This window comes from Neoarius graeffei, chromosome 21, assembly GCF_027579695.1.
Source record: "Neoarius graeffei isolate fNeoGra1 chromosome 21, fNeoGra1.pri, whole genome shotgun sequence".
NCBI lineage: Eukaryota > Metazoa > Chordata > Actinopteri > Siluriformes > Ariidae > Neoarius > Neoarius graeffei.
The window spans coordinates 7,963,871-8,252,228 of record NC_083589.1 but is presented as its reverse complement, the minus strand read 5'-3'; the positions used below and the strand labels follow the sequence as shown (position 1 = coordinate 8,252,228).

Below are 288,358 nucleotides of genomic sequence, written 5' to 3'. Positions count from 1 at the left end.
CCGGGCTGCTCCAGTCACTGTGGGACTCCTCGACGATGCCCATTTCGAGCATGGCCTGAAGTTCTTCCCGAACCACCTTTTTTTTGTGTTCGGGTAATCTATAAGGACGGCTCCGCACTACCACCCCCGGGGGCGTCTCTATGTGGTGTTCTATGAGGTTAGTGCGACCGGGCAGGGGCGAGAACACATCCGAAAACTCGGCCTGCAACTGGGCGACCTCCGTGAGTTGGGTCGGGGAGAGGTGGTCTCCACAGGGGACCGGAGAGGTACGTGATGCCAATGCCCCTTTTTGGACCTCCGGCCCCAGCTCCGCCTTCTCCGGAACTACCGACACCAACGCCACGGGGACCTCCTCGTTCCAGAGTTTCAGCAGATTGAGGTGGTAGATCTGTAGCGCCCCCTCCCTGTCCGTTCGCCTAACCTCATAGTCGACGTCCCCGACTCGCCGTTTGACCTCAAAGGGTCCTTGCCACTTGGCGATTAATTTGGAGCTCGACGTGGGCAACAGGACGAGTACCTTATCTCCCGGAGTGAACTCTCTAAGGCGCGTGCCCTTGTTGTACAGGCGGGCTTGCCGTTCCTGGGCCTGCCGCAAATTCTCCTGAGTTAGGTGGGTGAGCGTGTGGAGTTTTGCACGCAGATCCATAACGTACTGAATTTCGTTTTTGCTCGGTGAAGGTCCCTCCTCCCAATTTTCCCGCAGTACATCTAAGATGCCACGCGGCTTACGCCCATATAATAATTCAAACAGGGAGAACCCCGTGGAGGCTTGGGGGACCTCTCGCACTGCAAACAACAAGGGTTCGAGCCACTTATCCCAGTTACGTGCGTCCTCACTTACGAATTTTTTGATAATATTCTTGAGGGTGCGGTTGAACCGTTCAACTAAACCGTCCGTCTGTGGGTGATAAACGCTGGTGCGGATCGGCTTAATACCCAGTAGCCCATACAGTTCGCTCAGTGTTCGTGACATAAACGAGGTGCCTTGGTCAGTCAGAATCTCTTTCGGGATTCCAACCCGGGAGATGACGTGGAAGAGGGCCTCCGCAATACTGCGTGCTGAGATATTGCGAAGAGGCACCGCTTCCGGGTATCGTGTTGCATAGTCCACCAGAACCAATATACAGCGGTACCCTCGTGTTGACCGATCTAATGGCCCGACGAGATCCATCCCAATTCTTTCGAACGGGGTCTCGATTAATGGTAGGGGGCGCAAGGGCGCTTTTGGAATGGCCGCTGGATTTACTAACTGGCATTCGCGGCACGCCGTACACCACTTACGGACGTCGCCGCGAATCCCCAGCCAATAGAATCGGGCCATTATCCGGGCAAGTGTCTTATCCTGCCCGAGGTGTCCAGCCATGGGATTAAAGTGAGCCGCCTGAAATACCAATTCCCGGCGGCTCTTTGGAATTAGCAATTGGGTGACTCGCTCTTTCGTCTGAGTGTCCTGCGTCACTCGGTATAACCTATCCTTCAAAATGGAAAAATAGGGGAAGGACGGGGTGGCGCATGTCGCAGAGTCTCGTCTCGCGATTGTTCCAGTGGGAAATCCGCGAGGGATTCCCCAATAGAAAGAGGAGGGGCCGGTGGCACCTCACTCTGTCGCGGAGATGACGTAGACGGCTCTGCGACCGCAGCTCCAGCCAAAGCGACACCGGGACCCTCCCCTGTTAACCGGCAGGACCCACTCTTTATTAGGCATGCCATTAAACCCCGAAATCCCGGCCAATCAGTCCCCAAGATCAAAGAGTGGGTAAGGCAAGGATTAACCGCCGCCTTCACTATCGATTTCTCCCCTCTGAAATGTATGTGGACCGACACCAACGGGTAGCTGTGAATATCCCCGTGCACACACAACACCTTCACCCCTTGTGCTCCCCCCAATGCCTCGTCTTGCACCAGGCTTTGGCGGATCGAGGTCTGATTGCAACCTGAATCCACCAATGCCTGATATGTAGCCCCTTGTACACTTACCGGTATGCGATACGCTCCGGCCCGATCGAGGGCAGCCTCTGGCGCGTCGGTGATCCGCACCACCACCCCCACTTCCATCGCTGCACACTGTTGCTGCAGGTGGCCCGGTTCTCCGCAGCGCCAGCAAACCGGCCCGGGCCTTCCCTCTGCAGCTGTGTTCTGGGGCTCACTCACCTGAGGGGGGGGAGAGACAGACACAGAAGGGAGAAACGGGAGGGCACCACGGGTGCGGCGGGCCGGCTGGGGTGGAGCCGGCCCCCGCCTCCGCGGTGGGGGAATGGGGCGAGGACGGGACACGGGGGGGGGGGGAAGAGAGAGAGGAGAGGAGAAAGAAGATGCTGTCGTCCACTGTCCTGCTGCCGGAACAGCCGCCAGATGATCCTCCGCCAGTCCCACGGCCTGATCCAGCGACGCCGGGCGGTGGCACTGGACCCACTCCGCGGTTCCAGCTGGTAAGCGGGCGATGAACTGTTCCAGCGCCACCTGGTCGATGATTCCCTCGGCGTCGCGATCTTCGGCCCTCAGCCACCGCCAGCAGGCGTCCCGGAGCTGCTGGCCGAACGCGAACGGGCTGCCGACTTCCTCCATCCGCAGCGCGTGGAAGCGCTGGCGCTGCTGCTCCGGCGTGCGCCCCACGCACTGGAGGACAGCCCGGCGAAGGTCGGCGTAGGCCAGCCTGCAGTCGGCGGGGAGCTGTAGTGCGGCCAGCTGCTCCTCTCCCATCAGGAGGGGGAGGAGGCGCACCGCGCGCTGCTCCATCGGCCACCCCGAGGCTTCGGCGACCTGCTCGAACAATGTGATGAAAGCCTCGGGGTCGTCCTGCGGGCCCATCTTGGTCACGGTGAGGGGAGACGGGCCCGCGGCCGGGGCGCTGGTGGACCCTGCCGACGCGAGGAGACGCCGGAACGCCTCTCGATCTTCCTGCTGGGCCAGCACCAGGGCTTCAAAGCGGCGCTCCTGCTCCTTTCGGAGCGTGACGAGTGCCTGGTGCTGGCTCTGCTGAGCCGTGGCGAGGGCATGGACCAAGTCCGCGAACGGGGAGGATTCCATGGGGCTGCTGTGTTGGTGCTCCACCTTTTCCCGGGTTTCGGCACCACTGTAGCGCGTATCGAGTGTGGGTGGAGCACAGAGGACGGCAGGACAACGTTTGGAGGCAGACAAGGCGATTTATTTTTATAACTTTTCAGTAATCTCATTCATTCATTCATTCATTCACACGCACACACTTGTCTGGTCCCGGGTTGCGCTCCCTCTCCTCTCTCTCTGCCTCCTTAAATAGGGAGCGGTTACTGGGAAAACACACACACAAACACAGGTTAATTATCCTCAGGTGTCGCGATTCTGCCACTCACCTTCCCCGGCTCCACCCTCCTGTCACAGACCGGCGCTTGACCACGCCCCCGCTGCCACACCAACGTTAGCAATCCCAGCTGCTACGCCAACCAGCTGTGGCTGGCAGTATATCCCAGGGAGGTGACTGCCTGGCTTAGCTCTAGCTGCGGCGGTTCAGTGGGAACCAGGGCTGGTCTGTAGCAGCCCGGGCAGGTGAGTGGAGTTGCCGGAATGAATGAATGAATGAATTAATTAATTAATTCCATAACCCAAGCATAGAGCCTTCACACCAGCTCACATGACAGGTCGTGGCAGCTTCCCCAAACAGCAGTAGCTTTGCTGATGGAGGTGAGTGTCAGACCGACCCCGGTTACCACCGAGCTGCTGCGGTCAGGCACTCACCTCCCGCAGACATACTGCCAGCCGCAGCAGGTTGGTGTCACGGTCGGGAAAGGTCAGTGGAAGCCGCCCTGAACCGAATTGTTGGTTGGCGGGGTCTAAGCCCACGGGGGCGGGGTGCAGAGCAGCGCTGAGTCCCGGCCCACTCAGAGGCGAATTGCTCATGAGCTACTGGCACATAGTAGTAGGAAGGTCAACAGAAATAGCATAGGTTTTGTTATTTAGGCAAAAAACTTTATAACCTCATTTTAAAGACCACCAAGACATATTTTAAATAGCTGAAAAACGCAAAAGGGAACTTTAAGCTAGATCACACAGGTCTATTTAGTATACAAAGCCAAGACAGTACACTTATGATATGTGCATTTCAGTTTTACCTCATGTTTGGAAAAGAGAGCCGGTCATCTGCTTTTGAATTCTGCGATGAAGAGCCTGTCTTGAAGCACTTCATACCGCTGATGAGAAAATGTTTTCTCCATCTTCTGTCTTATCACCTGATCGTTGTGCCTTTTCTTGACCTCGGACAGCAGTTCTTACTGCCCTCGTTCATGTTTTTCCTGAGCGTTATACATCGCCCAGGATGCGTTCTTTAAAAGTCACCGCGAGCACCAAAGCAGTTGTAGCCGACTGTAACAGCCCCAACCGCTCAGTAACTCGACTAACGTTACAAGCATGGAACGCTCGCTCGAATGTTAAACAGTTTTCTCATCTTAGTGTCTTATAAGTGTCCGGGTGGCTTTATTATTGCATCCGTATTTGCCTGGTTAATCGAGTGAGCCTTCAAATCGCTAAGTTACGGAAACACAAACTATGGATCGTCAAGGAGTTAACTGTAACGTTACCGGTTAAAATGCTTATAAAATCAAATACCTGGGTAAAGACACCAGAAAGCTAATGTTAATGTGACATAAATAAATAAAAATAAGTAGTTACATTTGTGGTTATCGGGGCATGGCACTGGTTGTCACACCACGTTTCTCCATGCAATGGGATTACACTGTTGAAAACAAAGATAGAATCTCAACTACAACAAAATACTGTATTTCTTAACGAAATTATAACAGTTAAAAGGCATTTTCTTACCATTGTGTCAAGGATGGCCATGGATGGCTGTCCAAGCAGCATCGTGAGGGAAGGTAAAATGGCGGAGTTCAAGTTGTAATGGACGCACGGGGTCTCCTAAGGGACTCCAAAGGGACAAACGAAACTTAAAATCCCCATGTACACCTGACATTGCTGGTTTTTACTTTCAAACAGTGCGAGAGACTTCATTTGATGGAAAAAAAACCCTGACTTTTTCAGTAATTTAAATGTAATACGACGCATTATAGTCAACAACAGTGACATTTCATTTTTTTGAGTCTCTTGAATAATTTCCGAGTCTGTGTCTTGTCTTCTTCTAAAAGGAAAATGCTGGATTGTTTCAACTATTTTGAAGATATTCTAACTATGGCTGAAACGTTTCCTCGAGTAACTCGAATAATTCGATAACTAAAAATGTTTGATGAACATTTTTGCATCGACGCTTTGTTTATTTCCTATCAGCTCACTGTGTTTTGCACGGATGATTATTACTGTGGCACAACGAGCTGCTGTGGATATGTCATGTGAAGGAGACGTCGGACATGATTTGATGGCACGGTTTGCAAAGAGCAGGAAGAGGGAGAAAACAGCAAGGGGTGAGGAGAAGAGTATGGGCAGAGAAAACAACGGAAAATGTCAAAAGTTTGGAATCATTTCAAGATAAAACAGAGCAACAAGTGTGTGGAATGTATCTATTGCAAAGCCAAACTAGCCAACCCAAGCAGCACATCGTCAATGCTACTGCACCTCCACACAAAGCATTCAGTCTGTGCATCCAGTCCACAGAGCAGATCCAAGACAAGCTAACGCAAATCATTATGATGTTCAGTAATTATGGATATGTGCAATGGCTAGTTAATCAATATAGTGGCTTGTTGTTGCATTCAGAAAGTGTTTATTGATGTGGAAAAGTGTTTTGTGAGGAGAAGTTAAAAATCAGATCATGATGACGTGACATTAGCTTAGCGGGTGCTCGCTGAGTAACGAGCTGATTTGCGCTTCTCGGAGACAAAACAGTGTCGTGCAACAAGCAAAGGCTCAGCAGATACCCAATACATGTCTGGTATAATCCATACTGCTGTTATGTTCGCTGTTTCTCCAACAGCACTTACACTGATTCTATATTTGTTGTTTCACCCTCTCTCTCTCTCTCTCTCTCTCTCTCTCAAACACACACACACACACACACACACACACACACACACACACACACACACACACCTCAGGGTGATGGATGAAATACCCAAGAGAGCAGAATATCAGGTGGAAGAGGCAACTGGAGCCTAAAATGTACCAATTCAATCTGATTATAGTGATCAGAGTCTGCAGGTGTAGGGTGTAGACTCTATCTTACAGTTTGATATTTAAGCCGAGTAAGAGATATCAATAATAATTAAGGAGCTGAACAACATTGGAGACTTAAGGAGACTGACAACATCGCAATCACAACTGACATTTGCACAAGCATTGCTACAGAGGCATCTCTGGGGGTGACGTGTCACTTTCTCGGGCGGGATTGGGAAATGGAGTCCTACAGCCTGACAACACTGACCCTTGAAGAGAAACACACAATTTAAAATATTGCACAGTGGATTGAGGACTGTATCGCCAAATCTGACATTTCACCAGAGAAAATCAAAGCTGTTGTTCACAACAATGGAACTAATGTTGTAGTAGCAGTGAAAATTTTGGCACAAAAGCACGGATCGGCATCAGTTCGATGTGCAGGTCACACCTTAAATGTGGTGCTGCAAAATGCTCTGAAGAGCAACCAAGCTATCTCCAAGTGTGTGACTGCTGCAAGATGGCTGGTCGAACATTTTAACAAGAGCGAACTAGCATGCACCAAGGTAAAAAAAAAAAATTGTGTTCGGGACAAACGACACATAGGTCTAGTCAATCTCGGACTTTAGAAAATATAACGTTTGTGTGTTGATGCAGTTGCATGAGAAAAGAACCTGAATGCAAAACCAAAGACACTCGTGTAGAATGTAGATCATGATCACCGAAAACTTCTGTGAGACTGAGCGAATATAAAGGACAATGTGTTGGTAAAACAGGACTTAACAGTTGGTGTGAGGTTCAAGATATGGTTCATGAAAAAGTCATTTGATGAGAGAGAGAGAGAGAGAGAGAGAGAGAGAGAGAGAGCAGTGAGGTGTCAGTGAGATTTGCATGAACAGGACGGAATCGTTTCATTTCTCCCAGAATAGAGCAGAAACTTCACCAGATGTTCAACTTCCTTCAGTCAAACTCACTGAAGCACAAAACACAGCACTGAATCTACAGCTAATCACACTCTCTCATCACACTGATCATCACTATTAACTCCAATAAAAGAACAGACAACGTCCAAAATTCAGCTTTATTTCAGCACAAACTACAGGAAGAGCAACAGGACAGTGAAGAGAGGAAAGACAGAAATGTCAGCATTGTGTAGAATTGAAACTCTATTGTACGTAGATGGATCATAAGCAGCTCCATGTTAAACTCTATCTTGGATCCACTAGCCTTCACACTGACTCTTTCTGAACGTGACTGGATGATTGACGTTGTTATGGGAGACCGTGCAGCTGAACTCCTCCCCCTTTTCCCAGAGGTCTTTGCTGAGGGTCAGGGTGCTGCTGCGGCTGTAACGGCCGTTCTTCTCTACTTCTGCGCTGCTCAGAACCCCGTTCTTCACCTCTGAGCCGTCCACTGTCCAGCTCACCAGCGCCCCCTGTGGAGAGTAGCCAGACAGCAGGCAGAGCAGCGAGGCCGATCCCTCAGACAGCTGCAGAGGGGACGGAGGGAGCAGAGACACGGAGGGAGCTGTGGAACCCGCTGGAGAGGAGAAACACACAAACACATCATAGACACCTCATTCACACACAATTAGAAATGAGGATGAAATATTTCTGCAACTTTGTGGAACTGACTGATCTTACAGAGGAATTAAGTCGAATAAAGTCTGACTTCATGACTGAGTTTCATTCACTACTTTATTATGTGACATCAGTTTCAGTGCAGCAACAAAACAAACATGTTCCACTCTGTAATTTATCTGGGAAAATAATTTTAGAACAAGTTTTATTACTTTATAGTTCAAACCTTCAGCACATTTAACTGCAGCAAATACAAATGTAGCTGATGACAGAAATATTCATCGTTTAACACAAACACACACAGCAGCTTTCATCTGGATTTTACATCAGCACACACTCACTATATTTATTAAATGTTTATTATAGAGTAACTGCAGAGTTATTGCATGTTGAATTTATAGCAAGTGTGTAATTATTACATATTTAACATCAATAATTGTGTATTTATTGAATGTTTAAGAACATTGATATGGGATCTGTTCTGATACTGAAATGTATTCCTCATCAGAGCATAATAACACACAATAAAATCGATTACACAATTATAAACATAAATAATTTCTTCAGTTTAAGTTTATGTATTACTGTAATTAGTAATGAAGAAAATTAATTTTGCATTAAAAGAAGAAAACACACTTACTGTTCACGATGAGTTTGGAGCCTCCACCAAAAGTGTACCACAGTGATACATTCTAATGAAACCGTCGTACAAAAACCTCCATCACACTGCAGTACACACACACACACACACACACACACACACACACACACACACACACACACACACACACACACACACTTTGCATTATCAGTCCATGCTTCAGTGCTCTGCGAGTGTTTATAGCCCTGTGACTTTAACACTTCATGACTGAGAGCTGCTGCTCAGCAACTTCACCCACAGCAACCATGACTTTGATCAGCGTCTTCATCTGCACACTGGCCCTCTGGACTCAAGGTGAGAGTTTAACATCAACTCACAGCCTCACACACTTCATTTCATACGAATTCTACACCACTTTAGAGCTTACAAACACAATCTATGTTTCTCTTCAGGATCCAGAGGTCAGGTGACTGTGACTCAGACTCCTTCAGTGCAAACTGTTGCTCCAGGAAACACAGTCACCATCAACTGTAGAACCAGTAGCAGTGTGGAATATGGTTACTATCTCGCCTGGTACCTGCAGAAACCTGGAGAAGCTCCTAAACTCCTGATCTACGATGCTACTACCTTACAGTCAGGGACTCCAGCTCGTTTCAGCGGCAGTGGATCGAATACTGACTTCACTCTGACCATCAGTGGAGTCCAGACTGAAGATGCAGGAGATTACTACTGTCAGAGTAGACATTATATCAGTAGTAGCTATGTGTTCACACAGTGTTAGAGAGTCGTACAAAAACCTGGGTCAGTGAGAGTGCACAGAGAAGCACTGCTGCAGCTGGGAGCGACTGCAGGTGCTGAGGGGGAGGATGTGATACAGCACAATGACACACACTGTGGACGAGAGAAAACACACCACACTAACTCACTAATACACACACATCTGTGAGAGGAGTCCACCTTTCTCAGCTGTGGACAGACAAACAAAGTCCTGATCATTCTGATTCACTGCTTACTAATTATCTTTATCCCATTTTACACACTTAAGTATTTATTATAGTTATAATTGGTTGCAGATATGATTTCCTATTAAACAATATTATAGAGTTAATATTTTATTATAATAACTTTATCCATCCATCTACAGTGGTGCTTGAAAGTTTGTGAACCCTATAGAATTTTCTATATTTCTGCATAAATATGACCTAAAACCTCATCAGATTTTCCCACAAGTCCTAAAAGTAGATAAAGAGAACCCAGTTAAACAAATGAGACAAAAATATTATACTTGGACATTTATTTATTGAGGAAAATGATCCAATATTACATATCTGTGAATGACAAAAGTATGTGAACCTCTAGGACTAGCAGTTAATTTGAAGGTGAAATTTGAGTCAGTTGTTTTCAATCAATGGGATGAAAATCAGGTGTGAGTGGGCACCCTGTTTTATTTAAAGAACAGGGATCTATCAAAGTCTGATCTTCACAACACATGTTTGTGGAAGTGTATCATGGCATGAACAAAGGAGATTCCTGAGGACCTCAGAAAAAGCGTTGTTGATGCTCATCAGGCTGGAAAAGGTTACAAAACCATCTCTAAAGAGTTTGGACTCCACCAATCCACAGTCAGACAGATTTTGTACAAATGAAGGAAATTCAAGACCATTGTTACCCTCCCCAGGAGTGGTCGACCAACAAAGATCACTCCAAGAGCAAGGCGTGTAACAGTCAGCAAGGTCACAAAGGACCCCAGGGTAACTTCTAAGCAACTGAAGGCCTCTCTCACATTGGCTAATGTTAATGTTCATGAGTCCATCATCAGGAGAACACTGAACAACAATGGTGTGCGTGGCAGGGTTGCAAGGAGAAAGCCACTGCTCTCCAAAAAGAACATTGCTGCTCGTCTGCAGTTTGCTAAAGATCACGTGGACAAACCAGAAAGCTATTGGAAAAATGTTTTGTGGCTGGATGAGACCAAAATAGAACTTTTTGGTTTAAATGAGAAGCGTTATGTTTGGAGAAAGGAAAACACTGCATTCGAGCATAAGAACCTTATCCCATCTGTGAAACATGGTGGTGGTAGTATCATGGTTTGGGCCTGTTTTGCTGCATCTGGGCCAGGACGGCTTGCCATCATTGATAGAACAATGAATTCTGAATTATACCAGCGAATTCTAAAGGAAAATGTCAGGACATCTGTCCATGAACTGAATCTCAAGAGAAGGTGGGTCATGCAGCAAGACAATGACCCTAAGCACACAAGTCGTTCTACCAAAGAATGGTTAAAGAAGAATAAAGTTAATGTTTTGGAATGGCCAAGTCAAAGTCCTGACCTTAATCCAATCAAAATGTTATGGAAGGACCTGAAGCGAGCAGTTCATGTGAGGAAACCCATCAACATCCCAGAGTTGAAGCTGTTTTGTACGGAGGAATGGGCTAAAATTCCTCCAAACCGGTGTGCAGGACTGATCAACAGTTACCGGAAACATTTAGCTGCAGTTATTGCTGCACAAGGGGGTCACACCAGATACTGAAAGCAAAGGTTCACATACTTTTGCCATTCACAGATATGTAATATTGGATCATTTTCCTCAATAAATAAATGACCAAGTATAATATGTTTGTCTCATTTGTTTAACTGGGTTCTCTTTATCTACTTTTAGGACTTGTGTGAAAATCTGATGATGTTTTAGATCATTTTTATGCAGAAATATAGAAAATTCGAAAGGGTTCACAAACTTTCAAGCACCACTGTATATGGAAATATTTTTTTTAAGTAAATAGTTAAAATTACCTGTTGCATTTTGCTTATTTCTTAGGGTTTTGCTCAGACTGGTAATATTAATAGTGTTTATTTCCTTGTGTACTGGAACACACTCAGATAACATAATTTATTTGATGAGTGACAGGGCCTTGAGTTACAGCTTAAGTGAATGGTTTATTTATTTTGAATAGTTCTAGCTGATTAAATAGGCTTACTGATGATAATTAGTTATTTATTATAAAACATTAATTTACCATAAAGAACGGGATTTCTTGCCACTGAAAAGAACTCGTCGAATGCACCCATATAGCCAGGGGAGCTAGGGGGCGCTACATATAGTTGATGTTTCAGCATTAAATCTGTATGCAATGTCCTGAATTGGGGAATTCAACCTCAACCTCATCAGCACATGAATACATTTCTAGAATTTGCTGAGTTCACGTAGTTTGTGCTGTGATCAGGTTCATGATCTGTCAAATTCTTTGCCATTCATGGTTTTTCCTGTGTGTGTTTAATCTTACACAGATTTTTTTTTTTTAGATTTAATGCATTCAAATTTTGCCTGCTTGCTGTCCATTTTGGCATCTCTTTCAGGAGAAAGAAATTGATTACAGCATTCATTCTGAACATATCAGGATTTATTTATAATTTTTTTCTCAAATTAATTCGACGTTTATTTATAGAGCACATTTAAAACAACAGACACTGAGCAAAAATGCAATAAAAAGTAAAATGAACACAATACAAACACCAAGACAAAAGTAAATGATTAAAAAAATACAGCATCTAAGTACCACCACATCTCACACAATTACACACCATAAAAAAACAGAGGAGAAGAAATTGGTCTTAAGATGCAGTTTCAAAAATGTCACCAGAATTTGAGCAACCTAATATGAAGCGGAAGGTCATTTCAAAGCCGAGGGGCAACTGTTGAGCAAGCCCTGACTGCCCTCGCCTTCAGCGGCGATCATGACCCAAGTGCTGTTGGTGCTGAGTAGGGTTGAAGGTGGTCACAAATATATTTTGGAGTCACACCATGTAAGGCTTTAAAAACAAACAGCAGTAGAGGGAGAAGGGCTGAAGATAATGAACTGTGTTTTATTTTCATTTATTTGAAGGAAACATGCAGCGATCCAGCATTTTTATCCAGGTATTCACCAACTTTCCGATTGAGGAGGTAATGTCAGTTCTCACCAGGAGATGCAGCTGAGTATCGGCAGCATAATAATGATAAGCAACACCATGTTTTTGATAAATGAGCCACAGAGAAAGAAGGTATAGAGTGAATAAAAAATGAGCCAAAATAGAACCTTGTGGAATGCCTTGTGTGAGAGGAACTCCTCCTCCTCCTAAACCTCATGCCAGCATGGCATTGAGCCCACCAGTGCCACCAAACCCTGCTATTTCTATGGTCTTGGATGAGTGCTGGGACATCCTCCAGTCTCAAATTAGTCTGCTGGAGGTCTTGACAAATGGCATCATTCAAATGGGTGCATGGTCAGCTGTGAGGGCATCTCCAGCCCACTGTTGGAGAATCAAAATTGTAAATGGCTCTCATGGGGAACCAGTCAGAATCCTTTCTGCTGATCCAAACACAGCTCTCAGCACCATCGTAGAGCATCATGAAGAGTGTGACTGGTGTGAGAGGAACTGGCTGAGAGAATTCCAGTCTCAAATTAGTCTGCTGGAGGTCTTGACAAATGACATCATTCCAACGGGTGCATGTTTGGCCGTGAGTGCATCTCCATCCCACTGCTGGTGGATCAAACTTGTAAATGGCTCTTGTGGGGTGGTCGACTGTGCAGCACAGGACCAGGCGCGGTTTTAAGGGGTGGTAAAAGGTGGCAGTTGCCACTGTAAAAATATATCTTGCCACCACAGTTGCCCCCCGATTTTAAAAAGAATTATTTATTAAAACGCCTTTTTGAAATTCAATTATCTATCTACAGAGATACTAAGCCCTCATCTCATCTCTAACTACCATTATTGATGTTATTTCACACCCCACCCCACCCCCGGAATTTTGAAATGGTTTCACCCAGAGAGAGACGTTCTTCTGTTATGATTCTTCTGAATGCTCGACTTCTGATGAGGCAACGTGCTGGAGCAAAGAGGTTGGTCAAATTGTTTTCACCTGATAGAACACAGTCTTGTCCTTTCTATGTTAAATGCATTTTGGTACTCAATTATTCTTTTAGCCCAGCTATCTTTATTATCAATATTTTTATTACAATCAGACATGTTAGTTTTTCTAAAACATTAGTTTTTTTGTTGGATGCAGTAGGCTATACAGTCATTGGTTGGATGTATGGAGTGCTGTCTCGCTAGGTTCCGGTAGCAGCTATACCTGTAAGTTATGTTTTACTTTCTGTGTATGCTAGGCAACGAAATGAAAGCTAATAGTTTTGTAAAGTGATAGGCTTTAGAAAGTAAACAATTTGTGTGTTGTGTGTTCGCATTACTAGCAGGTCAGCCTAGCTCACATTTTCGCCTGTGTGCTATTCAGTTTAGTGATATACTTAATTTGTTTCTTTTAGTTTTACAGAAATCGAGGATGAACACATCTGTAGAAGTTTGAAGTATTCAGTAAAGATCCACAATCTAAACCGTTTGCTATCTGTCTATTTTTTGATACATCGCTAGGGCAGAATAGTTCCATTCATTGCTTGGGAATATACTTTCAGAAAAGATGGTTTAGATGGTTGAATCCGTTTTCCTTGATGGTACAATAGCTCAATACATATTTGACAAGATGACTTGATTGTGAGTCTTTCTTGAGCGTAAGTAAAAATGATTTCTACGATTTGCATAAACTGCTGCATCGACAACCTATGCCCCCCTCCTGGAACCTATGACCCTCCTTTGCCACCCTAAGGAAAAATTTCTGGAGCCGCCACTGCATAGGACATGTTTGAACCAACAAACACAGTGCTGTGCGAGGGTGCAGAGGACATTTGGTTGGTTAGTTCTCTGGCGGAGCTCCTCATTGGAACAAATGATGTGATGAACTCAACCTTATTGGTGCCAATGATGATGGTTGGTGGGTCAGGACCATCACATATATGCATCAGCTTGGTCTTGGACCAGTTGACATGTAGCTCAACCCTGGATGCATCCTCATTGAAAGCATGAAGTGCTCCATTCAAATCTGCCAATGAGCAGCAGAACAACATCATGTCATCGGCATAATCCAATTCCGTCAGGCAGAAGACTCCAAGCTGGACACCTGGGATGTGGTCGCAGACTGCAGTTATCAGGTGGGCTGTCATGCAGTTGAACAGGTCAGGGGCAGCTACACAGCCCTCACTGTAAAAAATGATTTGTTGTTGTAACTTAAAAAAGTTAGTACCTGGGCTGCCTTAAAATTTTGAGTTCATTGAAATTCATATTGTAAGTTAAATTGTTCACCTCGTTGTGGTAACTTACTATATTAATTTCAATGAACTCAAAATTTTAAAGTGCACATCTTGGGTATATTTAGGAGCAAGATCAATGTAATTCTCTTATTTTATATTAAACTTTGGGCAAATATCTGTCACATTTTGCATTTTGTGCAATTTTTTTACCTTGCACAATACCAGAAAAATTCAGTTGAAATCAAGCCATGTGAAGCGAATTCGTCTGCCTCTGAAAAAACTTGGCATTTGGATTTCCCGGCAAACATTGATTTTCGTGACGTCAGGCGCGGGACGCCTCCTTCTGAATCCCATGTCAGCGTTGGTTTGTTTATGAGAATATGAACTGGTGGTTTTCTGCAAATTTCTTCAACATTATCACATAATTATTAAAATAGTTAACAGATGTATCGTAGGAGGGTGTAGCAACACCAATCTTGATGAGATTAGTACTCATCGTTTTCTAAAAGACCGGGCAATGAGAGAGAAATGGGAGCACTTCATGCGAGGCACCCGGAAAAAGCCATGGACCAAGCAGAGCCGAGAAAAAGACCAAGAAAATCGGCAATTCACAAGTTGACTGTTGCCAGGGTAAGAAATAAGAGAGACTATACTCTAAATTAGGTGTTCCTGTGTTTGTGTGGTACACGGATAATATTATTTATTGACACACACAAAAGTAAACAACACGAAAGCGCTGGGTGATAATACACTTACTTCACATGTATTGGATTAAATAAGATTAGATTAGATTCACTTTATTCATCCCACATCGTCACGTGTTACAGTCGCAAGAAAATGTCAAACAGATAACAAATAAAACTGAAATAAAAAATTAGACAAATGAAGGATTAAATACAGAGAAATATAATTAACTTTGAAATTATAATGAGACACTCCAATGCCCCCCCCAAAAAGAAAAAAAAATCGGCCGTGAAAAAGGCGGCATCCGCCAAAAGGCGCGCTGTTTGCATCCCTGCATAGAACGCAAAGATATTGTTATTATCTACAATGTATCTATTTGCTGGGGACGTTCGTGAACATCAAAGCTGCCACTTCGGGTCATTTTGAAAGTGAGTGCAATGTAGACCATAGAAAACTGTCACAACATGCCTGTCATGTCAACTTTTTTTTTTGGTTTGTTTGTTTTATTGACGGGGTTGTCCCCGAGGATTTTTTTTCAGCAGAGATAAAAACCAGAGGGGGGGGATGATCCCCACCATCCCCCCCCCCAGCAAATTGCACCCAGTATATATATATATATATATATATATATATATATAAAAGTATGCATAAAAATAGTTTAGGGCCTATATTAATTGCACATAATAATTGCATCGATGAGAGATGGCAGAGGTAGTCATGGTAAAGTAGTGCAAATATAATGACAAACAGGTTATTGATGCTACGTTACAAGCAAAGGCGGAGCGGGGGGGGGGGGGGGGGGGGCTTTGGGGGCTTAAGCCCCGAATGTTTCTTCCAAAGCCCCGGATCCTTTAAGTTGTTAAAAAATATGACAACCCTGACGTCACACTCACTCTAAATTACATTACAACTCATTAATGGGCAAATAGCCTACAACAAATTCCACATTTCCCTAATTTTCAAAATGTTGCTATCTTAACGCGCCGCAACAAGAAATTTCATCAACAGATACAGTGTAGGCTACTTCACTGATCAGAATCTCCAGCGTTTCAGCCTTGAAGTTCGACCAATCAGAATCAGAGTTCGGCGATCTGTGGCGTCGCCATAGTTTCGTAAATAAACTAACAAAAAGAAGAGCGACTCACCATGGCAAGCAAAAAGCAGTCGACACTTTTGGGTTTTTTAAAAAGAAAACCAAAAGGTAAGAATAGTTTTACTACTTGTGCTTGCAAACTGAAATAATAGGCTAGTTCTGTTATACTGCACAGAAAGTCCGACGCCACAGTTTGCTGAACTGACTTTGGTCTGACTGTCATTCATAACTTCAAAGTGAATGGGACGTTCGTCAGCATTGTAAAGAGCTGTGTTGTGTTTAACTCAGATATTATTTTGGCTCAGGCCATTTATGGACGTCAAGTGTTCTGCCAACCTAAATTAGGCTATAACTAACGCTGGGCTTCATGCTAGTGATGGAGATTCATATTCGTCTCTGATACATTGCTGATGGAGTTCACGACATAAAAGATTATATGAGGTGAACACACACAATCTGAGGTTTCCAATTTGCTGTAGACCCTCCAACTCCTGGTAATTATGAATGACACTTCATGGAGTAACAGGATGTGAAGGCTACATTGAAGGGTGAAAAACACTATAGTTACAAATCACCAACAACTTCTTTTCACATTCTGATTTCTATTCATATTCAGTGACAAAACATATGTTAACTAGGCTATAGTAATTTCAGCTGAAAAGTAAAGCAATCTGAAAAGTTTAGGGAAGGCCCAATGAGTACTGTAATAATGTCTAAAGCCTGCATTGATCTCAGTCTGACATTGCATGATTATGCATTATTTGTTTTTTTGGTGTCCTACTCACTGATGTGATTTTATGATTTTGTAGAGGGTAGCAGTAGTGATCAGCTACAGACAGAGGAGCAGCCAGAAGCAAATGTGTCAGGATCAGGCATGGACATCGGTAATCCTTATTTTGTACAACGAGTCACTGTAACACGTGCATCAGGGGTATTTTGTTACACAGATGAGTCAGGAGCAATCAGGGAAGAGGCAGGAAAGATGTCAAAGCATGGACAGCAAGTGGAATTTCTAGTTGTCTGTTTCAGGACGGTGACCAAAATAGGGAAATGGAAGAACATAAAGAGGAAGGGACAGCAGGTGGAATGGTAGAGTGTGACCTAGGATCTCCAGAAAGTGGTCCAAAGCAGATACATCTTTCACAATATCCCTTCAGCCAGTTTGGGTCTCAGAATAGGGCTTTCAACAAAAATTGGTTTGAGCAATTCAAATGGCTTGAGTATTCTGTGGAGGGCAATTCTGCATTCTGCTTTTCTTGCCGTGTATTCGGAAAGCAGACTACGCGCATAAAGATGCACTCAGTGGTTCTGGATTTTCCAACTGGAAGAGGGCTCTAGATACATTCCGGGAGCATGAGAAGAGTGCCTTACATGTCTCAAGCATGTCCTGCTGGCATAGCTTCAAAACCACAAAAATACGAGGAGATGTTATTACTCAGCTTCATGCAGCAAATGCAGCTGAAATTTTAGAAAGGCGTGAATACCTTCGGCGAATTGCAGCCATAATCACCTTCCTTGGTACACAAGGAATTCCTCTCAGAGGCCATGATGAGCAAGAATCAAGTCAGAATCAAGGCAACTTCTTGGAATGCTTCAAGCTCCTCAAAGAATTTGATCCTTTCTTGCAAAATTACACCCCTAGTTCAACGACCACCTATCTCTCCAATTTTTCCCAAAATGAGATTATAACAAGTGTGTCACAAGAAGTCACAGAGCACATAGTCAAGCAGATTAAGGCAGCCAACATGTACTCTGTAATGGCAGATGAGGCCAGAGATGGCCACACAGAGCAGCTTGCAGTGTGTGTGCGTTTTGTGAATGCAGAGGGCAAAGTCACAGAAAGTTTTCTTGGGCTATGGAAACTGAAGGGTTTTGATGCCAAATCCATTACAGATGCCATTGAGGAACTCTTGCACTCACACCAATTGGGAGGTCTGCTGTGTGTTACCCAAGCATATGTGACCGCTCACCGAATCCAGGGACGCATGTCGGCCAAGACGAATCTGAGATAATCGCAAAAGAAGCATTTTTTTTTCGAAATTTGTGATTTTTGTTTTTTTCCATCATGTGCAAGTTGAGATCTTGAAGAATGCAATCAGTATTTCAGATAATAGATTGTTTTGTTGGAAAAGCATACATTTTTTGTTGCAAATTGTCTCGTTTTTGTCAGGACTGTAGCCTGCTGGGGGGTGTGAGTAAATTACCATATGGGCCATTCACATGATGATTTAAGTCATTTGTTTTTTTTTTCCGCGAATCAGCTGTATGATCCGAGTTGAGCGCATGGCTACTTAACTGCATACAGGCATGTGATTTCACTATGGAATGAGTTACTAAACAGAGCACAGAGGAGCAAACACCGCGAAGCAAACAGACATACGGAGATCACCATTTCTAGCAAAAAAAAACCGCAACCTCGTTTTCCAGATTGAATGGAATACTTGAATGATTGGATGATACACAGACATTCTATTGGATACACGGACATTCCATCGGAGGCATTGATGTGTGCAAGGCGCCGTTTCTCTTTCTGATGGGGTAAGTTTATTAATCTAAGGCTGTGTGGTTATTTTTGCATGTAACGGAGAGTGTTGTGGTTTGGTTAAGCCTAGATCACAACCGGACGTACGATTTTTTGGCCGTGTGATTTTTGGCGTTTCCCAAATCGCTGCGTTTTTTTTTTTTGTTGTTCACGGAGCAAGACGTGCGTTGGCCGTAAGTTTGTCTTGCAACCTGAAAAAAACGTAAGCGCCCGTAGAGTTTGTTTGACATGACAAAGAACCTCTGCGGCCGGTCTGCGGCTCGAAAATCAGCACATCACACACACGCTCTCGTGCTTTTCACACGCGCGCTCTCGTGTGTTTCATGCGCACTCTCCGTGTGTTTCTTGCATTTTTTGCGTGTAGACCGGCCGTAGGAGCGCGTACTGTATGGCCGGTTGTGACTGAGGCTTTACATGAAACTAGTGTTGTGTTAGTTGTGTCATCATCGTGCTATCTTTCTTTCTTACAGTGTGAGTAATTTTTCAACCACAAAACGTTAAAGTATACTTTAGGACTTATTTTTGTACTTCATAATTGTTTTGGGCATACTTTGCATGGAAGGAAAATTGACGTGGTGATCTTTGTTTACATGAAAGTAGTATCGTGCTAGCTCGTAGGGGGTAGGGCTTTCCTTAATGTCATGCAAATGAGCACCATTATGTGCCCGCCCTGCACCCAGAGTAGCTGAGATGGAAAACTCTGAGGGCGATTTTCTCCCTTTTCTGTTTTAAGAAGTATACACTTTCAAAAGGCCACACATTCTTCAAATATTGTCAGATCTCCACATGGAAGGCATCATTGGAAAGCTTAGAAACTGTACTTTCTGAATCTGTCAATAACTTAAAATGCCCCCGGGCCGACATGTGTCCCTGGATTCTGTGATCTGCCACATATGATGGCGCATCTGTCATGAGCGGAGAAGTGGGGGGTGTGCAGGCCCGCTTCAGGGAGCTACACCCTGAAGCAATATATGTGCACTGCTATGCACATGAACTAAACCTTGTTTTGTGCTATACATGCAAAGCAGTTCCAGCTGCTTCCGAGTTCTTTGAGCTGTTGGAAAATGTTTACACCACATTCAGTACTTCCCTAGTAAACTACAACAAGTTCCTAGAAGTACAGAAGGAACTTGGCTTAACACCATCTGAACTGGTGCAGCTCTCCACTACACGATGGGCTTGCAAGCTGAGTTCTATAAAAGCTGTGCTGAAAAACTTTCCTGCCATCATGTCCTGCCTCAGCACAATGAAGAAATCTATGAACAAGGGCGTCCTATGCAACCTCCGCAGACCTAAGACCATGTACATGCTGCTCATGTTTTCCAAACTACTTGGAATAACTGAAGGACTACATAGATATCTACAGGGGGAAAGTGTGGACTTGGGCAAAGCTGCCCATTACAAAACGGCAGTCCATCAGACGTTGAAGGACCTCCGGACAGATGAGAGTGCTGAGGAGATATTTACAAGGACCATGGCCTTGTGTGAGGAACATAATATTGAGCCTCCAGTTGTTCCCAGACAAAAGCAAAAGCGCTTTGATGATTTTGTGGTGGAGTCAGCCTGTGGAACAACCTCAAGCATGAGCAGCTCAAATGATTTCAAGCACCACCTTTTCTATCCATGCTTGGACAGGATGCTGGAGGAGCTCACCTGCCGTTTTTCAAGTGTGGGAGAGAAGATTATGTCAGGCATTCAAGCCTGCAACCCTGCATCTGAGAGCTTTCTCTCCGAAGACTCACTGAAAAACCTTGCCCAACATTATAGGATTGAGCTGAAGTCAGAGGAAGTTCTGGTGGCTTCGACGTTCCTGAAAAGAAAGAGGGAAACCCAGACAATCACGGACACTGCCACTGTCTTCAACATGCTAGATCCAGACATGTTTCCTTCTCTCAGAGCTCTGTTTCAAGTTGCTTTGACTATTCCAGTCAGCAGCTGCTCATGTGAGCGCTCTTTCAGTGCCTTGCGCCGGCTCCACACATGGCTTAGGACAGGGGTGGGCAATTATTTTTTCCATAGGGCCACATGAGAAACAGAAAATTTTGTGGAGGGCTGGACCATAAGGCTGAACTAAATTCTGCATAATATTAATTGTATTTCTTTATATAAAGCAATAAATATAATTGTTTTTACAAGCTGCTAAGACTGGTAAGAGTATGGAAAAAACGAGGTTGCCTTACAAAAAATGTCATTTATTCAATCAAATTTCCCAAAACAATGGTTAATAAAATGTGAACGTTTGTACTATTTTTTTCAGTCACATTCACCCCAAAACACAATAAAAACATCAAAATATTGTCTTTCTACTCCAAATATCAAACAAGATACATCATATTATAATAATGATGCCCACATTTGTAGTCTAATCACCTCATTTGGTGTTTTTTATTTGTTCAGTGAGAGAAATCTAGTCTCTGTTGGTCTTTAACGAGTGCATCAAAGTCAGGTTGAATGTCTGAGGTGGAGATGCGAAGCACAGCTGACAGATGATCATCAGTCGATTTGGTGTAGGTATCAGATCTACAGATCGGCTCGGGCTCCGGCGCCTGCTGGTGACATCACACTGTGTGATTGGCTGGACCGTTTGAAGGATGACGTACAAGTTTGTGGTTGGTGTGGACAAATTACAGAAGTAGTTATCGCGGGATTAGGTTTTGTGGGATTTCATGTCATGTTCATGTTGCGCGCATTGCGTTTTTGTTGAACACAACTTCAAAATAAAAGCAATGCACATTCAGTCCATGCATGAGGTAAAATTAGAAAATACGTTTATTTTGTAATTTCTAATTAACCTTACGCGGGCCGGTCAGAATGAACCAAAGGGCTGGATGCGGCCCACGGGCCGGAAAATGCCCAGGTCTGGCTTAGGAGAACCATGGGTCAAGATAGGCTCAACGACCTGGCCATTATGATGATCGAGAAAGAAAATGTGGCTGCCATTAGCAGGGATAGCATAATTGAAAGATTTGCTAAACTAAAACCACGCAGGTACAGCCTGATGTTGCCACCATAAAAGTAGAATACACAGATTCATTACTATACACCCTAGACTTGGCAAAGATGCTATTTTGTTTTCATTTTCACAAACACAGTCTTCAGTACTATTGTAGTCAGTTGCACACTTGAAAAAAAGCCTTATTTTACTGAAGGAAATGGCATGTACTGGACTTTTTTGTTCGACATTTTTACATTACACAAAGGATGAGAAAATATACCAACATGCTGCAACAGAAGACCCAATTTTGATACTTTTTTCATATTTTTTTGTTCTCACTTAAAATACATTGGTATTATTTTTCCCATTAAATAGAGTTCTGTGGGAAGAAAACCTCTCAGTCTCTTCCTTTAAAAAAATAATGAAAAACGTAATTTTACTTTTCATCAGGCAAGAAGAGATCGGTTGATGGATCAAGGTGTGTCTATGAAGCTGGGAGGGTGAAGGATAAGGTTTGAATGTGTGGTACATTAGCTAACAATGGTCTCCATTCTTGAGCTTTCATTGTCATCTAGTGGAAAGGACATGCAACAGTATACTTAGCTACAATATTATGGGCCTTTTGTCAGTGAGTAAAGAAGTTTTACTGTCACATGTGTAGATCTAATTATGTGTAAAAATGCAGTGAATTTGGGTCTGTCAGTCCATTTGTGCATTGAGGGTAAAATAGGGCAGTGGTGCTGTATGAAGGGAGGGCTCACAGTGAGCCTATCACTTTTAACATACAAAAAAGCCAACAAACAAAAAAGCAAACGAACACTTTGCAATCCTAATTTGAATCTACTTAAAGTTAGTAAAACATTTAAAAGTCTCAATTTTGCCATTGATGTTTACAGAAGTCAGTAGTTAAGTGATTATTATTTCTTTCCATTAAATCGTATTGTCTTGTTCAGAATGTGCAGCTGAGAATGGAGTGCATGAATCAGAAGGGATTTACGATTTGCCATGTCTAGCAGGTCACCCCAAAATGCACTAGAATGTAGGAAACGGCATCTAAAAAATCCAAAATTTTCTGGGGGAGGCCCCCCAGACCCCCCGCTGGGCTAAGCCCCGGATGTTCATGTGGTTTGGCTCTGCCTCTGGTTACAAGTTGTGGGTGTTATACAGTCTGACAGCAGTAGGTATGAATGACCTGCGGTATCTCTCCTTCTTACACCGTGGGTGTAGCAGTCTACTATTTAAAGAGCTGCTTAAAGCCCCCACAGCCTCATGTAGGGGGTGAGAGGGGTTATCCATGATTGAGGTCAGCTTGGCTAACATCCTCCTCTCACCCACCACCTCAGTGGAGTCCAGAGGACAGTCCAAGACTGAGCCAGCCCTTCTGACCAGTTTATTAAGTTTCTTCCTGTCCCTCTCTGAACTTCCACAGCCCCAGCAGACCACAGCGTAGAAAATCGCTGATGCTACCACACAATCAAAAAAATAAAACATTGGATTTACTTAACCGAGTTATGGCAACCAGTCCCACGGAACTGTGTTAATTTAGATGTATTGAATACAGTTATGTTGAGTTATTCAAAACATAACTGTATTCAATACATCTAAATTAACACACTTTCGTGGGACCGGTTGCCATAACTCGGTTAAGTAAATCCAATGTTTTATTTTTTGAGTGCAGAGTAATAAAAAGTCCTAAGCAGTGTCCTGCACACACCAAAAGACCTCAGTCTTCTCAAGAGGTGGAGACGACTTTGGGCCTTCTTGTACAGGACATCTGTGTTGTTAGTCCAGTCCAGTTTGTTGTTGAGGTGAACACCCAGGTATTTGTACTCCTCCATATCAAGGGATATGCGTGTCAGAGCTTGAGATCTTGGGACCTGTCAAACACATTAAATGGATATACAACCCTGCTTAGCCGATTCCATGTGTGTAGCTTAAATCTTTCTCCAACAGTAGCCAGTACTCTTCTAAATGAAGAAATATATAAATACATCATAGTAATTCAAAAAAAATATGATTTATGTAACAATAGATAGATGAGCATTGATACATGAATCCATGGGTTTAGAAGCTCAGGCGACAATTCCATATTCCAATGCAAAATCGCTAGCTGCTAAACTTGGTCTACACAGACTGTACACTGAATCCATGCAAGCTCTGTCAGCCTGCTGGCAGATCCACACGTGATGTCATGAATCTGGCTCCAGACTCCCTTGGGATTTTTCCAGACGCGTTTTGTTATTTTAGTTTTTTCTGCTGTAGACAGATGGCCTTGTGCAAAATTACCCTTCTGGATGAGTGTGTAAAGGGACATACTTTCATCTAAAAAACCATGAAATTGCTCCAGGATATGCCCTTTAAGGCAGCCTGGGTACTAACTTTTTTAAGTTAAAACAACAAATCATTTTTTACAGTGTGGTGAACTCCGGCAGCAATTGGGAACCAGCCAGAATCCTTACTGCTGATCCAAACAGCTCTCAGCACTATCGTAGAGCATTATGAAGAGTGTGACTGGCGTGAGAGGAACTGGCAGAGAGAAAAGATCATCTATGTAAACAGACAGAGTTCGACCCTTAAGGTAGGACTCCAACCACTTCAGCACAAGGCCCTGAATGCCAACCTCACCATCGAGCCATTTCAACAAAACACTGTGGTCAACTGTGTCCAATGTTGTCTCGATGTGTTAGCCCTGTGATGACCTCGAAATTTGTCAAGGGTGTACCCTGCCTCTCGCCCATAGTCAGTTGGGAGAGGCTCCAGCTTGCCTGTGACCCTGCACAGGATAAGCGGTTATGGATAATGGATGGGTGGATGGATGCGATGATGCTAGAATCTAGGCAGTTTTTAATAATAGCAGGAACAATTGGGTTAATGAACCTGAAAGTGCATTTAAACGAGCCTGAAAGTAGAATGTCCAAATGAAAGTTGGATGGCTTCCTGTGCAGAAATATATCAGCTAGCTGAGAAGAGGAAATTAGTAGGAACAGACTGTAACAGATGTACACAATGGGAGCTGGTATTGACACAGAGAAATCAGCTCTTAGTTGAATAATGCTAGATCGAATGTCTTGATTATTCCTGGTAAAATAATTAAGAAAGAGCTCACATGTTTCAGGCATACTCTCAGATAAAAATTGACAATTGGTTTCAGAAGGTGTCAATAGTGTTTCAGAGCACTCTCGATCTCGGGGCAGCAGTAGCAATTAAAACAGATATATCGTCAGATTTTATAGTTCTCATCCATTTGGTAGTGCTTCAAGTGAGTTCTGAGAATTTCATAAGAAATATGGAGTTTCTCCCTTTGCCCCCTACACTTTGCCTGCTTGCATTCTTCTTTGAGAGTCTACAAGACTTAGGAAGTCTTTAACCAGAGGTTTTGATGGACAGCAGACATGACTGTTCATATCTCCTCAGGTCAGCAGTCTATCAGATCATGGTACCGTGAAGGATAAAAGTTTTGAGAACTTAACGAAATCCTTGTTACATCTCAGAGGTCAGCCCTGTGATGACCTGGCGACTTGTCCAGGGTGTACCCCGCCTTTCGCCCGTAGTCAGCTGGGATAGGCTCCAGCTTGCCTGCGACCCTGTAGAAGGATAAAGCGGCTAGAGATAATGAGATGAGATGAGATGAGATCTCAGAGGTCGATAGACCAGGAGACACAACACACCGTTGGTGAGCTCAGATTTAAAAAGCCACACCTCAAAGCTGGAGAAATTATCTAGAGGCATGAGTCTTCATTTAAACTAATTCTGAAAAAAAAAAAAACAACGACAAAAAAAAAACAGTGGATAATGACCACCATGACTAGTGGTTCTTGGTAAATTAAATAATAATAATAATAATTTTATATATCTCATCTCATCTCATTATCTGTAGCCGCTTTATCCTGTTCTACAGGGTCGCAGGCAAGCTGGAGCCTATCCCAGCTGACTACGGGCGAAAGGCGGGGTACACCCTGGACAAGTCGCCAGGTCATCACAGAGCTGGCACATAGACACAGACAACCATTCACACTCACATTCACACCTACGGTCAATTTAGAGTCACCAGTTAACCTAACCTGCATGCTTCCTCTTCCTTTGGCAGGAAAATTCAGAAAGGCAGTGAGGTGAACAGCTGGCTGTGCTAACAGCCGACAGCAAAAGCTGGTTGTCCCAGCAACTTGGTACTGGGCTATATGGGCATAGACACAGACAACCATTCACACCTACGGTCAATTTAGAGTCGCCAGTTAACCTAACCTGCATGTCTTTGGACTGTGGTGAAACCGGAGCACCCGGAGGAAACCCATGCGGACATGGGGAGAACATGCAAACTCCGCACAGAAAGGCCGTCGCCAGCCACAGGGCTCAAACCCGGACCTTCTTGCTGTGAGGCGACAGCGCTAACCACAACACCACCGTGCGGCCTATATATATATATATATATATATATATATGTGTGTGTGTGTGTGTGTGTGTGTGTGTGTGTGTGTAGTCCGACAGACAGAGTTTACTGACAGAGGGCATGTCTTTGACATGCATAAAAAGTCCAAATTCTGAGATGCAAAAATATAATTTAAGATGAACAATTTATTAGCCAAGGACTGAACACTCATTAAGTCTTCATGGAACCTTGTGTTTGGTATATCATCGTTTGTTAGCATAGACTCATTCATCAATGAGTAATCCAATAAACAAAGGTTGTCAATGTTCACTCCACCACCCCTCACACTTTGTCTAGCAGGAATGCAGTCAGGAGCAGAGCAAATGTTTGGAACAGTAGCTGTCAGTCAGGGCAGCAGATGATGTACTCGAATACAGCCTCTGATGTGATCAATGGTTGATTTAATTGGAGCATCTTACAATTCCCAGAGCAACACAAGGATTATATACTACAGTAGATAGGCAAGGTATTGAGTTCCAACTCAACAGCTCAGCATGTGTAATGTACAGGACGGGGCGACCCTCCCCCTCCACCTGCTGGGACAAAACGGCCCCCAGCCCTCTGTCCGACGCATCCGTCTGCAACATAAAAGGGAGAGAGAAGTCAGGGGAGTGTAAAAGTGGCCCCCCACACAGTGCAGCCTTTACCTCAGAGAAAGCCCACTGGCACTGCTCCGTCCACTGGACCGGATCTGGCGCCCCCTTCTTAGTGAGGTCAGTCAGCGGGCTGGTGACGTCCGAATAATTAGGTATAAACCTACGATAGTAGCCAGCCAGCCCCAGGAACTGTCTCACCCCCTTTTTGGTCTTGGGCCTCGGGCAGGCCGCAATCGCTGCTGTCTTATTAATTTGGGGACGCACCTGCCCATTGCCCAAGTGGAAGCCCAGATACCGTACTTCCACCCGCCCAATCGCACACTTCTTCGGGTTGGCAGTGAGACCCGCCCACCTCAGCGACCTAAGGATGACCCTCAGGTGTTGCAGGTGCCGCTGCCAGTCATTACTATCAATGATAATATCATCCAGATAGGCGGCCGCATAGGTGGCGTGGGGCCGGAGGACCCTGTCCATCAGCCGCTGAAACGTAGCGGGCGCCCCAAACAGCCCAAACGGAAGTGTGACGAATTGGTGTAAGCCGAACGGTGTGGAAAAGGCCGTTTTCTCCCGGGATAATGGAGTCAAGGGGATCTGCCAATATCCCTTCGTCAAATCCAGTGTCGAGTAAAAGCGAGCCGTGCCTAGTCGATCGAGCAGCTCATCAATAAGAGGCATTGGGTACACGTCGAATTTAGACACCGCGTTGACTTTTCTATAGTCAACACAGAACCAGACCGACCCGTTGGCCTTGGGTACCAAGACCAACGGGCTGCTCCAGTCACTGTGGGACTCCTCGACGATGCCCATTTCGAGCATGGCCTGAAGTTCTTCCCGAACCACCTTTTTTTGTGTTCGGGTAGCCTATAAGGGCGGCTACACACTACCACCCCCGGGGGAGTCTCTATATGGTGTTCTATGAGGTTAGTGCGACCGGGCAGGGGCGAGAACACATCCGAAAATTCGGCCTGCAACTGGGCGACCTCCGTGAGTTGGGTCGGGGAGAGGTGGTCTCCACAGGGGACCGGAGAGGTACGTGATGCCAATGTCCATTTTTGAACCTCCGGCCCCAGCTCCGCCTTCTCCGGAACTACCGACACCAACGCCACAGGGACCTCCTCGTTCCAGAGTTTGAGCAGATTGAGGTGGTAGATCTGTAGTGCCCCCTCCCTGTCCATTCGCCTTACCTCATAGTCGACATCCCCGACTCGCCGTGTGACCTCAAAGGGTCCTTGCCACTTGGCGATTAATTTGGAGCTCGACGTGGGCAACAGGACGAGTACCTTATCTCCCGGAGTGAACTCTCTAAGGCGCATGCCCTTGTTGTACAGGCGGGCTTGCCGTTCCTGGGCCTGCCACAAATTCTCCTGAGTTAGGTGGGTGAGCGTGTGGAGTTTTGCACGCAGGTCCATAACGTACTGAATTTCATTTTTACTCTGTGAAGGTCCCTCCTCCCAATTTTCCCGCAGCACATCTAAGATGCCGCGCGGCTTACGCCCATATAATAATTCAAACGGGGAGAACCCCGTGGAGGCTTGGGGGACCTCTCGCACTGCAAATAACAAGGGTTCGAGCCATTTATCCCAGTTACGTGCGTCCTCACTTACGAATTTTTTAATTATATTCTTGAGGGTGCGATTGAACCGTTCAACTAAACCGTCCGTTTGTGGGTGATAAATGCTGGTGCGGATCGGCTTAATACCCAGTAGCCCATACAGTTCGCTCAGTGTTCGTGACATAAACGAGGTGCCTTGGTCAGTCAGAATCTCTTTCGGGATTCCAACCCGGGAGATGACGTGGAAGAGGGCCTCTGCAATACTGCGTGCTGAGATATTGCGAAGAGGCACCGCTTCTGGGTATCGCGTTGCATAGTCCACCAGAACCAATATAAAGCGGTACCCTCGTGTTGATCGATCTAATGGCCCGACGAGATCCATCCCAATTCTTTCGAACGGGGTCTCGATTAATGGTAGGGGGCGCAAGGGTGCTTTTGGAATGTCCGCTGGATTTACTAACTGGCATTCGCGGCACGCCGTACACCACTTACGGACGTCGCCGCGAATCCCCGGCCAATAGAATTGGGCCATTATCCGGGCTAGTGTCTTATCCTGCCCTAGGTGTCCAGCCATAGGATTAAAGTGAGCCGCCTGAAATACCAATTCCCGGCGGCTCTTTGGAATTAACAACTGTGTGACTCGCTCTTTCGTCTTAGTGTCCTGCGTCACTCGGTATAACCTATCCTTCATAATGGAAAAATAGGGGAAGGACGGGGTGGCGTTCGGCTGGAGCGTTTGACCATCGATTACTCTCACTTGGTCAAACGCATGTCGCAGAGTCTCGTCTCATGATTGTTCTAATGGGAAATCCGCGAGGGATTCCCCAACAGAAAGAGGAGGAGCCGGCGGCTCCTCACTCTGTCGTGGACATGACGTAGATGGCTCTGCGACCGCAGCTCCAGCCAAAGCGACACCGGGACCTCCCCCTGTCAAATGGCAGGACCCACTCTTTACTAGGCGCGTCATTAAACCCTGAAATCCCGGCCAATCAGTCCCCAAAATTAAAGAGTGGGTAAGGCGAGGATTAACCGCCGCCATCACTATAGATTTTTCCCCTCTGAAATATATGTGGACCGACACCAAAGGGTAGCTGTGAACATCCCCGTGTACACACAACACCTTCACCCCCTGTGCTCCCCCCAATGCCTCGTCTTGCACCAGGCTTTGGTGGATCGAGGTCTGATTGCAACCAGAATCCACCAACGCCTGATATGTAGCCCCTTGTACACTCACCGGTATGCGATACGCTCCGGCCCGATCGAGAGCAGCTTCTGGCGCGTCGGGGATCTGCACCACCGCGCCCACCTCCATTGCTGCGCACTGTGGTTGCAGGTGGCCCGGTTCCCTGCAGCGCCAGCAAACCGGCCCGGGCCTTCCCTCTACAGCTGTGCTCTGGGGCTCACTCACCTGAGGGGGGGGGGAGAGACAGACACAGAAGGGAGAAACGGTAGGGCACCACGGGTGCGGCGGGCCGGCTGGGGTGGAGCCAGCCCCCGCCTCCGTGGTGGGGGAATGGGGCGAGGATGGGACACAGAAGAGGGGGGAGAAAGAGAGAGAGAAGAGGAGAGAAGAGAAGACATCGTCGGCCGTCCTGCCGCCGGAACAGCCGCCAAATGATCCTCCGCCAGTCCTACGGCCTGATCCAGCGACGCCGGGCGGTGGCACTGGACCCACTCCGCGGTTCCGGCTGGTAAGCGGGCGATGAACTGCTCCAGCACCACCTGATCGATGATTCCCTTGGCGTCACGATCGTCGGCCCTCAGCCACCGCCAGCAGGCGTCCCGGAGCTGCTGGCCGAACGCGAACGGCTGGCCGACTTCCTCCAACCACAGCATGCGGAAGCGCTGGCACTGTTGTTCGAGCGTGCGCCCCACGCGCTGGAGGACGGCCCGGCGAAGGTCCGCGTAGGCCAGCCGGCAGTCGGCGGGGAGCTGTAGTGCGGCCAGCTGCGCCTCTCCCGTCAGGAGGGGGAGGAGGCACACTGCGCGCTGCTCCATCGGCCACCCCGAGGCTTCAGTGACCTGCTCGAACAAGGTGAGAAATGCCTCAGGGTTGTCCTGCGGGCCCATCTTGGATATGGTGAGGGGAGACGGGCCCGCAGCCGGGGCGCTGGTGGACCCCGCCGACGCGAGGAGATGCCGGAACACCTCGCGATCTTCCTGCTGGGCCAGCACCAGGGCTTCGAAGTGCCGCTCCTGCTCCTTTCAGAGCGTGACGAGTGCCTGGTGCTGGCTTTGCTGAGCCGTGGCGAGGGCGTGGACCAAGTCCGCGAACGGGGAGGATTCCATGGGGCTGCAAGGTTGGTGCTCCACCTTTGTCCCGGGTTTCAGCACCACTGTAGCGCTTTCGAAGTGTGGGTGGAGCACAGAGGATGGCAGGACAACGCTTTGGATGGAAGGCTTTTTATTTCTAAACTTTTCAGTCTAATCGCCAATTCTTAACGTGCAGCGTAACACACATACACACACACACACACACACACACACACACACACACACACACACACACACACTCTGTGTTCTTGTCCCGGGATGCGCTCTCCTCTGCTCTCCCTCTGCCTCCTTAAATAGGGAGCGACTACTGGGAAAACACACAAAACACAGGTTAATTACCGTCAGGTATTGCGATTCTGCCACTCACCTTCCCTGGCTCCGCCCTCCTGTCACAGACCTGCGCTTGACCATGCCCCCGCTGCCACAGTGTCATTCTTCCACTGGCTAGGGTTGGACATATACCTACACCCTACAACAGAGTGGAGTATCTTCCAAACGGATTTCTTCTGCATCTCCACATCCCTGCCAATGTCAGAGTCTAAGCCAGAGTACAAGCCCATGTCTAGACCTGAATCCATGTCTACGCCCATGCTTAAGCCTATGTCTATGCCTGAGACCATGCCAATGTCTGAATCTATGCTGGAGCCCATGCTTCAGCCCATGTCCATGCCTGAGCCCACACCCATGTCTAAGTCTTGAGCCAAGTTCTATGTCAGAGTCCATAACCACCCTCATGTCCATGTCTGAGTCCAAGCCAGAACCTAATCCCCTACCTGTGTCCACATTCCGTTTCAAGCCTCAACTGGGACCCAAACCTCCACTTAAGCCCATGTTCTAGTGCTACGTCTTTCCCAAGCAAGAGTGATCCTCTGAGGGGAATTCATCCAGAGCCAGATCCCTATCCCTGGGACTGACTGAGGAAGTTTATTAGCTCCCAAAGGGAGCTTTGTGGGGGCTTTAATGCGTGCATGCATTCAGGCTTGGTGCACCTCAAATGTTCACTAATGTCCACTTGCATTTGTGCTCTGGGAAAGCAATGTGCACCAGAAGGACTAATCATGATGCACCTGTTCTGGATTAAAGAACAATCATGGCGGGTGCATATAAGGACTCCACAAACTCAAAGACTGGGTGAAATATCCTGATGTTTCTGAACCTTGAATGTCTGTGTTAACTCTCTGGCTTGAATTTGTTCTGTTTATTTGGACTCTGCCTTACACTATACTTCTGATACTCTGTTTGCACCTCGTATGACCCCGGCCTGGATAACAACTCTGCTTTTGCCTGATGCTATTGTGTTGTTTGGCTGCCTGAAAATAATATCCTGCATTTACATCTGTCTTCCAGCATCATCACTGACAGTGATTTGATTAAAAAGACGATAAAACAACATCACTTGGATCTTGAAAAGCAGAGGTCTCCAAGAGAAAGTTGTCGACATCCATGGGGGGGATAAAAATTCCAAAGAGCAGTGTCAGGCAAACATACCAGCATTCACTCACCCGGAACCTGAAATCACATTTAATGCATATTTATGGACTTTACTCTTTGTTCCAAATGACTAATATAAGGGATCAGTAAGAAGCCTTCACTTAGCCTCTTTCATGCTTTCACTCCTTCACTAGTGCAGAATGATACCGACCAATAAACCGCCAGAACAGAATCATTTCAATTCCAAAGAAACAGTGGTCATAAAAATGAACCGTGTGAAAGCCATGTTTGTTACCTGTAATCCAGCTGGACCCGAAAGGAAAATTGGGTTCAGACAGATATAATTTAACCCTTTGATGCAAAACATGTGTCAAAAGTGACCCGTCTGAGTTTTTATCTTCTATATCTTTGCAGTAAATTAATTCCATCATTCAGTATTCAAGGTATTCCTCAATTAACTTGTTTTTGATCATCATACGCCCTTATTTTATTTTTTCCTTTCTTATTTTTTGAATAAAACCCCTTTTTGTATCACTACCCTTCTAATGCACAACATGGGTCAAAAACGACCTGCATTCATTTTCCAGGTTATTTCATGTATGGCTGAGTGTTTCTATGATATACTTTTGAAATAAATTCATTTTGTCATTTACTTTTCCAAATATGCAGTAAATATCTTGTTTTTGTTTAGCACAATTCATCATTTTTATTTTTCCTTTCTTAAGTTATGAACAAGCACAGCTTTTGTAATTCTACATCAAGTTTACACACATGGGTCAGAACCGACCTGCATGCATTTACTCCAGCGTTTGGTGGGAACTGTGAATTGTGCTTGTGTCAGACATTTCACAGCTCAGCACAGCGCCCTTTGCCCATCTCATACATGCAAGTAATGTTTTTCAATTGTTCTAACATTACCTTAGAAAAAAAATTGATTATATTTAGGTTACCTTGAGAGTGAGTAGATTACTTGTTAGAAAGTTACAAGTAATTACTATTAGCTACCGAGCTGTTGACATATTCTACTTTAGTTGGCTAATTTTATTGTAGTTGGCTTAGCTAACTACATAATTAATAAATAACTGGCCCCATTCACTGCGAAATTAATGACTTGAAACAAATTATTATTATAGTATTAAGACATTTAATTTTAAATCACACTTGGATGACCCATGTGTAGTAATATAAAAAGCATTTTTGTTCATAAAGTAGGAAATAAAAAAATAAATTAATGATTTGTGGTAATTAAAAACAAGATATTTAAAGAATACTTGGAATATTCAATCATAAAATAAATTGATTTCAAAAGATAGAGCAAAGAAAAACTCAGTCAGGATGAAATAACCTGGAAAATGAATGCAGGTCATTTTTGACCCATGTTGTGCATTAGAAGGGGTGTGCATATGTTTTGCATCAAAGGGTTAAAGTAAATCATAAATGTGATTCTAGAAGAGTTGTGACAGAAAATCAGATACAATTTCAGAATTGTTTGTGTCAGTGTTAATATGAATTCAAAATTAGGTACATGATATGGTTTATGAAAATTAGGTTTATGAAAAGGTGATTTCATGTAAAACACAGAGAGAGAGAGAGAGAGAGAGAGAGAGAGAGAGAGCAGTGAGGTGTCAGTGATATTTGCATGAACAGGACGGAATCGTTTCATTTCTCCCAGAATAGAGCAGAAACTTCACCAGATGTTCAACTTCCTTCAGTCAAACTCACTGAAGCACAAAACACAGCACTGAATCTACAGCTAATCACACTCTCTCATCACACTGATCATCACTATTAACTCCAATAAAAGAACAGACAACGTCCAAAATTCAGCTTTATTTCAGCACAAACTACAGGAAGAGCAACAGGACAGTGAAGAGAGGAAAGACAGAAATGTCAGCATTGTGTAGAATTGAAACTCTATTGTAGATGGATCATAAGCAGCTCCATGTTAAACTCTATCTTGGATCCACTAGCCTTCACACTGACTCTTTCTGAACGTGACTGGATGATTGACGTTGTTATGGGAGACCGTGCAGCGGAACTCCTCCCCCTTTTCCCAGAGATCTTTGCTGAGGGTCAGGGTGCTGCTGCGGCTGTAACGGCCGTTCTTCTCTACTTCTGCGCTGCTCAGAACCCCGTTCTTCACCTCTGAGCCGTCCACTGTCCAGCTCACCAGCGCCCCCTGTGGAGAGTAGCCAGACAGCAGGCAGAGCAGCGAGGCCGATCCCTCAGACAGCTGCAGAGGGGACGGAGGGAGCAGAGACACGGAGGGAGCTGTGGAACCCGCTGGAGAGGAGAAACACACAAACACATCATAGACACCTCATTCACACACAATTAGAAATGAGGATGAAATATTTCTGCAACTTTGTGGAACTGACTGATCTTACAGAGGAATTAAGTCGAATAAAGTCTGACTTCATGACTGAGTTTCATTCACTACTTTATTATGTGACATCAGTTTCAGTGCAGCAACAAAACAAACATGTTCCACTCTGTAATTTATCTGGGAAAATAATTTTAGAACAAGTTTTATTACTTTATAGTTCAAACCTTCAGCACATTTAACTGCAGCAAATACAAATGTAGCTGATGACAGAAATATTCATCGTTTAACACAAACACACACAGCAGCTTTCATCTGGATTTTACATCAGCACACAGTCACTATATTTATTAAATGTTTATTATAGAGTAACTGCAGAGTTATTGCATGTTGAATTTATAGCAAGAGTGTAATTATTACATATTTAACATCAATAATTGTGCATTTATTGAATGTTAAAAACATTGATATGGGGTCTGTTCTGATACTGAAATGTATTCCTCATCAGAGCATAATAACACACAATAAAATCAATTACACAATTATAAACATCAACAATCTGTTCAGGTTAAGTTTATTACTGTAATTAGTAATGAACTAAATTAATTTTGCATTAAAAGAAGAAAACACACTTACTGTTGACGATGAGTTTGGAGCCTCCACCAAAAGTGTACCACAGTGATACATTCTAATGAAACCGTCGTACAAAAACCTCCATCACACTGCAGTACACACACACACACACACACACACACACACACACACACACACACACACACACACACACACACACACACTTTGCATTATCAGTCCATGCTTCAGTGCTCTGCGAGTGTTTATAGCCCTGTGACTTTAACACTTCATGACTGAGAGCTGCTGCTCAGCAACTTCACCCACAGCAACCATGACTTTGATCAGCGTCTTCATCTGCACACTGGCCCTCTGGACTCAAGGTGAGAGTTTAACATCAACTCACAGCCTCACACACTTCATTTCATACGAATTCTACACCACTTTAGAGCTTACAAACACAATCTATGTTTCTCTTCAGGATCCAGAGGTCAGGTGACTGTGACTCAGACTCCTTCAGTGCAAACTGTTGCTCCAGGAAACACAGTCACCATCAACTGTAGAACCAGTAGCAGTGTGCTTCTTGGTATCAGTCTCGCCTGGTACCTGCAGAAACCTGGAGAAGCTCCTAAACGCCTGATCTACTTGGCTACTACCTTACAGTCAGGGACTCCAGCTCGTTTCAGCGGCAGTGGATCGAATACTGACTTCGCTCTGACCATCAGTGGAGTCCAGACTGAAGATGCAGGAGATTACTACTGTCAGAGTTATCATTATATCAGTAGTAGCAGGGTGTTCACACAGTGTTAGAGCATCGTACAAAAACCTGGGTCAGTGAGAGTGCACAGAGAAGCACTGCTGCAGCTGGGAGCGACTGCAGGTGCTGAGGGGGAGGATGTGATACAGCACAATGACACACACTGTGGACGAGAGAAAACACACCACACTAACTCACTAATACACACACATCTGTGAGAGGAGTCCACCTTTCTCAGCTGTGGACAGACAAACAAAGTCCTGATCATTCTGATTCAATGCTTACTAATTATCTTTATCCCATTTTACACAGTTAAGTATTTATTATAGTTATAATTTGTTGCATATATGATTTACTGACTTACACTATTATAGAGTCAATATTTTATTATAATTACTTTATCCATCCATCCATTGTCTGTAGCCGCTTAAGCCTCACTCACAACCCGTCCTACGTGCTGCTATGGGCGGTCAACGATAAAAAATGTGCAAAACCGTGTTTGAGACTTGCGCGACACTTGTGTGTGTTCAGCTCAGTAGAAGGTTGCAGACTGCCCGTGGAGACTTTTGGTTCTGCACATGCAAGTTCTACAGGTCTTGCGACTAATCAAGAACGCATACACTACGTATGGGACCCGTATTCCTTTTGTACACCTGAACCAAGTCAGCAGCGCGGCTAGTAGGGGCTTTTTGTGATGACAGTAAGACGCATGATTGAGGCACGGTCATTGTATGAGTGACGCGCCTCAGAAGTACTTCACAAGTATTCCACACTTACTATTTGTGCTCTGCACAACACAGAAGTTCATCTCACTTTCTACCCCTATGTGTGGTGTGCACGCAGCGCATGTGACCTGCACACGACACGAGGGGCAAGACTCTGGGTATATATATTGGGGAGGGACCAAGGATTCAATCATGTAGTGTGTAGCATTGTAGAAGGGAAGAAGACCACCTCATTTGCCATTTTTATTTGAGTATATGTTAATTTACCATGCAAACGTCAAATAATAAAACATGAGTATAAGGGAATAACGCATTTTATTACACTGTAAAAAATCCCAACTAAATAGCCCAACAGTTTGAGCACTGGAACACACTTTGACTCCGAGCTGCTGTCCTGCTCCGACTCCTGCTGAGTGGTGGGACGGGGTGTCGGGATGTCCTTGTCCTCATCACTGAGCATGGCACAATGGCCTGACAGCGATGATGGGATTGCAATGTCCTCACTTCTGGGCATCGTTAGCTGAAACATACATGAAACTCAGCATATATAATATTAATTACATAAGCATATAGATACTGAATGAATGTTTAAAACGTGTGTATTTACCTGTGAAAATCCCTCTGGCGGGCTGCTGTGCCTTCTGCCGGCTTGAAGGCAAACTTCTCCCTGTCTGTGCAGGGCTCGCCGGTGCTGCTACCATCATCATCACATTCTTCCTCCTCCTCCCCCTCTGCTGTTTCAGGCTGGGTTACTTCACTTTTGCTCGCTTCTTCTTGGGTCCTATTTTCTAAACTTTAAACTGAAAATTTTTACATTTTTCCCACAAAATATCCAATGTTCTTCAGCCGAAAGACAGATGCAGAATGCTGCAGACACGCTGGTTTTATACCCACTCCTGACTTGCTCATAACACTCATAACACAAGTTATGAGTGATTGTAACGTACTAATCGCACGTGTCACACATGCTTCACATGTGCGGCTCTAACTCTTAGCGCAGGAAACTGGTAAAATGGAAGTCACACGCACTCCACACGCTCTGAACACACACTGATCACGTGCATCAGACATACGCTTTCCATGGGCTAACGGCGCAAGTTTTCCCACACCTTGAGGAAGTCCGGCGTGCAACCTGTACTTGACAAGTACTTTGCGTGACTCCAACAACAACAGTGACGGAGCACGCATCCATGAGGGGGACGAAAAAAGTGAAAGCGACGACTCTGACTAGTTCTTTTCTTGCATAAATTTATATTGGTAAATTATATAGGTTTGTATATATTGTATTATTGAATCATGCAAAATTATACTGATATTATATCCCTTTTGAAGACAGCAACAGTATTTTACCTTTATTCATTGATACTTTTGAATATTTTGTTTTCTCATACCAAGCTACACTAATACATGTTTTGTGTCCATGTTCTATTTTTTTTTACTCATGCTGTCTTGCCTGTGGTGCCGACTAGCACAAAGTAAAACAGTTGCCCTGTAAGACAAAGCTCATCGGTTCAGTTCTGTAGCTCTCAGTAGTTCTGTAGCTCTCAGTTCTGCCATGATTAGTTTGTACCCAGTTCTCTGTTGATAGTTTAGAGCAGTGAAGCCCCTGCAGTCGTTCTCAGTTCAGTTCATGACCTTGCACTTTAGAAGCCAGGCAAACACAATGAACCCAAACGTCTTTCCATTTGCCAGTTGGGTTTTATTCCTTAATGGCATCAATTCTTTGCATCATCGTAAGATGTAACAGAGTGAAGAATTGAAACCTTGCTTTCAATTTAAAACTACAGGTTGCAGATGCAAACACTCAGTACGTTTACATGCACGTCCAAATCGAGCTGCTGTCGGTAATCGAGCAAAGGGTCCCAGCAGGGGTGCCAGAGAAATCCAATCCTACATGCACAAGTGAAATCGGGCTATTGTGCAAGGTGCATTGTGCACCCAAGCCACACGTGGCGCTACACGCCCCATCGTGATGGTACACTTCCGGTTGTCATCATGAAGAAGAGCTATAGTGTTGCCAGATACTGCTGACGTATTCCAGCCCAAAACATGTTCAAATCCGCTAAAATGCACTTAAAACCCCCAATCTGGCAACACTGGCAGTTCCGTGTTCAAGCTGTTAGGCTTGCTCTAACAGACTGTATGGCTACAAACTGTCCGGTGCAGACCACTGTTTTGTAAGACAACTTATTTTGCACAATAATATTTTTCTAAAGTCCATTTTTTGCTTACAAAAAATATATTTTTTTGCTTACAATTTAACTTATGTCTTAATAAACACACAAAAAGTTCAATTGTTTTGTTTTTATTGACATTCTTCAGATGTTGGACACATATATATATATATATATATATATATATATATATATATATATATATATATGTATATATATATATATATATATATATACACACACACACAAATACAATGACTTGTTTATGTACACAATTCACAGCTATGCAACAGCTGTACAGATGTATTTGGTGATACCGTAAGTGAGCTAAATTTTAACAGTGCAAACAATGCCACAAAAAGAAAAGATTCATGCCGTTGTCATGATTCGTTGTCATGCCGACCGAGGCTGTTGTGTTTCCCTTGTGGTCTCGTCACTCGTCACTTCCGGAAGGGGCAGTGCTGAAGTAAGTAGCTCGACAGCTAGCTCAATAGGATATACATGCACTAAGTAGCTCGGCAGAAATCGCATAATCTAGGTCGTGTAGCTCGATTCCGAGAAATCAAGTTCGGATTTTGATCCGAGCTCAGTAAACTAGTAAATCCAGTAAAGGAAAAACTTGAGACTGAAAGGTTTTAACAGTCATCCAAATGACTGAACGTATACATTGCTACAGTAACATACCAGCTACTGTTGTTGACATTAGCTAGCTTGACGTTCAAAATGGCAGACACCGGGGCGCCACGTAACCCTGTGACGTCAGGTGAAATACCTCAATAGCCACATTAACCGCTGTGGGATATGGTCCTGAGTTGGTAGAACTGTCAGTCACTTCCAGGATCCCCATTTTCATGGCCTTTGTGTGTGGCCCCAGTGCCTCAGTCTCCTGTGAAACACAATAAATGACACTTGGTGTCAGACTGAAAGCATAATGTCTTATGCAATCATTACTGCATCTGAAGCAGTAACATCATAAAGTTATTAAAATTAATTACCTTAATAGTCTTTAAAATCGAAGCTGGCTCTCTCAAGTACAGAGGAAGACCAACCATGAAGAACAGCAGACCTTCTATGAGCAGTTAGATCTGTGGTCTGTCAAAAAGACAGGTCATCAATAAGACATTCTTAAGTCACCTAATTCACAAAGAGGTTATGCACATCTACTCTACCATGCAACAGTTTAGGATCACCTACTCCTTTCACCATTGGCCTTCATTACAACCAACTTCATGAAATAGTTACCTGAAATGCATTAAGATTACAATCTGCGAGGGATAATCAGCTAACAAGTGCTGTAAGTATGCAGTAAGTATGCAGATCCCTTAAGACTGTTGGAATAACATTCCCAGAGTCTACTTAAGTTAGATACTGAGAGTGGTTTTCTAACAGTCCTAAAAGAGATCTCAAACATGCTGTGCACTTTTTGGCTGTTTTTTGTTCAGTCATATTGACCAAAAGCATGTCAGGTGACTTTCATGAGGCTGGTCAAGATGAACCAATGTTGAAATTAGTCAATTTAGCACAGTAGCAGTGTTTCCCATACATAGACGAAAGTATGGCGCCCTGCCATAGTTTAATTTCTTCCACCATAGTTTCACAATTGATCAAGGATAAAATTATTTTCGCAAATGAACCTTACTCGGTATTAAATGCACTGGAACGCTTAGTAAGAATCTTCCCAACTGATTCTTGAGCTGATTTGACTCTTCACCCTTCTGTTATATCCGGGTTGCCATGGCAAAGCGACCCCTCACCCCAGCCCACCCCCACTCTCCCATCGTGAGCTTGACAGTGAGTGCTCGACTGCGCGTATATTATTTATTCTGAGGAAAACTGACAGCCACCAAATGAAGCCACGATCGCCCATTTCTTCGAGACATCTGGAAATACCGGTACTAATCAGTTTGTCAAGTGATGTAGTACAGTAAACTGAAATGTTTGTCTTTGTATTTTATAGTTAGTTAGTTAGTTAGTTAGTTAGTTAGTTAGTTAGTTAGTTAGTTAGTTAGTTAGTGAGGTAGCTGTTTATTTCATGACGGTGTTTTTGTCTGAATCTGCCCCTGATTCAGTCATAGCATCAGGGATGTTCATTATGATAAACTATTTATTTTAACATTGTGACTACAACATGTTGAGGCGATGTTAATGTTAGTAACCTATCTAAAATGTTGTTTGTGTGCGTGAAATCGCTACTTCAGCTAGCAAGGTAGCTAGCCTCTTCATTTTCTTGACAGACCCGACTCCTCTTTTGACGTCTGAGACATTAGCACAGAAATGTCATAAATTCGACAGTGGCATGGATAGCCTACCTTGCCCGGCTATATACCATAACAACACCTGACGTAGCCTACAGCTATAGCTTTAAATAGCTAGCCTAGCTAGAAGATGCAATCAGCTGTGTTACTTACGCTCGTTTTTGGAAATAGTCCTTGGCTAGCGCTACTTACGCAATATTGTTTAAATGTTGTTCTCATAAAAAATCTAATGCTTTAACACAAATACACCCAATGCATGGGTATGCATCCCTATCTCATAGTGTGTGTGTGTGTGTGTGTGTGTGTGTGTGTGTGTGTGTGTGTGTGTGTGTGTGTGTGAGAGAGATTTTTTTGTCTGTTTAGAAATGTAATATAATAAACTAATTATACAGAGGCAGATCAGTGTTAGTCATTTTTTTGCTATCTATTTTTGAAAATGTTTAACCACAAATCTTAGCCATATTTTAAGAGGTAACCTTCTTCACCATGCCTTCACCATGCCTTTACTGAATGACCACAACATTCTCCAGAAAAAGCAAAATCTAAGCATATTATGTCTCATAATTTAGACCTCAAAATTCACCAGATTGATGCATTTAAATAAAATATATACAAAATTTTCTCCTGGTGGAGCATGCCGCCGGACCCCCCTACAGGGTTCAGGTCACTCACCCCCCATAGTTTCCTAAATTCCTGTGGGAAACACTGCAGTAGTGTACGGTATGTAGGTGCTGGTCAAACGGAGCTATATGATAGGAGAAAATCTATGCACAACAGCTACACCAAAATCTTTCTGTGTAATGCACACATGTTGATCACAAGGTCTTAATCAGGGAAGTTGAGTGCTTTGACCTGTTTTGTTATCTATACCATCTCATTCAAACAATAAAATGGCACCATAATCAAAGTCTCACAGAGGTTCCATGTACACCCCATGTAAATAAGATAACGTAAACAGTAAGTGTGACATCCCACAAACAAACAATAAGCCATCATCTCTAAACACCATTTATGGCATCCTTATATTTGTGATATTCTTGTACACCATTTCCCCCTCACATTTCTACAACCTATAAGTATTTGTGGGATTTGTACATGTATTGTAGATCATCAACATCAGGTATACATGGAGCCTTTTTTGACACATTCTGATCATACAGTGTAATTCTACTGCTCACATAATGAGCAACGCTTAATGTCACAAGACAGAGACCTTGAAATTAAAATGCTGAGTTTTGCAGTTAAAAGTTTTTGTGGAGCTGTTGGCAGTTTAAACAGGTATCAGTAAATGATATGTTACACTGTTTAACACTGTTATATTATATACAAAGAAATGATTACCATACCTGGGCATCCAGTTTCTCCAGAAGTTCATCCAAGTTGTTCCACCTTCCCTGTCTTGCTTTGGCTCTGTACATCTTCAGCAACCCCTGGGTGTGATTGTCTAGCGATGTCAGGAATGTTGACTTCAGGTCAATACGGTTGATGCGGAAGAATTCAGCACAAACCTGTGGGTAATGAGAGATTCAGAATAAGCAAACAAGTAATAGCAAAGCAAATGATTTCAAGACATTCAATTCCAATGGTGACAGAGGAAAAAATTACTTACCTCCTCCTCAAAAAACAGTCCTGGCCATCTTTACTTGATTGTTGACACCAGCGGCTGATCCTGCACAATTTCCTTTCTCCTCAAGGAAAATGTCGTCTCCATCTTTGCATTCAAAACAGTCAAGCTCAAATTTATCTTTTTCACTTCTTCCTCCATCGATGACCTCTCCTTCTCCAATTCTTCTTCATCCAAACCAACAGGATGGTCAGGAAGAAAGTTGAGTTCAGCTCTTCTGGGTCTCCTGAGAGATCCTCGAGATGAACCTTGTCTTGAGTGGGTATTCACAACCATTTCACTGCATCCTGCATTGCAGAGTTTCTGATGATAATTAGCCATTTTAAACTTCAGGCTAATTTTCCATGCTTCATATCCCGTCGTGTCAGATCCTGGGTCTTTGAGACATGGGTGTTTTTCTACCAAAGCAGATGCAACCTTCTCAATTTCAGAGTCCTTTGGGTAGGCTTTGTAAGAGTACACAGTTTCAGCCAATTTGTCCAAGATATTAATTTTTATGTGTCTTGGAACAATCAGGGCTGTTCCATTTACTTGAAGATCCTCATTAGCTTTTTTCAGCCTCAAGTCCACATCATAGGAAAATGAAGGCACTGGAAACGTGTTTGGCCACTGCTGTAATCTAGATGGAAAAAGAGGAGAAACTGAATGGGGTGATGAAGCTGATGACTGAGTGGATGTCATGCTTGCTGTATCCACAGTGAAATCTGAAAGGTGAGTATCATCCACCACTGGGCTTAAAGCTACTTCCCAGTGGATCCTCAAAGTAGCCTTGTCTTTTGGAAGCTCTGTGATGTCATGTAAAGTACAAAGTTCGTTGTTGAAGTCAGGATCTTCATACTGGATAACAAAACTTCCCATTATCTGCAGTTTTTCACAGAGAACTGCAGAGAGTTCCTCAACTGACGATGGTGTGGGTATTGATAGCTTCCTGATATTGTTAGGTGAGAGAATGACTCGAAGTAACATTGTTTCCTGGGAAAGAAAATTGTGAAGAAATTCAATTTTAGCAAAGTAAAAATCTCTTAGCAGACACCATAATCTTTCCACCTACATTGTATGATGCCAGAGGGTAGAAATCAATGAGATCTTGTGGGTTGACAATGGCTACATTGCAGTAAGTACTTTCAACATTTTCATATGCTCTAAAATGTTCAAAGTACCATGAAGACAGCTGTTCCACTATGAATGAGACCTCTGTACCAACAACCAGAATACTGTGAATTTGACCAAACTCTGGAAAGCCATCATTAAGTCCAACTGGTAGAATCATTCCTTTACTGTACAAAGTCCCACGCAATGTTGCACTTGATGCCAGGGACAAGGAACTCAAATTTGAATATTTGTTCTCAAGAGCTGTCCGCAGCCGTGGATCAACAGCCGACATTTTGACCACTTTCAATTTTTCAACATGCAATGGTGCTTTGAAGAAATTTTGAGAGTCCAAAGCAAAAGCAATCATTGATTGATGCCTACTTGCCAACATTTTGAGGGGATTTTTGAAATTGCGGGTGTCGTGCACCACCCTCTTGAAGAAGCTACAGTGGTGCTTGAAAGTTTGTGAACCCTTTAGAATTTTCTATATTTCTGCATAAATATGACCTAAAACATCATCGGATTTTCACACAAGTCCTAAAAGTAGAGAAAGAGACCCAGTTAAACAAATGAGACAGAAATATTATACTTGCTCATTTATTATTGAAGAAAATGATCTAATATTACATATCTGTGAGTGGCAAAAGTATGTGAACCTTTGCTTTCAGTATCTGGTGTGACCCCCTTGTGCATCGATAACTGCAACTAAATGTTTGCGGTAACTGTTGATCAGTCCTGCATACCAGCTTGGAGGAATTTTAGCCCACTCCTCCATACAGAACAGCTTCAACTCTGGGATGTTGGTGGGTTTGCTCACATGAACTACTCACTTCAGGTCCTTCCACAACATTTTGATTGGATTAAAGTCAGGACTTTGACTTGGCCATTCCAAAACATTAACTTTATTCTTCTTTAACCATTCTTTGGTAGAACGACTTGTGTGCTTAGGGCCGTTGTCTTGCTGCATGGCCCACCTTCTCTTGAGATTCAGTTCATGGACAGATGTCCTGACATTTTCCTTTAGAATTCGCTGCTATAATTCAGAATTCATTGTTCCATCAATGATGGCAAGCCATCCTGGCCCAGATGCAGCAAAACAGGCCCAAACCATGATACTACCACCACCATGTTTCACAGATGGGATAAGGTTCTTATGCTGGAATGCAGTGTTTTCCTTTCTCCAAACATAAAGCTTCTCATTTAAACCAAAAAGTTCTATTTTGGTCTCATCCGTCCACAAAACATTTGTCCAATAGCCTTCTGGCTTGTCCACATGATCTTTAGCAGACTGTAGACAAGCAGCAATGTTCTTTTTGGAGAGCAGTGGCTTTCTCCTTGCAGCCCTGCCATGCACACCATTGTTGTTCAGTGTTTTCCTGATGGTGGACTCATGAACATTAACATTAGCCAATGTGAGAGAGGCCTTCAGTTGCTTAGAAGTTACCCTGGGGTCCTTTGTGACCTTGCCAACTATTACACGCCTTGCTCTTGGAGTGATCTTTGTTGGTCGCCCACTCCTGGGGAGGGTAACAATGGTCTTGAGTTTCCTCCATGTGTACACAGTCTGTCTGTCTGTGGATTGGTGGAGTCCAAACTCTTTAGAGATGGTTTTGTAATGTTTTCCAGCCTGATGAGCATCAGCAACACTTTTTCTGAGCTCCTCAGAAATCTCCTTTGTTCGTACCATGATACACTTCCACAAACATGTGTTGTGAAGATCAGACTTTGATAGATCCTTGTTCTTTAAATAAAACAGGGTGCCCACTCACACCTGATTGTCATTCCATTGATTGAGAACACCTGACTCTAATTTCACCTTCAAATTAACTGCTAATCCTAGAGGTTCACATACTTTTGCCACTCACAGATATGTAATATTGGATCATTTTCCTCAATGAATAAATGACCAAGTATAATATTTTTGTCTCATTTGTTTAACTGGGTTCTCTTTATCTACTTTTAGGACTTGTGTGAAAATCCGATGATGTTTTAGGTCATATTTATGCAGAAATATAGAAAATTCTAAAGGGTTCACAAACTTTCAAGCACCACTGTATGCTTCGCCTCATACCGCATTGTCCACAGATCAGCCAAAGGCCCAAAACAGCAGATCAAGTTTGGATAATGCTCAAGGTAATGATGTTTAGGTAGAAACCTCTCATTGGGAAAAACATCAGTGAACAACTGGCGATGATCAGAAATTTTACTCTCTAGGTAACAGAGAGATCCTTCTGATAGCTTTGAACTAACCACTAATTCCACAATGTCTTTTAAGTCCATTAAAAGTTGCCATGCTTTTTCATCCTCAGGCACCATACCACCTACCATGAGAGGGAGCAGTCTAATTAAGGCCCAATTTTCATGTGCATTTCCTCCAAATGTTTTTTTCAAGTGAAAGTTCTTTGGAATTCTTTGAGGGCGATTCACTTTATCTGAATATGAGTACTGAAATGATTGGATAATGTTATTCAGCTGCTCAAAGATAAAATACTTGGCACCAATCAATTTCTGCAGACACAGGGCCAATTCCCTAGGTATTACCCCTTCAAACCGATCGTGTAAAACATCTGGAGGAAAACCAGTAATGACATAAAAGAAGGATAGGTGTTTCTGAAGAACACATTCAGCTTTCACACCATGCACATCTGTTACAAACTCATTGCTCTTGAACTCAGCAATAGACCCTTTTCAGTCACGTGACCTTCGTAAATGCGACCACCATTTTGGACATGTAGCGGACTTCGGCTCGAATTGGTTTGAATGCAAGGAAGGCGACAAACGGAGAACATACAAGAAAAAAGAGCGAGATGCAGAAAATACCTTCGCTATCCAGTGACGTAGGGCATTTACAGGGCGAGCAGAGGGAGAAATAACAACAGTAACGACACATTAGCAACGCCGTACAGAAATAACGGTTTATGGCACAGACCCTTATGGTTCTCGCTCATCTAGCTGCTACAATGACTGCTTAGACTGCAACAATAATACCTAACACACATTTAAGTATCCGTCGTAAAGACGTGGAACTCATCGAGTGACGAGTGTGTTCATTGATAAGCTAACACAATCTAAAAGTAGACATACCATCACACTGCCCTGGCGCTGTGTACAGTTTACCTTCTATGGTTTGTGCACTCACTATTTGCCATTACTTTCTCCAACCGTTGTTACAGATTACAGGGAACGGCCTGGATTTAAGAGACAAATACATGCTCCTATTGTTTTGAACACTTATTTGTAGGCAGTGCTTAATTTGTAAAGTGGGAGGTCCCGGAGCGCAGAGGATGAGTGGCTCCGGTGCGGAAAAAAAGAGGGGGGGAGGGGGGCGCGGCGCTGCGCTTCTGGGCATGTTTTGTAATAACACTGCAAATTAAGTTCATCTGCAGATATTTTGTGGATGTCGTTTCATGAGAGAAATCACCAACAAGACAGATATCAAAATCAGACATTAACACTAAATAAACTTGCATTTTTTATTTAATTATTTGTTGTTTTTTTTTTTTTTGTTACATAGTCAAAAGAGGTGTCGGATCACCGGATCCAGTGTAAATAGCTGCCGGAGCCAACGCCCGAGGTTCCGGAGCGCGCTCCGGCTTGCTCCTCCTCAAATTAAGCGCTGTTTGTAGGACACTGCCTCTGATCTGTCCTACAGTCTACCAACAGCAAAGGAACACAACGCTAGCTAATGTAGTTAGCGAATAGCTACTACAGAAGAACAAAGCGGTTACAATGGGTTATTTTAGCCTATTTGGTTACACACTCGCCCCCACAGAATGTTAACAGCAATGTAATGCCTTTTCTGGCTAATTTTATTCGTCTTACCTCCAACAAAGTGGTCACTACACAAGCGCTGGTATGCCGAGGGCTGCCAATCTTTCCTGTTTATGTCCGCTATCCATCTACCGGGATCCGATAAAATGATAAACCTTGCCTTGTTTGTTGATGGTTACTACATCCAGGTGCACAACAATATAGTGGCATGATGGAAGTCTTGCTGAAAATAAACACTTTCTTTGCTGCCGTTCCTCAATGTTGGCTGTGGTAAACTACTGGTAGTACACGTCCAAAATGGCGGCCGCGTTTGTCGTGACATCACGTGAAAAGGGTCCATACATTGATCATGTTGCTCAGGACTTCTGAGTGGAAAGAGTCCCTGCCTAACTTCTGTGGTCTGAATGTCTTTCAAAGATGCTAAACAAAATCTGCAGAATTTTTCAACACGAAAACTTTCTTGAAAACTTCCATGTCCATGCGCGCTAAGATTGTCTGCAGACACATTAAGCACCGTTCCCCTGACATTCTCACCTATCTGTTCAACATACAAGCCTTCATTCTCTAGGCTCCTCAAGTCACGTAAAAGTGGTTCAAAAAATGATTCATAACCATACACTCTCACTTCAGAACTTTTCCCAAGCAGCGCCAATTGGATAGAGTGGACACTCGATCTGTACTGTGATTCCCAATTCAAAATGACCCAATAGACTGCTGTAATTTTATGCTTCTTTTTAGAAGTTCCCAATGGATTGGCAATTTCAAAATCATCAATATAAAACCCAAGTGAAAGTCTGAAATCTTGACCATTAATAAGCTTGTTAACTTTGAAATACTGACCATCAAAAGGTGAGGTGTAGAATCCTGGTGTACCCTCCTTTATGGGAAACGTTTTCTCAAGAATATCAGGTCGCTCCAACAAAGACTTCAAAATCTTCAAAAGAGGAACATAAACAAATGTGTGATTTTGTACCCTATTGAACACATATTCAACAGGTTCAATTATACCAAAATTGTTTTTAAAGTAGATGTTTCGCTTATGATTAGTTGAAAGGGGACCTTTGTCAGTGGTGGCACTCAGAAACAGGTTTGTTTTTTGTAATGCGTCAGTAATGTCAGCAACAATAGACTCATTGACATTGCAGTTGTGTTTAAGCAGAATATTCTTAATTGCACGCAGTGTATTTGAGTTAGCAATTGACATAATGTCATTTACATTATCAATAATCTGCTGACAGGCACTTTGGGACACATGCAACTGTGACTGCATACACAAGAATAAGGCAGCAAGTTTGTGTTCAAGTACTGGCTCGCATTCCTCAAGGTCCGAATCTGAAATATGAGAATCTGCCTGAATGTCATCAGCTTGACTTGATAGACTTTGTGAAACTGAGACTGCATCAAACTCATTGTCTGTACTGCCTACTGTACAAACAGATGTGCAGAGGTCATTCAAAGTTTGTTTTCTGTGTTTCTTGGACTTGCGAGCTCTGAAAGTTGTGCTGTTGTTGCTGCTAAAATCACAGTTGGAGAATGGACTATGAACTCGCTCATGGTTTTGCAAATGTCTTCCTAAATCTTTCAGAAATTGATTAAGTGAGCTGAGAATTCACATAATTCACACCGAAAACTGGCATGGTCAGTGCATGCAGAGCTAGGCCTATCTATTTTAGGATGTACTCTCCATAAATGGGTTTTTAAGGCCCCTGTTGTTGTAAAAACACAAACACAGTCTGGATGAATGCAGGGAAAAGAACCTTTACCTGCTTGCCAGTGATGAAGCCTGTAGTGCTTAAGCAGGATGTCTTGCTGCAGATGTGAAAATTTACAATAGTGGCACTGCATTTAGTTTTAAGCCTGAAAAAAAAAATACCTGAAATACAAACAAAGACAAATGTATCAATAACTCATAATTCTATAAACAGAACAATGATACTAAACGATGCTTAAGTATTTTTAGGGCATTCTTAAACCTAACAATGGTGCATTCGCCATCATGCCTCTTCTAGGCTAAGTATAGCTGAGTACCAGGCTAACAGGGGGTTTGTTGAGGCAAATTGATTATGTACAAATATGTTAAACAGCTTACAACTCCAGTAGCAGCTATTAGTTTTCGTGTTAGCACAACTGGTTATTTTTTAATCGGACTGACATGTTATTGCACTCTTGCAAAAGCAGACTTTCTGTAGAGTACTAGCTGTTAACACAAAGGCACACGTGCTTTGAATGCCAGCTAGAACTAGCCTATCTGATCAGTCACTCTGTGATAGCAAAGCGCTAACGTTAGTTGCCAAGACTAGCTGGCTGTAGCAGAGCGAATTATCACACACATCATGAACCAGAATGCATATGGAATTTGAAAATATTGACCATTAAAAATACTAAATGGGAACATGCCATGCATTGTAGCGATACGTAACCATTAGGGTCAACATTAACCACATGCCAGTTGGAAAGGAATGCTAACCTTTATGAGTTAAAAATGTGATTTGCCAGCACTGCTAATCGCTGCAGGTACTGACAATATAACTATTTCAAACTTTGTTGATAGACAATAGATATATTCTTAATGTAAATTTGCTGATTACCTCGCAGCACAAAGACAGGGAGCTAACTTTGAGGCACTCACCACTTCAAACAGCGTCGTGACTCATGAGGGAAATTCCAGAAGCCTTGTAGAACTCCTTTGCGCATGCTCGGATGATTGTCACTGGTCCCCCTTACTCGGCCAACATAATATTTTTAATGCGACATTAAAAGTTCCGTGAACACAATTTTACATTTTCTCTTGATGAACATTTTGCAGTACAGGAATGAAAATCATGCAATCATTGACCAAACATATTTTTCTTTTATGACACAATGATTATGTTGAGCCAACATATATTTTCTCATTTGTACAACTTTTTGCATCAATCATTTTTTACAGTGCATGTCAGAAATGCTGTCCCTGATCCTGACATATTGTGGTCTCCTGGTGAGGTAATCTGTGATCCAGGAGACCAGATGTGTGTCCACCTCCATCTCCTGCAGCTTATCTCTCAGTAGAAGGGGCTGGATGGTGTTAAAGGTGCTGGAGAAGTCCAAAAACATGATCCTCACTGAGCTGCTCCCCTTGTCCAGATGAGAATGAATCCTGTGCAGAAGATAGAGTATGGCATCATCCACTCCCACCTTCTCCTGGTACGCGAACTGCAGTGGCTCCTCAGCATGGTGGACCTGGGGTCTGAGCAAGTTCAGCAGCAGTCACTCCATGGTATTCATCACGTGTGATGTCAAGGCATCCGGCCTGTAGTCATTCAGTTCCTTTGGATGTGTGTTTTTAGGAACTGGAATGAGGCACGACGTCTTCCACATGACAGGAACCCTCCCGAGGTGAAGGCTCAGGTTAAAGACGTGTTGTTCCCCCAGTTGGGCAGCGCAGGCCCTCAGCATCCTGGGACACACCTTCTGGGCCTGCTGCTTTCCTGGGGTGGAGTTTCCTCAGCTCTCTCCTGACTTGGTCTGTGGTGAAGATGGGGGAATTGGGGGAGTGGATGTGTATTCCGTCTGCAGGAGGTGTTGATGGCTCTAATGCTGATGATGTTGGTGATGGGGGTGAGGGCTGATCTGCCGATGATGGTGACAGTGATGAGGTGACAACTGCTGCAGGAGGAGAGGGCAGCAGGAGCAGGACAATCAAACCTGTTGACGAAGTGGGTAAACCGGTTTGCCCTGTCCATGCCCCCATCTGCTGAGCTGCCGATGTTCTTCTTGTAGCCTGTGATGGTTTTCATCCCATTCCAAACCTCCTTCATGTTGTTTTCTTGCAGCTTCTCTTCCACTTTTTTTCCCTGTATGACTCCTTGGCCTCTTTTAGCTGGATTTTGATTTCCCCCTGTACATGCTTCAGCTCTGACCTGTCTCTGTCTTTGAATGCCCTCTTCTTTTGGATGAGGAGGCCCTTAACTTCACTGGTAATCCAGGGCTTGTTGTTTGGAAAGCAGCGTACAGTTTTTGTGGGAACAACAACATCCCTGCAAAAGTTCAAGTGGTCTGTTATGCAATGTGTCACCTTCTCAATGTCCTCCCCATGTGGGTCTAACAATGCATTCCAGTCGGTCATCTCGAAGCAGTCCTAAAGAGTTTCCTCTGCCTCGGTAGACCAGGCCCTGAATGAACGCATGGTGGTGGGTTGCCTCAGAACCATTGGTTTGTACTGAGGCTGTAGGAGAACCAGATTATGGTCAGATCTCCCCAGCGGTGGTAATGGGATTGCCCTGTATGCATCCCTTACATTGGCATACAATAGGTCTATGGTCCTGTTTTTCTTAGTGGGACAGTCCACAAACTGATGAAAGGCAGAGAGAGTGGAGTCCAGAGTGACATGGTTAAAATCCCCAGAGACCACAAAGAAAGCCTTGGGGTGTTGTGTCTGCAGCGCTGCTATGGTGGAATGAATGATGTCACACGCTACCTGCGCATCCGCACACGGAGGAATGTAAACTCAGGTCAAAGTGGCGTGTCTAAACTCCCGAGGCATGTAATATGGTTGGAGACTCACAGCTAACAGTTCAATGTCCTGGCAGCACATGATTACCTTAATGTTTACGTGTCCCAGGTTGCACCATCTGGTGTAAATAAACAGTGCGAGTCCCCACTTTTGCGTGTGCTGCTCAGCTTCACGACACTGTCCGCTCTCACTGTAGTGAACCAGGAAGCTCCACACTAAAGTCCGGTGTGTCGCTGTTAAGCCATGTCTCTGTGAAACACAACAAACTACACTCCCTGTAGAGCCTCTGGGTTTTCAACAGTCCTACCAGCTCATCAGTTTTGTTGGTTAGCAAGTTCACATTCCCCATAAGCACCAACGGAACCGAGGGTTTGTACCTCCACCGCCCCTCCATCTTCTTAGCCTGGCGCTTGGCCCAGGCTCTGCAGCCCTGGTATCTCCTCCTCAGGTCCGCAGGTATAGAATGGACAATGCCGTCATGTCCCCTCGGTCATAGGGTGAGCAGTTTTTCCTGAGTATAACCACAAAAATCTCTGCTGCACCACATGTTGACACCAGAAATATCCATAGAATATACAGCAGTGTTTGAAATTTGTGAACCCTTTAGAATTTTCTATATTTCTGCATAAATATGACCTAAAAGATCATCAGATTTAAGTCCTAAGAGTAGATAAAGAGAACCCAGTTAAACAAATGAGACAAAAATATTATACTTGGTCATATATTTATTGAGGAAAATGATCCAATATTACATATCTGTGAGTGGCAAAAGTATGTGAACCTTTGCTTTCAGTATCTGGTGTGACCCCCTTGTGCAGCAATAACTGCAACAAAAGGTTTCCGGTAACTGTTGGCCAGTCCTGTACACTGGCTTGGGGGAATTTTAGCTCATTCCCCTGTACAGAACAGCTTCAACTCTGGGATGTTGGTGGGTTTCCTCACATGAATTGCTCACTTCAGGTCCTTCCACAACATTTCAATTGGATTAAGTTCAGGACTTTGACTTGGCCATTCCAAAACATTAACTTTATTCTTCTTTGACCATTCTTTGGTAGAACAACTTGTGTGCTTAGGGTCATTGTCTTGCTGCATGACCCACCTTCTCTTGAGATTCAGTTCATGGACAGATGTCCTGACATTTTCCTTTAGAATTAGCTGGTATAGTTCTGAATTCATTGTTCCATCAATTATGGCAAGCCGTCCTGGCCCAGATGCAGCAAAACAGGCCCAAACCATGATACTACCACCACCATGTTTCACAGATGGGATAAGGTTCTTATGCTGGAATGCAGTGTTTTTCTTTCTCCAAAAATAAAGCTTCTCATTTAAACCATAAAGTTCTATTTTGGTCTCATCAAACCACAAAACATTTTTCCAATAGCCATCTGGCTTATCCACCTGATCTTTAGCAAACTGCAGACGAGCAGCAATGTTCTTTTTGGAGAGCAGTGGCTTTCTCCTTGCAACCCTGCCATGTACACCATTGTTGTTCAGTGTTCTCCTGATGGTGGACTCATGAACATTAACATTAGCCAATGTGAGAGAGGCCTTCAGTTGCTTAGAAGTTACCCTGGGGTCCTTTGTGACCTTGCCGACTATTACTCACCTTGCTCTTGGAGTGATCTTTGTTGGTCAACCACTCCTGGGGAGGGTAACAATGGTCTTGAATTTCCTCCATTTGTGCACCGTCTGTCTGATTGAGGATTGGTGGAGTCCAAACTCTTTAGAGATGGTTTTGTAACCTTTTCCAGACTGATGAGCATCAACAACACTTTTTCTGAGGTCCTCAGAAATCTCCTTTGTTCATGCCATGATCCACTTCCACAAACATGTGTTGTGAAGGTCAGACTTTGATAGATCCCTATTCTTTAAATAAAACAGGGTGCCCACTCACACCTGATTGTCATCCCATTGATTGAAAACACCTGACTCTAATTTCACCATCAAATTAACTGCTAATCCTAGAGGTTCACATACTTTTGCCACTAACAGATATGTAATATTGGATCATTTTCCTCAATAAATAAATGACAAAGTATAATATTTTGTCTAATTTATTTAACTGGGTTCTCTTTATCTACTTTTAGGCCTTGTGTGAAAATCTGATGATGTGTTAGGTCATATTTACACAGAAATATAGAAAATTCTAAAAGGTTCACAAACTTTCAAGCACCACTGTAAATACACACCAGAAATACAAAAAGGAAAATGCTAAAAAAAAAGCACTAAAGTCAAAGAAAGAATATAAATACAGACCAGAAAAAGTAAAAGACTAAAAAAAAAACAGAAAAAAACAACAAAAAAAACCCCGCTGAAGTCAAAGAAAGGCGATACGGACGGAGCTACTGGTAAAGCCGCCGCTCTGCGTCAGCGCTTTTGTTTATGACTTTTTCATCATTGTATAGAAATTGATAAAATTGGATGATTGTCTGTTATATTTTATTGTTTCCTGCTGTCATCAAGAGGAGCACATTGGAAATAAGTGTATTTAATACTTTGTGTTTTCCTCACTGCTGTTTAAACTGTATATTTACATGTGTTAATTTTATCAAATAAATCCAGACCATACCAGCAGCTCGGGTGTTTCTGGGAATATTTCCACCTTTTTCCGTACAAGTGATCCTCCTGTAATGTTCACATGAATCCTGTATAGTAAAGCAGTGTTTGTTTATCCTCTTTCTGCATTACCACGCGGGTTGGACTGTCTACCACGGTAATTACAGTAGGCTAGCCTGGGGACGTCTTTAAGAGGAAGTTTTTCATGAATGAGTCGAGAGCATGCTAAGCATGCTAACGAGAAGTATAATGCATAGTTTCAGCCTCATTTTACAGGTAAAGAGTTCAGGTTTGTCCATAAATCAGGGTTGCAGCTCATTAATACACAATTTCAGATGTTTAGTGAAAGAACTGACATTGTCACCTGAGTAGACCTTTTGCTTTGCCCCTTCAGTACTGAAGAGCGACACTCAGCCTTGCACCCAAATGACGTCACGCATCGCCCTTCCAACAGGCAACATGGCAGCCTACTGGTGGCATTAGAGCAGCGATACAAAAACGCTCACAACTTTCTCATAAATGGTCAAATATGCCTGAAACATTTCTTACAGGCTCTCAATGTTACACGCAACCAAAACATGCATGTATTTAGTTTACATTTTCTCTTCCTTTAAATATACAGAGCCTCATTTTAATGAAGTTTCAGTTTAATCAGAGCCAGGCATCAGTGGTGTTCAGCCTTCAGCTGTTAGGACTAGGACTGTTTTGGCCTCTAGAGGCCGCTGTTATTTCCTTTTCATGTCGTGTTTATTTTGGCCTCTAGAGGCTGCCACTGTTCCTGTGTTTTGTGTTTGTGTTAATTGCCTAATTATCTTCACCTGTGTCCTTAATTAGTTTGTCTATTTATACCCCTGAGTTCAGTCCTCTTGTCACGGAGTCTTTGTGCTGTTATGTTTATCTCCAGTTTCCTTTGTACTGTGTTTTTTGATCTTCTTAGCTTTTGAATTTTTGCACTTTGCTTTTCTTTTGGATTATACTCTTTGGTTTTTTTTTGTCTTTTGTTTTGCCCTGTATATAGTGTATATAGTTTAAATAAACCTTTTGATTCTTTTTCTACTTCCGCCTCACGCCTCTGCATTTGAGTCATCCCCCTGGTGGCCTAGTGGGGGTTTGCTGGATTATCACACCAACGAACCAGGTTCGAATCCCAGCAAAACCCTAACAGAAAGACTCCGTCATGACCGACTCAGCAGAGGCTGCTTCAACTGTCTACCCGGCCAACCTTCAGGGAATTATGGCAGCTTTGACATGCTTCGGAGCGACCATGGACGCTCATGGACGTACGCTCACCAGCCAACGTGAGGCCCTCGCTCGCCACGAGGAACTGCTTCAGCAAATTGGGAAAACCCTGGCACAGCTGACATCTCTGCCTGCATCTCCTGCTCCTGATCCAGCTCCCACTCCTGCTCCAGTGCCTCCTGCAATGCTGCCTTCTTCACCTCGCGAACCCAGCCTTCCTGCACCACAGAGGTATGACGGCAAGCACAGTGAGTGCCGAGAGTTCCTTACCCAGTGTCAACTCACCTTTGAGCTTCAGCCTACCACCTACACTACGGATCGCCGCAAGATTGCCTTTGTGATCACCTTATTAGCTGGTAAGGCGCGAGCCTGGGCTACTGCTATCTGGCAAAGACAGGGACCTGAGTGCTTTGATTTCCAGCTGTTTTCTGAAGAGATGCTTCGGGTCTTCGATCAGGCAGACATCAGTACCGACGCAGCCCGAAAGCTCATGTCCATCCGGCAAGGAGGAAGCGTCGCAGATTACGCCATCTCGTTCCGAACACTCGCAGCAGTAAGTGGATGGAACGAGACTGCCCTGGTGTCAGCCTTCCACCATGGTCTGTCTGACCCCATCAAGGACGGTCTGGCCTCTATTGGATGCCCAAGTGACCTCGAAACCCTCATCTCACATGCTATTCGTCTGGACAACAGGATGAGAGAACGCCACCAAGCCTTGAGCCCCCCCAGCCTCCCTACCTCTACCTGGAGACCGTCTACCTCCTTCAGTGACTGTCCAGAACCCATGCAAGTGGGTCGTACTCGCCTCTCCGCATCTGAGAGGGAGCGCAGAAGGAGGGACAAGTGCTGCATCTACTGTGGCAAGCCTGGTCACTTCCGAGCATCATGTCCCGAACTCTTGGGAAAAGGACCGCCCCGTCCAGCCGAGGGAGGGTTGTGACGGGGCCTACCCTCTCTCCCGGACTCCCTGGCCAAGGAATCTACATCCCGGTCTCCATCTCCTGGGGTGAGTCTGTCCACTCTTGTCAAGCTTTGATAGACTCAGGGGCGGCTGGGAACTTTATGGATATTCACTTCGCCCAAAGCATCAATATTCCGACTGCACCTCTTGAAGTCCCACTGTCTGTGTCTGCCCTCGATGGCCAAGCGTTAGGTGATGGAAGAGTCACCCAAGTTACTTCTCCAGTTTTCCTCCAGTCTCAAGGTCACAAGGAAGAAATATCCCTGCACCTGATTCCTTCACCTGAGTTCCCAGTTATTCTAGGCCTTCCTTGGCTTACTCGCCACAACCCTCGCATAGACTGGGTAACAAGCCAGGTTGTGGAATGGGGCCCTGCATGCCATGCCTCTTGTCTGCTCTCTAGCTCTCCTGTGTCTCCTGCCGAGCCCCCTGATCTCACCGAGTTATCTCAAGTTCCCACAGAGTACTGGGATCTCAAGGAGGTGTTCAGCAAGAGCAGGGCCGCCGTTCTTCCTCCGCACCGGGCCTACGACTGTGCCATCGACTTGCTCCCTGGGACTACCCCTCCTCGTGGCAGACTGTTTTCACTCTCTCAGCCAGAACGCAAGGCCATGGAGGAATACCTCAAAGATGCCCTGGTCTCTGGGTTTATTCGACCCTCCACTTCACCTGCTGGAGCCGGCTTCTTCTTTGTCGGCAAGAAGGATGGGGGGCTCCGACCATGTATTGATTACAGGGGCCTGAATAAGATCACTGTGCGCAACCGATATCCCCTTCCGCTGATGTCCACAGCTTTCGACCTGCTCCAAGGCGCCACCGTCTTCACCAAGTTGGACCTACGGAACGCATACCACCTCATCCGTATCCGACAGGGAGACGAGTGGAAGACTGCCTTTAACACCCCGTCTGGGCACTACGAATACCAGGTGATGCCCTTCGGACTCACCAACGCACCAGCTGTTTTTCAGGCCCTAATCAACGACGTCTTAAGGGACATGATTAACCTATACGTTTTTGTCTACCTCGACGACATCCTTATCTTTTCCAAGACCGTGCAGGAGCACCGCCACCATGTCCGCCAGGTTCTCCAGAGGCTGCTACAGAACAATCTGTTCGCCAAGGCCCAGAAATGCGAATTTCATGTTCCCGAGGTCTCCTTTCTGGGATTTATTGTACGGACAGGCCAACTCCAAATGGACCCTGCCAAGACCCTGGCCGTCCGGGACTGGCCTACTCCCAAGTCCGTTAAGGAGGTTCAGCGGTTCTTAGGATTCGCTAACTTCTACCGCAAGTTCATCAGGAACTTCAGTTCTGTGGCAGCACCCATGTCAGACCTCACCAAAGGGACAGGTGGATCTTATGGCTGGTCTCCTCAGGCAGAAAAGGCGTTCAAAGACCTCAAGGACCGCTTCTGCACGGCACCCATTCTGGTTCTCCCGGACACCTCCCAACCATTCATCGTGGAGGTGGACGCCTTGGACAGTGGTGTCGGCGCGGTGCTCTCTCAACGTTCGGAAGGAAAGCTGCACCCCTGCGCTTACTTCTCCCACCGCCTGAGTCCTGCTGAGTCCCGGTACGATGTGGGGGATCGAGAACTGCTAGCGGTCAAACTGGCCCTTGAGGAGTGGAGGCACTGGCTGGAGGGAGCACAACATCCATTCCTGGTTTGGACTGACCACAAGAACCTGGAGTACCTCCAGCAAGCCAAGAGACTGAACCCTCGACAGGCTAGGTGGGCCCTGTTTTTCAGTCGGTTTGACTTCACCCTCTCATACCGCCCCGGCTCCAAGAACACCAAACCTGACGCACTGTCCAGACTGTTCTCTGCCACTAACAGGGAGAATGAAGTCGGGCCGATTATCCCTGTGTCCCGGATTGTGGCCCCTGTCCGCTGGGGTATTGAGGAGGCTGTCCGACGAGCCCAACGCCAGGACCCCGGTCCTGGGACGGGGCCACCAGGCCTCTTGTACGTCCCACATCAAGCCCGGGCCAAGGTTCTCCAGTGGGGTCACTCTTCCCCTCTCACCGCCCACCCGGGAGCTCGGAGGACCCTGGACTTCCTGAAAAGACGCTTCTGGTGGCCTAACATGGAGAAGGAAGTAAGGTCATTTGTCCTGTCCTGTGAGGTTTGCACCAGAACCAAGAACCCACGACAGCGTCCCCAGGGTCTCCTGCATCCTCTGACCATTCCCCGGCGTCCCTGGTCCCACGTGGCAGTCGACTTTATCACGGGTCTCCCTGAGTCACAAGGTAACACGGTCATTTTGGTCTTAGTTGACAGATTCTCCAAGGCCTGCCGCTTCATACCACTGTGCAAACTCCCCTCTGCTCTTGAAACTGCGAAACTTTTGTTTAATCATGTCTTCCGAGTCTTTGGTCTTCCACAGGACATCGTCTCAGACCGAGGGCCCCAGTTCTCCTCCCGAGTGTGGCACGGGTTCTGCAAGGTCATCGGAGCCACTGCCAGCCTCTCCTCTGGGTTTCACCCACAGTCCAATGGTCAGACGGAGAGGCTCAACCAGGACCTGGAAACCACCCTGCGAGGCCTGGCTATGGATAACCCGACATCGTGGAGCACCTGGCTGCCATGGGCGGAGTACGCCCACAACACCCTGCAGTCATCGGCCACCAAGCTGTCGCCATTCCAGTGCCAATTCGGGTTCCAGCCACCTCTGTTCCCGGACCAGGAGGAGGACGCGGGGGTGCCCTCGGTCAACCAATATGTGAGACGGTGTCGCAAGACCTGGAGCAAGGTCAGGAAGACCCTCATACAGACCTCCAGAACCAACCAGACTCAGGCCAACCGCCATAGAAGACCTGCACACGCTTTCCGCCCTGGGCAGCGTGTTTGGCTGTCCACTAAGGACCTTCCACTGCGGGTGGAGAACCGCAAGCTTGCTCCTCGCTACATTGGCCCCTTCAAGGTGGTGCACAGGGTGAACCCTGTCTCCTACCGGCTCCAGTTGCCCCAGACTCTGAGGATCAACCCCACTTTCCATGTTTCCCTGTTACGGCCCGTACTGACGTCTACGTATGCCCCTGCCCCTAGGAACCCCCCACCCCCCCGCATCTTCCAGGGGCAGACTGTGTTCACTGTGAATCGCCTGCTTGACTCCCGCCGGGTCCGCGGCGGGTTGCAATATCTGGTGGACTGGGAGGGCTATGGTCCTGAGGAGCGCTGCTGGGTTCCTGCTCGGGATGTCCTTGATAAAGAACTATGTCGGGACTTCCATTCGGGCCATCCGGATCGCCCTGGGAACGTCAGGAGACGCTCCTAGAGGGGGGGGTCCTGTTAGGACTAGGACTGTTTTGGCCTCTAGAGGCCGCTGTTATTTCCTTTTCATGTCGTGTTTATTTTGGCCTCTAGAGGCCGCCACTGTTCCTGTGTTTTGTGTTTGTGTTAATTGCCTAATTATCTTCACCTGTGTCCTTAATTAGTTTGTCTGTTTATACCCCTGAGTTCAGTCCTCTTGTCACGGAGTCTTTGTGCTGTTATGTTTATCTCCAGTTTCCTTTGTACTGTGTTTTTTGATCTTCTTAGCTTTTGAATTTTTGCACTTTGCTTTTCTTTTGGATTATACTCTTTGGTTTTTTTTTGTCTTTTGTTTTGCCCTGTATATAGTGTATATAGTTTAAATAAACCTTTTGATTCTTTTTCTACTTCCGCCTCACGCCTCTGCATTTGAGTCATCCCCCTGGTGGCCTAGTGGGGGTTTGCTGGATTATCACACCAACGAACCAGGTTCGAATCCCAGCAAAACCCTAACATCAGCTCGACAAACTGGCGTGGAGGCCCAGAGAGCCAGGAAACCCTGAGCTGAGAGACAGACAGAGAGAGAGAAAAAGTAAGTGTCCTCCGCTCCCTGTGCTGCCACACCATCAACCTGGATGCTTTGGGAGACAAAAGCAACTCAATAACCACTTGTCCCTCTCCATAAAAAAATCCCTGCACTCCTCACAACCCCTCTCACAACTTACAGATGTGTGGAGGTCTTCTAACAGAGCCAGATGTGCTATTATTGAGATTTAATGACTGCCAAAGCTTTTGTTTAAATAGGTGACTCAATAATCCTGTAAACCGTCAAACAGCAAATTGGTGAACCGAACCATTGCTTTTAATTATGGCACCAATAGCAAGTAGGCTATCTCAGAATGAAAGAGAAAATAATCTGATGCCAAAACAACTGTTCATCCTGTTCACTGCAAAAAAATTGTGTTCGGGACATACGACACATAGGTCTAGTCAATCTCGGACTTTAGAAAATATAGCATTTGTGTGTTGATGCAGTTGCACGAGAAAAGAACCTGAATGCAAAAGCAAAGACACTCGTGTAGAATGTAGATCATGATCAGCGAAAACTTCTGTGAGACTGAGCGAATATAAAGGACAATGTGTTGGTAAAACAGGACTTAACAGTTGGTGTGAGGTTCAAGATATGGTTCATGAAAAAGTCATTTGATGAGAGAGAGAGAGAGAGAGAGAGAGAGCAGTGAGGTGTCAGTGAGATTTGCATGAACAGGACGGAATCGTTTCATTTCTCCCAGAATAGAGCAGAAACTTCACCAGATGTTCAACTTCCTTCAGTCAAACTCACTGAAGCACAAAACACAGCACTGAATCTACAGCTAATCACACTCTCTCATCACACTGATCATCACTATTAACTCCAATAAAAGAACAGACAACGTCCAAAATTCAGCTTTATTTCAGCACAAACTACAGGAAGAGCAACAGGACAGTGAAGAGAGGAAAGACAGAAATGTCAGCATTGTGTAGAATTGAAACTCTATTGTAGATGGATCATAAGCAGCTCCATGTTAAACTCTATCTTGGATCCACTAGCCTTCACACTGACTCTTTCTGAACGTGACTGGATGATTGACGTTGTTATGGGAGACCGTGCAGCGGAACTCCTCCCCCTTTTCCCAGAGGTCTTTGCTGAGGGTCAGGGTGCTGCTGCGGCTGTAACGGCCGTTCTTCTCTACTTCTGCGCTGCTCAGAACCCCGTTCTTCACCTCTGAGCTGTCCACTGTCCAGCTCACCAGCGCCCCCTGTGGAGAGTAGCCAGACAGCAGGCAGAGCAGCGAGGCCGATCCCTCAGACAGCTGCAGAGGGGACGGAGGGAGCAGAGACACGGAGGGAGCTGTGGAACCCGCTGGAGAGGAGAAACACACAAACACATCATAGACACCTCATTCACACACAATTAGAAATGAGGATGAAATATTTCTGCAACTTTGTGGAACTGACTGATCTTACAGAGGAATTAAGTCGAATAAAGTCTGACTTCATGACTGAGTTTCATTCATTACTTTATTATGTGACATCAGTTTCAGTGCAGCAACAAAACAAACATGTTCCACTCTGTAATTTATCTGGGAAAATAATTTTAGAACAAGTTTTATTACTTTATAGTTCAAACCTTCAGCACATTTATCTGCAGCAAATACAAATGTAGCTGATGACAGAAATATTCATCGTTTAACACAAACACACACAGCAGCTTTCATCTGGATTTTACATCAGCACACAGTCACTATATTTATTAAATGTTTATTATAGAGTAACTGCAGAGTTATTGCATGTTGAATTTATAGCAAGTGTGTAATTATTACATATTTAACATCAATAATTGTGTTTTTGTTGAATGTTTAAGAACATTGATATGGGATCTGTTCTGATACTGAAATGTATTCCTCATCAGAGCATAATAACACACAATAAAATCTATCACACAATTAAAAACATGAATAATCTTTTCAATTTAAGTTCACTTCAACTGTAATTCGTAAAGTCTGAAATTAATTTCCTGTTAAAAGAAGAAAACACACTTACTGTTCACGATGAGTTTGGAGCCTCCACCAAAAGTGCACCACAGTGATACATTCTAATGAAACCGTCGTACAAAAACCTCCATCACACTGCAGTACACACACACACACACACACACACACACACACACACACACACACACACACTTTGCATTATCAGTCCATGCTTCAGTGCTCTGCGAGTGTTTATAGCCCTGTGACTTTAACACTTCATGACTGAGAGCTGCTGCTCAGCAACTTCACCCACAGCAACCATGACTTTGATCAGCGTCTTCATCTGCACACTGGCCCTCTGGACTCAAGGTGAGAGTTTAACATCAACTCACAGCCTCACACACTTCATTTCATACGAATTCTACACCACTTTAGAGCTTACAAACACAATCTATGTTTCTCTTCAGGATCCAGAGGTCAGGTGACTGTGACTCAGACTCCTTCAGTGCAAACTGTTGCTCCAGGAAACACAGTCACCATCAACTGTAGAACCAGTAGCAGAGTGTATAATGGTGATCATCTTGCCTGGTACCTGCAGAAACCTGGAGAAGCTCCTAAACTCCTGATCTATGGTGCTACTAGATTACAGTCAGGGACTCCAGCTCGTTTCAGCGGCAGTGGATCGAATACTGACTTCACTCTGACCATCAGTGGAGTCCAGACTGAAGATGCAGGAGATTACTACTGTCAGAGTGAACATAGTGGTGGAGTGTTCACACAGTGTTAGAGCGTCGTACAAAAACCTGGGTCAGTGAGAGTGCACAGAGAAGCACTGCTGCAGCTGGGAGCGACTGCAGGTGCTGAGGGGGAGGATGTGATACAGCACAATGACACACACTGTGGACGAGAGAAAACACACCACACTAACTCACTAATACACACACATCTGTGAGAGGAGTCCACCTTTCTCAGCTGTGGACAGACAAACAAAGTCCTGATCATTCTGATTCACTGATTACTAATTATCTTTATCCCATTTTACACACTTAAGTATTTATTATAGTTATAATTTGTTGAAAACATGATGTACTATTAAACACGATTATACTTAATACAACCCCGATTCCAAAAAAGTTGGGACAAAGTACAAATTGTAAATAAAAATGGAATGCAATGATGTGGAAGTTTCAAAATTCCATATTTTATTCAGAATAGATGACATATCAAATGTTTAAACTGAGAAAATGTATCATTTAAAGAGAAAAATTTGGTGATTTTAAATTTCATGACAACAACACATCTCAAAAAAGTTGGGACAAGGCCATGTTTCCCACTGTGAGACATCCCCTTTTCTCTTTACAACAGTCTGTAAACGTCTGGGGACTGAGGAGACAAGTTGCTCAAGTTTAGGGATAGGAATGTTAACCCATTCTTGTCTAATGTAGGATTCTAGTTGCTCAACTGTCTTAGGTCTTTTTTGTCGTATCTTCCGTTTTGTGATGCGCCAAATGTTTTCTATGGGTGAAAGATCTGGACTGCAGGCTGGCCAGTTCAGTACCCGGACCCTTCTTCTACGCAGCCATGATGCTGTAATTGATGCAGTATGTGGTTTGGCATTGTCATGTTGGAAAATGCAAGGTCTTCCCTGAAAGAGACGTCGTCTGGATGGGAGCATATGTTGCTCTAGAACCTGGATATACCTTTCAGCATTGATGGCGTCTTTCCAGATGTGTAAGCTGCCCATGCCACATGCACCAATGCGACCCCATACCATCAGAGATGCAGGCTTCTGAACTGAGCGCCGATAACAACTTGGGTCATCCTTCACCTCTTTAGTCCGAATGACACGGTGTCCCTGATTTCCATAAAGAACTTCAAATTTTGATTCGTTTGACCACAGAACAGTTTTCCACTTTGCCACAGTCCATTTTAAATGAGCCTTGGCCCAGAGAAGACGTCTGCGCTTCTGGATCATGTTTAGATACGGCTTCTTCTTTGAACTATAGAGTTTTAGCTGGCAACGGCGGATGGCATGGTGAATTGTGTTCACAGATAATGTTCTCTGTAAATATTCCTGAACATACAGAAGCATGCCTGTATGTGATGCAGTGCCGTCTAAGGGCCCGAAGATCACAGGCACCCAGTATGGTTTTCCGGCCTTGACCCTTACGCACAGAGATTCTTCCAGAGTCTCTGAATCTTTTGATGATATTATGCACTGTAGATGATGATGTGTTCAAACTCTTTGCAATTTTACACGGTCGAACTCGTTTCTGATATTGCTCCACTATTTGTCGGCGCAGAATTAGGGGGATTGGTGATCCTCTTCCCATCTTTACTTCTGAGAGCTGCTGCCACTCCAAGATGCTCTTTTTATACCCAGTCATGTTAATGACCTATTGCCAATTGACCTAATGAGTTGCAATTTGGTCCTCCAGCTGTTCCTTTTTTGTACCTTTAACTTTTCCAGCCTCTTATTGCCCCTGTCCCAACTTTTTTGAGATGTGTTGCTGTAATGAAATTTCAAATGAGCCAATATTTGGCATGACTTTTCAAAATGTCTCACTTTCGACATTTGATTTGTTGTCTATGTTTGATTTTGAAGACAATATCAGTTTTTGAGATTTGTAAATTATTGCATTCCATTTTTATTTACAGTTTGTACTTTGTCCCAACTTTTAAAAGTCTCTCAGTCTCAATTGCGATGATTGCCAGGGATGAAAGACGTCCTTGGCCGGTGCGATTACGACTGTACGTTTTGAGTCTTTTCAGAGGAGAGAATGACCTGTACACAGACACTGTTGTAGCCGGTATAATGAGGGCCAGTTGAAATAACTTGGACTGGCTGTGAGAATGTCAGGATTCAAACTCAGCCATCCATTCTTTATCCAGGGCTCGAAATTAACTTTTTTTCTTTGTGTCCCCCAGTGGTCCCGAATTCTGTGTTGTATTGTCCCGAATGGAAGCAATAGTGTCCCCATTTTTTCCTCTCTGAAATAACCAGTGGTTAATATTATCATATGAAGTTACTATTATATTTGTAACTATGCGATTTTGAACCCTTTATATCATTTTTACAATAAGTCACAAGACACAAGCGACACATGTCCTATACATCATCTACTTCAAAATTACAGTTATTGCATTTTCAGTTTATTAAACTTTGGCGATCTCGCTGTATGAATAGATACCCGTTTATTTAAAGGGGCCAACTAGCTCATTCAGAAAATGTTTCAACTCCCTACATCTGCAGTACACTTTAGTTGAAAATAAGACCCCTTTTATGTTCATTTCATCTACTTATACCTTGAATATCTGTTGGCACTTATAAGGCCAACTTATAATTTTCACCATTACCGTTATCCATTTTTATGAACTTTCCGTTATCCATTTCTATGAACTTTCCGTTATCCATTTTATGAACTTTCGCTGCCGAAACGTGGGTGGAACATCAGCATAGTGGCAGGTCCGAGCCTAGCTGTGCTGCTGACTGACTAAACTTTCTGAACTAGAAAGACACCAAGAAAACTCACTTATTCTGTTGAACGGTATCTTCCGTCAATATCATCCACATCATTCCTGTTGTATTTTATAACGTGTCTAACAGTGTTGATTAAGTTCATTCAGTTGCTAGCGTTGCCTGCAGACCAGGCGATGACACTTTGGATCCTGAAGGTCCCGGAGACGTTATGTCTGGGCTTTCAGTTTCTTCCCCGCGGTCGGTCCGCTTCAACCACTTCAGCATTTTTGTTCTGGCAAGAGTCGGCGCAGCGTGTGCGGTAGCAATTCCATTCCAAGTCCATATAATGCGGACTCCGGCCGAAGATTCTAGAACAGATTGCGCTGCTCTGTAGCCTACGGATGCAGGTGCATCGAAAGTGTAGCTACTATATATTTTTCGCTGTTAACGTTTTAAAATTAAAATTGACAAATTAGGTGAATGTCTACGTATGTGTTACGGCTTTGTAAATAATATTAATTTGAACTTTTTTTCTAGATCTATTTTTTTCCATTGTCCCGGGATTGTCCCAGATATGATAATTTTGTGTCCCGATGACATTTTTTATGGTCCCCGGGACATCGGGACACCGTTAGTTTCGAGCGCTGTCTTTATCACGTCCCGTTTTCCTTGAAAGTCCAACTTTGAGAAACCTTTCAGTTGAGCTATTACATCCTACATTGTTGCAGTCAATCGAAACAAGCCAACAACAGTCCAAATTAAACTTTACGTGACCACCAAACAAGAATAACTGAGCTCACGTACGCCCTCTGTGCTGCGGCAGAGCTACTGCCTGCCTCGCCTCATGTCTTTTCAGTGCGGCTTTATGTCAAATTGTTAACACTAAATAAGTGATACACATACGTAGAAAACATTACATATTATAAGGAAAGTGAGGACATCTTATACACATGTCTAGAATGTATAAAAAACATTTTAATACAGCATTACGTTGGTAGCATACACAGAGTAAGCAAAAGGCACGCGCTCAACCCAGTTAACAAGGGATTGCGCAATCTGATGTGAGGCACGGCTTGGTTCCCCCTCACGTCGCTGCATATTCGCTGCAATTGAATAGGAAATAGGCAAATACGGTGATTTTGATCGCAAAAATGATTGAAATTATTTGAATCATACAGAAATGGCATATATAGCACAGATGATTGGACAAATCTTTATTGTTATCATTATTTACATTCATTACATCTCATGATGGCTGGATGATGACCGGTGAGGCCCTGCCGCACCTGCCGCCTCTGACCGCACATCAGTGGTTTATACTAATCTCATCATGCCGTGTGTGTGTGTGTGTGTGTGTGTGTGTGTGTGTGTGTGTGTGTGTGTGTGTGAGTTCCATATGGAACTCTCTGTTTTTGATGATGGAGAGGTTCTGTGAGCAATTTTCTGCCATCCAAGCTGCAGCTATAGACGCAAGGCTAAGAAAGCCCATGGAGAAGGAGAAATGTGTCAGATAACGGAATCCAGGGACACATGTAGGCCCGGGGGCATTTTGAGTTATTGACAGATTCAGAAAGTACAGTTTCTAAGCTTTCCAATGATGCCTTCCATGTGGAGATCTGACAATATTTGAAGAATGTGTGGCCTTTTGAAAGTGTATACTTCTTAAAACAGAAAAGGGAGGAAATCGCCCTCAAAGTTTTCCATCTCAGCTACTCTGGGTGCAGGGCGGGCACATAATGGTGCTCATTTGCATGACATTAAGGAAAGCCCTACCCCCTACTAGCTAGCACGATACTACTTTCATGTAAACAAAGATCACCACGTCAATTTTCCTTCCATGCAAAGTATGCCCAAAACAATTATGAAGTACAAAAAAAAGTCCTAAAGTATACTTTAACGTTTTGTGGTTGAAAAATTACTCGCACCGTAAGAAAGAAAGATAGCACAATGATGACACAACTAACACAATGATATTTCATGTAAAGCCTCGGTCACAACCGGCCGTACGTGCTCCTACGGCCGGTCTACATGCAAAAAACGCAAGAAACGTACGGAGGGTGCGCATGAAACGCACGAGAGCGCGCGTGTGACGTGCTGATTTTCGAGCCGCAGACCGGCCGCAGAGGTTCGTTGTCATGTCAAACAAACTCTACGGGTGCTTACGTTTTTTTCAGGTTGCAAGACAAACTTACGGCCAACGTGCGTCTTTCTCTGTGAACAAAAAAAACCCGCAGCGATTTGGGAAACGCCAAAAATCGCATGGCCAAAAAATCGTACGTCCGGTTGTGACCTAGGCTTAACCAAACCACAACACTCTCCGTTACATGCAAAAATAACCACACAGCCTTAGATTAATAAACTTACCCCATCAGAAAGAGAAACGTCGCCTTGCACACATCAATGCCTCCGATGGAATAATGTAGTCCTAGAACGGTCCGTGTATCATCCGATCATTCAAGTATTTCATTCAATCTGGAAAACGAGGTTGCGGGGTTTTTTTGCTAGAAATGGTTATCTCCGATGTAAATACCGTGTGTCTGTTTGCTTTGCAGTGTTTCAGCTCCTCTGTGCTCTGTTTAGCTCCCTCATTCCATAGTGAAATTACATGCCTGTATGCAGCTTAAGTAGCCATGAGCTCAGCTCGTATCATACAGCTGATTCGCAAAAAAAAAAAAAAAAGACTTGAATCATCATGTGAATGGCCCATATGGTAATTTACCCACACCCCCCAGCAGGCTACAGTCCTGACAAAAACGAGACAATTTGCAACAAAAAATGTATGCTTTTCCAACAAAACAATCTATTATCTGAAATACTGATTGCATTCTTCAAGATCTCAACTTGCACATGATGGAAAAAAACAAAAATCTCAAATTTCAGAAAAAAAATGCTTCTTTTGTGGTTATCTCGGATTCGTTTCAGCCGACACGTGTCCCTGGATTCGGTGAAGGGTCACAAATTGGCCAGAATTGGCAATGAGGATCTGAGGAAAGCAGAGGAGTTTGTGCTGCTGATGCGGAAGCATTACACATCTACACTTGCAGTCTGTCGCGAAAAAAGTCCGGCCTGTGGCCAGATACTGCCCATCATTCAGAAGCTGCACAAACATTACACAGTGCAGGCAGATGACTCTGCATTCACCAGGGGCATCGAGGAAACATTTGGAATGATCTTCCTAAACGTTACAAGAATGACGACATCCAAGCATTCCTGGAGGAAGCAACTGTATTAGACCCCAGATTTAAATCCAGAATGGATGGGGATGAAATCTGGGACAGGATCAGGGCGGCAGCAATGGCAGCAAACACACAAGCATCAGCATCAGAAGAGCTGTCAGAGCTGGGAGAGACAGAGGCAGGCAGAAGAAGATGAAAAAAGAATATGTCTATACGCCCCCCATAAAGCAGCAAAAAAGACAGCCCTAGAATAACTTTTTGCAGAAGAGGACAACGAGCTTCTGTCCTTGCAGCAGCAGCCCCCTGTCTCCCTGCCCAGAGAGTAGATCAAGAAGTTCAACTATAGACCCTTTTCACGTGACGTCATGACAAACGCGGCCGCCATTTTGGACATGTACTACCAGTAGTCTACCACAGCCAACATTGAGGAACGGCAGCAAAGAAAGTTTTTACTTTCAGCAAGACTGCCATCATGCCACTATATTGTTGTGCATCTGGATGTAGTAACCATCAACAAACAAGGCAAGGGTTATCATTTTATCGGATCCCGGTAGATGCTGACCGACGGAGAAGATGGATAGCGGCATACCAACGCTTGTGTAGTGACCACTTTGTTGGAGGTAAGACGAATAAAATTAGCCAGAAAAGGCATTACATTGGTGTTAACATTCTGTGGCGGCGAGTGTGTAACCAAATAGGTTAAAATAACCCATTGTAACCTCTTTGTTCTTCTGTAGTAGCTATTGTTGACTAGCTAATGTCAACAACATAGTAGCTAGTATGTTACTGTAGCAATGTTTACGTTCAGTCATTTGGATGACTGTTAAAACCTTTCAGTCTCAAGTTTTTCCTTTACTGTATTTACTAGTTTACTGTAATTATGATCCGGCAGCTATTTACACCGGATCCAGTATAAATAGCTGCCGGAGACAACGTCCGAGGTTCCGGAGCGCGCTCCGGCTTGCTCCTGGAGTGCTCCGGCTGAGGTTCCCCTCAAATTAAGCAGCGCGCGCCGGCTTGCTCCCGGAGTGCTCCGGCCGAGGTTCCGGAGCACACTCCAGCCGAGGTTCCCCTCAAATTAAGCAGCGCGCTCCGTAACCTCGGCCGGAGCACTCCTGGAGCAAGCCGGCACGCGCTGCTTAATTTGAGGGGAACCTCGGCCGGAGCACTCCGGGAGCAAGCCGGCGCGTGCTGCTTAATTTGAGGGGAACCTCGGCCGGAGCACTCCGGGAGCAAGCCGGAGCGCGCTCCGGAACCTCGGACGTTGGCGTGTATGTGTATGGCGATGGGTTTTTAACGACATAGGTATACAGATCATGTGGGCTGAAGTCAGGTAAAGACGAGGGCTTCGTGTACTTCCATACATCAGTGAACAATCCTGGTGGAAGCAGGTAAATGTCGTTCTCTAAGCCTGCTAACCTCAATTTTTGCAAATACCTCTCCCTCTGCTCGCCCTGTAAATGCCCTACGTCGCTGGATAGTGAAGGTATTTTCTGCATCTCGCTCTTTTTTCTTGTATGTTCTCTGTTTGTCACCTTCCTCGCATTCAAACCGATTCGAGCCGAAGTCCGCTACATGTCCAAAATGGTGGTCGCGTTTACGAAGGTCACGTGACTGAAAAGGGTCTATAGAGAAGTCTCCCTCCCATTCCAACCAAGGACAGCCCCACTCTCTGGTGGTGGATGAAGAGGGACACATTGCCAATGTTATCAGCTTTAGCTGAGAAGTATCTCTGTGTCCAAGCATCCTCTACCCCATCTAAGAGGGTGTTCTCCACAGCTGGAGATACCTTCAGTCCAGAAAGATCTCGTATCCTTCCTGAGAAGGCAAGCATGCAAATTTTTCTGCACAAAAAATTGTTCATTTGCCACTCAGGGCCAAATGGAACCAGCAGAGACGATGCTGAAGTCATGTTAATAATGACCCCAGACACACACACACACACACACACACTCTGTCATGCTAATTTTTCTGCACAAAAATTGTTATTGTAAATTCTTATTTTTTCATGCCAGTTTTAATTTTATTCTAATTTTGATATACTTTACATTAAAGACTGAAAATAAACAAACCTGTTTCTACTATATTTTATTTCCTAACCCAATGAGAATTGATAAGAAAATCGATAAGGAATCGAATCGATAAGTGATATCGATAATGGAATCAGAATTGCTAAATTCTTATCAATTTCCATCCCTACCTGCTCTTGTCCTTGATTTGTGCCTAAGCTTGGAGTAATGAAGGCAATGAAGTGTCTTGAGCACCTTTATAAGAAAGCTGGCTTTACTGTCCACTTACTACTCTACACTGAACATTTCCACAAGTATCGGGATGCCCTAAATCCTGCTCACTCCAACGACTACTCCTCCATCCTAAATGGTACCAAGTCAAGGCCAAGGACACTCTTCAAACCTGTTCACAACTCCTCCACTCTCCTGTATGAGGATGATCTAATACAGCTAAGCAATGTTCGGCATCTTTACATTATTTTGATACTAAAATTGACCAAATCTATCTCTGTTTTCCTTCTACATCCCATTCATTCTCACCCACTGATGTTCCTTCTCTGCCTACAAAAGTCACTGACTTCACACCTGTTGACTCTCTTTCTGTCACTGAACTCATCAATCAGTCTAATCCATCCTCCTGTCTGCTTGACCCCAGCCCAACCTTGCAACTTAAGACATGTTCATCAAGATGTAATACTCCTCTTGCCGTAGTGATAAATACATGTCTCTCTTCTGGCTCTGCCGCTCCTGCCCTCAAAACTGCTGCAATAACCCCTGTCCTTAAGACCCTGAGCTGGAGCCAACATTTCTTTACAGTTATAGGCCCATCTCAAATCTTCCCTGTCTCATAAAAGTCATGGAAGGAGTGGTAGATATGCACTCCATCCATTTCTTTATTAAAAGGCACTCTATTATCCCTTTCAGTCTGGTTTCTGTAGACATCAGAGCTCTGAGACAGCTCTTCTCCACGTTGTTAATTAACACCACTGGTCTCCTGATAGTGATTCTCTCAAAAGTTTCCTCCTCCTTGACTTAAGGGCTGCTTTTGACACTATTAACAATGATGTACTCATTTCCTCATAGCCCTTCAGTGGTTCATGTCATATCTAACAAACAGACAACAGTTTATCAGACTCGATTCAAACAAGTCCACCACATCTTCTGTTCAGTTTGGGGTCCCTCAAGGATCAGTCCTTGGACCCTTTCTCTTTGAAATTTACATCCTACACCTTGGTCATATTATTGGTAGCCATGACTAAATTTCACTGCTATGCAGATGATATTCATCTCTATCTCAGTACAGACTCACTCACAGACTCTGCTCCCAGTACACTAACTGACTGTATCTCAGATTTAAAGCTTTTGTTACAGGAAAACTTTCTCAAGTTAAACATTGAGAAATCTGAAGTTCTGCTGGATGGCCCCAAATCCCTACTCTCTGAATCATCCAACTTTTCTCTTAAGATAGTAATGTGCGTTTTAAGCCAGCTCAAGTTTGTCAGAAGTACTACTGGAGTAGTATTTGATCCATCACTCACTTTTGATCTTCATTTTAAGTCACTCACCAAACTTGCATTCTTTCTCCTTCATAACATTGCTCATCTTTGTCCCCTTCTGACAAATAACAATACAAAACTCTGGTTCATATTTTGATTATGTCTTGTTTAGATTACTGTAATTCCCACTTCAAATGCCTTCATGGAAAATCTTTACAAAAGCTTCACTATATTCAGAACTCTGCAGCTACATTTCTAACTCATACTAAACGCTCCGCTCACATCACCCCATTCTCTCTCAGCTACACTGGCTACCGGTTCTGTCCCATATCAAATTTAAAATCTTGCTAATCTCTTTCAAAGCCCTGGATAATCTTGCTCCTATATACCTTAGGGAACTACTGACCCCCTACACTCCCTCTCGCTCACTAAGGTCTTCTAGCAACAACCTACTTTCTGTCCCACACACCAGACTTTCCACCATGGGGGGCAGGTCCTTCAGTGCCACGACCCCCAAACTCTGGAACGCTCTTCCTCTATCTCTCCATGATTGCTCTTCTTTCTCTACTTTCGAATCTCAGCTGAAGACTTGTCTCTTCCATGAACAGTTCTCTTCATCTCTTACAGCTTTTTTTTCTTGTCTGTAAAGCAATCTTGGGATAGTGAAAGGTATTAACAATTATTATTATTATTATTATTATTATTATTATTATTTTTAGTTGGTTGGTTCGAAATGTTCAACACACTGTACTGAACAACTGACATCTCTTCGTCTCCTTCCTGCTGAGGGTTTTATTTATTTCTCTTATAAAAATGTATCTTTGCAGCTGAAATGTTGAATGTTCTGTATATTAGATGAAGAAAAGCTGCATTTTAGTGTCTGAACATTCTTGTTGGAAGCTTCTGGAAAAACTGTTTTAAACTCCTCAGGTTGGGAAAAATCATAAAGTGTCCATGTAGAAGGTGAATTACGTTTGCTTTGTACGTTTAAGTCGTTATATCGAGCTCCAAGTGGACCAGCCCTGTTTGACTCTGCAAATATGATATTTGATGAATTTGCACAAGTTTTCAGGATGAAATGAAGTTAATTAATATGTAGTTTAAGTAATTAAAACTGGTGACCATGAACACTGTGTAAAAACATTTAAATGAGCAAGATATACATTTTCCAACTGAACAAATTATTTATATTTTGCAGCCTGAAAAGTAGCATCATAGGAAGTCAGAAAAATGCAGTATGGAACGAAATCAAGTCAAGTCAAGTCAAGTTTATTTGTATAGCGCTTTTAACAATAAACATTGTCGCAAAGCAGCTTTACACAATTTGAACAACTTAAAACATGAGATAATTTTATCCCTAATCTATCCCCAATGAGCAAGCCTGTGGCGACGGTGGCAAGGAAAAACTCCCTCAGACGACATGAGGAAGAAACCTCGAGAGGAACCAGACTCAAAAGGGAACCCATCCTCATTTGGGCAACAACAGACAGCATGACTATAACATTAACAGTTTTAACAAGAAGTCAGTTTTGTTGATGTTATAAACTCTTCATTGATGGGAACTTGAGTGCAAAACTGTTCATGATAACTGCAGTCCTAAAGTTATCAAGTCAACTGTAGTCCTCAGCCATAAAAGCATTACTGTAATGCCGCTTTTCCACTACAAACGCGGCTGAGCCGTGCCGTGCTGAGTTGGGCTGAGTCGAGCTGAGTCGAGCTGAGCGGGGCTGTTGGAGTTGCATTTTGACTACAACTGCGCTGAACCGTGCTGGCTGGAAGTGGGTGGACACATTGGGTAGAGTTAGTGAAAGTGGGTGGATGTCAGGTGATGTCGTTAAGCAGCGCAAACAGTGACATCAGTGAGCTTTTAAGCGGTAGTCTCACAACCCGGATAGTAAACAATAAACATGGAGGACATGGAGTCGTTAGTGTTGCTGGTCTTGGTGCTGTGGCTTGTTGTCACCGACAACGCCAACAGGTACTGGCAAGAGCGTATAGATGAGGCGAGGCGCATAAGGCTTCAGAAATTCTCATAATTCGTAATTCTTCTTCTTCCGGGTTTGCGGTGTTTACAGATCCCAGCGTGCTTGCGGGGCGTGTGTGGGCGTGTGAGGACACTCCTCCTCACCAATCAGTGCACAGGGGAGTGTCTGCTCACGCCCCCAGCCTCACTCGGCTCGGTTTGGCTCGCTTCAGCCCCACTCCAAAACGGTGCGAGTTTTAGGGGCTAAGCAGGGCTGAAGCGAGCTGAGTCGTGCTGTTTTTTGGTAGTCGAAACGCGAGCCGTGTCGGGCTGAAGTGAGCTGAAGCAAGCTGAAGTGAGCTGAAAAAGGGTAGTGGAAAAGGGCCATAAGAGTCCAGAGTGTCCTCCAAGTGTGACTTTCAACTGTCCTCATGGGGCCGTCCTCCACAGGAGTGATGCGATGAGGCGTCAGCCAGACACAGGGCACCAGAATGGATCAGGCAGGTCTAAGGAGCAGATGAGGTCAGCATATCGATCCCAGGACCAACATGTAACTCAGAGGGACAGATTTGGGGGGAGGGGGAGAGAGAGGGGGAGAGAAAACACAGGTTGTTAGGTATGCCCAATGTCACCTGAATAAGTAGGAACAGTATACATATTGCACTGAGTACAAGCAGGGACTCCGGCAACTAACTATGACAGCATAACTAAAAGGAGAGAGCCAGAAGGTAACACAGGCATGAGGGAGTCCCGGGACATAAAGCAGCAGCCACTACACCATCAACAAACTCGAGTGAGCAAGCGAGTGGGGACTGACAGCATCCATACATCCCAGTTTACCAAAACACTCTATGTCTGAGGACCCTCCAGATCTACACCTTTACCTCATAAACACCATTAACACAAGGCTTGACTAAACAGATATGTTTTCAGCCTAGACTTAAACACTGAGACTGTGTCTGATTCCCGAACACTACTTGGAAGGCTCTTTCGATTACGTTCATTATGTCTTATATTGAATATTGTTAGTTTTTTTTTCTTTTTTATCAGACATCTAATTTTTTAGGTTAGTTTACCTGACATGTTTCGACGTACGACTGTCGTCTTCCTCAATTATGCAATAAAACTTACATCGGGGAGACAGGAAGGAGTTTCAACACAAGAAAAAATGAACATAAGAAAGAGTGCGAAAAGGAGACAGCTACAAGACAAACCCGAACAATAAAAGAAAAGGCACAACAGGAAAATTATAAGTCAGCCATAACAGATCATTGCAAAAGGGAAAATCATGTTATGGACTGGGGGAATGCCAGAGTCATCCGCACAGAAGATAATAAACATCAGCGCTGGATCAGGGAGGCCATAGAGATCCGTAAGCGAAGCCCGAGGACCATCAACCGGGATGAGGGAGCATACATGCTCTCCCATACCTGGAGTGCCATCTTGCAGGGGACGAACTGACAGTAGAAGGCGTGACCGACCTGTCAATCCAGACAGGAAGGCCACGCCTTCGGAAACATCAGCTGATATAAGATGCGTCACCAATAACATCCGGTGACACTCTGAGGAAGACGACAGTCGTACGTCAAAACATGTCAGGTAAACAAACCTAAAAAATTAGATGTCTGATAAAAAAAGAAAAAAAAAAAACTAACAATACTTGGAAGGCTGTTCCATAAATGTGGGGCTTTGTAAGAAAAGGCTCTGCCTCCTTCACTATATGAGGTACCAGCAGATAGCCTGCACCTTTTGATCTAAGTAGGCGTGGCGGGTCATAGAGGAGCAGAAGTTCACTCAGGTACTGTGGTGAGAGACCATTTAGTGCTTTAAAGGTCAATAGTAATATTTTATAAACAATACGAAATTTGATTGGGAGCCAATGCAGTGTGGATAAGACAGGCGTGATGTGGTCATATTTTCTAGTTCTAGTAAGGACTCTTGCTGCTGCATTTTGAACTAACTGGAGCTTGTTTATGCACTTATTGGAACATCCAGACAGTAAGGCATTACAATAATCCAACCTGGAGGTAACGAAAGCATGAACTAGTTTTTCCGCATCACGTAGTGACATTAAATTTCTTATCTTAGCAATATTTCTGAGATGAAAGAAAGCTATCCGGGTAATTTTATCAATGTGAGTTTCGAATGAAAGACTGGGGTCAATAATCACACCGAGGTCTTTTACTGCTACAGTAAATCAGTGCTACATTCAACGGCATTTTGTATTTTTTGTCAACAGTCGAACTCCAGCTGATGTTTCCATATTTAACTAATACAGCTGCGATATGTATAGCCTGTATATTGTCATGTAGCCTAAGATAATAGCATATATCATAAATCTTTAGGTGATGAAAAAAGGGTCAGATCTCAAACTCGCCACCAAAAATTACATGGTTGTGTTATTTATTTATTTATGTATTTATTTCCTCATTTACCAATGTTTCAGATTAATCAGAGACAGGCACCAGTGGTATTCAGCATTGAGCTAGACAAACTGGCCTGGAGCCCATGGTCGTCGTTAGGTCCATTTTAGGGGCGTCGCCACCATTGAATGTGAAGGGGACGTGTCCCTTTCACATTTCATAATTCTTCATTTGGACCCGCCCACATTTAACATAAAATATTAGTTCACCCAGCGCCGTTTCTGTTGCTTTGTGAAAGAATCCATTCCACTTGATTGATAAGAGAAAACACAGACCACTGAAAATCCACTCCGGGTTTTCCGGGCGCTCCCTACAACAACTCACCGCGCGCGAGTGAATCTCAGCACGAGCAGAGACATGTTGGTGCAGCTGCTGGAAAGTGGAGGAGGTGACGTCAGCCCCATTGCCACCTCACAATGTCTAGCTTTTGCTAAAACCTTATTCTTTTGTTATCTGCCCTCAAAATTAACCCTAGGACACGTTAAATTCATGTTCAACTAAACAATGAAATAAGCTTCGCCTAATGGGGTATTCTTGGTTGATGATGAATTGTTTGCAGTATTTGCTCCTCCCCAGACACAATGGACATGAGGACATTCTTTACAAAGAAGCGGAAAGTCAGTCAAAATTTCCCCACAGGACAGGGTTTTTTGTCCCAATGGAAATGTTAGTGCAGTTAGCTGGCTAGTCAATGTTAGGAGATGTATCAGCTAGCTTAACATTAGCTATCATTTCATTCAAACCCAGTAGGCCTGCCTTACTGTAATGCCAAGAATGAGGTCAAGTCTGCTCTGATGATATTTATTGATTCCTTGTTTTGTCTGGTCTTTGGCAGTTTTCTGGAAAGTAAGATGGGAAATCAGTGTCTGGGGAAGGAATAGTAGAAAGGAAAGCAATGGAGAGAGATGGATGTTATTCCAGGTGGATTGTGAAGGAAAGGGGGATAAAAGTTATGAAATGGTAGAAATTGTGGTGGCACCAATGTAAGAAGGAGTTCTATCTATAAATCTATTTGTTATACTGATCTGTAAATGTTACTGTACCACCATTGCACGTAGGTTGACAAAACTGCACTTGTTCATTGTGTGAAGTTCTCTTTTATGTGTCATTGCTTGACACAGTGTGATTTTGTGTTATGAATACTGCATGATGCCATGCCATTTTTGTTATGAGTATCACTAAATCAGAAAAAAGTAAAATGCACCCACTGAAGTCACTGCTGGTGGTGAACAAAATGGCACCTGTTCATTGTGTGAAGTTATTTTTTATGTGTCACCGTTGCTTGACACAGTGTGATTTTGTGTTATGAAGTTTGCATGATGCCATGTCATGCCTGTTCATTGTGTGAAATTATGAATATTCTTATTTTTAAACAGACAGTTGAGTGTCACTATTGCTTGGCACAGTGGCATGTTGTGTTACATCTAAAACTAAATAAAAAAGGAAACACAAAATAAAAAGTAAAATGCACCCATAAAGTCATTGTTGGTGATAAACTGTGTCACATTCATCTCATTATTTTAGGCGTAGCAGTGGGTTTAAAAACAGGCTGATGAATATATGGACTAGTTGAATGAGGACTTATTGTTGAGTCTCTAAAATAGTCATTGAATTAAGTGACTTAGGTGTTTAACAACCTGTTAAAAATACACCAAAATGCAGGAAATGGCATCTAATTAATAAAAAATTTTCTGGGGGAGGACCCCCAGCCCCCCACCAATGCGTCCCCCCCACATTAAACATGCTTCTGACACCCCTGGTCAGAAGTCACCATATCAGCACTGATGTGCAGGCTATCAAAAAAAACACAGAATTAAAAAGAAAAAAGACAACATGCACAGTAGGCTATCCACCTCCAGTTGAATGATATAAGAGTGAAAATAAAGTAATCCCCATATTTATATGCCTTAATCAAGCTTGGATAAAAGCAAATGGCAAGCGATGGCCCACTCAGCTGCTCCCAGGGACGGACTGGGACCAAAAAACGGCCCTGGACTTTCCCCCAAAATAGGCCCACTATACTATAGTATACTATACTAGAGTGCTATAGTAAAGTGCTTTCGTGATATATTGTCTGTCATAACAAAACCCACACAGATGAACTATTTTAATAACCTTTTTTTGGTCCTAACAAAACCCATTTACAGATGAACAGGTTTTTGGGCTTTTGCTGGGGTTGGTAACTGAAAAACTGCTCCAGGCTGTAACTGTCTGAACTGGGGCGGCTGAAATATTGGGGCACTGATCCCTCATTCTGGCACTTTCCTCGACTCTCCCTGCCATCTTTTGAGCTGCCACTATCTTCAACCAGAATAAACAAACAATTGAAAAGATGAAGTTGGATGCTAATGCTATTGTTGATTAAATCTAAACTATGCAATGGCATCTAGGAAAACCCTTCACACTGTGCACTGACATATTCTTGATTAACATTTGTTTAATAGTATTATTTGGAATGACAGCCTTTAAACCTGTACTTATACCTCAAAATTCTATTTTTAAAAACCAGCCAAAACTTTGGATAAACATAGCATTTGATACCGAGGCTACAGACAAGAAGAATAAAACAGATTTGGAGGTTTTTCCTAAATCCCAATTACATTTTTAGCCTTTTAGGTCTATTCTGTGTAAGAATTCGCCTGCTTGACACATTTTCTAGTTTTAATATTATGCTGATTTTTTGGGAGGTAAGCCTGACAAACAGATCTAAAATTAGGCTATTAACAAATTGCACAATGCAATGCTGCTGTGATTAGTTATGATACCATTCAACCAATCATCCTTCAAACAACATTTGTAGCCTATTCCACAGACATTCCACCACGCACCACGAAAGAGAAGTCAAAGATAAATAGTGCCAAAATGGAAAACACTTCTCCCCCTCAAACTTTTGGTTAATGATAGGCTAGAGCTTTGGTTCTCTTGAACGTAAAGAGCCTAATCTGCATGAATTATGCAGAGGTGAACATATGAAATCACAGCCATTTGTGCTTGCCTATCTATTTATAATTGGCTTGCTTGGTAGTTATGTGTTTGTTTTGACAGCAATAAACCACATATTTCTCATCATCACACCGCAAATCCAGTCAATAGGAGATTGGCCGACGATGAGAGGGGTCTATGAGTGGCCTTTACGTAACCTGTTTTATGCTATGGTTTTATGTCGTTGTCACTTACCGGTACCTCCTCCTCCGGTGAAATTCCCTCAGCTGCCTGCCCCTCATCATGACTATCATCATCAGCATGTGGTTGGTCAGGTTGGATGTCCACCTGGTTCTCAGTCTCGCTCGGTGATAACGTGACATGAACGTTACTGCTGCTGCTTGCAGTTGCACTGCTGCCAAAAAGTTCTGTGGGCTTTCTACATTTTGAAGCATCTTCTTCAAGTGACTTCACTTTCTTTTGTTTTAACTTTTCCCATCCACCTTTCTCCTTACATTTTCTGCTTTCCATCTTTCTGTTGACAGACACTAACATTACTCTTTGTTGGCTTTTAGGCCTATGGAATAATGATTCACAGATAAATTATCGTCTTAGTGCCACCTGTTGTTAGTTGATTGACTGAAAATTTTGGTTATTGAACAGGGCCGACGGCCATAGACCGGACAGCCATTCTGGACTTTTCCAGAATGCACAGATTGCCAGTCCACCCCTGTCTGCTCCTGTCTGATCAACGCCTTTAGTGCACCTCTGTTTCTGTTGAATTAACCGTCTTGCATGGCATAAACTAGCCCCTTATTTCATATTCAGTTCTGGCCAACTTGACTTGTATTCCCTGTCTAGGCTTAGCCTATAGTCTAAACTAGTCTCATTGGATGTTAAAGATAGGCCAGCTTACATACAGTAGGCCTACACAACAAAATATTTCATGAATTAATGATTATTTTATAATAATTTAATTTAATGAGAACAGTCATAGGCTACTGTAGGCCTCCTGTACATTGCCATGTCAGATAATCGGCCAGTGCATTTATTTTGGTGGTAGGCTAACCCCATTCCCAACGTCATCTAGCAATCTTGGAAGATATGATATTAATTTAACTTCAGGGTTTCATGATGTTAATTTTGTTTTTGAACTCCTTGAAGGGTGAGGCAGGAGAGGCTGAGGAGGAAAATGAGCATCAGGCAAGTTCAAGTCAGAGAGAGGAAGTGAATCCAGATCCAGAGGAGGTCGAGCAAATAGATCTAGAGAGAGAAGAAACTGAAACAGAGACAGAAGGTGAGCAAGGAGGCCAAGAGGAAGAAAAGGATCAAGAAGCTGCAGCATCTTCTCTTAGTGATTTAGGTGATAAAGACACAGGGCCCAGACAGGTAAAGCTGAATAGCTATCCACAAGACATCTTTGGTACACAGAAGAGGGCATTTCACCACAGCTGGTTTGCGAAGTACACATGGTTAGAGTATTCAGTCAACCTGAATGCTGCTTTCTGCTTCCCATGCAGAGTGTTTGGCAAAAACATCAAGCATGATGCTTTGGTCAGTTGTGGTTGCAGAAATTGGAAAAAAGCTTTGTCTGTCTTTAATAAGCATGACGTGACACAGTCCCATAAGGACAGTGTTGTTGCATGGAAAGGATATCAGGCAACTAGCCAACAGGGAGATGTTGTACAGATGATGGTGTCTGCAAATGCACATGAGATAGCAGAGAGAAGGGACGATCTGAAGCGCATTCTTGCAGTTACCTCAGTGTTAGGGGCTCAGGGACTACCCGTCCAAGTAAGACCTTAGGTTTTTCTTTGTGTTTTAGCCCATCTCGTAAAGTAGCTCTAGCTAGCACTTAAATAATGAAAGCTATTTTTGAAATAGGACAGAAATGGTGAGTAAATTTTCTTTCTAAACTTCACTATCAGTTTAACCTTATTTATTTGTTTGATATCTGCTCTGAAAACTAAGTGTCCCCCAAAGGGTTAAGGTATACTGTATTCTCATTTGGCAGAATAAATGTTTGAAAAACATTCATATTTGTCTGTATTGTCAGATTTCACTCGGATTTTGAACTAAGCTAGTTGTAACTAAACTAATTAAATAAAGCACCAGACCATGATGTTGTCTCCTGTTCAGTGCATCAGACTGAAATAAATAGCTTTATTTGGAATATAACCTAATTAATTTTTAACAAATGCACTGATGGAGATATTTGCAAACATCTTTCTTCATAAACATAGCCCCAGCCTCTAATGAACTGATTTAGACTTATTTTGTTAATATAAAGAAGATATCCTGAAGACTTAGGAGAGAAATAGCAGGGTAGAAAAAGAAAGTGATCCAGATAACAGATTCTGATAAATGTTCTTCAAATAATGAATAACTGATGAAGCCTATGTAGGAGCAATAAAAAAAATTTCAGCGCGCACGCGCATTTCTGAACACACTCCTGGGGCTAAGCCCCGCCCATCTCTCAATCCTAGTGACGTCCATGCTGGAGTCCCAGAGAGCCAGGAAACCATGAGCTGAGAGAGAGAGAGAGAGAGAGAGAGAGAGAGAGTGTGTGAACGTGTCCTCCACTCCCTGTGCTGCCACACCATCACCCTGAATGCTTTGGAAGACAAAAGCAAATTAAAAGCCACTTGTAACTCTCTATAAAAAAGAAAAATCTCTGCACTCCTGAAAAACCCTCTCACAACTTACAGATGTGTAGAGGCCTTCTAACAGAGCCAGATGTGCCATTGTCGAGATTTAATGACAAACAAAGCTCTTGTTTAAATATCTGAATAAGAATCAGATATTAGCACAGCCATTACTGTAACGCGGCTGTGACAAACCAGTCACTCGCGCATTAAAAATAAACTCAAGGCTTTAATGAACACAGTGAGAGAAGACAATGTACAAAAGCCAGGCCAGGTCAATAATCACAAATCTAACACAGTAACGAGGGCGAGACAAATCATGGTCAGGAAACGGGCAATAGTCCAAGAACCGGGAATCAGAAAAACACAGGCAAGATAAACACAAGGCCTCGGCAAATCGGAGTCGAAAACAGGCGAGGATCGAGAAACCGGGAAGCGAGAGAGACGAGCAAACAAACACAAGGGCTCGGCGAAATGGGAAGAAACCAGAAGGCAAAAAGGGTCATAAACAGGAATGCAATCAGAAATAGAGCCGCTCAGAAGGCTCACGAAAATGTGGAGGCAATACTGTGCAAAGAGTAAAACAAACAGAGGGGTATAAATACAGATATAGACAAAGAGGTGCAGGTGATGATAATTAGAACTCGGGGGAGCCACTCCTAGGAAGTGGCTCCGGGTTGGCTGATGGAGTGCACGCGGGAGTGACAGGTGTGTCAGGGGGATTGTGGGAAGTGGAGTCCTGAGTGTTAGGTGAGCCCGGGAGCGTGACAATTACACTGTAAATCAGTGAGCATTACCATTACTTTTAATCGCTTAATTTTAATTGCATCTAATTGTCTCACCAGTAGCAGGCTGCTAATATCAGAATGAAAGAGAAATTAATCTCATGCCAAAATACTGTTAATCATACTAACTGCAAATTTGAAAATTTATATTTGGGACATATGACACATCGGCCTCGTCAATGTAGGCCTTTACAAAATATAACATTTGTGTGTTGATGCAGTTGCATTAGAATAGAACCTGAATGCATAAGCAAAGCCACGCGTGTAAACTGTAGATCATGATGAATCTGTACATGAATCTGTATTCGGGCAGTGGGCATGTGCCTTCCTAAACCACCATGCAATGGAGTAGTAAGGCATCTCCTTCCCTCTACTAGCCCAGGGTGGTGCCTTGAGCAAGCACTAGCAACCCCTCGCTCCCCCTGGTCAGGGTTACACCCCAAGACTGGACTCGGCAGACTGTGTGGAGGAGACCACCTGATGGTTTAATGGGGAGAAAGGCGGACCCAGCAAAGCTTTTTATTTTTTAGCACAATCAGGGCACAGTGCAACACATAGATCACTGTTGGCCATCCACTGCATACTGACCTAGCTCCAAACCTTTTGATTCTGTCTTGCCCTCGAACCCAGTTAAGTTGGGAAGAGAGATTGATATTGATGGCTGTGCAACTCCCCTTCACTCTAATCCAAGTCACACACACAGAAGTCATTACTTCAAATTCAAATTAAAGTCCTGTGGTGATAGGCAAGTGGTGAAGCAGCAGGTGTGGAAACACTGGAAGCTGTGGAAACACTGGGAGCTGTAGTCATGAACCTGCACACAGGCGGCCGAGGGCAAAGGGTCTCTCTCTGCTGGAACAAAGCAGCAGTGGAGTTCGGCAGCCCCCTGGGTGTCTGAATAGCCACGTTTAGGATTCGATCTGCTCACCTCCATGGATGAAAGGAATAGAAACGATGCCCCAAACATAGACTGCTTCACCTCATCCTGGCCAACACAGCACAGCTGCCGGGGATCCCACCCAGCAGTCAAAAAGCAACAAATAAGAAAATAAATAAGATAATTACTGATATATCTGATGAATTTGCACAAGTTTTTTCATGATGAAATTAAGTTTATTCATCTGTAGTCAAACTAATTAAAACTGCTGACCATGAACACTGTGTAAAAACATTTAAATGAGGAAGATATGCATTTTCCAATTGAACAAATTATTTATATTTGGCAGACTGAAAAGTAGCATCATAGGAAGTCAGAAAAATGCAGTGTGGAAAGAAATCACTGCTGGGGTCAAGAGCATTTCCATCAACAATCAAAGTACAGCTGATGGTTCAATATTTAACTTCTACATCCATGATATATAGAGCCGACATTTTATCCTCTATAAAAGTAGTCGAATATAATCGCTTATATCAGAAATCTTTACATCTCAGTGAAGAAAAAAGGGTCAGATCTCAAACTGGCCACCAAAAATTAAATAGTTGTGGAGATTTTTGTTGTTGTTGTTGTTGTTGAAATATATATACACATTTTAATGAAATTTCAGTTTAATCAGAGCCAGGCATCAGTGATTTTCAGTCTTCAGCTAGACAAACCGGCCTGGAGGCCCAGAGAGCCAGGAAACCCTGAGCTGAGAGACAGACAGAGAGAGAGAAAAAGTAAGTGTCCTCCGCTCCCTGTGCTGCCACACCATCAACCTGGACGCTTTGGGAGACAAAAGCAAATTAATAACCACTTGTCCCTCTCCATAAAAAAATCCCTGCACTCCTCACAACCCCTCTCACAACTTACAGATGTGTCGAGGTCTTCTAAAAGAACCAGATGTGCTCTTGCCGAGATTTAATTACTGGCAAAGCTCTTGTTTAAATAGGTGACTCAATAATCCTGTAACCCGTCAAACATCAAATTGGTGAACCGAACCATTGCTTTTAATTATGGCACCAATAGCAAGTAGGCTATCTCAGAATGAAAGAGAAAATAATCTGATGCCAAAACAACTGTTCATCCTGTTCACTGCAAAAAAATTGTGTTTGGGATATACGACACATAGGTCTAGTCAATCTCGGACTTTAGAAAATATGAAATTTGTGTGTTGATGCAGTTGCATGAGAAAAGAACCTGAATGCAAAACCAAAGACACTCGTGTAGAATGTAGATCATGATCACCGAAAACTTCTGTGAGACTGAGCGAATATAAAGGACAATGTGTTGGTAAAACAGGACTTAACAGTTGGTGTGAGGTTCAAGATATGGTTCATGAAAAAGTCATTTGATGAGAGAGAGAGAGAGAGAGAGAGAGAGAGAGAGCAGTGAGGTGTCAGTGAGATTTGCATGAACAGGACGGAATCGTTTCATTTCTCCCAGAATAGAGCAGAAACTTCACCAGATGTTCAACTTCCTTCAGTCAAACTCACTGAAGCACAAAACACAGCACTGAATCTACAGCTAATCACACTCTCTCATCACACTGATCATCACTATTAACTCCAATAAAAGAACAGACAACGTCCAAAATTCAGCTTTATTTCAGCACAAACTACAGGAAGAGCAACAGGACAGTGAAGAGAGGAAAGACAGAAATGTCAGCATTGTGTAGAATTGAAACTCTATTGTAGATGGATCATAAGCAGCTCCATGTTAAACTCTATCTTGGATCCACTAGCCTTCACACTGACTCTTTCTGAACGTGACTGGATGATTGACGTTGTTATGGGAGACCGTGCAGCTGAACTCCTCCCCCTTTTCCCAGAGGTCTTTGCTGAGGGTCAGGGTGCTGCTGCGGCTGTAACGGCCGTTCTTCTCTACTTCTGCGCTGCTCAGAACCCCGTTCTTCACCTCTGAGCCGTCCACTGTCCAGCTCACCAGCGCCCCCTGTGGAGAGTAGCCAGACAGCAGGCAGAGCAGCGAGGCCGATCCCTCAGACAGCTGCAGAGGGGACGGAGGGAGCAGAGACACGGAGGGAGACACTGTGGAACCCGCTGGAGAGGAGAAACACACAAACACATCATACACACCTCATTCACACACAATTAGAAATGAGGATGAAATATTTCTGCAACTTTGTGGAACTGACTGATCTTACAGAGGAATTAAGTCGAATAAAGTCTGACTTCATGACTGAGTTTCATTCACTACTTTATTATGTGACATCAGTTTCAGTGCAGCAACAAAACAAACATGTTCCACTCTGTAATTTATCTGGGAAAATAATTTTAGAACAAGTTTTATTACTTTATAGTTCAAACCTTCAGCACATTTAACTGCAGCAAATACAAATGTAGCTGATGACAGAAATATTCATCGTTTAACACAAACACACACAGCAGCTTTCATCTGGATTTTACATCAGCACACAGTCACTATATTTATTAAATGTTTATTATAGAGTAACTGCAGAGTTATTGCATGTTGAATTTATCGCAAGTGTGTAATTATTACATATTTAACATCAATAATTGTGTATTTGTTGAATGTTTACGAACATTGATATGGGATCTGTTCTGATACTGAAATGTATTCCTCATAAGAGGATAATAACACACAATAAAATCAATTACACAATTATAAACATAAATAATCTGTTCACTTTAAGTTGATTTATACTTTACTTTGTGAAGCCTGAAATTAATTTCTTGGTAAAAGAAGAAAACACACTTACTGTTCACGATGAGTTTGGAGCCTCCACCAAAAGTCCTCCACAGTGATACATTCTAATGAAACCGTCGTACAAAAACCTCCATCACACTGCAGTACACACACACACACACACACACACACACACACACACACACACACACTTTGCATTATCAGTCCATGCTTCAGTGCTCTGCGAGTGTTTATAGCCCTGTGACTTTAACACTTCATGACTGAGAGCTGCTGCTCAGCAACTTCACCCACAGCAACCATGACTTTGATCAGCGTCTTCATCTGCACACTGGCCCTCTGGACTCAAGGTGAGAGTTTAACATCAACTCACAACCTCACACACTTCATTTCATACGAATTCTACACCACTTTAGAGCTTACAAACACAATCTATGTTTCTCTTCAGGATCCAGAGGTCAGGTGACTGTGACTCAGACTCCTTCAGTGCAAACTGTTGCTCCAGGAAACACAGTCACCATCAACTGTAGAACCAGTAGCAGAGTGTATAGTGGTATCGGTCTCGCCTGGTACCTGCAGAAACCTGGAGAAGCTCCTAAACTCCTGATCTACTATATTACTACCTTACAGTCAGGGATTCCAGCTCGTTTCAGCGGCAGTGGATCGAATACTGACTTCACTCTGACCATCAGTGGAGTCCAGACTGAAGATGCAGGAGATTACTACTGTCAGAGTTTCCATTATATCAGTGGTATCGATGTGTTCACACAGTGTTAGAGCGTCGTACAAAAACCTGGGTCAGTGAGAGTGCACAGAGAAGCACTGCTGCAGCTGGGAGCGACTGCAGGTGCTGAGGGGGAGGATGTGATACAGCACAATGACACACACTGTGGACGAGAGAAAACACACCACACTAACTCACTAATACACACACATCTGTGAGAGGAGTCCACCTTTCTCAGCTGTGGACAGACAAACAAAGTCCTGATCATTCTGATTCACTGCTTACTAATTATCTTTATCCCATTTTACACAGTTAAGTATTTATTACAGTTATAATTTGTTGCATATATGATTTACTGTCTTACAGTATTATCAAGTTCATATTTTATTATAATAACTTTATCCATCCATTGTCTGTAGCTGCTTAAGCCTCACTCACAACCCGCCGTACGAGCTGCTACGGGCGGTCTACTGTAAAAAATCTGGCAAAATTATGCTTGAGACTTGCGCGACACTTGCATGTGTTCAGCTCAGTAGAAGGTTGCAGACTGCCCGTGGAGACTTTTGGTTCTGCACATGCAAGTTCTACAGGTCCTGCGACAAATCAAGAACACATACACTACGTACGAAGAAGACCACCTGTTTTTTGCTGTTGCTGTTTTTATTTGAGTATATGTTAATTTACCATGCAAACGTCAAATAATAAAACATGAGTATAAGGGAATAACGCATTTTATTACACTGTAAAAAATCCCAACTAAATAGCCCAACAGTTTGAGCACTGAAACACACTTTGACTCCGAGCTGCTGTCCTGCTCCGACTCCTGCTGAGTGGTGGGACGGGGTGTCGGGATGTCGTTGTCCTCATCACTGAGCATGGCACAATGGCCTGACAGCGATGATGGGATTGCAATGTCCTCACTTCTGGGCATCGTTACCTGAAACGTACATGAAACTCAGCATATATAATATTAATTCCATAAGCATATAGATACTGAATGAATGTTTAAAGCGTGTGTATTTACCTGTGAAAATCCCTCTGGCGGGCTGCTGTGCCTTCTGCCGGCTTGAAGGCAAACTTCTCCCTGTCCGTGCAGGGCTCGCCGGTGCTGCTACCATCATCATCACATTCTTCCTCCTCCTCCCCCTCTGCTGTTTCAGGCTGGGTTACTTCACTTTTGCTCGCTTCTTCTTGGGTCCCATTTTCTAAACTTTAAACTGAATTTTTTAAAAATTTTCCCACAAAATATCCAATGTTCTTCAGCCGAAAGACAGATGCAGAATGCTGCAGACATGCTGGTTTTATACCCACTCCTGGCTTGCATCACACGCAAGTTATGAGTGATTGTAACGTGTTAATCACACGTGTCACACACGCTTCACAAGTGCGGCCCGAACTCATAGTGCAGGAAACTGCTAAAATGGAAGTCACACGCTCTGAACAGACACTGATCACGTGCATCAGACATACGCTTTCCACGGCCTAATGGTGCAAGTTTTCCCACACCTCGGGGAAGTCAGGTGTGCAACCTGTACTTGACAAGTGCTTTGCCCGTACTCCACCCCCAAACTTTACCCCGGACTCACCACGACCCTGCGGCACAGCTTCAAGCTACCAAACCCTGCAACCCGTGCGTGTCCAAAACACTTATGGTGGGTTGTGAGTGAGGCTTTATCCTGTACAGGGTCGCAGGCAAGCTGGAGCCTATCCCAGCTGACTATGGGTGAGAGGCGGGGTACACCCTGGACAAGTCGCCAGGCCATCGCAGGGCTAAGCTGCACTATTAATTATTAAAACGCATTAATAGTCTTGTAGAGTGCTCGCGGACCACTCGTGACTTTCCTGATAACCTTCCAGTTACAAGTTTCGGACAATCAACACACAAGGAATACAAAATAAAATGCAGATGATCTACTCACCAAACGCTGAAACTAATTGATTAAGAAGCAGATTTTTCCTCTGATGATGTTAAGGGAAGAGGATCTCTTCTCTTGGATTTCTAACAGTGATGAGATTCACAAACGATTCGGATCTTCTTCGGGACGAAACATAAATGACTCGATCGAGCGAATCGATACAGACGCTGCATTTGTTGAGTTCATGCACACGTAATGGTTTGAGGAAAGTTCATACTTTAATTTCATGCAGCATGAAAGTGTGATTATTGTTTACAATTTGAAAACAGGAATACAGATAAGGTTTCCGTAGTTTCTGAAGAATCAAGAGTGAATCAAGTAAATTGATTCACACGCATACGAGTTTGTTCTAAAGAATCGATTCAGTGAAGTTTTCGTTGAGATTAAAATGCACAATATACAGAATGTCCGTATTTTATACGGATTTGATTCAATAAACATAGTATACGGGCGTACAAATAAAGTTATACGGATTCTTTTTAACAAAAAAAACTTCAATGTTTATTTAGAGCTATAATCAATTCCCACGATGATAAAAGAGCACATAACATTCACACTTTGTGGGTTTTTTTTGTCAAACATTGAAGCTTTGTATTCATTCTTAAAGTTTATTATTATTAATATTGCATAAAAAGTAACTGGGATATATCATTGTTAAATATCATTCAAATTTTAGGTAAATCATTTTAATTTGCATCTTATAAGGATTTTATAAGGGAAATAAGGATTTTGGAAGTTGGTTATACAGGTTTGACTGACCAAAGGTTTGACATTTATGCCCACCAGGAACACAGTTCTGACTGTTCATGTCCAGAGTACTGATTTGTTGTTTCATTATTTTGTGCATATCCAGTAATGCCTTATATAAATGCTAAAACAATTAAAGATACATTACACAGCTCCCAGAGATTGCTGGATGAGGATAAATCAAAACTGAGCCGGCCAAATTGTCTAGAATTTGTGTAGAATGCTAAACCACATCCAATCCCGTGGGTTTTTTTTCTCGGGCTCCGGGTACCTTAATACAATAATACAATTAATATAATACAATTAATATAATACAATTAATATAATACAATTTTCCCCCCATGGTGGCTGCACGAAGGAATCAAAGATTAAAAGCGCGCTCTTCCCGTGACAGCTCTTTCACTTCACGAGGATCGCCGTCCTGTAAACAAATTACGAGGTTTACCAGTCTTCCCGTGGCTCTACCAGCCCCGTCACGTCCCGTAAACAAGAGTCTAAAAAGTCTACGAGGTTCCCCAAAATGTCCCGTGCCTCTACACGAGGTTTACCAACCTGAATTGGGTCTCTTTTCTTTTTTGAAATTACTACCAACCAGGCGGAAGTCTAACCAATCAAATTATACATTAAAATTAAAATAATTTACTCACCTGGTTGGCAGTATCCCACTTCTGACACCAAATTGTTGGGTTTCACCCAGAAAGAGACCCCGATTCCTTCATGAGCCCCCTCGGATCCGGGATGAATGATCAGGTCGAGAGAAACAGACAAGGGAACACCAGAGAGTTCACATGCCAGTTTATTCACACAGTCACTTCGTCAGAGATGAAAGATTACAAACACCTTTTATAACAAATCATAATCTCTCCAAACGGCTATTGTGTCTGTCAAATGTGTGTGTTTGTATGTGACCTCAGAGAGGGGTGTGTGTGTGTGTGTGTGTGTGTGTGTGTCTATGGGAGGGTGTGAGTGAGTGACATCATATTGATATCTGTGTCTATGTGCTAGGTCAGCAAATCACATCTTAATTCCATATGTATGTGTGTGTGAATGAAACCTTCAATCATAAGCAAAATAATATTTCAGCAATTCAGCAATTTCATTTACGCACGTCAAAGCGCGTGAGATGTTTTTACAACAATGTTTTAAACAAAGACTATGTTTGGTCTAACAAAGAAGTGTTCTTCTCCACTGGACGAAGGTCAGGCTACACAGGAACAGTTTAAAATCACTGCCATAGTATATGCAATAGTCCAAAATAATAAAGGATCTTAAAAAGCTCTAAAATATACTATAAGTAATATATACTATAATATATACTATAATAATATATACTATAACTGTACTATAAAAATATAATATAAGAGTCTTAACTCTTTGTTCAGCAATAAGGCTACCATTACATCCAACATTAAAGTGTGTGTGGGTCGATCTGACATCAAAACAGGCGTCATTCAGACACATCTCTGATCAAAAATACACATTTCATAAACAAAATGTTCCCAAACAATGTTCAGCCGAGACAGAAGGTCATTTTTAACTGAACCTTAAGTTAATCCTTAATTTTCTCACCATTTTAATAATAATACTTATAAGAATAATACTTATATAAACCTAACATGCTACGCTATATTATGCTATGCTATGTTATGTTGTTATGTGGGGCGGCACGGTGGTGTAGTGGTTAGCGCTGTTGCCTCACAGCAAGAAAGTCCGGGTTCGAGCCCCGGGGCCGGCGAGGGCCTTTCTGTGTGGAGTTTGCATGTTCTCCCCGTGTCCGCATGGGTTTCCTCCGGGTGCTCCGGTTTCCCCCACAGTCCAAAGACATGCAGGTTAGGTTAACTGGTGACTCTAAATTGAGCGTAGGTGTGAATGTGAGTGTGAATGGTTGTCTGTGTCTATGTGTCAGCCCTGTGATGACCTGGCGACTTGTCCAGGGTGTACCCCGCCTTTCACCCATAGTCAGCTGGGATAGGCTCCAGCTTGCCTGCGACCCTGTAGAACAGGATAAAGCTGCTAGAGATAATGAGATGAGATGTTATGTTATGCTATGTTGTGTGACGCTGTTATGCTATGCCATGCTGTAATGTTATGCTATGTTATGCCATTGTGTTATGCTATGTTATGCCATGCTATGCTATGCCATGCTATGCTGTTATGCTATGCTATGTTATGCCATACTATGCTGTTATGCTATGCTATGTTATGCCATGCTATGCTGCTGTTTTATGCTATAACATGCTATACTGTTATGTTATGCTATGCCATGCTATGTTGTTGTGTTATGCTATAACATGCTATGCTATGTTGTGTTATGCTATATGTTATGCTATGTTATGTTATGCTATGTAATGTTATGCTATAACATGCTATGCTGTTGTGCTATGCCACGCTATGTTGTGTTATGCTATAACATGCTATGCTATGTTCTGCTATGCTGTGTTATGCTATGTTATGTTATGCTATGCCGTGTTATGCCATGCTATGTTGTTGTGTTATGCTATGCTATGCTATGCTATGCCATGCTATGTTGTTATGCTATGCTATGTTGTTATGCTATGCTATGTTGTTATGCTATGCCATGCTATGTTATGTTATGCTATGCCATGCCATGCTATGCTATGTTGTGTAAGGTTATAAAATAAAGTTAGAAAACAAATTATGATTTCTCTCATGTTTTGACTGTGATATAAAACTGAACCAGACGTTTAAAACGGTGCTGTTTAGGGCACTAACCGCTGTCAGGAGCGCTGTTCCTCAGAGCATTCAAAGCCTCTCGGGTTCTGTTTCTTCTTCCGTCCAGGTCTACAGTCTACAAAACGCTCAGTAAATAAAAACCAGTTTAGACTCAAAATCATAATTAACATCCACACTATGGCTCTTACCTGCTGTTTATCAGCGAGAACATCTTCAGCAGCGACTTCTACATCAATCACAGAGCCGGCCCGTGGCATAGGCAATGTAGGCAAATGCTAAGGGCGCTGCGTCCATCCATGGGCGCAGAAACGGGGGGAGAAAAATTATGACTTCCACTATTCTGAAAACGAGTCAGCATTATAATGTCTTAGCCTAATTTAATTGTACAGCAAAGCATGTAGTCAGGGTGCGATTTGTCAAAAAAAGCGGGGTGTGGTGGTGGTTGTTAATCATGAAACAATAAGCGCTCAACAGTGGTTCGCCCTGTCTATAGTGTGTCTTCGGGCGCGCAAGTCTCTGTTTTGGCCATGTAATAGCCTAAGTGTTGTTGGCTAAAGAGTGTTTTTGCATAACGTAGATAACTGACATAGATCTGTTGCTTGTTTTGAATATGGCTGCACTTGGAGCAGTCTGTCGGTGTCGTTGAACAGTCCGGGCTGAAGTAAAGGTCTTTTATACACCGAACACGTTTCGCAGCGAGATATTCCAATGGTGCCTGGCACTTTTTTTTTTTTAATAAAACAAAGTTGCTTTGTTGATCTGTGTTCTCATTAAAATGACAGTTTAGCAGCTCATTCAAGCAACCATGTTGCGAAGAGCTTCCTGGAGGAAAATATAATAAACGCTCAAATCAGTTATCATATGATGATGTTGTAGATGACTTTGCTGCAAGAAAGACTAGGAGGGTAAAGCTGTAGCAGGTTATGTGAGATTGAGGACGCGCTGGTGTTGTTCAAGTTCAACTTTTATTGTCGGTTTCCTCACATGCACCAGTCATACAAAGGAGCTGAAATTACGTTTTTCACTCTCCCATACGGGGACAGAGACAGGACAGACATCAAAGTGCTGAGAAAAAAAAATAGGAAAGCAGCACAACATATCAACATATAGTAAACTAGTATTTCCTTTGTACTATATTCAATATCAACATATACACATATAGTTACATATCAGCAGTTTTTCCCCTGTTCTCCATTTAGTTTAAGAGTTGAAGTTGAAGGCAGTACCAAAAAACACCACTAGAGGTCTTTTTAATATCACAATTTTATATATTTTTTATTTTTATTTAAATCCTTGTATTTTTCATGCACACTGGTTTCTTTAATATCTTATTTTGTGCAATGCCTTATTTATATTGCATTTACGAATTACAACACTTGTTTACATTTTTTATTTTAGGAGTACTGTAAATGTAATACTTAATGTAAGCCATTTATATATTCAGTTCATATTTCGTATTTGTTTCTTTAATTCAGTATTAAATATTTTGAATGTGCAATTTCTTTATTTAATGCCTTTAATTAAGTATTTTGAACGTGCAATTTTTTTGTTTAAATAAAAGAATGTTTTAAGACACAGGGAGAACATGCAAACTCCGCACAGAAAGGCCCTCGCCGGCCCCGGGGCTCGAACCCAGACCTTCTTGCTGTGAGGCGACAGCACTAACCACTACACCACCGTGCCGCCCTTGACGTGTCATTCTTTAATAAATAAAAAACATGTAACCATTGGCAGATTGCTGTGGTATGAGAGGAATAAAACATTTTGGAACACGCTGTTACAGGAAAATAATCAATTTCAGGGTAGTAACAGTAACTCTTCTTCATGATCAGTGATTATTTTCTAATAACGTCACAATGTGGATTGTTTTATTAATTAAGTACAAACAGGATAGCTTACCTTTGAGGAAAGCAATGGCAATGAAAGAAATGAGTTTACATTTGTTCATGAACTGAGGCATTTATTAAGTTTAGAGTTTTCATGATAAATATCACATACAGTGCTTGGTGTGTTTTTTTTCGTAAAATACTTCCAACAGAGACAAACATGAAATATTAAGTATTTATACAGTACTGTCCAAAAGTCTTCAGTACATGTAAAGAAATGCTGTCGACCAAAAATGGCTTTAAAATAATGAAATGAAATTAATTGTTTCAACATTTTAAAAAATACTATAAACAGTAATCAGTAAGTCATAATAAATGAAACAAAGTCAATATTTGGTGTGAGACGCTTTAAAAAATAGTAATCTCAGGTCCAGTTTTATGCAGAAATGAGCTGTGGGTTTTACTGAGCATCTTCCAGAACCAGCCACAGTTCTTCTGGACACTTTGAGTGTCACACTCGCGTCTTCATTTTGCAACAAAACCCAGTAGCCTTCATTATGTTTTCTTTTTTCATCTGAAAAGTGCTCTCTTATGGAATATGCTGCTCAGCAGACTTGTAGTACTTGAGTCTGACTCGTGCCCTAATTTTAAGGACTCGTGACATGACTTGGACTCGAGCACTGATGACTCGGCTGATCAGTCGGCTGGTGGGTTTTCAAAAATAATAAATACATCTCATACTGAGCACATTTCCCACATTAATAAATACAAAGTACTTTGTGTCTGCTGCCTCTTTCAGTTCTTTGAAATCACTTTGATTTTTACTTTCTTCTTTCTGAAGACTTTTCTTTCTTTGCCTTTAACTCGTCCTGGAAAGTGAAACATGTTCAGCGTAAGAGAGTAATTGTCTAAATCACGATCGTTAGCATGCTAACTGTTAACAACACTCTCAAACACAAGTGTTGGTGCACTAACTATTAACAAAACCTTTTAAACACGAGCGTTAGCATGCTAACAGTTACTTCCAAACACTAGCATTAGTGTGCTGACATTTAACAAACAACTTTCAAACACTAGTGTTAGGCGCTAACGGTTAACAAAAATCTTCCAAACACCACTGAGCTCTATATAAGATCTGGAGAGCTCAGAGCCTATTCCCTGCTGTAGAGACGAGTGAAGCCATCTGGCCGCCATCTTACCACACACATCGCGTGTCTTTGGCTTATGTGTTAAACCATCGTATCCGATCAAATTTGCCCCCCAAGAAAAGTATTTCCTGACTTTTTTTCCCCTTTCATTACCTCCTCTTGTTTTCTCAACTTCACCCACATTCCTTATCATTAAAACAGCACTGAATCTCTCCTGTGACATGTTATAAGGTTGGAGATACAGAGCAGGGCATCTGAGACCATTCCTCTTTCCACAATCTCTCCAGATCATCCAGGGTTCTCGGCCCTCTCTTGTGCTCTCTCCTCTTCAGCTCAGCCCACAGGTTCAGGTCAGGGGACTGAGATGGCAGGGCAAAAGCATGATTCTGTGCTCACAGAACCATTTTCGTGTTGATATGGATATCGGATTATTGTCCTGCTGGAAGATCTAATGATAACTTGGTTTAGTTTCCTGGCAGAAGCAGCCAGATTCTGATTTAAAATATCCCGGTATTTCATGGAGTCCATGATGCCATGGATGCTAACAAAGTTCCAGGGCCTTTGGAGGAAAAACAGCCCCAAATCATCACAGAACCTCCACCATATTTTACAGTTGGGATCGGGTTCTTTTCATTATAGCCATCCCGCTTTTTACACCAAACCCACTTTGAGTGTTTATTGGCAAGAAAAAAAAAAAAAAACTCCAGTGGGTGCTTAGTATTATGGACATTTATAGATAAATTATGGATCATTTTAGTATTTATAGATAAATAAACTGTATCAAGTAAACAGAAGGAAAGTCACATAAACTTAATGCTTCAGCCTCAATATGACACTAATGTTCCTTTTGGCCATTTCAGCCATTTTTGTGTCTTTACTTTGTCTCTGTAATACTGTTTTATGTATTTTCTATTTTTGAATTTGTAGTTATTGTAAATTGTGAAAACAAACAGGTTTTGCACACAGTTAAATTGGTGTTTGATCAATGTCCTGATGTCCCAATAACAAAAATTTAATTTAAATGTGCATAAATTTCATTGGTGTTTTGATGCCCTGATAAGAAAATGAAATGGAGAAAAGTAAAAGTACGTGTTGTAAATACCCAAAGAAAATAAATACGACCTGTAAAGGAAATATGATTGAATTGCACTTTGTCAGAAAAACATTAGGAATTTATTTTTAATAACTTTTGAACTTTTTCTGATTTGGTGTTGTATCTCCACCCTAAAGATGCACTTAGAAACCGTGAAGATGGCTTTGGACTGCAAATGATACGACCAGTTTTGTTACAAAGGCGTCGGCCTACAACTGCTCTGATAACTTTAGGACTGCAATTACCATGAACAGTCTTACATTCAAGTCTCCATCAGTGAACAGTTGATGACTTCAACAAACAGACTTTATGTTAAAAGGTATAATGAACTTCCTGGTTGCACAATTCCACTTTGACCATATAGCGCACCATTAGAGAAGCAAGTTATTTCTAATTGCACGATCCAAGGTTCCCTTTTGAGTCTGGTTCCCTCCTCATGTCACCTCAGGGTGTTTTTTCTTGCCAACATCACCTCTGGTTTGCTCATTCAAGAAACGTTTATAAATTCATAGATGTAAAATGGATACCTGGAATTTATATATTTCTGTACAGCTGCTTTGTGAAAATGTTCATTGTTAAAAGTGCTAAAGAAATAAAACTGAACTGAAATGAGAGTCAGTAATGCAGGACTTTAGAGACCAAATGCATGGATTTTCTTTCTTCCTTTTAATTATACTGTCATAATCACCAAATCTCTCACAAAAAAAAAATTCACAGGATGAGAAATGAAAGTCTATACACAATTACAGTGTAACAGATTTATTATGAGATAATAATAATAATAATAATAATAATAATAATAATAATAATAATAATAATAAGTGTACCAGAGATTTATTACCAGATTAGAGATTAAATATACTAATGATAATAATAAAAATAGTAATAATGAGAGGAAGAAATTAACAGTAACAGACACATTACGAGATTATAAATTATATATTATATATACACTACTCCTCCTCCTACTACTACTACTAAAAAAAACTCATAATAAAAATAATAAATTAAGTGTAAGAGAGATATTACTGGATTATACATGAAATATACTACTACTAAATTAATAATAACAATAATAAATTAAGTCTAAGAGAAAAATTACTGGAATATAGATTAAATATACTACTAATACTACTACTAAAATAACAATTAAAATAATTAATAAACAGTGTAAAAGATATTTCACTGGATTGTACATTAAATATACTAATAAGAAAAAGAAGAGAAATTGAACTTATATTGCATCTTTTTCAGACCCAAGGTCACTTTACAATTACAATAAAATAAAATAAAATCTCGACATGAGTGCCTGAGAGGGACTTCATCACCCGTACAGTCTTCTGCAGTCTTGCAGGAAAACCAGGCGATGTCGGCGATCTGGGGTGAAACGTGGTGAACCTAGAAGGAAAGAGAAAAAAAATTCAGCTTCACTTTTCAACCACCACAGAAGCATAGCAGGTAACTGGTTCCTCCACAAACATATACTGTAGTTTCGTAATGTTTCACAGTGATTCAGATTAACATCAGTTTCATGAATATGACACCTGACCTGTGATTATGAAGGAGCACATGGACAATATTTAACTGGATGCTTGTTAGCAGTGAATTTCACTGATAGAAATCCACGTGTCTTGTGTAGTAGAGCCCGATGCCTCACCTTAGCACGCTTGCACGGGGGTTCACTATGTGAGCAGGGGCTCTGAGCAGCTTTTCTTTTCCTCCCCCAGCTCAGGTCAGGAGGTGTCTGCATTTCTGGAGGACTGAGGTCCACAAAAGCAGGAGACCCTGTAAAGGAGGCACAAACGCAATCCAAAATCGATCAAATATGGAGAACGGATTGGAGAGAACTAAGAGCGTTTTCACACTTGGGCCAAAAACTTGACCCTGCACCCAGGACCCCATTCTAGACTTCTTGTCTGGGTGAAAGATTTGTTTCGATATAGAAGAAATTCTGTTTTAAATGTGGATCAGCTTTGTGAAATATCAAACAGCTGCCACACACAATGACAAACATGTCAGGGTTTGGATGAAGTGAGTCCCAGACCACCATTTTCAAAAGGACAAGGGATCGGTTCTCTGAAAACAGCTCTCACACTCCACCAAATACACCGAACTCTCAGAGCAAACACTCACATACAGGATCAGTCAAAAGTTTGGACAGTAACGAGTACTGTTAGTGCGTCCAAACTTTTTCACTGGTCCTGTATTTCATGGTGGATCACACTGAGAAGTGTTATCTGCTGGCGTTGTGGATGAAGGTTTAAATGATTTCCTTCCTCGGGCCAATTTCACTGCTAATCTCACACATGGACATGAAGATCCGACAGGACATTTAGGACACTGAGAAACTTCTCTCGTCAAATTTTCACATTAATTTTTACCTTTGGCCGGGAGAACGGCGCACTCTGGCTCCTCGGGCGAAAAGTCGGAATCTTTCTGTAAATAAAGATTAGATATCTCAGTTTATCCCACACTTTATTTATTCATCTTTAATTGTTTTCATTCATATGCATTCTTCAGGTAAATATAACAGGAATCAGGGGGAAAAAAACAGGGGCGTTTTCTCAAAAGGATTAAAGATGTAGATGAAATCAATGCTTCACCTTAAATCGTTTGCAGGGAGGCTGCTCAGCGTCAGCCAAACAGACACTCCCTGGGTGTTTCCTCTTCTGCTGAGGCTTCACACCATCAGGTGATGGATTTTTATTTGTCGCCTCAGCAGCAGGAGACTCTGCAAAGCAGGACACAAACGCAGGAGTGAGAATGCAGTGCAGATAAATTGCAGATGGAATTCTTCTACTTGCTTTTCCTTACATTCATACTCATTCTACTACTGATAGACCTCCTGCAATTTTTATTAATCAAATAATTCATTTTTACTATGAGATGCAAGAATCATTACTTGTCTTGGTGCTCTGTCGTTTCCCCAGCGAGGCCTCTGATTTCTCCTCTTGCCCAGGAACAGGTGATGACTGACCTACAAAAAAAAAAAAAGTGCATGAAGATCATACTGGGCATTAAAACACTGACAATTAGTGAATCTTCACTTGTTTTTTTTTACTTTTAGCCTGAAGACCCAAATGCCATCTGATGATTCTTGGCTTCTTCGGCTTCAAGTCAGGATCCTGGTTTGAGGAAGGGCCTCGCAGGTTCTCCTGTGTGACACAATAAAGAGTGTTAATGACCTTAAACATGGCGGCCGAAAGGGTTGCCATGGGATATGTGACGTCAGTGAAGAACTTCTATACAGATGTTTCCATATTTTAAAGGAAATATATGCATTCAGGTAAAGGACAGAGCAATGAATTATAATTATGAGCATCGTTATATCCTGCTTACCTTGCAGTCCGTGAGCCGAACTCGGCGTCGCCTGTTTGGGCAGCGGTTCTCCATGTAGAATTCACACACAGTCAGGATCCCCTTAGCGGCTCTGCGATGACTGAATGGGCAGCGAAACAAGAACATGTTAAAAACAATTTCCATCATCTTCACAGGGCAGAATCACTGCAGCAGAGCAAACATTCAACATTCACTTGAGAGGTTCTTGACATTTTGTGTATTAAAAAAAGAAAGCTAAACTACTCCGGTGTATGTGGCGTTGTAGAAGAAGTAGCAGTCTTCTTTCAACTCGCTGTGACACACGGCTGTCTCTCTCTGTTCTTCTACAGGATCATTTGACGAATCCGACAGGAACAAGACTCAACTACTCAGGTTTCTAATAATTCTTCTAATTACACTAGATACAAAGCGGAAATGAAAAGATTGGGCTTTAAGGACAAAACATCCCACACAGATCTTCCAGCTGCTGTTTGTGTGACTGAACTAGACTTTAAATATCTGTACCACAGGTTCCTCAGACATCCTCTAACTGTGCCGTCATAAATCTCCAGAAACAACAAGGCAACAAACCATTCAACTCATAAACACTGTCATCGTGCGCTCTAACATGAGTGAAAATGCTCAAAAAATGTTTTCAGAGCAACAACAACAACAAAAAAGCAAGGTCTGATTGTAAAAGCACAACGATCTGATCAGACGGCTCTTTGATCACGACTATACATCACGTTCAATCATTTCTGCACATCATTTTCAAACACATCCAGAGAACAGGAGGATGATTTCCTCAGCCAAGATAGTGATGGATTAATTTTGTTCATTAAAACCAAGCGTTGCCCAAAAGTTTTACTAGCAACATTTCCCTGGACTGGAAATTAATTAAGATGTCTGAGGGAAGCCGTGGCCTGATGGTTGCTGATTTGATTCCCTGGACCAGCAGAAATGGCTAAAGTACCCCTGGGCATGGCACCTAACCCCTAACTGCTCCCCTATCTGCTCCGGGTATGTTCTATATCTGCTAAATCCCTGTAATGTGAGGTTAATTATTATTAACTCAGTGGATTTAGTGCTGTTTGAGACTGATTTACCTTTGCAGGTGAGTAGAAGTGGGTTTTGAGCAGATGTGCAGCGGTGATCAGCAGGTTGTGTTTCTCTGTAGAGCAGAAGGACATGCAGTGTGTGTGCTCTCTGCCTCAGTGTGTGTGCTCTGACACCAAATTAGGCATTAGAATGTTGCTATAGTTACCGAAATTTCAAATCATAACTCACAGTTAAATCATAACATAGTCGCGCTGTGTCCGAACTAACTCTCATTCACTACATGCTAATGCTAACTGTTTGAAAGTTTTTTTGTTAACAGTTACCGCTCTAACACTAGTGTTTGAAAGTTATAACAGTTAGCATTAGCATGTAGTGAATGAGAGTTAATTCGGACACAGCGCGACTATGTTATGATTTAACTGTGAGTTATGATTTGAAATTTCGGTAACTATAGCAACATTCTAATGCCTAATTTGGTGTCAGAGCACACACACTGAGGCAGAGAGCACACACACTGCATGTCCTTCTGCTCTACAGAGAAACACAACCTGCTGATCACCGCTGCACATCTGCTCAAAACCCACTTCTACTCACCTGCAAAGGTAAATCAGTCTCAAACAGCACTAAATCCACTGAGTGATTATTAATTAACCTCACATTACAGGGATTTAGCAGATATAGAACATACCCAGAGCAGATAGGGGAGCAGTTAGGGGTTAGGTGCCATGCCCAGGGGTACTTTAGCCATTTCTGCTGGTCCAGGGAATCAAATCAGCAACCATCAGGCCACGGCTTCCCTCAGACATCTTAATTAATTTCCAGTCCAGGGAAATGTTGCTAGTAAAACTTTTGGGCAACGCTTGGTTTTAATGAACAAAATTAATCCATCACTATCTTGGCTGAGGAAATCATCCTCCTGTTCTCTGGATGTGTTTGAAAATGATGTGCAGAAATGATTGAACGTGATGTATAGTCGTGATCAAAGAGCCGTCTGATCAGATCGTTGTGCTTTTACAATCAGACCTTGCTTTTTTGTTGTTGTTGTTGCTCTGAAAACATTTTTTGAGCATTTTCACTCATGTTAGAGCGCACGATGACAGTGTTTATGAGTTGAATGGTTTGTTGCCTTGTTGTTTCTGGAGATTTATGACGGCACAGTTAGAGGATGTCTGAGGAACCTGTGGTACAGATATTTAAAGTCTAGTTCAGTCACACAAACAGCAGCTGGAAGATCTGTGTGGGATGTTTTGTCCTTAAAGCCCAATCTTTTCATTTCCGCTTTGTATCTAGTGTAATTAGAAGAATTATTAGAAACCTGAGTAGTTGAGTCTTGTTCCTGTCGGATTCGTCAAATGATCCTGTAGAAGAACAGAGAGAGACAGCCGTGTGTCACAGCGAGTTGAAAGAAGACTGCTACTTCTTCTACAACGCCACATACACCGGAGTAGTTTAGCTTTCTTTTTTTTAATACACAAAATGTCAAGAACCTCTCAAGTGAATGTTGAATGTTTGCCCTGCTGCAGTGATTCTGCCCTGTGAAGATGATGGAAATTGTTTTTAACATGTTCTTGTTTCGCTGCCCATTCAGTCATCGCAGAGCCGCTAAGAGGATCCTGTCCTGACTTCTACATGGAGAACCGCTGCCCAAACAGGCGACGCCGAGTTCGGCTCACGGACTGCAAGGTAAGCAGGATATAACGATGCTCATAATTATAATTCATTGCTCTGTCCTTTACCTGAATGCATATTTTTCCTTTAAAATGATGATACTTTGTACTATATACATGTAAACGTCTGTATAGAAGTTTTTCATTGACATCACATATCTCATGGCCACCCTTTCAGCCGCCATGTTTAAGGTCAGTTCTGACAGCTGTATGAAGGAGTTTAACACTCTGAGGTCCTGGGCCTGTCAGACACTCTGTGGCAGTCTGATAAACCTTGACGTTTTTAAGTATTTCATCGAACTATAAACATCCATGCAAAAGTGACACACATGGTTGTATTCTGGACACCCTCAGCAATAATAATATGAGAGTAAAGTGAATGTAATGAAATTTGTTTTTATTTAAATTAAATGCAAACACAATCTTACAAAAAACTATTTTCAGAGTCTTCAGACCTTGTAAAAAAACACACTATAAATATATCTGCACAAGAGTTTTGAAATCTGAACCTTGTAAACATAGGTGTTGGCTACATAAAAGTAAGAACAGCATTCAGAAATGTTCTGTAGTTTCAATACTAATTGTAGAAACTTCAGACTACCTTTGTTTTCTTTTGAAAGTCAGTCGCCCTTTCAAATGAATATTGATGAGGTAGGTGTAACTCACCTGTATTCCCCCCGTCACTGTCCATTTGTCAAAGACCCTGGCCCTGGCCCCTGTACCTCCCTGCCCCCCCGCACACACACACACACACACACACACCTCTGCTTGGAAAGTTACTGCAAAGAAAAGAAACCCTAAAAGCTAAAGCTACATTTCCTAATCTTATGCATAGACTTATGCACAGACTATAATAAATCTAAAGTTAGCAATGAAGATAAATTATGACTATGCAGGGCATGTTGACTTAGGTAACTAATTACTGTAAATCAGTCATCAGTAAATCAGTGAAACATAGTTTGGCAACAGAAAAATGTTTTCAAAACTTGACGAAAATAACACAGCACATTTCGATCAACTAGTTATTTCTCTTCAAAGAGCACCTCCTATCCTAACAACCCACTAACCATCTAACATGCACTCTCTTCTTCTTACTCTGATTTCCTATGTTTTACTGTAGCTTGATTGTTTTTCTCAATTGTAAATCGCTTTGGATAAAAGCGTCTGCTAAATGTAATGTAATGTAGTTCTCCCTATACACTAAGTGAAAAAGCATGACAACAACTGCTAGTGAGACATCTTCCTTGCATTGGCCATTCCTCAAAGTTTCTCAGTTGGTATGGAAACAAGTGAACATGTGCACTTGTTTATACCGGTGAAATGGGGCGTGTTCTCACCCAGGGGCGCCGCCAGAAATTTTGGGCCCCATGAAAGATTAGAATTTTGGGCCCCCCAACTTTGCCCACCCTCGTCACAATTGCACTATTGTCATTATTTGACTTTTGATAGCCCATGGACCTTGAGTTGGTGACTTTGTTATTACATTTTATGTATTAACCTACCAGGGACTAGATGAAAACTGGTCAGTGACTAATTCTGGTGCATTTACAATCACAAATGAAAATTCAAGATTTTGCCACATGCCTTCTTGTGCTAGGACAATTGGTAGTGAAATGTGTGATGTGACTGCTAATACATCATTTATGGGTTGTATTGCTGCTTACCTCCTTCTCCAAAGGGGGGTTCAGTGGTTTGGTAGGGCGGAGGTCCCCCTGAGGCTGATCTGTGCATATTTAGGGCACCCCATTAGTTATGAAACTAGTTATTAGCACCAGCATAACGTAATATTTCATCTTGTTTATCACACAAGTCAGTTCAGTTATTAAAATGGAAAAAAATGTCACTGTACAGGGTGGCACGGTGGTGTAGTGGTTAGCGCTGTCGCCTCACAGAAAGAAGGTCCGGGTTCGAGCCCCGTGGCCGGCGAGGGCCTTTCTGTGCAGAGTTTGCATGTTCTCCCCGTGTCCGCGTGGGTTTCCTCCAGGTGCTCCGGTTTCCCCCACAGTCCAAAGACATGCAGGTTAGGTTAACTGGTGACTCTAAATTGACCGTAGGCGTGAATGTGAGTGTGAATGGTTGTCTGTGTCTATGTGTCAGCCCTGTGATGACCTGGCGACTTGTCCAGGGTGTACCCAGCCTTTCGCCCGTAGTCAGCTGGGATAGGCTCCAGCTCGCCTGTGACCCTGTAGAACAGGATAAAGCGGCTAGAGATAATGAGATGAGATGAGATGTCACTGTACAAACTGTAAAAGTGTTCTCTTGATAGGCTAATCCAACCACGTTCACACTGTTCATTTACCATTCGCTAATATTTTGAACACACATGTGAGCAATAGCTACCTTTCTTTGGGAAAAACTGAGTGACCAGTTGCCTGCCTCTCCGGTCCCTCTCAGCTTTCAGCTGCCTTTCTTTACGTTTTTGACAGCCACTCTTCATATTTAGCGATCATAGACTGTACGCACTCCACTGCTGGCTGGCTGGCTGCTGCACCGCGACACAGCAGCAAGTAGCGTTGCACTGATCAGCACACAGATTTAACGCATCACGCTTCTACCAGAACTGGACCGTACCATTTTGCAAAAGGGGGAGGGTTAAATGACAATATGTTGAAGAACTCAAGAAATAGACAACCTTGTTCAATTAGCTCATTTTACCAGATGGAATATTGCATTGTTGTTATTTCAAAAGTCTTATTAAAATCATTAAAAACATATTATCAGCCCCTTAAAGGGCCCCATGGCAGTGCTGGGCCCCTAGAATTGTTCTAACCTTTCCCCCCCGGCGGCGCCCATGTTCTCACCTCCCCTTGCTACACAATGAGCGAATTATGACACTGATGTTCCATGCGCTTAACATGTGAATAGCTGACGGGTGTGTCGTTAAGAGGCTGCTGCTGGCTGAAGTACTGAAATTCATAAGATTTGTTTTTATTCTCTTTACAAAGTGCGAAAGATAAAGTTTGTTTTAAAGATATATATATATATATATATATATATATATATATATATATTTGAAAACTAGAAGATTCAAGGTTTCTAGTGGTGTTACTCGAATGTTTCTAGCACAAAAACTCACGGAGCTTTAGGTGTGTGTTTACTAACAGTCCTAAAAGTGACCTGAGAGTGTTAAGTCATGTCATGGAAGAAATCATCATTTTTAGCTCCTTTGACCATAAGGCCGATGAGCTGTTAACATGGCGTGACGTCTGTCGTCCACAGTTCAGTTAAATCGTATCTCCTTCGTCAGTTCTCCACGGATTTCCGTTCCCATTGTTTTGTTTGAAAGAACTCATCACTCTGCACAAAACTGGTTCGTTGTATTGTCAGTTTTTTGCTACCGAGTTAGTAATTATACCAAATGAGCAAAATTTTCCAGGCCAACAAATTTTCTTTCTCAGAATCTGAAGGAGTTTGCTCGATGTTTACGGGGCTGGACTTTGGCTTTTTGGGTCTGCTGCACGTTGAGCAATTTTTTTCTCTTTGCATCCAGCCATTTCTTTGCCCTTTTGTAGCAGTCAACCGATGTTCTAGATTTTTTTTGCAGCTTGACGTGACCAAGATTGAGTGTCGGAGCCCAGTCTGGATTCTCTGTATCATACAAGTCAGCTGGTTGTCCATAAAGTGACATAAAGGTGGTAAATTATGATCGCTTTAGAAATGATGAACCTTACTGACTTGAATAACGAGCATCATTAGGCTGTGAATATTTAGCTCATATTACTAAACTTTCACAAAATAAACTTGAGCAAAATAAGCTTATTTTGACTCTTATACCATATTATACTTATAAAATTATAAACATCGGTCAAACCTGAGTGAAAATGATGAGCGCAGACTCGGCTGTACTTTGATGGCGTCCGTTCCTTATGATTTAGAATCAGCAGCCACTGATGTCTTCTTTTTGTAGAAATTTCTGTAGTTTTCTCTTCCTGATGCAATACTACACTAGGAATGTACAAATACGCCTTTTTATCATGGGTTGAGAGGTTTGAACAACCAAAAACTGAACAAAAATTGACCATGTTTACATCCTTTCCTCACTACTTCATTGTATTCGAATCAAAGGTTGACCTTAAACATGGCTTTGCCATTGGAAACGTGATGTCACATGAAAAACCTCTATATGTCCTGTTAAAGTAACTAAAGAGACGTAATCGGAGCCTAATCATAGATTAAAGCATTAAAGATAATCTTCATGCACCTTTCAAGGTCAAAGATGCACACTAAAGGTCCAAAAGGTGTTTCCTTTTCCATTACTTATCCAGAGACATGGAATGGACAATATTAGCATAACATTTTCCAAGAAAGGACTTCATTCATCCTTTACTCTTTCAAGCAATCATGTATTATCTCACCCAGAACACACTTTTCTGTCACACAGACAAATTCTGTAGAAACCCCATGCCACTGGGAAAAACAGCCAGCTGGGTGCCGTAAACAGGACTGTGGCTTGAAGCAGCAGAAGCCACGAGCCATCAGACGGCATACGGTCTGTTTACGGATGAAAACTAGTAAACTTGAATAGATCTTAGGCTTTGCCTCAAAAGTCTAATAATTAATTTGCAGAAAGAACATGAGATCATTCTGTTCCTGCGTACACAAAGGGCTTTAAGTGTAAGGTTTTACAAGTGTCTGTTTCGATTAGCTACAGTATTTTAGAACAGCGTTCTATCCAAATACATTTTCTCAAAGCCACTATCCTGGGCATCAGACGAGCGCTGGAGTCAAAACTGCCAACAGACATTGCACAAATCAGCTTTACAGAAATCCAGATGTAGATTTAGATTCTTGTTGCGTAAGGAGGTCGGAGTAGCAAATAAAAACTCCCTGAGACATCACTGAGAGGAATCGGAGTCAAAAAGGGAACCCATCCTTTTCAGGGTCACACCAGATCGTGGCATTATAAATTATTACTCTGTCATTCACATGGAAATGGAGACTCTGTATGCACTTTTCAAGGTACAAGAGCCATACAAAAGGTACAAACTGTGTATTCCTGAAGATACCACCTCAGCAACACGGACTGTTCAGTATATTAACTGAACATTTTCCTAAAACGATGCCAATATTTAAAATGGTCATGTTTTCTCATTAACACTCTTTATTGTGTCACACAGGAGAACCAGCGAGGCCCTTCCTCGAAACAGGATCCTGACCTGAAGCTAAAGAGACCAAGAATCATCAGATGGCATTTGGGTCTTCAGACAAAAAGTAAAAAAAACAAGTTATAATTCACTAATTGTCAATGTTTTTAATTCCCTAAATGCCCAGTATGATCTTCATGCTTTTTTTTTTTTTTTTTGTAGGTCAGCCGTCAGCTGTTCCTGTACCAGAGGAAACATCAGGGGCCTTGCTGAAGAAAGTAGAGAGCACCAAGACAAGTAATGATTCTTGCATCTCATAATAAATATTAATTCATAAAAATTGCAGGAGGTCTATCAGTAGTAGAATGAGTATGAATGTAAGGAAAAGCAAGTAGAAGAATTCCATCTGCAATTTATCTGCACTGCATTCTCACTCCTGCGTTTGTGTCCTGCTTTGCAGAGTCTCCTGCTGCTGAGGCGACAAATAAAAATCCATCACCTGATGGTGTGAAGCCTCAGCAGAAGAGGAAACACCCAGGGAGTGTCTGTTTGGCTGACGCTGAGCAGCCTCCCTGCAAACGATTTAAGGTGAAGCATTGATTTCATCTACATCTTTAATCCTTTTGAGAAAATGCCCCTGTTTTTTTCTTTTTCCTGATTCCTGTTATATTTACCTGAAGAATGCATATGAATGAAAACAGTAAAAGATGAATAAATAAAGTGTGGGATAAACTGAGATATCTAATCTTTATTTACAGAAAGATTCCGACTTTTCGCCCGAGGAGCCAGAGTGCGCCGTTCTCACAGCCAAAGGTAAAAATTAATGTGAAAATTTGACGAGAGAAGTTTCTCAGTGTCCTAAACGTCCTGTCGGATCTTCATGTCCATGTGTGAGATTAGCAGTGAAATTGGCCCGAGGAAGGAAATCATTTAAACCTTCATCCACAACGCCAGCAGATAACACTTCTCAGTGTGATCCACCATGAAATACAGGACCAGTGAAAAAGTTTGGACGCACTAACAGTACTCGTTACTGTCCAAACTTTTGACTGATCCTGTATGTGAGTGTTTGCTCTGAGAGTTCGGTGTATTTGGTGGAGTGTGAGAGCTGTTTTCAGAGAACCGATCCCTTGTCCTTTTGAAAATGGTGGTCTGGGACTCACTTCATCCAAACCCTGACATGTTTGTCATTGTGTGTGGCAGCTGTTTGATATTTCACAAAGCTGATCCACATTTAAAACAGAATTTCTTCTATATCGAAACAAATCTTTCACCCAGACAAGAAGTCTAGAATGGGGTCCTGGGTGCAGGGTCAAGTTTTTGGCCCAAGTGTGGAAACGCTCTTAGTTCTCTCCAATCCATTCTCCATATTTGATCGATTTTGGATTGCGTTTGTGCCTCCTTTACAGGGTCTCCTGCTTTTGTGGACCTCAGTCCTCCAGAAATGCAGACACCTCCTGACCTGAGCTGGGGGAGGAAAAGAAAAGCTGCTCAAAGCCCCTGCTCACATAGTGAACCCCCGTGCAAGCGTGCTAAGGTGAGGCATCGGGCTCTACTACACAAGACACGTGGATTTCTATCAGTGAAATTCAACAGTATATGTTTGTGGAGGAACCAGTTACCTGCTATGCTTATGTGGTGGTTGAAAAGTGAAGCTGAATTTTTTTCTCTTCGCTTCTAGGTTCACCACGTTTCACCCCAGAGGCGACATCACCTGATTTTCTGGAGTCCATCATTGGTGTATGTCTGTTAAAGGTATGGTACGATACAGTGGCAAGAAATGGTAAGTCAACCCTTTGGAACGACCTGCATTTATGGATAAATTTATCTTCAATTATAGTCTGATCTTCATCTCAGTTACAATAATGAACACAGACAAGCTGTTTTAATTAGAAACACACATCTTGTGTATAGAATACATCATTCAAGCATGCATAGTGTATGTTGGAAAAAGTTTGTGCACCCCGAGGCTAATGACTTCAGTGAAATCTACAACCCCGATTCCAAAAAAGTTGGGACAAAGTACAAATTGTAAATAAAAACGGAATGCAATGAGGTGGAAGTTTCAAAATTCCATATTTTATTCAGAATAGAACATAGATGACATATCAAATGTTTAAACTGAGAAAATGTATCATTTAAGGAGAAAAAATAGGTGATTTTAAATTTCATGACAACAACACATCTCAAAAAAGTTGGGACAAGGCCATGTTTCCCACTGTGAGACATCCCCTTTTCTCTTTACAACAGTCTGTAAACGTCTGGGGACTGAGGAGACAAGTTGCTCAAGTTTAGGGATAGGAATGTTAACCCATTCTTGTCTAATGTAGGATTCTAGTTGCTCAACTGTCTTAGGTCTTTTTTGTCGTATCTTCCATTTTATGATGCGCCAAATGTTTTCTATGGGTGAAAGATCTGGACTGCAGGCTGGCCAGTTCAGTACCCGGACCCTTCTTCTACACAGCCATGATGCTGTAATTGATGCAGTATGTGGTTTGGCATTGTCATGTTGGAAAATGCAAGGTCTTCCTTGAAAGAGACGTCATCTGGATGGGAGCATATGTTGCTCTAGAACCTGGATATACCTTTCAGCATTGATGGTGTCTTTCCAGATGTGTAAGCTGCCCATGCCACACGCACTAATGCAACCCCATACCATCAGAGATGCAGGCTTCTGAACTGAGCGCTGATAACAACTTGGGTCATCCTTCTCCTCTTTAGTCCGAATGACACGGCGTCCCTGATTTCCATAAAGAACTTCAAATTTTGATTCATCTGAACACAGAACAGTTTTCCACTTTGCCACAGTCCATTTTAAATGAGCCTTGGCCCAGAGAAGACGTCTGCGCTTCTGGATCATGTTTAGATACGGCTTCTTCTTTGAACTATAGAGTTTTAGCTGGCAACGGCGGATGGCACGGTGAATTGTGTTCACATATAATGTTCTCTGGAAATATTTCTGAGCCCATTTTGTGATTTCCAATACAGAAGCATGCCTGTATGTGATGCAGTGCCGTCTAAGGGCCCGAAGATCACGGGCACCCAGTATGGTTTTCCGGCCTTGATCCTTACGCACAGAGATTCTTCCAGATTCTCTGAATCTTTTGATGATATTATGCACTGTAGATGATGATATGTTCAAACTCTTTGCAATTTTACACTGTCGAACTCCTTTCTGATATTGCTCCACTATTTGTCGGCGCAGAATTAGGGGGATTGGTGATCCTCTTCCCATCTTTACTTCTGAGAGCTGCTGCCACTCCAAGATGCTCTTTTTATACCCAGTCATGTTAATGACCTATTGCCAATTGACCTAATGAGTTGCAATTTGGTCCTCCAGCTGTTCCTTTTTTGTACCTTTAACTTTTCCAGCCTCTTATTGCCCCTGTCCCAACTTTTTTGAGATGTGTTGCTGTCATTAAATTTCAAATGAGCCAATATTTGGCATGACATTTCAAAATGTCTCACTTTCGACATTTGATATGTTGTCTATGTCCTATTGTGAATACAATATCAGTTTTTGAGATTTGTAAAGTATTGCATTCAGTTTTTATTTACAATTTGTACTTTGTCCCAACTTTTTTGGAATCGGGGTTGTAATTGGATTCAGGAATTAACGAACCTGGAGTCCAATCACTGAAACGAGTCTGGTGATATGGTTTCTAGATTGAGTTTCCGGTTTTCCGTTTCCGGTTGAGAGTACGTCGTGCGCATTCTGGCTGCCGCTTCTCACCGGAGCTTTTTTATTTTATTTTATTTCTTTTTCTATTTTAATTTTATTTTTATTTATTTTTGTGTGTGTTTGTGTAGTTTGATGTTTGTTTGAGTGTTTTGTCCGCCGGTTGTGGTGTAGCTCCGGACCCAGTTTTGGGTGTTGGTTTCCCTCCAGGCCTTGGTTCGCCGCGGGTGATGCCTGGGCTCCCGGCTGTGGACTGCAGTGAGCTCGTTGCTCATTTGGCATCGTGGTTGTCCAGCGCTCTGCGCTTTGACGCTTGGCGTGATGTTCCGGGCGGTGTTGCTCGGTGGCGTCGCGGCGGCTGTGCGGGCAGTTTGGGACACACCAGCGCTCTGCGTGGCGGAGCTTCTCTGCTCGCTTTGTGGATCCACGGCGTAGTGTTCGAGCGATGTGGCTGACGGCGTCATGGCGGCGGTGCTGGAGATGTGGGACTTGTTTTCATGCGCCTTTTGGTGGGACTATGGCTGCTACACCACGGGAATTACATCCTGACCCCTACTTGGTGGACTTTTTTTAAATTTTATTTAATTATTATTATTTTTATTTTCTTTATTTTTTTTCTTTGTCTATAATTGTAAAGCGTCCTTGGGTGTTTTGAAAGGTGCTATATAAATCTAATTTATTATTATTATTATTATTATTATTATTATTATTATTATTATTATTGTTATTAGATACTTAGAGATACAAACATTTTGAGTTTACTCTTCACAAGACGCGTCTGCTGATGTGAAACATGCCTCACAAAAAAAAAAAAAAAGCAAGAGCTCAGAAGACCTAAGATCAAGAATTGTTGATTTGTATAAAGCTGGAAAGGGTTACAAAGCAATCCTAAAGAATTTAGACATTCATCAGTTGACAGTTAGACAAATGAGATGATTTCATATTGTGGCTCGTCTCTCTACAAGTGTACACGCAGCCAAGGTTGCTTCAAAGGTTGAATGCAGAATCCTCAATGTGGTAAAGAAGAACCTTTGAGTAATCGCTAAAGGCTTGAAGGAATCATAGGAACTGGCTAATATCTCTGTTCATGACTCAACCATACCATCCACCAGCTGAAGCTCAGTAGAAGTTGGGTGATGCAGCACGGTCAGGAGCCTAAATAGAGACGTAAATCTACAACAGAATGGCTTAAGAAAGAAAATCTGTCTTTTGGACTGGCCCAATCAGACCCCAGACCTTAAACCCAATCCACCAGACATCCTCAGAGTGTAGCTGAGCTGAAGCAGGTCTGTACAGAAGAATGGTCCAAAACTCCTCCTGAACGCTGTGCTGTTCTGATCCCCAGCTACTGAAGCACTTGTATGAGGTTACTGCTGCCAAAGGAGGTGGAACACTTTGTAAATCCAAGGATTCACTTACTTTCTCCACAAGCGCTCTTAGTGTTTAACGCTCAGTGTTTTTCTTTTTTTTTCCATTATTGCAACTTAGATGAAGATCAGACCATATTTTAAGATAAATTTATACATTAATGCAGGGAATTATAAAGGGTTCACTTACTTTTCAGCACTGCACTGTGTTTTTTTTGGCATTGAGAGACTGCTTTTTTGCATGTAGAGTGGAAATGTTTTGCATCTTGCACTTCATGTAGTAATAAGTAACTGGCATGAAAATAGCGTAATTGTTGTTCGTACTGTATATGCAAGTATAAAATGGAACCGAGCTCTTTGATAGCTAAATATAAATATTATCTAATCATGATACTGCGTAGCTTTTTTTTTCACAATCACTTATTATTACAGGGATGAAGAAAATGCCCTTGATCCTGATCTAAGACTGCAGAAGACTACGGGTGGATGCAGTCCTTCTTACGCACTCCTTTGGAGATTTTATTTTATTTTTTTATTTTTTGTAATTGTCAAGTGACCTTGAGTCTGAGAAAGGCGCTATATGTTAAATTTCTTCTTCTTCCTCTTATTATTATTATTATTATTATTATTATTATTATTATTATTATTATTATTATTATATTTAATGGATAATCTAGTAATATATCTCTGTTCCACTGTTAATTTCTTCTTCTTCCTCCTCTTTATTATTATTATTATTATTATTATTATTATTATTATTATATAATCTCATAATAAATCTCTAACACTGGATTTGTTCATACTTTCATTTCTCATCTTTTGATTTTTTTTTTTTGTGAAAGATTTTGTGACCATGACAGTATAATTAACATGAAGAAAGAAAATCAGTGTATTTGGTCTCTAATGTCCTGTATTACTGACTCTCATTTCAGTTCAATTCAATTTTTATTTGTATAACACTTTTAACAATGAACATTTTCACAAAGCAGTTCTGTGACAGTTTGTGTACAGGTTTGTGTACATTTTTTGATCGATCGCAACAAATTACAGTGACATACTGTATAGTTTTACTTGCTAATGAAAAATTCATTATAAATACATAAATTTCAATTATACATATGCAAAATATAAATTTGTGCAATTTCAGTAGCTGAGTTTATGAGTTATGACCCTGAGTTTGTTTGTTTTTTCTCCCTCGTGAAATAACTAGCTATTTTTAAAGAAGTTTTCAATTCAATTATGGTCCACAAGAATATTTTCACTTCAAGACAATTTATACAGGAAATTCATTGACTGGGCCAGATTAGAGCGTTGATCAAGCCTTAATACTTGAGGGAAAATGAGGTGATGGGGAAAAAATACACTGTTCATGCATCAGGTATGCAATTGCGGTGTCCTAGAATTCTCTGTAGACATGTTTCTGTAATTACAGGGTGATCCATTCATCCATCATCTTATCCATCAGGGTGCCCTGGGGAAGCTGGAGTCAATCCCAGATAACTTTGGGTGAGAGGCGGGGTTTACACTAACACAGAAACAAACAACCATTCACACTCACATTCACACGTATTGTTGTGAGGTGACAGTAGTAGCCACTGTACCACCGTGCCGCCCCAGCGGGTGATCGGAAATTATATATTACAACCAACGTGGTGAATAGTTCAAATCCATTACCTGTGATTCATATGTGTGCTTCTGGAAAAAACCTAGTTTAGCTGTTGTATAACCATCAAAGAGTCTGTTATTTACATTTCTGACAGGAACCCACTGGCTATAGAGGTCTTGCAGTCACGTGACCGGAAAGTACACAGACGCCATCTTGTCGGGCAACAACACAGCTGAATACTGCTGCACTCGTGTACAGAATGGATCAATTTCAACCGACGGACTACACGGCTCATTTTTCTAATGCACAGATAATTACATATATTTCTAAAATAAACGGTCTACAGATTTGTGACCCTTATGGCTTTCTGGACGGAGTTTTCACGACCATGTCAGTGGATCTTGAACTGCCGGAGGTGGAATACCCAGACGTGCATAATTACCTAATCAACTTTCCTTCGCTGTTCAGTGGTGAAGCACTGCGTGCTTATAAATCTCTGGAGAGTTATCTTTACAGAAATTCAGGATTTGTCAGCCCCCCTAAGATGTGGCATCTTGTAAAGAAGAAAAAAACTATCGTCATTGGCCGGGTAAGTCGCTTAACTGATACTAGATATATCAGTAGTATCTAGCATAGCACTGACCAGCCGATTATGGTTGAATATTTTATATTATCAGTTAGATCAAGTATCAGTAGTCTATCACTATTATTATATATTACTGTATAAAAAGTGCCACTTTCAGGAGTAAATCATACATGGCATATATATTTATTTAGAAGTCCTTATAAGGATTGATCCTTATATTTATAAGGATTTACTACTAAGACAGTGGTAAATTCTTATAAGTTCTTTACTGTTTTTTTTTTCGTACCACACCGCTAAAGACCCAATCCACCCCCCCGCCCCAACCCTCTTTTCTCAGGCTCCCACTTCCCGGAATTTTTTTATTAGAGCAAGTCATAAACTTATGCTGCAAATAACCACATGGATATACTGAAATAAATACATGACGAACCTGAGATGAAATGGTCACTGCACAGGCGCCAGTGATCGTACCTTCCAGTCGGTACCCATGCCTTGTTCTTGTTGTTTGGATCAGCCTGGCCGATAGCAGCAATCCATTTTGCGCGCCTGTCAGGGTCCCGTGGCAGCCTATGAAACTTTCTTCCTGTTTTCTGACCTCTCCTGTTGTGGCATTTATATGCCATGCAAGTATCCGGCATTGTGGCACGGAAATTTTTGAATATTTCAGCAAAAAAAAAAGAAAGTCAGCGTCGGAAAGGCGGCGGAAATATGGCGCTTGACCGACAAGATGGCGTTTGTCTACAATCTGGAGCGGATGTGACGTCACATGCAAGTGCTCCATACCATGATTTATGCCTCAATACACTACAGACACCATGATACACTCAGACTTTATTACATTCACTCCCAACTTTACATAAATTGTGTCCTCCCACACCATGTGACTGCATACAAACATTCAGGTTTATGTTGCTCAGTAAAAGTTCATTGGATCCATTAAATGCAAAATGATTGGCGATATAATATCGAATATAGGAGAAAATGAAAAATGCATTGAGTATGTGACCTTTGGGGACCTGTATACTTTTATTTTAATGTTCTTCCAGACACACAAGGTTTCTTAAGTTCTTAAGCAATTTTTCTGCACAGCAGTGGTTTCGAAATTACAGTATCAGTACCCCACTCATTCTGTCACAGTCTGTGGTTGTTTTTGGGAAGTGTATAAATTAAACCGTCAGTGGCTCATATTTTATTGCAAATACACTTACACAGCACAACCACAAGACGTGCAGTATAACAGTATGTATGCATGTTTCGCATTCCTTGCAGTTTATTAAATGTTATGCAACCAGGCACTGGTGGATCTGCAGTGAGGGAGGAATGCCCATATTCAGACAAAAACAGAAAACATTGTCAATAAAAGTTCAGAAAAATGTCCTCTAGGGTGCAATTACAGTGGAGGAAAGTGATGAATGGACAAATTTGCAGCAATTTCTGCATCTGGCAGCGGTTTGTTCAGAATTGTGTGTCGTCCTACAGTCCAGGGCAACATGTTACCGTGGATGAGCAGTTATTTCCTTCAAAGGTTCGTTATCCCTTTCTGCAGTACATTGCATCCAAGCCTGACAAGTATGGAATCAAGTTTTGGATTGCAGCAGATCTGGACACAAAATACATGTGTAATGCCATCCCTTACTTGGGAAAAGATACCACTCATCCAACGGGAGAGAGGCTGTCAGAGAATTTGTTTTGAAATTGATGGAACCATTTATGGACCAGGGAAGGACTGTAACTATGGACAATTTCTTCACCTCTCTGTCTTTGGCTAACAGGCTTCTTCAACGAAAAACAACTCTGCTTGGCACCATCAACAAAAATCATTGGGAGCTACCAGCAACTGCAAAGGAAACCTCGGGGCGCCAGTTGTACTCCACACAGGTGTTCACATCTGGAAGTGCCTTGTTGACAGTGTTTGCAACAAAAAAAAAAGAAATCTGTTTGTCTTCTGAGCACCATGCATCAGAAAGTGGAAATTGTGGACACCCAAAAACAAAAACCAAACACTGTTGTTGATTACAACCATTTCAAATGCGGCACTGATATCATGGACCAGAAATTACGCAACTACTCATTGCGTGCAGGAACACGGAGATGGCCCATGGCTGTGTTTTACAACCTGCTTGACATGGCTGTCACAAATGCACGTCTTGTACACAGCATGTACAGGATCCAAAAAAAGTTGCCAATTGTTCATGCTGGAGCTTGCAGAGGAACTTCAAAACAGGCTTTTGCAGGAAAAGGCACAAGGGGAAGAACACAAACAGCAACGTCGTGAGATGAGAGTTTCTCAGAAGAAAAAGACACAGTGCCAGGTGCGCATACTCTGCAATAATAACAGACGCACCGAACTTTGTGTACGCTGCCGCAAATACACCTGTGGCAAATGTAGGAAAGACTCACCATGGGAATGTGGAAACTGCTAGATGGGACAACTGTATGCTACATTTCTGTGCTTTGTATAGCCTCCATATGTAGTGAGCCTGCTTTTCTTAGTGTGAAATAAACATTTATTTTCTTCCTGAAGTTATATCGTCTGTTTGTAGTTTTTCCAAGCTGAAATTGTGTTTTTTGGGGCACTAATTCCAGTCCTCTGTCCTCTGACATTGTGAGCTTGGCAGAGTAAATTGGCATTGAAATTGGGGTGTAACCTACAACCAAATTACCATTCATGAATGATTTAGTATGTCCCTTCCTAAAATGACAGGCCATTATTAAAATAAGTGTTTTTATGAAAAATAGAAAGCGTTTCTCGGATCAACTGACAAAACAAGGTGAATGTGTACATCTGTTTGTTGGCTAAATAAAATATAAAATGAAAAATGGTTACTCTTAGTACAACACACACAACTCAACACACAGGACGTTGGGCTGATCAGAGTTCATTCAAACAGCAGTTTGGCCTTTGAGAGGCAGCAACCTCAGTGGGGGGTGGAGTGGCTGTTCACAATACAATGGAGACAGTTAGCACCTTGAGAGGAATACACGATTTTTGCAGAGGGGAAGGGGCATGCAGCAGAAGTGAAAATCAGTCACTACGTTTACATGCACATAGAGAGAATCGAATTTCTGCCGTTACTCGACTGAAATCGAAGTTCAAAATGCCATACGGTATATACACCTTAATTCGGCTGAAATTGAACCGAACTTGATTTCTCGGAATCGAGCTACACGACCTAGTTTATGCGATTTCTGCCGAGCTACTTTGTGCATGTATACCCTATCGAGCTAGCTGTCGAGCTACTTCTGGAAGTGACGAGTGACAAGACCACAAGCGGGAAACACAACAGCCTCGGTCGGCATGACAACGAATCATGACAACGGCATGAATCTTTTCTTTTTGTGGCATTGTTTGCACTGTTAAAATTTAGCTCACTTACTGTATCACCAAATACATCTGTACAGCTGTTGCATAGCTGTGAATTGTGTACATAAACAAGTCATTGTATTTGTGTGTGTGTGTGTATGTGTGTATATATATATATATATATATATATATATATATATATATATATATATGTCCAACATCTGAAGAATGTCAATAAAAACAAAACAATTGAACTTTTTGTGTGTTTATTAAGACATAAGTTAAATTGTAAGCAAAAAAAAAATATTTTTTTGTAAGCAAAAAATGGACTTTAGAAAAATATTATTGTGCAAAATAAGTTGTCTTACAAAACAGTGGTCTGCGCCGGACAGTTTGTAGCCATAGTCTGTTAGAGCAAGCCTAACAGCTTGAACACGGAACTCTAATGTTGCCAGATTGGGGGTTTTAAGTGCATTTTAGCGGATTTGAACATGTTTTGGGCTGGAAAACGTCAGCAGTATCTGGCAACACTTTAGCTCTTCTTCATGATGACAACCGGAAGTGTACCAACACGATGGGGCATGTAGCGCCACGTGTGGCTCGGGTGCACAATGCACCTTGCACAATAGCCCGATTTCACTTGTGCATGTAGGATTGGATTTCTCTGGCACCCCTGCTGGGACCCTTTGCTCAATTACCAACAGCAGCTCGATTTGGACGTGCATGTAAACGTAGTCACTGGGTCTGCTAGTGTTAAAAGCAAGCGCTGTTAGAGATGTTGCTTGATGGCTCACTTAGCAGAAAAGCACTTCAGGGTACCCTTCGATAGCTCTGTTGGAAGCGCGGAAGACTGTAGTTGCTTACGATGGCCATCCTTAGGTCCTGGTAAGAATCCGGCTCGAAGGAAGCATTTGTTCCGACAGAGCGTCTGATGTTATTTTAGGCCAAGTTTACATTAGACCGTATCTGTCTCGTTTTCTTCGCGGATGCACTGTCCGTTTACATTAAAACGCCTGGAAACGCCGGGAAACGGGAATCCGCCAGGGTTCACGTATTCAATCCAGATCGTGTCTGGTCCGGTGCTGTGTAAACATTGAGAATATGCGGATACGCTGTGCTGAGCTCTAGCTGGCGTCATCATTGGACAACATCACTGTGACATCCACCTTCCTGATTCGCTGGCGTTGGTCATGTGACGCGACTGCTGAAAAACGGCGTGGACTTCTGCCTTGTATCACCTTTCATTAAAGAGTATAAAAGTATGAAAATACTGCAAATACTGATGCAAATACTGCCCATTGTGTAGTTATAATTGTCTTTAGGCTTGCCATCCTTCCACTTGCAAGTGGTAAGTGACGCGCATGCCCGACATGCACTGAGATCACACACACAGCGGCTCAGTCCCAAATCACTGCTCATGCGCTCCACTCGCGCGCTCTGTGAGCTGCGCAGGGCCGGAGTGCGCACCCTCCAGAGGGCACTCGCTGTTCACGGCGGAGTGATTTGGAGCGCAGGATGCCTGCGGAGCCAAGCGTATCCGTGTATTGGCATTGCTGTGTGCATGCGAATCGTGTATTGGCATTGCTGTGTGCACACTAATCGTTTTAAAAACGTTAATCTGATGATACGGTCTAATGTAAACCCCACCTTAGTAATACTGTCGGGGGGGGAAGAAAACACCCCCGAGCCAAGACTTTTACCTGACCGGGAATCGAGCCCAGGCTGCGGCAGTGAGAGCACTGAATCCTAGCCACTAGACAACCAGGGAGTGCCCAGTGACCAATGGGAATGGCCACAGGATCTCTGAGGACCACCCATGGCTGGGTGTAATACCTTTGAGGCTCTATGTACGGTCTGGGCGAAGTACCTCTGCGGTCCTCGAGTGGCTTGGGGCGGTACCTTTGTGAACCTGTCGTCACGTCTGTGTCCGGTACCTTACAAGCTTCTCGTGGCTGGGCGCAGTTCCTCTGAGGCCCTCCGGTGGATGTCCCTCTGGTCAGAGTTTCCCACAGGAATTTTGGAGACTATGGGGGCAGCCCATGGGGGCAGCCCATGGGGGGGGGGGGGCGTGGCGGGGGGGGGGGCGTGGTGTGCGGGGGGGGGGGCTGCATGTCCAGTTGAATTGCAGGGGTGCACGGGGGGTTGTTTAGCGGGTGGCGCACGTGTCCGGTTGAATTGCAGGGGTACGCGGGGGTTGTTTAGCCTACTACTAAACTAAGACTAACAAAGAACAAATTTGTTGGTATTGGTTATGCACCTTGTATTTTATTTTAGTATGTTGCTACAGAGCCCTATTTACAAAGACCATACCCTGCACTTGTGCATTTGATTTTTCTTGGCTTTGAGAAAGAGTTCAAGTGCCCTTTCATAATTTATATCTACTGGTTGTGGCCCGTTAATGGAAATCCTCAAGCAGGCGGCCAGGTGCTCTCCTTGCAGTCTGTTCCAAAGGTCTGTTTTGACCTAAAATGGTAAACAACTTGTTACTACAATGAGTCATGTGATTGTAGAGCTCACTCTGAAATATTTAATTAAGTGAAAGTGAGGCCTATTCTGAATTTCTATGCAATCAAAGCTGATTAGCCTGAATATCTTAATGAGATGGGGTCAATTCCTAAAACAGGTTAATATGGCTTGTTGTATTCTCTTGAAACAAGTAAAAATGTACTTATAGTCTAAACGTTAAAACAACTCCGTCACCAATGTGGCCAATTTTAAGAAAAAAGCTGCTCAGAATTAGTTGTATTATCTAGGTAGGATGCTACAAGATGAATTTTCTTGAAACAAGTCAAATAATCTTTACAATATTCAGTCTTACTAAGAAAATACATTCAAAAACAGGTTTAATGAGATTAAAATGCTGAATTCAAGTAAATTAGACTTGTACAGATTTTCATTTTTTGCAGTGCACCCTGGCTCTGAGTTCTTTGACTTGCTGCCCTCAGGCAGGCGTTACAGGTGCATCAAAGCAAGGACCAACAGACTCAAAAACAGTTTGTTTTTCCCACAGGCCATAACCACCTTGAACAATTAGCCTTTTTCACATTACGTCACTTGCAGGGCAACTCATATCTGTTTTCAGCCTTTTGAATGGAAGAAGAAGTATACGGCGGCAACATATGTTAACAAAACTGTGTCATTCACAGAGAAGATTGATAATAATATTGCGCATTGTTGTTTATCATTACGTATTGTTAGCGACCATTCCAGTCACCTATCTGCCTTGTTTTGGAAAGGAAGTTTACTGACTTTCTATGGTTGCATACCATGGTATATCATCGTTTGTTAGCGCAGGCTCATTCATCAGTGAGTAATCCAATAAACAAAGGTTGTCAAGGTTCACTCCACCACCCCTCACACTTTGTCTAGCAGGAATGCAGTCAGGAGCAGAGCAAATGTTTGGAACAGTAGCTGTCAGTCAGGGCAGCAGATGGTGTACTCGAATACAGCCTCTGATGTGATCCATGGTGGATTTAATTGGAGCATCTTACAATTCCCAGAGCAACACAAGGATTATATACTCCAGTAGATAGGCAAGGTATTGAGTTCCAACTCAACAGCTCAGCATGTGAGTACACACGAGACATAATAGCCAGGAGCTTAGTCCAGCTGATGAACAGAGTGTCATAGCCAGTCAAGGTTAAAAAAAAAAGTTATTTGAAAAAAAGCCATGTAAAGTTTAAACACATTAGCCAGCAAGACACAAAACAAAATGGAAAAGCAGACCAAACAGACCAAAAGAAATTGGAAACTTACTCGTGGGATGCCGGGTTAATTTGAGGTGTCAGGTGTAAGCTAGGGCTTGTGTAAAAGTTGTGACAGGTAGTGATATTGACTTGCCCACACATTTGTCCTTGGTTCGCCTCAAAATATCACTCAGGTCCCTGTGCATTCACACTCTGACCAAGCAGTGTGCACCACAGGGACAAGTACAAGGACTGTGCATCTGTATTAGAGGGCAATCACAGCATGCACATATAAGAACTCCACAAACTCAAACACTGGGTGAAGTTTCTGCACAGTACCTAGTGTCTGCCATTTCTGAGCCTTGAATTTCTGTGTTAACGCTCTGGTTTGACTTTGTTCTGTTTATTTGGACTCTGCCTTTTGCTAGACCTCTGACACTCTGTTTGTCCCTTGTATGGCCCTTGCCTGTAAAATTATTCTGCTTTTACCTGATGCTATTGTGCTGTTTGTCTGCCTGTAAATAAACCTTTCCTATATTTCCATCTGTCTACTCCCATCATGACTGACAGAATACTTCACCAATTAATTTGATTAACGGAAAGGAGCAGGCAAGCTGAACAATGCTGCACCAGTGTCACAGTGCCGAAATCAGAATTGGTGTCATTCTTCCACTGGCTAGGGTTGGGCATATACCTAGACCCTACAACAGAGTGGAGTATCTTCCAAACAGATTTATTTTGCATCTCCACATCCCTGCCAATGTCAGAGTCTAAGCCAGAGTACAAGCCCATGTCTGAACTGAATCCATGTCTACGCCCATGCTTAAGCCTATGTCTATGCCTGAGACCATGCCAATGTCTGAATCTATGCTGGAGCCCATGCTTCAGCCCATGTCCATGCCTGAGCCCACACCCATGTCTAAGTCTTGAGCCAAGTTCTATGTCAGAGTCCATAACCACCCTCATGTCCATGTCTGAGTCCAAGCCAGAACCTAATCCCCTACCTGTGTCCACATTCCGTTTCAAGCCTCGACTGGGACCCAAACCTCCACTTAAGCCCATGTTCTGGTGCTACGTCTTTCCCAAGCAAGAGTGATCCTCTGAGGGGAATTCATCCAGAGCCAGATCCCTATCCCTGGGACTGGCTGAGGAAGTTTATTAGCTCCCAAAGGGAGCTTTGTGGGGGCTTTAATGCGTGCATGCATTCAGGCTTGGTGCACCTCAAATGTTCACTCACGTCCACTTGCATTTGTGCTCTGGGAAAGCAATGTGCACCAGAAGGACTAATCATGATGCACCTGTTCTGGATTAGAGAACAATCATGGCGGGTGCATATAAGGACTCCACAAACTCAAAGACTGGGTGAAATATCCTGATGTTTCTGAACCTTGAATGTCTGTGTTAACTCTCTGGCTTGAATTTGTTCTGTTTATTTGGACTCTGCCTTACACTATACTTCTGATACTCTGTTTGCACCTCGTATGACCCCAGCCTGGATAACAACTCTGCTTTTGCCTGATGCTATTGTGTTGTTTGGCTGCCTGAAAATAATATCCTGCATTTACATCTGTCTTCCAGCATCATCACTGACAGTGATTTGATTAAAAAGATGATAAAAAAAACATCACTTAGAACTTGAAAAGCAGAGGTCTCCAAGAGAAAGGGGTCGACATCCATGGGGGTGAAAAAATAAAAATTCCAAAGAGCAGTGTCAGGCAAACATACCAGCATTCACTCACCCGGAACCTGAAATCACATTTAATGGATATTTATGGACTTTACTCTTTGTTCCAAATGACTAATATAAGGGATCAGTAAGAAGCCTTCACTTAGCCTCTTTCATGCTTTCACTCCTTCACTGGTGCAGAATGATACCGACTAATAAACCGCCAGAACAGAATCATTTCAATTCCAAAAAAACAGTGGTCATAAAAATGAACCGTGTGAAAGCCATGTTTGTAACCTGTAATGCAGCTGGACCCGAAAGGAAAATTTGGTAAAGACAGATATAATTTAAAGTAAATCATAAATGTGATTCTAGAAGAGTTGTGACAGAAAATCAGATACAATTTCAGGATTGTTTGTGTCAGTGTTCATATGAATTCTAAATTAGGTACATGATATGGTTTATGAAAAGGTGATTTCATGTAAAACACAGAGAGAGAGAGAGAGAGAGAGAGAGAGAGCAGTGAGGTGTCAGTGAGATTTGCATGAACAGGACGGAATCGTTTCATTTCTCCCAGAATAGAGCAGAAACTTCACCAGATGTTCAACTTCCTTCAGTCAAACTCACTGAAGCACAAAACACAGCACTGAATCTACAGCTAATCACACTCTCTCATCACACTGATCATCACTATTAACTCCAATAAAAGAACAGACAACGTCCAAAATTCAGCTTTATTTCAGCACAAACTACAGGAAGAGCAACAGGACAGTGAAGAGAGGAAAGACAGAAATGTCAGCATTGTGTAGAATTGAAACTCTATTGTAGACGGATCATAAGCAGCTCCATGTTAAACTCTATGTTGGATCCACTAGCCTTCACACTGACTCTTTCTGAACGTGACTGGATGATTGACGTTGTTATGGGAGACCGTGCAGCTGAACTCCTCCCCCTTTTCCCAGAGGTCTTTGCTGAGGGTCAGGGTGCTGCTGCGGCTGTAACGGCCGTTCTTCTCTACTTCTGCGCTGCTCAGAACCCCGTTCTTCACCTCTGAGCCGTCCACTGTCCAGCTCACCAGCGCCCCCTGTGGAGAGTAGCCAGACAGCAGGCAGAGCAGCGAGGCCGATCCCTCAGACAGCTGCAGAGGGGACGGAGGGAGCAGAGACACGGAGGGAGCTGTGGAACCCGCTGGAGAGGAGAAACACACAAACACATCATAGACACCTCATTCACACACAATTAGAAATGAGGATGAAATATTTCTGCAACTTTGTGGAACTGACTGATCTTACAGAGGAATTAAGTCGAATAAAGTCTGACTTCATGACTGAGTTTCATTCACTACTTTATTATGTGACATCAGTTTCAGTGCAGCAACAAAACAAACATGTTCCACTCTGTAATTTATCTGGGAAAATAATTTTAGAACAAGTTTTATTACTTTATAGTTCAAACCTTCAGCACATTTAACTGCAGCAAATACAAATGTAGCTGATGACAGAAATATTCATCGTTTAACACAAACACACACAGCAGCTTTCATCTGGATTTTACATCAGCACACAGTCACTATATTTATTAAATGTTTATTATAGAGTAACTGCAGAGTTATTGCATGTTGAATTTATAGCAAGAGTGTAATTATTACATATTTAACATCAATAATTGTGTATTTATTGAATGTTTAAGAACATTGATATGGGATCTGTTCTGATACTGAAATGTATTCCTCATCAGAGCAAAATAACACACAATAAAATCAATTACACAATTATGAACATAAATAATTTTGTCAGTTTAAGTTTATTTATTATTGTAAGAAGTAATGAACTAAATTAATTTTGCATTAAAAGAAGAAAACACACTTACTGCTCACGATGAGTTTGGAGCCTCCACCAAAAGTCCACCACAGTGATACATTCTAATGAAACCGTCGTACAAAAACCTCCATCACACTGCAGTACACACACACACACACACACACACACACACACACACACACACACACACACACACACACACACTTTGCATTATCAGTCCATGCTTCAGTGCTCTGCGAGTGTTTATAGCCCTGTGACTTTAACACTTCATGACTGAGAGCTGCTGCTCAGCAACTTCACCCACAGCAACCATGACTTTGATCAGCGTCTTCATCTGCACACTGGCCCTCTGGACTCAAGGTGAGAGTTTAACATCAACTCACAGCCTCACACACTTCATTTCATACGAATTCTACACCACTTTAGAGCTTACAAACACAATCTATGTTTCTCTTCAGGATCCAGAGGTCAGGTGACTGTGACTCAGACTCCTTCAGTGCAAACTGTTGCTCCAGGAAACACAGTCACCATCAACTGTAGAACCAGTAGCAGAGTGAATAGTGGTAACGATCTCGCCTGGTTCCTGCAGAAACCTGGAGAAGCTCCTAAACTCCTGATCTACTGGGCTACTAGATTACAGTCAGGGACTCCAGCTCGTTTCAGCGGCAGTGGATCGAATACTGACTTCACTCTGACCATCAGTGGAGTCCAGACTGAAGATGCAGGAGATTACTACTGTCAGAGTGTACATGAGATCAGTAGTAGCTGGGTGTTCACACAGTGTTAGAGCGTCGTACAAAAACCTGGGTCAGTGAGAGTGCACAGAGAAGCACTGCTGCAGCTGGGAGCGACTGCAGGTGCTGAGGGGGAGGATGTGATACAGCACAATGACACACACTGTGGACGAGAGAAAACACACCACACTAACTCACTAATACACACACATCTGTGAGAGGAGTCCACCTTTCTCAGCTGTGGACAGACAAACAAAGTCCTGATCATTCTGATTCACTGCTTACTAATTATCTTTATCCCATTTTACACACTTAAGTATTTATTATAGTTATAATTTGTTGCATATATGATTTACTGTCTTACAGTATTATCAAGTTCATATTTTATTATAATAACTTTATCCATCCATCCATTTTCTGTAGCCGCTTAAACCTCACTCACAACCCGCCGTACGTGCTGCTACGGGCCGTCTATGGTAAAAAATTTGGCAAAATTATGCTTGAGACTTGCGCGACACTTGCGTGTGTTCAGCTCAGTAGAAGGTTGCAGACTGCCCGTGGAGACTTTTGGTCCTGCACATGCAAGTTCTACAGGTCTTGCGACAAATCAAGAACGCATACACTACGTATGGGACCCGTATTCCTTTTGTACACCTGAACCAAGTCAGCAGCGCGGCTAGTAGGGGCTTTTTGTGACGACAGCAAGTCGCATGATTGAGGCACGGTCACTGTATGAGTGACGCGCCTCAGAAGTACTTCACAAGTATTACACACTTGCTATTTGTGCGGCGCGCAAGACAGAAGTTCATCTCACTTTCTACCCCTATGTGTGGTGTGCATGCAGCGCACGTGACCTGCACACGACACGAGGGGCAAGACTCTGGGTATATATATTGGGGAGGAACCAAGGATTCAATCATGTAGTGTGTAGCATTGTAGAAGGGAAGAAGACCACCTCATTTGCTGTTTTTATTTGAGTGTATGTTAATTTTCCATGCAAACGTCAAATAATAAAACATGAGTATAAGGGAATAACGCATTTTATTACACTGTAAAAAAATCCCAACTAAATAGCCCAACAGTTTGAGCACTGAAACACACTTTGACTCCGAGCTGCTGTCCTGCTCCGACTCCTGCTGAGTGGTGGGACGGGGTGTCGGGATGTCCTTGTCCTCATCACTGAGCATGGCACAATGGCCTGACAGCGATGATGGGATTGCAATGTCCTCACTTCTGGGCATCGTTAGCTGAAACAAACATGAAACTCAGCATATATAATATTAATTACATAAGCATATAGATACTGAATGAATGTTTAAAGCGTGTGTATTTACCTGTGAAAATCCCTCTGGCGGGCTGCTGTGCCTTCTGCCGGCTTGAAGGCAAACTTCTCCCTGTCCGTGCAGGGCTCGCCGGTGCTGCTACCATCATCATCACATTCTTCCTCCTCCTCCCCCTCTGCTGTTTCAGGCTGGGTTACTTCACTTTTGCTCGCTTCTCCTTGGGTCCCATTTTCTAAACTTTAAACTGAAAATTTTTATGTTTTTCCCACAAAATATCCAATGTTCTTCAGCCGAAAGACAGATGCAGAATGCTGCAGACATGCTGGTTTTATACCCACTCCTGGCTTGCATCACACGCAAGTTATGAGTGATTGTAACGTGCTAATCACACGTGTGACACACGCTTCACAAGTGCGGCCCAAACTCATAGTGCAGGAAACTGCTAAAATGCAAGTCACACGCTCTGAACACACACTGATCACGTGCATCAGACATACGCTTTCCACGGGCTAATGGTGCAAGTTTTCCCACGCCTCGGGGAAGTCAGGTGTGCAACCTGTACTTGACAAGTACTTTGCCCGTACTCCACCCCCAAACTTTCCCCCGGGCTCACCGCGACCCTGCGGCACAGCTTCAAGCTACCAAACCATGCGACCCGTGCGTGTCCAAAACACTTATGGCGGGTTGTGAGTGAGGCTTTATCCTGTACAGGGTCACAGGCAAGCTGGAGCCTATCCCAGCTGACTATGGGTTAGAGGCGGGGTACACCCTGGACAAGTCACCAGGCCATCGCAGGGCTAACACATAGACACACAAACAACCATTCACACTCACGGTCAATTTAGAGCCACCAATTAGCCTAACCTGCATGTCTTTGAGCTGTGGGGGAAACCGGAGCACCCGGAGGAAACCCACACAGACACGGGGAGAACAGGAAAACTCCACACAGAAAGGCCCCCCTCGGCCGCTGGGCTCGAACCCAGGACCATCTTGCTGTGAGGCGACAGTGCTAACCACTACACCACCGTGGCGCCTTATAATAGCTTTACTATTCATGAAATAGAACCATATTATCAAGCTGAGTCTGAAATTTAAAATATCAATGCCATTTCTATTTTTCTTCTCATCATCACGCATCACAGTTGAAGTTAATTTCAGAATCAAGTCATAAAACACAAAGAAAGACAGGGAGGGACCTGAGAAAACAGACAGAGAAGAAAAGTGCAGTGAGCAGAATAATGCTAAAACAGATGTCCATGAAATTCCAAGCATCTCTCCTGGTTTTTAGAGGAAAGAAATGAAGTGTCTCCCTTTGACAGTGTCACATGAAAAAGCAGAGCGTCCAATAAGCAGAGATTCTCAGAAGTACCATTCGACCTGTGTTTGGGATTTCTACTATTTGGTTTTTGAATAGTGTCAGGGAGAGTTTCAGCTTTTTATGAAGTTATCATGTTAAATTATACAACCCCGATTCCAAAAAAGTTGGGACAGAGTACAAATCGTAAATAAAAACAGGATGCAATGATGTGGAAGTTTCAAAATTCCATATTTTATTCAGAATAGAACATAGATGACATATCAAATGTTTAAACTGAGAAAATGTATAATTTAAAGAGAAAAATAAGGTGATTTTAAATTTCATGACAACAACACATCTCAAAAAAAGTTGGGACAAGGCCATGTTTCCCACTGTGAGACATCCCCTTTTCTCTTTACAACAGTCTGTAAACGTCTGGGGACTGAGGAGACAAGTTGCTCAAGTATAGGGATAGGAATGTTAACCCATTCTTGTCTAATGTAGGATTCTAGTTGCTCAACTGTCTTAGGTCTTTTTTGTCGTATCTTCCGTTTTATGATGCGCCAAATGTTTTCTATGGGTGAAAGATCTGGACTGCAGGCTGGCCAGTTCAGTACCTGGACCCTTCTTCTACGCAGCCATGATGCTGTAATTGATGCAGTATGTGGTTTGGCATTGTCATGCTGGAAAATGCAAGGTCTTCCCTGAAAGAGACGTCGTCTGGATGGGAGCATATGTTGCTCTAGAACCTGGATATACCTTTCAGCATTGATGGTGTCTTTCCAGATGTGTAAGCTGCCCGTGCCACACGCACTAATGCAACCCCATACCATCAGAGATGCAGGCTTCTGAACTGAGCGCTGATAACAACTTGGGTCATCCTTCTCCTCTTTAGTCCGAATGACACGGCGTCCCTGATTTCCATAAAGAACTTCAATAAAATAAAATAAATATGTAAATAAATAAATAAATTTCACTTACAGATAGGCCTACAAACAGCTGACAAATGTTGCAATTGCACTTTAACAGACATGTAGGCCTATAACAGGTCGGGTGCATAGGCCCTAAGTGAAACTGCAATTAGGCCTAGGCGTATAGTATAGAATTTACATGTTGACAATCATATCATACGTTCAATACCCCATAAAAGTGTCCGGATGGTACCCGGACGGTTCCAGATGATACCCGGGCGGTTCCGGGCTGCCCCGGATGGTATGCTCCTGCACACAGCCTTGTAGTTGACTTCCAATTGCTATTTTGTTGATCGAGACCGACTTGAAATTGAGCCAATTTGTGGATTAAAATCTAGTACCATCAGCTAAGAAATATCTATTACTACACTTTAAAACACACTAGAAACATTATCTGCACGTCGTGGTTTTACGTAGGTCTACATATAACTATTGTCTTTGTTATTACGTTATTATGGAAGCGTATTGCTGCCACACTCAAAAAAATTGGCTTAGTATCAAGTAATTCTGTGAAAACTTTATTGTTATAACAATATCTTATCACGTTTTTACAATATATTTATCATGTAATAACATTATATTATCACATTATTTCATGATATTTATCATGTAATAACATGAAAACACCTTACCAGGAAATAACGTGAAAGTATGGTTTAACATCATAGGCTAGGCTACTTCCATTAAAAGCAGACATCCTAGCCTCGCCTACTGTATAACTTTGGTCGAGCAAAAACACCGAGCAAAAACATGGCTGAATCCTGAATGACTCAGTTTTGTATCAGTAGGGGACTACCAGTGGCAGCTGGTAGTCTTTCAAACAGGGGAGGCTGGTCGGTTACAATATTTCCAGATTTAAAAAGAAAAAAACACATCAATTTTGCCCATACTCTTGCCTCTGATCTGGCTGATTGTTGGCAGCGTCACAAACTGTGAAAGAACAGGTTCTTTTGGCCCATTTGCCTACTGTCAACATGATTGTGGTGTTGGGGGGGTATATTTTAACATTTTATATTTTAAAATTGTGGCATGTTGTTTAAAAATTGATCATTATTGAAAGCAGCTCTTTGTCAGGAACCTCAGCAGTAGAGCTGGGTGCCACACATTTCATTCAATGACACTTTCCCTATATTTTACTTATTTTGACTGAGAAATGTTTTATTGACAATTTTGATAACCCTTCACTTTTAATCCAGGTCTATAGTGTGAAATGTTCTCGGCTGTGTTTTTGTTTAAAAATGTTAATGAAGCACCCGGAGGAAACTAAAATTGATGATTATATCTCTATAAATCAGAATGATATGGAACCTGTTTCTTGTTCACTGCTGTGGGAATCATTAAAAGCATACTTGCGGGGACAAATTATTTCCTACTCTGCCCACTTGAATAAGTCCCGTAAAACCAAATTGCAAGAACTCTCTATTAATATCACCAAACTGGACCAACAACTCGCTACTTGCCCCTCTCCCAGTTTACTTAAACAACGTGTTGATTTACAGACTGAATTTGATCTCATCACCACTAGTGATGCAGAGCGACTTCTCTTACGATCACGCTCCACATATTATGAACATGGCGACAAGGCAAGTCGGCTCCTGGCTCATCAACTACGTCGCCAGGCAGCCTCACGTATGATCCTTCAGATAAAAGATTCATCTGGCTCATTGCATAAGGATCCCATTACCATTAATTCTGTTTTTCACTCATTTTACTCCTCTTTATATACGTCTGAATCTCCACCTGACACCACTGAAGTGAATTCATTCCTAGATAGCCTCAATTTTCCTGTGTTAAGCTTAGATGCTGCTAAAAAACTAGACTCCCCATTAACAGTAGAAGAAATCACTCTCGCTGTGAGTAGCATGCAAAATAACAAAGCTCCTGGCCCTGATGGATTCCCAGTGGAATTTTTTAAGAGATTTCAGGAAAAACTGCTCCCTTAACTGGATGCTGTTTATAAAAAATCACTGGAACATGGCACTCTCCCTCCCACTTTAAGGCAAGCCTCCATAAGTCTCCTCTTAAACAAAGATAAGGATCCAAATCTCTGCAGCTCATACAGACCTCTCTCATTAATAAATGTAGATGCTAAGATCCTTGCTAAAGCTTTGGCCTGTCGCCTGGAAAACATTGTACCAACTATTGTCTCACATGAGCAAACTGGATTTGTTAAGGGGCGGCAGTTATTTTTTAATGTCCGCACACTCCTAAATATTATTTATTCTAAAACTACCACAACAACACCCGAAGTAGTAATCTCGGTTGATGCAGAAAAAGCTTTCGACAGGGTTGAATGGGACTATTTATTTACTGTACTAAAGAAATTTGGACTGGGAAATGGCTTCATTTCATGGATACGTCTCCTTTATACATCTCCACAAGCAAGCATCTCCACTAATGGCATCCAATCCAGTTTTTTTACTCTAACCCGTGGTACCAGACAGGGGTGTCCCCTATCTCCTCTATTGTTCGCACTAGCTATAGAGCTCTTGTCAATCTTTCTGAGGTCCTCCTCAACTTTTAGAGGGATCTCACGATTGGGCACAGAATTTAAGTTGTCACTTTATGCTGATGATTTATTGTTATATGTCTCAGATCCTGTCCTTTCCATTCCCACAATTTTAGCTGCTTTCCAGAGATTTGGATCATTCTCAGGCTATAAAGTGAATATCTCTAAAAGCGAATGCTATCCTATTAATGCTTCAGCATCACAGCTTACACAGTCAGACGTCCCTTTTAAGATGAATCTGTCTGGCTTTAGGTATCTTGGGATCAGCGTTACCAGAACGTTAAAGTCACTTTTTTCTGCTAATTTTTTACCTTTAATGTCTAAAATTAAATCTGACTTCCAAAGATGGAGAAGCTTGCCTCTCTCGTTAATTGGAAGAATTCACACAGTTAAAATGAACATCTTGCCCAAATTTCTATTTTTGTTCCATTGTCTCCCACTTTTCCTGCCAAAGCAGTTTTTTAAAACAATTGATCAAACTATTTCTGATTTTTTTATGGTGTGGAAAGGCTCCCAGGATCCGTAAATCCATACTTCAGAGATGTAAATTCAATGGTGGATTGACACTTCCGAATTTCCAACTGTATTATTGGGTGGCACATATTCATAAAATTTCATTTTGGTTCAAATCTACCAATCTGCCATGGTGCAACTTGGAGGCACAGTCATGTGTTTCATCCTCCTTACCTGCTTTACTTACCTCTTCTATTCCATCTAACCCCTCTGGCTTTACAAATAATCAAGTGGTTCTCTCCACACTTAAAATTTGGTATCAGTTTAGGAAGCACTTCAAATTTAAGTCAGCATCTACATTAGCTCCTTTACTGAAGAATCATTTATTTCAACCTCCGTTTACAGATTCAACCTTTCTCGCATGGCATAATAAAGGCCTGAAATGTTTTAAAGACCTTTACAAGGATGGTATTTTTCGCAGCTTTATAGATCTCTCAAGAGAATTTCATCTCCCACCTTCTCATCTCTTTCGATACTTTCAAATTAGGCACTGCGCTAAAGCTTTGTTTCCAGTTTTTCCTTCCTTACCGCCTACTCTACACTGGGAGGTGTTTTTAAACCGCGATCCACTTCAAAAATCATTTATTTCTAAAGTTTATAACGAACTTCTTTCTTTTGATTGCTCACCAGTTACTAAAGTTAAGGCTGCCTGGGAAGATGAACTGGATCTAAACTTGGAGGATGACTGGTGGGACACTGCTCTTAAGAAAATTCACACAAGCTCATCCTGTGCTCGTCTCACACTTATACAGTTTAAAGTACTGTTTAGAGTCCATTTTTCCAAAGCTCGATTGTCTCAAATCTATCCCAGTATTGCTGACAAATGCGACAAATGTCATGCCTCATCCTGCAATTTAACCCATATGTTCTACTCTTGTCCGCTACTCTCTTTGTTCTGGTTGAATTATTTTGATACCATGTCTAAAATACTATCAGTGACCATAAAAGTCTCCCCCCATGTTGCCATATTCAGGCTCCCAGAGGACCATAACCGGTTTACCTCTCATCAATTGGATATTTTAGCTTTTACTTCCTTACTGGCAAGACGCCACCTTCTACTCCACTGGAAGTCGACTAAAGCTCCCTCGAGTCGTCAGTGGCTCACTGACGTCATGTCTTTTCTAAAGTTGGAAAAGATCAGATATTCAGTGAACGGTAACTCTGCTAAATTTTATAACAAGTGGCTTCCCTTTCTTACATTCTTCCACTCTCTCCAGTCTCTGCCCCCTAACTGACGGACCCTCTCACTCCCTTTTTTTATTTATTTTAGGTTTTTTTTTTCCTTTTGGTTTAATTTGTACTGTGCAGTTTTAATATTTAATTATTACATAATAGAATTTCATTATCAATTATTTTTATTTTTATTTTTATTTTTTGTATTGTGTAATGTTCTTGTTTGTATGAAAAAAAAAATCCTAATAAAAATATTTAAAACAAAGAGAATGCACAATCCAGAAAATGCGATATCTTCTGTTCTAGAATCGTCAAGAGTCGCGCAAATAGATTACAACCGCAAGGTTCTGAGGAGCATTATATCCTGTTTAATATTTTGTGGGAAGCAAAATATTGCTCTTTGTGGGCATAACGAGTCTAAAATTATAGGGAGCAACATCTCATCTCATCTCATTATCTCTAGCCGCTTTATCCTGTTCTACAGGGTCACAGGCAAGCTGGAGCCTATCCCAGCTGACTATGGGCGAAAGGCGGGGTACACCCTGGACAAGTCGCCAGGTCATCACAGGGCTGACACATAGACACAGACAACCATTCACACTCACATTCACACCTACGCTCAATTTAGAGTCACCAGTTAACCTAACCTGCATGTCTTTGGACTGTGGGGGAAACCGGAGCACCCGGAGGAAACCCACGCGGACATGGGGAGAACATGCAAACTCCACACAGAAAGGCCCTCGCCGGCCCCGGGGCTCGAACCCAGGACCTTCTTGCTGTGAGGCGACAGCGCTAACCACTACACCACCGTGCCGCCCTAGGGAGCAACAATCAAGGAAATTTCCTTGCACTTCTAAACTTCCGTGCAGAAGCTGGGGATGAAGTTATTGCGAAGCACTTAAGCAGCTGCACACGCAACGCCACCTATACATCGTCAACTATTCAGAATGATTTAATTAATATAATAATGGAGTACTTGAGAAACCAGATAACTAGCGAAATTCCCGAGAATGCACCTTTTTTCGCGATCCTTGCCGATGAAGTTACTGACGTTTCGAATACTGTGCAACTTTGTATATCTATTAATTTCATAGATGAAACTTGTAAGATACATGAAGAGTTTCTCGGATATATATCATTAGAAAGAACCACTGGAAAAGCTGTAGCAACTTCAATCCTTGAGGCATTGCAGAACGGGTCATTAGACGTAACCAACTGCAGAGGTCAGGGTTATGATGGATCATCCAGCATGTCTTCAGCTGTAAGGGGTACTCAAGCATTCATCAAGGGAAAGTGTCCCAAAGCAATCTATATGCACTGTAATGCACATTGCTTAAATCTTGCACTTGTTCACTCTTGCGACATCCCTATGATTAAGAACATGATGGGAACTCTAAATGAAATCTGGTGTTTTTTCAAGTTTTCTCCCAAATGAAACGAGTTGTTGGAGGCAGTGATCAACAACATATGCCCTGACTCGCGAAGAACCATGTTAATTAGTCTCTGCTGGACTCGTTGGGTTGAAAGGCATGAGGCGTTTGAGGTATTCTACAGCCTCTTTAAGGCAATTGTGAAGACAACAGAGGTTATGACCAATGAGCAGCTCTACCTCGAGGAGTAAGGATCCTGGAAATGGGACCAGGAAACACGCACGAAGGCTACCGGCTTTCTGACAGCCATCACAAACTTTCAGTTCATAGTTACCCTGATAACAGTAATGAAGTATTTGTCCGTGCTTAAACCACTCAGCGTGCAACTGCAGAAAAGAGACAGTGACATTTACAAGGCCTACACACAAGTCGGTGCCGTTAAATCAGATCTGAGAGCTATCAGAGATCGGACTGAGGCCAGCTTCAGAAGGTGGTAGGAGACAAGCATTGAACTGGCGAAAGATGTGGATGTTGTGCCAACAATGCCAAGAATCGCCAACATACAGCGTCATCGTGATAACGGCCCTGCCACAACACCTTTTCAGTACTTTCAGTGTTCACTGTGCATACCTCTTATGGATCACCTGATAACCCAGAAGGACAACTGCTTCAGTGAAGACCAGATGAATGTCTCCAAACCGATGTGTTTGATACCTCAAGTACTAATGAACTCACCTGACACCGCGGTCGACGCGGCAGACAAGTTCTATCAAGATGATCTAGTTTCGCCAAATGTGGTTGATGTGGAGCTTCTTTGTTGGCGTAATAAATGGTCACAAGTTGACAAATCAGCCCTTCCAACCAGCGCCTCAACCACTCTTAGAGACTGTGATCCAGTTTTCTACCCCAACACAAACATTCTCCTCCGCATCCTTTGTACTCTTCCGGTTACTTCGGCGGAGTGTGAAAGGTCCTTCAGTACATTAAAACGCCTGAAGACGTACCTGCGAAGCACCGTGACCACAGAGCGGCAGTTGGGACTGGCGATGATGAACATACACTATGGCAGAGCGATCGACATTGACAAGATCATTGACATCTTTGCTATTTGTCATCCACAATGCCTTTTACTTAGAAACATTTTGGCCGATGAGTAGTAAGACAATAAGAATAGAGAGATCTGCATCGGTTGACGAGGGTAAGATCAGTGTTCTCCATGGGCGCTTTTAAAGTGGTGCACTGCCATGTTATAATCCTGGCCCGCCACCCTTCCCGTGGCCAAAATAATAATAATAATAATCTCATCTCATTATCTCTAGCCGCTTTATCCTTCTACAGGGTCACAGGCAAGCTGGAGCCTATCCCAGCTGACTACGGGCGAAAGGCGGGGTACACCCTGGACAAGTCGCCAGGTCATCACAGGGCTGACACATAGACACAGACAACCATTCACACTCACATTCACACCTACGGTCAATTTAGAGTCACCAGTTAACCTAACCTGCATGTCTTTGGACTGTGGGGGAAACCGGAGCACCCGGAGGAAACCCACGCGGACACGGGGAGAACATGCAAACTCCGCACAGAAAGGCCCTCGCCGGCCCCGGGGCTCGAACCCAGGACCTTCTTGCTGTGAGGCGACAGTGCTAACCACTACACCACCGTGCCGCCCAATAATAATAATAAAAAAATAAAAATAAAAATAAAAAAAACTTTACTTCATCAGTATACACCAAATAAATCGTAAAGTATTCGCTTTATTATAAGTTTGTAACTAGTTAACATGCAGAAGACCATTAAACGAGTGCATACGGGGGTACATGAAGTGGCCACACGTTTGCAAGAGAAAAACATCCAGCTGGCTGCATACAGATTGTGACACAGAGCTCTGCAGATTGAGGTCTATCCCTGCGTTACACTACACCGCACCACATTATACTGTACTGACACATAGTAATGTTGGAAGCTACAAGCTGCAGCTAAATAACTTTGCGGGTGTTTGTAGCGTTATTGTGCAACGGTTACGCTTATCTATCGTCTTTTCTGACCATACACAGTTACAGTAATCATATAACAGCTTGCACACACACACACACACACACACACATTAGTTAGGTTCAGGTCTTTTATTTTACGTATCTGTGATTGTGTAGGCGAGAGCTGCATTTTGTGTGTTACAAAAAAAAAGTATGCATTTATTGTAATTGGGTATTTTGTTTATGAATTATAGAGATTATTGGCCTGCACTTAGACCTGACATTGTTCTGTAAATGTATGGTTTATGTGATGTTGGTAATATACAGTAAAGTAATTGGTATCTTCCAGTGGGTGGGGACAGGCCACTATATCCAGCCCTCTGAAGGGAGGTGGATTAGTGGGTCATGGGCTCTGTCTGTTATGTAATAGTCCTGTAATGTGCATCTAATCAGGCAGTGCAAAGATAGTGCAATACAGTATTCCGTTTTGTAGACAAAGTATTTTTGTTGCAATAATTACTTGAACTTTTATTTTATTATTATAATTTATTTTGTGTTAAAATTCTGCTGCTACTTTGGGAAACCGGACCCAATAAAACATCTTGTATTAAAAGTTCTATGTTTGGCTGTTGTCCATCAGATGATATGTGCAGTAAGAATGTGTTAATTTTTTGTAAAATGATTTTAATAATGATTTCACATTTCCTATACATTTATTGACAAGTTTCACATTCAAAAAAGCCCACAGTCTGTCAGCTTGGTAAGATGTCGAGCTGCTATCCACACTGCCAGATAAAGCTGATTTGGCCTAATCATTATCCGACATCTCAACAGCTTGCAACATGAGATGAAAGAATGATGCAAAGACTGCGTTATTTTCTCAAATGTATTCAATGTATCTTTTTCTCATTTACAAACCTGCGAGTTTGCCAGTCATTGTGTGACACACACACACACACACACACACACACACATTGAAAAATCCTTGCTACACCCCTGTTCAGTCACTCACTAATTTTTTTTTCACCATCGTAGCGTTGCTCATTTTCATCTGCTTCTGACAAGTAATGAAGCACAAACTCTGGCTCATGGTTTCATTATATCTCATTTACAACCCCGATTCCAAAAACGTTGGGACAAAGTACAAATTGTAAATAAAAACGGAATGCAATAATTTACAAATCTCAAAAACTGATATTGTATTCACAGTAGAACATAGACAACATATCAAATGTCAAAAGTGAGACATTTTGAAATTTCATGCCAAATATTGGCTCATTTGAAATTTCATGACAGCAACACATCTCAAAAAAGTTGGGACAGGGGCAATAAGAGGCTGGAAAAGTTAAAGGTACAAAAAAGGAACAGCTGGAGGACCAAATTGCAACTCATTAGGTTAATTGGCAATAGGTCATTAACATGACTGGGCATAAAAAGAGCATCTTGGAGTGGCAGCGGCTCTCAGAAGTAAAGATGGGAAGAGGATCACCAATCCCCCTAATTCTGCACTGACAAATAGTGGAGCAATATCAGAAAGGAGTTTGACAGTGTAAAATTGCAAAGAGTTTGAACATATCATCATCTACAGTGCATAATATCATCAAAAGATTCAGAGAATCTGGAAGAATCTCTGTGCGTAAGGGTCAAGGCCGGAAAACCATACTGGGTGGGGTGCCCGTGATCTTCGGGCCCTTAGATGGCACTGCATCACATACAAGCATGCTTCTTTATTGGAAATCACAAAATGGGCTCAGGAATATTTCCAGAGAACATTATCTGTGAACACAATTCACCGTGCCATCCGCCGTTGCCAGCTAAAACTCTATAGTTCAAAGAAGAAGCCGTATCTAAACACGATCCAGAAGCGCAGACGTCTTCTCTGGGCCAAGGCTCATTTAAAATGGACTGTGGCAAAGTGGAAAACTGTTCTGTGGTCAGACGAATCAAAATTTGAAGTTCTTTATGGAAATCAGGGACGCCGTGTCATTCGGACTAAAGAGGAGAAGGACAACCCAAGTTGTTATCAGCGCTCAGTTCAGAAGCCTGCATCTCTGATGGTATGGGGTTGCATTAGTGCGTGTGGTATGGGCAGCTTAGACATCTGGAAAGACACCATCAGTGCTGAAAGGTACCGTGTTTACCATCTTCATTGAACCTCTAGCTGCTGCCATCCTTCAGAACCCCCACATTAAGGGAGTTCAGACTCTAAATATGCATCATAAAATCAGCCTCTATGCCGACGACATCCTACTTTTTCTTCAAGACCCCACAGTATCAGTAAAAGAAACCATTAAACTTATTGACACATTCTCGAATATTTCTGAATACTCAATCAATTGGAATAAGTCTGCAATTCTTCCATTACACTCCAACAGCTGGGATGTGACAGCCCATTCATCACCTATCCCACTATGTACTAATTATATCACATATTTAGGGATAAAGGTTTCCCCCAGGCTGTCAGACTTATTGAGTCTAAATTTTACCCCCCTGCTCAATTCAATAGATGATGATCTCCAGCAATGGATGAACCTTCCACTATCCATCATGGGCAGGATATCAGTCGTCAAAATGTCAATACTACCCAAAATAAATTATTTATTCTCATTGATTCCGACACAGCCCCCCGGTTTAAATCACTAGACTCAACAATTATTAAATTCTACTGGAAAAAAAAGACACCAAGAGTCAAACTGACCACTCTACAAAAACCTAAAATACTCAGAGGACTAGAGGCTCCACACTTCCAACATTATGCCCTGGCCAACCAGCTTCATTACATATACAAATGGTTACATCCCACTCCCTCAGACAACACCTGGTTAGACATAGAACAAACCATTTGCAAGGATATTCAGATCTCAGACCTTCCTTTCTGTAGTCAGTCAGTTAAAAACCATCCATCCTTCAAAGCGCTAACAATATCATCTAGTCTGACAGCTTGGTGGAAATTCTATCACATCACTGATTCACCTGTAGCACCGTCAAATTGCACCCCGATTTGGAATAACCCCGATTTCAATGTCAAAAAAAAAAACACTCAATTTTCTCACATGGATAGGCAAGGGCATCGCTCAACTTCATCACAACATTCAAGACAAAAATCTGGCTTCATTCCCTTTTTTGGTCCAGAAGCACGGCATTGAGAGTAAACACTTTTTAGAATACGAACAAATTAAATCATCTATCCAAGCGAAAATTAATATCCAGACAGCGAACCTAGACATCCCCTCAGCAATCATGGAGTTGATCAACATTCCCTCCCCCCAAAAAATTCTTTCCAAAATATACAAAATTATATCTCGGTTAGAAAAAAAAACTTTAAGCCTACCATATCACAAATGGGAATCAGATTTGTCCTTTACTCCCGGTGCCGACTTCTGGACCCAAATCTGTAAAAACATCTACCTCATGACAAAAAATAGCAATCTACAATTCATACAATACAAGGTACTTCACAGATTTCACTTCACTGCACAGAAACTATATAAAATGGGCTTTGACTCTGACCTGTGTTCTCACTGCATGCAAAATAACCCAGACACATACATTCATGCTGTCTGGCATTGCACGCCAATCAACAGGTTTTGGTTAAGTGTCACAGAATCACTCTCTACCATTCTTGGCTGTCACATCCCAGCAACCCTATGTATACTTGGTGATACAACAGCTATCAATATAAGCACCTCATGCAATAAAATACTGCTAGTAGCGCTGACTATCGCCAAGAAAACAATCCTCATGAACTGGAAATCAAGGAATACTGTACACATCACTCATTGGAAAAATTTGTAAACGGATTATATATAATTGGACAATATATCCACTCCAAACTTAAACAACACTCAGGATACACCCTCCCCTTGGACACCCTTCATCACCTTCTTACAGTTATGACCTGACCCTCTGCGCCTGAGATCCAACTCACAACTTCACATCCACATGTAAATAGCTATATATAATAGGGCGGCGGATGGTAGCTGGAACAATTATTTTTACTATTATTATTATTTCTCTTATATATTTGCAATTACTCTTTAATAAATCAAAATTATTTCTTATCCAATTACCCGATGGGCTAATTAAGAGAATACTCAATTACAAGAATAATAAATAGATGCAGCTCTACTTTTAACTTGCTCAGATGTCGGCACCCCATATAAAATCCATGTTGACGCGAACTGCTCCGACACATCTGAGTTCATCTCAGTATTACAGTGTTTTAACGTGATACAGCATGTTGGCTTTCCAGTTCACGTTTATGCTCATATTCTTGATTTGATCTGTTCTCCTGCTTTGAGTAGTACATCTCTGTCTAGTAGTAGATCTCTGTGTCTGGTTCAGTTTCTGGTATCTCTGATCATAAACTTATCGAATGCAGCTTTCACTTTACCTCTCCTCCTCCTTTGGATAAAATCTCTGTCACCTTTTCTAATCTTAGTTCTGTCAATTTCAATCTGTTTGCTGCTTCTCTTCAGTCCTCATCCCTATCTGATTTATATAAACTCTCCTCCGCTGATGGAATGGTTTCCCTTTATAAAGACACGATCTCTGTATTGCTCAGTGATTTAGCCACGTTAAGGAAATGGCATGTTCCAGCCAGACACAATTGTTCTTGGTTTACTCACGAGCTGAGAGTAATGAAGGCCACGAGCCAGTGTCTTGAGTGGCTTTATAAGAAATGTGCCCTTACTGTGCATTTACTACTCTACACTGAACATATCCACCAGTATAGGGATGCCCTAAATGGTTCTCACTCCAACTACTACTCCTGCAGCCTAAATGGTGCCAAGTCTCGGCCAAGAACACTCTTCAAAACTGTTAAACTCCTCCACTCTCCTGTACTAGGATGCTCTAATACAGCTAAGCAATGTTCGCTATTTTTACATTATTTTAATCACAAAATTGGCCAAATCCATCTCTGTTTTCCTTCTACTTCCCATATATTCTCACCCATTGATGTTCCTACTCTGCCTACAAAACTCACTTGCTTCACATCTGTTGACTCTCTTTCTGTCACTGAACTCATCAATAAGTCTCATCCTTCTTCCTGTCTGTTAGACCCCACCCCCACCCCACTATTCAGACATGTTCATCATGATTTAATACTCCTCTTGACTTACTAATAAATACATGTCTCTCTTCTGGCTCTGTCCCTACTACCATCAAAACTGCTGTGGTGACCCCTGTCCTGAAGAAACCCAATTTGTAGCCAACATCTCTTTCCAGTTATAAACCCATCTCAACTCTTCCCTTTCTAGGCAAAGTGATGGAAGCAGTGGTAGCTATAAAACTCCACACCTTTCTTAATGAAAACACACTCCATGAGCCCTTTCAACCTGGTTTCCTTCAAAATGACTGGCCTGAGACAGCTCTTCTCCACGGTGTTAATGATCACCGCAGGTCTCCTGACAGTGGTTCTCTCAAAATTCTCCTCCTCCTTGACTTAAGTGCTGCTTTTGACACTGTTAACAATAATGCACTCATTTCCTGTCTCTCCTCTCTTGGTATGGCTGACATAACCCTTCAGTGGTTTAGGTCATATCTTCCAAACAGACAACAGTTTATCAGACTCGGTTCACACAAGTCCACCACCTCTTCTGTTCAGTTTGGGGTCCCTCAGGTATTAGTTTTTGGACCCCTTCTCTTTTTAATTTACATCCTACCCCTTGGTCATATGAGTCATCACCATGCCCTTAAATTTCCCTGGTATGCAGAAGATATTGAGCTCTGTCTCAGTACAGACTCACTCACAGACTCCGCTCCCAGTACACTGACTGACTGTATCTCAGATTTTAAGCTTTTGTTGCAGGAAAACTTTCTCAATTTAAACACTGAGAAAACTTAAGTTCTACTTGTTGGCCCCAAATCCCTACTATCTGACTCATCCAACTTTTCTCTTAATTTTGATGGTGTGCTTTTTAAGCCTCCTCAAGTTGTCAGAAATCTTGGAGTCGTATTTGATCCATCACTCACTTTTGATATTCATATAAAGTCTCTCACCAAAGTTGCATTCTTTTACCTGCTGAACATTGCTCATCTTTGTCCCCTTCTGACAAATAACAATACAAAACTCTGGTTCATAGTTTTATGATGGAAAATCTTTACAAAAGCTTCACTATATTCAGAACTCTGCAGCTACATTTCTAACTCATACTAAACGCTCCGCTCACATCACCCCATTCTCTCTCAGCTACACTGGCTACCGGTTCTGTCCCATATCAAATTTAAAATCTTGCTTATCTCTTTCAAAGCCCCACATAATCTTGCTCCTATATAGCTTAGGGAACTACTGACCCCCTACACTCCCTCTCGCTCACTAAGGTGTAAGTACAACACCACAGTCCCTTTAAGAAACTACAGATCCCACCAACCAACTTCCACGTTGACCTACGTCACGCCGGGGCGGGATCACCTACGTCACTTCCTCCATGAGCCTATAAGTGACGCAACCACAGTCCGCCTAAGAACTACAAATCCCATCAACCCACTTCCGCGATGGCCTATGTCACGCTGGGGCGGGATCACCTATGTCACATCCTCCATGAAGGCATAAGTAACGGAGCAACACTTCCGTCTTTCTCTTTGGCTTCTGTACCCCCGCTGGAACAGACATAAAGAGGTTCTCTCTTGTCTTGGATGTCAAGCCATCTGGACATAAAGAGATACCCCGCACCAGAAAACCCAAGAAAAGATGTCTTTCTCCCGAGAAAACGATTCAACATGTTTTTTGTTTACCCTTGGCCACGGTAGAACCACTTAAATCATGCTATCTCTCTCTCGGTTGAGCTACAGCCGGTTTGTTTGTCTATTATCAGTAACATTACAAAACTGCTGCCCAAGCAGTTAATTTAAGGTTAGAAGCGACCAGATCCTTCTAATTAAAAAGCGCTGTGCACATTATCTGATCAGACATTTTCTTTTCATCACGAACGACCACGCGTCAGACCAAGAAATTCTCTGTGCTTCATGGAGGTCTCCACAATGGTGAAACTCCAAAAGTCTCGGAACACATTCTCATAATCTCGCGTAGAGGTGAGATACTGAAGTAAGAGACAGGCATTTTTTGGGCAGAAAAACTAGTCTTAGGAATTAGCTTTATGAAGAAGTGTGAATTTAAACTCAGGAATGGTTTAAATGTGTACACTGTAGACCCTCAGGGTATTGAATTAATTATTGTTCTATTTTGTTTTGATCTCTCAATTGCTTAACAGATAGGCTCTGCATGCTTCTCTCTATCCCTGTCTAACACTTTAATTTCATTATTACACATATTTTGACCTCATCAAGGTTTCAGTGGATTTAGTAAGGTTATGAGCTAGTGGGTTAGCTATCAGCTAATTCTTTGTTCTACCTAGGAACACGTGGTCACACTCACCTAGAGTAATTCTTTTTGTTTAGGCCACAGGCCTCACAACACACCTTAGCTAGCAAACCAGAGCTAACTCGTTTGTTCCCACCACGTGGTCACACTCATCAAGAGTTAATTCTTTTGTTTAGGCCACAGGCCTCACAACACACCTTAGCTAGCAAACCAGATTTCTTTTGTTCCCACCATGTGGTCACACTCATCCAGGGTTAATTCTTTTGTTTAGGCCACAGGCCTCACAACACATCTCAGTTAGCAACCAAAGCTAACTCTCTTGTTTTACTACACCACGTGGCCACAAGGCCTCACACCCACAAACACACCTTAGTTAGCAACAGAGCTAATCCTTTGTTCTACTTAGATAACATTCCTTTGTCTTAGCTAGCAACCAAGCTAGGCCTCCACCACGTGGACACATACACACAAACACATCTTAGCTAGCAACTAAAGCTAACTCTTTTGTTCTACTTAGAAACGTGTGGTCACCCCCCCACACTCTCACACGCACACGCTCATCAAGTATATATCATATTTGTATATATTTCAACTGCCATTATTCATTTTTATCTTTATTATAATAAATTCAATTATTATTGAAACTGTGTGTTTATTTGTTGTGCCTAATATTTTTGAAGTAGCCCAATCTCAAAAGAATTCCAAGGTGCATATGAGCTATGTAATATGGTAAGTGATCATAATAATTTGGAATATACCATAATTTGACTGTTTGGTAATTTATTATTAAGCACCAAAATTAATGGTATTGATTAATGAGACTGATTCAATGAGACTGATTTAATGAGATTATCAATGAGACTGATTTAAGTAGATTGATCACTTAAAACTGATTGCACCTACAAAGGTCTTCCAGCAACAACCTACTTTCTGTCCCACACACCAGACTTTCCACCATGGGGGGCAGGTCCTTCAGTGCCACGACCCCCAAACTCTGGAACGCTCTTCCTCTATCTCTCCATGATTGCTCTTCTTTCTCTACTTTCAAATCTCAGCTGAAGACTTGTCTCTTCCATCAACAGTTCTCTTCATCTCTTACAGCTTAGTCTTTTTTTTTCTTCTGTACAGCAAACATGGGATAGTGAAAGGCATTAAAAATTATTATTATTATTATTATTATTATTATTATTATTATTATTATTATTTGATTGGTTATAAATGTTCAACACACTCTTTTTAACAACTGACATCGCTTCATCTCCTTACTGCTGAGGGTTTTATTTATTTCTCTTATAAAAATGTATCTTTGCAGCTGAAATGTTGAATGTTCTGTATATTAGATGAAGAAAAGCTACATTTTAGTGTCTGAACATTCTTGTTGTAAGCTTCTGGAAAAACTGTTTTAAACTCCTCAGGTTGGGAAAAATCATAAAGTGTCCATGTAGAAGGTGAATTACGTTTGCTTTGTACGTTTAAGTCGTTATATCGAGGTCCAAGTGGACCAGCCCTGTTTGACTCTGCAAATATGATATCTGATGAATTTGCACAAGTTTTTCATGATGAAATGAAATTAATTAATTTGCTATCAAACGAATTCAAACTGGTGACCATGAACACTGTGTAAAAATATTTAAATGAGCAAGACATACATTTTCCAATTGAACAAATTTTTTATATTTTGCAGCCTGAAAAGTAGCATCATAGGAAGTCAGAAAAATGCAGCGTGGAAAGAAATCAGTGCTACATTCAACGGCATTATGTACTTTTTTTTCAACAGTCAAACTCCAGCTGATGTTTCCATATTTCCTGAAATTAATATATCTGTGATATGTATAGCCAGGCAGCATGGTGGTGCAGTGGTTAGTGCTGTCGCCTCACACCAAGAAGGTCCGGGTTCGAGCCCTGTGGCCGGCGAGGGCTTTTCTGTGCGGAGTTTGCATGTTCTCCCCGTGTCCGCGTGGGTTTCCTCCGGGTGCTCCGGTTTCCCCCACAGTCCAAAGACATGCAGGTTAGGTTAACTGGTGACTCTAAATTGACCGTAGGTGTGAATGTGAGTGTGAATGGTTGTCTGTGTCTATTGGCCCTTTTCCACTACCCTTTTTCAGCTCGCTTCAGCTCACTTCAGCCCGACACGGCTCGCGTTTCGACTATCTCAGAGCAGCATGACTCAGCTCGTTTCAGCCCTGCTTAGCACCCAAAACTCGCACCGTTTTGGAGTGGGGCTGAAGCGAGCCAAACCCGAGCCGAGTGGGGCTAGGGGCATGAGAAGACACTCCCCTGTGCACTGATTGGTGAGGAGGAGTGTCCTCACACGCCCACACACGCCCCGTGAGCACGCTGGGATCTGTAAACACCGTAAACCCGGAAGAAGAAAAATTACGAATTACAAGAATTTCTGAAGCCTTATGTGCCTCGCCTCATCTATACACTCTTGCTAGTATCTGTTGGTATTGTCGGTGACAACAAACCACAGCACCAAGACCAGCAACACTAACGACTCCATGTTTATTGTTTACTATCCGGGTCGTGAGACTACCGCTTAAAAGATCACTGATGTCACTGTTTGTGCTGCCTAACAACATCACGTGACATCCACCCACTTTCGCTAACTCCACCCAATGTGTCCACCCACTTCCAGCCAGCACGGTTCAGCATGGTTGTAGTCAAAATGCAACTCAAACAGCCCCATTCAGCTTGACTCAGCCCAACTCAGCACGGCACGGCTCAGCCCAACTCAGCCGCGTTGGTAGTGGAAAAGCAGCAAAAGTGTCAGCCCTGTGATGACCTGGCGACTTGTCCAGGGTGTACCCCGCCTTTCGCCCGTAGTCAGCTGGGATAGGCTCCAGCTTGCCTGCGACCCTGTAGAGCAGGATAAAATGACTAGAGATAATGAGATGAGATGATATATGTATAGCCTATATATTGTCCTGTAGCCTAAGACAATAATGTCTATCATAAAACTATAGGCGATGAAAAAAGGGTCAGATCTCAAACTCGCCAACAAAAACGACTTTTTTTTAATTTCTGCATTTAATGATGTTTCAGATTAATCAGAGACAGGCACCAGTGGTATTCAGCATTCAGCTAGACAAACTGGCCTGGAGCCACAGAGAGCCAGGAAACCATGAGCTGAGAGAGAGAGAGAGAGAGAGAGTATAAGTGTCCTCCCTCCCTTTGCTGCCACACCACCACCCTGGACACTTTGGAAGACAAAAGCAACTTAATAGCCGCTTGTAATGCTCCATAGAAAAATCTCTGCACTCCCTAAAGACCCTCTCACAACTTACAGATGTGTAGAAGTCTTCTAACAGAGCCAGATGTGCCATTGTCGATATTTATTGACAAACAAAGCTCTTGTTTAAATATCTGAATAAGCATCTAACCCATTACACTGTAAATCAGTGAACAGTGTTCAAAATACCCGTCTGCAGTCTGCATTTTGCAGAATGATTTTCAAGATTGCAGAAGAAAAATTAAATAACCTGCAATTTTGCAGAATGAAAAAAATCAAGCTCGGGATACAATGGTTCTCAATTTAGCAAACTAGCGGCGCTGTAAATAAACTGAAACCTGTGCCGCGCGAACCTGATGGCGTTTTCCAGGTCAAAGTTGAGCAATATTTACGTAATACCGACGAAAGGCGACGACAACCAAATAAGGGCAGTTGCTATTTTCCGATGTAAGATTTCATCACTTTTAATACCCGCCGGGAGGACCCGACAACTACCTCGGCAGTGTTCGGTAGTTTCCGCCATGCATCTCCCAGAATTCAATGCGGCACAACAAACATGCCTCCCAAGAAGAGGATTGTTTCTTTGGGACAAGATTTCGACAAAAACGTCAAGAAAACAAGTACGATTTTGTCGTATCTCGGCAAAACCGGCAGCCAGCGTGACTCCAACAACAACAGCGACAGATCGTGCATCCGCGAGGGGGTAAAAAAAAAGCGAAAGCAAAGACTCTGACTAGTTCTTATCTTGCATACATATATATTGGTAAATTGTATAGGTTTGTATATACTGTATTGTTGAATCATGTCAAATTATACTGATATTATATCCCTTTTGAAGACAGCAACAGTATTTTACCTTTATTCATAGATACATTTGAATATTTTGTTTTCTCATACCAAGCTACACTATCATTTAAACATTTAAAAACATTTAAATGAGCAAGATATACATTTTCCAATTGAACAAATGATTTATTTTTTGCAGCCTGAAAAGTAGCATCATAGGAAGTGAGAAAAATGCAGTGTGGAAAGAAATCACTGCTGGGGTCAAGAGCATTTCCATCAACAATCAAAGTACAGCTGATGGTTCAATATTTAACTTCTACATCCATGAAATATAGAGCCGACATTTTATCCTCTATAAAAGTAGTCTAATATAATCGCTTATATCAGAAATCTTTACATCGAGGTGATGAAAAAATGGCCAGATCTCAAACTCGCCACCAAAAATTATATGGTTCTGCAGTCGTCTTTTAAAGAAAAGAAAACCCATTTTTAAAATAGAGTTATGAAGATAGATTATGATGTAAACTACAGATTCACGAGCTGATCTAGTTGCACTCTGTGATAATTACACTTAGTGTATATTTTTTGTTTATGACTTTTTCATTGTTGTATATAAATTGACAAAATTGTATTATTGTCTCCTTTATTTTATTGTTTCCTGCTGTCATCAAGAAGACCACAGTGGAAATAAGTGTATTTAAATCTTTGTGTTTTCCTCAGTGCTGTTTATACTGTACCTTTTACATGTGTGAATTTTACCAAATAAATCCATACCATACCTGCAGCTCGGGTGTTTCTGGCAATATTTCCACCTTTTTCCGTACAAGTGCATCCTCCTGTAATGTTCACATGAATCCTGTATAGTAAAGCAGTGTTTGTTTAACCTCTTTCTGCATTACCGCGTGGGTTGGACTGTCTACCACGGTAATTACAGTAGGCTAGCCTGGGGACGTCTTTAAGAGGAAGTTTTTCATGAATGAGTCGACAGCATGCTAAGCATGCTAACGAGTAGTATAATGCATAGTTTCAGCCTCATTTTACAGGTAAAGAGTTCAGGTTTGTCAATAAATCAGGGTTGGAGCTCATTAATACACGATTTCAGATGTTTAGTGAAAAAACTGACATTGTCACCTTCGTAGACCTTTTGCTTTGCCCCTTCAGTACTGAAGAGCGACACTCAGCCTTGCACCCAAATGACGTCATGCATCGCCCTTCCAACAGGCAACATGGCAGCCTACTGGTGGCATTAGAGCAGCGATACAAAAACGCTCACAACTTTCTCATAAATGGTCAAATATGCCTGAAACATTTCTTACAGGCTCTCAATGTTACACGCAACCAAAACATGCATGTATTTAGTTGACATTTTCTCTTCCTTTAAATATACAGAGCCTCATTTTAATGAAGTTTCAGTTTAATCAGAGCCAGGCATCAGTGGTGTTCAGCCTTCAGCTAGACAAACCAGCCTGGAGGCCCAGAGAGCCAGGAAACCCTGAGCTGAGAGACAGACAGAGAAAGAGAAAAAGTAAGTGTCCTCCGCTCCCTGTGCTGCCACACCATCAACCTGGATGCTTTGGGAGACAAAAGCAACTCAATAACCACTTGTCCCTCTCCATAAAAAAATCCCTGTACTCCTCACAACCCCTCTCACAACTTACAGATGTGTGGAGGTCTCTGAAAAGAGTCAGATGTGCTTTGTCAAGATTTAGTGACTGGCAAAGCTCTTGTTTAAATAAGTGACTCAATAATCCTGTAACCCGTCAAACAGCAAATTGGTGAACCGAACCATTGCTTTTAATTATGGCACCAATAGCAAGTAGGCTATCTCAGAATGAAAGAGAAAATAATCTGATGACAAAACAACTGTTCATCCTGTTCACTGCAAAAAATTTGTGTTCGGGACATACGACACATAGGTCTAGTCAATCTCGGACTTTAGAAAATATAGCATTTGTGTGTTGATGCAGTTTTATGATAAAAGAACCTGAATGCAAAACCAAAGACACTCGTGTAGAATGTAGATCATGATCACCGAAAACTTCTGTGAGACTGAGCGAATATAAAGGACAATGTGTTGGTAAAACAGGACTTAACAGTTGGTGTGAGGTTCAAGATATGGTTCATGAAAAAGTAATTTGATGAGAGAGAGAGAGAGAGAGAGAGAGAGAGAGAGAGAGAGCAGTGAGGTGTCAGTGAGATTTGCATGAACAGGACGGAATCGTTTCATTTCTCCCAGAATAGAGCAGAAACTTCACCAGATGTTCAACTTCCTTCAGTCAAACTCACTGAAGCACAAAACACAGCACTGAATCTACAGCTAATCACACTCTCTCATCACACTGATCATCACTATTAACTCCAATAAAAGAACAGACAACGTTCAAAATTCAGCTTTATTTCAGCACAAACTACAGGAAGAGCAACAGGACAGTGAAGAGAGGAAAGACAGAAATGTCAGCATTGTGTAGAATTGAAACTCTATTGTAGATGGATCATAAGCAGCTCCATGTTAAACTCTATGTTGGATCCACTAGCCTTCACACTGACTCTTTCTGAACGTGACTGGATGATTGGCGTTGTTATGGGAGACCGTGCAGCTGAACTCCTCCCCCTTTTCCCAGAGGTCTTTGCTGAGGGTCAGGGTGCTGCTGCGGCTGTAACGGCCGTTCTTCTCTACTTCTGCGCTGCTCAGAACCCCGTTCTTCACCTCTGAGCCGTCCACTGTCCAGCTCACCAGCGCCCCCTGTGGAGAGTAGCCAGACAGCAGGCAGAGCAGCGAGGCCGATCCCTCAGACAGCTGCAGAGGGGACGGAGGGAGCAGAGACACGGAGGGAGCTGTGGAACCCGCTGGAGAGGAGAAACACACAAACACATCATAGACACCTCATTCACACACAATTAGGAATGAGGATGAAATATTTCTGCAACTTTGTGGAACTGACTGATCTTACAGAGGAATTAAGTCGAATAAAGTCTGACTTCATGACTGAGTTTCATTCACTACTTTATTATGTGACATCAGTTTCAGTGCAGCAACAAAACAAACATGTTCCACTCTGTAATTTATCTGGGAAAATAATTTTAGAACAAGTTTTATTACTTTATAGTTCAAACCTTCAGCACATTTAACTGCAGCAAATACAAATGTAGCTGATGACAGAAATATTCATCGTTTAACACAAACACACACAGCAGCTTTCATCTGGATTTTACATCAGCACACACTCACTATATTTATTAAATGTTTATTATAGAGTAACTGCAGAGTTATTGCATGTTGAATTTATCGCAAGAGTGTAATTATTACATATTTAACATAAATAATTGTGCATTTGTTGAATGTTTAAGAACATTGATATGGGATCTGTTCTGATACTGAAATGTATTCCTCATCAGAGCAAAATAACACACAATAAAATCAATTACACAATTATAAACATAAATAACCTGTTCACTTTAAGTTTATTTATCCTTTACTTTGTAAAACCTGAAATGAATTTTTTGCTTAAAGAAGAAAACACACTTACTGTTCACGATGAGTTTGGAGCCTCCGCCAAAAGTGTCCCACAGTGATACATTCTAATGAAACCGTCGGACAAAAACCTCCATCACACTGCAGTACACACACACACACACACACTTTGCATTATCAGTCCATGCTTCAGTGCTCTGCGAGTGTTTATAGCCCTGTGACTTTAACACTTCATGACTGAGAGCTGCTGCTCAGCAACTTCACCCACAGCAACCATGACTTTGATCAGCGTCTTCATCTGCACACTGGCCCTCTGGACTCAAGGTGAGAGTTTAACATCAACTCACAGCCTCACACACTTCATTTCATACGAATTCTACACCACTTTAGAGCTTACAAACACAATCTATGTTTCTCTTCAGGATCCAGAGGTCAGGTGACTGTGACTCAGACTCCTTCAGTGCAAACTGTTGCTCCAGGAAACACAGTCACCATCAACTGTAGAACCAGTAGCAGAGTGGATAGTGGTAACTATCTCGCCTGGTACCTGCAGAAACCTGGAGAAGCTCCTAAACCCCTGATCTACTGGGCTACTGAATTAGAGTCAGGGACTCCAGCTCGTTTCAGCGGCAGTGGATCGAATACTGACTTCACTCTGACCATCAGTGGAGTCCAGACTGAAGATGCAGGAGATTACTACTGTCAGAGTAGACATTATATCAGTAGTAGCTATGTGTTCACACAGTGTTAGAGCGTCGTACAAAAACCTGGGTCAGTGAGAGTGCACAGAGAAGCACTGCTGCAGCTGGGAGCGACTGCAGGTGCTGAGGGGGAGGATGTGATACAGCACAATGACACACACTGTGGACGAGAGAAAACACACCACACTAACTCACTAATACACACACATCTGTGAGAGGAGTCCACCTTTCTCAGCTGTGGACAGACAAACAAAGTCCTGATCATTCTGATTCACTGCTTACTAATTATCTTTATCCCATTTTACACAGTTAAGTATTTATTATAGTTATAATTTGTTGCGTATATGATTTACTGTCTTACAGTATTATCAAGTTCATATTTTATTATAATAACTTTATCCATCCATTGTCTGTAGCTGCTTAAGCCTCACTCACAACCCGCCGTACGTGCTGCTACGGGCCGTCTACCATAAAAAAATTTGGCAAAATTATGCTTGAGACTTGCGCGACACTTGTGTGTGTTCAGCTCAGTAGAAGGTTGCAGACTGCCCGTGGAGACTTTTGGTTCTGCACATGCAAGTTCTACAGGTCTTGCGACTAATCAAGAACGCATACACTACGTATGAGACCCGTATTCCTTTTGTACACCCGAACCAAGTCAGCAGCGCGGCTAGTAGGGGCTTTTTGCGATGACAGTAAGACGCATGATTGAGGCACGGTCATTGTATGAGTGACGCGCCTCAGAAGGATTTCACAAGTATTCCACACTTGCTATTTGTGCAGCGTGCAAGACAGAAATTCATCTCACTTTCTACCCCATGTGTGGCGTGCAAGCAGCGTATGCGACCTGCACGTGACATGAGGGGCAAAACTCTGGGTATATATATTGAGGAGGAACCAAGGAACCGATCGTGTAGTGTGTAGCATTGTAGAAGGGAAGAAGACCACCTCATTTGCTGTTTTTATTTGAGTGTATGTTAATTTACCATGCAAATGTCAAATAATAAAACATGAGTATAAGGGAATAATGCATTTTATTACATTGTAAAAAATCCCAACTTAATAGCCCAACAGTTTGAGCACTGAAACACACTTTGACTCCGAGCTGCTGTCCTGCTCCGACTCCTGCTGAGTGGTGGGACGGGGTGTCGGGATGTCCTTGTCCTCACCACTGAGCATGGCACAATGGCCTGACAGCGATGATGGGATTGCAATGTCCTCACTTCTGGGCGTCGTTAGCTGAAACATACATGAAACTCAGCATATATAATATTAATTACATAAGCATATAGATACTGAATGAATGTTTAAAGCGTGTGTATTTACCTGTGAAAATCCCTCTGGCGGGCTGCTGTGCCTTCTGCCGGCTTGAAGGCAAACTTCTCCCTGTCCGTGCAGGGCTCGCCGGTGCTGCTACCATCATCATCACATTCTTCCTCCTCCTCCCCCTCTGCTGTTTCACGCTGGGTTACTTCACTTTTGCTCGCTTCTTCTTGGGTCCCATTTCCTAAACATTAAACTGAATTTTTTTTTAATTTTCCCACAAAATATCCAATGTTCTTCAGCCAAAAGACAGATGCAGAATGCTGCAGACATGCTGGTTTTATACCCACTCCTGGCTTGCATCACACGCAAGTTATGAGTGATTGTAACGTGCTAATCACACGTGTCACACACGCTTCACAAGTGCGGCCCGAACTCGTAGTGCACACTGTAAAACATGTCCGTAGAATTAACAGTGAATTTATGTAAAATCATGACATAAAAAAACTGTAAATACAAAAACAATGAAGCAGTGTGTAATTTACATCAATATACTGTAAAACTCCTCACCAAATACCACTGTTAATTTAACAGTAAGAATATGTTGAATTGATCATATTTTTTTGTAGAATTTACAAATTGTTGTAGTTTAAACACAGACAAACTGTAATACTAAAACAGAATGTGATAGTTAAAATTACATAATTGCCCTGTTAAAAAAATAAAAACATGCCCACTGTCGTGGCTCAGTTAACTAAGGCGTCATACCATGAATCCGGGGACCCGGGTTCGATTCTGACCTGAGGTCATTTTCAGATCTCTCCCTGTCTTTCTCTCCAGCTCATTTCCTGTCTCTGCACTGTCCTATCTAGTAAAGGTAAAACAATTCTCAAAAAAAAATATATCTGTCTAGTAGATCATTGTTTGTAACCATCATTTTGAATCATTGTTTATTGTACAATGAATATCCGTAAAATTAACAGTTATGTATTGATTATTGTACATTGAATACCTGTAAAATTGAACATTTTCAAACTGTTGTTTTTACAAGTGTTGATATACCTTACCGTAAAGCCATATACACTGTCACTGTATTTTTCACGGTGAAAAAATGGCAACCACAGCTGCCAGTTTTTCACTGTAAATTTGACAAGATTTTTTTTTACAGTGCAGGAAACTGCTAAAATGTAAGTCACACGCTCTGAACACACACTGATCACGTGCATCAGACATACGCTTTCCACGGGCTAATGGTGCAAGTTTTCTCACACCTCGGGGAAGTCAGGTGTGCAACCTGTACTTGACAAGTACTTTGCCCGTACTCCACCCCCAAACTTTCCCCCGGGCTCACCGCGACCCTGCGGCACAGCTGTGAGCTACCAAACCATGCAACCCGTGTGTGTCCAAAACACTTATGGCGGGTTGTGAGTGAGGCTTTATCCTGTACAGGGTCGCAGGCAAGCTGGAGCCTATCCCAGCTGACTATGGGTGAGAGGTGGGGTACACCCCGGACAAGTCGCCAGGCCATCGCAGGGCAAAAACTTCGACACACAAACAACCATTCACACTCACGGTCAATTTAGAGACACCAATTAGCCTAACCTGCATGTCTTTGAGCTGTGAGGGAAACCGGAGCACCCAGAGGAAACCCATGCAGACACGGGAAGAACAGGAAAACTCCACACTGAAAGGCCCCCATCAGCCACTGGGCTCGAACCCAGGACCGTCTTGCTGTGAGGCGACAGTGCTAACCACTACACCACTGTCCCACCTTATAATAGCTTTAATATTCATGAAATAGAACCATATTATCAAGCTGAGTCTGACATTTAAAATATCAATGCCATTTCTATTTTTCTTCTCATCATCACGCGTCACAGTTGAAGTTCATTTCAGAATCAAGTCATAAAACACAAAGAAAGACAGGGAGGGACCTGAGAAAACAGACAGAGAAGAAATGTGCAGTGAGCAGAATAATGCTAAAACATATGTCCATGAAATTCCAAGCATCTCTCCTGGTTTTTAGAGGAAAGAAATGAAGTGTCTCCCTTTGACAGTGTCACATGAAAAAGCAGAGCGTCCAATAAGCAGAGATTTGTTAGGACTAGGACTGTTTTGGCCTCTAGAGGCCGCTGTTATTTCCTTTTCATGTCATGTTTATTTTGGCCTCTAGAGGCCGCCACTGTTCCTGTGTTTTGTGTTTTTGTTAATTGCCTGTTTGTCCTGATTATCTTCACCTGTGTCCTTAATTAGTTTGTGTATTTATACCCCTGAGTTCAGTCCTCTTGTCACGGAGTCTTTGTGCTGTTATGTTTATCTCCAGTTTCCTCTATACCGTGTTCTTTGTTTTGCACTTTGCTTTTCTGGTTTTTTGGCTTTTGTTTTGTACCTTCGGATATTTTTATTTTTGTTATCTTCTGAGCTTTTGGATTTTCTTTTTTTTTGTTTTTTCATCGGATTGTAAATATTGTACATAGTGTTAATAAACTGTTGTTTGATACTTTTTCTACTTCCGCCTCACACCTCTGCATTTGAGTCATCCCCCTGGTGGCCTAGTGGGGGTTTGCTAGATTATCACACCAACTAACCAGGTTCGAATCCCAGCAAATCCCTAACAGAAAGACTCCGTCATGACCGACTCAGCAGAGGCTGCTTCAACTGTCTACCCGGCCAACCTTCAGGGAATTATGGCAGCTTTGACACGCTTCGGAGCGACCATGGACGCTCATGGACGTACACTCACCAGCCAACGTGAGGCCCTTGCTTGCCACGAGGAACTGCTTCAGCAAATTGGGAAAACCCCGGCACAGATGACATCTCTGCCTGCATCTCCTCATCCTGATCCAGCTCCTGCTCCAGTGCCTCCTGCCATGCTGCCTTCTTCACCTCGCGAACCCAGCCTTCCTGCACCACAGAGGTATGACGGCAAGCACAGTGAGTGCCGAGAGTTCCTTACCCAGTGTCAACTCACCTTTGAGCTTCAGCCTACCACCTACACTACGGATCGCCGCAAGATTGCCTTTGTGATAACCTTATTAGCTGGTAAGGCGCGAGCCTGGGCTACTGCTATCTGGCAGAGACAGGGACCTGAGTGCTTTGACTTCCAGCTGTTTTCTGAAGAGATGCTTCGGGTCTTCGATCAGACAGACATCAGTACCGACGCAGCCCGAAAGCTCATGTCCATCCGGCAAGGAGGAAGCGTCGCAGATTACGCCATCTCGTTCCAAACGCTCGCAGCAGTAAGTGGATGGAACGAGACTGCCCTGGTGTCAGCCTTCCACCATGGTCTGTCTGACCCCATCAAGGACGGTCTGGCCTCTATTGGATGCCCAAGTGACCTCGAAATCCTCATCTCACATGCTATTCGTCTGGACAACAGGATGAGAGAACGCCACCAAGCCTTGAGCCCCCCCAGCCTCCCTACCTCTACCTGGAAACCATCTACCTCCTTCAGTGACTGTCCAGAACCCATGCAAGTGGGTCGTACTCGCCTCTCCGCATCTGAGAGGGAGCGCAGAAGGAGGGATAAGTGCTGCATCTACTGTGGCAAGCCTGGTCACTTCCGAGCATCATGTCCCGAACTCTTGGGAAAAGGACCGCCCCGTCCAGCCGAGGGAGGGTTGTGACGGGGCCTACCCTCTCTCCCAGACTCCCTGGCCAAGGAATCTACATCCCGGTCTCCATCTCCTGGGGTGAGTCTGTCCACTCTTGTCAAGCTTTGATAGACTCAGGGGCGGCTGGGAACTTTATGGATATTCACTTCGCCCAAAGCATCAATATTCCGACTGCACCTCTTGAAGTCCCACTGTCTGTGTCTGCCCTCGATGGCCAAGCGTTAGGTGATGGAAGAGTCACCCAAGTTACTTCTCCAGTCTTCCTCCAGTCTCAAGGTCACAAGGAAGAAATATCCCTGCACCTGATTCCTTCACCTGAGTTCCCAGTTATTCTAGGCCTTCCTTGGCTTACTCGCCACAACCCTCGCATAGACTGGGTAACCAGCCAGGTTGTGGAATGGGGCCCTGCATGCCATGCCTCTTGTCTGCTCTCTAGCTCTCCTGTGTCTCCTGCCGAGCCCCCTGATCTCACCGAGTTATCTCAAGTTCCCACAGAGTACTGGGATCTCAAGGAGGTATTCAGCAAGAGCAGGGCCGCCGTTCTTCCTCCGCACCGGGCCTACGACTGTGCCATCGACTTGCTCCCTGGGACTACCCCTCCTCGTGGCAGACTGTTTTCCCTCTCTCAGCCAGAACGCAAGGCCATTGAGGAATACCTCAAAGACGCCCTGGTCTCTGGGTTCATTCGACCCTCCACCTCACCTGCTGGTGCCGGCTTCTTCTTTGTCGGCAAGAAGGATGGGGGGCTCCGACCATGTATTGACTACAGGGGCCTGAACAAGATCACTGTGCGCAACCGATATCCCCTTCCGCTGATGTCCACAGCTTTCGACCTGCTCCAAGGCGCCACCGTCTTCACCAAGTTGGACCTACGGAACGCATACCACCTCATCCGTATCCGACAGGGAGACGAGTGGAAGACTGCCTTTAACACCCCGTCTGGGCACTACGAATACCAGGTGATGCCCTTCGGACTCACCAATGCACCAGCTGTTTTTCAGGCCCTAATCAACGACGTCTTAAGGGACATGATTAACCTGTACGTTTTTGTCTACCTCGACGACATCCTTATCTTTTCCAAGACCGTGCAGGAGCACCGCCACCATGTCCGCCAGGTTCTCCAGAGGCTGCTACAGAACAATCTGTTCGCCAAGGCCCAGAAATGCGAATTTCATGTTCCCGAGGTCTCCTTTCTGGGATTTATTGTACGGACAGGCCAACTCCAAATGGACCCTGCCAAGACCCTGGCCGTCCGGGATTGGCCTACTCCCAAGTCCGTTAAGGAGGTTCAGCGGTTCTTAGGATTCGCTAACTTCTACCGCAAGTTCATCAGGAACTTCAGTTCTGTGGCAGCACCCATGTCAGACCTCACCAAAAGGACAGGTGGATCTTATGTCTGGTCTCCTCAGGCAGAAAAGGCGTTCAAAGACCTCAAGGACCGCTTCTGCACGGCACCCATTCTGGTCCTCCCGGACACCTCCCAACCATTCATCGTGGAGGTGGACGCCTCGGACAGTGGTGTCGGCGTGGTGCTCTCTCAACGTTCAGAAGGAAAGCTGCACCCCTGCGCTTACTTCTCCCACCGCCTGAGTCCTGCGGAGTCCCGGTACGATGTGGGGGATCGAGAACTGCTAGCGGTCAAACTGGCCCTTGAGGAGTGGAGGCACTGGCTGGAGGGAGCGCAACATCCATTCCTGGTTTGGACTGACCACAAGAACCTGGAGTACCTCCAGCAAGCCAAGAGACTGAACCCTCGACAGGCTAGGTGGGCCCTGTTTTTCAGTCGGTTTGACTTCACCCTCTCGTACCGCCCCGGCTCCAAGAACACCAAACCTGATGCACTGTCCAGGCTGTTCTCTGCCACTAACAGGGAGAATGAAGTTGGGCTTATTATTCCGGTGTCCCGGATTGTGGCCCCTGTCCGCTGGGGTATTGAGGAGGCTGTTCGACGAGCCCAACGCCAGGACCCCGGTCCTGGGACAGGGCCACCGGGCCTCTTGTATGTCCCACATCAAGCCCGGGCCAAGGTTCTCCAGTGGGGTCACTCTTCCCCTCTCACCGCCCACCCGGGAGCTCGGAGGACCCTGGACTTCCTGAAAAGACGCTTCTGGTGGCCTAACATGGAGAAGGAAGTAAGGTCATTTGTCCTGTCCTGTGAGGTTTGCACCAGAACCAAGAACCCACGACAACGTCCCCAGGGTCTCCTGCATCCTCTGACCATTCCCTGGCGTCCCTGGTCCCACGTGGCAGTCGACTTCATCACGGGTCTCCCTGAGTCACAAGGTAACACGGTCATTTTGGTCATAGTTGACAGATTCTCCAAGGCCTGCCGCTTCATACCACTGTGCAAACTCCCCTCTGCTCTTGAAACAGCTAAACTTATGTTCAATCATGTCTACCGAGTCTTTGGTCTTCCACAGGACATCGTCTCAGACCAAGGGCCCCAGTTCTCCTCCCGAGTGTGGCACGGGTTCTGCAAGGTCATCGGAGCCACTGCCAGCCTCTCCTCTGGGTTTCACCCACAGTCCAATGGTCAGACGGAGAGGCTCAACCAGGACCTGGAAACCACCCTGCGAGGCCTGGCTATGGATAACCCGACATCGTGGAGCACCTGGCTGCCATGGGCAGAGTACGCCCACAACACCCTGCAGTCATCGGCCACCAAGCTGTCGCCATTCCAGTGCCAATTCGGGTTCCAGCCACCTCTGTTTCTGGACCAGGAGGAGGACGCGGGGGTGCCCTCGGTCAACCAATATGTGAGACGGTGTCGCAAGACCTGGAGCAAGGTCAGGAAGACCCTCATACAGACCTCCAGAACCAACCAGACTCAGGCCAACCGCCATAGAAGACCTGCACACGCTTTCCGCCCTGGGCAGCGGGTTTGGCTGTCCACTAAGGACCTTCCGCTGTGGGTGGAGAACCGCAAGCTTGCTCCTCGCTACATTGGCCCCTTCAAGGTGGTGCGCAGGGTGAACCCTGTCTCCTATCGGCTCCAGTTGCCCCGGACTCTGAGGATCAACCCCACTTTCCATGTTTCCCTGTTGCGGCCCGTACTGACGTCTACGTATGCCCCTGCCCCAAGGAACCCCCCACCCCCCCGCATCTTCCAGGGGCAGACTGTGTTCACTGTGCATCGCCTGCTTGACTCCCGCCGGGTCCGCGGCGGGTTGCAATACCTGGTGGACTGGGAGGGCTATGGTCCTGAGGAGCGCTGCTGGGTTCCTGCTCGGGATGTCCTTGATAAAGAACTATGTCGGGACTTCCATTCGGCCCATCCGGATCGCCCTGGGAACGTCAGGAGACGCTCCTAGAGGGGGGGGTCCTGTTAGGACTAGGACTGTTTTGGCCTCTAGAGGCCGCTGTTATTTCCTTTTCATGTCATGTTTATTTTGGCCTCTAGAGGCCGCCACTGTTCCTGTGTTTTGTGTTTTTGTTAATTGCCTGTTTGTCCTGATTATCTTCACCTGTGTCCTTAATTAGTTTGTGTATTTATACCCCTGAGTTCAGTCCTCTTGTCACGGAGTCTTTGTGCTGTTATGTTTATCTCCAGTTTCCTCTATACCGTGTTCTTTGTTTTGCACTTTGCTTTTCTGGTTTTTTGGCTTTTGTTTTGTACCTTCGGATATTTTTATTTTTGTTATCTTCTGAGCTTTTGGATTTTCTTTTTTTTTGTTTTTTCATCGGATTGTAAATATTGTACATAGTGTTAATAAACTGTTGTTTGATACTTTTTCTACTTCTGCCTCACGCCTCTGCATTTGAGTCATCCCCCTGGTGGCCTAGTGGGGGTTTGCTGGATTATCACACCAACTAACCAGGTTCGAATCCCAGCAAATCCCTAACAAGATTCTCAGAAGTACCATTCAACCTGTGTTTGGGATTTCTACTTTTTGGTTTTTGAATAGTGTCAGGGAGAGTTTAAGCTTTTTATGAAGTTATCATGTTAAATTATACAACCCCGATTCCAAAAAAGTTGGGACAGAGTACAAATCGTAAATAAAAACAGAATGCAATGATATGGAAGTTTCAAAATTCCATATTTTATTCAGAATAGAACATAGATGACATATCAAATGTTTAAACTGAGAAAATGTATCATTTAAAGAGAAAAATTAGGTGATTTTAAATTTCATGACAACACCACATCTCAAAAACGTTGGGACAAGGCCATGTTTCCCACTGTGAGACATCCCCTTTTCTCTTTACAACAGTCTGTAAACGTCTGGGGACTGAGGAGATAAGTTGCTCAAGTTTAGGGATAGGAATGTTAACCCATTCTTGTCTAATGTAGGATTCTAGTTGCTCAACTGTCTTAGGTCTTTTTTGTCGTATCTTCCATTTTATGATGTGCCAAATGTTTTCTATGGGTGAAAGATCTGGACTGCAGGCTGGCCAGTTCAGTACCCGGACCCTTCTTCTACGCAGCCATGATGCTGTAATTGATGCAGTATGTGGTTTGGCATTGTCATGTTGGAAAATGCAAGGTCTTCCCTGAAAGAGACGTCGTCTGGATGGGAGCATATGTTGCTCTAGAACCTGGATATACCTTTCAGCATTGATGGTGTCTTTCCAGATGTGTAAGCTACCCATGCCACACGCACTAATGCAACCCCATACCATCAGAGATGCAGGCTTCTGAACTGAGCACTGATAACAACTTGGGTCGTCCTTCTCCTCTTTAGTCCGAATGACACGGCGTCCCTGATTTCCATAAAGAACTTCAATAAAATAAAAATAAATATGTAAATAAATAAATTTCGCTTACAGATAGGCCTACAAACAGCTGACAAATGTTGCAATTGCACTTTAACAGACATGTAGGCCTATAACAGGTCGGGTGCATAGGCCCTAAGTGAAACTGCAATTAGGCCTTGGCGTATAGTATAGAATTTACATGTTGACAATCACATCATACGTTCAATACCCCATAAAAGTGTCCGGATGGTACCCGGACGTTTCCAGACGATACCCGGGCGGTTCCGGACTGCCCCGGATGGTATGCACCTGCGCACAGCCTTGTAGTTGACTTCCCATTGCTATTTTGTTGATCGAGACCGACCTGAAATTGAGCCAATTTGTGGATTAAAATCTAGTACCATCAGGTAAGAAATATCTATTACTACACTTTAAAACACACTAGAAACATTATCTGCACGTCATGGTTTTACGTAGGTCTACATATAATTATTGTCTTTGTTATTGCGTTATTATGGAAGCATATTGCTGCCACACTCAAAAAAATTGGCTTAGTATCAAGTAATTACGTGAAAACTTTATTGTTATAACAATATCTTATCACGTTTTTACAATATATTTATCATGTAATAACATTATATTATCACATTATTTCATGATATTTATCATGTAATAACATGAAAACACCTTACCAGGAAATAACATGAAAGTATGGTTTAACATCATAGGCTAGGCTACTTCCACTAAAAGCAGACATCCTAGCCGAGCCTACTGTATAACTTTGGTCGAGCAAAAACACCGAGCAAAAACATGGCTAAATCCTGAATGACTCAGTTTTGTATCAATAGGGGACTACCAGTGGCGGCTGGTAGTCTTTCAAACAGGGGAGGCTGGTCGGTTACGATATTTCCAGATTTTAAAAGAAAAAAACATCAATTTTGCCCATACTCTTGCCTCTGATCTGGCTGATTGTTGCCAGGGTCACAAAATATGAAATAGCAGGTTCTTTTGGCCCATTAGCCTACTGTCCAATATACATGATGGTGGTGTTGGGGGGGGGAGGGGTATATTTTAACATTTTATATTTTAAAATTGTGGCATGTTGTTTAAAAATTGATCATTATTGAAAGCAGCTCTTTGTCAGGAACCTCAGCAGTAGAGCTGGGTGCCACACATTTCATTCAATGACACTTTCCCTATATTTTACTTATTTTGACTGAGAAATGTTTTATTGACAATTTTGATAACCCTTCACTTTTAATCCAGGTCTGTAGTGTGAAATGTTCTCGGCTGTGTTTTTGTTTAAAAATGTTTTCCAAATTGTAGCTGTGTTTAATTCATATCCAGAAAAATATATATTCCAATATAATATACTCAGCATAAACATTTTAAATAGATTCTATATTTTTGGTCCATCCATGACATATTACTAAAGTAGCCTATTTACTGTTGTTGATGTGGGTCACTTGCTGTTAGCCAATTCACTTTCTCGTACCAGGAGAGCTGAAAGGAACGAGTATTATTCCCTACCTTTTTCACCAAGTCAGTTTGAGGCGTTGGTCTCCCCTGCTCTTTAATTTTAATTTTTTCCTCGAAAGGAAGACTGGCAAATGGCTTCGCCAAAATTAAATCAGCAATGCTTGGCATCCGTGCGCAGCTTTCTTGCTAGCTGACTAGCCCCCTCAAGTTCAAGTTCAGTCACTCAAATAAACGAAATTTCTGGAACTAAGATAGCAAACTTGACAACACTATATTTACACTTTATTTACAGTGAAAATATATACAAACTAAAAAAGCTGGTAGAAACCGTATGTAATGAATGTAATCGAAATGTAAGCTGATCTCTTACAATACACCACAGCACTTGCGAATCCGCATGGGACTGAACTGAAATTCACTGCTGCCTGTCTATATTTGAAACGAGCTGTCAATCAAAGAAAATATCCGGCTGCTTTCACCAATCACCACTGACATGCCATGTCCCTCCCACTGTGAGGCTCGGAGTCCATGGGCGGGCATTTTCGCAGTATTTGTCCAATAATCGTCTTGCATTTTGATATTGAAAAGCACATAGCTCCCAAATGCCATTGAAGTGCACTGAGGCTGGGCTGCATCGCGCTGTCACGAGGGGGAAAAACTCACGCACACATTAGGCGAACTGGGGAAAGTTATAACGGAATGATTTCGCACTGTAGTGGGTTGAGCACATATATTTCTATGATTCTGGATCTGAAATAGCAATGTTATAAGGTTGGCTATAACATAAGCCTAGCGCAATTCATCCTACACGATGTTCGTCATTTTTAGAGGAGGCTGAGCCTCCCTCGTTGTCTTAGAGCAATCGCCTGTGGGGACTACATAGGCGGCAAAATGTAGTTTTTTCCTGCCTTGGAAGTGCACTTGTATACTGAGGAGGAAGCAATTTGCATTACAGCCGTGAATGAGGATTCAAAATGGTGCCTCGGCTCAGTTTTCCCTTCCTCCCCAACTTTACACCACTGCTGGGCCATGCAATTTGTAATGGTTTTTTCCGTAAAGGATGGGAGTCTAAATGGGATCAGGCGAAAACTTCCCCTGTCCGAAACCTCCCATCGGAAACCTCACAGGGAGGTTTTCTACTCACTTTATGGGGTTTTCACCTGACACGAGGGGGTTTTCAACTGATTAATCTCAGGCGTTAATTGAGTAAATCAGTTGAAATCCTCCCACATCAGTCGAACCCACTCCCCCCCCCCCCCCCCCCCCCCCCCAATCTGAGCAGATCTCTAAATCCTTGATCAATTAAGGGACTAATAGTTTGTGGAATAATTTTGTTGCATCTTTATGTTAAAAATCCCAGTGGTCACCAATATACCAAAAAACATACTTATTTGGTCCTTTTTACAAAATCTATAAAAATAATTGTTTTATTATACTGACTGGCATATTCTAATAATTATTATTTTAAAATAGGCCAATATTTTAAAGAGACAAAATATTCCCTGTAAATTTATTATTTTGGCCAAATTATTTTGGCAAACTATTTAAACTGTGACTGTCAAAATTTAATAATGAAAGCAATAGCATTAGAGATCATTCTTTTAACATACGCCAATATTTCTAAAATGTACGTGTTCCTTGTAAATTTATTTAGGCCAAATTATTTTAGCAAACTATGTAAATTGTGACTCAAAATTTCATGATGAATGCAAAAGCATTATAGAAGGTTTATTTCACTAAAGTTTAATCAAATGAAAATAAATGAATTAACTTGACATGATTCCCTTCGACTCCCAAACCCTAACTGGCCAACAGGAATTGACTTGTACAACTCATTCTTCTGTGGTGAAAGAATTTCATTGGTCCAGTTTGTTATCCAGTGGCTATACAGTCTGTGAGCAATTGTAATTAAGTTGGATTTATTTGTCAAGCATCCACTGATTAACAGCTTGTACAAACAAGAATTAGGAGATGGTTTAATCAAGGCCAAGCTTAATAAGGGTAATTAACAGTGTGAGCACCTTTTATATAAACAACAGCAGAACTTTCTTTTGTAACAGGGCGATGAACATCTCATCTCATCTCATTATCTCTAGCCGCTTTATCCTTCTACGGGGTCGCAGACAAGCTGGAGCCTATCCCAGCTGACTACGGGCGAAAGGCGGGGTACACCCTGGACAAGTCGCCAGGTCATCACAGGGCTGACACATAGACACAGACAACCATTCACACTCACATTCACACCTACGCTCAATTTAGAGTCACCAGTTAACCTAACCTGCATGTCTTTGGACTGTGGGGGAAACCGGAGCACCCGGAGGAAACCCACGCGGACACGGGGAGAACAGGCAAACTCCACACAGAAAGGCCCTCGCAGGCCATGGGGCTCGAACCCGAACCTTCTTGCTGTGAGGCGACAGCGTGAACTACTACACCACCGTGCCGCCGGCGATGAACATACTATAATTATTTCTTTTTTTTTATTCCGTCATTAAACTATTGTTTGAATAATTTTAATTATTTTCAGAACATTAAATATGTACTGTAGGGGGACAAGATTGAGTATGTGCTGGAAAACTGCATGAGCCACTTCACCATTTATTAATTCATATAATAATATTTTAAATGTATAATAAAAATTTAAATGTATATTTTTGCATCTTTGTTATAATGTTAAGGTAAGTATTTGTCCTAATCAGTCGTTATTTGGACGATCATAATATTTCCAGTTTCATAAGTGAGCATTTTGTCCTACACTCGTCACTTGTGTCTTTTAGGCCGACTAAAAAGCTGCAACTGGGCGGGTGTATATTATTTAGGAGTTTTTTGATACTAGCCTATGTTTTATACTATAGTTTATATTTTAACACATAAATCATACATATTTTGACTTAACTAACTTACTGTCACCATAAATAACTAAAAATGTGAAAATAATAACCTACTTACCTACCCTGGCCTCTGGCAATTATATAAAAAATAAGATTAAATTTAAGACTTGCATTTTTAAAGACCTTTTCACAACCCAGAGATATTAAGCAGATAGATCGGCCTAAGTGCTTTGAGTTATGAGTGTAAAGATATCTTATATTCCTTATATTTTAAGTGTAAATACAGTAAGCAGCTTACGGATATAAATCTTTCAAGATGCCTTTTATAAATCAATCACTGCAGTAATCGTGTGATTAACTATTATTGTTTATTCGCAATTGAAGCTGTTGGGACTATTTATTTACTATATTTATATTTATTCATACTTGTAAATAATATTTTTTTATATAAATTAATAAATGTATGTGAATTGCCTAATTGCATGTAGGCATAAACAAACATAAACATATCATGTTATCCAGTTGGCTAATTACTTTAACATTGGCAATAATCTTCAAAAGATTTCAAAAGATCCGGCCTGGGATTTTGTTTATCTGACATTTACTAATTTCATAAAAGTCGAAAACGTCCCTGTTGTCTGTCAACAACAGATGGAAGGTTTGTTTGCTCAACAGTTAAAATTATGATCGAAAACCTCCCTGACTCGCCGTTGTGATGGTCGACTTCCTCCTTTGTTTTCTGCTGGGAGGTTTTCGCCTATTTCAATGGCAGGTTTTCACCAGGGAGGGTTATCGCCATAAATCGTCTAAATAGACACGCTCAAAATTAGCCCCACTTAATGGACGGTATGCTGTTCAGACGTTTTGTACTCAGACATGTTCTATATAGGCGTGTTATAAATACAAATAGTTTTTATAAATATCAAACCTATGATGCTTCTATGTGTATGTTTACAAGTAGTGTTTGGAATTTTAGGCCAAAATATTAGATAAATGACATGAAATGCTGTTTTTTTTCTCCATATATATTGAGAAACTACATTCTCCAAACGTAAAAGAATATAAAGTGCTATTTAGGCCTATAGTAGACAAGCAAGTGCATTCCCCCTGGTTTTACTATATATTTTACCATACAAATGTGTAGTCAGTAAATCTAAAACCATGCACATTTTTGCATTTTAATAACTGGCTGATTAAATTTAATTCCATAAATTTGACAAATTAGGCATAATCTGTAGTAATTCCCTATATATAGACTTAACGTCCACTATCCAAGCAGGTAAAACATTTAACTCATGAATCTATTTATGACCTATAATATAGAAATTTTTTTGATGGAGTTTTAGAAAATTTTTAGAATACAGTGAAAATGATAATAAAGTAATAGCAAAAACAAATTAGGCCCCACTAGATATTTAACACATTCATAATTTGAAATTGGAATTAAGCCTAAGTCTGGCTGACATTTGATTGTAAGACCACCTGTCTTAAGATAACAGTTCATATTTATAAATTATCCATGTATCTTAAGACCATCTGCCTTGAAAAACGAAGACCACATTTGTGTGGACAAAGTAGTGATCTTGAATGACAGGTTTCACTGTGTATGATATAGATTCTAGTATATATGATAAAGTGCCATTTTTGGCAGACTAGTTATATCTATAGGGCCTGCTCCCATAAGATGTCTCTTTTGCCTAATAATAGTAAGATTAGCCAGCTGAAATGTAAGATATAATATGGATAAAAATTGCAATCCTTTAATTAAGGCCTATCAAAAATATTGTGTGTTTCCTGTCACAGCCTCAAAAAAATTCAGGGACGGACGGTCGGAAATTTTTTTACATTTTTTTTTATTTTCAGATTTTTTTGTCAAATAATTTTTTTATATGTTTTCTTGCAACATTGCCCACAAAATTGTGATGTGATAGTTTCTGATGTACATGTATTTGCATGCTTGTTTTCAGCTAGCATGATGCTGATTTGCAAAATTCCTCTACTTTTGCTGACGTCGAACTGAGCATGGCTCGATTTGAAATTTCATGCTCCCAGACTTAAAAAAAAACCCCTTAGGGTCGGGGATGTTTAGGCAGGGTCGGGCGAGTGACCGGAAACAAGCAATTTTTTTGACAGGCCTTTAGAATTAAAATGTTGTCCATGTTTTTATCCATTCTGGGATTACAATAGCCTTTGCAGGCCTTAATTATGCATGAGTATTGATCATTTGCATGCTTTATTTATTTTGCAGATCTGTCACTGCTTTGAAGGCTTTATCAGGAAAATGAAGATGAAACTTGTGCCCAAACACTGCTTGGATTGATGCATGTTTGTTATGTACTTCTGACTAGTCATGGTTTGATAATATCGTGTCAAAACCATTTTTAGACTTGAATATTGCATGGCATTTCCTATAAAACATAATTTGATTGTATAAACATTGCATGATAGCAATTACTTAGTTAAAATGTGCAGTTATATAACAAAGTACTGAGGATATATTTTTATTTGCATGACCAAATGTCAGGGATATAGATATTTATGCAGTGTTTTATGCCCTCATGTTGCACTAGCAAAGACATGTTTTTGGGTTGTTTGTCCATCTGCTATATTTCAAGTTAAATCTCTCAGGAAATTTACTGATTGTTATGTGTTTGTGTTAAAACTGTTCAGTTTTGCTCTTAAATATGATGATGTATTACCGTATTAATTGTATGTAGATGAACATGAAAAGATTGGTGTAGAGTTTGTTTGGTTTCAAGCGGAGATTTAGTAATGTTTATGTTTATCCGGCGTATTGTTTGCAAGTCATTATTGGAATAAAACATTGAATTTTAAAACATTCATAAAGTTTGTTTTACTTCATTGTTAGTTCTCAGTATTGGAGAGTAAGCCTCTAAAACAATCATAAAAATTGTAGGCCCACTGCCTGTATGTAAATATCCAGATCCCCTGTGAAGAGCAGCTCCCTGGTGTGGCTGGATGGACACCTGCTACAAATGTTCATAGAATGTTCTGCTTCAACTGTTCATATGATGTTTGTGAACATTTGTGACATTTGTATAATGTTCATGTCGCATACGAACATTACCTGTCCTCATTCTTTGTTCATGTAATGTTCGTGCAATGTTTGTTTCATGTTCGCGAACAATTCTATGTGAACATTCTAAAAACATGAAAAAAATGTTCAGTTTCCGGGTGGGTGACACAGGGGTGGATGTGGAGGGGGCACCGTTGATGACTTCCTCGACTGGACTGAAAACTGGGACAGCATCATCCAGCTGAATCTCTGAGGGTGGGTCATTATGTGCATTACCACCTGAATGGACAGCATAGTCAACACAATCTCCTAAGACAGGAGTGGATGTGGGCAGGGCAACACTGAGTGCGTTTACATGCACATAGAGAAAATCGAATTTCTGCCGTTGCTCGACTGAAATCGAAGTTCTAAATGCCATGGAAACACTTTAGCTCGGCTGAAATTGAACCGAACTTGATTTCTCGTAATCGAGCTACACGACCTAGATTATGCGATTTCTGCCGAGCTACTTAGTGCATGTAAACCCTATCGAGCTACGTAGTCGAGCTACTTACTTCAGCACTGCCCCTTCCGGAAGTGACGAGACCACAAGCGGGAAACACAACAGCCTCGGTCGGCATGACACTTCACCTTAGCCGCCACTTTATTAAGAACGCTTGTGTCTGGGCATGTACGCAGTGCCGTATTAAGCCAATGCGGAGCCCCTGGGCACTATACCTCAAATGCCCCCCCACCACCACCCTGTGCGCACGCGTTCAGTAACCTCCTGCACACACTCACAAACCTTGCCCTTTGCTGTCAAAAATAGCAGCATATACATAAACAATAGTACACATAAACAAGGTCATTCTTCCTCATTGAAAATGTATTAAGTACAGTAGGCTACATCAGCCCATCAAATTCACTGAAAACAACCAACGATATGCATGTAGGCGTACTGAAATGTCTTATTCAAATATGAGCAGCATATATTTGTATGTCTCAATAAAAACCTTCAAAGCATCCATACTCTATTCTATCCATATTCAAATGTCTCAATTCAAAATGTGTATCAATTCAAACAGCATCAGCAATTTAAACAGCATCCATCTATATACAATACAGCATATTCAAATGTGTCCATTCAAAATGTATATCAATTAAAATAGCATCGATCTAGGCAACATATTCAAATGTCTCAATTCGAAATATAAATTCAAATAACATCCAGTACGGCATATTCAGATGTACAATGTACATGTGTATCAATTCAAAGAGTATCTGTTCTGTAGGAACCTAGACATGTTCTCCCCATAGCGCAGGATCAGTTGAAATAGAGAAGTGTTCTACTGGCGTCGGCTGCGCTGGGTTGACATCCATAACACCCTCGTCTTCCTTCTCGTCGCCATGGTGTGAACTGATCTCTACCTGGCTTAAAGTGGCTTCACACATCCCCTCCTCCCCGGCTTCAGCGCTGGTAGTGACAGCAGTTGTCGATGTTTTTATAAAAAAACGATCTAACACTGGAACATTTTTAATTGCAGCTACACGCCTGGAGTCTTTCTCTTTTTTTTATTTTTCTCTTCGCACAACCACTCAATTGATGTCTGTCCATTTTTCATTTCTACCGCGGTTTTTAAAAAATTGATGCATTTCACCGTAGGTGGACTGGCTCAACTGACAGGTTGAGGAAAGGGGGGTTAATGGTCACATAGGCCACTCTTGCTCAGAATTATGATTATTGTTGTTGTTCTTATGAAATTAGTGTTCATAATGAATTATATATGACTATTTAACAATGTCAAGTGTATAACCATTTTAAGTGTACAAACATTCACGAAAAATATTTTTAAAGTTTCTGTCATGTGGTGCCCCCCCCACTGGCTGTGAGTGGTTAGTGCCCCTGGGCACTGTGCCGCAGGCCCATATAGTTAATCCGGCCTTGCATGTACGCAGCCATTTCCAATTAGTTGGTAAGTTATTAGCATGTTAGCAGGCTAACAGTTAATATGTTCACCATTACAGATCAACTTCAACTTAGTGGCCATTTTATTAGGAACACTTCTGTTCGTACATACAAACTACAAACACTCTTCTTATGAACACGGAACTGATAACTTTGTTTATACTCTTGAATAGCTCTTCTTCATGATGACAACTGGAAGTGTACCAACACGATGGGGCGTGTAGCGCCACCTGTGGCTCGGGTGCACAGTGTACCTCACACACAGCCTGGCAAGCCAGACTAAATGTGAATATTTAGTCTGGCCTCGATCCGTAGACATTTCCGAAGCGGGTAGGAGGAACAAACCGCTGTCTTTCAAACTGTCTCTGTGCGTATAGGCCAACGCTCTGACCAATCAGCGCAACAGTGACTGTGACGTAGTCAGAGCGACAGAAAGCAGTGGGGGAGACCTTGAAATAAAGAATTTTTCAAAATGCGTATTAATTAATAAACAGGTTCTAGATATTAAGAAGTTTGGAGATAATGACCACAAGTTTGGAGTCTGTACCACATACACATGTTTTTCCAAGTGTTTTTCAAGGGTTTGCTTAAACTGTTTTTGAGAGTTTTTATTTAGTGGTGTTTGGTGAAATAATTTCCCTTAAATTTAAAATAACGGGAAAATAAGAAACCATCAAAAAGTAATGTTTCAAAGCTGTTTATTAATTCTTCGTACTGCACAAACTAGCCCCATCCTTTTGGCTACGAGCGGAGCCAGCTGGTAGATCAGACTTTTGCCATAGCCGGTCGGCAAAACAGCGAAAACGTCCTTCTTGAAAAGGAATGAGCGGAGAGCCTCTTCCTGCTCAGGTTTCAACGAAAACTCCAAGTCTAATTCTTCTAAAACTGATTCCAAAGCGGAGTCAAACGCACGCTGTTCACTAGCCGTAGCCATCTTTCCTGTTGCGCTTTCTCCAGCGTCACGCAGCTTTGTCGTCACTCCTGCAAAAGCCCGCCCAAAGAATCCAAACAAAAACCTTGCGTTGTGATTGGCGGGCACGATTTGATGCCCGGGGTGTTTTTGTTTATATGGTGTGAGGCTAGACCCATTCGCTAGGCAAAAATATTTTTGGCCGCTAGGCGGGTGGGTCTAGTTTACTAGGCTACCTCACACAATAGCTCGATTTCCTTGTGTGCATGTAGGATTGGATTTCTCTGGCACCCCTGCTGGGACCCTTAGCTCGATTACCGACAGAAGCTCGATTTGGATGTGCATGTAAACACACTGACTGAGTGCGTTTACATGCACATAGAGAAAATCGAATTTCTGCCGTAGCTCGACTGAAATCGAAGTTCTAAATGCCATGGAAACACCTTAGCTCGGCTGAAATCGAACCGAACTTGATTTCTCGTAATCGAGCTACACGACCTAGATTATGCGATTTTTGCCGAGCTACTTAGTGCATGTAAACCCCATCGAGCTACGTAGTCGAGCTACTTACTTCAGCACTGCCCCTTCCGGAAGTGACGAGTGACGAGACCACAAGCGGGAAACACAACAGCCTCGGTCGGCATGACACTTCACCTTAGCCGCCATTTTATTAGGAACACTTGTGTCTGGGCATGTACGCAGCCATTTCCAATTAGTTGGTAAGTTATTAGCATGTTAGCAGGCTAACAGTTAATATGTTCACCATTACAGATCAACTTCAACTTAGTGGCCATTTTATTAGGAACACTTCTGTTCGTACATACAAACTACAAACTCTCTTCTTATGAACACGGAACTGATAACTTTGTTTATACTCTTGAACAGTGTTGCCAGATTGGGCGGTTTCCTGCTCAATTGGGCCTTTTCAAGTGTATTTTGGCAGGTTTTGAACGTATTTTGGGCTGGAAAACGTTAGCAGTATCTGGCAACACTGCTCTTGAATAGCTCTTCTTCATGACGACAACCAGAAGTGTACCAACACGATGGGGCATGTAGCGCCACCTGTGGCTCGGGTGCACAATGTACCTCACACAATAGCTCGATTTCCTTGTGTGCATGGAGGATTGGATTTCTCTGGCACCCCTGCTGGGACCCTTAGCTCGATTACCAACAGCAGCTCGATTTGGATGTGCATGTAAACACACTGACTGAAGACTTCATTTGTTGGTGTGAAGACTGGAACAGCGGCATTCAGTTGGACCTCTGAGAGTTGGTCACAGTGCGCACTTGAATGGACAGCATGGTCAATATCATCTGCTAAGACAGGAGAGCTTGTAGTAAAGGCAACACTGATAATATCCTCAGTGGAAAAGAAAAGTGGACCAGTGTCATCCAACTGGCTTGCAGAGGATACACCTACAAGGCCACCAATGATCATCTCTGAATTATCAGACTCAGAGGTGAGATCAACAACATTTGAGTCTTCAACTGTACCAGATTGTTCTCTTTGTGGTTCATTCAGTCTGGCTGGCTTTTCTTGGTGCTCATCAGAATTGGTCTGTCTCTGCTGCTCTACTATAGTGACACTACGCTTGTCCCTTTTCCTGTCCACTTCTGTGTCAGATGACTCTACGAAGCATGTTGTGCTTAGGTAGAACCGTAAAATCCCAAATTTTGACACTGCGTACAACTCGCCAACAGCACTGCTCTCATCAAGGTGTGATTCCTTAAAGTCATAAATATCGTGGAGGAAGTCTTCCCATTTTCCTTTTTTCGATTCACCACCTGGAAAAAACAGGTCTTTGGCATGTGACAAAATGTCTGTTTTGGTTGAATTCTTGGATACCTCAAGTACCCTGGTGCCACCACCAGAACGCTTCCTCATTTGTTTTCCCTCATGGATCCACCCTAACTCAATTTTTCTTGAAGTCTTAACAGCATTTTTAGAACGATCACGGCTTGTTTTTTTGCACTCTTTGCAGGCCAGGGTTCCTGTTCAGACTCCTCATCTTGACTTGCTGTTGCTGTCCTTAGTTTCTTTCGAAGTTTTTCAAGAAGGGACATCCTTGAACTATCGTCTTTTTGTTTTTCTTTGTCCAGACAGTATCGCCTCAGAGCAATCCTGTCCCCATAAACTGGTATATAGCGTGCAAGGTAGGCATCTTCTATTTCTTTGATAAGCGATGAGTCAATCTGTGAAGAAACATTAAAAAATATAAGCTAACTTTAAATGAACTGCCAGTTAATTTGTACCTGAGTATCGGTATACTGTCATATACTAGGACTGAACAATTCATAGAAATTTAATTGAAATCGCAATATGAACCTCTGCAATTCTCTTAGCATCTGAGAGTAAACATGGTGATTCTGCAGTGATGTCCTGGCCAACCTCATCCTCTCCTCCCCTCTCCTCCTACACCTCATCCTCTGCTTCTTAACCTCACCCCTCCCCCTCTGGTTTTCTCCTTCTCCTGTCTTTTTCTACCTCTTCCTCTCCTCCTCCTCCTCTCCTGTTCCATAACAGAGATGGTCTGATCTAAAATCATATTTGACATATATGACAGTTTATGGGGGCGGCACTGTGGTGCAGTTGGTTAGCACTGTTGCCTCACAACAACAAGGTCTGGGTTCGAGCCCCGTGGCCGGCGAGGGCCTTTCTGTGTGGAGTTTGCATGTTCTCCCCGTGTCTGCGTGGGTTTCCTCCGGATGCTCCGGTTTCCCCGACAGTCCAAAGGCATGCAGGTTAGGTTAACTGGTGGCTCTAAATTGACCGTAGGTGTGAATGTGAGTATGAATGGTTGTTTGTCTCTGTCTCAGCCCTGCAATGACCTGGGGACTTGTCCAGGGTGTACTCTATCTTTCACCCATAGTCAGCTGGGATAGGCTCAGGATAAGGCTCAGTAGGACAGGATAAGCGGCTAAAGATAATGGATGGATGGATGGACAGTTTACAGGGATATGTCTAGTACAGATGTATCATACATATACTTCAATAATTTAATAATTTAATCAAATAATTCAATTTAATTTTACAAATCGTACTACATTTGGAATATCAGTCAAAATAATTGCAATTAGATACATTTTTGTTTAAATTGTGCAGCCCTATTATATACCAAACAACTGCAGTCATGACTTTTCCACACTTTTTTTCAACATTTCACAACTTTTACCAGCAAGAAATATTTAGCCACAGTAAGACACAATTAAGTTGTAAAACTACACAGTCCTGGATTATTAAGTTCTTCATTGTGTCAATACTTGTAGGCTATAGAAGCCCTTGTAATCGTACAGGAGAATTTCAGATGTTCAATAAAGCCAACAACTTCACCTCTTCTTAAAGGCTGCAACGAGTAATACACAGGCTTTTAGTCCACAGACTTTGTCAGCTCATAATTCAAATTTGTCCTAAGAACTTGTTGATGGCTAATAACGTTAATAACGCAAATATCTGGGTTCTTGCCATGAAAAGTGGAATTAACCTTACCTTGTCTTGTTGCATTCGGTCAGTGTTTTCCTCTGCAGCACCTCGCTTTCGAAGAAAATCCCAGAAACCATTGTCATGCGACGTTTGCTCTGCCATTTCCTCGGTTTCCTGGAAATAAATATGTTTTGTTGCTTCATCAACAATCGTCAGTCTCCTTGTTAGCGACGCTACCTGTATGCTAGCTTAACAACAATAACAACAACAACAACTCAATTATGCATGTCAGCCATGTCAGCTTTTCTGTTGCCACGGTCACGATGTCACATGGCAAAACGTAACAAACCCACAGTCGTAAATAAACCAAGTGTTTTATTTACTCATAGACATATGTATATGAATTTACCTCTTTGTGGATGTGCAGTTAGTGGTTCTGAGTGAAGCAGTGGCCAATGTGGCACCTTTCATTTTCTCATAATTATGAGATAAGGTGTCTAATTTTTTTTTTTTTTTCCAGTGAATGCAATGCGCTTCCGGACCTTCCTGCAAAGTTTTGCCAAAAACTGCAATATATTCAGAACTCTGCAGCTACATTTCTAACTCATACTAAACACTCTTTCTTTCTTTTCTTTTTTTTTGTAAAGCAAACTTGGGAAAGTGAAAGGAATTAAAAAATACATTAATAATAATAATAGTTGATTAGTTAGAAATGTTCAACACACTGTATTTAACAACTGACATCTCTTCGTCTCCTTCCTGCTGAGGGTTTTATTTATTTCTCTTATAAAAATGTATCTTTGCAGCTGAAATGTTGAATGTTCTGTATATTAGATGAAGAAAAGCTACATTTTAGTGTCTGAACATTCTTGTTGTAAGCTTCTGGAAAAACTGTTTTAAACTCCTCAGGTTGGGAAAAATCATAAAGTGTCCATGTAGAAGGTGAATTATGTTTGCTTTGTACGTTTAAGTCGTTATATCGAGGTCCAAGTGGACCAGCCCTGTTTGACTCTGCAAATATGATATCTGATGAATTTGCACAAGTTTTCAGGATGAAATTAAATTAATTAATCTGTAGTTTAAGTAATTAAAACTGGTGACCATGAACACTGTGTAAAATAATTTAAATGAGGAATATATACATTTTCCAGTTGAACAAATTATTTATATTTTGCAGACTGAAAAGTAGCATCATAGGAAGTCAGAAAAATGCAGTGTGGAAAGAAATCACTGCTGGGGTCAAGAGCATTTCCATCAACAATCAAAGTACAGCTGATGGTTCAATATTTATCTTCTACATCCATGATATATAGCGCCGACATTTTGTCCTCCATAAAGTAGTCTAATATAATCGCTTATATCAGAAATCTTTACATCTCAGGGAAGAAAAAAGCAAACTGGCCACCAAAAAGAACATGCTTGTGGAGATTTTTGTTGTTCTTTAAAAACATATCCTCATTTTCATGAAGTTTCAGTTTAATCAGAGCCAGGCATCAGTGGTGTTCAGCCTTCAGCTCGACAAACCGGCCTGGAGGCCCAGAGAGCCAGGAAACCCTGAGCTGAGAGACAGACAGAGAGAGAGAAAAAGTAAGTGTCCTCCGCTCCCTGTGCTGCCACACCATCAACCTGGATGCTTTGGGAGACAAAAGCAAATTAATAACCACTTGTCCCTCTCCATAAAAAAATCCCTGCACTCCTCACAACCCCTCTCACAACTTACAGATGTGTCAAGGTCTTCGAACAGAGCCAGATGTGCTATTATTGAGATTTAATGACTGGTAAAGCTCTTGTTTAAATATGTGACTCAATAATCCTGTAACCTGTCAAACAGCAAATTGGTGAACCGAACCATTGCTTTTAATTATGGGACCAATAGCAAGTAGGCTATCTCAGAATGAAAGAGAAAATAATCTGAAGCCAAAACAACTGTTCATCCTGTTCACTGCAATAAAATAATTGTGTTCGGGACATACGACACATAGGTCTAGTCAATCACAGACTTTAGAAAATATATCATTTGTGTGTTGATGCAGTTGCATGAGAAAAGAACCTGAATGCAAAACCAAAGACACTCGTGTAGAATGTAGATCATGATCACCGAAAACTTCTGTGAGACTGAGCGAATATAAAGGACAATGTGTTGGTAAAACAGGACTTAACAGTTGGTGTGAGGTTCAAGATATGGTTCATGAAAAAGTCATTTGATGAGAGAGAGAGAGAGAGAGAGAGAGAGAGAGAGAGAGCAGTGAGGTGTCAGTGAGATTTGCATGAACAGGACGGAATCGTTTCATTTCTCCCAGAATAGAGCAGAAACTTCACCAGATGTTCAACTTCCTTCAGTCAAACTCACTGAAGCACAAAACACAGCACTGAATCTACAGCTAATCACACTCTCTCATCACACTGATCATCACTATTAACTCCAATAAAAGAACAGACAACGTCCAAAATTCAGCTTTATTTCAGCACAAACTACAGGAAGAGCAACAGGACAGTGAAGAGAGGAAAGACAGAAATGTCAGCATTGTGTAGAATTGAAACTCTATTGTAGATGGATCATAAGCAGCTCCATGTTAAACTCTATCTTGGATCCACTAGCCTTCACACTGACTCTTTCTGAACGTGACTGGATGATTGATGTTGTTATGGGAGACCGTGCAGCGGAACTCCTCCCCCTTTTCCCAGAGGTCTTTGCTGAGGGTCAGGGTGCTGCTGCGGCTGTAACGGCCGTTCTTCTCTACTTCTGCGCTGCTCAGAACCCCGTTCTTCACCTCTGAGCCGTCCACTGTCCAGCTCACCAGCGCCCCCTGTGGAGAGTAGCCAGACAGCAGGCAGAGCAGCGAGGCCGATCCCTCAGACAGCTGCAGAGGGGACGGAGGGAGCAGAGACACGGAGGGAGACACTGTGGAACCCGCTGGAGAGGAGAAACACACAAACACATCATAGACACCTCATTCACACACAATTAGAAATGAGGATGAAATATTTCTGCAACTTTGTGGAACTGACTGATCTTACAGAGGAATTAAGTCGAATAAAGTCTGACTTCATGACTGAGTTTCATTCACTACTTTATTATGTGACATCAGTTTCAGTGCAGCAACAAAACAAACATGTTCCACTCTGTAATTTATCTGGGAAAATAATTTTACAACAAGTTTTATTACTTTATAGTTCAAACCTTCAGCACATTTAACTGCAGCAAATACAAATGTAGCTGATGACAGAAAAATTCATCGTTTAACACAAACACACACAGCAGCTTTCATCTGGATTTTACATCAGCACACAGTCACTATATTTATTAAATGTTTATTATAGAGTAACTGCAGAGTTATTGCATGTTGAATATTTAGCAAGTGTGTAATTATTTCAAATTTAGCATCAATAATTGTGCATTTATTGAATGTTAAAAACATTGATATGGGATCTGTTCTGATACTGAAATGTATTCCTCATCAGAGCATAATAACACACAATAAAAACAATTACGTAATTATAAACATCAACAATCTGTTCAGGTCAAGTTTATTTATACTGAATTCCGTAAAGTCCGAAATTAATTTCTTGGTAAAAGAAGAAAACACACTTACTGTTCACGATGAGTTTGGAGCCTCCACCAAAAGTCAACCACAGTGATACATTCTAATGAAACCGTCGTACAAAAACCTCCATCACACTGCAGTACACACACACACACACACACACACACACACACACACACACACACTTTGCATTATCAGTCCATGCTTCAGTGCTCTGCGAGTGTTTATAGCCCTGTGACTTTAACACTTCATGACTGAGAGCTGCTGCTCAGCAACTTCACCCACAGCAACCATGACTTTGATCAGCGTCTTCATCTGCACACTGGCCCTCTGGACTCAAGGTGAGAGTTTAACATCAACTCACAGCCTCACACACTTCATTTCATACGAATTCTACACCACTTTAGAGCTTACAAACACAATCTATGTTTCTCTTCAGGATCCAGAGGTCAGGTGACTGTGACTGAGACCCCGTCCACACGTAGCCGGGTATCTGCTAAATCGAAGATATTTTTCTACGTTTTGGCCTGTCATCCACATGAAAACACATCAAAAACGAATATTTAAAAAAACTCCGGGCAAAGTGAAGATTTTTGAAAACTCCGTGTATGCCTTTTCGTGTAGACAGAGATAACCGGAGTTTTGCGTTTTAGAACGTCACAATCTGCGCCAAAAAAATGACAACAAATCTGCCCTGACGTCAAACGTGCGATCTTTGTTTACTGCAGAATCCAGATTAAGCATGGACTTAAGCTAGCCGCACACTACGGCGATCCACGCGGTACCGAACCGACCCATTTCAGAGCCGACTCCCGACAGGGCACGCACATATCCCCCGACTGTTTACGAGTGCAGTCGCGATTGAAGCGACACGTGACAACTTAATAGCTTTGTGATTGGCTATTGGATATAGTTACTGTTAAATCCAACACTTGAAGATGCTACAGGCTGAATTACAAATGACACAACATGGAATATGTAGCGCACTATCTGGGCTGCATGAGCTATTATTCCCAACCTTAAATAGTGCACTTATATAGGGGAGTTAAAGCGATTTGGAATTCAGCCACACAACTTGAGCAGAGTGGCTTTCCAGCCCACTGTGTCTATGGATAAAGCTTCAGTCTATGGAATTACAGTATATACCTGCATTAGGTGCTACCAACACGTATTTCTCGTGCTAGAAATTGTGATTAATGATGTCACGTGTTATATGCGAAAGATATGATTGGCTATTGCTAGCGACTCTCGCCGATCAGTCTGGCTCCCGATTAGTTTTTCGAATCGGCTGTGAGATGAGTCGGTACCATCGAAAACTAGTCTTTACGCCTGACTCGCGACTTCAGTTGGCTCGGTACGCTGAAAATCGGCGTAGTGTGCGGCTAGCTAAAGAGTAATGGATCAGAGTAGTGCCTTGAAAGTGTTAATTATTGTGCAGGTGCTATTTACATGTTTAATTTTAGAAGCCCAACTACTGCTCCAAGAGCACAGGCGATGTGATTAGGGGGTAGGATTTGGGGAAATAATGCCATCTACAGGTTTGGAATGCTTATGAATGTGATTGAAAACGCAGATGTTCGGTTATGTGTGGAAGGGATTTTTTTCGAAGACGAGGTGGTGTGGATAAAACATTTTTATAAACGGAGGGGGGGAAAATGTTCGGTTTTAAAAATACCCGGCTACGTGTGTACATGGCATCAGACTCCTTCAGTGCAAACTGTTGCTCCAGGAAACACAGTCACCATCAACTGTAGAATCAGTAGCAGAGTGTATGGTGGTAACGATCTCGCCTGGTACCTGCAGAAACCTGGAGAAGCTCCTAAACTCCTGATCTATGGTGCTACTTACTTACAGTCAGGGACTCCAGCTCGTTTCAGCGGCAGTGGATCGAATACTGACTTCACTCTGACCATCAGTGGAGTCCAGACTGAAGATGCAGGAGATTACTACTGTCAGAGTCATCATAGTGGTGTAGTGTTCACACAGTGTTAGAGCGTCGTACAAAAACCTGGGTCAGTGAGAGTGCACAGAGAAGCACTGCTGCAGCTGGGAGCGACTGCAGGTGCTGAGGGGGAGGATGTGATACAGCACAATGACACACACTGTGGACGAGAGAAAACACACCACACTAACTCACTAATACACACACATCTGTGAGAGGAGTCCACCTTTCTCAGCTGTGGACAAGACAAACAAAGTCCTGATCATTCTGATTCACTGCTTACTAATTATCTTTATCCCATTTTACACAGTTAAGTATTTATTATAGTTATAATTTGTTGCACATATTATTTACCATTATACATGATTATCAAGTTAATATTTTATGATAATAACTTTAATATTCTATATATAGAGCCATATTATAGATCTGAGGCTGACATATAAAATATAAACGACATTTTTTTTTCTTCTGATCATAATACATCACAGTTGAAATGTATTTCAGATTCAAGTCATAAAACACAAAGAAAGACAGGGAGCGACCTGAGAAAACAGACAGAGAAGAAAAGTGCAGTGAGCAGAATGATGCTAAAACATATGTTCCTGAAATTCCAGGCATCTCTCCTTAAATTACATGAAACTGGGACGATGGGTGGCAGAAAATTTCATATTTTCCAAACTGTCCCACTTTAGCAATAGATTTCACTCACTTTCTTTCCTTCCAGGTCACTAGAGGCGTCACGAGGGACATTTTGTAGGTCAGTGTGTGTAAACACGGTGTCAAACACATTGGAAAGAGAAAGTGAGACATATTGACACTTTACACAACATGTCAAAGGCAACATACTGAACAGAACTCGAGTTCGTCAGTGGAAAAAACCCAAATGAAGACATTCTGATATGGATTCGTTCCCACTGTTCACAAACACAGACATCATGAATCACCTGCAAACTTGGCAAGAACCTGATGACGACTTCCATTTAAACATGAAGGCTCCCCCTGGCTACACCTACCGATCAAATCCCAGATTAAAAGGAAGAGGGGTGGCTTGGCTGAGTTTTATCAGTCTGATTGAAAAGTTAAAGAACTTTCACTATTCCATGAAACATCTTTTGAATATTTTGCTCTGAAGGTTGTCTCCTCCCCTCCTGTGCTGTTGTTATTCATCTATCACCATCCTAAAGCTGCTGTGAGCTTCTTATCACACTTTAATGAACTCCTTACAATCATCTCATCCCTTTGTCCTGCCATAATTGCACTTGGTGACTTTAACCTTCATCCTACCAAGTGGGGTCCATCTGGACCCCGCATAGACCCCGAAGCCGTTTGTTTTCAGGATAATGGCTGGCTGATGAAATTATTGGCTGGCTAGCTGACTCAGCCAAAACCTTAATGGCTGCTGCAGCCACCAAAATGTTTATGGCTACAAATGGCTGATACTGTTTCTTCACACCTATGGTCTACGTTCAATTGATTATAAGATGCAGTGTACTGGTTACACAGATACATAGGCTATTTCCACAACACAGTTTGGTTAAAAAACTGATTGTACTACAACAAATGGTGTATTTATGATAGCATTTATTGATTATAAGTTATTTATTTATTACATTTATTTATTATAAGTACTTAGATGTATTATTATTATCTCTCTCTCACACACACACACACACACACACGGGTCATTTAACATGAAATCATATGAATTATGAGATATTAAAATATAGTAGGCCCTAGTAGACTTTATTCTGTGCAGTGTACGGCGACGGATTCGCTCTAAATTATCTCCGAACGCCAAGTTCACTAATGTTCTGTCTGCCTTGCCTACCAGGCAAACAGAGCGGTCAGTATTTTAAGTTCGTTTCTTAGACAAGGATATTTTTTAAGCTTGTTACCTCGTTAACAGTTTCGGCGAGAATCTCCCGCCTTCTTCAGAAACAGTCACCAGATGTCGAGTGGTGATGTGCCTTATCAGCTGATGTTGCGTTACGGAGGCGTGAACGTCCCGCCCAATTTGACAGGTAGTTCACGCCTCCTGCTGTCAGGTCGCTCCTCCAGGACGGCACTCCAGGTGTGCGACAGTGCATACGCTCCCTCGTCCCGGTTCATCGTCCTCTGCGCCCGCTTACGCATCTCCACTGCCTCTAAAATCCAACGCTGGAATCTATTTTCTTCAGCGCGAATGACTCTGGCCTCTTCCCAATTCATTATGTGATTTTGCCGTTTGCAGTGGTCTGAAATGGCCGATTTTAGGTTTTCTTGGTTTGCTTTTTCTTTTTCGGATCTTGTGAGTCTTCTTGTTGTTTCTTTTTCACATTCTATTTGGTGTTCTTTCCTTCGAGTATGGAAGCATCTGCCCGTTTCACCAATATAGACTTTATTACATGAACGGCAAGGGATTTCATAGATGACGTTGCATTTATTGTCCAGTTGTATTTTGTCTTTGGGGTGAACTAGCAGCTGTCGGAGGTTCTTGTATGGTTTGACCGGGGTGTTGATGTGGTATTTCCTCATGGATCGTTGGATGCGTTCTGTGACTCCTTTTATGTACGGTAGTGTGACAAAGCCCCGGTTTGTTTTTTTGGTGTTTTTTCTTGTTTGTTTATTTTCTTTTATTTGTGTCTGTAATTTCCCTTTCCGAATTGCCCACGGTCCTGGAGGAGCGACCTGACAGCAGGAGGCGTGAACTACCTGTCAAATTGGGTGGGACGTTCACGCCTCGGTAACGCAACATCAGCTGATAAGGCACGTCACCACTCGACATCTGGTGACTGTTTCTGAAGAAGGCGGGAGATTCTCGCCGAAACTGTTAACGAGGTAACAAGCTTAAAAAATATCCTTGTCTAAGAAACGAACTTAAAATATTTGTAATAGTTAGACATAATGAACATCCACTATGTATTAAAAATAAGAGTGGTCAGTATATTGCTAGCTGTGGTCAGACTGCAAAGTATGAATCATGAAAGAGTGTCTCTGAGGGAGTCCCGCTTAATTAATGGACGTCACTGTGTGGCATATATCCGGGCGAACGGATCAAACAAATGCGGGGAATAAAAAGCAAATTACCACAGGTCCCCTGGTCTCTTACTTCATTGTAAATATAAATCTAGCAAGATTGTAGTTCAATGCTAACAATAAGCTAATCTGGATTGTTCGAGGAAGGCATCTAGCTATCTACTCTCACTAGCAATGACCAGTGAAGGACTGGCAGCTATCTTACTATGATGAAAGTAGAGTGGTGGAGTACTTTTTTTTATCAATCTCGAAGTATGTGAAACAAACAAACAAACAAACAAAAAAAATACCTTTACACTTTCCCTCAGCAGCGGCAAAGAATGCAGCCATCTCGTCGATATCGGAGTCGACTGATGCTCTGGGTGGGTTCCCGGGTTCCCCAGTGTATCGTGGTAACGGTGTGAGGGGCGGGAAGCCAGACAGGTAGTCACAACGGCAAGCTTGTGGTGGCTCTCTGTGCTGTGATATCAGTTCTAAATCTCTACAGTGTATGCCTATATGTCTCTATTGTGTTACTACTAGTGTGTACAGTTGATCATGTTTGTGTCACTTTTCTTGTAGCTCATGATGTGGATAAACCCATTATTTGATGTACACAGTTCTTAGTGGCTCAGCCAAATTTTATTAGATAGCGGCTCAAATTGGCTTACAAAATTATTGGCTGGCGGCGGCTCAAATTCTAAATGGCGGTTTTAGCGGCGCCTGGCGGCGGCTTCGGGGTCTAACCCCGCACCTATATGTTTGTTTGCCATTTTAAAAATATGTGACATGCTGCCTCACCGTTTCATGAATTTGTCAGAATTTATGTCTTAATTAAAACACTAAAGCACTGGAAGATCAGCTTTTTGCATTGTGAAGGTATAATTAATTTGTTACTGGGGTCCAACCGGACCCCAGAGTAAAGTTTATCTGTCTTTCATTTTATAATTGAATAGCACACTGAAAGTTAACTTCTTTTATTTCTTTTATGTTCCATAATGAAACTACCAAGGCATTCCTTCTTGGGGTCCGTGTGGACCCCCCTGCTGCAATAAGCACAGGCTGCAAAACAAAAGCCCTAAATTATTTTACAATTACTTTTTTGTTTTAAATTCTGTAAGAAAAGACCTAAGTTGTAATCCAGAATGTTTTACAGCTGCATGAGCTGCAAAAATCATGTATATAATGCCAATTTTTTTTTGTGGCGCTATAATTTGCTACATGTATGCTAGTTATTGCAATATTATTGCAATGTTATTGCATTTATAATACATCATTGATATTCAGCCATAGTGGATTTTGTTCTTCAATAAAGTTATGTCTGTTTGCTGCATTGAATTGGTTCTTACTGCATTGATTTCAAGGTATTCCCTCCTGGGGTCCATACGGACCCCGCCTGGTAGTTTGTGTATGTAAAATTGGCTGGTAGGATGAAGGTTAAGTGTGTTCTTTATGCCTTGGGCCCTTTAGTGTATTGCTGTTATTAATACAAGATGTTCTGAACAAAACCTATCTGGTGATTTTGTCTTTATAAGCTTTAATTTTCAAGAAAAGTATTGGGGTCCAAACGGACCCCACATGGTAAGATTAAGGTGTAAAATAGCATGGTAGGATGAGGGTTAAAATCCATGTTGGCACTTGGTCCTCCTGCACATCCGAGTTCTTCTCAGTGTTAGAGTGTTTTAATATGATACAGCATGATCGCTTTCCAACTCACATTTATGGTCAAATTCTTGATTTGATCTCTTCTACTGTTTTGAGTGATATCTCCGTCTCTCATTCAGTTTTTGGTCTCTCTCATCATAAATGTATTTAACGCAGCTTTCAGCTTGCCTCGACTCCTCCTTTGGAGAAAATCTCTGCCACCTTTTGTAATCTTAGGTCTGTCGATTCCAATCTACTTGCTTCTTCTCTTCAGTCCTCATCCCTATCTGACTTACAGAAACTCTCCTCCACTGGCTTCCTTTTTAATGTCATGATTTCTGTATTGTTCAATGATCGAACCCCTTTAAAGAATACGCATGTTCTCGCCACCCTGCTCTTAGGGATGGGAATCGAGAACTGGTTCTTGTAGAGAACTGGTTCCCAGTAGTTCAGTTCCTTGGAATTGTTAGTCTGCTTGCCTAATGATTCCCTTATCGGTTCCATTGATGTGAGGACACATTATGATGATGTCATACATATGCGCCATATTTGGTTCAGAAGAATCCAACATGGCATCGATGCAGAAGTGCTCTAAAGCATGGTTATATTTCACTAGGAAAGATGACAGTAGGGCCACTTGCAACACGTGCAAAGCTTCAATTACAATAAATGTAATAAAATGGTCCATGCGCCACTCCTTCTGGCGTGAAAATCTCTGTGACTTTGGCGTAGAAATCCTCCTTGTCTTTTTTTAGTTTTAAAAGTCTCTCAGTCTCAATGGCGATGATTGCCAGGGATGAAAGACGTCCTTGGCCGGTGCGATTACGACTGTACGTTTTGAGTCTTTTCAGAGCAGAGAATGACCTTTCCACAGACACTGTTGTAGCCGGTATAATGAGGGCCAGTTGAAGTAACTTGGACTGGCTGTGACAATGTCAGGATTCAAACTCAGCCGTCCATTCTTTATCACGTCCCGTTTTCCTTGAAAGTCCAACTTTGAGAAACCTTTCAGTTGAGCTATTACATCCTCCATTGTTGCAGTCAATTGGAACAAGCCAACAACAGTCCAAATTAAACTTTACGTGACCACCAAACAAGAATAACTGAGCTCACGTACGCCCTCTATGCTGCGGCAGAGCTACTGCCTGCCTCGCCTCATGTCTTTTCAGTGCGGCTTTATGTCAAATTGTTAACACTAAATAAGTGATACACATACGTAGAAAACATTACATATTATAAGGAAAGTGAGGACATATTATACACATGTCTAGAATGTATAAAAACATTGGTAGCATACACAGAGTCAGCAAAAGGCACGCGCTCAACCCAGTTAACAAGGGATTGCGCAATCTGATGTGAGGCACGGCTTGGTGCCCCCTCACATCGCTGCATATTCGCTGCAATTGAATAGGAAATAGGCAAATACGGTGATTTTGATCGCAAAAATGATTGAAATTATTTGAATCATACAGAAATGGCATATATAGCACAGATGATTGGACAAATCTTTATTGTTATCATGATTTACATTCATTACATCTCATGATGGCTGGATGATGACCGGTGAAGCCCTGCCGCACCTGCCGCCCCTGACCGCACATCAGTGGTTTATACTAATCTCATCATGTCATGTGTGTGTGTGTGTGTGTGTGTGTGAGTTCCATATGGAACTCTCTGTTTTTGATGATGGAGAGGTTCTGTGAGCAGTTTTCTGCCATCCAAGCTGCAGCTATAGACGCAAGGCTAAGAAAGCCCATGGAGAAGGAGAAATGTGTCAGATAACGGAATCCAAGGACACATGTCCGCCCGGGGGCATTTTGAGTTATTGAGAGATTCAGAAAGTACAGTTTCTAAGCTTTCCAATGATGCCTTCCGTGTGGAGATCTGACAATATTTGAAGAATGTGTGGCCTTTTGAAAGTGTATACTTCTTAAAACAGGAAAGGGAGAAAATCGCCCTCAAAGTTTTCCATCTCAGCTACTCTGGGTGTAGGGCGGGCACAGAATGGTGCTCATTTGCATGATATTAAGGAAAGCCCTACCCCCTACTAGCTAGCATGATACTACTTTCATGTAAACAAAGATCACCACATCAATTTTCCTTCCATGCAAAGTATGCCCAACACAATTATGAAGTACAAAAATAAGTCCTAAAGTATACTTTAACGTTTTGTGGTTGAAAAATTACTCACACCATAAGAAAGAAAGATAGCACGATGATGACACAACTAACACAATGATATTTCATGTAAAGACTCGGTCACAACCGGCCGTACGTGCTCCTACGGCCGGTCTACATGCAAAAAAACGCAAAAAACGTACGGAGGGCGCGCATGAAACGCACGAGAGCGCGCGTGTGACGTGCTGATTTTTGAGCCGCAGACCGGCCACAGAGGTTCGTTGTCATGTCAAACAAACTCTACGGGCGCTTACGTTTTTTTCAGGTTGCAAGACAAACTTACGGCCAACGTGCGTCTTTCTCCGTGAACAAAAAAAAAAAACCCAGCGATTTGGGAAACGCCAAAAATCGCACGGCCAAAAAATCGTACGTCCGGTTGTGACCTAGGCTTAACCAAACCACAACACTCTCCGTTACATGCAAAAATAACCACACAGCCTTAGATTAATAAACTTACCCCGTCAGAAAGAGAAACGTCGCCTTGCACACATCAGTGCCTCCGATGGAATAATGTAGTCCTAGAACGGTCCGTGTATCATCCAATCATTCAAGCATTCCATTCAATCTGGAAAACGAGGTTGCGGTTTTTTTTTGCTAGAAATGGTTATCTCCGATGTAAATACCGTGTGTCTGTTTGCTTCGCAGTGTTTGAGCTCCTCTGTGCTCTGTTTAGCTTCCTCATTCCATAGTGAAATCACACGCCTGTATGCAGCTTAAGTAGCCACGAGCTCAGCTCGGATCATACAGCTGATTCGTGAAAAAAAAAAAAGACTTGAATCATCATGTGAATTGCCCATATGGAGTTTGTGCTGCTGATGCGGAAGCATTACACATCTACACTTGCAGTCTATCGCGAAAAAAGTCCGACCTGTGGCCAGATACTGCCCATCATTCAGAAGCTGCACAAACATTACACAGTGCAGGCAGATGACTCTGCATTCACCAGGGGCATCAAGGAAACATTTGGAATGATCTTCCTAAACGTTACAAGAATGACGACATCCAAGTATTCCTGGAGGAAGCAACTGTATTAGACCCCAGATTTAAATCCAGAATGGATGGGGATGAAATCTGGGACAGGATCAGGGCAGCAGCAGTGGCAGCAAACACACAAGCATCAGCATCAGAAGAGCTGTCAGAGCTGGGAGAGACAGAGGCAGGCAGAAGAAGATGAAAAAAGAATATGTCTATACGCCACCCATAAAGCAGCAAAAAAGACAGCCCTAGAAGAACTTTTTGCAGAAGAGGACAGTGAGCTTCTGTCCTTGCAGCAGCAGCCCCCTGTCTCCCTGCCCAGAGAGTAGATCAAGAAGTTCAACTATAGAGAAGCCTTCCTCCCATTCCAACCAAGGACAGCCCCACTCTCTGGTGGTGGATGAAGAGGGACACATTGCCAATGTTATCAGCTTTAGCTGAGAAGTATCTCTGTGTCCAAGCATCCTCTACCCCATCTGAGAGGGCGTTCTCCACAGCTGGAGATACCTTCAGTCAAGAAAGATCTCGTATCCTTCCTGAGAAGGCAAGCATGCAAATTTTTCTGCACAAAAAAATTGTTAATTTGCCACTCAGGGCCAAATGGAACCAGCAGAGACGATGCAGAAGTCATGTTAATAATGACCACACACACACACATACACACGCACGCACACACACGCACACACACACACACACACACTCTGTCATGCTAATTTTTCTGCACAAAAATTGTTATTGTAAATACTTATTTTTTCATGCCAGTTTTAATTTTATTCTAATTTTGATATACTTTACATTAAAGACTGAAAATAAACAAACCCGTTTCTACTATATTTTATTTCCTAACCCAATGAGAATTGATAAGAAAATCGATAAGGAATCGAATCGATAAGTGATATCGATAATGGAATCAGAATTGCTAAATTCTTATCAATTTCCATCCCTACCTGCTCTTGTCCTTGATTTGTGCCTAAGCTTGGAGTAATGAAGGCAATGAAGTGTCTTGAGCACCTTTATAAGAAAGCTGGCTTTACTGTCCACTTATTACTCTACACTGAACATTTCCACAAGTATCGGGATGCCCTAAATCCTGCTCACTCCAACTACTCCTCCTCCATCCTAAATGGTACCAAGTCAAGGCCAAGGACACTCTTCAAACCTGTTCACAACTCCTCCACTCTCCTGTATGAGGATGATCTAATACAGCTAAGCAATGTTCAGCATTTTTACATTATTTTGATACCAAAATTGACCAAATCTATCTCTGTTTTCCTTCTACATCCCATTCATTCTCACCCACTGATGTTCCTTCTCTGCCTACAAAACTCATTGACTTCACACCTGTTGACTCTCTTTCTGTCACTGAACTCATCAATAAGTCTAATCCATCCTCCTGTCTGCTTGACCCCAGCCCAACCTTGCAACTTAAGACATGTTCATCAAGATGTAATACTCCTCTTGCCGTAGTGATAAATACATGTCTCTCTTCTGGCTCTGCCGCTCCTGTCCTCAAAACTGCTGCAGTAACCCCTGTCCTTAAGACCCTGAGTTGGAGCCAACATTTCTTTCCAGTTATAGACCCATCTAAAATCTTCCCTGTCTCACAAAAGTCATGGAAGGAGTGGTAGATATGCACTCCATCCATTTCTTTATTAAAAGGCACTCTATTAGCCCTTTCAGTCTGGTTTCTGTAGACATCAGAGCTCTGAGACAGCTCTTCTCCACGTTGTTAATTAATACCACTGGTCTCCTGATAGTGATTCTCTCAAAATTTTCCTCCTCCTTGACTTAAGGGCTGCTTTTGACACTATTAACAATGATGTACTCATTTCCTCATAGCCCTTCAGTGGTTCAGGTCATATCTAACAAACAGACAACAGTTTATCAGACTCGATTCAAACAAGTCCACCACCTCTTCTGTTCAGTTTGGGGTCCCTCAGGGATCAATCCTTGGACCCTTTCTCTTTGAAATTTACATCCTACCCCTGGTCATATTATTGGTAGCCATGACTAAATGTCACTGCTATGCAGATGATATTCATCTCTATCTCAGTACAGACTCACTCACAGACTCCGCTCCCAGTACACTAACTGACTGTATCTCAGATTTAAAGCTTTTGTTGCAGGAAAACTTTCTCAAGTTAAACATTGAGAAATCTGAAGTTCTGCTGGTTGGCCCCAAATCCCTACTCTCTGAATCATCCAACTTTTCTCTTAAGATAGTAGTGTGCATTTTAAGCCAGCTCAAGTTGTCAGAAGTAGTATTGGAGTAGTATTTGATCCATCACTCACTTTTGATCTTCATTTTAAGTCACTCACCAAACTTGCATTCATTCACCTTCATAACATTGCTCATATTTGGCCCCTTCTGACAAATAAGAATACAAAACTCTGCTTCATACTTTGATTATGTCTGGTCTAGATTAATGTAATTCCCACTTCAAATGCCTTCATGGAAAATCTTTACAAAAGCTTCACTATATTCAGAACTCTGCAGCTACATTTCTAACTCATACTAAACGCTCCACTCACATCACCCCATTCTCTCTCAGCTACACTGGCTACCGGTTCTGTCCCATAGCAAATTTAAAATCTTGCTTATCTCTTTCAAAGCCCTGCATAATCTTGCTCCTATATACCTTAGGGAACTACTGACCCCCTACACTCCCTCTCGCTCACTAAGGTCTTCTAGCAACAACCTACTTTCTGTCCCACACACCAGACTTTCCACCATGGGGGGCAGGACCTTCAGTGCCACGACCCCCAAACTCTGGAACGCTCTTCCTCTATCTCTCCATGATTGCTCTTCTTTCTCTACTTTCAAATCTCAGCTGAAGACTTGTCTCTTCCATCAACAGTTCTCTTCATCTCTTACAGCTTTTTTTTTTTGTCTGTAAAGCAATCTTGGGATAGTGAAAGGCATTACCAATTATTATTATTATTATTATTATTATTATTATTATTATTATGAGTTGGTTGGTTAGAAATGTTCAACACACTGTTCTGAACAATTGACATCTCTTTGTCTCCTTACTGCTGAGGGTTTTATTTATTTCTCTTATAAAAATGTATCTTTGCAGCTGAAATGTTGAATGTTCTGTATATTAGATGAAGAAAAGCTACATTTTAGTGTCTGAACATTCTTGTTGTAAGCTTCTGGAAAAACTGTTTTAAACTCCTCAGGTTGGGAAAAATCATAAAGTGTCCATGTAGAAGGTGAATTATGTTTGCTTTGTACGTTTAAGTCGTTATATCGAGGTCCAAGTGGACCAGCCCTGTTTGACTCTGCAAATATGATATCTGATGAATTTGCACAAGTATTTCATGATGAAGGGCGGCACGGTGGTGTAGTGGTTAGCGCTGTCGCCTCACAGCAAGAAGGTCCTGGGTTCAAGCCCCGGGGCCGGCGAGGGCCTTTCTGTGTGGAGTTTGCATGTTCTCCCCGTGTCCGCGTGGGTTTCCTCCGGGTGCTCCGGTTTCCCCCACAGTCCAAAGACATGCAGGTTAGGTTAACTGGTGACTCTAAATTGACCGTAGGTGTGAATGTGAGTGTGAATGGTTGTCTGTGTCTATGTGTCAGCCCTGTGATGACCTGGCGACTTGTCCAGGGTGTACCCCGCCTTTCGCCCGTAGTCAGCTGGGATAGGCTCCAGCTTGCCTGCGACCCTGTAGAAGGATAAAGCGGCTAGAGATAATGAGATGAGATGAGATTTCATGATGAAATTTTCCAATTGAACAAATTATGTATATTTTGCAGACTGAAAAGTAGCATCATAGGAAGTCAGAAAAATGCAGTATGGAAAGAAATCAGTGCTACATTGAACGGCATTTTGTATTTTTTGTCAACAGTCAAACTCCAGCTGATGTTTCAATATTTAACTAATACAGCTGTGATATGTATAGCCTATATATTGTCATGTAGCCTAAGATAATAGTATATATCATAAATCTTTAGGTGATGAAAAAAAGGGTCAGATCTCAAACTCACTACCAATAATTACATGGTTGTGTTCTTTCTTTCTTTCTTTCTTTCTTTCTTTCTTTCTTTCTTTCTTTTTTTCTTTCTTTCCTCATTTACCAATTGTAGCAAGTGTTCTACGTGGGTGGAGCACAGAAGCATGGCAGGCCAGTACTGAGTTCTCAATAACTTTTTTATTGACAGCTTTTCACCTTCTACACGTTTACTTATACATACACACACGCCACACACACGTGTTATGGTTGGGAGAGAGCCTGCCCTGCTCTCGCTCTCCTCCTTAAATAGGGCGCGGTCACTGGGGAAGACACACAAACACATTAATCAACCTCAGGTGCAGTGATTCTGCCACTTACCTTCCCTGACTCCGCCCTCCGGTCACAGACCGATGCTTGACCACGCCCCCACTGCCACACCAATGTTTCAGATTAATCAGAGACAGGCACCAGTGGTATTCAGCATTGAGCTAGACAAACTGGCCTGGAGCCCATGGTCGTCGTTAGGTCCATTTTATGGGCGTCGCCACCATTGAATGTGAAGGGGATGTGTCCCTTTCACATTTCATAATTCTTCGTTTGGACCCCCACACATTTAACATAAAATATTAGTTCACCCAGCGCTGTTTCTATTGCTTTGTGAAAGAATCCATTCCACTTGATTGATAAGAGAATACACATACCACTGAAAATCCACTCCGGGTTTTCCGGACGTTCCCTACAACAACTCACCGCGCGCGAGTGAATCTCAGCACGAGCAGAGACATGTTGGTGCAGCTGCTGGAAAGTGGAGGAGGTGACGTCAGCCCCATTGCCACCTCACAATGCCTAGCTTTTGCTAAAACCTTATTCTTTTGTTATTTGCCCTCAAAATTAACCCTAGGCCACGTTAAATTCATGTTCAACTAAACAATGAAATAAGCTTCGCCTAATGGGGTATTCTTGGTTGATGATGAATTGTTTGCAGTATTTGCTCCTCCCCAGACACAATGGACATAAGGACATTCTTTACAAAGAAGCGGAAAGTCAGTCAGAATTTCCCCACAGGACAGGGTTTTTTTGTCCCAATGGAAATGTTAGTGCAGTTAGCTGGCTAGTCAATGTTAGGAGATGTATCAGCTAGCTTAATGTTAGCTATCATTTAATTCAAACCCAGTAGGCCGACCTTACTGTAATGCCAAGAATGAGGTCAAGTCTGCTCTGATGATATTTATTGATTCCCTGTTGTGATTTGAAGAACTTGTTTTGTCTGGTCTTTGGCAGTTTTCTGGAAAGTAACATGGGAAATCAGTGTATGGGGAAGGAATAGTAGAGAGGAAAGCGATGGAGAGAGATGGATGTTATTCCAGGTGGATTGTGAAGGAAAGGGAGATAAAAGTTATGAAGTGGTAGAAATTGTGGTGGCACCAATATAAGAAGGAGTTCTATCTATAAATCTATTTGTTATACTAATCTGTAAATGTTACTGTACCACCATTGCACGTAGGTTGACAAAACTGCACTTGTTCATTGTGTGAAGTTCTCTTTTATGTGTCGTTGCTTGACCCAGTGTAATTTTGTGTTATGAAGACTGCATGATGCCATGTCATTTTTGTTATGAGTATCACTAAATCGGAAAAAAGTAAAATGCACCCACTGAAGTCACTGTTGGTGGTGAACAAAATGGCACCTGTTCATTGTGTGAAGTTATTTTTTATGTGTCACCGTTGCTTGACACTGTGTGATTTTGTGTTATGAAGTTTGCATGATGCCATGTCATGCCTGTTCATTGTGTGAAATTATGAATATTCTTATTTTTAAACAGACAGTTTAAACATACAGGCATGTTGTGTTACACCTAAAACTAAATAAAAAATGAAACACAAAATAAAAAGTAAAATGCACCCATAAAGTCATTGTTGGTGATAAACTGTGTCACAGTCATCTCATTATTTTAGGCGTAGCAGTGGGTTTAAAAACAGGCTGATGAATATATGGACTAGTTGAATGAGGACTTATTGTTGAGTCTCTAAAATAGTCATTGAATTAAGTGACTTTTGTAGGTAAAATGAGGTGTTTAACAACCTGTTAAAAATACACCAGAATGCAGGAAATGGCATCTAATTAATTAAAAATGTTCTGGGGGAGGACCCCCAGACCCCCCGCCAATGCGTCCCCCCCACATTAAACATGCTTCTGACACCCCTGGTCAGAAGTCACCATATCAGCACTGATGTGCAGGCTATCAAAAAAACACCAAATTAAAAAGAAAAAAAGACAACATGCACAGTAGGCTATCCACCTCCAGTTGAAAGATATAAGAGTGAAAATAAAGTAATCCCCATATTTATATGCCTTAATCAAGCTTGGATAAAAGCAAATGGCAAGCGATGGCCCACTCAGCTGCTCCCAGGGACGGACTGGGACCAAAAAACGGCCCTGGACTTTCCCCCCAAATAGGCCCACTATACTATAGTATACTATACTAGAGTGCTATAGTAAAGTGCTATAGTGGTATATTGTCTATCATAACAAAACCCATTTACAGATGAACAGATGAACAGGTTTTTGGGCTTTTGCTGGGGGTGGTAACTGAAAAACTGCTCCAGGCTGTAACTGTCTGAACTGGGGCGGCTGAAATATTGGGGCACTGATCCCTCATTCTGGCACTTTCCTGGACTCTCCCTGCCATCTTTTGAGCTGCCACTATCTTCAACCTCAATAAACAAACAATTGAAAAGATGAAGTTGGATGCTAATGCTATTGTTGATTATATCTAAACTATGCAATGGCATCTAGGAAAACCCTTCACACTGTGCACTGACATATGCTTGATTAACATTTGTTTAATAGTATTATTTGGAATGACAGCCTTTAAACCTGTACTTATACCTCAAAATTCTATTTTTAAAAACCAGCCAAAACTTTGGATAAACATAGCATTTGATACCACGGCTACAGACAAGAAGAATAAAACAGATTTGGAGGTTTTTCCTGAATCCCAATTACATTTTTAGCCTTTTAGGTCTATTCTGTGTCAGAATTAGCCTGCTTGACACATCTAATCTCATCTCATTATCTCTAGCCGCTTTATCCTTCTCCAGGGTCGCAGGCAAGCTGGAGCCTATCCCAGCTGACTACGGGCGAAAGGCGGGGTACACCCTGGACAAGTTGCCAGGTCATCACAGGGCCGCTTGACACATTTTATAGTTTTAATATTATGCTGATTTTTTGGTGGGTAAGCCTGACAAACAGATCTAAAATTAGGCTATTAATAAACTGCACAATGCAATGCTGCTGTGATTAGTTATGATACCATTCAACCAATCATCCTTCACACAACATTTGTAGCCTATTCCACAGACATTCCACCACGCACCACGAAAGAGAAGACAAAGATAAATAGTGCCAAAATGGAAAACACTTCTCCCCCTCAAACTTTTGGTTAATGATAGGCTAGAGCTTTGGTTCTCTTGAACGTAAAGAGCCTAATCTGCATGAATTATGCAGAGGTGAACATATGAAATCACGGCCATTTGTGCTTGCCTATCTATTTATAATTAGCTTGCTTGGAAGTTATGTGTTTGTTTTGACAGCAATAAACCACATATTTCTCATCATCACACCGCAAATCCAGTCAATAGGAGATTGGCTGACGATGAGAGGGGTCTATGAGTGGCCTTTACGTAACCTGTTTTATGCAATGGCTTTATGTTGTTGTCACTTACTGGTACCTCCTCCTCCGGTGAAATTCCCTCAGCTGCCTGCCCCTCATCATGACTATCATCATCAGCATGTGGTTGGTCAGGTTGGATGTCCACCTGGTTCTCAGTCTCGCTCGGTGATAACGTGACATGAACGTTACTGCTGCTGCTTGCAGTTGCACTGCTGCCAAAAAGCTCTGTGAGCTTTCTACATTTTGAAGCATCTTCTTCAAGTGACTTCACTTTCTTTTGTTTTAACTTTTCCCATCCACCTTTCTCCTTACATTTTCTGCTTGCCATCTTTCTGTTGACAGACACTAACATTACTCTTCTTTGTTGGCTTTTAGGCCTATGGAATAATGATTGACAGATAAATTATCGTCTTAGCGCCACCTGTTGTTAGTTGATAGACTGAAAATTTTGGTTATTGAACAGGGCCGACGGCCGTAGACCGGACAGCCGTTCTGGACTTTTCCAGAACGCACAGGTTGCCAGTCTGCTCCTGTCTGCTCCTGTCTGATCAACGCCTTTAGTGCACCTCTGTTTCTGTTGAATTAACCGTCTTGCATGGCATAAACTAGCCCCTTATTTCATATTCAGTTCTGGCCAACTTGACTTGTATTCCCTGTCTAGGCTTAGCCTATAGTCTAAACTAGTCTCATTGGATGTTAAAGATAGGCCAGCTTACATACAGTAGGCCTACACAACAAAATATCTAATGAATTAATGATTATTTTATAATTATTTAATTTAATGAGAACACTCATAGGCTACTGTAGGCCTCCTGTACATTGCCATGTCAGATAATCGGCCAATGCATTTATTTTGGTGGTAGGCTAACCCCATTCCCAACGTCATCTAGCACTCTTGGAAGATATGATATTAATTTAACTTCAGGGTTTCATCATGTTAATTTTGTTTTTGAACTCCTTGAAGGGTGAGGCAGGAGAGGCTGAGGAGGAAAATGAGCATCAGGCAAGTTCACGTCAGAGAGAGGAAGTGAATCCAGATCCAGAGGAGGTCGAGCAAATAGATCTAGAGAGAGAAGAAACTGAAACAGAGACAGAAGGTGAGCAAGGAGGCCAAGAGGAAGAAAAGGATCAAGAAGCTGCAGCATCTTCTCTTAGTGATTTAGGTGATAAAGACACAGGGCCCAGACAGGTAAAGCTGAATAGCTATCCACAAGACATCTTTGGTACACAGAAGAGGGCATTTCACCACAGCTGGTTTGCGAAGTACACATGGTTAGAGTATTCAGTCAACCTGAATGCTGCTTTCTGCTTCCCATGCAGAGTGTTTGGCAAAAACATCAAGCATGATGCTTTGGTCAGTTGTGGTTGCAGAAATTGGAAAAAAGCTTTGTCTGTCTTTAATAAGCATGACGTGACACGGTCCCATAAGGACAGTGTTGTTGCATGGAAAGGATATCAGGCAACTAGCCAACAGGGAGATGTTGTACAGATGATGGTGTCTGCAAATGCACATGAGATAGCAGAGAGAAGGGACGATCTGAAGCGCATTGTTGCAGTTACCTCAGTGTTAGGGGCTCAGGGACTACCCTTCCAAGTAAGACCTTAGTTTTTTTCTTTGTGTTTTAGCCCATCTCGTAAAGTAGCTCTAGCTAGCACTTAAATAATGAAAGCTGTTTTTGAAATAGGACAGAAATGGTGAGTAAATTTTCTTTCTAAACTTCACTATCAGTTTAAGCTTATTTATTTGTTTGATATCTGCTCTGAAAACTAATGCCGCTTTTCCACTACAAACGCGGCTGAGCCGTGCCGTGCCGAGTCGAGCTGAGTCGAGCTGAGCGGGGCTGTTGAAGTTGCATTTCGACTACAACCGCGCTGAACCGTGCTGGCTGGAAGTGGGTGGACACATTGGGTGGAGTTAGTGAAAGTGGGTGGACGTCACGTGATGTCGTTAAGCAGCGCAAACAGTGACATCAGTGACAGTGGCGGAACAAGTCAGAGCCGGGCCGGGGGCGGGGCAAATGACCGGGCCCTTTATTAAAGCTTATCATAACATCATTTTAGGCTACAAAATGTCCGCAACTGCGGTGTTTACCAATTTCAACACTACCGGGTGCAACTATATGTTATTTAGTACATCAAGTCCTTCAAACGAACATGTAACTCAGAAACAAAAAAACATTAGGCGACATACTGTACATGGCTCATAATAAAACATCAATAGCCTACTGCGCGCATTATTTGAAGGGCATACGACGAGCCTTGCACTCCGCGAACTCGTCCACGATGCTCTGTATGTCACTGATTCAGTGAGCTTTTAAGCGGTAGTCTCACGACCCGAATAGTAAACAATAAACATGGAGGACATGGTGTCGTTAGTGTTGCTGGTCTTGGTGCTGTGGCTTGTTGTCACCGACAACGTGGACAGATACTGGCAAGAGTGTATAGATGAGGCGAGGCGCATAAGGCTTCAGAAATTCTCGTAATTCGTAATTCTTCTCCTTCCGGGTTTACGGTGTTTACAGATCCCAGCGCGCTCGCGGGGCGTGTGTGGGCATGTGAGGACACGCCTCCTCACCAATCAGTGCACAGGGGAGTGTCTGCTCACGCCCCCAACCTCAGTCAGCACGGTTTGGCTCGCTTCAGCCCCACTCCAAAACGGTGCGAGTTTTAGGGGCTAAGCAGGGCTGAAACGAGCTGAGTCGTGCTGGTTTTTGGTAGTCGAAACGCGAGCCGTGTCGGGCTGAAGTGAGCTGAAGCGAGCTGAAGTGAGCTGAAAAAGGGTAGTGGAAAAGGGCCATAAGTGTCCCCCAAAGGGTTAAGGTATACTGTATTCTCATTTGGCAGAATAAATGTTTGAGAAACATTCATATTTTTCTGTACTGTCAGATTTCACTAGGATTTTGAACTAAGCTAGTTGTAACGAAACTAATTAAATAAAGCACCAGACCATTATGTTGTCTCCTGTTCAGTGCATCAGACTGAAATAAATAGCTTTATTTGGAATATAACCTAATTAATTTTTAACAAATGCACTGATGGAGATCTTTGCAAACATCTTTCTTCATAAACATAGCCCCAGCCTCTAATGAACTGATTTAGACTTATTTTGTTAATATAAAGAAGATATCCTGAAGACTTAGGAGAGAAATAGCAGGGTAGAAAAAGAAAGTGATCCAGATATCAGATTCTGATAAATGTTCTTCAAATAATGAATAATTGACGAAGCCTATGTAGGAGCAATAAAAAAAAAAAAAATTGGCGCGCACGCGCATTACTGAACACACTCCTGGGGCTAAGCCCCGCCCATCTCTCAATCCTAGTGACGTCCATGCTGGAGCCCCAGAGAGCCAGGAAACCATGAGCTGAGAGAGAGAGAGAGAGAATGTGTCCTCCACTCCCTGTGCTGCCACACCACCACCCTGGACGCTTTGGAAGACAAAAGCAAATTAAAAGCCACTTGTAACTCTCTATAAAAAAGAAAAATCTCTGCACTCCTGAAAAACTCTCTCACAACTTACAGATGTGTAGAGGTCTTCCAACAGAGCCAGATGTGCCATTGTCGGGATTTAATGACAAACAAAGCTCTTGTTTAAATATCTGAATAAGAATCAGATATTAGCACAGCCATTACTGTAACGCGGCTGTGACAAACCAGACACTCGCGGATTAAAAATAAACTCAAGGCTTTAATGAACACAGTGAGAGAAGACAATGTACAAAAGCCAGGCCAGGTCAATAATCACAAATCTAACACAGTAACGAGGGCGAGACAAATCATGGTCAGGAAACGGGCAATAGTCCAAGAACCGGGAATCAGAAAAACACAGGCAAGATAAACACAAGGCCTCGGCAAATCGGAGTCGAAAACAGGCGAGGATCGAGAAACCGGGAAGCGAGAGAGACGAGCAAACAAACACAAGGGCTCGGCGAAATGGGAAGAAACCAGAAGGCAAAAAGGGTCATAAACAGGAATGCAATCAGAAATAGAACCGCTCAGAAGGCTCACGAAAATGTGGAGGCAATACTGTGCAAAGAGTAAAACAAACAGAGGGGTATAAATACAGATATAGACAAAGAGGTGCAGGTGATGATAATTAGAACTCGGGGGAGCCACTCCTAGGAAGTGGCTCCGGGTTGGCTGATGGAGTGCACGCGGGAGTGACAGGTGTGTCAGGGGGATTGTGGGAAGTGGAGTCCTGAGTGTTAGGTGAGCCCGGGAGCGTGACAATTACACTGTAAATCAGTGAGCATTACCATTACTTTTAATCGCTTAATTTTAATTGCATGTAATTGTCTCACCAGTAGCAGGCTGCTAATATCAGAATGAAAGAGAAATTAATCTCATGCCAAAATACTGTTAATCATACTAACTGCAAATAATTTGAAAATTTATATTTTGGGCATATGACACATCGGCCTCGTCAATGTAGGCCTTTACAAAATATAACATTTGTGTGTTGATGCAGTTGCATTAGAATAGAACCTGAATGCATAAGCAAAGCCACGCGTGTAAACTGTAGACGATGATGAAACTGTACATGAATCTGTATTCGGGCAGTGGGCATGTGCCTTCCTAAACCACCATGCAATGGAGTAGTAAGGCATCTCCTTCCCTCTACTAGCCCAGGCTGGTGCCTTGAGCAAGCACTAGTAACCCCTCGCTCCCCCTGGTCAGGGTTAGACCGCAAGACTGGACTCGGCAGACTGTGTGGAGGAGACCACCTGATGGTTTAATGGGCAGAAAGGCGGAGCCAGCAAAGCATTTTTTTTTTTTTTTGAGCACAATCAGGGCACAGTGCAACACGTAGATCACTGTTGGCCAGCCACTGCATACTGACCTAGCTCCAAACCTTTTGATTCTGTCTTGCCCTCGAACCCAGTCAAGTTGGGAAGAGAGATTGACTCCCCTTCACTCTAATCCAAGTCACACACACAAAAGTCATTACTTCAAATTCAAATTCAAGTCCTGTGGTGAAGGGCAAATGGCGAAGCTCTAGCTGTGGAAGCACTGGAAGCTGTGGAAACACTGGAAGCTGTAGTCACGAACCTGCACACAGGCGGCCGAGGGCATAGGGTCTCTCTCTGCTGGAACAAAGCAGCAGTGGAGTTCAGCAGCCCCCTGGGTGTCTGAGTAGCCATGTTTAGGATTCTATCTGCTCACCTCCATGGATGAAAGGAATAGAAACAATGCCCCAAACATAGACTGCTTCACCTCATCCTGGCCAGCAAAGAACAGCAACAAATAAGAAAATGAATAAGATAATTACTGATATATCTGATGAATTTGCACAAGTTTTTTCATGATGAAATTAAGTTTATTCATCTGTAGTCAAACTAATTAAAACTGGTGACCATGAACGCTGTGTAAAAACATTTAAATGAGCAAGATATACATTTTCCAATTGAACAAATTATTTATATTTTGCAGACTGAAAAGTAGCATCATAGGAAGTCAGAAAAATGCAGTATGGAAAGAAATCACTGCTGGGGTCAAGAGCATTTCCATCAACAATCAAAGTACAGCTGATGGTTCAATATTTAACTTCTACATCCATGATATATCGAGCCGACATTTTATCCTCTATAAAAGTAGTCTAATATAATCGCTTATATCAGAAATCTTTACATCTCAGTGAAGAAAAAAGGGTCAGATCTCAAACTGGCCACCAAAAATTAAATAGTTGTGGAGATTTTTGTTGTTGTTGTTGTTGTTGTTGAAATATATATCCTCATTTTAAGAAGTTTCAGTTTAATCAGAGCCAGGCATCAGTGGTGTTCAGCCTTCAGCTAGACAAACCGGCCTGGAGGCCCAGAGAGCCAGGAAACCCTGAGCTGAGAGACAGACAGAGAGAGAGAAAAAGTAAGTGTCCTCCGCTCCCTGTGCTGCCACACCATCAACCTGGATGCTTTGGGAGACAAAAGCAAATTAATAACCACTTGTCCCTCTCCATAAAAAAATCCCTGCACTCCTCACAACCCCTCTCACAACTTACAGATGTGTCGAGGTATTCTAATAGAGCCAGATGTGCTATTGTCGAGATGTAATGACTGGCAAAGCTCTTGTTAAAATGTGTGACTCAATAATCCTGTAACCCGTCAAACAGCAAATTGGTGAAACGAACCATTGCTTTTAATTATGGCACCAATAGCAAGTAGACTATCTCAGAATGAAAGAGAAAATAATCTGATGCCAAAACAATTGTTCATCCTGTTCACTGCAAAAAATTGTGTTTTGGACATACGACACATAGGTCTAGTCAATCTCGGACTTTAGAAAATATAGCATTTGTGTGTTGATGCAGTTGCATGAGAAAAGAACCTGAATGCAAAACCAAAGACACTTGTGTAGAATGTAGATCATGATCACCGAAAACTTCTGTGAGACTGAGCGAATATAAAGGACAATGTGTTGGTAAAACAGGACTTAACAGTTGGTGTGAGGTTCAAGATATGGTTCATGAAAAAGTAATGTGATGAGAGAGAGAGAGAGAGAGAGAGAGAGAGAGAGAGAGAGAGCAGTGAGGTGTCAGTGAGATTTGCATGAACAGGACGGAATCGTTTCATTTCTCCCAGAATAGAGCAGAAACTTCACCAGATGTTCAACTTCCTTCAGTCAAACTCACTGAAGCACAAAACACAGCACTGAATCTACAGCTAATCACACTCTCTCATCACACTGATCATCACTATTAACTCCAATAAAAGAACAGACAACGTCCAAAATTCAGCTTTATTTCAGCACAAACTACAGGAAGAGCAACAGGACAGTGAAGAGACGAAAGACAGAAATGTCAGCATTGTGTAGAATTGAAACTCTATTGTAGATGGATCATAAGCAGCTCCATGTTAAACTCTATCTTGGATCCACTAGCCTTCACACTGACTCTTTCTGAACGTGACTGGATGATTGACGTTGTTATGGGAGACCGTGCAGCTGAACTCCTCCCCCTTTTCCCAGAGGTCTTTGCTGAGGGTCAGGGTGCTGCTGCGGCTGTAACGGCCGTTCTTCTCTACTTCTGCGCTGCTCAGAACCCCGTTCTTCACCTCTGAGCCGTCCACTGTCCAGCTCACCAGCGCCCCCTGTGGAGAGTAGCCAGACAGCAGGCAGAGCAGCGAGGCCGATCCCTCAGACAGCTGCAGAGGGGACGGAGGGAGCAGAGACACGGAGGGAGCTGTGGAACCCGCTGGAGAGGAGAAACACACAAACACATCATAGACACCTCATTCACACACAATTAGAAATGAGGATGAAATATTTCTGGAACTTTGTGGAACTGACTGATCTTACAGAGGAATTAAGTCGAATAAAGTCTGACTTCATGACTGAGTTTCATTCACTACTTTATTATGTGACATCAGTTTCAGTGCAGCAACAAAACAAACATGTTCCACTCTGTAATTTATCTGGGAAAATAATTTTACAACAAGTTTTATTACTTTATAGTTCAAACCTTCAGCACATTTAACTGCAGCAAATACAAATGTAGCTGATGAGAGAAATATTCATCGTTTAACACAAACACACACAGCAGCTTTCATCTGGATTTTACATCAGCACACAGTCACTATATTTATTAAATGTTTATTATAGAGTAACTGCAGAGTTATTGCATGTTGAATTTATCACAAGTGTGTAATTATTTCATATTTAACATCAATAATTGTGTATTTATTGAATGTTTAAGAACATTGATATGGGATCTGTTCTGATACTGAAATGTTTTCATCATCAGAGCAAAATAACACACAATAAAATCAATTACACAATTATAAACATTAATAATTTCTTCAGTTTAAGTTTATGTATTACTGTAATTAGTAATGAAGAAAATTAATTTTGTATTAAAAGAAGAAAACACACTTACTGTTCACAATGAGTTTGGAGCCTCCACCAAAAGTCAACCACAGTGATACATTCTAATGAAACCGTCGTACAAAAACCTCCATCACACTGCAGCACACACACACACACACACACACACACACACACACACACACACACACTTTGCATTATCAGTCCATGCTTCAGTGCTCTGCGAGTGTTTATAGCCCTGTGACTTTAACACTTCATGACTGAGAGCTGCTGCTCAGCAACTTCACCCACAGCAACCATGACTTTGATCAGCGTCTTCATCTGCACACTGGCCCTCTGGACTCAAGGTGAGAGTTTAACATCAACTCACAGCCTCACACACTTCATTTCATACGAATTCTACACCACTTTAGAGCTTACAAACACAATCTATGTTTCTCTTCAGGATCCAGAGGTCAGGTGACTGTGACTCAGACTCCTTCAGTGCAAACTGTTGCTCCAGGAAACACAGTCACCATCAACTGCAAATTCAGCACTGCTGTTTATGATGACTGTGGCCCATCTGGTGTCTCTTATGACTGTCTCGCCTGGTACCTGCAGAAACCTGGAGAAGCTCCTAAACTCCTGATCAAGTGGGCTACTACTTTACAGTCAGGGATTCCAGCTCGTTTCAGCGGCAGTGGATCGAATACTGACTTCACTCTGACCATCAGTGGAGTCCAGACTGAAGATGCAGGAGATTACTACTGTCAGAGTTATCATAGTGGTGGAGTGTTCACACAGTGTTAGAGCGTCGTACAAAAACCTGGGTCAGTGAGAGTGCACAGAGAAGCACTGCTGCAGCTGGGAGCGACTGCAGGTGCTGAGGGGGAGGATGTGATACAGCACAATGACACACACTGTGGACGAGAGAAAACACACCACACTAACTCACTAATACACACACATCTGTGAGAGGAGTCCACCTTTCTCAGCTGTGGACAGACAAACAAAGTCCTGATCATTCTGATTCACTGCTTACTAATTATCTTTATCCCATTTTACACACTTGGGCATTTATTATAGTTATAATTTGTTGTATATATGATTTCCCAAAACATTTATTTATTATTCATTTCAAACACGATTATATAATTGATATTTATTATCACAACTTTAATATTCATGAAATTGAGCCATATTATCGATCTGAAACTGACATTTAAACATAATTTTTTCTTCTCCTCATAATGCATCACAGTTGAAGTTCATTTCAGAATCCAGTAATGAAACACAAAGAAAGACAGGGAGCGACCTGAGAAAACAGAGAGAGCAGAAAAGTGCAGCGAGCAAGAGAAGGTTAAATCAGTGGAGTGAGGAGAGGAGGAGTGGAGCTGTAGAAAGCAGGAGAAGGAAAGAGGAATAACATCTCAGGATGATAGTGAGCGCATGGAATGTCCAAAACATCCTACAGAGGAGGGTCAAGGGCTGTGATCAATCTACACCTTGAACTAGTTTTAATAATTTCCGAGTCTGTGTCTTGTATTCTTCTCAAAGGAAAATGCTGGATTGTTTCAAATATTTTGAAGATATTCTAACTACGGCTGAAACGTTTCCTCGAGTAACTCGAATAATTCGATGACTGAAAATGTTTGATGTATATTTTTGCATCGAGGCTTCGTTTATTTCCTATCAGCTCACTGTGTTTTGCATGGATGATTATTACTGTGGCACAACGAGCTGCTGTGGATACGTGACGTGAAGGAGACGTCAGATGTGATTTGATGGCACAGTTTGCAAAATGGAGGAAGTGGGAGAAAACAGCAAGGGGCGAGGAGAAGAGTATGGGCAGAGAAAACAACAGAAAATATAAAAGCTTGGGATCATTTCAAGATAAAACAGAGCAACAAGTGTGTGGAGTGTATCTATTGCAAAGCCAAACTAGCCAACCACAACAGCACATCGTCAATGCTACTGCACCTCCACACAAAGCATTCAGTCTGTGCATCCAGTCCACAGAGCAGATCCAAGACAAGCTAACGCAAATCATTATGATGTTCAGTAATTATGGATATGTGCAATGGATAGTTAATCAATATAATGAGTTGTTGTTGCGTTCACACAAAGAGATTTAAATCATTCTCAGTATCCCTTCCCTTATTCTCGTACTAAGTCAAATTTTAATGATAAAACAGACTCAAAACGAGATGCATCATCGCCTTCGGCGGACCACCAAGAAACACCGGCTCAAGCAGCCGCAGTTGCCGGAGAGTGAGCTTGGTTTGCTTATGCTATGGTCGCTGTTGTTTGGTTTGATATAATTAGCCCAAATTAGTACGGTCAGTAAGCTCAACCATTCTTTTTGGTCAGTGTAGGCTTTCTTGATTTGCCATATTTAGATCGCCATTCTTTACAAGAATGGACTTTCGGGAAAACATGTTTGAGGAACTAAGACTGTGCTAAACAAGTGGAGTGGGCAGTAGTGCTGTCCAAACTTAAACATGCATGTCAAACGTTTGCTTCTGACACAAGCCATGGTTATATGGGGCACTAACGTCTGACTGTAAAGCAGCCCAACAGCCCGCTGGCAAAATCTGTTCTTAACGCGCCAGCTAGGAGCCTTATTTCCTTGAGGATTTTCCCCAAAAAATAATTTTTACAAGAAAAATCGCTCAGAGATCAGATTCATGTCATTGGCTGCTGCTGATGCTGTGTTGTTAGCAAAATATCTATATAAAATTGATCACAATAAATCAGAGAGACTTCTGCCGTGCATTCAGTACTTTCTTGACAGAAAGCCTGTTCTAAAATTTCTTTTCTAGATTCAATAAACGAAGCAACTCCTGATGATGACTTCGCGGGACTGCTTACCAGAGAGAAAAAGCTGTTGGAAAATGAAAAAATATGAGTTGTTGACCAAAGACTACACCCCATCTGAAAAATTTGTTTTCCTTAAGACAAAAGTCTATGGTAAAAACAGGTGCTTTCAAATGTCCTGGCTCTAAGATTACAAGTGGCTTGTGTACAGTCCTTCAAAAGAGGGGGGTCTGTGTAGAGTATGTCTAGCGTTCCCACCAACCTCCAACTCTGTGAACACTGGGGCGCTTATCAGTTTTGCAATGACCAAATTTCATAAGGCAAATGAGATATCAAGGGAGCATTAAAAAACAATATATCATAATGACGCTTTGCTTCATGCCGCAAACTTTATCAAGAGAATGCGCAATCCAGAAAATGCGATATCTTCTGTTCTAGAATCGTCAAGAGACGCGCAAATAGATTACAACCGCAAGGTTCTGAGGAGCATTATATCCTGTTTAATATTTTGTGGGAAGCAACATATTGCTCTTTGTGGGTATAACGAGTCTAAAACTATAGGGAACAACAATCAAGGAAATTTCCTTGCACTTCTAAACTTCCGTGCAGAAGCTGGGGATGAAGTTATTGCGAAGCACTTAAGCAGCTGCACACGCAACGCCACCTATACATCGTCAACTATTCAGAATGATTTAATTAATATCATAATGGGGTACTTGAGAAACCAGATAACTAGCAAAATTCCCGAGAATGCACCTTTTTTCGTGATCCTTGCCGATGAAGTTACTGACGTTTCAAATACTGTGCAACTTTGTAGATTGATTTATTTCGTAGATGAAACTTGTAAGATACATGAAGAGTTTCTCGGATATCTATCATTAGAACAAACCACTGGAAAAGCTGTAGCAACTTCAATCCTTGAGGCATTGCAGAACAGGTCATTAGACGTAACCAACTGCAGAGGTCAGGGTTATGATGGATCATCCAGCATGTCTTCAGCTGTAAGGGGTACTCAAGCATTCATCAAGGGAAAGTGTTCCAAAGCAATCTATACGCACTGTAACGCACATTGCTTAAATCTTGCAATTGTTCACTCTTGAGACATCCCTATGATTAAGAACATGATGGGAACTCTAAATGAAAGCTGTTGTTTTTTCAAGTTTTCTCCCAAATGAAATGAGTTGTTGGAGGCAGTGATCAACAACATATGCCGTGACTCGCGAAGAACCATGTTAATTAGTCTCTGCTGGACTCGTTGGGTTGAAAGGCATGAGGCGTTTGAGGTATTCTACAGCCTCTTTAAGGCAATTGTGAAGACAACGGAGGTTATGACCAATGAGCAGATCTACCTCGAGGAGTACGGATCCTGGAAATGGGACCAGGAAACACGCACGAAGGCTAACAGCTTTCTGACAGCCATCACAAACTTTCAGTTCATAGTTACCCTGATAACAGGAATGAAGTGTTTGTCCGTGCTTAAACCACTCAGCGTGCAACTGCAGAAAAGAGACAGTGGCATTTACAAGGCCTACACACAAGTTGGTGCTGTTAAATCAGATCTGAGAGCTATCAGAGATCGGACCGAGGCCAGCTTCAGACAGTGGTAGGAGGCAAGCGTTGAACTGGCGAAAGACGTGGATGTTGTGCCAACAATGCCAAGAACCGCCAACATACAGCGTCATCGTGATAACAGCCCTGCCACAACACCTTTTCAGTACTTTCAGTGTTCACTGTGCATACCTCTTATGGATCACCTGATAACCCAGAAGGACAACTACTTCAGTGAAGAACAGATGAATGTCTCCAAACTGATGTGTTTGATACCTCAAGTACTAATGAACTCACCTGACACCGCGGTCGATGCGGCAGTCACGTTCTATCATGATGATTTAGTTTCACCAAATGTGGTTGATGTGGAGCTTCTTTGTTGTTGTAATAAATGGTCACAAGTTGACAAATCAGCCCTTCCAACCAGCGCCTCAACCACTCTTAGAGACTGTGATCCAGTTTTCTACCCCAACACAAACATTCTCCTCCGCATCCTTTGTACTCTGCCGGTTACTTCGGTGGAGTGTGAAAGGTCCTTCAGTACATTAAAACGCCTGAAGACGTACCTGCGAAGCACCATGACCACAGAGCGGCAGTTGGGACTGGCGATGATGAACATACACTATGGCAGAGCAATCGACATTGACAAGATCATTGACATCTTTGCTATTTGTCATCCACAATGCCTTTTACTTAGAAACATTTTGTCCGATTAGCAGTAAGACAATAAGAATAGAGAGATCTGCATCGGTTGACTAGGGTAAGATCAGTGTTCTCCATGGGCGCTTTTAAAGTGGTGCACTGCCACGTTATAATCCTGGCCCGCCACCCTTCCCGTGGCCAAAAAAAAAAAAAAAAAATCATAATAATAATAAAATAAAAAAAAATAAAAATAAAAAATAAATTAAAAAACCTTTACTTCATCAGTATACACCAAATAAATCATAAAGTATTCGCTTTATTATAAGTTTGTAACTATTTAACATGCAGAAGACCATTAAACGAGTGCATACGGGGGTACATGAAGTGGCCACAAGTTTGCAGGAGAAAAACATCCAGCTGGCTGCATACAGATTGTGACACAGAGCTCTGCAGATTGAGGTCTATCCCTGCATTACACTACACCGCACCACATTATACTGTACTGACACATAGTAATGTTGGAAGCTACAAGCTGCAGCTAAATAACTTTGCGGGTGTTTGTAGCGTTATTGTGCAACGGTTACGCTTATCTATCGTCTTTTCTGACCATACACAGTTACAGTAATCATATAACAGCACGCACACACACACACACACACACACACATTAGTTAGGTTCAGGTCTTTTATTTTACGTTTCTGTGATTGTGCATTTTCTGTGTTACAAAAAAAAGTATGCATTTATTGTAATTGGGTATTTTTTTTATGAATTATAGAGATTATTGGCCTGCACTTAGACCTGACATTGTTCTGTAAATGTATGGTTTATGTGATGTTGGTAATATACAGTAAAGTAATTGGTATCTTCCAGTGGGTGGGGACAGGCCACTATATCCAGCCCTCTGAAGGGAGGTGGATTAGTGGGTCATGGGCTCTGTCTGTTATGTAATAGTCCTGTAATGTGCATCTAATCAGGCAGTGCAAAGATAGTGCAATACAGTATTCCGTTTTGTAGACAAAGTATTTTTGTTGCAATAATTACTTGAACTTTTATTTTATTATTATAATTTATTTTGTGTTAAAATTCTGCTGCTACTTTGGGAAACCGGACCCAATAAAACATCTTGTATTAAAAGTTCTATGTTTGGCTGTTGTCCATCAGATGATATGTTCAGTAAGAATGTGCTAATTTTTTGTAAAATGATTTTAATAATGATTTCGCATTTCCTATCCATTTATTGGCCAGTTTCACATTCAAAAAAGCCCACAGTCTGTCAGCTTGGTAAGATGTCGAGCTGCTATCCATACACTGCCAGATAAAGCTGATTTGGCCTAATCATTATCCGACATCTTGCAACATGAGATGAAAGAATGATGCAAAGACTGCGTTATTTTCTCAAATGCATTCAATGTATTTTTTGATTTATAAATCTGTGGGTTTGCCAGTCATTGTGTGACACACACACACACACACACATTGAAAAATCCTTGCTACGCCCCTGTTCAGTCACTCACTAAATTTTTTATTTTTATTTTTTTCACCATCGTAGCGTTGCTCATTTTCATCTGCTTCTGACAAGTAATGATGCACAAACTCTGGCTCATGCTTTCATTATATCTCATTTACAACTCCAATTCCAAAAATGTTAGGACAAAGTACAAATTGTAAATAAAAACAGAATGCAATAATTTACAAGTCTCAGAAACTGATATTGTATTCAAAATAGAAGATAGACAACATAACAAATGTCGAAAGTGAGACATTTTGAAATTTCATGCCAAATATTGGCTAAATTAAAATTTCATGACAGCAACACATCTCAAAAAAGTTGGGACAGGGGCAATAAGAGGCTGGAAAAGTTAAAGGTACAAAAAAGGAACAGCTGGAGGACCAAATTGCAACTCATTGGGTCAATTGGCAATAGGTCATTAACATGACTGGGTATAAAAAGAGCATCTTGGAGCGTCACCGGCTCTCAGAAGTAAAGATGGGAAGAGGATCACCAATCCCCCTAATTCTGTGCTGACAAATAGTGGAGCAATATCAGAAAGGAGTTCGACAGTGTACAATTGCAAAGAGTTTGAACATATCATCTACAGTGCATAATATCATCAAAAGATTCAGAGAATCTGGAAGAATCTCTGTGCGTAAGGGTCAAGGCCGGAAAACCATACTGGGTGCCCGTGATCTTCGGGCCCTTAGACGGCACTGCATCACATACAGGCATGCTTCTGGATTGGAAATCACAAAATGGGCTCCGGAATATTTCCAGAGAACATTATCTGTGAACACAATTCACCGTGCCATCCGCCGTTGCCAGCTAAAACTCTATAGTTCAAAGAAGAAGCCGTATCTAAACATGATCCAGAAGCGCAGACGTCTTCTCTGGGCCAAGGCTCATTTAAAATGGACTGTGGCAAAGTGGAAAACTGTTCTGTGTTCAGATGAATCAAAATTTGAAGTTCTTTATGGAAATCAGGGACGCCATGTCATTCGGACTAAAGAGGAGAAGGATGACCCAAGTTGTTATCAGCGCTCAGTTCAGAAGCCTGCATCTCTGATGGTATGGGGTTGCATTAGTGCATATGACATGGGCAGCTTACACATCTGGAAAGACACCATCAATGCTGAAAGGTATATCAAGGTTCTAGAGCAACATATGCTCCCATCCAGACGACTTCTCTTTCAGGGAAGACCTTGCATTTTCCAACATGACAATGCCAAACCACATACTGCATCAATTACAGCATCATGGCTGCGTAGAAGAAGGGTCCGGGTACTGAACTGGCCCACCTGCAGTCCAGATCTTTCACCCATAGAAAACATTTGGCGCATCATAAAACAGAAGATATGACAAAAAGGACCGAAGACAGTTGAGCAACTAGAATCCTACATTAGACAAGAATGGGTTAACATTCCTATCCCTAAACTTGAGCAACTTGTCTCCTCAGTCCCCAGACGTTCACAGACTGTTGTAAAGAGAAAAGGGGATGTCTCACAGTGGTAAACATGGCTTGTTCCAACTTTTTTGAGATGTCTTGTTGTCATGAAATTTAAAATCACCTAATTTTTCTCTTTAAATGATACATTTTCTCAGTTTAAACATTTGATATGTCATCTATGTTCTATTCTGAATAAAATATGGAATTTTGAAACTTCCACATCATTGCATTCCGTTTTTATTTACAATTTGTACTTTGTCCCAACTTTTTTGGAATCGGGGTTGTATATATATATATATTTCAGTATTGAGATGCATATGATACAGGTATTCATGCTGGAGCTTCCAGCCATTGTATTATTTTTCTTAAAATGTAATACTGGAGTATTCTCAATGTCTTCCAGGTGTACGTGGAGTTCAACAGAATTGTGGGCAAAGACCTGAAGCAAGAATTCTATGAGAGCCTCGATAGGCACAGTCCTCGTCTTCTCGAGATATTTCCATCAAAGAGAGGGAACGTTGGGCAGCTGTTATCACATCTTTCACAACAAACCAAGGTTTGTGTATAGACATTATGCACATCCATTGTTTTTCACAACTTGACGTCACATAAAGTGCTGTTGTATTAGGTGGGATATACAATCAAATTTAAAATTGCTCTGAGCTTTCAGCATGAACTTACCAGTTGTGTAATTTGAGTTGTCATCTTACTCCCCCAAAGATTTCAGAGCCAACTGACATCCAGACACTGGTGCTGAGAGGGCTTCCTATTATCCTTGGTGACAAGCCAGCAGACGTCTACAGATCAGTCTTTGTAAGTTACTCCTTACCTTCTCATATGGTATCGAAAGGGACCATGATGACATCATCTTGAATTTTCACCAATATGTTGTTGTTACTGTCTCTGATAAACCATGTGAGCACAGTACTGTATTACTTACACAAAAACAATAAAAAAAATGAGCCTGACAGATTATAATACACATACAGCATGTTGCTGTATGATGATTAGCTGTTTCAGCTCATGGCAATAGCATGCTCTGGCCCTCGTGATTTTTCATATTCATTGCATTTCATGTGATTTGTGAGGTGTTAATCACACATATTCATACAGTAATGCCCTTCCCTTTATCAGTCAGCACTATTAGCAACACCTCCTTCCAACTTCTTTGGGTGATCTGTTTGTCTAATCCCCTCTAGCAGTGACTCTCCCATGATTAGGCTACATTGCGGAATATTATTGATGGTTATTTCGTGAGTGTGGCAGTGGGGGTGTGGTCAAGCGTTGGTCTGTGACCGGAGGCCGGAGTCAGGGAAGGTAAGTGGCAGAATCACTGCACCTGAGGTTAATTAATGTGTTTGTGTGTCTTCCCCAGTGACTGCGCCCTATTTAAGGAGAGAGAGTGAGAGCAGAGGGAGCTCTCTCCCCAACCAGACGACTGGAGTGTGTGCGTGCGTGTGTGGCTGAGAGAGTACTGAAAAAAAAGTCATTGAATTTACTTAATTTTAATGCGTACATCGGTCCCACACAATCCAATTGTGTAAGCTTAAAATAACTTTAACCTTACACAATAACATTAAGGGGATGAAATCACTTTAAGCTTACACCATTGGATTGTGTGGGACCGATGTACGCATTAAAATTAAGTAAATTCAATGACTTTTTTTTTTTCAGTGAGTGAAAGTTTACTGAAAAGTAAAAATAAAGGAGTTGGTGAACTCAGTTCTGGCCTGCCGTCCTTCTGTGCTCCACCCACCCATACAAACTGCTACAGTGGTGCCGAAAACCGGGACTTGGAGCGCAGAAGCAGAACAGCCCCATGGAGTCCTCCCCATTCACCGACCTGGTCCACGCCCTCGCCACGGCCCAGCAAAGCCAGCACCAGGCACTAGTCACCCTCCGGAAGGAACAGGAACAGTGGTTCGAGGCCCTGGTGCTGGCTCAGCAGGAAGAGCGACAGGCATTCCGGCACCTCCTCGCGTCGGCGGGGTCCACCGCTGCGGGCCCGTGCCCCTTCACCCTGATGAAGATTGGCCCGCAGGACAACCCTGAAGTTGCCCAGTTGCAGACCGAGTTTTCGGATGTGTTCTCACCCCTGCCCAGCCGCACCAACCTCATAGAGCACCACATTGAGACGCCCCTGGGGGCGGTAGTGCGTAGCCGCCCTTACAGGCTACCCAAACACAAGAAAAAAGTTGTTCGGGAAGAACTCGAGGCCATGCTCGAAATGGGCATCGTCGAGGAGTCCCACAGTGACTGGAGCAGCCCGGTGGTCTTGGTACCCAAGGCCGACGGGTCGGTCCAGTTCTGTGTGGACTATAGAAACGTCAACGCGGTGTCTAAATTCGACGCGTACCCAATGCCTCGTATTGATGAGTTGCTCGATCAACTAGGCACGGCTCACTTTTACTCGACACTGGATTTAACAAAGGGTTATTGGCAGATCCCCTTGACTCCATTATCCCGAGAAAAAACGGCCTTTTCCACACCTTTTGGCTTACACCAGTTTGTCACACTTCCTTTTGGGCTGTTTGGGGCACCCACTACATTTCAGCAGCTGATGGATAGGGTCCTCCACCCCCACGCCACCTATGCGGCTGCCTACCTCGACGACATAATTATCTATAGTAATGACTGACCGAGGCACCTCCAACATCTGAGGGTCGTCCTTAGGTCACTGAGGCGAGCGGGTCTCACAGCCAACCTGAAGAAGTGTGTGATTGGGCGGGTGGAAGTACGGTATCTGGGCTTCCACTTGGGCAACGGGCAGGTGCGTCCCCAAATTAACAAAACAGCGGCAATTGCGGCCTGCCCGAGGCCCAAGACCAAAAAGGGGGTGAGACAGTTCCTGGGGCTAGCTGGCTATTATCGTAGGTTTATACCTAATTATTCGGATGTCACCAGCCCGCTGACTGATCTCACTAAAAAGGGGGCACCAGATCCAGTCCAGTGGACGGAGCCATGCCAGCAGGCTTTTTCTGAGGTAAAGGCTGCACTGTGTGGGGGGGCACTTTTACACTCCCCTGACTTTTCTCTCCCCTTTATGTTACAGATGGATGCGTTGGACAGAGGGCTGGGGGCTGTTTTGTCCCAGGAGGTGGAGGGGGAGGACCGCCCAGTGTTGTATATCAGTAGGAAGCTGTCGGTGCGTGAGGGGCGCTACAGCACCATTGAAAAGGAGTCCCTAGCGATCAAGTGGGCAGTCCTCACCCTCCGTTACTACCTGCTGGGATGTCCTTTCACCCTCTGTTCGGATCACGTGCCCCTCCAGTGGCTCCACCGCATGAAGGATGCCAACGCGCGGATCACCCGTTGGTATCTGGCACTCCAACCCTTCAACTTCAAGGTGATCCACAGGCCGGGGGTGCAGATGGTTGTGGCGGACTTCCTCTCCCGTCAAAGGGGGGGGGAGTCAGCTGCAGGTGGGGGTATGTGGCAGCGGGGGCGTGGTCAAGCGTCGGTCTGTGACCGGAGGCCAGAGTCAGCGAAGGTAAGTGGCAGAATCACTGCACCTGAGGTTAATTAATGTGTTTGTGTGTCTTCCCCAGTGACTGCACCCTATTTAAGGATAGAGAGCGAGAGCAGAGGGAGCTCTCTCCCCAACCAGACCACTGGAGTGTGTGCGTGTGTGTGTGGCTGAGAGAGTGAAAGTTTACTGAAAAGTAAAAATAAAGGAGTTGGTGAACTCAGTTCTGGCCTGCCGTCTTTCTGTGCTCCACCCACCCATACGAACTGCTACAATGAGAAATTAATGATTGTGCTCATATGTTGATATTGTTTATTAAGGACTCTGATGAAGATGCCTCGCTTCGCCACATTGACATTGGGATCTTCCTGGTTGAGCCCGAAAGTGCTGCACCTTCATCTTCCCTGCATCTCAGTCCAGCCTCATTGAAGATCATCATTGAGGGAGAAATTGTGATTGACAACCTTCAAGACCTGCCAAAAGCGATGTGGATTCTCTTTGGACTTTCATACACACTGCATCTAAACTACCCCAAGTCTATGAAGCTCACATTCCAGTTCATCCAACAGGTTCTTCTAATGTTGGGTCACAGTATTTAATGTTAAGGTCTTAACAAAGAGAAGTCAGCACATTGAGTAGTGTATATTAAAACACAAAGGCACCTGTGACTGCTCTTCAGCTACTACCAGTGACATTCTCTGTTCTGTAGTTCTGCTTGGTTCCGTAGGGTTAGGGTTCGATGCAGTAGAGTATGCACAGGACTGCATAATAATGTTCTTTCAACCCAAATTAACAGTTCATGTGACCTCCAGTCACGTTTGAGAGGCTTGTTTTAATGCCTGTCTGCATGTGTGCAGTTTTCAGGATAAAGCAGATATTTAAATGTTCATTTTTCTTCTCCAGTCAGATGGAAAAGTGAAACTGAAATTATTGCCATGCAATTTTAAGGAATGATTTTACTTGTCTTTTGAGTGACAGGGTTCGTGCAAGACTGCAGAATGTTATCTTGCACTGTATTGTAAAAAATAAATGTTTTTTTCTGAACATTTAAATGTGTTTAATTTCTTCCCTTCAATACAATTTTGTTTAAAGTATTTATTACAAAAACAAAATGGTATAATTACATTTGAAGAAACCACATTATTTATCTTAACAAATAAATTTATTCAGTGATAAATATAATGCTTATGTATATTTAGCTTAAGATAGTTATTTCAAAAAAGTTGGGGATCCAAAGAAAATTAGTTAAATGAACGAATGAATTTTAGTAAAGACTAATGATCATCGATGTCATGACAACTTAACCTGTTTAGTTTCAGCATGTGTGAAAACTAAAGTGGTTTAGGGGAACGGGTTTCAACGCAATTTTCTAGGAAACTCAACTAATTTGGGATAACGGTGTGATTGGCCCCAAATCCCTACTGTCTGAATCATCCAACTTTATTGCAATATTGATGGTGTGCTTTTTAAGCCTGCTCAAGTTGTCAGAAGTAGTATTGGAGTAGTATTTGATCCATCACTCACTTTTGATATTCATATTAAGTCTCTTACCAAACTTGCATTCTTTCACCTTCATAACATTGCTCATCTTTGCCCCCTTCTGACAAATAACAAGACAAAAACTCTGGTTTATATTTTGATTATGTCTTGTTTAGCTTGCTGTAATTCCCACTTCAAATGCCTTCATGGAAAATCTTTACAAAAGCTTCACTATATTCAGAACTCTGCAGCTACATTTCTAACTCATACTAAACGCTCCGCTCACATCACCCCATTCTCTCTCAGCTACACTGGCTACCGGTTCTGTCCCATATCAAATTTAAAATCTTGCTTATCTCTTTCAAAGCCCTGCATAATCTTGCTCCTATATACCTTAGGGAACTACTGACCCCCTACACTCCCTCTCGCTCACTAAGGTCTTCTAGCAACAACCTACTTTCTGTCCCACACACCAGACTTTCCACCATGGGGGGCAGGTCCTTCAGTGCCACGACCCCCAAACTCTGGAACGCTCTTCCTCTATCTCTCCATGATTGCTCTTCTTTCTCTACTTTCAAATCTCAGCTGAAGACGTCTCTTCCATCAACAGTTCTCTTCATCTCTTACAGCTTAGTCTTTTTTTTTCCTTTTTGTAAAGCAAACTTGGGATAGTGAAAGCCATGAAATAACTTATTATTATTATTAACTTTGTTAGAAATGTTGAACACACTGTATTTAACAACTGACATCTCTTCGTCACCTTACTGCTGAGGGTTTTATTTATTTCTCTTATAAAAATGTATCTTTGCAGCTAAAATGTTGAATGTTCTGTATATTAGATGAAGAAAAGCTACATTTTAGTGTCTGAACATTCTTGTAAGCTTCTGGAAAAACTGTTTTAAACCTCTCAGGTTGGGAAAAATCATAAAGTGTCCATGTAGAAGGTGAATTATGTTTGCTTTGTACGTTTAAGTCGTTATATTGAGGTCCAAGTGGACCAGCCCTGTTTGACTCTGCAAATATGATATCTGATGAATTTACACAAGTTTTTCATGATGAAATGAAATTAATTCATCTGTTGTCAAACTAATTAAAACTGGTGGCCATGAACACTGTGTAAAAACATTTAAATGAGCAAGATATACATTTTCCAATTGAACAAATTATTTATATTTTGCAGACTGAAAAGTAGCATCATAGGAAGTCAGAAAAATGCAGTGTGGAAAGAAATCACTGCTGGGGTCAAGAGCATTTCCATCAACAATCAAAGTACAGCTGATGGTTCAATATTTAACTTCTACATCCATGAAATATAGAGCCGACATTTTATCCTCTATAAAAGTAGTCTAATATAATTGCTTATATCAGAAATCTTTACATCAAGGTGATGATAAAATGGTCAGATCTCAAACTCGCCACCAAAAATTACATGGTTCTGCAGTCGTCTTTTACAGAAAAGAAAACCCATTTTTAAAATAGAGTTATGAAGATAGATTATGATATAAACTACAAATTCACGAGCTGATCAAGCTGAGATAATTACAGTTAGCATATATTTTTTGTTTATGACTTTTTCATCATTGTATATAAATTGACAAAATTGTATTATTGTCTCTTATATTTTATTGTTTCCTGCTGTCATCAAGAAGACCACAGTGGAAATAAGTGTATTTAAATCTTTGTGTTTTCCTCAGTGCTGTTTATACTGTACCTTTTACATGTGTGAATTTTACCAAATAAATCCAGACCATACCTGCAGCTCGGGTGTTTCTGGCAATATTTCCACCTTTTTCCGTACAAGTGCATCCTCCTGTAATGTTCACATGAATCCTGTATAGTAAAGCAGTGTTTCTTTACCCTCTTTCTACATTACCACGTGGGTTGGACTGTCTACCACAGTAATTACGGTAGGCTAGCCTGGGGACGTCTTTAAGAGGAAGTTTTTCATGAATGAGTCGAGAGCATGCTAAGCATGCTAACGAGGAGTATAATGCATAGTTTCAGCCTCATTTTACAGGGAAAGAGTTCAGGTTTGTCCATAAATCAGGGTTGCAGCTCATTAATACACGATTTCAGATGTTTAGTGAAAAAACTGACATTGTCACCTTCGTAGACCTTTTGCTTTGCCCCTTCAGTACTGAAGAGCGACACTCAGCCTTGCACCCAAATGACGTCACGCATCGCCCTTCCAACAGGCAACATGGCAGCCTACTGGTGGCATTAGAGCAGCGATACAAAAACGCTCACAACTTTCTCATAAATGGTCAAATATGCCTGAAACATTTTGTAGCCCTTCTCATTACCCCTCCGATAAGTAAGAGGACCAAAGTGGGTTCGTTTACTAACTATAGCAGTTCAGTGCACACAGACAGGTGATAAACCTCAAGTGAGTGGAGCCTGACATGACATATGTCCCTTCAAACAAACAATATATATTTTTATCAACCGTTTTTTTTTACCAAAATGTTAGGGTACACTTCATTTTAAACAAACCAAAACATTATAATAAATCAAAGTGCCCCATGGCAGTACACTGAATATATTCCAGTAACCCTTTTTAACCCAACAAAAGTTGCCCCTTTAACCTCCACCTATAAGAATCTCTCCTTTGATAAAACAAAATTAAAATAAAATAAACTTAGTGGGCTTCAATCGCTCCACTCCCTTAACACTACATCCCGCTGTATTTAAATTAACACAAACTGTAGCCAGGCCTCTCAGGGAAAGTAGAGATGGCCTTCACACTTTAGAACACAGAAAAATAATACACACAAATGCACCGGTGCACTGAGAAAAGGAAACAAAAAGCCGGCAAACCCAAAAAATAACAAACGTTGCAGGCCTGATAAGAACGTTCATATGGGTCTTGTCATTTTCACTATTCAGTCTTTACTCACGACACCGACGAGCTGCTCGGGTGGACAGATGGTGGGGGTGTGCACCTCCCACGTTGCCCAGAGAAACCATTGACTTTACCCAGGTCGCCAGTGGTGCTATCTGGGGCGTGTTGATCCCTCGACGGTTGCTTGGTGGAACCTCAGATGTGCCGGGAAGTCTGAAGCGCTAACCAAACAACATTCACTGCCTATTATCTATATTATTAGACACCACAACTCTGACGTGGTGGTCTATTCTTTATACAAGTGAGCACGCGACTGTACTTTTATCGCAGCACGCTAGCGTGCAGCTGTACTGTTCCCTTTGCAAGCTAGCATGCGTCTGCACTGTGCTTTTTGCAAGCTAGCATGTACGACTCACGTGCGTTACCTTCACACAGTACATAGATACACTTGTAATGGCCTGCGGATAACTGCCGCCAGGCACAAATCAACTACTCTAAATGATAACGTTTGGCATCACCAGACCTAAAACTGTTATTAACACACACGGACTAGAATGGTGAAATATTCTTACTGCGGTAACCTTCTCCAGGCCGACTTGACCGGAGCTTCTCTCTTTTGTCTCTCCCCCCTTGTTCTGCTTGTCTTTTTTTTTTCCTTTGAGGAACTCTCACGATAACTTCATCAACTCACATACATTCTCCCGTTGCACTTTTATGTAATGTCTCTTATTTAGTATGTTTAGGCAACGTCTTTTTTTATTATTATTAATATTATTATTTACACAAAAAAATACTATGTCCTAGGAAATTAACCATCTATCCATTTGTTGCAGACCAGTAACAGGCATAGTGAAATGCAATCACGTGACTCGGGGAGTCTCCCGGGTTACAATTTCTTACAGGCTCTCAATGTTACACGCAACCAAAACATGCATGTATTTAGTTTACATTTTCTCTTCCTTTAAATATACAGAGCCTCATTTTAATGAAGTTTCAGTTTAATCAGAGCCAGGCATCAGTGGTGTTCAGCCTTCAGCTAGACAAACCGGCCTGGAGGCCCAGAGAGCCAGGAAACCCTGAGCTGAGAGACAGACAGAGAGAGAGAAAAAGTAAGTGTCCTCCGCTCCCTGTGCTGCCACACCATCAACCTGGATGCTTTGGGAGACAAAAGCAACTCAATAACCACTTGTCCCTCTCCATAAAAAAATCCCTGCACTCCTCACAACCCCTCTCACAACTTACAGATGTGCTGAAGTCTCTGAACAGAGCCAGATGTGCTATTATTGAGATGTAATGACTGGCAAAGCTCTTGTTTAAATAGGTGACTCAATAATCCTGTAACCCGTCAAAGAGCAAATTGGTGAACCGAACCATTGCTTTTAATTATGGCACCAATAGCAAGTAGGCTATCTCAGAATGAAAGAGAAAATAATCTGATGCCAAAACAACTGTTCATCCTGTTCATTGCAAAAAAAATTGTGTTCGAGACATACGACACATAGGTCTAGTCAATCTCGGACTTGAGAAAATATATCATTTGTGTGTTGATGCAGTTGCACGAGAAAAGAACCTGAATGCAAAACCAAAGACACTCGTGTAGAATGTAGATCATGATCACCGAAAACTTCTGTGAGACTGAGCGAATATAAAGGACAATGTGTTGGTAAAACAGGACTTAACAGTTGGTGTGAGGTTCAAGATATGGTTCATGAAAAAGTCATTTGATGAAACAGAGAGAGAGAGAGAGAGAGAGAGAGAGAGAGAGAGAGAGCAGTGAGGTGTCAGTGAGATTTGCATGAACAGGACGGAATCGTTTCATTTCTCCCAGAATAGAGCAGAAACTTCACCAGATGTTCAACTTCCTTCAGTCAAACTCACTGAAGCACAAAACACAGCACTGAATCTACAGCTAATCACACTCTCTCATCACACTGATCATCACTATTAACTCCAATAAAAGAACAGACAACGTCCAAAATTCAGCTTTATTTCAGCACAAACTACAGGAAGAGCAACAGGACAGTGAAGAGAGGAAAGACAGAAATGTCAGCATTGTGTAGAATTGAAACTCTATTGTAGATGGATCATAAGCAGCTCCATGTTAAACTCTATCTTGGATCCACTAGCCTTCACACTGACTCTTTCTGAACGTGACTGGATGATTGACGTTGTTATGGGAGACCGTGCAGCTGAACTCCTCCCCCTTTTCCCAGAGGTCTTTGCTGAGGGTCAGGGTGCTGCTGCGGCTGTAACGGCCGTTCTTCTCTACTTCTGCGCTGCTCAGAACCCCGTTCTTCACCTCTGAGCCGTCCACTGTCCAGCTCACCAGCGCCCCCTGTGGAGAGTAGCCAGACAGCAGGCAGAGCAGCGAGGCCGATCCCTCAGACAGCTGCAGAGGGGACGGAGGGAGCAGAGACACGGAGGGAGCTGTGGAACCCGCTGGAGAGGAGAAACACACAAACACATCATAGACACCTCATTCACACACAATTAGAAATGAGGATGAAATATTTCTGCAACTTTGTGGAACTGACTGATCTTACAGAGGAATTAAGTCGAATAAAGTCTGACTTCATGACTGAGTTTCATTCACTACTTTATTATGTGACATCAGTTTCAGTGCAGCAATAAAACAAACATGTTCCACTCTGTAATTTATCTGGGAAAATAATTTTACAACAAGTTTTATTACTTTATAGTTCAAACCTTCAGCACATTTAACTGCAGCAAATACAAATGTAGCTGATGACAGAAATATTCATCGTTTAACACAAACACACACAGCAGCTTTCATCTGGATTTTACATCAGCACACAGTCACTATATTTATTAAATGTTTATTATAGAGTAACTGCAGAGTTATTGCATGTTGAATTGATAGGAAGTGTGTAATTATTACATATTTAACATCAATAATTGATTGAATGTTTAAGAACATTGATATGGGATCTGTTCTGATACTGAAATGTATTCCTCATCAGAGCATAATAACACACAATAAAATCAATTACACAATTATAAACATAAATACTCTGTTCAGTTTAAGTTTATTTATTACTGTAATGAGTAATGAACTAAAAAAATTTTGCAATAAAAGAAGAAAACACACTTACTGTTCACGATGAGTTTGGAGCCTCCACCAAAAGTCCACCACAGTGATACATTCTAATGAAACCGTCGTACAAAAACCTCCATCACACTGCAGTACACACACACACACACACACACACACACACACACACACACACACTTTGCATTATCAGTCCATGCTTCAGTGCTCTGCGAGTGTTTATAGCCCTGTGACTTTAACACTTCATGACTGAGAGCTGCTGCTCAGCAACTTCACCCACAGCAACCATGACTTTGATCAGCGTCTTCATCTGCACACTGGCCCTCTGGACTCAAGGTGAGAGTTTAACATCAACTCACAGCCTCACACACTTCATTTCATACGAATTCTACACCACTTTAGAGCTTACAAACACAATCTATGTTTCTCTTCAGGATCCAGAGGTCAGGTGACTGTGACTCAGACTCCTTCAGTGCAAACTGTTGCTCCAGGAAACACAGTCACCATCAACTGTAGAACCAGTAGCAGAGTGGATGGTGGTGACACTCTCGCCTGGTACCTGCAGAAACCTGGAGAAGCTCCTAAACTCCTGATCTACTATGCTACTAGATTACAGTCAGGGACTCCAGCTCGTTTCAGCGGCAGTGGATCTGATACTGACTTCACTCTGACCATCAGTGGAGTCCAGACTGAAGATGCAGGAGATTACTACTGTCTGAGTGATCATTATATCAGTAGCAGTGTGTTCACACAGTGTTAGAGCGTCGTACAAAAACCTGGGTCAGTGAGAGTGCACAGAGAAGCACTGCTGCAGCTGGGAGCGACTGCAGGTGCTGAGGGGGAGGATGTGATACAGCACAATGACACACACTGTGGACGAGAGAAAACACACCACACTAACTCACTAATACACACACATCTGTGAGAGGAGTCCACCTTTCTCAGCTGTGGACAGACAAACAAAGTCCTGATCATTCTGATTCACTGCTTACTAATTATCTTTATCCCATTTTACACAGTTAAGTATTTATTATAGTTATAATTTGTTGCACATATTATTTACCATTATACATGATTATCGAGTTAATATTTTATGATAATAACTTTAATATTCTATATATAGAACCATATTATAGAGCTGAGGCTGACATTTAAAATATAAACGACATTTTTTTTTCTTCTGATCATAATGCATCACAGTTGAAATGTATTTCAGATTCAAGTCATAAAACACAAAGAAAGACAGGGAGGGACCTGAGAAAACAGACAGAGAAGAAAAGTGCAGTGAGCAGAATGATGCTAAAACATATGTCCATGAAATTCCAGGCATCTCTCCTTAAATTACATGAAACTGGGACGATGGGTGGCAGAAAATTTCATATTTTCCAAACTGTCCCACTTTAGCAATAGATTTCTCTCACTTTCTTTCCTTCCAGGTCACTAGAGGCGTCACGAGGGACATTTTGTAGGTCAGTGTGTGTAAACACGGTGTCAAACACATTGGAAAGAGAAAGTGAGACATATTGACACTTTACACAACATGTCAAAGGCAACATACTGAACAGAACTCGAGTTCGTCAGTGGAAAAAACCCAAATGAAGACATTCTGATATGGATTCGTTCCCACTGTTCACAAACACACACATCATGAATCACCTGCAAACTTGGCAAGAACCTGATGACGACTTACATTTAAACATGAAGGCTCCCGCTGGCTACACCTACCGATCAAATCCCAGATTAAAAGGAAGAGGGGTGGCTTGGCTGTGCTTTATCAGTCTGATTGAAAAGTTAAAGAACTTTCACTATTCTATGAAACATCATTTGAATATTTTGCTCTGAAGGTTGTCTCCTCCCCTCCTGTGCTGTTGTTATTCATCTATCACCATCCTAAAGCTGCTGTGAGCTTCTTATCACACTTTAATGAACTCCTTACAATCATCTCATCCCTTTGTCCTGCCATAATTGCACTTGGTGACTTTAAAATCCATGTTGGCACTCGCTCCTCCTGCACATCCGAGTTCTTCTCAGTGTTAGAGTGTTTTAACATGATACAGCATGATGGCTTTCCAACTCACGCTTTTGGTCAGATTCTTGATTTGATGTCTTCTACTGTTTTGAGTGATATCTTCATCTCTCGTTCAGTTTTTGGTATCACTGTAAAAAAAATTCTGTTGTTTTTACGGAAAAAAACTGGCAGCTGTGGTTGCCAGAATAATAATGTAAAAAATACAGCAGAATGTAAAACACATTACAGAGCAACGTGTAAATTTTACAATTTAAAACCGTTATCCTTTACAAAATAACATTATAAAAATTACATGCTAAACTGGTAAATTCAACTTCCCTTTTCAGCCAAATTAGCATGACTATGCCTTTTTTAAAGCCATTTTTTTCCTGTACAATTTACATGCGGTGGTTGCTTATTTTACATCTAATCCCATTCAATTTCACTGAAAAAAATCAGACACAAGGCATTATTAAACAGTTAAGGCTCATTATAAGACAGTAATTTTACTGAATTTTTCTGCTTATTTTATTAAAAGGTTGTGTTTCATGTAATATATTTTGTAGTATTAATAGCAATGTTTTGTAGTGAAATTAACATCTACATGCTATCATTGAATTCTTTAAGGAATGTCTTCATTAGATGAGTATTAAATATAGACAGACTCACAGACACACCAAGACTCACAAACAGACTCACAGACAAACACACCAACACAAACTCTGACGCAATGTCAAACAAAGATTTTCATTTGGAACGTTTACTGTTAAAACAAAAGAACTCAGCCACCTCAAGAAAACTGGGACTGGGACACAGATAAAATGTTTCTTTTTTCCTCTACATTAAAAGGTAGATTGAACGCTTCTATATTTGATGGTTACATTTAAACTGCACTTTCTTTTTATGTTTGACTTTCACCATAAATGTGAAGAGAACTGTAACCTGTGGTACGCAGCAACTTTTAAACAAATACAATACCAACTTGTCATTTCAAACCCCCATTTTATTATTTCGACAAGGTATGCAAAATACTTTTCAAAAACTTTTCAACAGTCGTGTGTGTTTTTTGCTTTTCTTAATTTTAAACTAAAGAATAAAATATTTCCTTTCCTTTTCCTCTTGGAAAAAAAAAAAACATTTGGAATAAGGCCTTGAATATAAAGAAACACCAGACTGTCACAACTTCAAACCAATATTTTAATCTGTAACATAATAATGCAAGCTTCAGTAACTAAGCAACCATAAGAAACCTTCTTGGATCAAGGTGAGGACTCTGGGGTTCACGTGTAGACGGGAGGTACTGGTCTTCTCTACTTTCGTCCCCTTCTCAGGATTTATGGAGAAAAAGCACCTTGGGAAACAGAAGAAAAACAGACAAAATGTATTAATGATAAAGTAACTTCCAAAACAACAACAATAAAATACCACATCAAGCAACTTTTTTACTTTTTTGTTGTTGTTACAGTTCAAGACAGAGAAAATGTTGGCTGAACAATCCAAAATAACACACCTCTGCAGGAACTCTAGGGTGGATGCCAGCTCGGATGGATAATGGATGTTGAAGCTGTAGTAGCTTCCAAACATCATACTGATGACACAAAGGAGGGGATGTTCTCTTGAACAATGGTTCTGTCAACACTGAGCATAAACCATGTGGAAGTAAAGCGGGATCGCCCTAAAAAAGAAGGAATCACACTCAAATGTAAGTGAAACGAATGGTTGGGCTCCTGACACTTTTCAGGGCACAGACAGACACACAGACACACACAGAGACAGACAGACAAACACATGATTTATACAGTTGTAAAAAATGATGAGGGGTGGTAGTTGCATTTTTCACAGAAACGCCAGAGACATGTCTTCCCGACACTCACAGACACCTTCCAACACACACACACACACATAGACACAGCCGATGCGCACCTGTTGGCGTCTCTTCCATGTATTGGAATTTGCTTTTTAGCATGGTTAGCGCGCTACACACACGCAACAGACACATATTCCTCAGTTTAACAGTTATTTACCATCATCGCGAATAGCGCAGGTACCTGTTGTCTCGCATCATATTCCACTCGCCACACAATAGTTTTACCACACAACAAACATTTCCACTCACCACTGTACCTGGTGCAACAACAATCCAGGCCGGGGGGGAAACCGGAGCCCTTCCGGAACCAATGTTTTAACCACTGTTCCGGTGCAGTGGCGGGAACTTGGTTGAAATGGTGATGTAATGTTTTGTAATTATTGTTGGGTGGCTTTATTTAATATGTATTGAATTTAATGTGGTGTATGTGTTTTCTAATATGTCTGGGGTATATGGTGGTATTGTGTAGGTTTAACTAAATGTGTTTGTAACTGTTTTTTGAGTGTTGGTGTAATGGGATGTTTCTATTGGTTGCTGACTGTCCAATCAGCACGTTACTCTTGATTGTGAACCCTTTAAAAGGGGCAAGAGTGTTCATTTTAGAGAGAGAGGTGCAGGAGGACACATGCTTGCTGTGAGGCTGTGTAACAGAAGTAGGTGCAGAGAAGTGTATACTGAGTTTTGTATTTTAAAAAGTCTTTTTGTTGTAGTTATATTTGTGTTGCCTGATTGAGGCCAGTTTTGTTTTGTGGGTTTTTTTCTCAGTTTTTGTTTTCCTATTTTTGTATTTACTGTTTGCACTAGAAATAAACTCGCATCCGTTTTACATTATACTTTAAGTAGCCTTAGTTTTCTTCCTGTTGTGGCCAATCCTGGCATGAGGTGGGGGGTGGAGAAGCCCTCCTTCTCACAGGTGGTGTCAGAAGTGGGATGTGACGTCTCGGAGAGCTGAGGAAGAACACGGGCAGATGGTGCCGATTCCTGTGATGGCATACCGACGACTACGCAAAGATGGCCTGGAGGTCATAGTCGAGAAAGAGGGCGCAGCCGAGGAGGAAGAGTATGATGCTGGTGAGCAGACAGAAGGCGCCACAGGTGGAGCGGCAGATGTTCCACACATGATGGATATGGGCTCGCTATACGCCCTCCTGCAGAAATCTATACAAGACCAGCAGCGGGAAGCCCATAAGCAAGACATGCGATGGCGCAGTGTCCAGAGCCAGCTCAACAGCATGCACGATGAGCTGGAGAGGGAGCGGCAGAGTGCAGCAGAGTGGCGACAGCAGCCAGAGCATGATGACAATGGAGCTCCTCTGCAGCCTGATCCACCACGCATGCCAGTAGCGCCACTGCCAAGTCTCCAGGTCCCGGCAGCAGCACCAGCAGTACCAGCAGTCCCAGTGTCTCCTGTGGCAGCCCCCCGATGGCCTCCAGCACAGCAAGCAGTATCATCTCCTGCACTTGACCCAGCCGCGCTGACTCCAGTTGCCTGGACGAGGGCAGCAGTGCCAAAGCTGGAAGAAGCAGATGACATCGAGCAGTACCTAACAACATTCGAGAGACTCGCCACAGCCTACAGGTGGCCTAGAATGGACTGGGCTACTTACCTGGTGCCATACCTCACTGGTCGGGCCTGAGCAGCGTATGTGGCAATGGACATGCAAGACGCCATGGACTACGACAGGGTGAAAGCGGCAATCTTGGCGAAATATGAAATCAACGGAGAGACTTACCGGCAACGTTTCCGCGATCCAGATGTTCGAGTAGGGGAGACACCCAGAGAGCTGTACAATCGCCTGATGGACCTTTACAGGAAGTGGGTGAGACCAGCAGAGAAGACTGTGGAGGAGATTGGAGAAATCCTCATGCTAGAACAGTACCTGTGCACCCTAGCTCCTGACATTCACATCTGGGTGAAGGAGCACAACCCAGTCACAGGCCAGCAGGCAGCAGAACTGGTGGAGGCATTCCTGGCAGCTCGACCTGGATCAAAGACATTCCGCAGCCAGAACTACAACCGGCCAGCTGTGGGTGGTAAGTCTGGGGTTCTTGGTGGGGGAGCGGGTCCAAGGGGGTTAGGACAGGTCAGGGCACCACACCACACCAACACACCCTCCTACACCCCATCATACAGGCCACCAGCACGTCTCTACACCCCACCATCTAGATACCCAGCACCCACAGCTACATCATCACACAGGCCACCTCTCCTCTGTCACAATTGTAGTCAGCCGGGTCATTTTGCCAGAGATTGTCCAGTTAGAAAGTCTCAGGGGTCAAGTTTTTGTAATGTGCCTAGACCTGGGGTAGGAACTGATGACACATTTTCCCGAGTACAGACTATCCCAGTTACTGTAAATGATAGGGCCACATTTGCACTCCTAGACACTGGCAGCACACACACACTTTGGTACAGCCACACCTCATTGACCAATTAGAAGAGTGGGGGAAAGGGCAGCTTAGAGTGTGTTGTGTTAATGGGGATGAGCATGTGTACCCAATAGCTGATATATGCCTTGCAGTTAATGGGCAAGTTTTTTTGTTGAGGGCAGGAATTGTGAAGGGGCTATGCTATCCAGTAGTTTTGGGGCAGGATGTTTTGATTCTACCGGAGCTTGTGCGATCAACACAGCCGGTTAGCATGGTGGTCACACGAGCTCAGGCTAAGCATTCTGGTGATGATGCAGTAAGAAAGGAAGTGATGGATATGTTGCCATACAGCCAATGTGACATTGATCCCCCTGGTGTTTCTAAGTTATGTAAGACACGTAGACTGAAGAGACGGGCTAAACTACAGGGTGCAGCAGAGAAATCAGTGAGCCAGTTGCCAAAGCCAAGCGTAGATGTTGAAGATGGGTGGGAGCCCTTAAGTAATCTTGGTGAGCTGCAGAAGAGTGATGAGTCTTTGAAAGATGTGTTTTCCAAAGTTACTGAAATTGATGGGGTTAAGACTGGGGTGGCTAATGAGCTGACTGGGGAGTTCTATTTTGTTCGAGATGGCATATTGTACCATCAACCTGAAGAGAGCAGTGTAGAGCAAGTGGTAGTTCCCAAGTGTCTCAGAGACAGAGTGCTGAGTTTGGGGCATGATATACCTTGGGCGGGACACCTAGGCACGGTGAAGACACTGGAGAGGATAGTGCAGCGTTTTCACTGGCCAGGGCTCTACACTGATGTACAGAAATACTGTCGTACATGCTCCATTTGTCAGGTCACCAGCAAACACAAAGCCAAACCTTCCCCATTGCAACCACTTCCCATCATTGGTGTTCCATTTCAGAGGTTAGGAATAGACATTGTAGGTCCCCTTGAGAAGACTAGGTCAGGTCACAGATTCATTTTGGTAATGTGTGACTATGCAACACGCTATCCAGAAGCATTTCCATTACGTAAAATCACAGCAGGGTCAGTTGCACGTGCACTCCTACATCTCATTTCAAGGGTAGGCATACCTCATGAAATCCTGACTGACCAGGGTACAGCCTTTTTATCCAAGACACTTAAGCAGGTGTACAGTTTACTGGGGATAAAGGAGATAAGGACCACTCCCTACCACCCCCAGACTGATGGGCTGGTGGAACGTTACAATCAAACTTTGAAGGTCATGCTGAGGAAGTTTGTTTCAGAAAATGGCAAAGACTGGGACCAGTGGTTGCCATACCTCCTTTTTGCCTATAGGGAGGTACCGCAGGCTTCCACTGGTTTTTCCCCATTTGAACTGTTGTATGGGCGCCAAGTCCGGGGCCCATTGGATCTACTGCGAGATGCCTGGGTGACCCCAAAACCCCAGGAGCCGGACAGTGTGCTCTCATATGTACTGAAAATGAGAGAAAAGATGGAGGACATGGCGTAGATGGTGGAGGAGAACATGACCAAGGTGCAGCAGAATCAGGTGCAGTGGTACGACCAGAGAGCAAGGCAGAGGAGCTTCGCACCGGGACAGCAGGTTCTCTTGTTGCTGCCGACCACCGAAAACAAGCTGCTGGCCCGGTGGCAAGGGCCGTACACCATGACACGTCACCTGGGGCCAGTGACCTACGAGCTGGTGATGCCAGGTCGACAAAAGACAAGGCAGGCCTTTCACATAAACCTGCTCAAGGAGTGGCATGAGCGGGAGGCGCCGCTTAGTCAGCAGCTCCTGGTGCAGGACATGCAGGGCGATGTGGAGCCACCAGAGCAGTTCTTCCCAGCAGCCATGTCACCAGCTGACCCAGACATCTCCCATTTGACTGAGCAGCAAGCCGAGGAGTTGAAGGCCATCATTCCTCATGGCCTGTTTTCTGAGCAACCCGGACGTACTACGTTGGTGGAGCATGACCTGCAGCTGAAGGATCATACTCCAGCACGGCAACGAATGTATCGCATCCCGGAGTGTCTGCTTCCCGCTCTGCAGGAGGAGCTGGAGGTAATGAAGCAGCTTGGGGTTATCGAGCGGTCCAGCAGCAGCTGGAGCAGTCCTGTGGTGCTGGTTCCTAAGAAGGACGGCAGCATAAAGTTTTGGATCGACTTTTGGCAGCTGAACGCCCAGTCCACCTTTGATGCCTACCCAATGCCCAGGCTGGAGGACCTGATTGAGGGGCTTGGGAGGGCGTCGTACATCACCACCTTAGACCTCTGCAGGGGGTATTGGCAGGTACCCCTGGCTGAGGAGGTAAAACAGTACACAGCCTTCCATACTCCGCAGGGGCTCTTCCAATTTACAACCATGCCCTTTGGCCTGCAGGGGGCACCAGCGACATTCCAAAGGCTGATGGACCGTGTCCTGGAGGGCACGGGCGGTTACGCAGCAGCCTATTTGGATGATGTCATGGTCTGGAGTGCAACCTGGAGGGAGCACCTCCAACATCTGGGTGAAGTGTTCCAGCGGATTAGTGAGGCTGGGTTGACCATCCATCAAAAGAAGTGCTCTTTGGCCCAGCAAGTGGTCAGATACCTGGGGCACATCATTGGCAAGGGGGTGATCAGGCCCCAGAAGGACGAAGTTGAGGCCGTCCGGGACTGTCCGCGACCCCAGACAAAGAAGGACATCCGGTCATTTCTGGGGCTTGCTGGATGGTACCGGAGGTTCATCCCGAACTTTGCTACCCATGCTGCACCCCTCACAGACCTGGCGCGGAAGTCAGGTGTGGCAAAGGTGGAGTGGGGGGAGGTGCAGGAGCGGGCTTTCCAGGACCTGAAGGGGGCTCTGCTCTGTGAGCCAGTTTTACAGAGCCCAGACTTTGAGCAGACCTTCACTGTTCAGACTGATGCCTCTGGGATTGGGCTGGGGGCAGTCCTTCTCCAGGGGGAGGCAGAGCAACAGAAGCCGGTGGCATTCATCAGCCGCAAGCTCTTCCCACGGGAGACACGGTACTCTGTGGTGGAGCTTGAGTGCCTTGCCGTGAAGTGGGCACTAGAGACCTTTAAATACTACCTGTTGGGCAGAGACTTTCTCCTAGAGACTGACCACAGGGCTCTGCAATGGTTGGGGCGTATGAAAGATTCTAATGCTCGCATTACGCGCTGGTTTTTGTCATTACAACCTTTTCGGTTTACTGTTAAGTACAGGGCAGGGTCACAGAACCCTGTAGCGGACTTCCTGTCTCGCCACCCTGGTGGCGAGCCAACAGAAGGGGGAGGAAATGTGAAAAATGACGAGGGGTGGTAGTTGCATTTTTCACAGAAACGCCAGAGACATGTCTTCCCGACACTCACAGACACCTTCCAACATACACACACACACACACACACACACACACACACACACACATAGACACAGCCGATGCGCACCTGTTGGCGTCTCTTCCATGTATTGGAATTTGCTTTTTAGTGCGGTTAGCGTGCTACACACATGCAACAGACACATATTCCTCAGTTTAACAGTTATTTACCATCATCGCGAATAGTGCAGGTACCCGTTGTCTCGCATCATATTCCACTCGCCACACAATAGTTTTACCACACAACAAACATTTCCACTCACCACTGTACCTGGTGCAACAACAATCCGGGCCGGGGGGGAAACCGGAGCCCTTCCGGAACCAATGTTTTAACCACTGTTCCGTGCAGTGGCGGGAACTTGGTTGAAATGGTGATGTAATGTTTTGTAATTATTGTTGGGTGGCTTTATTTAATATGTATTGAATTTAATGTGGTGTATGTGTTTTCTAATATGTCTGGGGTATATGGTGGTATTGTGTAGGTTTAACTAAATGTGTTTTTAACTGTTTTTTGAGTGTTGGTGTAATGGGATGTTTCTATTGGTTGCTGACTGTCCAATCAGCACGTTACTCTTGATTGTGAACCCTTTAAAAGGGGCAGGAGTGTTCATTTTAGAGAGAGAGGTGCAGGAGGACACATGCTTGCTGTGAGGCTGTGTAACAGAAGTAGGTGCAGAGAAGTGTATACTGAGTTTTGTATTTTAAAAAGTCTTTTTGTTGTAGTTATATTTGTGTTGCCTGATTGAGGCCGGTTTTGTTTTGTGGGTTTTTTTCTCAGTTTTTGTTTTCCTATTTTTGTATTTACTGTTTGCACTAGAAATAAACTCGCATCCGTTTTACATTATACTTTAAGTAGCCTTAGTTTTCTTCCTGTTGTGGCCAATCCTGGCATGAGGTGGGGGTGGAGAAGCCCTCCTTCTCACAACAGTTCACAAGAACAAAAACAAGCACCATGAATTCATCCAGACATAAAAAGAAACAGACCAACAAAAAGTTAACTTACCACAGACAATAATGGTAGGAGTTAAGGGGAGCTTGTCCATCTGGACTTCCCTTGCGAGACAGGTGTCCTCCACATTAGAAAGCATCATCTCTTCCCTTTCCTCAAAATAGGCCATCAGCGGCAGGACCATTTCTTTCACATCTTCGGAGCAGCCGCTTGATCTGAATCTCTAACACAATCATAGATTTTAGTGACGTCATCATCTGTTAGACTCATGTCATCTTTTAAAAGTGAACGAAGATTACTTAAAGTGTAATCCTGTCCTAACTCATGCAGATTTTCCATCTCTTAAACAATAGTCTGTATTGTTGAAGCTGGGAGAAGGAGCTGCCCTTGCAATCTTAGATAGAATAAACAAATATTCCTGAGGAAGGTCTCACTGAAATTCTGTGGGAGTTCACTGTTTTCACTAGTCGATGGATCTGGTGAGATTTGGGAAGCATCCTTACATACAGTGCCAGGAGACTGAGACACTGTTTCCATATACATATCATTTATGTTTTCCACAGAACATGCTCTGTGTCTGTGTGACATATGAGCAGTGAAAGATGATTTCTTAGTGAACACGTTTTTACAACCAATTAAAGGACATGATACAGCTCGCCCTTCAACTACATGCTCTTTCAAATGGTATAGGAGCTCTTTTACAGTATGAAACTGGCGCACACAGTGAAACAGCGCATTTCAAATCTGCGACAACTGCTCTACTGTGAGAAGGTTCAGGCACATTCTGTATGCGGTAGAAGTGAGCTTTGAAAGCGTCATACGTGCAAAATGTTGGCTTGCAGTCAACGCCAACACACTGGAAAATACAACGTGGTTCATTTCTATGAACGCGACAATGCAGAACATAGCCTCTCAATGTTAGCACTGTTTTGCTTCAAAAACGGCAGGTAATCATGTTAAGATTGAAAGCACTTGTAAGCTAGCTACTCACAAGCTGCAAAAGTCCAGACTAGTGGCTAAATTCAGTTAGCTTACCACTCCTTGTCTCTGCTCCTCCATGCTGCGGGTCCTCTGTCCCCGCTCTTCGTCATCCCTGCTCCTCCTCTTCTCTGCTTCTTATCACTAATTGTTTCTACTCCTACTATTCTCTGCTTCTTATCACAAATTGTTTCTGCTCCTACTCTTCTCTGCTTCTTATCGCTAATTGTTTCTGCTCCTCCTCGATATTCCTCTCGGCGATACTGCTCCTCACTACCTCTGCTCCCACAACTCCAAGTTCGTATGCTCCACGCCAATTTCTCCCGCAATAAAGTAGCGTCCAATGACAGAAGAGTTCACAAACGGTGCTGCTCTGTGATTGGTACCTGCAGTTTGAAAAATGCTATGCTAAGCTGTGAAATAGATCTCAGTTCTCAACAAGTTTATATTGATTCTAGACCTCTTCATGTTATACTAGTTATAGCATTTAACTGGAAATCACAACATATGAATTTGTAAAATGCTATAAGCTGCCCCCTCCTAGAACTGCCACCTTATTGTGGTGGAGGGTTTTGTGTGCTTGAATGATCCTAGGAGCTATGTTGTCAGGGGCATTACGCCCCTGTTAGGGTCTCCCAAGGCAGACAGGTCCTTGGTGACAGGCCAGACCAAGAGCAGTTCACCAAAACCCTTATGTATAAAATAAAATCAAGGACCGTGACATCACACGGTATTGGGCAGCCGGGGCCCCACCCAGGAGCCAGGCTCAGGGTTGGGGCTTGTATGCGAGCACTTGGTGGCCAGGCCTTTGCCCACGGGGCCCAGCCGGGCTCAGCCCGAAGCGGTGACGTGGGCCCAACCTCCTGTGGGTTCACCACCCACAGAGGTAGCCGTAGGGGGCTGGTGCAGTGTGGATTAGGCGGCAGTTGAAGGCAGGGGCCTCGACGACCTGATCCCCAAACACAGCGGCTAGCTGTTGGGACATGGAATGTCACGTCGCTGGGGGGGAAAGAGCCTGAGCTTGTGTGGGAGGTTGAGAGGTACTGGCTAGAGATAGTTGGGCTCACCTCCACACACAGCTTGGGCTCTGGAACCCAGCTCCTCAAGAGGGGCTGGACTCTCCACTTCTCTGGAGTCGCCCATGGTGAGCGGCAGCGGGCTGGTGTGGACTTGCTTATAGCTCCCCAACACTCAGCCGCCATGTATTGGAGTTTACCCCAGTGAACGAGAGGGTTACCCCAGTGAACGAGAGGGTTGCCCCTCTGCGCCTTCGGGTCGGGGAGAGGGCTCTTGCTGTTGTTTGTGCCTATGGGCCGAATAGCAGTATAGAGTATCTGGCCTTCTTGGAGTCCCTGGGAGAGGTACTGATATGTGCTCAGACTGGGGACTCCATTGTTCTACTGGGGGACTTCAACGCTCACGTGGGCGATGACAGTGACACCTGGAGGGGCATGATTGGGAGGAACAGCCTCCCCGATCTGAACCCGACTGGTGTTTTGTTATTGGACTTCTGTGCTAGTCATGGTTTGTCCATAATGAACACCATGTTCAAGCATAGGGGTGTCCATAAGTGCACGTGTTACCAGGACACCTTAGGTCAGAGGTCGATGATCGACTTTGTTGTCGTTTCATCGGATCTCCGGCCATATGTCTTGGACACTCGGGTGAAGAGAGGGGCTGAGCTGTCAACTGATCACCACCTGGTGGTGAGTTGGATCCGCAGGCGGAGGAGGAAGCCGGACAGACCTGGCAGGCCCAAACGTATGGTGAGGGTCTGCTGGGAACATCTGGCCAAGCACTCTGTCAGGGAGGTCTTTAACTCCCACCTCTGGGAGAGCTTCTCCCAGCTTCCGAGGGAGGCGGGGGACATTGAGTCTGAGTGGACCATGTTCTCTACCTCCATTGTAGACGCAGCTGTTCAGAGCTGTGGCCACAAGGTCTCCAGTGCCTGTCGTGGCGGCAATCCCCGAACCCAGTGGTGGACACCGGAAGTAAGGGATGCCGTCAAGCTGAATAAGGAGTCCTATCAGGTCATGTTGGCCTCTGGGACTCCGGAGGCAGCTGACGGGTATCGGCAGGCCAGGCGTGCTGCAGCTTGGGCAGTTGCGGAGGCAAAAACTCGGAACTGGGAGAAGTTCGGTGAGGCCATGGAGGAGGACTATCGGTCGGCCTCAAAGAAATTCTGGCAAACTGTCCGGCGCCTCAGGAGGGGGAAGCGGTACTCTGCCAACACTGTTTACAGTGCAGGTGGGGAGCTGTTGACCTCGACTTGGGACATTGTCGGGCAGTGGAATGAATACTTTGAGGATCTCCTCAATCCCACCGTCACGTCTTCCATTGAGGAAGTGGAAGCTGATGACTCAGAGGTGGACTCGTCCATTACCCAAGTCACTGAGGTGGTTTTCAAGCTCCTCGGTGGCAGGGCACCGGGGGTGGATGAGATCCACCCTGAGTATCTCAAGTCTCTGGATGTTGTGGGGCTGTCTTGGCTGACACGCCTCTGCAGCATCGTGTGGCAGTCGGGGACAGTGCCTTTGGAGTGGCAGACTGGGGTGGTGGTCCCTCTTTTGAAGAAAGGGGACCGGAGAGTGTGCTCCAATTATAGGGGAATCACACTTCTCAGCTTCCCTGGGAAGGTTTACTCCAGGGTACTGGAGAGGAGAATTTGGCCAATAGTCGAACCTCGGATCCAGGAGGAACAATGCGGTTTTCGTCCTGGTCGTGGAACACTGGACCAGCTCTATACCCTTCATAGGGTGCTCGAGGGTTCATGGGAGTTTGCCCAACCAGTCCACGTGTGCTTTGTGAATCTGGAGAAGGCATTTGACTGTGTCCCTCATGGTATTCTGTGTAGGGTGCTTTGGGAGTATGGGGTTTGTGACTCTTTGCTAAGGGCTGTCCGGTCCCTGTATGAACGGAGCAGGAGTCTGGTTCGCATTACCACCAGTAAATCAGACCTGTTCCCAGTGCATGTTGGAATCCGGCAGGGCTGCCCTTTGTCACCGGTTCTGTTCATAATTTTTATGGACAGAATTTCTAGGCGCAGCCAGGGGCCGGAAGGAATCCTGTTTGGGAACCACAGGATTTCATCTCTGCTTTTTGCGGATGATGTTGTCCTGTTGGCTTGTTCAAACCAGGACCTTCAGCATGCACTGGGGTGGTTTGCAGTCGAGTGTGAAGCGGCAGGGATGAGAATCAGCACCTCCAAGTCTGAGGCCATGGTTCTCAACCGGAAAAGGGTGGCTTGCCCTCTCAAGGTTGGTGGAGAAGTCTCGCCTCAAGTGGAGGAGTTTAAGTATCTCGGGATCTTGTTCACGAGTGAGGGAAGGATAGAGAGTGAGATCGACAGGCGGATCGGTGCAGCCTCCACAGTGATGCAGTCGCTTTACCGGTCCATCGTGGTGAAAAAGGAGCTGAGCCAAAAGGGGAAGCCTTTGTTCTGACTCTCACCTATGGTCATGAGCTTTGGGTAATGACCGAAAGAACAAGATCGCAGATACAAGTGGCCGAAATGTGTTTCCTTCGCAGGGTAGCTGGGTGCTCCCTTAGAGATAGGGTGAGAAGCACAGTCACTTGGAAGGAGCTCGGAGTAGAGCCGCTGCTCTTCCACATCGAGAGAAATCAGCTGAGGTGGCTCGGGCATCTCTTTCGGATGCCTCCTGGACACCTCCCTGGGGAGGTGTTCCAGGCATGTCCCCCCGGGAGGAGGCCCCGTGGAAGACCCAGAACACGCTGAAGGGACTATGTCTCTCGGCTGGTCTGGGAACGCCTCGGTGTTCTTCCTGAGGAGCTGGCCGAGGTGTCTGGGGAAAAGGAAGTTTGGGCTTCCATGCTCAGACTGCTGCCTCCACGACCCGGCCCCAGATAAAGCAGATGAAGACGAGACGAGGCTATAGGCTGCAGTTTATTTCAGTTATTTAAAACAAGCCATATTGTAATTTTAACTGTATTGTGTTGGTTCAAATATTACAATTTTTATATGTTTATCATACAGTATCATAAAAATTCTACAAGGAAATATGATCCTTTACACATATACTAAGTGTAAAATTAACAAATATTCATTGTTCTGTTTTTTTTTTACAATACTGCTTTAAATTATACACTGATTCATTGTTTTTCGTGTTCCAGATTTTTGATTTCATGACTTGACGGCATCTTAATGTTAATTTCACAGACATTTGTCTGGATTTAACAATCACAGACGTTAAATGTTATTTTTACACTGCTAAAATGTAAAAAAAAAAATTATGTTGTGAAGGATACAACTTTTCTCTCTACAAAATACAAGAATGTGTGTTTTCCACAATAAAATAAAATATTATTTGCAATTTTTTATTTTAAAATTTACAATAATTTTCGGTTCGACATTATACAACATTATACTGGTAAATAAACACAATATCACTGTATTTTGCTTTACAGAATTTTTATGTCGTGATTTCACAGAATTTTACTGTTGATTTTACTGACTTTTTTAACACCTTCGCGACCGCTCTTTTTGCCTTCTGTCTCTCTGTATAATCGCCTGCTTTCCTCATCTCTCTGATCAGCCCAATTCTTCTTTGCTAGCCTCTTCTCTTTTATAATTTCCTGCACTTCTTTGTTCCACCACCATGTCTCCTTGTCCTCCTTCCTCCTTCCTGATGACCACCCTAGCACCTTCCTTGCTGCCTCTCTTACTAGTCTAGTAGTAGTGTCCCAATCTTCTGGCAGACTTCCATTACCACTCAATGCTCATCTGATTTCTTCCCTAAACTCCTTCTGATGTTCAACCTCTTTTAGTTTCCACCACTTAAACTTTGGCTCCACTATTTCACACTTCCTCTTTTTCACAGTCAAGCTCATCTTGGACACAACCACTCAATGTTTTCTAGCTACACTCTCCCCTGCCATCACTTTACAGTCTCCAATCTCCTTCAGGTTACCCCTTCCGCAGAGTATGTCGTCCACCTGGGTAGAGCTTCCCCCACTCTTAAACATCACCCTGTGCTGCTCTTTCTTCTTGAAGTATGTATTGACTATTGCCAAATTCATCCTCTTTGAAAAATCAACCACCATTTGCCCTTCCACATTTCTCTCTCTTACACCATATCTGCCCATCACGTTCTCATCTCGTCTGTTTTCCTCGCCAACATGTCTGTTGAAATCTGCTCCTATCAGCACGTGCTCCTCCCTTGGTATACTTTCTACCACTTCATCCATCTTTTCCCAGAAAGACTCCTTCTCTTCATTCTCACATCCGACCTGTGGGGCGTACGCACACACAACATTGATCACCACTCCTTGAATCTGCAACTTCATGCCTATCACTCCATCTGACACCCTCTTCACATCAATCACTCTGTTGACCATCTCTCCCCTCAAAACAATAACAACACCATTTCTCTTTCCATCGACTCCATAATAAAACAACTTGCATCTACCTCTAATGTTCTTGGCCTTGCTTTCTTTTCACCTCATCTCCTGCACACACAAAATGTCCAACTTCCTTCTTTCCATCATACCTGCTAACTCTCTCACTCTGCCAGTCAGTGTTCCCACATTCACTGTTCCTATCCTCAATTCTAAGCTCCTTCCCTTCCATCTTTCACACTGTCTCCTAACATGCCTTCCCCCTCTCTTTCTCCTTCTCCGTTTTGATGCAAGAGTAGCACACTTTCCACAGGCACCCTGTTGACCAACAGTACCGGAAGCGGTTGTTGTTAACCCGGGCCCCAACCGATCCGGGATGGTATTTCTCTTTTCATTACACATGTTAGATTTGGCAGAGTTTTATGCTGGATGCCCTTCCTAACGCAACCCTCTCCAATTTATCTGGGCTTGGGACTGGCACCAAGAGTACACTTATGCACCCCCAGTGGGTGGATTATATATATATATATATATATATATATATATATATATATATATATATATATATATATATATAGTGGTGCTTGAAAGTTTGTGAACCCTTTAGAATTGTGTATATTTCTGCATAAATATGACCTAAAACATCAACTGATGTTCACACAAGTCCTAAAAGTAGATGAAGAGAACCCTGTTAAACAAATGAGACAAAAATATGATACTTGGTCATTTATTTATTGAGGAAAATGATCCAATATTACATATATGTGAATGGCAAAAGTATGTGAACCTCTAGGATTCGCAGTTAATTTGAAGGTGAAATTAGAGTCAGGTGTTTTCAATCAATGGGATGACAATCAGGTGTGAGTGGGCACCCTGTTTTATTTAAAGAACAGGGATCTATCAAAGTCTGACCTTCACAACACATGTTTGTGGAAGTGGATCATGGCATGAACAAAGGAGATTTCTGAGGACCTCAGAAAAAGCATTGTTGATGCTCATCAGGCTGGAAAAGGTTACAAAACCATCTCTAAAGAGTTTGGACTCCACCAATCCACAGTCAGACAGATTGTGTACAAATGGAGGAAATTCAAGACCACTGTTACTCTCCCCAGGAGTGGATGACCAACAAAGATCATTCCAAGAGCAAGGCGTGTAACAGTCGGCGAGGTCACAAAGGACCCCAGGGTAACTTCTAAGCAACTGAAGGCCTCTCTGACATTGGATAATGTTAATGTTCATGATTCCACCATTTGGAGAACACTGAACAACAATGGTGTGCATGGCAGGGTTGCAAGAGAAAGCTACTGCTCTCCAAAAAGAACATTGCTGCTCATCTGCAGTTTGCTAAAGATCATGTGGACAAGTCAGAAGGCTATTAGAAAAGTGTTTTGTGGACAGATGAGACCAAAATAGAACTTTTTGGTTTAAACGAGAAGCGTTATGTTTGGAGAAAGGAACACACTGCATTCCAGCATAAGAACCTTATCCCATCTGTGAAACATGGTGGTGGTAGTATCATGGTTTGGGCGTGTTTTGCTGCATCTGGGCCAGGACAGCTTGCCATCATTGATGGAACAATGAATTGTGAATTATACCAGCGAATTCAAAAGAAAAATGTCAGGATATCTGTCCATGAACTGAATCTCATGAGAAGGTGGGTCATATGGCAAGACAATGACCCTCAGCACACAAGTAATTCTACCAAAGAATGGTTAAAGAAGAATAAAGTTAATGTTTTGGAATAGCCAAGTCAATGTCCTGACGTTTCTAGAAAAATGGTCAGATCTCAAACTCGCCACCAAAAATTACATGGTTCTGCAGTTGTCTTTTAAAGAAAAGAAAACCCATTTTTTAAAATAGAGTTATGAAGATAGATTATGATGTAAACTACAGATTCATGAGCTGATCTAGTTGCACTCTGTGATAATTACAGTTAGCATATATTTTTTGTTTATGACTTTTTCATCGTTGTATATAAATTGACAAATTTGTATTATTGTCTGTTAGAGTTTATTGTTTCCTGCTGTCATCAAGAAGACCACAGTGGAAATAAGTGTATTTTATACTTTGTGTTATCCTCAGTGCTGTTTATACTGTACCTTTTACATGTGTGAATTTTACCAAATAAATCCAGACCATACCTGCAGCTCGGGTGTTTCTGGGAATATTTCCACCTTTTTCCTACAAGTGCATCCTCCTGTAATGTTCACATGAATCCTGTTTACCCTCTTTCTGCATTACCGCGGGGGTTGCACTGTCTACCACGGTAATTATGGTAGGTTACCCTGGGGACGTCTTTATGAGGAAGTTTTTCATGAATGAGTCGAGAGCATGCTAAGCATGCTAACGAGTAGTATAATGCATAGTTTCAGCCTCATTTTACAGGTAAAGAGTTCAGGTTTGTCCATAAATCAGGGTTGCAGCTCATTAATACACGATTTCAGATGTTTAGTGAAAAAACTGACATTGTCACCTTGATAGACCTTTTGCTTTGCCCCTTCAGTACTGAAGAGCGACACTCAGCCTTGCACCCAAATGACGTCACGCATCGCCCTTCCAACAGGGAACATGGCAGCCTACTGGTGGCATTTGAGCAGCGATACAAAAACGCTCACAACTTTCTCATAAATGGTCAAATATGCCTGAAACATTTCTTACAGGCTCTCAATGTTACACGCAACCAAAACATGCATGTATTTAGTTGACATTTTCTCTTCCTTTAAATATACAGAGCCTCATTTTAATGAAGTTTCAGTTTAATCAGAGCCAGGCGTCAGTGGTGTTCAGCCTTCAGCTAGACAAACCGGCCTGGAGGCCCAGAGAGCCAGGAAACCCTGAGCTGAGAGACAGACAGAGAGAGAGAAAAAGTAAGTGTCCTCCACTCCCTGTGCTGCCACACCATCAACCTGGATGCTTTGGGAGACAAAAGCAACTTAATCACCACTTGTCCCTCTCCATAAAAAAATCCCTGCACTCCTCACAACCCCTCTCACAACTTACAGATGTGTGGAGGTCTCCGAAAAGAGTCAGATGTGCTTTGTCAATGTAACCCTGTGTAACATTTAAAAGTCAGTTCATAAAAATTAGTATATGTATATTAGTTTTGTTAAAGAGTTCATAATATTTAGGTTGAAAAATGTTTTGGATAAAACACATATGTACGATTTAATAAGTTACGCTACTTACAGAAAAAAATAAATAATAAGAAATAAATAAATAGATATATGGTTAAAAAGGTCTGTTATATAAAAGATGAGAAATTGATTTGAGCACGAGTGCGATTGCTGTGAAATCTAACTTTTCCTTTAAGTTGTACGTCAGTCATTTGATTTCTGTGTTGTCATTGGTCAGAAGCAAGTAATCAGCCAATCCAATTCATGCAGTTATGTTGGAACGGGGCGGGAAGTTCACGCTGTGGTTTTAAGCGTAGTTGAACCGGAGAGTGACGGAGCGTTTTTTCAGTCATAGTCCTGAAGGAAGCGAAGGAATTGTGGGAAACATTTGAGAATTATCATTGAGGATGACTACCCGTGGTCCTGTGTGTAATATGCTTTTCTGTGAACTACAGAAGGTAAATATAATGTACATTTTTAGTTTAAGCTGTAACTTCATGTTGTAGTTGAAAAGATGCGTTTGGATACATGCTATGCTAACGTAACATTCCATGTCTGCTGTTTTCCCGATGCTAAAATAAGCTAGTGCTAAGTATGACCTGGCGTTCGGGTATAACTGAATGTTATAGCTCAGATATTGTGGCTCAATTCGCTTTTGTGCCGTTAAAGGAGACGGACGCTGTGAAAACAAGATTGAGACGAGTTTTGCTGGTGGATGGACCCTGCTGTTTTTTTTCTTTCCCGGACTTCGTTGCTGCATGCGGACTGCATTGTGGACTGTGACTGCCCTCGGCCTCTGTGGTCGCCATTAACTATCCTCTGCTATCCTTTTTGTCCCTCATTTGGATTTGTGAGTACATTACTGACTTTGACATTGCACGTGCTTCTTAGTTTATGCTCTTATTTGAGTGAAGTGACCGAAAAGTTTTAGGTCTCACCGCACCCGAGCTTCGGCACAGGCCTGCAACCTGAGTTTGGGGTTATTTGGAGTGTGTGTGTGGGCCCATGGGTGAATTTTGAGTTTATTGAAGTTAAAGGAAATTGAGACCAGGGACATTTTATTTTAGTTTTGGTTTATAGGGTATAAAACCAGAGTTCCTAGAACCTGACGTACACCGTTTAAAGAGACCCTGTACTTTATTTTATTTTTATTTTTGCATTTGAAAAAATTCTTATTTATTCATTTTGTCTTTTTGTAAATAAATACCTGTAAAGGTTTTGGTTTTTCTAAAACAGTGTGGTGGTCCTTACTGTAAATTAGTGAGTTAGCAAAATTAGAATAACTTTCAGATATAAGGGGTAAACCTTTTACTTTACGAACTTGGGCCCAGTCTCCCTCAGCATTTAGTTATATTGGTAAACAGGAGACCTGGGTTACATCAAGATTTAGTGACTGGCAAAGCTCTTGTTTAAATAGGTGACTCAATAATCCTGTAACCCGTCAAACAGCAAATTGGTGAACCGAACCATTGCTTTTAATTATGGCACCAATAGCAAGTAGGCTATCTCAGAATGAAAGAGAAAATAATCTGATGCAAAAACAACTGTTCATCCTGTTAACTGCAATAAATTTGTGTTCGGGACATACGACACATAGGTCTAGTCAATCTCGGACTTTAGAAAATATAGCATTTGTGTGTTGATGCAGTTGCATGAGAAAAGAACCTGAATGCAAAACCAAAGACGCTCGTGTAGAATGTAGATCATGATCACCGAAAACTTCTGTGAGACTGAGCGAATATAAAGGACAATGTGTTGGTAAAACAGGACTTAACAGTTGGTGTGAGGTTCAAGATATGGTTCATGAAAAAGTCATTTGATGAGAGAGAGAGAGAGAGAGAGAGAGAGAGAGAGAGCAGTGAGGTGTCAGTGAGATTTGCATGAACAGGACGGAATCGTTTCATTTCTCCCAGAATAGAGCAGAAACTTCACCAGATGTTCAACTTCCTTCAGTCAAACTCACTGAAGCACAAAACACAAACACAGCACTGAATCTACAGCTAATCACACTCTCTCATCACACTGATCATCACTATTAACTCCAATAAAAGAACAGACAACGTCCAAAATTCAGCTTTATTTCAGCACAAACTACAGGAAGAGCAACAGGACAGTGAAGAGAGGAAAGACAGAAATGTCAGCATTGTGTAGAATTGAAACTCTATTGTAGATGGATCATAATCAGCTCCATGTTAAACTCTATGTTGGATCCACTAGCCTTCACACTGACTCTTTCTGAACGTGACTGGATGATTGACGTTGTTATGGGAGACCGTACAGCGGAACTCCTCCCCCTTTTCCCAGAGGTCTTTGCTGAGGGTCAGGGTGCTGCTGCGGCTGTAACGGCCGTTCTTCTCTACTTCTGCGCTGCTCAGAACCCCGTTCTTCACCTCTGACCCGTCCACTGTCCAGCTCACCAGCGCCCCCTGTGGAGAGTAGCCAGACAGCAGGCAGAGTAGCGAGGCCGATCCCTCAGACAGCTGCAGAGGGGACGGAGGGAGCAGAGACACGGAGGGAGCTGTGGAACCCGCTGGAGAGGAGAAACACACAAACACATCATAGACACCTCATTCACACACAATTAGAAATGAGGATGAAATATTTCTGGAACTTTGTGGAACTGACTGATCTTACAGAGGAATTAAGTCGAATAAAGTCTGACTTCATGACTGAGTTTCATTCACTACTTTATTATGTGACATCAGTTTCAGTGCAGCAACAAAACAAACATGTTCCACTCTGTAATTTATCTGGGAAAATAATTTTAGAACAAGTTTTATTACTTTATAGTTCAAACCTTCAGCACATTTAACTGCAGCAAATACAAATGTAGCTGATGACAGAAATATTCATCGTTTAACACAAACACACACAGCAGCTTTCATCTGGATTTTACATCAGCACACAGTCACTATATTTATTAAATGTTTATTATAGAGTAACTGCAGAGTTATTGCATGTTGAATTTATCGCAAGTGTGTAATTATTTCATATTTAACATCAATAATTGTGTATTTATTGAATGTTTAAGAACATTGATATGGGATCTGTTCTGATACTGAAATGTATTCCTCATCAGAGCATAATAACACACAATAAAATCAATTACACAATTATAAACATAAATAATCTGGTCAGGTTAAGTTTATGACTGTAATTAGTAATGAACAAAATTAATTTTGCATTAAAAGAAGAAAACACACTTACTGTTCACGATGAGTTTGGAGCCTCCACCAAAAGTGTACCACAGTGATACATTCTAATGAAACCGTCGTACAAAAACCTCCATCACACTGCAGTACACACACACACACACACACACACACACACACACTTTGCATTATCAGTCCATGCTTCAGTGCTCTGCGAGTGTTTATAGCCCTGTGACTTTAACACTTCATGACTGAGAGCTGCTGCTCAGCAACTTCACCCACAGCAACCATGACTTTGATCAGCGTCTTCATCTGCACACTGGCCCTCTGGACTCAAGGTGAGAGTTTAACATCAACTCACAGCCTCACACACTTCATTTCATACGAATTCTACACCACTTTAGAGCTTACAAACACAATCTATGTTTCTCTTCAGGATCCAGAGGTCAGGTGACTGTGACTCAGACTCCTTCAGTGCAAACTGTTGCTCCAGGAAACACAGTCACCATCAACTGCAAATCCAGCACTGCTGTTTATGATGACTGTGGCCCATCTGGTGTCTCTTATGACTGTCTCGCCTGGTACCTGCAGAAACCTGGAGAAGCTCCTAAACTCCTGATCTATGGTGCTACTAGATTACAGTCAGGGACTCCAGCTCGTTTCAGCGGCAGTGGATCGAATACTGACTTCACTCTGACCATCAGTGGAGTCCAGACTGAAGATGCAGGAGATTACTACTGTCAGAGTGCACATGTGATCAGTAGTAGCTGGGTGTTCACACAGTGTTAGAGCGTCGTACAAAAACCTGGGTCAGTGAGAGTGCACAGAGAAGCACTGCTGCAGCTGGGAGCGACTGCAGGTGCTGAGGGGGAGGATGTGATACAGCACAATGACACACACTGTGGACGAGAGAAAACACACCACACTAACTCACTAATACACACACATCTGTGAGAGGAGTCCACCTTTCTCAGCTGTGGACAGACAAACAAGTCCTGATCATTCTGATTCACTGCTTACTAATTATCTTTATCCCATTTTACACACTTAAGTATTTATTATAGTTATAATTTGTTGCATATATTATTTCCCAAAACATTTATTTATTATTCATTTCAAACACTATTATAGAATTCAGGGCGGCACGGTGGTGTAGTGGTTAGCGCTGTCGCCTCACAGCAAGAAGGTCCTGGGTTCGAGCCCCGGGGTCGGCGAGGGCCTTTCTGTGTGGAGTTTGCATGTTCTCCCCGTGTCCGCGTGGGTTTCCTCCGGGTGCTCCGGTTTCCCCCACAGTCCAAAGACATGCAGGTTAGGTTAACTGGTGACTCTAAATTGACCGTAGGTGTGAATGTGAGTGTGAATGGTTGTCTGTGTCTATGTGGCAGCCCTGTGATGACCTGGCGACTTGTCCAGGGTGTACCCCGCCTTTCGCCCGTAGTCAGCTGGGATAGGCTCCAGCTTGCCTGCGACCCTGTAGAAGGATAAAGCGGCTAGAGATAATGAGATGAGATGAGATGAGATTATAGAATTCATATTTATTATCACAACTTTAATATTCATGAAATTGAGCCATATTATCGGCCTGAAACTGACATTTAAACATAAATTATATTTTTTTCTCATCATAATGCATCACAGTTGAAGTGTATTTCAGAATCCAATAATGAAACACAACGAAAGACAGGGAGCGACCTGAGAAAACAGAGAGAGCAGAAAAGTGCAGCGAGCAAGAGAAGGTTAAATCAGTGGAGTGAGGAGAGGAGGAGTGGAGCTGTAGAAAGCAGGAGAAGGAAAGAGGAATAACATCTCAGGATGATAGTGAGCGCATGGAATGTCCAAAACATCCTACAGAGGAGGGTCAAGGGCTGTGATCAATCTAAACCTTGAACTAGTTTGAATAATTTCCGAGTCTGTCTTGTATTCTTCCAAAAGGAAAATGCTGGATTGTATCAAATATTTTGAAGATATTCTAACTACGGCTGAAACGTTTCCTCGAGTAACTCGAATAATTCGATTACTAAAAATGTTTGATGTATATTTTTGCATCGAGGCTTCATTTGTTTCCTATCAGCTCACTGTGTTTTGCACGGATGATTATTACTGTGGCACAACGAGCTGCTGTGGATACGTGACGTGAAGGAGACGTCAGATGTGATTTGATGGCACGGTTTGCAAAATGGAGGATGACGGAGAAAACAGCAAGGGGTGAGGAGAAGAGTATGGGCAGAGAATACAACAGAAAATGTCAAAAGTTTGGGATCATTTCAAGATAAAAAAGAGCAACAAGTGTGTGGAGTGTATCTGTTGCAAAGCCAAACTCGCCAACCACAACAGCACATCGTCAATGCTACTGCACCTCCACACAAAGCATTCAGTCTGTGCATCCAGTCCACAGAGCAGATCCAAGACAAGCTAACGCAAATCATTATGATGTTCAGTAATTATGGATATGTGCAATGGATAGTTAATCAATATAGTGACTTGTTGTTGCGTTCACCCAACGAGATTTAAATAATTAATCATTCTCAGTAGAATAAGGGAAATCCCTTCCCTTATTCTCGTACTAAGTCAAATTTTAATGATAAAACAGACTCAAAACAAGATGCATCATCGCCTTCGGCGGACCACCAAGAAACACCACCGGCTCAAGCAGCCGCAGTTGCCGGTAGTGAGCTTGGTTTGCTTATGCTGTGGTCGCTGTTGTTTGGTTTGATAGAATTAGCCCAAATTAGTACGGTCAGTAAGCTCAACCATTCTTTTTGGTCAGTGTCGGCTTTCTTGATTTGCCATATTTAGATCGCCATTCTTTACAAGAATGGACTTTCGGGAAAACATGTTTGAGGAACTAAGACTGTGCTAAACAAGTGGAGTGGGCAGTAGTGCTGTCCAAACTTAAACATGCATGTCAAACGTTTGCTTCTGACACAAGCCATGGTTATATGGAGCACTAACGTCTGAGTGTAAAGCAGCCCAACAGCCCGCTGGCAAAATATGTTCTTAACGTGCCAGCTAGGAGCCTTATTTCCTTGAGTTTTTTCCCCAAAAAAATGATTTTTACAAGCGAAAACGCTCAGAGATCAGATTCATGTCATTGGCTGCTGCTGCTGCTGTGCTGTATCCAGGGCTGCTGACAGCTTTGGCTGGGCCCGGGACAAAATGCTCTGAATGGGCCCTCCCAACAACCCCCCCACCCCCTGGGCCAACCCACACACACACCCACCTCTCTTATTCCAGTGTCTACTCACTCCAACCCTTAAATGACAGGTATTCAAAAAGGTATTCAAAAAGGTATTCCTAAACTCGTGGATAGTTTACTATAATCACGTGATTGAGGTGCTCTTGAAGGAGCAGCGATGGACGGGGGATTTCGCGCAGGGCTGGGGCCGAACATAGTATACTGTGCGTGCGTACTGTTCAGTGTGAAAAGCAGAGAAGAACACACCGCTCGAGAAACGGCGGGATATGATTGCGGGCTAATGTGAATATTCTTAGCTTCAATCAGATATATGAAACACAATGTTATTAAGCCGTTGTGGTTATGAAATGATTCAATGCCCTGTGCGTTTGATATGGTGTTCAGTGTGACTTGCTCTCCCCTCGTTTGTAACATGAATTGTGTGCCGCGCGTGCCTTGGTTGGGGTTACTTTACGGGGCTGGAAAAAGTTGGCTGTGTCTTACCTGGCTCAGCTGCCCCACTGCCTTTGCTAGTACCTGCTGCATCATCCGAATCTTTTTTAAAATATTTATGCAGTGAGCCCCTGAGTCTCTTGGTTTCTTCGTCTCTTTTTCTCTTTTCTTTTCTTTTCTGTGCTCCTGACTTGTGCATGTTGGCAAATGGCACGCACGCTGATTGTCGAAGCGCTATGATCGAACGATGTCGTTTTTTTCCCCTTAATCAAAGAGTCAGACCAAACCATTTTTGCATTAGGGGTGGTAGGGGGTTCTTGACGCCTTTTTCAAAGACAATAAAGGCAAAAGATCTAGAAATCATTTATTGAATGCAAATATAGTACATTTCTCCCCCAAATCAACACATTTTGAAATTAAATAAAATGATTTAATCGCAACTTCATGAGAGCCCAGTTCTGGGCCCTCCCCATTCCTGGGCCCGGGACAACATACCCATTTGTCCCCCCCTGTCGGCGGGCCTGGCTGTATCTATATAAAATTGATCACAATAAATCAGAGAGACTTCTGCCGTGCATTCAGTACTTTCTTGACAGAAAGCCTGTTCTAAAATTTCTTTTCTAGATTCAATAAATGAAGCAACTCCCGATGATGACTTCGCGGGACTGCTTACCAGAGAGAAAAAGCTGTTGGAAAATGAAAAATATGAGTTGTTTACCAAAGACTACACCCCATCAGAAAAATTTGTTTTCCTTAAGACAAAAGCCTATGGTAAAAACAGGTGCTTTCAAATGTCCTGGCTCTAAGATTACAAGTGGCTTGTGTACAGTCCTTCAAAAGAGGGGGGTCTGTGTAGAGTATGTCTAGCGTTCCCACCAGCCTCCAACACTGTGAACACTGGGGCGCTTATCAGTTTTGTGATGACCACATTTCATAAGGCAAACGAGATATCAAGGGAGCATGAAAAAACAATATATCATAATGACGCTTTGCTTCACTCCGCAAACTTTATCAAGAGAATGCGCAATACAGAAAAAGCGATATCTTCTGTTCTACAATCGTCAAGAGTCGCGCAAATAGATTACAACCGCAAGGTTCTGAGGAGCATTATATCCTGTTTAATATTTTGTGGGAAGCAACATATTGCTCTTTGTGGGCATAACAAGTCTAAAATTATAGGGAACAACAATCAAGGAAATTTCCTTGCGCTTCTAAACTTCCGTGCAGAAGCTGGGGATGAAGTTATTGTGAAACACTTAAGCAGCTGCACACGCAGCACCACCTATACATCGTCAACTATTCAGTATGATTTAATTAATATCATAATGGAGTACTTGAGAAACCAGATAACTAGCGAAATTCCCGAGAATGCACCTTTTTTCGCGATCCTTGCCGATGAAGTTACTGACGTTTCAAATACTGTGCAACTTTGTATATTGATTTATTTCGTAGATGAAACTTGTAAGATACATGAAGAGTTTCTCGGATATCTATCATTAGAAAGAACCACTGGAAAAGCTGTAGCAAATTCAATCCTTGAGGCATTGCAGAACGGGTCATTAGACGTAACCAACTGCAGAGGTCAGGGTTATGATGGATCATCCAGCATGTCTTCAGCTGTAAGGGGTACTCAAGCATTCATCAAGGGAAAGTGTCCCAAAGCAATCTATACGCACTGTAACGCACATTGCTTAAATCTTGCAATTGTTCACTCTTGCGGCATCCCTATGATTAAGAACATGATGGGAACTCTAAATGAAATCTGGTGTTTTTTCAAGTTTTCTCCCAAACGAAATGAGTTGTTGGAGGCAGTGATCAACAACATATGCCCTGACTCGCGAAGAACCATGTTAATTAGTCTCTGCCTGACTCGTTGGGTTGAAAGGCATGAGGCGTTTGAGGTATTCTACAGCCTCTTTAAGGCAATTGTGAAGACAACGGAGGTTATGACCAATGAGCAGGTCTACCTCGAGGAGTACAGATCCTGGAAATGGGACCAGGAAACACGCACGAAGGCTAACGGCTTTCTGACAGCCATCACAAACTTTCAGTTCATAGTTGCCCTGATAACAGTAATGAAGTATTTGTCCGTGCTTAAACCACTCAGCGTGCAACTGCAGAAAAGAGACAGTGGCATTTACAAGGCCTACACACAAGTCGGTGCTGTTAAATCAGATCTGAGAGCTATCAGAGATCGGACCGAGGCCAGCTTCAGATGGTGGTACGAGACAAGCGTTGAACTGGCGAAAGATGTGGATGTTGTGCCAACAATGCCAAGAATCGCCAACATACAGCGTCATCGTGATAACGGCCCTGCCACAACACCTTTTCAGTACTTTCAGTGTTCACTGTGCATCCCTCTTATGAATCACCTGATAACCCAGAAGGACAACTACTTCAGTGAAGACCAGATGAATGTCTCCACACTGATGTGTTTGATACCTCAAGTACTAATGAACTCACCTGACACCGCGGTCGACGCGGCAGTCAAGTTCTATCAAGATGATCTAGTTTCGCCAAATGTGGTTGATGTGGAGCTTCTTTGTTGTTGTAATAAATGGTCACAAGTTGACAAATCAGCCCTTCCAACCAGCGCCTCAACCACTCTGAGAGACTGTGATCCAGTTTTCTACCCCAACATAAACATTCTCCTCCGCATCCTTTGTACTCTGCCGGTTACTTCGGCGGAGTGTGAAAGGTCCTTCAGTACATTAAAACGCCTGAAGACGTACCTGCAAAGCACCATGACCACAGAGCGGCAGTTGGGACTGGCGATGATGAACATACACTATGGCAGAGCGATCGACATTGACAAGATCGTTGACATCTTTGCTATTTGTCATCCACAATGCCTTTTACTTAGAAACATTTTGTCCGATGAGCAGTAAGACAATGAGAATAGAGAGATCTGCATCGGTTGACTAGGGTAAGATCAGTGTTCTCCATGGGCGCTTTAGTGGTGCACTGCCACGTTATAATCCTGGCCCGCCACCCTTCCCGTGGCCAAAAAATAATAATAATAATAATAATAATAATAATAAAATAAAAAAAATAAAAAATACATTTAAAAAACTTTACTTCATCAGTATACACCAAATAAATCGTAAAGTATTCGCTTTATTATAAGTTTGTAACTATTTAACATGCAGAAGACCATTAAACGAGTGCATACGGGGGTACATGAAGTGGCCACACGTTTGCAGGAGAAAAACATCCAGCTGGCTGCATACAGATTGTGACACAGAGCTCTGCAGATTGAGGTCTATCCCTGCGTTACACTACACCGCACCACATTATACTGTACTGACACATAGTAATGTTGGAAGCTACAAGCTGCAGCTAAATAACTTTGCGGGTGTTTGTAGTGTTATTGTGCAACGGTTATGCTTATCTATCGTCTTTTCTGACCATACACAGTTACAGTAATCATATAACAGCGCACACACACACATACACACACACACACACACACACACACACACACACACACACACACATTAGTTAGGTTCAGGTATTTTATTTTACGTATCTGTGATTATGTAGGCGAGAGCTGCATTTTGTGTGTTACAAAAAAAAGTATGCATTTATTGTAATTGAGTATTTTGTTTATGAATTATAGAGATTATTGGCCTGCACTTAGACCTGACATTGTTCTGTAAATGTATGGTTTATGTGATGTTGGTAATATACAGTAAAGTAATTGGTTTCTTCCAGTGGGTGGGGACAGGCCACTATATCCAGCCCTCTGAAGGGAGGTGGATTAGTGGGTCATGGGCTCTGTCTGTTATGTAATAGTCCTGTAATGTGCATCTAATCGGGCAGTGCAAAGATAGTGCAATACAGTATTCCGTTTTGTAGACAAAGTATTTTTGTTGCAATAATTACTTGAACTTTTATTTTATTATTATAATTTATTTTGTGTTAAAATTCTGCTGCTACTTTGGGAAACCGGACCCAATAAAACATCTTGTATTAAAAGTTCTATGTTTGGCTGTTGTCCATCAGATGATATGTTCAGTAAGAATGTGCTAATTTTTTGTAAAATGATTTGAATAATGATTTCGCATTTCCTATCCATTTATTGGCCAGTTTCACATTCAAAAAAGCCCACAGTCTGTCAGCTTGGTAAGATGTCGAGCTGCTATCCATACACTGCCAGATAAAGCTGATTTGGCCTAATCATTATCTGACATCTCAACAGCTTGCAACATGAGATGAAAGAATGATGCACAAACCTGTGTGTATGTACTCAGGCTGCCAGTCAGTGTGTAACCCCTCCCTTGAAAAATCCTAGCTACGCCCCATTCAGTCACTCACTATTTTTTTTTAACCATCGTAGCGTTGCTCATTTTCATCTGCTTCTGACAAGTAATGATGCACAAACTCTGTCTCATGCTTTCATTATATCTCATTTAGATTACTGTAATTCCCATTTCAAAGGCCTTCCTGCACAGTTTTGCCAAAAGCTTCACTATATTCAGAACTCTGCAGCTACATTTCTAACTTACTACAAAATTGTTTTTTATTAAATTTTCAAAAAACTGTAGTGAGAAAAAAACAAAACAGTTAAAACTGACAGAGAGCTAATAAACATAACTGCATGAATGCCATACATGGATCCCATCTCCAGTGTGCGTCGTATATAATATATATACATACATACATACATACTTCATAGACAGGTTTTTTTTTTGCTTCAATTTATTACATTTTCAATAGTTAACCCATGTACAGATACATGCCGAAAAAAATAAGATCAACAAAAGAAAAGCCAAGGAGACGAGAGAAGAGAAGGGGGGGGGGGGGGGGTAGAGGCGTGGAGAGCTACTGATCTAAGGTGGTTGCATCAAATTCACTTGTAAAATATTCTAAAAAGTCACACCAAGTTTTTTTTGAACCTTTCTACAGAGCCCTGAATTGTGCATCTGATTTTTTCTAGCTTAAGAAACGCCATCACCTCACAGACCCAACGTGAATGGGATGGAGGCGTGGCCGATTTCCAACCAAAAAGGATAAGTCGGCGGGCTAGTAATGTTGAGAATGCTATGAAGTCTGAATGATGTTTTGATAGCCTGCTGTTGCTAGGGGTAACCCCAAATACTGAGATAACTGGATCTGGCTCGATTCTTTTTTTTTTTTACAAACATAAGAGAATGTATTGAAAATCTCTGGCCAGAATGTGTGTAGTTTTGAGCATGTCCAAAACATGTGTCCCAGAGTGGCAGGGGCCTGATGGCATCTGATGCAGTTTGGATCTGAGCCGGGGTATATCAGAGCCAGTCTGACTCCACAGAGGTGCAGGTGGTTGAGTATCTTAAATTGAACCAATCCGTGCCTAACACAAATTGAGGATGTACTATATGTCCTCTTTTGATAGCTCTTTGCCAGGTTTCCTCAGAAAGCTCCATGCTCAAGCCTTCGCCCCACCGTTCTTTCAGGTGGTGGAGAGAGTTACCTTCCATGTCCTGTAAAATACTATATAACTGAGACACACAGCCTGGTATATGGGGCTTAAGCTTCAGACATTCATCAAGTGGGCAGGCTGGAGGTTTGTGCGGGAATGATGGAAAATATGTACGAGTGTGTTCAGAATTGCGGTGCCAGGTCTTAATTATTTTGACCTTTAAAAGTAGTAAACAGGCACCCTTGTCAGACATAGTGGCTCCCAACTCGTTAGTTGTCAGGGCATGTTACAACATGCCAACTTCAGACACCCTGGCGCCACTGTCCATCACACGCCAACTTCAGACACCCTGGCGCCACTGTCCATCACACTGTGCTGCGTGGACTATATAAGATGCGCACAAACATCGAGGAAAACACGGCACACAACAGACGGGGACTCCATGCAACACCTGCTTCTCATCAGTGAATATTTGGATCCGTTTCTCTCTTTCTTTCTCGGTTTCATTTCTTTCTTGCTTTCTGTCTTTCTATCGCGGACGTGTCAGGATCCAACGTCCATCATTCGTGCCGTGTGTGCATTCCGTGCGTCCTTGAATGTAAGTTGTTTATTGTTGCGTAGCTACTGTGTTATGTGTGTACTCGCTATCTGTAACTGTTACATGTAGCGGTAATGCTAGCGAGTATTTCTTCTCTTATTCTCTCATCCTGTGTCTGTCTATTTTCTTACGTGTTTGTTCTGTTCTGTTCAGTAGCCATGTAATGATAGCGCTTGTTTTCTCGACCACGGTTTGTTACGGGAGCACATTTCATTATTAGCTATTGCCGTGTTGGGAGTGTAGTGGTGGTATGTACAGTTCATAACCGCGCCACATATTCTAACCTTCTATGCGCAATACAGCGCGGGGCAGCGCTTAAAGGAGCCATGCTCCCCTTCATTCAGCCGACACACTCTGTGTCTTCATGCGGGTGTGACTCGCTGTAAGCAGTTGCACCACGCACCTTGGTAATGATAGCTGCTGTAGGCAGCTATCCTCATCCTCCGTGTACGTTGTACACATTGTACATATTGTGTACATATCGTGTATATAGTCAGTATCTAGTGTGTTGTGTTATTTATTATGGGGTGTAAATAGCATTCATTGGGCTTTACATTGTTTTACTTATATAGTATTCATTTGTGTGTTTTACATTTGTATTACATTGTATATAGTTATTATTCATTTGCGTTAATATATATTTAATGCGATGTGTATTTGTATTTATATCATTGTCATTATTTACATTATTGCTTGTGTGTATATTATTGCTCATGTCTTGTTGTATTTGTATTTTATTCTGTTTTCTAGTAAAACCACGGTTTACACGGTTTCTCGTGAGTGGACATCCATTAATTCCTGTTCTAACCGGACAGCCTGGGTAGCTTGCTGTATACCCGATCCAGTGTCCCTCCTATACAGTCCTTTACCCTGTCCATCACCGGACACCCATTTTTATAGAGTGAAATTGCGTATTTGAAGGTACCTGAAGAAGTGGGACTTTGGTAGGTTGTATTCTTTCACAAACTGGTCAAAAGAGCCAAACAGTCCATTAATGAATAAGTCCCCTACACAATGAAGTCCCTTCCCAAACCAGGTCTGAAAAGCTGCATCTAACAAAGAAGGTCTAAAAAGGGGATTGGTGATAAAAGGCATTGACACCAAAGCTTGCATGAGGCCAAAGTGTTTACGAAATTGGGTCCATATACGTAGAGTGCCTCTCACAATTGGATTGTCTGTATGAGCCCCCACCGCTAATGGTAATGAGCCACACGACATACATGCTAAGGAAACTGGTGAACATGCCTGTTGTTCCATGAGAGACCAGTTTGGATGTTCCACTTTCACAAATATATTGTACCAGACAGTCACTTTATGAATATTGGCTGCCCAATAATAATATAAAAAGTTTGGCACTGCTAGACCGCCATTTATTTTGCATTTCTCCTGGACAGATTTATGTACATGTGGTATAGTCTTATTCCAAATGAATGTGCTAATGTATTTATCTAATTCTTTAAAATATGATTTCGGCAAGAAAAAGGGAACTGTCTGGAATAAGTATAGAAATTTTGGTAGAATAACCATCTTAACTGAGTTAATGCGACCGGCCAGAGATAATGGAAACGTTGACCAGCGGTTGGTATCCTTCCTAGCTTGATCTATAAGTGGTCTAAAGTTAAGTTTGAGAAGGTCTTTATAGTGGCGTGTTACCTTGACTCCTAAATATGTTAGGGGGCCAGTTGTAACTCTGAATTCGCATGAATCAAAGGACATCGTCAATGCTTTTCTATTAATGAGGAATAATACACTCTTTGTTAAATTGATTTTATAACCTGAGGCGAAACTAAATTGTGAGATTGTGTCCAGGCACTTTGGAATAGAATTTTCAGGGTCTGATATAAATAGTAAAAGGCCGTCTGCATATAACGAGACTTCATGGACTTGCCCCCCGTGAATTCCCAATATTTCATTGTTTTGTCGCAGAGCTATAGCCAATGGCTCAATGGTGAGATTAAATAGAAGAGGGGACAGCGGACAACCTTGCTTCATTCCCCTATGGAGGATGAAATACTCAGAATCGATATTATTGGTCCTAACTGATGCCTGTGGCATAGAGTACAGTGTTTGAATCCAAGATGTAAAAATCGGGCCAAATCCAAATTTGCTTAATGATTTAAAAAGGTGTCCATATTCAATTCGGTCAAAAGCTTTATGTGCGTCCAGTGAAATCACTATCTCTGGAAGTTGGGTCGAGTGTTCAGAATATACTATATTAAAGAGGTGGCGCAGGTTATGATATAACTGCCTGCCCTTTATGAAGCCTGTTTGGTCAGGGTGCACAATAGTTGGTAAAACAGATTCTAATCGTAGGGCAAGGATTTTTGTAAGTATTTTGTAATCACATGTAAGTAGGCTGATTGGTCGATATGATTCGCACTTGACTGGGTCTTTATCTTTTTTTGGTAGAACAGAAATTGAAGCCTTGGTCATAGATGTAGGGAGCTTTTTTTGTTTAAGCGATTCTGTGTAGACAGAGCGTGGTGTCAATTTACTGGCAAAAGTCTTATGAAATTCAATGGGGTAACCATCTGGGCCTGGTGCTTTTCTATTATTCATTAGTTTAATTGCTTGGCCAATTTCAGCATCGGATATTGGCTCTTCTAGGCTGGACTTATCTTCGTCACTTAGGGTGGGCAAGTCCAGATTTTCTACAAAATTGTTTGCATGGCAACTATCCGAACTATATAGGGAGAAGTAAAAATTTTTAAACTGATCATTGATGTCTTTCGGGTCTGATTTGATGGTGCCATCAGTGGCTTGTATTTCTGTAATATAATTGACGTAACTGATGAGAAAGCAGCCTACTCGCACGCTCTCCATGTTCGTAATGGCTCTGTCTTGATTTTAAAAAATTCTATTCAGCCTGTTTAGAAGCAAGAAGATCGAACTCTGTCTGCAATGCAATCCTTTTCTTGCGGAGGTCTGTCGATGGAGAATCAGAGAGTTGCTGATCAACATCATGAATAAGCGTGGTTAATCCTGTGAAACGTTTCGACCTGTTTTTGTTCAGTCGAGATGTGTATTCTATTATCTGACCCCTCAAGTATACTTTTAGTGTTTCCCATAAGGTAAATATATTGGTGTCTGGCAACTGGTTAGTTTCAAGGAAAAAGTCAATCTGAGCTGAAACGAAGTCTACAAAATCCTTTTCTGCTAAAAGTGTAGGGTTGAGACGCCAATTGCGCCTTGTGGCTACATTATTCGGGAGCCAAAGCTCCATGAAGACTGGTGAGTGGTCAGAAATGACGATAATATCATATCTACACAATTTAATAAATGAAAGCATTTTTTTTGTCTACAAGGGAAAAATCAATCCTTGAATACGTCTGATGTGCAGTAGAAAAAAAGGAAAACTCCTTCACTGTCTCGTCTCGTCTCGTCTTCTTCCGCTTTATCCGGGACCGGGTCGCGGAGGCAGCAGTCTAAGCAGGGAAGCCCAAACTTCCCTTTCCCCAGACACCTCGGCCAGCTCCTCGGGAAGAACACCGAGGCGTTCCCAGGCCAGCCGAGAGACATAGTCCCTCCAGCGTGTCCTGGGTCTTCCCCGGGGCCTCCTCCCAGGGGGACATGCCTGGAACACCTCCCCAGGGAGGCGTCCAGGAGGCATCCGAAAAAGATGCCCGAGCCACCTCAGCTGATTCCTCTCGATGTGGAGCAGCAGCGGCTCTACTCCGAGCTCCTCCCGAGTGACTGTGCTTCTCACCCTATCTCTAAGGGAGCGCCCAGCCACCCTGCGAAGGAAACTCATTTCGGCCGCTTGTATCCGCGATCTTGTCCTTTCGGTCATTACCCAAAGCTCATGACCATAGGTGAGAGTCGGAACGTAGATCGACCGGTAAATTGAGAGCTTCGCCTTTTGGCTCAGCTCCTTCTTCACCACAACGGACCGGTAAAGCGACCGCATCACTGCGGAGGCTGCACCGATCCGCCTGTCGATCTCACGCTCCATCCTTCCCTCACTCGTGAACAAGATCCCGAGATACTTAAACTCCTCCACTTGAGGCAGAACTTCTCCACCAACCTGGAGAGGGCAAGCCACCCTTTTCCGGTCGAGAACCATGGCCTCGGACTTGGAGGTGCTGATTCTCATCCCAGCCGCTTCACACTCGACTGCAAACCGCCCCAGTGCATGCTGAAGGTCCTGGTTTGAAGAAGCCAACAGGACAACATCATCCGCAAAAAGCAGAGATGAAATCCTGTGGTTCCCAAACAGGATTCCTTCTGGCCCCTGGCTGCGCCTAGAAATTCTGTCCATAAAAATTATGAACAGAACCGGTGACAAAGGGCAGCCCTGCCGGAGTCCAACATGCACTGGGAACAGGTCTGACTTACTGCCGGCAATGCGAACCAGACTCCTGCTCCGGTCGTACAGGGACCGGACAGCCCTTAGCAAAGAGCCCCGAACCCCATACTCCCGAAGCACCCCCCACAGAATACTACGGGGGACACGGTCGAATGCCTTCTCCAGATCCACAAAGCACATGTGGACTGGTTGGGCAAACTCCCATGAACCCTCGAGCACCCTATGAAGGGTATAGAGCTGGTCCAGTGTTCCGCGACCAGGACGAAAACCGCATTGTTCCTCCTGGATCCGAGGTTCGACTATTGGTCGAATTCTCCTCTCCAGTACCCTGGAGTAAACCTTCCCTGGGAGGCTGAGAAGTGTGATTCCCCTATAATTGGGGCACACTCTCCGGTCCCCTTTCTTAAAAAGAGGGACCACCACCCCAGTCTGCCACTCCAGAGGCACTGTCCCTGACCGCCACGCGATGTTGCAGAGGCGTGTCAACCAAGACAGCCCCACAACATCCAGAGACTTGAGATACTCAGGGCGGATCTCATCCACCCCCGGTGCCTTGCCACCGAGGAGCTTGCAAACCACCTCAGTGACTTCGGCTTGGGTAATGGACGAGTCCACCTCTGAGTCATCAGCCTCAGTCTCCTCAGTGGAAGACATGACGGTGGGATTGAGGAGATCCTCAAAGTATTCCTTCCACCGCCCGACAATGTCCCCAGTCGAGGTCAACAGCTCCCCACCCGCACTGTAAACAGTGTTGGCAGAGTACTGCTTCCCCCTCCTGAGGCGCCGGACGGTTTGCCAGAATTTCTTCGAGGCCGACCGATAGTCCTTCTCCATGGCCTCCCCGAACTCCTCCCAGTTCCGAGTTTTTGCCTCCGCAACTGCCCGAGCTGCAGCACGCCTGGCCTGCCGATACCCGTCAGCTGCCTCGGGAGTCCTGGAGGTTAACATGGCCCGATAGGACTCCTTCTTCAGCTTGACGGCATCCCTTACTTCTGGTGTCCACCACCGGGTTCGGGGATTGCCGCCACGACAGGCACCGGAGACCTTGCGGCCACAGCTCTGAACAGCTGCGTCCACAATGGAGGTAGAGAACATGGTCCACTCAGACTCAATGTCCCCCGCCTCCCTCGGAAGCTGGGAAAAGCTCTCCCGGAGGTGGGAGTTAAAGACCTCCCCGACAGAGTGCTCGGCCAGACGTTCCCAGCAGACCCTCACCATACGTTTGGGCCTGCCAGGTCTGTCCAGCTTCCTCCTCCGCCAGCGGATCCAACTCACCACCAGGTGGTGATCAGTTGACAGCTCAGCCCCTCTCTTCACCCGAGTGTCCAAGACATAGGGCCGGAGATCAGATGAAACGACTACAAAGTCTATCATTGACCTCCGACCTAAGGTGTCCTGGTGCCACGTGCACTTATGGACACCCCTATGCTCGAACATGGTGTTCGTTATGGACAAACCGTGACTAGCACAGAAGTCCAATAACAAAACACCACTCGGGTTCAGATCGGGGAGGCCGTTCCTCCCAACCACGCCCCTCCAGGTGTCACTGTCATCTCCCACGTGAGCATTGAAGTCCCCCAGTAACACAATGGAGTCCCCAGTCTGAGCACTCCTCAGTACCTCTCCCAGGGACTCCAAGAAGGCCGGATACTCTATACTGCTATTTGGGCCATAGGCACAAACAACAGCAAGAGCCCTCTCCCCAATCCGAAGGCGCAGCGAGGCGACCCTCTCGTTCACTGGGGTAAACTCCAACACATGGCGGCTGAGCTGGGGAGCTATAAGCAAGCCCACACCAGCCCGCCGCCGCTCACCACGGGCGACTCCAGAGAAGTGGAGAGTCCAGCCCCTCTCGAGGAGCTGGGTTCCAGAGCCCAAGCTGTGCGTGGAGGTGAGCCCGACTATCTCTAGCCGGTACCTCTCAACCTCCCGCACAAGCTCAGGCTCTTTCCCCCCCAGCGAAGTGACATTCCATGTCCCAACAGCCAGCCGCTGTGTCCGGGGATCAGGTCGTCGAGGCCCCTGCCTTCGACTGCCACCCAATCCACATTGCACCAGTCCCCTACTGCTACCTCTGTGGGTGGTGAACCCACAGGAGGTCGGGCCCACGTCACCTCTTCGGGCTGAGCCCGGCCGGGCCCCATGGGCAAAGGCCCGGCCACCAAGCGCTCGCATACGAGCCCCAACCCCGGGCCTGGCTCCAGGGTGGGGCCCCGGCTGCGTCATCCCGGGCGACGTCACGGTCCTCGGATTTTTCTCCATAGGGGTTTTGGTGAACTGCTCTTAGTCTGGCCTGTCACCTAGGACCTGTCTGCCTTGGGAAACCCTGACAGGGGCATAATGCCCCCGACAACATAGCTCCTGGGATCATTCAAGCACACAAACCCCTCCACCACAATAAGGTGGCAGTTCAAGGAGGGGTCCTTCACTGTTGGATTCTTAAATCTCCAAAGATCTACCACACCACTGGACTGACAAAACGTCTTAATAATATGAGCAGATTTGGAGAGAGGGCCTGCTGGGATTTTAGAGCGGTCAAGAGAGGGTTGCAGGACAGTATTGAAATCTCCTCCCAATATCAAGTGGTGTGTGCCTGACTCTGGGATGCAACTAAACAGTTGCTTATAGAAATCAGGCCTGTCCCAATTAGGGGCATAGATATTGACTAAAACCACTGGATAATTATACAGCCTGCCCTGAACGATAACAAAGCGCCCATTTATATCAGCCACTTCTTTTGAAGATACAAACTGCACATTTTTCCCTATCAAGAGAGCTGTCCCTCGACACTTGGAGTTAAATTTGGAATGAAAGACTTGTGATACACAACCTCTTTGTAATCTGGAAGTATCTGACGTGCGTAGATGTGTTTCCTGTAGGAATATTACCTCTGCCTTAAGTTTCATCAGGTGGGAAAATACTTTGCTTCGCTTTACGGGATGATTGAGTCCCCTCACATTCCAGCTTACAAATTTTGTTGATGTTCTACTCAACCCATCTAGGAAGGCCATGTGAAAAGGGGACTGACTGATGTCCAGAAAGATTCACCTGGCAATAGAGCCACATCTCTAGCCCTGGGGAGAAGGGGCGGGGGGGGGGGAAGAGAGAAAGACAAAGAGCACAGCGAGAGAAAATAAAAAATAAAACAATAACACAAAACACATAAAGAACCCCGAATGTGACATGTAACCCCAATTGCTGGCGTCTCCCCAACTGAGAGGCTGCACCCTCCCTCCCTCCTAAGCCATTATGAAGAAACCTGTTCAACATCTTACCTATCAGGGCTGAGGCCCCATAAGAACCTTATGTACCAACAATTTAGCTTAACAGCTGGAACATTTCAACTCAAGGAGACCTGTTCAGTGTGCGCGCATTAGTGTCTGTGTTTATATCTACTGTATTAATTATGAGTGTGTGTGTATGAGTGTGTGTGTGTGTGCGTGCCCATATGTCTGTGAAGTCGATGATGTATGAATGTTCCAGAGTCTGTGCAACTGAAACAAAATATAAATTGCGTCTAGGTATTACAGTATGAAAGCTCACAAACTAGCCACTTATTAGCAGGTTGACCCCATGTCATATTACCCCGTAAAACAATATTGTAAAGAATATTATCCATCCCTGGTGATCCCAAACAATCATTAATCAAGAAAACAATATCAGCAACTGTATTTATGAACCAAGTCAGTGTCACTGTTATCAGCCTTGGCATTCATAAGGGGTAAAGCAAACTGTACTGTATGACATTACATCCATATATATACCAGTTGGGGTCAATTATGTGGGATTAAAAAAAAAAAAAAACTAGCTAACAGCAACCATGTTTACTGAAAAAGTTAAATGTCTCTACTATCAGCATCAGGGGCTTATATAAGAAGAAATAAAACATGGCACTGTTTGTGCATTACCATCCACAACTTCACAAATAAAGTACTCTTTACTTAACAACCAGACCTTCACTTATGCCGCTTTTCCACTACAAACGCGGCTGAGTTGTGCTGAGCCGTGCCGTGCTGAGTCGAGCTGAGTGGGGCTGTTGGCGTTGCATTTCGACTACAACCGCGCTGAACCGTGCTGGCTGGAAGTGGGTGGACACATTGGGTGGAGTTAGCGAAAGTGGGTGGACGTCAGGTGATGTCGTTAAGCAGCGCAAACAGTGACATCAGTGAGCTTTTAAGCAGTAGTCTCACGACCCGAATAGTAAACAATAAACATGGAGGACATGGAGTCGTTAGTGTTGCTGGTCTTGGTGCTGTGGCTTGTTGTCACCGACAACGTGGACAGATACTGGCAAGAGCGTATAGATGAGGCGAGGCGCATAAGGCTTCAGAAATTCTCGTAATTCGTAATTCTTCTCCTTCCAGGTTTACGGTGTTTACAGATCCCAGCGCGCTCGCAGGGCGTGTGTGGGCATGTGAGGACACTCCTCCTCACCAATCAGTGCACAGGGGAGTGTCTGCTCACGCCTCCAGCCTCACTCGGCTCGCTTTGGCTCGCTTCAGCCCCACTCCAAAACCGTGCGAGTTTTAGGGGCTAAGCAGGGCTGAAGCGAGCTGAGTCGTGCTGGTTTTTGGTAGTCGAAATGCGAGCCGTGTCGGGCTGAAGTGAGCTGAAGTGAGCTGAAAAAGGGTAGTGGAAAAGGGCCATTACTGTCCAATTAGAACGACACTGTAAAGAAAATTATCTTAATAAATAGTTTGATGGCAGAAGAGGAATCGATAACAACAACAATGTTTCCTAAATAATTTCAATGTCTTTCCTGTCAGCCATACCTGCTTTTTACCTCAGATCGCCATGGCAATCTCAGCATAGAGTGGCGAAAGTGTCTGATTTCTGTAGAAATGATGTGCCCGTTGAGAGTTCTTTTACAAACGCTTCAGCTTTGACTGGATCCGTGAAGCTTCTCTGCACTCCATCCCGCGTTGTAATCCTCAGCTTAGCTGGGTACCACATCCCGTATTTTACACCCTCACAAACGTTGCAGAAGTTGTCTCACCTGCTTGAATGCAGCCCGCTGCCGTGCCACTGACTGCGTATAATCAGGAAAAATCCGAATCCTGTCACCGTGTTCGGAGATGAGATTTTGTGCCGCAAGTGATTTACACAGGATCGCTTCTTTTTCCTGGTAATAGTGACACTTGACCACAAAGGCTCTTGGTTGCTGCCCTTCATCCGGAGCTTGTTGGAGGGTGTGGTGTACTCTGTCTAAGATGGGCGGTTTATCCAGCTTCAGTGCTTTCTGTAGTATTCCAGCGACAAATGTAGTTGGGCGGGTGCCCTCTTCACGGCTTTCTTTGATACCGAAAATGCATAAATTGCATCTCCGTGATCTTGCCTCTAAGTCCTCGGTTTTTGCCGTGAGACTCACCATTTCTTTCCTCAGCTGGGACACCTGTTGCTCCAGTTCAGTGATGGTGTCAGAGTGATTGTTGGCCGCAACTTCCAAGCCAGCGGTGCGCTGTTCCAGAGCATTAGCCCTAGCGTTAGCACGCTCAGTGGCCATTTTCATTTCGTCTTTAACAATGCTTATTTGCTTGCATATTTCAGCGTTCTGAGTCTCTGCTTTCTCGTCTATTTTTGCCAGCAGTTCAGCCTTCAAAGACGTAATAGCGTCGAGTATAGCTGATTGACCAGGGTCCGTGCTCCCTGCATGCTCTGGGGCCTTAGCGCCGCTTCTCAGATCTGGCATCTTGTTTTGTTGACAAGTCATAACAAAATTGAATAAAAACTCACATTTTCACCGTCTTTCGATCTACAGTCTGCTTATTCAACATACAATCTGTCATAAACATGTGTGGGTTGGGCTCCTTGATGTAAATAAAGGTTAATATGGGGGAGCTCAGAGATGTGCATTTACATCTCTCCGAGGCCCAACCGGAAATGGCTTCTCACTCATACTAAACGCTCCGCTCACATCACCCCATTCTCTCTCAGCTACACTGGCTACCGGTTCTGTCCCATAGCAAATTTAAAATCTTGCTTATCTCTTTCAAAGCCCTGCATAATCTTGCTCCTATATACCTTAGGGAACTACTGACCCCCTACACTCCCTCTCGCTCACTAAGGTCTTCTAGCAACAACCTACTTTCTGTCCCACACACCAGACTTTCCACCATGGGGGGCAAGTCCTTCAGTGCCACGACCCCCAAACTCTGGAACGCTCTTCCTCTATCTCTCCATGATTGCTCTTCTTTCTCTACTTTCAAATCTCAGTTGAAGACTTGTCTCTTCCTTGAACAGTTCTCTTCATCTCTTACAGCTTAGTCTTTTTTTTTTCTTCTGTCCAGCAAACAAGGGATAGTGAAAGGCATTAAAACTTATTATTATTATTATTATTATTATTATCTCATCTCATTATCTCTAGCCGCTTTATCCTTCTACAGGGTCGCAGGCAAGCTGGAGCCTATCCCAGCTGACTACGGGCGAAAGGCGGGGTACACCCTGGACAAGTCGCCAGGTCATCACAGGGCTGACACATAGACACAGACAACCATTCACACTCACATTCACACCTACGCTCAATTTAGAGTCACCAGTTAACCTAACCTGCATGTCTTTGGACTGTGGGGGAAACTGGAGCACCCGGAGGAAACCCACGCGGACATGGGGAGAACATGCAAACTCCGCACAGAAAGGCCCTCGCCGGCCACGGGGCTCGAACCCGGACCTTCTTGCTGTGAGGCGACAGCGCTAACCACTACACCACCGTGCCGCCTATTATTATTATTATTATTATTATTATTTTATTGGTTATAAATGTTCAACACACTCTTCTTAACTCACATCTCTTTGTCTCCTTACTGCTGAGGGTTTTATGTATTTCTCTTATAAAAATGTATCTTTGCAGCTGAAATGTTGAATGTTCTGTATATTAGATGAAGAAAAGCTACATTTTAGTGTCTGAACATTCTTGTTGTAAGCTTCTGGAAAAACTGTTTTAAACTCCTCAGGTTGGGAAAAATCATAAAGTGTCCATGTAGAAGGTGAATTATGTTTGCTTTGTACGTTTAAGTCGTTATATCGAGGTCCAAGTGGACCAGCCCTGTTTGACTCTGCAAATATGATATCTGATGAATTTGCACAAGTTTTTCATGATGAAATGAAGTTAATTCATCTGGACACAAACTAATTTAAACTGGTGACCATGAACACTGTGTAAAAACATTTAAATGAGGAAGATATACATTTTCCAATTGAACAAATTATTTATATTTTGCAGACTGAAAAGTAGCATCATAGGAAGTCAGAAAAATGCAGTGTGGAAAGAAATCACTGCTGGGGTCAAGAGCATTTCCATCAACAATCAAAGTACAGCTGATGGTTCAATATTTAACTTCTACATCCATGATATATAGAGCTGACATTTTATCCTCTATAAAAGTAGTCGAATATAATCGCTTATATCAGAAATCTTTACATCGAGGTGATGAACAAATGGTCAGATCTCAAACTCGCCACCAAAAATTACGTGGTTCTGCAGTCGTCTTTTAAAGAAAAGAAAACCCATTTTTAAAATAGAGTTATGAAGATAGATTATGATATAAACTACAGATTCACGAGCTGATCTAGTTGCAATCTGTGATAATTACAGTTAGCATATATTTTTTGTTTATGACTTTTTCATCATTGTATATAAATTGACAAAATTGTATTATTGTCTCTTATATTTTATTGTTTCCTGCTGTCATCAAGAAGACCACAGTGGAAATAAGTGTATTTAATACTTTGTGTTATCCTCAGTGCTGTTTATACTGTACCTTTTACATGTGTGAATTTTACCAAATAAATCCAGACCATACCAGCAGCTCGGGTGTTTCTGGCAATATTTCCACCTTTTTCCGTACAAGTGCATCCTCCTGTAATGTTCACATGAATCCTGTATAGTAAAGCAGTGTTTGTTTACCCTCTTTCTGCATTACCACCAGGGGCGATTCTAGCATCTGATCTTTGGGGGTGCTTAGCCCCCAGAGCTGACAGAGGCACCTGGCTTGAACGACAGTGTTTCCACGTTTATTCCGCATTTAGACTAGACTTAACTAGACAAGAAGACTAGACTAGACAAGACTAGACTTATGCAATGTTTTAACAGAAGCTGACCCAATAAACTATGATATCTACACATTTACAACCACTGACACAAAATATTTACATTATATTTTTAACTAAACAAGACCTATCTTTCGATTACGTTCATTATGTCTTATATTAAATATAGTTAGTTTTTTTTTTTCTTTTTTATCAGACATCTAAATTTTGGGTTTGTTTACCTGACATGTTTCGACGTACAACTTCCGTCTTCCTCAGAGTGTCACCGGATGTTAATTGGTGACGCATCTTTTATCAGCTGCTGTTTCTGAAGGCGTGGCCTTCCTGTCTGGTCTGGTTTCTTTTATTGTTCGGGTTTGTCTTGTAGCTGTCTCCTTTTCGCACTCTTTCTTATGTTCATGTTTTCTTGTGTTGAAACTCCTTCCTGTCTCCCCAATATAAGTTTTATTGCATAATTTACATGGAAAAGGAGACAGCTACAAGACAAACCCGAACAATAAAAGAAAAGGCACAACAGGAAAATTATAAGTCAGCTATAACAGATCACTGTAAAAGGGAAAATCACATTATGGACTGGGGGAATGCCAGAGTCATCCGCACAGAAGATAACAAACATCAGCGCTGGATCAGGGAGGCCATAGAGATCCATAAGCGAAGCCCGAGGACCATCAACCGGGATGAGGGAGCATACATGCTCTCCCATACCTGGAGTGACATCTTGCAGGGGACGAACAGACAGTATAAGGCGTGACCGACCTGTCAAACCAGACAGGAAGGCCACGCCTTCAGAAACAGCAGCTGATAAAAGATGCGTCACCAATTAACATCCGGTGACACTCTGAGGAAGACGGAAGTTGTACGTCGAAACATGTCAGGTAAACAAACCCAAAAATTAGATGTCTGATAAAAAAGAAAAAAAAACTAACTATAAACAAGACCTACTACTGCATTTGTAATGTTGGAGCTATTCATTTTGAACAGTGGTAATTGTACTGTAAACCTTAAATTTATGTGGTCATGATTCCAGACTATGTGAATGAACATTCACTAGCCAGCTAACTTTTTAATTAATCAAGTTGGCTGTGTGGCCTCACAACTAGGCTTGGCAAGCTTTGAAAATGTAGGCTATATCCAAACCACACTCACTGTCCCCCCAGACAATGACCAGGGTTTGGATTTGTGAATGATAAGCAACCGTAAACACTATGTTACATTAAATAAAATTGACTAACACACAGTGGTCTAGCACTGTAGCACTTGTACAGCTCTGCACAAAAGTATCTCGATATGGATGATAAATGTCGTTTTTATCATTCTGTTCATAGACCATGGAACATCAATATTGCATTATGCATATTATTGTGTTGTGTTTAACAATTTGTGGCAGCAGGGGCGTGGTCAAGCGCCGGTCTGTGACAGGAGGGTGGAGTCAGGGAAGGTAAGTGGCAGAATCACTACACCTGACTGCAATTAACCTGTGTTTGTGTGTGTCTTCCAAGTGACCACGCCCTATTTAGGGAGGGAGAGCAGAGAGCAGAGGAGCTCATCCCCCGGACGAGACGCTAGTGTGTGTGTGTCTCTATTTTTGGGAGTAAAATATTGTTAGACTGCAAAGTGTGGCAATAAAGCCTCTGTATAAACCTGACCTCTGTCCTGCCGTCCTCTGTGCTCCACTCACTCATATCGAACTGCCACAGTGGTGCCGAAACCAGGGATCATAGTGGAGCACCAGCCGATCAGCCCCATGGAGTCCTCCCCATTCGCCGACCTGGTCCACGCCCTCGCCACGGCCCAGCAAAGCCAGCACCAGGCGCTCGTCACCCTCCGAAAGGAACAAGAACGACGCTTTGAGGCCCTGGTGCTGGCCCAGCAAGAAGACCGAGAGGCGTTCCGGCACCTCCTCGCGTCGGCGGGGTCCACCAGCGCTCCCACCGCGGGCCCGTCTCCCCTCACCGTAACCAAGATGGGTCCGCAGGATGACCCCGAGGCTTTTATCACGCTCTTCAAGCAAGTCGCAGAAGCCTCGGGGTGGCCGATGGAGCAACACGCGGCGCGCCTCCTCTCCCTGCTAACAGGAGAGGCACAGCTGGCCGTGCTACAGCTCCCCGCTGACCGCCGGCTGGCCTACGCGGACCTCCGCCGGGCTGTCCTCCAGCGCGTGGGGCGCACCCCAGAGCAGCAGTGCCAGCGCTTATGCGCATTGCGCTTGAAGGAAGTCGGCCGTTCGCGTTTGGCCAGCAGCTCCGGGACACCTGCTGGCGGTGGTTGAGGGCCGACAACCGCGACGCCGAGGGGATCATCGACCAGGTGGTGCTGGAGCAATTCATCGCTCACTTGCCAGCAGGAACCGCTGAGTGGGTCCAGTGCCACCGCCCGGCGTCGCTGGATCAGGCAGTCGAGCTGGCAGAGGACCATTTGGCGGCTGTTCCGGCGGCAGGACAGCAAACGGCATCTTCTCTTCTCTCCTCTTCTCTCTCTCTCTCTCTCCCCCCTACTCCTGTGTCCCGTCCTCGCCCCATTCCCCCACCGCGGAGGCGGGGGCCGGCACCACCCCAGCCGGCCCGCCGCACCTGCGGTGCCCTCCCATTTCTCCCTTCTGTGTCTGTCTCTCCCCCCCTCAGGTGAGTGAGCCCCAGAACACCGGTGCAGAGGGAAAGCCCGGGCCGGTTTGCTGGCTCTGCAGGGAGCCGGGCCACCTTCAACAGCAGTGCACAGCAATGGAAGTGGGCGCGGTGGTTCAGATCCCCGACACGCCAGAGGCCGCCCTCGATTGGGCTGGAGCATATCGCATACCGGTGAGTATCCAAGGGGATACATATCAGGCGTTGATGGATTCTGGTTGTAATCAGACCTCAATTCACCAAAGCCTGGTGCAAAACGAGGCATTGGGGGGAGCACAGGGGGTGAAGGTGGTGGGTGTGCATGGTGATGTTCACAGCTACCCTTTGGTGTCGGTCCACATTTTTTTCTGAGGGGAAAAAGTTATAGTGAAGGCGGCGGTTAATCCTCGCCTTACCCACTCTTTAATTTTGGGGACTGATTGGCCGGGATTTCGGGATTTAATGATACACTTAGTCAAGAGTGGGTCCTGCCATTTAATGGGGGGAGGTCCCGGTGTCGCTTTGGCGGGAGCAGCTGTCACAGAGCCGTCTACGTCATCTCCGTGTCAGAGTGAGGAGCCGCCGGCCCCTCCTCTCTCTTTTGGGGAATCCCTCGCAGATTTCCCATTAGAGCAGTCGTGAGACGAGACTCTGCGACATGCGTTTGACCAAGTGAGAGTAATCGATGGTCAAACGCTCCAGCCGAACGCCACCCCGTCCTTCCCCTACTTCACGATTATGAAGGATAGGTTATACCGAGTGACGCAGGACAATCAAACTAAAGAGTGAGTCACGCAACTTTTAATTCCGAAGAGCCGCCGGGAATTGGTATTCCAGGTGGCTCACTTTAATCCCAATGCTGGACACTTAGGGCAGGATAAGACACTAGCCCGAATAATGGCCCGATTCTACTGGCCAGGGATTCGCGGCGATGTTCGTAGGTGGTGTACGGCATGGCGCGAATGCCAGTTAGTAAATCCAGCGGCCATTCCAAAAGCGCCTTTGCGCCCTCTTCCATTGATCGAGAACCTGTTTGAGAGAATTGGGATGGATTTCATCGGGCCATTAGATCGGTCAGCACGGGGGTACCGCTTTATATTAGTTCTGGTGGACTATGCAACGCGATACCCGGAAGCAGTGCCTCTGCGCAATATCTCAGCACGCAGTATTGCGGAGGCAGTCTTCCGCGTTATCTCCCGAGTTGGAATCCCGAAAGAGATTCTGACTGATCAAGGCACCACATTTATGTCACGGACACTGCGTGAACTGTATGGGTTATTGGGGATTAAGCCGATCCGCACCAGCGTGTATCACCCACAAACGGAGGGTTTAGTGGAATGGTTCAATCGCACCCTCAAGAATATCATTAAAAAATTCGTAAGTGAGGACGCACATAATTGGGATAAGTAGCTCGAGCCCTTGTTGTTTTCAGTGCGAGAGGTCCCCCAAGCCTCCACGGGGTTCTCCCCATTCGAATTATTATATGGGTGTAAGCCGCGCAGCATCCTAGACGTGCTGCGGGAAAATTGGGAGGAGGGACCTTCACAAAGTAAGAACGAAATTCAATACGTTATGGACCTGCACGCAAAACTCCACATGCTCACCCACCTAACCCAGGAGAATTTGTGGCAGGCCCAAGAACTGCAAGCCCGCCTGTATAACAAGGGTATGCGCCTTAGGGAGTTCACACCGGGAGATAAAGTACTCGTACTGTTGCTCACATCGAGCTCCAAATTGATCGCCAAGTGGCAAGGACCCTTTGAGGTCACACGGCGAGTCGGGGATGTCGACTACGAGGTGAGGCGAACGGACAGGGGTGGGGCGCTACAAATTTACCACCTCAATCTGCTTAAACTCTGGAATGAGGAGGTCCCCATGGCGTTGGTGTCGGTGGTTCCAGAGAAGGCAGAGCTGGGGCCAGAGGTTCAAAAAGGGGCATTGACATCACGTACCTCTCCAGTCCCCTGTGGAGACCACCTCTCCCCGACCCAACTCACGGAGGTCACCCAGTTGCAGACCGAGTTTTCGGATGTTTTCTCGCCCCTGCCCGGTCGCACTAACCTCATAGAGCACCACATAGAGACGCCCCCAAGGGTAGTAGTGCATAGCCGCCCTTACAGACTACCCGAACACAAAAAAAAGGTGGTTCGGGAAGAACTTGAGACCATACTCGAAATGGGCATCGTCGAGGAGTCCCACAGTGACTGGAGCAGCCCGGTGGTCTTGGTACCCAATGCCGATGGGTCGGTCCGGTTCTGTGTGGACTATAGAAAAGTCAACGCGGTGTCTAAATTCGATACGTACCCAATGCCTCATATTGATGAGTTTCTCGATCGACTCGGCACTGCTCGCTTTTATTCGACGCTGGATTTGATGAAGGGATATTGGCAGATCCCCTTGACTCCACTATCCCGAGAAAAAACGGCCTTTTCCACACTGTTGGGTTTACCCCAATTCGTCACCCTTCCGTTTGGACTGTTTGGGGCGCCTGCTACATTTCAGCGGCTGACGGACAGAGTCCTCTGCCCCCACGCCACTTATGCAGCCACTTTTCTAGAAGATATCATCATCTATAGTAATGACTGGCCGAGGCACCTCGAACATCTGAGGGCCGTCCTTAGGTCGCTGAGGCGAGCGGGGCTCACAGCCAACCCAAAGAAGTGTGCGATTGGGCAGATGGAAGTACAATATCTGGGCGTCCACTTGGGCAACAGGCAGGTGCGTCCCCAAATTAATAAGACGGCAGCGATTGCGGCCTGCCCGAGGCCCAAGACCAAAAAGGGGGTGAGACAGTTCCTGGGGCTGGCTGGCTATTACCGTAGGTTTATACCTAATTATTCGGACGTCACCAGCCCGCTGACTGATTTCACTAAAAAGGGGGCACCAGATCCGGTCCAGTGGATGGAGCAATGCCAGCGGGCTTTTTCTGAGGTAAAGGCTGCACTGTGTGGGGGGCCACTTTTACACTCCCCTGATTTTTCTCTCCCCTTTGTGTTGCAGACCGATGCGTCGGACAGAGGGCTGGGGGCGGTTTTGTCCCAGGAGGTGGAGGGGGAGGACCGCCCCGTCCTATACATCAGTAGGAAGCTGTCGGTGCGTGAGGGGTGCTACAGCACCATAGAAAAAGAGTGTCTGGCGATCAAGTGGGCGGTCCTCGCCCTCCGTTACTATCTGCTGAGGCGCCCTTTCACCCTCTGTTCGGACCACGCGCCCCTCCAGTGGCTCCACCGCATGAAAGATGCCCACACGCGGATCATCTGTTGGTATCTGGCACTCCAACCCTTCAATTTTAAGGTGGTCCACAGGCTGGGGGCGCAGATGGTCATGGCGGACCTCCTCTCCCATCAAGGGGGGGGAGTCGGCTGCAGGCCTGACAGCCGCCCGGCCTGAGTCGGGTGGTGGGGGTATGTGGCAGCGGGGGCGTGGTCAAGCGCCAGTCTGTGACAGGAGGGCGGAGTCAGGGAAGGTAAGTGGCAGAATCACTACACCTGACTGCAATTAACCTGTGTTTGTGTGTGTCTTCCCAGTGACCGCGCCCTATTTAGGGAGGGAGAGCAGAGAGCAGAGGAGCTCATCCCCCGGACGAGACGCTAGTGTGTGTGTGTCTCTATTTTTGGGAGTAAAATATTGTTAGACTGAAAAGTGTGGCAGTAAAGCCTCTGTATAAACCTGACCTCTGTCCTGCCGTCCTCTGTGCTCCACTCACTCATATCGAACTGCCACACAATTGTAACTCCAGTCCATACCTTCACATCTCGCTATGCCAGTAATACTCAGGTGCTACTTCGAGTTCCTCATCGGTGTGGAATCCAGTTCAAAAAAACACCATGTTGTAGCAAGCACTCGTGCGGACACTCAACCCAATCAGAGGGGACGCAAGGAGGAGAGGTATTTTACTGGTCATTAGAGATGGGATTTATGGCTGTTTGATGGGATCCGCATCTTTGTGATCCGTTCTTTGAAAAGAGCCGTTCAAAAGACTGTCTCATTTGGCTCTTTTTAAATATTTATTCAGTTTTAAGAAGACAGCGTCTAAAGAAGCCAGATCCCTCTGCTTAAACAGTGACATCAATATTTCTGGACATACCTTTTATATAAAGCAACCTAGACTTACATTATTGTAACCCCTAAACGCTCATAAATAACCATTAAAAAACAATGAGGGCTTCAATGAATGTCCATGCAGAACGGCTTTTCTGTAAAAAAAAAAAAGAACCCACTCAAGAACATAGTTATCAAGAATGCAAGAATATTTTATAGAAAAACACTTGTTTTAAAAAAATATTTAAGTCTGAGATACAAAATAGATACAACTACAATAAATATAACACAAGAACTAGTTATCACACAAGAACATTTTAATAGAAAAAAAACAAACTTTCTATATTAAAAATATTGAAATTGTAACAAAAATAGATACAACTAAACAGTCAGATAAATAGATAAAGTTATAACAACACAAGATTATTTTAATAGGAAAAAACAAACTATTAATGATGAACTATTACTATTAACTTTCACTATTAACTCCCCAACCCCCCAACCCTCCAATTCTCCAATTAACTACTCTGAAACAGAGCCACGCAGGTTTTTTTTTCTTTCTGGAGAGTGCATGTGCAAGCAGCATGACCACAACGGGCTGCACTCTGACGACCACCTCCCACTCCCCGATGTCACATCGGTGCCTATTTGTCTGATAGCTACATTTGCATATCAGACAAATAGGCACCACTGTGCCCTCACCGTAACCTTTCCCTAACTCAGTGAAGGGAGGAGGAGTAAAGGAGGAGCTTTTTCATCTGAAACACAGTACAGAAAAAGAACAACAGAAAGAACGGCTCCCCAGCTCGAGACTCGGTTCTCATCGTTCATGCCTAGGAGCTGTTCAAAAGAATCGGTTCGTTCGCGAACGTCACAACACTACTGGTCATAGAACTATCACGTAACAGGTGAATTCAAGAACACACACACGCCCGCGCACACATTCATTGCGCAGTGCGCAAGGGCACTTATTTCTGAAAATTACGTCCAAAAGCAGTGTTTTTGAGGGTGCTGAGCTAGGGGGTGCTGAGCTCGTTTTGGGGGGTGCTTGAGCACCAGCAAAAATAGGCTAAACACGCCCCTGATTACCACGCAGGTTGGACTGTCTACCACGGTTATTACGGTAGGCTAGACTGGGGACGTCTTTAAGAGGAAGTTTTTCATGAATGAGTCGAGAGCATGCTAAGCATGCTAACGATTAGCATAATGCATAGTTTCAGCCTCATTTTACAGGGAAAGAGTTCAGGTTTGTCCATAAATCAGGGTTGCAGCTCATTAATATACGATTTCAGATGTTTAGTGAAAAAAATCGACATTGTCACTTTCATTTTGCTTTGCCCCTTCAGTACTGAAGAGCGACACTCAGCCTTGCACCCAAATAACGTCATGCATCGCCCTTCCAACAGGCAACATGGCAGCCTACTGGTGGCATTAGAGCAGCGATACAAAAACGCTCACAACTTTCTCATAAATGGTCAAATATGCCTGAAACATTTCTTACAGGCTCTCAATGTTACACGCAACCAAAACATGCATGTATTTAGTTTACATTTTCTCTTCCGTTAAATATACAGAGCCTCATTTTAATGAAGTTTCAGTTTAATCAGAGCCAGGCATCAGTGGTGTTCAGCCTTCAGCTAGACAAACCGGCCTGGAGGCCCAGAGAGCCAGGAAACCCTGAGCTGAGAGACAGACAGAGAGAGAGAAAAAGTAAGTGTCCTCCGCTCCCTGTTCTGCCACACCACCAACCTGGATGCTTTGGGAGACAAAAGCAACTCAATAACCACTTGTCCCTCTCCATAAAAAAATCCCTGCACTCCTCAAAAACCTCCTCACAATTTACAGATGTGCCGAGGTCTTCTAACAAAGCCAGATGTGCATAGTCAAGATGTAATGACTGGCAAAGCTCTTGTTTAAATAGGTGACTCAATAATCCTGTAACCCGTCAAACAGCAAATTGGTGAACCGAACCATTGCTTTTAATTATGGCACCAATAGCAAGTAGGCTATCTCAGAATGAAAGAGAAAATAATCTGATGCCAAAACAACTGTTCATCCTGTTCAGTGCAAAAAAAAAAAAAAAATTGTGTTCGGGACATATGACCCATACCGTAGGTCTCATCAATCTCGGACTTTAGAATATGTAAGATTTGTGTGTTGATGCAGTTGCATGAGAAAAGAACCTGAATGCAAAACCAAAGACACTCGTGTAGAATGTAGATCATGATCACCGAAAACTTCTGTGAGACTGAGCGAATATAAAGGACAATGTGTTGGTAAAACGGGACTTAACAGTTGGTGTGAGGTTCAAGATATGGTTCATGAAAAAGTATTGTGATGAGAGAGAGAGAGAGAGAGAGAGAGAGAGAGAGAGAGAGCAGTGAGGTGTCAGTGAGATTTGCATGAACAGGACGGAATCGTTTCATTTCTCCCAGAATAGAGCAGAAACTTCACCAGATGTTCAACTTCCTTCAGTCAAACTCACTGAAGCACAAAACACAGCACTGAATCTACAGCTAATCACACTCTCTCATCACACTGATCATCACTATTAACTCCAATAAAAGAACAGACAACGTCCAAAATTCAGCTTTATTTCAGCACAAACTACAGGAAGAACAACAGGACAGTGAAGAGAGGAAAGACAGAAATGTCAGCATTGTGTAGAATTGAAACTCTATTGTAGATGGATCATAAGCAGCTCCATGTGAAACTCTATCTTGGATCCACTAGCCTTCACACTGACTCTTTCTGAACGTGACTGGATGATTGACGTTGTTATGGGAGACCGTGCAGCTGAACTCCTCCCCCTTTTCCCAGAGGTCTTTGCTGAGGGTCAGGGTGCTGCTGCGGCTGTAACGGCCGTTCTTCTCTACTTCTGCGCTGCTCAGAACCCCGTTCTTCACCTCTGACCCGTCCACTGTCCAGCTCACCAGCGCCCCCTGTGGAGAGTAGCCAGACAGCAGGCAGAGCAGCGAGGCCGATCCCTCAGACAGCTGCAGAGGGGACGGAGGGAGCAGAGACACGGAGGGAGACACTGTGGAACCCGCTGGAGAGGAGAAACACACAAACACATCAAAGACACCTCATTCACACACAATTAGAAATGAGGATGAAATATTTCTGGAACTTTGTGGAACTGACTGATCTTACAGAGGAATTAATTCGAATAAAGTCTGACTTCATGACTGAGTTTCATTCACTACTTTATTATGTGACATCAGTTTCAGTGCAGCAACAAAACAAACATGTTCCACTCTGTAATTTATCTGGGAAAATAATTTTAGAACAAGTTTTATTACTTTATAGTTCAAACCTTCAGCACATTTAACTGCAGCAAATACAAATGTAGCTGATGACAGAAATATTCATCGTTTAACACAAACACACACAGCAGCTTTCATCTGGATTTTACATCAGCACACAGTCACTATATTTATTAAATGTTTATTATAGAGTAACTGCAGAGTTATTGCATGTTGAATTTATCGCAAACGTGTAATTATTACATATTTAACATCAATAATTGTGTATTTATTGAATGTTTACGAACATTGATATGGGATCTGTTCTGATACTGAAATGTATTCCTCATCAGAGCATAATAACACACAATAAAATCAATTACACAATTATAAACATAAATAATCTGTTCACTTTAAGTTGATTTATACTTTAGTTTGTAAAGCCTGAAATTAATTTCTTGGTCAAAGAAGAAAACACACTTACTGTTCACGATGAGTTTGGAGCCTCCACCAAAAGTCAACCACAGTGATACATTCTAATGAAACCGTCGTACAAAAACCTCCATCACACTGCAGTACACACACACACACACACACACACACACACACACACACACACACTTTGCATTATCAGTCCATGCTTCAGTGCTCTGCGAGTGTTTATAGCCCTGTGACTTTAACACTTCATGACTGAGAGCTGCTGCTCAGCAACTTCACCCACAGCAACCATGACTTTGATCAGCGTCTTCATCTGCACACTGGCCCTCTGGACTCAAGGTGAGAGTTTAACATCAACTCACAGCCTCACACACTTCATTTCATACGAATTCTACACCACTTTAGAGCTTACAAACACAATCTATGTTTCTCTTCAGGATCCAGAGGTCAGGTGACTGTGACTCAGACTCCTTCAGTGCAAACTGTTGCTCCAGGAAACACAGTCACCATCAACTGCAAATTCAGCACTGCTGTTTACGTTAACTGTGGCTATTATGACTGTCTCGCCTGGTACCTGCAGAAACCTGGAGAAGCTCCTAAACTCCTGATCTACTCTACTACTAGCTTACAGTCAGGGATTCCAGCTCGTTTCAGCAGCAGTGGATCGAATACTGACTTCACTCTGACCATCAGTGGAGTCCAGACTGAAGATGCAGGAGATTACTACTGTCAGAGTGCACATAGTGGCAATGTGTTCACACAATGTTAGAGCGTCGTACAAAAACCTGGGTCAGTGAGAGTGCACAGAGAAGCACTGCTGCAGCTGGGAGCGACTGCAGGTGCTGAGGGGGAGGATGTGATACAGCACAATGACACACACTGTGGACGAGAGAAAACACACCACACTAACTCACTAATACACACACATCTGTGAGAGGAGTCCACCTTTCTCAGCTGTGGACAGACAAACAAAGTCCTGATCATTCTGATTCACTGCTTACTAATTATCTTTATCCCATTTTACACAGTTAAGTATTTATTATAGTTATAATTTGTTGCATCTATGATTTCCAAAAACAGTTATTTATTCTTCATTTCAAACACGATTATAGAGTTCATATTTTAATATAATAATTTTAATATTCATGAAATTGAGCCATATTATTGACCTGAAACTGACATTTAAATATAAATTATATGTTTTTCTTCTCATCATAATGCATCACAGTTGAAGTGTATTTCAGAATCCAGTAATGAAACACAAAGAAAGACAGGGAGCGACCTGAGAAAACAGAGAGAGCAGAAAAGTGCAGTGAGCAAGAGAAGGTTAAATCAGTGGAGTGAGGAGAGGAGGAGTGGAGCTGTAGAAAGCAGGAGAAGGAACGAGGAATAACATCTCAGGATGATAGTGAGCGCATGGAATGTCCAAAACATCCTACAGAGGAGGGTCAAGGGCTGTGATAAATCTACACCTTGAACTAGTTTGAATAATTTCCGAGTCTGTGTCTTGTATTCTTCTCAAAGGAAAATGCTGGATTGTTTCAACTATTTTGAAGATATTCTAACTACGGCTGAAACGTTTCCTCGAGTAACTCGAACAATTCGATTACTAAAAATGTTTGATGTATATTTTTGCATCGAGGCTTCGTTTATTTCCTATCAGCTCACTGTGTTTTGCACGGATGATTATTACTGTGGCACAACGAGCTGCTGTGGATACGTGACGTGAAGGAGACGCTGGATGTGATTTGATGGCACGGTTTGCAAATGCAGGAAGGGGGACAAAACAGCAAGGGGTGAGGAGAAGAGTATGGGCAGAGAAAATAACAGAAAATGTCAATGTTTGGGATCATTTCAAGATAAAACAGAGCAACAAGTGTGTGGAGTGTATCTATTGCAAAGCCAAACTAGCCAACCACAACAGCACATCGTCAATGCTACTGCACCTCCACACAAAGCATTCAGTCTGTGCATCCAGTCCACAGAGCAGATCCAAGACAAGCTAACGCACATCATTATGATGTTCAGTAATTATGGATATGTGCAATGGATAGTTAATCAATATAGTGGCTTGTTGTTGTGTTCATACAGTGTTTATTGATGTGGAAAAGTGTTTTGTGAGGAGAAGTTAAAGATCAGATCATGATGACGTGACATTAGCTTAGCGGGTGCTCGCTGAGTAATGAGCTGATTTGCACTTCTAGTAGACAAAACAGTGTCGTGCAACAAGCAAAGGCTCACCAGATACCCAATACATGTCTGGTATAATCCATACTGCTGTTATGTTAGCTGTTTCTCCAACAGCACTTACACTGATTCCATATTTGTTGTTTCACCCCCAAGAGAGCAGAATATCAGGTGGAAGAATGAATTGGAGCCTCAAATGTACCAATCCAATACGATTATAGTGATCAGGGTCTGCAGGTGTAGGGTGTAGACTGTATCTTACAGTTTGATATTTAAGCTGAGTAAGAGATATCAATAATAATTATTTCATCTATTTTTCAGTAAATCACAGCGTCATATGGAAAGCTTTGTTCGGACACCTGCATCATGTTCAACTGAGCAAGCAGCCGAGTTCACAGACAGTGTTTGAACATGATTGTCACAGACATGCTCCCACTGTCCATGGTCTATGATGAGGGCTTCCGGAAGATGATTCCAATTTTCAATCTACAGTTCACGCTTCCTTCAAGAACCTACTTCATGAAAATGATGGAGAAAAATATGAAGACATCACAGGCCAGTTGAAGAAGAGGCTTAAGGAGACTGACAGCATCGCACTCACAACTGACATTTGCACAAGCATTGCTACAGAGGCATCTCTGGGGGTGACGTGTCACTTTCTCAGGGGGATTGGGAAATGGAGTCCTACAGCCTGACAACAATGACCCTTGAAGAGAGACATACAGCCGCAAATATTGCACAGTGGATTGAGGACTGTATTGCCAAATTTGACATTTCACCAGAGAAAATCAAAGCTGTTGTTCATGACAACAAAACTAATGTTGTAGCAGCAGTGAAGATTTTGCCACAAAAGCATGAATGGGCATCAGTGCGATGTGCAGGTCACGCCTTAAACTTGGTTGTGCAATGTGCTTTGAAGAACAACCAAGCTACAGTATCTCCAAGTGTGTGACTGCTGCAAGACATCTGGTCGAACATTTTAAGAAGAGTGAAGTGGCATGCACCAAGGTAAAGGACAGGCAGCAACAAATGGGCACACTGCAACATAAACACTTTCTTGACCTCAAGCCTGAACACTGGAAGCTGATTGATGAGCTGAACCAGGCCCTTGAGCCATTTGAAGGCGCTGCAGTGTTTCTGAGTGGGCAACAATATGTTTCCCTCTCTGCACTTCCACAGCTAGTGCAAAGCCTTAAGAAGTCCACACAGAGTTCAGCTTTTCAGACTCTACCAGTAATGCCATACCAGGCTCATGTGGCAGAACAAATCACACCCAGATGGCAAGGACTAACTGTGTTTCATCTTGACTCTCCAAACAGCTTCTTAATTACTGCTGCTCTCGGTCCCAGGTTTAAAAAACTCAAGTTCCTCTCTGCAGATGATGCATTCAAGGTCAAAAGCACAATACAAACCATGGCACTTGCTGTCAAAAAGGAAGGGAGGTGTGAAAATGGAGCCAACAGCACTGCACAAGACAACCCAGTAAAGCATGCCAAGGGTGCAACATCGTTCCTCGACAGCATACTGGGATCATCAGACTCCACCAGCACCAGTAATGAAGAAGATGAGGAGCAGCAGATAAACCTTCTGCAAAGATAAACTTTGCAGAAGGAGGTCTTGATGTATTTTGGAGATCATCCCCTGTCCAAGAAGAAGAATTTGCTGTCATGGTGGAAAACAAATGCAGCACGCTTTCCAACTCTGGCACAGCTGGCAAAGTCTTTGCTGTGTATTCCAGCAACATCCACACCATCAGCGTGCCTGTTTTCTGCAGCAGAAGGAGGTCTTGCATTGCATTGAAGCGCAGGGCGCCTCAGTTCTGAGCATGTTGATACGCTCACTTTTCTTCATTGCAACCACATGATCCTTTAAAGACTTACACACATATCGTTTTAGTACGTGTGTGTGTGTGTGTGTGTGTACACACCAGTATGTAGAGAGACTTTAAAGGAGGGGTATTCTCTTGAATATTACATGTTGGTTCTCAAAAGGAAACCATTTGTTGATTTTAAGTTCCCTGTCTTATTTTCTCTTGTATATTTGCTATTACTCTTTAATAAATCAAAAGTATTTCTTATCCGATTACTCGATGGACAAATCCCCACAAAAATATAGTAATAGATGGCGCTTCAATACTTCCCTCTTGCAAGACCCCAAATTTAACAGTTTTATTAGGAGAGAGTGGGCATGCTTTCTAGACATGAATGATTCCTCTGGATCATCTCCTTCCCTTCTGTGGGAAACAGGAAAGGCAGTGCTTAGAGGAAGAATAATCTCATTTTCAGTGTACAAAAAAAAAGAAAGAAAAGAACAGGAAGTAGAACTAAATAACAAAATTAAACAAATGGAAGAGATCGACGCAAGTAACCCAACAGAAGAAACGCAGATTGAACGAAGGAAATGTAAAATCCAAGTCAATGAAATACTTAATAGACAAACTCAATTCATGATCCATCGTTTAAGGCAAGAAAATTTCCACGATAGCAATAAATCAGGCAAACACTGAGCAAATCAAATCAGAAGAAACATAGAAAAAGCGACAATCCCAGTCATAAAGAACTCAGCAGGGAAGCTAATTAGCTTACCTTAAGAAATAAATCAGGTTTTCTACAATTTTTACAATAAACTATACTCTTCAGAAATAAACCCCAACCAGGACGCCATTGACTCATTTCTTAACAGCATCAACTTACCACAACTTAATGAAAACCAAACAAATAAACTAGAGTCACCTCTAACTCAACAAGAACTGTTCGAGGCTCTTAAACGTATGCCTAATAACAAAGCACCAGGTCCGGATGGCTTCCCTGCTGAGTTCTACAAACAATTTTGGTCCATTTTGGCTCCACTTTTTATCAGGATGATCAATGAATCAAAACAAAAAGAAAATACTTCCAGCTAGTATCACCACAGCTTCAATTTCACTTCTCCTTAAGCCCAATAAGGATCCAACAATGCCATCCAGCTACCGGCCAATCTCCCTACTCAATGCTGACAATAAAATAATCACCAAAACGTTAGCGCACAGATTAGAAGAGGTCTCCCCATCCATCATCCACCCAGATCAGACTGGCATCATTAAAGGCAGAATTTCTTCCTCCAACAACCGCAAATTGTTTAACATAATGTACCACTCCTCAACTATACAAGAAAAAAACATTATAGCAACTCTTGATGCGGAAAAAGCTTTTGATAGGGTCAACTGGAATTTCCTGTTTTCCACATTAGGGCGGTTTGGTTTCGGGGAATCGTTCATTAATTGGATTAATATTCTGTACACTTCACCCTCAGTCACAGTGATCACCAATGGACTAACATCACTCAGTTTCACTCTGCACCGGGGAACTAGACAGGGATGCCCACTTTCCCCTTTATTATTTACCATCTTCATTGAACCTCTAGCTGCTGCCATCCATCAGAACCCCCACATTAAGGGAGTTCAGACTCTAAATACGCATCGTAAAATCAGCCTCTATGCCGACGACATCCTACTTTTTCTTCAAGACCCCACAGTATCAGTAAAATAAACCATTAAACTTATTGATACATTCGCTAATATTTCTGAATACTCAATCAATTGGAATAAGTCTGCAATTCTTCCATTACACTCCAACAGCTGGGATGTGACAGCCCATCCATCACCTATCCCACTATGTACTAATTATATCACATATTTAGGGATAAAGGTTTCCCCCAGGCTGTCAGACTTATTGAGTCTAAATTTTACACCCCCCCACCCCCACCCCCGCTCAATTCAATAGATGATGATCTCCAGCGATGGATGAACCTTCCACTATCCATCATGGGCAGGATATCAGTCGTCAAAATGTCAATATTACCCAAAATAATTTTTTTATTCTCAATGATTCCGACACAGCCCCCCCGGTTTAAATCACTAGACTCAACAATTATTAAATTCTACTGGAAAAATAAGACACCAAGAATCAAACTGACCACTCTACAAAAACCTAAAATACTCAGAGGACTAGAGGCTCCACACTTCCAACATTATGCCCTGGCCAACCAGCTTCGTTACATATACAAATGGTTACATCCCACCCCCTCAGACAACACCTGGTTAGACATAGAACAAACCATTTGGAAGGATATTCAGATCTCAGACCTTCCTTTCTGTAGTCAGTCAGTTAAAAAAACATCCATCCTTCAAAGCACTAACAATATCATCTAGTCTGACAGCTTGGTGGAAATTCTATCACATCACTGATTCACCTGTAGCACCATCAAATCGCACCCCGATTTGGAATAACCCCGATTTCACTGTCAAAAAAAAAAAAAACCCTCAATTTTCTCACATGGATAGGCAAGGGCATCACTCAACTTCATCACAACATTCAAGACAAAAATCAGGCTCCATTCCCTTTTTTGGTCCAGAAGCACGGCATTGAGAGTAAACACTTTTTAGAATACCTACAAATTAAATCATCTATCCAAGCGAAAATTAATATCCAGACAGCGAACCTAGACATCCCCTCAGCAATCATGGAGTTGATCAACATTCCCTCCCCCAAAAAATTCTTTCCAAAATATACAAAATTATATCTCATTTAGAAAAAAAACTTTAAGCCTACCATATCACAAATGGGAATCAGATTTGTCCTTTACGCCCGGTGCCGACTTCTGGACCCAAATCTGTAAAAACATCTACCTCATGACAAAAAATAGCAATCTACAATTAATCCAATACAAGGTACTTCACAGATTTCACTTCACTGCACAGAAACTATATAAAATGGGCTTTGACTCTGACCTGTGTTCTCACTGCATGCAAAATAACCCAGACACATACATTCATGCTGTCTGGCATTGCACTCCAATCAACAGGTTTTGGTTAAGTGTCACAGAATCACTCTCTACCATTCTTGGCTGTCACAGCCCAGCAACCCTATGTATACTTGGTGATACAACAGCTATCAATATAAGCACCTCATGCAATAAAATACTGCTAGTAGCGCTGACTATCGCCAAGAAAACAATCCTCATGAACTGGAAATCAAGGAATACTGTACACATCACTCATTGGAAAAATTTGTAAACGGATTATATATCATTGGACAATATATCCACTCCAAACTTAAACAACACTCAGGATACACCCTCCCCTTGGACACCCTTCATCACCTTCTTACAGTTATGACCTGACCCTCTGCGCCTGAGATCCAACTCACAACTTTACATCCACATGTAAATAGCTATATATAATAGGGCGGCGGATGGTAGCTGGAACAATTATTTTTACTATTATTATTATTTCTCTTATATATTTGCAATTACTCTTTAATAAATCAAAAGTATTTCTTATCCAATTACCCGATGGGCTAATTAAGAGAATACTCAATTACAAGAATAATAAATAGCTGCAGCTCTACTTTTAACTTGCTCAGATGTCGGCACCCCATATAAAATCCATGTTGACGCGAACTGCTCCGACGCATCTGAGTTCATCTCAGTATTACAGTGTTTTAACGTGATGCAGCATGTTGGCTTTCCAGTTCACGTTTATGCTCATATTCTTGATTTGATCTGTTCTCCTGCTTTGAGTAGTACATCTCTGTCTAGTAGTAGATCTCTGTGTCTGGTTCAGTTTCTGGTATCTCTGATCATAAACTTATCGAATGCAGCTTTCACTTTACCTCTCCTCCTCCTTTGGATAAAATCTCTGCCACCTTTTGTGATCTTGGTTCTGTCAATTTCAATCTGTTCGCTGCTTCTCTTCAGTCCTCATCCCTATCTGACTTATATAAACTCTCCTCCGCTGATGGAATGGTTTTCCTTTATAAAGACACGATCTCTGTATTGCTCAGTGATTTAGCCACGTTAAAGAAATGGCATGTTCCAGCCAGACACAATTGTTTTTGGTTTACTCACGAGCTGAGAGTAATGAAGGCCACTAGCCAGTGTCTTGAGTGGCTTTATGAGAAATTTGCCCTTACTGTACATTTACTACTCTACACTGAACATATCCACCAGTATAGGGATGCCCTAAATGGTTCTCACTCCAACTACTCCTGCAGCCTAAATGGTGCCAAGTCTCGGCCAAGGACACTCTTCAAAACTGTTAAACTCCTCCACTCTCCTGTACTAGGATGCTCTAATACAGCTAAGCAATGTTCGTTATTTTTACATTATTTTAATCACAAAATTGGCCAATTCCATCTCTGTTTTCCTTCTACTTCCCATATATTCTCACCCATTGATGTTCCTACTCTGCCTACAAAACTCACTTGCTTCACATCTGTTGACTCTCTTTCTGTCACTGAACTCATCATTAAGTCTCATCCTTCTTCCTGTCTGTTAGACCCCACCCCCACCCCACTATTCAGGCATGTTCATCATGATTTAATACTCCTCTTGACTTACTAATAAATACATGTCTCTCTTCTGGCTCTGTCCCTACTACCATCAAAACTGCTGTGGTGACCCCTGTCCTGAAGAAACCCAATTTGTAGCCAACATCTCTTTCCAGTTATAAACCCATCTCAACTCTTCCCTTTCTAGGCAAAGTGATGGAAGCGGTGGTAGCTATGAAACTCCACACCTTTCTTAATGAAAACACACTCCATGAGCCCTTTCAACCTGGTTTCCGTCTAAATGACTGCCCTGAGACAGCTCTTCTCCACGGTGTTAATGATCACCGCAGGTCTCCTGACAGTGGTTCTCTCAAAATTCTCCTCCTCCTTGACTTAAGTGCTGCTTTTGACACTGTTAACAATAATGCACTCATTTCCTGTCTCTCCTCTCTTGGTACGGCTGACATAACCCTTCAGTGGTTCAGGTCATATCTTCCAAACAGACAACAGTTTATCAGACTCGGTTCACACAAGTCCACCACCTCTTCTGTTCAGTTTGGGGCCTCTCAGGTATCAGTTTTTGGACCCCTTCTCTTTTTAATTTACATCCTACCCCTTGGTCATATGAGTCATCACCATGGCCTTAAATTTCCCTGGTATGCAGAAGATATTGAGCTCTGTCTCAGTACAGACTCACTCACAGACTCCGC

The 288,358-nt window shown here is 43.0% G+C and overlaps 1 long non-coding RNA gene and 3 gene segments (V, D, J or C); 2 read left to right on the top strand and 2 right to left on the bottom strand.

Moving 5' to 3' along the window:
• Positions 1–42,948: 42,948 nt before the first annotated feature.
• On the bottom strand, positions 42,949–49,051 carry LOC132870000 (uncharacterized). The gene is made up of 3 exons (XR_009651037.1): positions 48,964–49,051; positions 48,041–48,134; positions 42,949–43,309 (listed from the first exon to the last, which is right to left on the bottom strand). It is a non-coding gene; the product is annotated as an uncharacterized LOC132870000 (long non-coding RNA).
• Positions 49,052–85,742: 36,691 nt separating this feature from the next.
• Positions 85,743–200,685, bottom strand: LOC132869689 (immunoglobulin kappa constant-like). The segment is given in 3 exon segments: positions 85,743–86,069; positions 152,380–152,431; positions 200,647–200,685. Coding segments are annotated over 3 exon segments (411 nt in total).
• A 45,199-nt stretch (positions 200,686–245,884) lies between these two features.
• On the top strand, positions 245,885–247,667 carry LOC132869687 (Ig kappa chain V region 3547-like). The segment is given in 2 exon segments: positions 245,885–245,898; positions 247,288–247,667. Coding segments are annotated over 2 exon segments (363 nt in total).
• A 35,340-nt stretch (positions 247,668–283,007) lies between these two features.
• The window catches only part of LOC132869686 (Ig kappa chain V region 3381-like), a 10,743-nt gene continuing 5,392 nt past the window's right edge, over positions 283,008–288,358 (top strand). The window contains 1 exon segment of the V gene segment in view: positions 283,008–283,123. Coding sequence covers positions 283,008–283,123 — 116 coding nt within the window.